Source organism: Ranitomeya imitator, chromosome 5, assembly GCF_032444005.1.
Source record: "Ranitomeya imitator isolate aRanImi1 chromosome 5, aRanImi1.pri, whole genome shotgun sequence".
Lineage (NCBI taxonomy): Eukaryota > Metazoa > Chordata > Amphibia > Anura > Dendrobatidae > Ranitomeya > Ranitomeya imitator.
In genome coordinates, this window is record NC_091286.1 from 106,904,045 (window position 1) to 107,161,257 (window position 257,213).

The 257,213-nt window shown below is 42.8% G+C and overlaps 3 protein-coding genes and 1 long non-coding RNA gene across 5 annotated transcripts; 2 read left to right on the forward strand and 2 right to left on the reverse strand.

Annotated features, from left to right (window-relative positions):
- The first annotated feature begins 5,418 nt into the window (after positions 1–5,418).
- On the forward strand, positions 5,419–34,197 carry CYP1B1 (cytochrome P450 family 1 subfamily B member 1). Its single transcript, XM_069769012.1, has 3 exons — positions 5,419–5,663; positions 6,992–8,076; positions 32,680–34,197. Exons 2-3 carry the CDS (start codon positions 7,013–7,015, stop codon positions 33,260–33,262), a joined length of 1,647 nt encoding a protein of 548 aa, XP_069625113.1. The 5' UTR covers positions 5,419–5,663; positions 6,992–7,012; the 3' UTR covers positions 33,263–34,197.
- A 50,821-nt stretch (positions 34,198–85,018) lies between these two features.
- Positions 85,019–242,606, reverse strand: RMDN2 (regulator of microtubule dynamics 2). 2 transcript variants are annotated; one of them, XM_069769016.1, is made up of 12 exons: positions 242,487–242,571; positions 226,318–226,414; positions 225,497–226,200; positions 195,889–196,087; positions 194,446–194,548; positions 189,476–189,536; positions 140,597–140,672; positions 137,754–137,831; positions 111,871–111,969; positions 106,834–106,887; positions 94,324–94,404; positions 85,019–86,115 (listed from the first exon to the last, which is right to left on the reverse strand). In XM_069769016.1, the coding sequence occupies exons 3-12, from the start codon at positions 225,934–225,936 to the stop codon at positions 86,062–86,064; spliced, it is 1,245 nt and encodes a 414-aa protein (XP_069625117.1). In that variant the 5' UTR covers positions 225,937–226,200; positions 226,318–226,414; positions 242,487–242,571; the 3' UTR covers positions 85,019–86,061. The 2 variants fall into 2 exon arrangements, with proteins under 2 accessions (XP_069625117.1, XP_069625115.1); XM_069769014.1 differs by lacking the exon at positions 226,318–226,414 and having other exon boundaries at positions 242,487–242,606.
- LOC138681488 (uncharacterized) lies at positions 176,931–178,208 on the forward strand. The gene is made up of 3 exons (XR_011321920.1): positions 176,931–177,763; positions 177,868–178,018; positions 178,099–178,208. It is a non-coding gene; the product is annotated as an uncharacterized lncRNA (long non-coding RNA).
- On the reverse strand, positions 179,102–181,602 carry LOC138681486 (uncharacterized). The gene is made up of 4 exons (XM_069769013.1): positions 181,468–181,602; positions 180,904–181,007; positions 180,664–180,810; positions 179,102–180,193 (listed from the first exon to the last, which is right to left on the reverse strand). Exons 1-4 carry the CDS (start codon positions 181,582–181,584, stop codon positions 179,272–179,274), a joined length of 1,290 nt encoding a protein of 429 aa, XP_069625114.1. The 5' UTR covers positions 181,585–181,602; the 3' UTR covers positions 179,102–179,271.
- Positions 242,607–257,213: the final 14,607 nt, after the last annotated feature.

The following is a 257,213-nucleotide window of genomic DNA, read 5'->3' on the forward strand; positions in this document are numbered from 1 at the left end:
CACAGGAACAAGGCGCTGAAAAAGAGATTACATAAATGTTATGAGAGCTATAAACAAATTGATAAAATTGGCAGCCGGTACCATTTAAAAGGTCCCTGTTAGCACAAGTCAGGATTATAGGCACTTTGGCAAGTCGTCCTGCGGATGTGGTTACATGCTAGACTCTTGTAATAAAAATGCTGTTACACTAAAATTATAACATGAGATCTACGTATGATGGATATATGAGCAAGATGTTAATTGTGTTGACAAAAAGCTATTTCATATGCTTTAAAGAAGAAATAATAAATGTATGTGGGCCATATTGATGACTTAGAGAAGCTCTCCCATCAAAGTTTGTATCCTCTTCTTAATATATTGCAATTATCATATTAAATAGCACTGTGTGCCTACAATTGCTCATTTTGCCCTTCTACTGAGTTAATTCTTCTCTTTTCCATTAGGCCTATGATATAACATGATTTAGAACAGACTAGCTGAATCCTTGTAAGGCTGGCTTCACATTTCCAGATGGAGGTGCTGCGGAGGGCTGCGTAATAATAATAATAATAATAATAATCTTTATTTTTATATAGCGCTAACATATTCCGCAGCGCTTTACAATTTGCACACATTATCATCGCTGTCCCCAATGGGGCTCACAATCTAAATTCCCTATCAGTATGTCTTTGGAATGTGGGAGGAAACCGGAGTGCCCGGAGGAAACCCACGCAAACACGGAGAGAACATACAAACTCTTTGCAGATGTTGTCCTGGGTGGGATTCGAACCCAGGACCCCAGCGCTGCAAGGCTGCAGTGCTATCCACTGAGCCACCGTGATGCCCATGTCCTCCGTGAAGCTCCGCCCACCGCCGCACCTCCTTCGGTCTGCTCCGCCTACGTCGGCATGTGGCGTGCGTACCCTATCTTTACCATTATGTACGCAGGCCATGCTGATGTATGCGGATGCCTCCGCATGCATCGTTTTGACGGTGTGGCGACTGCACCAAAAAGCAACTCATTGCGTTCAGCGCAGGTCGCTGCACCGTCAAAACGACGCATGCGGAGTGTGTCTACAATCAAAAAAATGTATTCCCAGCACATACCTGTAGGACACTCACATGTATACTTTTGTAGTTTATATCCTTTCTTATCTCTTATGCTGAATGTGTTCACAAAGTTAGACCCTTAGAAATTTAAAGACGAGTTTGGTAATATCTATTTTAATTTAATAATAATCTTTATTTTTATATAGCGCTAACATATTCCGCAGCGCTTTACAGGTTGCACACATTATCATCACTGTCCCCGATGGGGCTCACAATCTATAATCCCTATCAGTATGTCTTTTGAATGGGAAAGGAAACCGGAGAACCCGGAGGAAACCCAGGCAAACACAGGGAGAACATACAAACTCCTTGAAGATGTTGTCCTTGGCGGGATTTGAACCCAGGACTCCAGCGCTGCAGTGCTAACCACTGAGCCACCTTGCTGCCCTATATGTTTTATATGTTTTTAAAATTCTAATGGTGACCATGACTGGAACAATAAGGGTAGATTGAGATTGACACTCGTGTTCCTTTTAGACTGTATGATTTTATAGCTGTTGCTCTTTCCTTCAAATAATAAGATTCTGCAGGTCTGCAGCCACCACTAGGAGGAGCTGAAGAGCAACTATTTTTTTTTTTCTTCAGAGGGAACTGTAACAATGTTAATGCATGATGCTCCCCCTAGTGGTCTCCCCAGGCTTGTAGTGATCTAAAAACATCCTCCTGGACATAAGATATCTTTTATATTATCTTTGCATCTTGTATGCGCTTTACAGTTGGCAAATTAACCACTTTCAAGACAAAGTAAAATACAAGTGCTGCATACTGTATTGTTCTAGCCTAGAGGTTATTTATTTGCTTTTATTGAGTTGTAAGAAATACAAATCGATAAGTCCAGAGACAAAATGTGTTACCATTCAGAGCTTTTGATAGGAGATTGAATAAAGCAATAAATATTGATTGCCATAAGAGTGAAGAGAGCAAGGTATTAATATCCCTTATGTAAGTAACATTGAAAAACACTTTCTTGTGCTGGGAAACCTGTAAGTCCACTACAACATGGAAAGAAAATTCTAATTCTGATGGCCATGTATATTATGAAACCTCTGAAACTCCATAGCATGGGTAGAGATGAGCGAACCCAAACTGTAAAGTTCAGGGTTTGTACCGAGTCCGGTGCTGAACTCCGAACATGGATTTCTCCTGGAAGTCCATCTTACACAGGGGTCCCCAACTCCAGGCCTCGAGGGCCGCCAACAGTGCAGGTTTTCAGGATTTCCTTAGTATTGCACAGGGGTTGGAATCATCACCTGTGCAGATGATCACATTACCACCAATGCAATACTAAAGAAATCCTGAAAACCTGCACTGTTGGCGGCCCTCGAGGCCTGGAGTTGGGGACCCCTGATCTTACAGTTCACGGAGGAGGTAGAGAGAGATTTTTTCAGCTCCAAAGTTTGTGTCCCCACTCATTTCTATGGGGTTTGGGTTCAGGTTCAAGTGCGGGTACAGTTCTGGTCAGTGTCGGACTGGTGTGCCTGCATACAAATATTACACTACCCTCGTTCACAAATTTACCTGTATCTCTATATAATACTAAACTAGGTAGTTTGGTTAATGAATGATGAGATGCTGCTTTTTTTCTGTACACAGTTAATCATGGGAATTATGCTAAGTAGTTCCCATATAGTGGGATTGGGGGCCCATGTTTGCACAGGGGCCCACCGGGGGATTCCCCTGTCCCCCTATGGGCCAGTCCAAGCCTGGTTCTGGTTCCCGAAAACGGCTCTTCTAAAAAAAAAGGCTGTCGACATACAGCATCCAATGGTGCTTACTGCCATTTGTTTTAAGGGTAGAACTCTGTATATCTCTGTATACAACAATACAAATAGTGTTATATACATATTTTCTGGGCAATTGGAGGCTTTTCTGTATTTCAAAATGTCAAAATTGAATTTCAAATGATCCGCTCATCTCTAATCCCAATCTTCTAACGGAAAATAACACATTGCGGGATGATGACCGTCATGCCAAAGAGAATGTTAAAGTGTAATCGTTGGCATCTAGTTGACATACGTGGCTAGTCATCCTCTTTTTCTAACATAGGAGTTGTAGCACCTTCATAGCAGAAAATAACAAGCTTATAGTAAAGTATTTTGGGGTATGGATTCTACTATTATTTTCCTTTGCCAGTGATATCATTGTGTAATAAATCTTCGATTGAGCTTGTTCAAACACAAAGAAAAGAAGTACAATTGTTTATTCAGGTACTGCCACAAGCGCAATGTTCCAATGGAAACATGATCAGGAATTTACTACAGTGAATTATGAAATCTCATTGATATCTTCTGGTTCGGTTGATCATTAATGCCACAGGCGCATAACTTTATGCCAATGTGCGCTATGATATAAACCGTAGATATATTATGTCAAAGACCTGTCTAACAAACAGCCAGGTTTATTTTTTATTTGTGTCTTAGTGTATATCGTTGCCTATTTTTCCTATGTTTTTTTTTTAAATAGCAAGGCAGCAGCCAGATGCCTCCTTATGGAGGTATAAAAAATGCCTTTAACACATAAGTTTTAAAAAACTTTTTTTGGATGACGATTATGCACATTTTTTAAGCATCTCTCTCCTGGTATGATGTTTTCCATCCATAGGGCTCAATTTGATAGAAAATTGCACCAAAATTATGATGCATCCCGTTTATATAAAGTATCCATGCATTTATAGTAATTACTTCTGCAGCATACACACACATTTCTGCATGGAAACATCTGACAACCTTGGAAAGTCTGAGATTTGGGCAACTAGTGGATAGCAAAGATGATATACTAGGACCCAGTCGTCTGCTTATAAAAATACATAATATAGACATCGCTTGATAGTTATTGCTTCTGTTTATTACCTTTTCTTCTATATTCTGTTCTACTGTACTTTTCATCCATATTTCTTCTTTTGTGGGCTTAAAAGTTAAGTAATATTTGGCTGTTTTTTTGCAATGTCACAAAAATATGGGTTATGAAAACTAAAAATAACTATTAGAAATTATGCAAACATGCAATTTACTGCCTTAAATTTAGACCTTTGACTTCTAAGGGTTAAAAACAGTACCCAGACAGATCCATTGGGGGAACAAATGTATTGAAAACAGCCATGTGCGAATGAAACCATTTAGACAAATTGCTAACTTGTTTTCAATGAAAAAATAAATAAAATAAATGTTATATATATATATATATATATATATATATATATATATATATATATATATATATAACATGAATGCATATTACACCAATGTGAATAAGCCCTATCCAAAGTGCAAGGTCTAGCAGTACATAAACTAAAAAGAATACAACTTCAGAAATGTATTTACTGTTATCCATCATGTAAAATAAATGGCCATGAAATAAATCTGCATACGTGTGAGACAACACAGAAGCAGAAAAAAAGGGCAAAATGTCCCATACTGAATGAAAGAGCAGCAGCATAATCAATGACACTTTAGATCATGTATTAAGTACATGCGTGCGTGTGTGCATGCGTGCGTACAACCAACTTTGCAGTAAGACTAAAATAATAGAAGATAATAAAAACTTGGTAACCTTTACAGCTCTGTGCAGATCTAGCACAGCTGAGTTTGTCCTTTAGGACTCAGTAATATCATGTATGTGGTGATTTAATTCACCTTGATACTAGATATGTTATCTCTGATTTACCAAGATCTAAAAGTCATGAAAAAACATCCAGAGTCAAATATGTCATTCAGCTCTGCTATATCTGAATGTGTTGTGTGGCATTGTGTCCAGTCAGTTATACAGTCTCATCATTCCTCCTTTGATTTGCAAAACATGATCACGTTTCAATCATTAAATCATTCTACAGATAGATAGCACTGGCAATACATGCTGGTATTAGTAGTTCCATTGCCTACTATGACAATCTGACGTCACCATGGTAGATATTACAGGGAATTACTGCATTGCCTAATGAATCAAATCTGCATTCAGAGAAAGGAGATCTAGATACAGCAGAGCTGCTCTATGCACAGATATCAACACTATTAAGGACAGCTCCATCAAGATTTCTAAATGACTCACCTTACCGTATGTCACTGCAAGGGTTAATGGGTGACAGAGCTTTGTAACGAGAAGATCATTCAGCCAGTTACAAATAAGGTAGATTTCCGGATGAAGTCAGCAACTAACTTCTCACTAAAGAGAGAAAAGGGAAAATCAGTGTGATCCAAGAGCTGTTCTGCTTTCCAATAAGTGGTGTAATTGCTAAGGGTCCAATGGGGAGGAGCTGGGCGGTGACCAAAGGGTGCCTCCCGGGGAGGAAACTAGTCACACAGCAGGACAAGAGGGGGGCTTCATATAAAAGGTCATGCTGAGCAACTGGAGAACAAGTCTCACCTACCTTCCAATGTGGGACCTGCATCAGTCTTCTGAGATCTGCAACAGGATCATCCTAATTATACACCCAACAACTCCAGAAGAATTAGAATGTATGAGAAGAGAATGGAGTCATTTCAAGTCACATCCTCTGAAGCTTAATTTTCTCTACTGAGGAGGGTGTAAAGCTATTAGAACCAGTGATCAAAGTGGTGGATGCATCATCTCCAGCTCAGGTAGACTCATGGTGGGTGAAGGTCCAGGTCTGACCACCAGTGATGCTCTGGGTCAGGCAGGAATAAAGTATTAAGCTGAGTGTGATTGCAGGCAGTATGTCTTAGAATCTGGGCTCCTCAGGTGTGACTGATGGTGGGTGAAGGTCCAAGTGTGACCACAAGTGATGCTCTGGATGAGATAGGAATGTGTGTGTGGGATAAAGTAATACCATAAGTGTGCTTGCAGGCAGTATATTTTAGGTTTTAGACTGTTAAGCTGTACAGGTGTGTCTGCCAGGGTGCAAGTGGGGTCCTCATCTCCAGTTCAGGTAGACTCATGGTTCGTAAAAGTCTAGGTGTGACCACCAGTGATGCTCTCGATCAGAGCATGAGTGCGATCGCAGGCATTATATATTAGGGTCTAGACACTTCAGCTGTGCAGGTGTGGCTGTCAGTGGCTGCATGGTCTCCAACACAAGTAGACTCATGGTGGGTGAAGGTCCGCATGGACCACCAGTGATGCTCTCAGACAGGGATAAAGTAATAAGATCAGTGTGATCGGATGCAGTATTAGGTTCTGGAGTATCTGCTGTACAGTTAGGGCTGCCAGGATGTCAGTTGAGGCATCATCTCCAGCACAAGTAGATTCATGGTGGGTGAAGGTCCGGATGGACCACCAGTGATGCTCTCAATCAGACAGGGATAAAGTAATAAGATCAGTGTGATGGGAGGCAGTATTAGGTTCTGGAGTATCTGCTGTACAGTTAGGGCTGCCAGGATGTCAGTTGATGCATCATCTCCAGCACAAGTAGACTCATGGTGGGTGAAGGTCCAGATGGACCACCAGTGATGCTCTCAGACAGGGATAAAGTAATAAGATCAGTGTGATCGGAGGCAGTATTAGGTTCTGGAGTATCTGCTGTACAGTTAGGGCTGCCAGGATGTCAGTTGAGGCATCATCTCCAGCACAAGTAGATTCATGGTGGGTGAAGGTCCGGGTGTGACCACCAGTGATGTTTTGGGTCAGGCAGGAAAGATTGTGTGGGAATAAAGTAATGAATGTGATCGCAGACAGTATAGTTTATGTTCTGGCTTCCTGAGCTGCACAGGTGTAGCTTCCAGTATGTCAGTGGGTGCCTGCATTTTAGGAAAGCATCTCTAGGTGGTGGAAGTGAGTTGATCAGAAGTCTCTGCTACTGTGGATAAACCGTTATTACTTTGGTGTTAACTGCTCACTAAGGTCTGAGTGTGGAGTACAATTAGAGCATGGTGCAGCATGAGAAAGAGTGCAGCTTTAATACGTTTTGGTATTCCTTTAATTGTATTATTTCTTTTGTATGTGGCTTTAGGTCTAAATAGCAACTCTCAAGATGCATGAAGAGGTGTCTCCTTTTATCTCCAGTCTTCTGCTCTCAGTTCTGTGCGCACTGTTGGCCATTCATGTCTTTAAGTGGCTCCAACTTTGGATCTTGCCCAGATGGTCAGACTCACATCAACCCCCTGGTCCTTTTCCATGGCCCATCATTGGTAATGCTATGCAGATTGGTAGCTCCCCTCACTTGGCTTTTGTACAGTTAGCCAGAAAGTATGGTGAGATCTTCCAGATGAAGTTAGGGAGTCAGAAAGTGGTGGTGCTGAACGGAGACAGGGTCATCAGACACGCTTTGCTGCAGAAAGGAGCGGACTTTGCAGGTCGTCCCGGATTTGCTTCCTTCAAGTTTGTGTCAGGGGGCAGAAGCTTGGCTTTTGGGCTCTACAATGAGAGATGGAAGGCTCATAGAAAAATTGCCCAATCCACAGTGAGAGCCTTCTCCACTCTTAATCCGGACACTAAACAGAGACTGGGGCAACATGTCCTGAGTGAAGTCCGTGACCTGATTACTATCTTCTCTGCTCTTGGAGAGGAGGGCAAGTTATTTGCCCCTGGAGGACATCTGGTGGTGGCCGTGGCCAATGTGATGAGTGCAGTATGTTTTGGCCGACGTTACAGCCACATGGACTTAGAGTTCCAAGCTCTTCTGAGCAATAATGATAAGTTCAGTAGGACAGTGGGTGCAGGAAGCCTGGTAGATGCCATGCCCTGGCTCCAGCGCTTCCCAAATCCTGTCAGGACAATATATAGCGACTTCCAGCAGGTCAATAACGAGTTCTACAACTTTGTTCATAGCAAATTCATCCAACATCTCAAGACAGCAGCATGGGGAGTGACTAGAGACATGCTGGACGCTTTTATCCACATCTTAGGAGAAATGGATGGAAAAAGTTTCATCATGAACCGGGACAGAATGGAAAAGAAAGAAGAGGTGAAGAATGGTAACACAGGACTCTGTCTTCTAGAAAAGGAGCATATTCCAGCCACAGTATGTGATATATTTGGTGCCAGCCAAGATACCCTGTCAACAGCTCTGCAGTGGCTCATGTTCTTCCTCGTCAGGTAGGATGATTCTATCACTTAGATTCATTGCTATATCACTGCTGGGTTAAGTTATTGGCTCCAGATATATAAGCTTAAAACACCTGGTATGGGACTTCTAATGAAATAAATAGGAGTAATGCACATTTACAAGTTGAGGCTTTTAAAGTTGGATGCGATATTGTGGGATTTTAAAGTTTACACTTGGAAGAACTGCAATGACTCTAAAATTCCAATTCCATTTGGAGGGAATGATTCCGTCATTTTCTCCAAATCTGAGTTCGCATTGGGAAAATTTGAGAAAGAGCTTGAAATGTAGCTAATGTTGCTGCTATAGTTAGCCAGGTTCTTGATTTCTTTAACATTTCGATGTCAATTTTCATTCTTTTTCAGATATTTACTTGCTGTTAGGCTACTTTCTCACTGGCGCTTTTTTCCAATATGTCGCAATGCGTCGTTTAGGGGGAAAAACGCATCCTGCAAAATTGTTTGCAGGATGCGTTTTTGCCCCATAGATTAACATTAGCGACGCATTGCGACGCATTGACACACGTCGCAACCGTCGTACGACGATTGCGCCGTGTTGTGGTGGACCGCTGGGAGCAAAAAACGTTACATGTAACGTTTTTTGCTGCCGGCGGACCGCTTTTTCCGACCGCGCATGCGCGGCCGGAACTCCGCCCCCACCTCCCCGCACCTTACAATGGGGCAGCGGATGCGCAGGAAAAATGCATCCGCTGCCTCCATTGTGCCTCCGTTTCACTGCTAGCGTCGGAACCTCGGCCCAACGCACTGTGACGGGCCGAGTCCGACACTAGTGTGAAAGTAGCCTTAGTGAAAAACGAACATATTAATAATGTGGTGCAAACTTGTACAAACCTAGTCCCTCTCTATCTGCTAAGAAGTGGATAAAATGTATCCAGTCCAAAGCTTCAGAATGATACATTGAAACTACTAGAGCTTTGCGCAGCTGCTGATATACTTATCTCACAGACCATTGACTAGACTGATACAATTGTATCTACCTTTCAACTGAGAGGTCTAAAGATGTATATGTTTGTAGGCACTACATTTACACAAAATCTTTCTATTTGCTGAAAGTAAACACATATCTTGAAAATGCTAGAAATTGCAATATTGATTAATAATAGAAAGTTCGACAAATTGTCATTTATATAGAGATTAAATCTGGACAACCTCTAATTGTTAAGGCGCATGCGTGGCTTCCTTATTTTTCTGTGCTTTCTGTACATAATAGTTTTTTTATGTGAGAGATAATAATGTTCTGCATTAAGGAATGTTAATAAATGCATTTTATCTAGATGTAAATGTTACATAAATTAAGTTATCCGCCATTCTGGCTACAGTTTGAGAAACTATTAGGCAATAGAGCACTTTAGGGTCTAGACATCAAGACAATGGTCTTTACATAATCTTTTTGGGTTTCAATATAGTCATTTCTTCACTTTAAACTAGACCAATGTGCTAAAGATGCAAATAACTGTTTATGGCTCAACTGAAGAGAAATAGTGTGTTTTGTAGCATGCGCCACAATGTTATCAATAAAGCATTTTTATTAGATCAGCTTACTTTGCTTACACAATGTGTTGCCAGTCAGTCCAGCAGGTTTTATAAAAAAAATTCTGATGATTTCAGTCCATTGAAGAAACAGACTTTAATGATTCTACAGCCAGACCGAGTAAAATATTAAATAATTGTCTAGTTATTTACAGCAGTCATTGCCTTCTATTGAACGAAATATAACAAAAATGCAAAGTCTAAAATTGAATAGACTTAAAATAACCACTCCAGTGCTGCAAGGCAATAGTGAGGGGCACTGATCCACTATATACTGAGTTTCAATAATAAAAAATAATAAATAATCTTATTTTATCGAATATTTTTTTAAATTAATAAATTGGAGCGTTAACACTTTGAAACAACTTGCATTAGACTTGTCAAAGTCCAATATTTGTGCTGATATTCTCTCCGGTAATTCAATTATTTGTGTAGGATTTAGGGTATGTGCACACGTCAGGATTTTTTCCTGACAAAATCCGGAGAATTCTGCCAGAAATCCGCGTGCTTTTTTCGCGCGGATTTCTCGTGGAATTTGCGCGTTTTTGACGCGTTTTTTGCGCTGATTTTTTGCTGAATTTTTGCGGATTTTTACGGAATGTCCATTTTGATAGGAAATCCGCAGAAAATCCGCAAAAAGATAGAGCATGTCCGGATTTTTTGCGGTATACGTTTTTTTTTGCGGAAAAATCGCTAACATATGCACAAAAAATGCGGAATGCATTCTAAATGATAGGATGCATAATGTTAGCATTTTTTTAGCGGATTTATAGCGTTTTTATGGCGAAATTCCGCAAAAAAACGCTAAAAATCCGGACGTGTGCACATACCCTTACTGTACAAGATCTGTTTGAGATCATGGTATCTATTTTGCCAAAGTTTTCTCTTTTTTTTTCGACCGTGTTTTCAGAATATTTTTCTAAACAATTATCTAACACGACCACAAAAAAACTATTGGTATCTCAGAGTAGCTACAGGACCTCTCTGGCCAAAGTCCCTGTTGTGCAGGGAATTACATTACAACTCCATTCATCAACCCTGTTGTGTTGCTGTTCTTTGAATAGCAGCAGGTGGCAGAATAAATTACAGTCCAGTCAAAACTAATAAGTTTGCAGTCACTGCGCCCACTGGTAGGGTGTATGTGTAACTCATACAATGCAAATTGTATGGCCAGGAGTATGTATAACTCATACACCCCCTCTGATCCCTGGTCTGAAACCAATGAATCCCTGCTGCGCACAGTGCATGCGCTGGGGGATTCATAAGTCTACAGTCCCACAGAGTAACTGCAGACTTATCGCTTTTCACCGGACAACCCCTTTAAGGAATGTGAAGACACCTTGGAAAAACATGGAACAGTGAAATAAGTGTAATCTTAGTCATCTCTATTGCATTGTTCATCTAATTAATTCCAAGGGTCATTTATCAAAATAACTAATTATTTGTTGAATAGCTGAGTTTTTGTTAATTTTTATTCAGTTGCCTTATAGCCATTTGGTAAATTAGGGTTTTAACAATGAAACTTTCTGGCATGGTAACCGTGTCTGTCTGTCACGAGTGCCACTGCTCCACCTCAAATAAAAATTAATGAAGGAAAAAATTACGGCATGTTCGCAAAAAATCATGATAAAATGGTTCCGTTTTGATCCGAATCACGAATGAAAATGAAGTGATTCCAGACTTGTACCCATTTAATGAATTAAAAGACTGAAGTAGCAATTCTGGCTTCCAAATGCCTGCATCTTTTATGAATTTGACATGCGAGCATGGCCATAGTCCATCCCGGCTCTAGCCATTTCGTTAGAGCGGAGTCAAATTGACGAAAATATGCCTAAAGTAACAAAATTTTGGTCAACTCCCCATTGGGCAAAATATTTGCGACTTTTCTGAACTTTTACATGAGTTTTCACATTGACCATATCCGACAGGAAATTATCTCCCAATCTCCTCATACCATGTACTGTCCTCCATCCCCCACTGCATCTAGCTCACTCTCTGATTTTTAACCAGTCACAGAAGAAGTATTCAAGCTCCTTGCATCTTCTCACCCAACCACTTGCACCAGTGACCTCATTCCGTCACATCTCCTCCAGTCCCTTTCCCCGGCTGTCACCTCTCACCTAACAAAAATATTCAACCTCTCTTCTGGTATCTTTCCCCCATTTAAGCATGCCATCATACATCCATTACTTAAAAAAACCATCCCTCAACAATACTGTGCCGCTAACTATAGACCTGTCTCTAATCTTCCCTTCTCTAAACTCCTGGAATGCCTGGTCCACTCCCGTCTTATCCGCTATCTCTCAGATAACTCTCTTCTCGACCCTCTACTAAAACTGTCTTTACTAAAGTCTCTAATGATCTACTAACAGCTAAATCTAATGGTTACTGCTCCCTGCTAATTCTCTTGGATCTCTTTGCAGCATTCGACACTGTGGATCATCAGCTGCTCCTCACTATGCTCCATTCCATCGGCCTCATGGACACCATTCTCTCCTGGTTCTCCTCCTATCTCCCTGACTGCTCCTTCAGTGTATCTTTTGCTGGTTCTTCCTCCACTAATCTTCCCCTTACTGTTGGGGTTCCTCAAGGATCGGTTTTAGGCCTCCTCCTCTTCTCTTTGCATACTACCCCTATCGGTCAAACAATCAGTAGATTTGGTTTCCAGTACCATCTCTATGCTGATGACATCCAATTATACACTTCTTCTCCTGATATCATGCCTCCCTTTTTGGAAAACACCACTGACTGTCTTACCGCTGTCTCTAACATCATGTCCTCCCTCTATCTGAAACTGAACCTGTCAAAAACTGAACTCCTTGTGTTTCCTCCCTCTACTAACCTACCTATGCCCGACATTGCCATTTCCGTGTATGGTTCCACTATTACTCCCCAGCAACATGCACGGTGTCTTGGGGTCATACTTGAGTCTGAGCTTTCATTCACCCCCCACATCCGATCACTGGCTCGCACTTGTTATCTGCACCTCAAAAACATTTCTAGAATTTAACCCTTTCTTACTTTTGACTCTGCAAAAACTCTCACTGTTTCTCATTTTCATTCTCATCTGGACTATTGTAACTCTCTACTAATTGGTCTCCCTCTTACCAAACTCTCCTCTCTCCAATCTGTCTTGAATGCTGCAGCCAGCATCATATTCCTCACCAATCGTTACACCGATGCCTCTACCTTGTGCCAGTCATTACACTGGTTTCCCATCCACTCCAGAATCCAGTACAAACTTATTACCTTCACCGACAAAGCACTCCATGGGTCAGCACCACCCTACATCTCCTCCCTGGTCTCAGCCTACCACCCTACCCGTGCTCTCCGTACTGCTAATGACCTGAGGTTAACATCCTCAATAATCAGAACCTCCCACTCCCATCTCCAAGACTTTTCACGTGCTGCGCCAATTCTTTGGAATGCACTACCCAGGTTAATACGATTAATCCCCAATCCCTTTAACCATGCCCTAAAAACTCATTTGTTCAGACTGGCCTACTGTCTCAACGCATTAACCTAACTATCCCTGTGTTGCCCATTCAAAATTTACCATAACCAGATTCTTTGCATCATGTCCTCACATGCTTTATGCATTTAATAGCCTGTGTCTTTACTGTTACAAACTTAGGCTGATAACCGGTTTATGCAGCTTTACATGAACACCCGATTCTTATACTTTGGCTGGTCTGAACAACGAAAGCAATTGTTAGCATCCACCTCTCGTGTCTCCCCTTTTCCTCATAGATTGTAAGCTTGCGAGCAGGACCCTCATTCATCTTGGTATCTATTTTGATCTATGTGTTTATTGTTATGCTGTACTGTCTATTGTCTGTACAAGTCCCCTCTAAAATGTAAAGTGCTGCGGAAAATGTTGGTGCTATAGAAATAAAATTATTATTATTTATTTTCTTATGTAAAAGCTTTGATGAAGTGGCTCTATAGTCTCAAACAGCATAGAACAAAATGGCGACTGTCATGTATTAATACATACTACCACCCTTACATGCAAGACAGCAAGTTGTCTGCGGTGCAGAAAGGTGGATCATTAGGGTACCGTATATACTCGAGTATAAGCCGACCCGAGTATAAGCCGACCCCCCCTAATTTTGCCACAAAAAACTGGGAAAACTTATTGACTCGAGTATAAGCCTAGGGTGGAAATGCAGCATTTACCGGTGAATTTCAAAAATAAAAATAGATCATTATTTCCCAATAGCTGTGCCATATAGTGCTCTGCACCGTTCATATTTCCCCATAGCTGTGCCCCATACAGTGCTCTGCACCGTTCATTTTGTCCCATAGCTGTGCCCCATATATGCTCGGCACCGTTCATTATTGTCCCATAGCTGTGCCCCATATATGCTCTGCACCGTTCATTGTGCCCCATATATGCTCGGCACCGTTCATTATTGTCCCATAGCTGTGCCCCATATATGCTCTGCACCGTTCATTGTGCCCCATATATGCTCTGCACCGTTCATTGTGCCCCATATATGCTCTGCACCGTTCATTGTGCCCCATATATGCTCTGCACCGTTCATTGTGCCCCATATATGATCTGCACCGTTCATTGTGCCCCATACAGTGCTCTGCACCGTTCATTGTGCCCCATACAGTGCTCTGCACCGTTCATTGTGCCCCATATATGCTCTGCACCGTTCATTGTGCCCCATATATGCTCTGCACCGTTCATTGTGCCCCATAGATGCTCCACATAAATCTGTGCCGCAGCTGCTGCTGCAATAAAAAAAAAAAAAACACATACTCACCTCTCTTGCTTGCAGCTCCCAGCGTCCGCTCCCGGCGCCTCCATCTTCCCGGCGTCTCTGCTCTGACTGATCAGGCAGAGGGCGCCGCGCACACTATACGTGTCATCGCGCCCTCTGACCTGAACAGTCAGAGCGCAGACGCCGGGAAGATGGAGGCGCCGGGAAGATGGAGCGGCGCCCGGCGGCTGGAACGCGGACAGGTGAATATAAAATACTTACCTAATCCCGCCGCTCCTGACGCTGCCCCCGCCTGTCACAGCTGGTCTTTGGTGCCGCAGCTTTCTCTATCAGCGGTCACCGGCACCGCTGATTAGAGAAATGAATACGCGGCTCCACCCCTATGGGGAGGGGAAGAAGCTGCAGCACAGAAGACCGTGGGACGGCAGGGACAGCGTGAGGATCACCGGAACTAGGTGAGTATGCCTCAGCGCCCTCACCCGCCGACCCTGCCGCCCACCTTGACTCGAGTATAAGCCGAGAGGGGCACTTTCAGCCCAAAAATTTGGGCTGAAAATCTCGGCTTATACTCGAGTATATACGGTAAGTATTCTTTATTTTTTGTTGAGGAGAAGTAGATGGCAGACATGGAAATCATGCCAGAAAGTTTAATTGTCAAATCCCTAATTTAGCAAAATGACTGCAAATCATCCGAAAAACAAACTCAACGATCCAACAAATAATTGCTTTGGTTTCCTATTACTTTTGATAAATGACCCTGGTAATGAAATTAACCTTGAATGAAAAATCCAATAGAGATGACTAAGATTACACTTAATTTATTGTTTCATGTTTTGCCTAGCTTTTATCATCACCATGTGGAGGTCATAGATATAAATCATGTGGTAGTGAAGAGGGCAGAAGGTTCCTTCTTTTCTGCTATAAACCAGCAAGACTGGACATACTGTACTAACGGCCTGAGTACATAACCCGGACTGTGGATGCTAGATTTGCTGTCCTTCCATTATTCAGTCATCCGTTCCACTGTTGTATCTCTTCTACTTCCAACATATTGTATTAACAAAGGTGGTTTGCATAGCAGGAATATGGTGTCCTACACACTTCACAACTCATAGTGTAAGATATGGTTGGATCCTACTTACAGCCAATAATACACAGATTGTGGCCATTTATAGAAGCCAATAATCTCAGGAACTATCCCACATTATTGATCAATAGCTATGTTCTCAATCAACCCAAACGACTCAAATATCAAAGCTTAATATTTTTGGAAGTTGGAGTGTTTTTTTTTTAGATTTGGCTATCTTAGGAGGATATCTGTTTGTGCAGGTAACTGTTACTGTGCAGAATTATTAGGCAACTTAATAAAAACCAAATATATTCTCATCTCACTTTCACCAGGTAAACCAATATAACTGCACAAAATTTAGAAATAAACATTTCTAACATGCAAAAACAAAACCCCTAAAAATTAGTGACCAATATAGCCAGCTTTCTTTATGATGACACTCAACAGCCTTCCATCCATAGATTCTGCAGTTGCTTGATCTGTTTATGATCAACATTGCGTGCAGCAGCCACCACAGCCTCCCAGACACTGTTCTGAGAGGAGTACTGTTTTCCCTCCCTGTAGATCTCACATTTTATGAGGGACCACAGGTTCTCTATGGGGTTCAGATCAGGTGAACAAGGGGGCCATGTCATTATTTTTTCTTCTTTGAGACCTTTACTGGCCAGCCACGCTGTGGAGTAGTTGGAGGCATGTGATGGAGCACTGTCCTGCATAAAATTCATGTTTTTCTTGAACGATACCGACTTCTTCCTGTACCACTGCTTGAAGAAGTTGTCTTCCAGAAACTGGCAGTAGGTCTTGGAGTTGAGCTTCACTCCATCCTCAACCCGAAAAGGTCCCACAAGTTCACCTTTGATGATACCAGCCCCTACCAGTACCCCACCTCCACCTTGCTGGTGTCTGGCCCATCCATCTGGCCCATCAAGAGTCAATCTCATTTCATCAGTCCATAAAACCTTTGAAAAGTCAGTCTTAAGATATTTCTTGGCCCAGTCTTGACGTTTTATCTTATGTTTCTTGTTCAAAGGTGGTCGTTTTTCAGCCCTCCTTACCTTGGCCATGTCCCTGAGTATCGCACACCTTGTGCTTTTTGTCACTCCAGTAACGCTGCAGCTCTGAAATATGGCAAAACTGGTGGCAAATGGCATCTTGGCAGCTTCACGCTTGATTTTCCTCAATTCATGGGCAGTTATTTTGTGCCTTTTTTGCCCAACACACTTCTTGCGACCCTGTTGGCTATTTGCCATGAAACACTTGATTGTTCGGTGATCACGCTTCAAAAGTTTGGCAATTTCAAGACTGCTGCATTCCTCTGCAAGACATCTCACAATTTTGGACTTTCCAGAGCCCGTCAAATCTCTCTTCTGACCCATTTTGCCAAAGGAAAGGAAGTTGCCTAATAATTAAGCACACCTTATATAGGGTGTTGATGTCATTAGACAACACCCCTCCTCATTACAGAGATGCACATCACCTGATTTACTTAATTGGTAGTTGGCTCTTAAGCCTGAACAGCTTGAAGTAGGACAACATGTATAAAATGGATCATGTGATCAAAATACAACTTGTCTAATAATTCTGCACACAGTGTATGGACAGATGAGAAGAACTGGGAATTGATTCAGTGTAATTTGTATTTTGTCAGGAAGCTACCTCTCCACTGTAAGGCTAGGTTCACATCACATTAGGGCAATCCGTTTAACGGATCCGTTTCTAAGTGGCACTAACGCAATGTAACGGATCCATTAATACGCCCACTGTTAGGATTGGCGGAACGCACCAAATATATTATTTATTAAGTGGAATTGGTGCGTTCGCAACCCGGGATCCACCATGCAGGAAAGCACCTGCTGCTAAATAATGGCGGCACTATATGGCGGTATATACCAACTCTGTTAGCTTCAACCGCGAGAGGAAAGCACTGCGCCCTGTTAGCCTCACAGGAACACAAGCTTACTGCCGAACTGATAGCAGTCAGTGGTTATGCAAACATGCAATCTCCTCACCGGAGATGCCGGTATTCAAGGGGCTTATTTCAGCCGGGTCCCTGAACACAAACATACATAACCACACTGGCGCAAAGCACATATTGGAATTGATACTAGCGCATGGCCGTGTGGCCATGCGAGCCTTAAATAGCTGCAGAACGTTTAGGACCTGTGAAAGAAGGACCAATGGAATTGCTGCAGTATCTGAGCATGTGACCCTAGATCTCCACTGAGAGATCCTGCCCTGGGCATGCTCAGTGTGCAAAGCAGAACTTAGTCCTAGTACCTGCAGGACCTTCCGTGAGAAGGACCAATGGGAGTCGCTGCAGTACCTGAGCATGTGACCCTAGACCTCCACTGAGAGATCTTGCCCTGGGCATGCTCAGTGTGTGTAAATTAGGACTTAGTCCCAGAAAAGCCTGCTCGCCGCAGATCAGTGCAGGGTACAATAGGAAAGCCAAAAGAGGCAGTAGTAACCCTTTGCACAGAATCAGCCTCAGCGAGACGCTCGGAGCGACGTCTCCGCTGAGCAGACCCCACTGCGGCCGATGCAGAATGGGAGCCCGCAGCAGACACGGATCGAGATTCCCCCTGTGCAGCAGAGGAAACTCGACTCCTAACACCCATAGACTCCCATTAGTGTAACGGATCCTAACGCACCTTCAAATGCAGACTACCGTGTTTTCAGGTCCGTTACGGCGAACGCACAGCGAATGGAAGCGTTCGCTCTGCATAGAACTCTATTGCTAACACAGACCGATGCAATGCAACCATGCATTAACTCATGCATTAATGTGATCACAAAAATACAGTCAATTTGGGGCTCATCATTAGCGCATCCGTTTAACGGATCCGTTAAACGAATTGCCCTAACGCGATGTGAACCTAGCCTTATACCACAAGAGAGCTAATTCAGATACTTTTTCCCTTGCTTTGCTTATAAGACTTCATACTTTAAAGAGTATGCTGTCCGCTGATGAGACATGTGGGTGTCCTGAGGAAGGAGTCATTACAGACTTTGAAACGCGTTGACAATAGACCACTTTCATTTAATCACCTTGTCTTCAGATTTTGGAATCAGCAGCGCATCTGAAATCCACTATTCCCGGTTGTATATTACGTTTTGATTTTCTGTGGAAATTGTAGCAGCTGTCAGTTGCGCCATAATAGTTACCCCTTAAGATACGCACATCACATTTATATTTGTATCTTCTCAAGTTGGATAACACCCTATTCGCTTTGCACAATATTTACACTCCATTCATGAGGGGAAACACAAAGAGTTCCTGGCTTGGTGTTATCTTTGGTCATTTTGCAAGGCCTGGCAAAGGGACAGATATTGTCTACTAAGGTATCTTTTTCTACTAGGTGGTATGTGCCAGATAGTGGTTTATTTTTTTTTTTTCCTTCTGCAAAAGAAATAATTTGCATATTTTATTCATTGAAACCCCTCCTCTTTCTGGGCTCAGCAGTCAAGTGGGTGGATCTTATTAGTGATTGACAAGCTTCTCTTTATAAGTGTGCATACAGAAATTGTATCAATTGCTGATTAGGACTCCGTTGACTGATAAGAATGATCAGGGATTTTAATTTTTAAAATATAAGCTATACTCACAACTATATAGAACAAGTCAATCCATTCAGCTTCTACTGCTTTATATCATGATGTCCATATATTGCATAACATTTCCAAGTAGACAGGTTCCCTTGAAAGCACCACTTAAGATGGGGGGTTTCAGTACTGGAGTGATGCTACTAATCTAAATACCCTGACTCCAGTATTCTACTTATCGACCACCGTCTAGACCTTTTATTTGTGCCACTCCAGTCTTATGACGCCATCTTGTGACCGCAACGTCTGACTGATTTGAGAAGTAATGGTCACAAGCGCTCAATGTAAGTCAATGAGAACCAGAACTAGGCTCTCATAGACTTACATTAGGAAGTGACCAGCTGCTCAGCAAACACTGGAGCGATCTGGCAGGCTACAAACTGCTGGAGACCGACCGGAGCAGGAGGCGGGCAAGTATGAGGCTAGGGTCAGGGACCTTAGATTAGTAGCACCACTTCAACACTGCAATAAGAAAAAACCCAGCTGGGGTGGTGCTTTAACCCCTTTCTGACCTCGGACGGGATAGTACGTCTGAGGTCAGAGGCCCCGCTTTGGTGCGGGCTCCGGCGGTGAGCCCGCACCAAAGCCGGGACATGTCAGCTGTTTTGAACAGCTGACATGTGCCCGTAATAGGCGCGAGCAGAATCGTGATCTGCCCGCGCCTATTAACTAGTTAAATGCCGCTGTCAAACGCAGACAGCGGCATTTAACTACCGCATCCGGTCGGGCGGCCGGAAATGACGTCATCGCCGACCCCGTCACATGATCGGAGGTCGGCGATGCTTTTCCATTGTAACCATAGAGGTCCTTGAGACCTCTATGGTTACTGATCGCCGGTAGCTGTGAGCGCCACCCTGTGGTCGGCGCTCACAGCACACCTGTAATTCTGCTACATAGCAGCAAACAGCAGATCGCTGCTATGTAGCAGAGGCGATCGTGCTGTGCCTGCTTCTAGTCTCCCATGGAGGCTATTGAAGCATGGCAAAAGTTAAAAAAAAAAGTAAAAAAAAGTGAAAAAAAATAAAAGTTTAAATCACCCCCCTTTCCCCCCAATCAAAATAAATCAATAAAAAGAAAATCAAATCTACACATATTTGGTATCGCCGCGCTCAGAATCGCCCGATCTATCAATTAAAAAAAAGCATTAACCTGATCGCTAAACAGCATAGCGAGAAAAATATTCGAAATGCCAGAATTACGGTTTTTTGGTCGCCGTGACATTGTATTAAAATGCAATAATGGGTGATCAAAAGAACGTACATGCACCAAAATGCTATCATTAAAAACATCATCTTGGCACACAAAAAATAAGCCCTCAACCGACCCCAGATCATGAAAAATGGAGACGCTACGAGTATCGGAAAATGGCGCAAATTTTTTTTTTTTTAGCAAAGTTTGGAATTTTTTTTCACCACTTAGATAAAAAATAACCTAGTCATGTTAGGTGTCTATGAACTCGTACTGACCTGGAGAATCATAATGTCAGGTCAGTTTTAGCATTTAGTGAACCTAGCAAAAAAAGCCAAACAAAAAACAAGTGTGGGATTGCACTTTTTTTGCAATTTCACCGCACTTGGAATTTTTTTCCCATTTTCTAGTACACGACATGCTAAAACCAATGATGTCGTTCAAAAGTACAGCTCGTCCCGCAAAAAATAAGCCCTCACATGACCATATTGACGGAAAAATAAAAAAGTTATGGCTCTGGGAAGGAGGGGAGTGAAAAACGAACACGGAAAAACGAAAAATCCCAAGGTCATGAAGGGGTTAAAGAAGGAGGAAAATAGCGGAGTAAAATATGCACTGGTATCAAATATTAATTACAGAAATCATGCCAGTCCAACTTCCACATAGTTTATTTATTTTAGCATTTCATTGCAAACTGTTGTGCAGTAAAAATGATTGATTAATGCACCTTATGTATGAAATCATCAGCCATCAATAAAAATCAAATGCTAGCTTTATTTTTCCAATTCAAGTGTAAAAATTAAAAGGTCTGCCTTGCTTATGAAACTATTTGAAATACCCTATTAGGTAGTTCTGAATGAATAGGGGAGTTCAGATTTAGGGCCCTCATTTATACAGCAAGTAAGCCAGGAAAGAGGCTACAATGAGTGTCTCTAGCTGTAGATGGCTTGGCATATCAATGCACAAGCCACATGTCGTGCTTAATTCCCCCTGTGGTGGCACTGCCAAGATCTCCACAGGACACAGCTGATCTGTAGGGGTCCCGTCAATGAGACACTCCATGGGCAGCAGGGAATCCAGACTCCCAAACCATACTTTTCTAATGTTATCATATACCCGAGTGATAGCTTACATTATTAGATGAAATACCCCTTTATCAACAACAGGTCAATTAAAGATTCTGTTGGTTAGAGACTTGTAGCATGCTGAATGTACTCGATCTTTTAGTGGTTTAATGTTAAGTAACACCAAAGTCTGGGAATGGCGCCAGGATCTGTATCCGAGGATAAAAAGTTCACCGCAGACTGGGCACACTCATAATGTTTTAACCCTGGGAAGAAATTAGTAAAGTAAACAATCACCTTTTTGCCAATTAAAAGCTCAGTACCATCCAATAAAATGAAATAAAGCATAATCAGTCTGTAACGGCTGGAAAAGTCTATAATGTGGACACAGCAAATACCTGCAGTCATTATGTGAGAATAGCCGAGGTAGTGTTTGACAAAACAAACAGTATAGATCATGCTTCATACATTATTGGAATATCTGGATGATAGGAATGGGACCATCAAACTGCAAAATTATCTAAAGATATAAAACAAATCCTAGTAAAATCTGCTGACTAGACCCATCTGCTGAATCTCTATAGTCCTCATATCACCTCAAACTGTTGTGATAGAGCATCATTCCTTGGCTGATGCCCAGTGGTGACATGACATGGTATGGTCCTGGGTGCCATCTGTAAAAATTCATTCCCCCTATATAATAATTTACAATCTTATGTTGATACCACTATCTGTTTCAAATATAATTCCAAGCTATATTGTATTTTACATAGGTCTGTTTCAGATTACAAAATAATAATCCGAATATGATTTTTTTCATGTTTGACCATGAACGATGCTGGTTCCAAAATGGCATATAATGGATAGTTGAGAAATCTAGGTGCAAGAGTGCTTCTGACAACTCTCATTTGTGAATTCTTAAGGAGTTATATTATTGATGTCAGACTAATTGATTGTATCTACTGTGTAGTGATATGAAAAAGGGGTCAATGCAGTCAGAGGCAGTGACAAAGAAGTTTGGTGCAAACAGGACTTCTCCTGTTCTTTATTGCTTGTGTACAAAATAAATGTAAAGCTTTTACATCCAGGCACAAAACACAAAGGAACCCCCTTTAGCGGAGCATTAACTAGAAGTTAGATAAAGCTGGAATGGGCACAGCTAGTGGAACCCCAGACTTGGAAGGAGTTCGAAATTAGGAGGTAGGGAAAGGGTTAATAGTAGTTCTTGTACCACCACCTGCCCTTAATTTTGGTGGTGTCATTGACCAAAATCCGGAGGTGTGGGATTCTTTTTTGTTATGTTTGTCATGTCATGGCAGCTGGAGATGAGGAGGTCAGGAACGGCCTTGGTTAATTGGGGTTTGGGCACATCCGAGGGCTGGCGACCCTTAATCAATTGAAGTGGTTAGTTACAGCTGGAATGGCTTCCAGAGAACAGAGAAAAGGTTACGTGGGCAGTACTGTGACAGTTTGTCAACCTCGTGTTGGAGCGGTGCAACTGGGTAGTGTTTTAGTTTGTACTGCCCAGTGTTTTTCTGGTTGGCCAGTCAGGATATTTTCTGAAAGAAGGATGATTTAAGTTTTTGTTATATTTATATTGTAATCAAAGGCTGCTGTGGCCATTATTCTCCATCGTCACTTAGCGTCATGTTAATTATTTAATTATACAATTTTCAATACTCCAAGTCAAGCATCCCTGACTATACAGGAAGTTTACTACCAACCACCCAAGAAAGAAGCAAAAGGTTATGTGCTACCTCACACCAATAGCACTATTTGGAGACTTTACGCCTCTCCAAATCCAGTAATGAATCACTCCAAAACCTGGACTGATTGATCAGCTGCCAAACCAGTCAACCATTCCATAAAAATCCAGGCCTGAAAACAGGAACTACCAAAGCCCTTCACAAACTACACTTTGGCAGGAGTATCAGCTTTCCTGGATTCCTCATACCTCACCAAGCATTTCCTGGATGAGATATATATTTCCTGAATCCTAAGAGAATAGAGGAATCTTGAGAACATATAACTATTCCCGACCACTTGTCCTGGAACTATCTCTCACAATGTACAACATATATTATTTTTTTCCACTCTTTTCTGTGGAAGGAGATTAGGAGCTAGTGGAGACACTTTCTCTTTGTATGCTGATTCACCCCTCTATGGATATGACCAATTGCCTGTAGCCCACGTTTCTAGGAGCCAATGGGCAATCCTAATAGTGAAGAAGCGCTGGTATGAGCACATGGTTTCCTTTCGGACTGTGGTTTTCTTCTAAGGTTCCTACACGCAGTTCACATGACAGGTTGACAGTCACAGGAAACGTGAGATTCCATTATGACTAAGATTATGTTGCATTCCTCAAGACATGTGTTAGTACAGGAGCTTTTGACAGCTCGTTACAAGTGCTGCATTCAATCTCAGCGAGTTCTTCAGTTCTTCGTGCAATGTTGCTGGAGGAGGGGTTGGTGTAATCTGAGCAGCTTTCTAGTAAAGGAAGTGAGTTTTTCTTTATTCATCCAAGGTGACAAATGGGTATTGTCACCTTCCAATAAAAAAAGTATCTGTTGGTATTGCAACAGGGATGTCATGTCACTGAAAGGCCAAAAATTCCCCAACATGTGCACCAGACAGACCTTTGGACATCACTGCTTGAGTAGAGACATTGGGAGTGGTGGGGCCAAAGCAAATACCTTGCAAACTTTGTTATGCTACTTTGAGCTTGCTCAATATGGTAGCTTTTTACACCCTAGTTCCTTGGAACAAGACACGGATAAAGGTCCCCATGGAAATCTGAGCTAAACTACTTGATTTTGGTGGCACTGGTGGTCTATCTTATGTCTATAATATCAGGCAGGTTTAATTTTAACGCCCAATACGTTGTTCTTTTAAAAGATAAGCTGCCATCAGAGATGTTTGGCAGAATTTTACTTCTCATGCATGAATTTGGCGGCGCAAGAGTGTGATTGTGTTTGTCTGGTAGAGAGTTGAGGGTTGGGTGTCAGAATCCATTTTTGGATTTGTGACAGATCTGGTTCCATGGAGTTAAACCTTTTTTCCTTTTGGACTATCAGGGGTTAATGTCAGTTTTTCCTTGCTGGCAAGCTGGTGTAATTGCATTGCTGCTGAGTCAGCTGAAGTGGGTGGTGACCACTCCCACCATCCTTTAAAGGGTCACCTGAAGTTTCAGCTGACTTTCGATGTTAGAGCAATCTGCAGTGACCAAGCTGGAGTAAGGAGCTTTCTGGGTGCAGTGGTGCTTCTGCTGAGTTCGCTGATCTGGTGCCTATGTTCTGTGCGGTGCTTTGCAGCAGAGAAAGCCAAGTTTGACATTTTTATTACCTTGTCCTTTTGGTGTGTTACTTTCCCCTGTGTTTTTTATCTGTAGTGGTGTAGCTAGTGCCCGTCACCAGCCAGTACAGAGTTAGGTGACAGGGACTAGGTATCCTGATGGCAGTGGGGGAATGACTCGCATAGGGCATTAGGGGAGTGCAGGGTCAGGCTCAGGTGGTGACCATTCCCCACTCCCTACGGGTAGGGCCTCCCTCTCACCTATACCATCCCCGTTGTATGTGTATTGTGCCGTTAGCTGACTGACCATCCGTTGGGTCGAGTCACATCGTGATAGCCACCGCATGAGTGTGCTTGAATGAGCCCAATCTACAAATGAAATGTAAATACCGGTATATCAAAAGTTTAGTTAAATCTGTAAGATTTTTAGCCAGGATAACATTACGTCTCAATATTTGGAGGTGGCTAGTCAAAGATGAAGTCTCGTTATTCAGAATAGGACCGGAGAGACACTGTAAACCAAGAAGATGGGCACTTAGTGTTTTAAAACAACAATACTATTTTACAAACTTATCTAGATAGAAAGGTTCAAGAGATAAGATTTTTTTGGGGAGTGCTTCTTATGGAGACTATAGCTGTTTTCTGTCAGCAATGAGATGACTTGTTGCAGAGATTGGGTGGACCGTCAGTACCATGCCCTTTCGGGAAGCGTGTTTTGACACAATCACATGTAGTACTCAGCTTTATGTTGACTTTAGAGTGGAAGTGACATTTTTACTGCCAGAGGCTGAATTACTTCTGCCTGAGCAAGTCTTTAGTTGTATCTTTCTGTTCAAAGAAACTCAGCCACACACCTTGTGAAATAGATAAACTACACGGACACCTTTTTCCATGCTAAGTGCAAATTGTGTTTCATGTTACGAGTTCAAAAGAAAACTGGTATATAAGCAACATCATAAATTATAATTAAAAGGGAAATTAGCATTTTCCAGTGAAGACCTATTTAGGGATCTATGATAAAAGTATCGAACCCTTATATATCACCACTAAATAGATGTACACCTCTGAAGCACAACCTAGGTATTCTACTCAAGAACTGATTGAGTACAGCGGATTTAGAGATTGATTAGAAGAGCATACTATTGGTTTGTGTGCTGTCCGTGTATGCCATGAACCGTACACAGAGAGAACACAGACCCATTATAGCCAGTGTGTCAGTGCAAAAGGACAATTTTTTACATGGACCAAAAAAAAAAAAAATCACAGCACACACTATTCTGGTCCATCATGGCAGTTTCAGGTAACGTTTTATTACTATGCGGATGAGCACACAGTCAGTCATTTCTGCAATTTGTGGATGCAACATGTCTGTTTTTAATCTGAACCCAACTTTACATTGCATTCAGTCAAAGAAGGTTAGTAAATATAATTAAATATCTGTGCTAATAAATATTATTATAGGACATCTAAATAAAGGACATATCCACCTTTTCAGCACAATTTGACATATCAATATTAAAAGTTGAATAAAGTCGAAATTAAAAATCCGTGAAGCAGGATCCAAATAGGGAACATGATGTCCAATCAGCTACAGATTCCCTGACCCAAACTCAACAGCATCATAGGCACATATGATTCTTGACTTTAGGTCAAGAGACCCAATATCAATCAAGAGACCTCGGTCTGTACTTAGACTGTATTTCACAGACGTCTGAAATCAGCTTTGGTCCACTTTTATTATCGACATATAAAATTGTGTAAAAGGTGGATATACCCGGATATATAAAATCACAGAAAAATCAGATATACGGTAAGTGCCAACAAAAATCAACCAATTCACCGACATAAAGCACTATTTAAAGCCATAGAATAAATGACCACAATAAAACGTAACATTTACTAATATTTTAAATAAAAAATACACAATACAACATACACACGACCTAAAATAACCTATGGCTGCAAAGATACAGGGTGCACGAAATCCCTGATACACCAACTATCTGTGCCCTACCTTGCCGTGGAGGTTGGCACCTTAGATCCTGCGCAATGGCGCCCCCGCTCAACGTAGGCTCTCCCTAACTGACCCTAATAGGCCCTATCGTGCAGAAAAACAGATCAAACAGCAGACCATGCAATTCAGACAAACACGTGTAGAATCGTCACTACAGGTAATGTGCTTTTATATTGTCAAAGGCCTGTGCAAAAAGCGTGCTTCGTTAATTTATAAAGATATTGCACTTAATTATTGCACATATCCTCAATGGCCCGTGCAAACAAATGCGTTTACTGATGTCACAGTTATCGCATATTCACTAGTTATTGCACATACTCCATATAATTATTGTAAAACCTCTGCACTGTGCCTAGATACATCCTGCCTACCTGCGGAGGTTGCCACCCTACAATCCTGCGCAAATGGCGGCCCCGCTCCCGTCGTCTGACCCTAATACACCCTGTCAGACTAATGCAGGTGCAGGGAAACAGTGCCCAGAGAAACACCCTGTTCGGACTAATGCAGGTACAAGGCAACAGTGCCCAGAAAACCACACTCGTCACACCCGGAAGAAGGCAAGCGCTGAAACGCGCGTAGGGACCAGGAGCACACATAGGTATGAGGAGCCCATAAGTTATTGGCATTATTTACCTGCTATTTTATACTTTACCGGCACTATAGCACTTTTGGATTGTTTACTGCATACTATTGTCTGCATATAGTGGCTTTCTCTGTATATCTTGACACCACTAGCACTGTTGCACTTTCATTCTATTGCTACACTTCTTTGACAGTTCTATTGGAACTTTAGCACTTTTAATTGTCTATATAAAGTGGGTCTTTTTGGTATATCGTGATACCATTAGCACTGTTGCACTTTTAATATATTGTTGCACTTTCTTTGATAGTAGTTTTATGCATTTGCGATGCACTTAATATAATCTGTAATAGTTGTTTAATCGCACTAGGCACTTTTTGTTAGCAATTTTTCATATATTTTATATGAAGATTGTTTATTATATATTTTTTCACTTTCTAAATTATTTAGTGTGATTTTCTTTTTTATAATTTTTGTTTTTTTTATACCTGTTTGTATATCACGGTCATTTATTATATATTTTTTAGGTGTAATTACAAATTTGAACACATTGTAGCAAGGTTTTATTATATTTTTTTTTTTGGGGGGTGGGAGTTTCCCTACTATATTATTACATATGCTGCTATTATCAGCTATATATTTTTTAATATGTTAATTTTATAATATTCTGTATTTTCAATAAAATAAAATATTTTTAAATACTGTCATTTTTTGCACTTTTTCTTTTGGAGGATTTATTGTTAATTGGTGCATGACAAGTAATTTATACATTGAATTGGTTTCCTTTCTTATAATCCTGTAGAATGTAAGCCCGCAAGGGCAGGGTCCTCTTCCCTCTGTATCAGTCTGTCATTGTTAGTTTTGTTTACTGTAAGTGATATTTGTATTTTGATGTAACCCCTTCTCATGTACAGCACCATGGAATTAATGGTGCTATATAAATAAATAAGAAGAATATTAATTTGCAGCAGACAAAACAAAGATTGTGTCAAAATTACAGTAAGCAGCCCAGTAAGTGACACATCGCTGGAATCAGGGTCTCTGCCCTGACATCATGCTACTCTCAGATGGGGTAGCAAGATTCCCTCTAAAATTAAAAATATCTATTCAACCGTTAACCTTCTAAATGTCCAAGACGTGTGAAGTGGATTATTATATACTGTATATACTAAATTAAAATGTATTATGAAGTTTATATTGCTGTGTTCCTTCTTCATGTGCTGTGCCTTTGGTTTCATCTATCCACTTATGGTGTGTTCAATTTACACCATATAATGTTTTTTGCTATGTACGTTTTGTGCAAACAAGGGTTTCTACTCCTTTTTTGTTTTATTTTAAAAATGTGTTGTGTATTTCACTGAAAGCGGTTGTCTAGGACTTTTATATTGATGGCCTATCCTTAGGGTAGGTTATTAGTATTTGATCGGTGTATGTGCAACACTTGTTACCCCCATTGATCAGCTGTTCCTTGTGCCAGCGGTGGTCAGAGGCGCTGAATCGCGGAGCTGCACAGCGCAGCTCTACTAGTGGACTAGTGGCAGCAGGGTACTGCACATCCACCCTCTACTACTGGTCATAAATGGCAGCGGCATAAAAATGTATTACATTACAAATTGCACATAATATAGAGATTCACACGTATCCTGCATAATTTGTTCATCTAGAGAAGCCTGTAAATACATAGGGGCAGATTTATTAAAGAGGTTGGCCACTACTTTTTTTTTTTACTATTTTTTACCTATCCTCAAAATAGGTCTTCAGTGTCTGATTGGTGGGGAGGTGACATCCGGCACTCTCGAAGATCAGATGTTGCTGGTTGCAGAAATCACAGAGCTGCTGTGTTCCAGCAGCATTAGAGAACTTCTGGCCACTGCCAGTAACACCTGATTGGTAAGGGTGCCAGATGTTGGAACCCCACCGATTAACATATTCTGAGGGTAGGCCATCAATAAAAAACAGTAGCAGCCAATCACTTTAAGGCCGGGATCACACATACGCAAGATACGGCCGAGTCTCGCAGGTGAAAACCCAGCTCTGGCGCTGGCACTCCGGAGCGGAGCATGCAGCCGCACAGCAATACATGGAGCCGCACGCTCCGCTCCCAAGTGGCGGCGCCAGAGCTGGGTTTTCACCTGCGAGACTCGGCCTTATCTCGCGTATGTGTGATCCCGGCCTAATACTGTGTTAAATTCAGATAGTTTTTAGTTAACCCCTTCACGACCTTGGACGTACTCAGTATGTCATGGTTGGCTGGTATGTCCAGGCGATTTTTTGCGCACAGGAGCCATGAGCGATCGCCGCTGGGTGTCAGCTGATTCTGACAGCTGACACCCGTCACTGGATGGTGCCCGCACCAATCCTGGAACTTTAACTCCCTAAATACTGAGATCACTAGCCTATGCACTCCGATCAGCGCCCCTGCGACATTATCGTGGAGGCCTGATCCTTGCCGTCGTGACCCGATGATCCTTGCCATTGTGACCCGATGTCATCATGACGACATCTTGGTCACAAGACTATGACAAGCCCCTCAGACCATGGGTAGCACATGGTCTAAATTGCTTGTCAGTGCAGCACTGACAGTGATAACCCATTGCAACGCTCGTGTACCGCAATGGATTATAACAACGATCAGGCTGCTGAAAGTGAAAGGCCCATAGCAGGACAAAGTAAAAAACTTAAACAAAAAAAGTTAAAACAATATTATAAAAATATATTTTTTAAAAATCATAAAATGAAAGAAAAAACCATATTGTATTGATACATTTCTATTTTTACGTCAAAAAAATAAATAAACAAAAAAGTACACGTTTGGTATCGCTGCGTTAAACCCCTCAGTGAACACTGTAGAGAAAAAGAAAAAAAAAGAGGGCAAAAAATTATGCTTTTCATCATATCGCAGAACAAAAAGTGGAATAAAACAAGATCAAAAAGACAAATATAAATAAAAAATGGTATTCTTGAAAACATCATCTTGTCCTGAAAAAAAACCCCAATCTGCTATACAGTTTCATCAGTAGAAAAATAAAAAAAAGTTATAGCTCTCAGAATGAAGTAATACAAAAATAATATTTTTTTTCTATAAAATCGCTTTTACTATGTAAAAGTGCCGAAACTTAAAAAAAATATAAATATGGTATCGCTGTAATCATACTGACCCGAATAATATAGCTACCTTATCAATTTACTACATGCGGAACGGTAGAAAAAAAAACAAAAAAACAAAAATTGGAATAGAACGCAATAAAAAAACAAAAATGATACCAATAGAAACATCAACTCGTCCCACAAAAAACAAGCCGTCACATGACTTTGCAGAAATATGGAAAGTTATAGCTCTCAGAATATTGCTCTGCAAAGATTAGATTTTGCAATAAAAAGCGTCTTTTAGGCCATGTGCACACATTGCCGATTTCTGAAAAATCCGCAGGTAAAACGCACTGTGTTTTACCTGTGGATTACCAGCGGTATTTTCTGCAGCATGTGCACTGCGGATTTTGTTTTCCATAGGTTTACATGGTACTGTAAACCGGATGGAAAACTGCGCATCCGCAGCATCAAATCCGCTGCGGATCCGCAGTCAAATCCGCAATGTGTGCACATACCCTTAGTGTGTGACACCTGTCAAACATAAAAACCAGATATAAATCTGGTATCGCTGACCCGAAGAATAAAGGTGTGCAATCACTTATACCACACGATGAGCAGTGTAAAAATTAAATAAAATCAAATGCTGTTCATTTTTTCATTCTGCCTTCCAAAGATCACAGTAAAACTTGGTTCACATTTATAATGCGCTCTGTGCTGAGCGCTTTTGCTTGGGTTTCCGTGTAAATCTCTAATATACATGATTCAGATGGAACCCCAGGCTGAAGATTCCCTATAATCAGGCAGATGGACGCCATCTGACCTGTGATCCGGCGGTGTCCGCCTTTGTAGGTGTGCATAAAAGCGCAATCAACCACAGTTTTGTGCACTTCTGAAAATAAGGAAACAGCTGAACAGAGGCCAGCTGGGGTCCAGAGTAACTCTGCTGCTTCATTATAGTAAATGTATCACTTGGGGGGTTTAATCTGAATCATGTCACTCAGAGATTTAGATGGAAACCCCAAAATAAGTGCTCAGCGTAGAGCGCAGGATAAATGTGATCCCAAACGTTATGTAAAATGTTCCCAATAAACACTTCATCTCAATCCTCAAAAACAGCAAGTCCCCACTCAGGTCTGTCACCTGTCAAAGGAAATATAGGGGGCTTCCACGTTACTGATAGTACAAATTCTCTGGAAAAGCACTATGACTACTCGCACCCCAAAAGAAATCCAGCAGATTATGCTCCCTCAAATCCGCTCTTAGCCCCAGTATGCCTAAACCACATTGTGTCCACATGTTTGGCATTTCTGTGATGAGAGCCCGCCTAATTTATGGGTTCGTGTCTTCAGAAGCATGAACTGGGCATAACATACTGGTCCATACAACTCTCTGTGCACTACAACGGCAGTTTGCAATTTACGCAGTAACATCCATTGCTTCTTGTTTCTGGATAACACCCATGGCCACACATACTCCCGAGTCTCGCCGTATGGCTAATCAGCCACATATTGGGGATGTCTACACTCAGCAGAATTTTTCGGGCAAATTTTTGTGACATTTTTACCCATGTCTCCTTGTGAAAAAGTAAAATCTGGGGATAAAACTACATTTTTGTGGTAAAAATGTAATTATTTTTTCTTCACTGCCCAATGGTATAAAATTCTGTGACACTCCTCTGGTGTCAATATGATCACTGCACCCCTAGATTAATTCATCAAGAGGTGTCGATTGTAAAATGGGGTCATTTATGACTAGTTCAGCTGTTCTGGCTCCTCAGGGGCTCGCCCAGTGGGTCATGGCATACGCAAATGATAACAGTAAAATCTGCACTATAATCTGGCGCTCCTTCCCTTCTGAGCTTTGCCCTGTGCCTGAAAAGTATTTCCCATTTACATGTAGGATATTGGCGACCTCAGGATTTTTTTTTACAATTTTCCTTTTATCAGTTTTCTATATACACAGTGTCTAGTGTAAAGACTATACTTTCCAGAATGCTTTCTAGAGACATTGACTACAGCTGGTAATGTACATTTTGTAGTTAGCATATACATTAGATAAAATCAACCAATTTCACCAGGATCATAGTCTCCTGATCATCCCCTGAAGGCAGATGGCAGGGAAAGAAGGATCAAATGTTTGTGGCCAGATAATAAACTATACCTCATCCTGCAATTCAGGATCAGAATGAGATGCAGTCTCATGGGAAAGTAAAAACACAACATGAAAAGTTTTTTATCTATTTTTTGCCATTTACAAAGCATAGTTACTAAGATTTTTCGTTATATTCAACTTTCTTTGTACCATTCAGTCCATGTAAAGTCCATTATAGATAAATATATCTTTATGTAGGTAAGTGATATATTAACATTGTGTTAAATTCTATTTGAAAACTGTATTTATTTTCCCTTTTACAGATACCCAGAAATACAGAAGAAGATGCAGTATGAAGTGGATAAGGTCATAGGAAGAGATCGCTTGCCCTGTGTGGATGACCAGGCCACTTTGCCATACATCATGGCATTTCTTTATGAATTAATGCGCTTTAGTAGCTTTGTTCCCGTCACCATTCCTCACGCAACCACAAGAGACACAAACCTCATGGGTTACAACATTCCCCAAAACACTGTGGTATTCGTCAATCAGTGGTCAGTCAATCATGATTCATTGAAGTGGTCAAACCCAGAAGAATTTGACCCATCGAGATTCCTGGATGACACTGGATTTCTCAATAAAGACATGGTAAGCAATGTGATGATCTTCTCAGTAGGTAAGAGAAGATGTATAGGAGAAGAACTATCAAAGTTACAGCTGTTCCTCTTCGCTTCCATTTTGGCTCATCAGTGTACATTCACTGCCAATCCAGGAGAAATTCTGAACCTACAATTTGACTATGGACTGAGTCTCAAACCAAAGCCTTTTAACATCAGTATGAGCCTTCGAGATGGTAATATGGACCTACTGAATAATGCGGTTCAAAATATACAGAGGGAAGAATAAGATGCTTCAGAAACTGGACCTGAACAACATGGTGCAAATTTACATGCTTCAACTATAATGGTAGACATATAAAACTATGCATAACATTTATTTTGAAATATTTAAGGTAACACCATAGATGATCAATGGTTACTGTTATTTCATGTTGTTCAGTTATCTAAGGCCATGCTACCATCTGTGGAAACGCTGTGTTATTCCCCAGGTCTCCACACCAAAATATGCAATAGCAATAGGCTCAGTTTATTACATTTTTGTTGCTTTTCCCCTTTTTTGATGTATTTTCAATCCGGGTTTTACATGGGGAACAAATGCAATTTTTACGCGCCGTGGGAACATGGCCTAGAGGCTTGCCCTTAATCTCTTCTTAAAGCAAATATTTAGAGCCAATGTGATCTAGTGATAATGAGTAAAAAGATTGTTGTATTTATGGGCAAAAATCAATTGTAACTAATATGGTAATGTTGTCTAAATCAATCGGTGAAACAATATTTTATAATGAACACCTTGGTCTATTGGTTTTAGATCCTAGAATCATCAGTTCTCTTGGGGGCTTTCGCACTGCATTTCTGTCTTACTTTTTATAGGCGCTAAAAATGTTTAATCCAACAAGAGATGCATATTTGAGCTGGTCGATACTCATTACCAAACTTTGCATCCTTGATAAAATGTTTTATTTGTCACAACCATGTGCCAAAGAAAAGCAAATGGAGCTTCTGAGTGACAATTTATGCTAGAATTTGTGTTCTCTACAACCCAACAGATTTGCATCTGCTTCCCTCTTTTATTTTATGAAGAAGAATGTGGTTTAAAGCTCTGGACTGACAATCTTATGCCTCCAGTATCAGTTATAAAGACTAGTTTATCCATACTTGCCAGGAGATTAATTGAAACATGCATGGATTCCATTCGGGAAAGAAAATGGATAGCACTCACTGATCCTTAAAAAGTTCCATGCTTTATTCAAACGATTAGAACATCATGGCCAGGAGAATGAGAATAGGAGTGTGCGAGCATGTGCTGACGACGGCCATTTCGCGCTAAACAGCGCTTCTACGGGTCAACCCACATGACCCGTAGAAGCGCGGTTTAGTGCGAAACGGCCGTCATTGAGACGTGCTCGCACACTCCTATTCTCATTCTCCTGGCCATGATGTTTTAATCGCTTGAATAAAGCATGGTACTTTTTAAGGATCGGTAAGTGCTATCCATTTTCTTTCCCGCATGGAATTAATCATGATGTTTCTTCTGGAGGAGCACCCAGAATCCTAAGGTACAGCCTGCACTTGTTTATTACACCTGGGGCACACAGATTCAGCCATAATAGCAGTGCTGTCTTCTTTTTTCATTTTGAATCGTGAAAAATATATGCCATCTTTCTGGGGTAATGAGATAAATAACGGGCAACGCCTCTGTGGCGCTGATGCTACTGTGTAGCGCCCACTTAACAATGAATTTATAAAATGCATTGGCTATGTGCTACCACGTCAGTGTCACTCAGTCTAGTCTTACCCTGTGAGATCCATTATATTCACCTGATTTACCTATACGGAACCAATTATTGATTTTGTTTTCTATAAGGAATGACAAATTTCATTGTGTATTTAAATTAATTTCACCAAATTAATACATATTTTGCTTTGGATGAAGATAAAGCATGTGAGAGAGGTGAGTATATTTTTCTTGTTGCTGCACTGCACCTAAAAAAAGTTTTGTTTTTTTTAACAGCACTGAAAGTCTTGATTAAATATTTCCAACTGTTCAGCTGTAGTGATGAGCGAGTGTGCTCGGATAAGGTGCTATCCATGCTCGGGTGCTAACAGAGTATCTTCGGCATGCTCGAATAATATGTTTGAGTCCCCGCAGCTGCAGATCTCGCGGCTGTTCAACAACCGCAACACATGCAGAGATTGTCTGTTTATTAAGCAATCCATGCATATGTTGCGGCAGTTGAACATCACTATTCAGCTGTTATTTGCTCCAGCAAACACTGGGCCTAAACACTTTGATCTAATCAGATCCTAATAGATTCTTAAAGGTACCTTCACACTGAGCGACTTTAGAACGATAACTATAGCGATCCGTGACGTTGCAGTGTCCTGGATAGCGATATCGTTGTGTTTGACACGCAGCAGCGATCAGGATCCTGCTGTGACATCGCTGGTCGGAGCTAGAAGGCCAGAACTTTATTTCATCGCTGGATCTCCCGCTGACATCGCTGAATCAGCGTGTGTGACGCCAATCCAGCAATGTCTTCACTTGTAACCAGGGTAAACATCGGGTTACTAAGCGCCGCGCTTAGTAACCCAATATTTACCCTGGTTACCATTGTAAAGGTAAAAAAAAAAAACACTGCATACTTGCATTCCGGTGTCTGTCGCGTCCCCCGGCGTCAGCTTCCCTGCACTGTGTCAGCGCCGGCCGGCCGTAAAGCAGAGCACAGTGGTGACGTCATTGCTCTGCTTTACGGTCGGCACTTACACAGTGCAGGGAAGCTGACGCCGGGGTAAGTATGTAGTGGTTTTTTTTTTACATTTACAATGGTAACCAGGGTAAACATCGGGTTACTAAGCGCGGCCCTGCGCTTAGTAACCCGATGTTTACCCTGGTTACCCGGGGACTTCGGCATTGTTGGTCGCTGGAGAGCTGTCTGTGTGACAGCTCTCCAGCGATCACACAACGACTAAACAGCGACGCTGCAGCGATCGGCATCGTTGTCTATATCGCTGCAGCATCGCTTAATGTGACGGTACCTTAAGAGTTGTTTTGCCGTAGCTAAAACAAATAACAGCTGATCAGCAGAAGTGCTGGATGTCCAATGGATAGGTCATCATCAATATCATTTGATAATAGAGCCCCCCCTTTAAATAGCAAGCAAGAAGAGAGTGTAGTGAGACACCTGACTAATGGATCAGACTGCTCAGAGTGTATAGTTTGTAGTTAGATCACATATATCTTCATAGGAACTGTACACATAAAAGGGAGATTTCTAACCAAGACTATCTTCAAAGAGGATTCCTTTCTTTTATGCATTTGAACACTAAAAGGTTTTGCAAAAGTACATACATCTTTTAAATAAAGGTATGGTTATTTTGATCTTCGATTTAGTAGAAAGGGAGATCATGGTTTAAATGGTACCTATCATTTTTAGGAATGATTGCTTTGTGCAACTCAGATCCACGGTCTAAGTCACTGATCTCATGCCATGGACAGGAACTGTGTACATTTCCTGAGTATTCGAGATCCCAGTGCAATGTACAGGTGACATCTAGCCAGCCCCGCAAATCATGCATCCTAGAGGGAGTGGTGTAACTATGATAGGTGCAGGGGTTGCAAACGCACCCAAACCCTGGAGTCTAGGGGAGCCCAAAAGGTCAACCTTGACCCATATGAAGACCATTACTACTAAAGACCTGCGATGGTTGAGGACCCTGCTGGAGACTTTGCATTGGGGCCCACGAGCATCAAGTAACTCCACTTCCTGCCGGATATTGGAATTTATTCAGCTCCTGTCCACAGATAGAGGACACGGGTCTGGACCATTGACCCTGGTTGTGTGAAGTAATCCACTCATTTCTAATAATTTTTTATTTTTTTATGCTATTCTGACTTAAATACACTGCAGATCAGTGAGTCCTGGTCCTCAGACCCTTATCAATAGCCCAAAAACTGGTCACAAGTAAACAGCCTCACTCAAACTCCTGCAGGAGTAAATGGATCTAGCTGTCTACAGGCTCAATTGCAAGTCTGTGGGACTTTACACTGCGCTGTGCATGCACCCGTGCAGGAGATGAGCAGGAGTGAGTGCATATGTCATTTTATTTATTTTACTTGCTTAATTTCCACAACACTTTACAGACATCATCATCACATGAGCAGCCCTTAGAAGGGATTCTCAGAACCGAGACCTCAGTCAATATGCAGCATGGTTAAAGAGAACCTGACAGCTTATACATACTGCCTGATCTGTGGACTGAGCCGCACTGTCCATCCAGGGCAGCTTCTCCCCACCTGCTGCCCTGAATTGACAAGTCTTTGCCCAAGTATGTTTTTCAATGAAACGCCGCAGCATTTCAGAGTCAAGCATGCCTGGCTGAGTTCTTACACCCAGCGCCTGATACTTGCTGTCCGTGGACCAAGCAGAATGTAACAGCCATCAGGTTCAATTTAAGACATAATGATATATATATGTGTATATATATATATATATATATATATATATATATATATATATATATATATATACATATATACATATATATATATATATATATATATATATATATATATATATATATATATATATATATATATATATATATATACTGTATATAGTTAAACTTCAGGTACCCTTTGATGGCCGTGGCTTCTTATGTGTTGAATAACAGAGAAGGTCCAGGGAGGAAAGGTCCACAGATAGAAGGAAATTTGTAAAATATTCATTAGAAGATATTGCAAAACGGGAACCAACACAAACCAAAGACTCCTTTAAGGTAATATTTGTATTTGCAAACTATCCCTTAAAAAACATACTTTAAACCAATAATATTCTTTTGCTGACTTTTTTGCTTATTTTTCAATTTTTTCCAGCTAGATTATGTTTTCACAAGTTATGAAATGCAAACATTAAAAGCAAGATTCTTGGCTATTGTGTTAAAGAAACATTGAAGTTTTAGAAGATGTATTATGTGATATTTCCAGATTATATAATCCTATTGATTGTTTAATCCACTTATTTGTAGACCTATGTCTTTGTATAGACTTTGATGTACCTGAAATCAATGATGCCTTAATGTTACCCAATGTCTTCATCAGATTTCCCTTTGTGAACTTAGCATACATCTGTGAATCTTATGTATTTATATTTAGATCTACATTAGATCATATATTTGTATGACATATAAACCTTTATATATTTTATATACATTTTTGAGATAGCAAAGCACAAACCTTCCTGACAACTATTCTAAACGGTTAGCTTATAGTTTGAACTCTATGTTTATTGCTAATGTAGAAATCTCCTGCTATAATGGATTTGTCACTCAGACTCTCTTCAAATGGATTAGTAAAAATAAACTGATGTGGCATATTACTTTGACTTTGCTTTCTGATCCAATTCTAATGTGAATGGCTTCACCCTAGACAGCAAATCAAAGTGAAGGTGTTTGACATCGCAAGTGCACAGCTTTTTACGGTTAGGCTAGGTTTACGCATTACATCTCTGGCTTTTACTTTACAACATCTTTCTGAAATTAATATACAACTGTTAGTAGAAGTTTGTAAAAATCATTAAACAAGATGAATATTCAAGGAAACGTATCACATATTGATGAACAACAAAGAAGAGGTGCATTCATGGAAATAATTAAGTAAATCCAAAGTGAAAAGCCAATAAAATATTTACAAAATCACTTAGGGTGCAATAACAGTTATATGAAAAAGTATAGCCACACAATTAAACATCTAAATATAAAATACAAGACAATATGGCAGATTAAACAATATAAGCACATAGTCACCCAACATTTACATTGCTGGCAGCGGTCCAACATACGTTTCGCGTCTTGCTTTATCAAGCAATAAATAATAGGCAAAAAGCTTGATAAAGCAACAGGCGAAGCGTTTGCCAATCATTTGCATTGTTCCCATTCTTTAAATATGTCTGGGTTACAAATTACTTTTTTTGTGATCATTGGTTTGTTTCAGTTTTGACATACAGTACGATATTGTGAAAAATGATGTCATAAGGATTATATTCTGTAAACTATTGACAATAGAAACTACATATGGTCATTAAAGCAATAAGGTATTCTATGAAATATTTGATACATTCTTGTAACTGTTTTAAAGCAAGTAAAATATAGTTTGCTATTTTCATCTCCATGAATCATTTACCATTTGCTTATTTTAGTCATCATATTGAGGCACTGCTCATACGACTAATAAACTATACTCAAAAAGCCAATTATTGGGTTACATGCAATCATTCCTACAAAATGATATGCAATGAGTGCTCATACACCTGATTTATTTATTACATGGACTGGAATCTCCTACTGGCACACTGTTACTATTCGTGATTAGGAAAAGGGGTCCTGAACCATCCCTAGGACTGGGGCCATAACTATCCCTGCTCTCAAAGGTCTTTCTAAAGGTGAAGAAGTTTGGACCACCAGCCTTACTGTTCGTCTATTATTCTCTAAGCTGTCCCCTCCCCCAGGTGGCCTGGGATAGAAATGCTAGTGTATCAACACATAAGACAGACAGGGATAACAGAAAGCAACAAACATACAAATACTCACCAAAGGTAGAGAGGTATATAGGGAAGGATAGGAATGTAACAACCAAATGGGAATAGGACAATGAGGAAAGCATAGACCCAAAAAATGCACACAACAATCTCCGGTGGCAACAATGACCTCCAATTGAGCACAGCGTCTCCAATGAGCTATGAAACAAAGCTTTCACTGGCAAGGAAGAGAAGGTCTGACCAGATTTTATAGGGAGAGGAAAAGACCAGCTCAGGAACAGCTGCGAGATGGAGCTGCAAGTATCTAACCAGCATAGAGAGGGTTGTTAACCTCTTCAGCACCAAAGAAAATGAAGTCCATTTAATATAAAACACAAACACACCGGCTAAACTGAAGATCAGCAATTCACAATACGTAGTGATCATCTAACCCCAGATCTCCCAGGAGAACGTGACCCACTTGTGACACCTACATTGAAAAGCCATTATTTCTAATACTTATCAGTAAAAATTAATCAGTTGTAAAGGCAGAGCTTAACTGAAATTATATTGGGTCATATACACAGATATGTTGCAGGATTTGGACAGAACTGATTGGATTGGAGACAACAGTATTACTCCATTTATTTAAAAAGACTATAAAGCTGTAAAAGTAAACATAATGAGTCAGTACCTATGAATGAGGTATCTCAGCTATTAATTTTACTAGTAGTGGTTGCTACTTGGCTACATTGTAGGTCATCTGCATTCTACAGCTATTAATATAAGTTCACAGGTGTAGACTTAGCCTTTTCTATCTATTAAAATAGGGGAACCCCCCAAAAAACAACGTGAGGTCCCCCTATAATTATTAAGCAGAAAAGGCTATGCCGACCGCTGTGGGCTGATATTAATAGCCTAGGAAGGGGCCATGGATATTGCCCTCCGGCTACAAACACCAGCTCTCAGCCGCCCCAGAAATGGCGCACCTCTAAGATGCGCCAATTTCGGCACTCAGCCTCTCTCTTCCCACTTACCCTGTAGGGGTGGCAAGTGGGGAAATAGTTGTAGGGTTGATGGCACCTTTGAATTGTAAAGTACATCAAGCCCACGGCTTAGTAATGGAGAGGTGTCAATAGGACATCTATCCATTGCTAATCCTATACTTGTTAAATGTCAAATAAAAACACAGCTAGAATAAAGTATTTTAATGAAATAAAACACAACACAGTTTGCCATATTTATTATACGCCTAATTCCTGTGATGCCCTTGTTATCTTGCAAAAACTAAAATAATAAACCAACACAAAATTTCCCTGTTTCGATGTAATCCATTTAATAATGAATGTCCCACAACGATCTCCCATGTAGAACAGTGACATCGGGAGATGTGACCGCTCTACAGGGGCCTCCGATGATACACTGACCGGAGATAATACTCCTGCAGTGTAGTTCATCGGAGTTTGTGCTCTCACTTTACAGCGCTACCGCTGCGTGAGAATTTTCACCTCCGGTCACTATCACCGGAGCCCTGTAGAATGGTCACATCTACTGATGTGACAGCTCTACATTGGAGATCGTCGAGGGACACTCGTTATTAACCCCTTAATCCCATATGATGTAGTATCCCGTCAAGGTGACCTGGGACTTAATTCCCAGTGACGGGATAGTACATCATATGCGATCGGCCGCGCTCACGGGGGGACCGCCCCTGGCACATTAACCCCCGACACACTGCGATCAAACATGATCGCAGTGTTCCGGCGGCATAGGGAAGCATTGCACAGGGAGGAGGCTCCCTGCGTGCTTACCTGAGACCCTCAGAGCAACGCGATCATATCTCGTTGCTCCGAGTGTCTCCTACCTTCTTCTCCCTGCAGGTCCCGGATCCAAAATGGCCACGTTGCTGCATCCGGGTCCTGCAGGGAGGTAGCTTACCAGCGCCTGCTCAGAGCAAGCGCTGGTAAGCCTGCAGCCTTGCATGTCAGATCGCTTAACTGACACAGTGCTGTGCAAAGTGTTAGATCAGCGATCTGACCCTATAACATGATGCACCCGGGGCAATGTTGTAAAGTAAAAAAAAAATATTCACATACCGTATGTAAAAAAAAAAAAATTCCTAAATAAAGAAAAAAAAAATATTGTTCCCATAAATACATTTCTTTATCTAAATAATAAAAAAACAATAAAAGTACACATATTTAGTATTGCCGCGTCCATAACGACCCTACCTATAAAACTGTCCTGCTAGTTAACCCCTTCAGTGAACGTGGTAAAAAAAAAAACAGGCAAAAAACACCGCTTTATTATCATACCGCCGAACAAAAAGTGGAATAACACGTGATCAAAACATCATCTTGTCCAGAAAAAAACGAGCCACCATACAGCATCATCAGCGAAAAAATAAAAAAGTTATAGTCCTCAGAATAAAGCGATGCAAAATAATAATTTAAAAAAAATAATCATTTTTATCATATAAAAGTGCCTAAACATAAAAAGAGATATAAATGAGATATCGCTGTAATCGTACTGACCCGAACAATAAAAACTGATTTATCAATTTTACCAAACGTGGAATGGTATAAACGCCCCCCCAAAAGAAATTCATGAATAGCTGGTTTTTGGTAATTCTGCCTCACAAAAATCGGAATAAGAAGCGATCAAAAAATGTCACGTGCCCGAAAATGTTACCAATAAAAACGTCAACTCGTCCCACAAAAAACAAGACCTTACATGACTCTGTGGACCAAAATATGGAAAAATTATAGCTCTCAAAAACTATTTTTTGCAATAAAAAGAGTCTTTCTGTCTGTGACGGCTGCCAATCATAAAAATCTGCTAAAAAATGCTATAAAAGTAAATCAAACCCCCCTTCATCACCCCCTTAGTTAGGGAAAAATAATAAAATTAAAAAAAGTATTTATTTCCATTTTCCCATTAGGGTTAGGGTTAGGATTAGGGCTAGGGCTAGTGTTGGGGCTAGGGTTGGGGCTAGGGTTAGGGTTAGGGTTAAGGCTAGGGTTAGGGCTAGGGTTAGGGCTAGGGTTAGGGTTAGGGTTAGAGTTAGGGCTAGGGTTAGGGCTAGGGTTGGGGCTAGGGTTAGGGTTTCAGTTAGAATTGGGGGTTTCCACTTTTTAGGAACATCAGGGGCTCTCCAAACGCGACATGGCATCCGATCTCTCGTTTGATTCCAGCCAATTCTGCGTTGAAAAAGTAAAACAGTGCTCCTTCCCTTCCAAGCTCTCCCGTGTGCCCAAACAGGGGTTTAGCCCAACATATGGGGTATCAGCGTACTCAGGACAAATTATTGGACAACTTTTGGCGTCCATGGGAAAACAAAAATTTTGGGGGCTAAAAAAATTTTTGTGGGAAAAAAATGATTTTTTATTTTCACTGCTCTGCGTTATAAACTGTAGTGAAACACTTGGGGGTTCAAAGTTCTCACAACACATCTAGATAAGTCCCTTGGGAGGGTCTAGTTTCAAATATGGGGTCACTTGGGGGTTTCTACAGTTTAGTTACATCAGGGGCTCTGCAAATGCAACATGACGCCTGCAGACCAATCCATCTAAGTCTGCATTCCAAATGGCGCTCTTTTCCTTTCAAGCTCTGCCATGTGCCCAAACAGTGGTTCCCCCTCATATATGGGGTATCAGCGTACTCAGGACAAATTGGACAACAACTATTGGGGTCCATTTTCTCCTGTTACCCTTGGGAAAATACAAAACTGTGGGCTAACAAATAATTTTTGTGGGAATTATTTTTTAAAATTTTCACGGCTCTGCATTATAAACTGTAGTGAAACACTTGGGGGTTCAAAGCTCTCACAACATATCTATATAAGTTCCTTAGGGGGTCTACTTTCCAAAATGGTATCACTTTTGGGGGGTTTCAATGTTTAGGCACATCAGTGGCTCTCCAAACGCAACATGGCGTTCCATCTCAATTCCAGTCAATTTTGGATTAAAAAGTCAAACGGCGCTCCTTCCCTTCCGAGCTCTGCCATACGCCCAAACAGTGGTTTACCTCAACATATGGGTTATCAGCGTACTCAGGAAAAATTGCATAACAACTATTGGGGTCCAATTTTTTCTCTTACCCTTGGGAAAATAAAAAATTGGGGGCGAAAAAATCATTTTTGTGAAAAAATATTTTTCATTTTTGCGGCTCTGCATTATAAACTTCTGTGAAGCACTTGGTGGGTCAAAGTGCTCACCACACATCTAGATAAGTTCCTTAGGGGTCTACTTTCCAAAATGGTGTCAAAAATTGTGTCACTTGTGGGGGGTTTCAATGTTTAGGCACATCAAGGGCTCTCCAAACGCAACATAGCGTCTCACCTCAATTCCAGTCAATTTTGCATTGAAAAGTCAAATGGCGCTCCTTCCCTTCCGAGCTCTGCCATGCGCCCAAACAATGGTTTACTCCCTCATATCGGGTATCGGCGTACTCAGGACAAATTGTACAACAACTTTTGGGGTCCATTTTCTCATGTTACCCTTGGTAAAATAAATCAAATTGGTGCTGAAGTAAATTTTGTGAGAAAAAAAAAAGTTAAATGTTCATTTTTATTTAAACATTCAAAAAATTCCTGTGAAACACCTGAAGGGTTATTAAACTTCTTGAATGTGGGTTTGAGCACCTTGAGGGGTGCAGTTTTTAGAATGGTGTCACACTAGGTTATTTTCTATCATATAGACCCCTCAAAATGACTTCAAATGAGATGTGGTCCCTAAAACAAAAAATTGTGTTGTAAAAATGAGAAATTGCTGGTCAACTTTTAACCGTTATAACTCCCTAACATAAAAAAATGTTTGTTCCAAAATTGTGCTGATGTAAAGTAGACATGTGTGAAATGTTAATTATTAAGTATTTTGTGTGACATATCTCTGTGATTTAAGAGCATAAAAATTCAAAGTTGGAAAATTGCGAAATCTTCAAAATTTTTGCCAAATTTCCGTTTTTTTCACAAATAAACGCAAGTCTTATCGAATAAATTTTACCACTATCATGAAGTACAATATGTCACGAGAAAACAATGTCAGAATCATCAGGATCCGTTGAATTCCAGAGTTATAACCTCATAAAGGGACAGTGGTCAGAATTGTAAAAATTGGCCAGATCATTAACGTGCAAACCACCCTTGGGGCTTAAGGGGTTAAATGGATTACATTGGAACAGGGAGTATACGGTTAGTTTATTATTTTATTTTTTTTGCAGGCGATCGAGGGCAATGGATTAGCTGTTTGGTGAGTATATATTGTATGTGTATATGTATGTACTGTATGTGTATATGTGTTATTTTTGTTTTACTATTCAACACAGTAGCCTGATGATGGGACTACTATCCCATCATCGGCTAATGCCATCACTGTTCTGTGTGACAGCAGACATAGCCAGATGGGACTAGTAGACCCATCAGACGATGCCTGCCTACAAACAGACCCGCACAGACACACAGCCGCGCACACACCCGCAGATACCCACAGACACATGCGCACACACACACAGACACCCGCACACACACACACACACAGACCCACACACAGCCGCGCACACACCCGAAGACACACAGATGCAGACAGACACGCACATTTTCTCTGATCACACGTAGTCTCCGCCCACACATGTAGTCTCCGTCCACACACAGTCTCCGTCCACACACTCTTCCTCTTCCCTATCTGCAGCATTTTGCGCACGCAACTCCACAGCAAAACCACAAGTCTTTTTACACCTGCTGTTTTGCAGCGGATTTGAATGACTCAATGGGTGCAGAAACACTTCAGATCGGCAAAAAGAATTGACATACTGCGTAAAATAAAACGCTGCGAATCCGCGTGGATTTTTCCACAGCATGTGCACACCAATTCTGGATTTCCCATTGACTAACATTGGTTGTGCACTACACTGCAGATTTGATGCAATTCCAAGCGTCTAAAAACACTGCGGATCCGCATCAAAATCCGCAACATGTGCACATAGCTCGTTCTTTGAGACAAAATAGGAAGCTGCTTTGTATGAGCGGCTCCCGGACTGAAGGACTTGAGTGCTTAGTTGTTTTTAACTCTATTCAATAAGTGCAGTTTTACAGTATGGAATGGATGTTATTTCATAAACATTCATTATTCTTCTTCAGTGGAAATTCCCTACATTATAAAGCTGGATTTACTGAATTGCTAGTTATAACATGTTTCAGTGTGATTTCATGGAAACATTGTATATTGTTCAGTAATATCTTTTTTCACTGCACGCTCATCATGAGGATTACTGGGTGGCAGGTTGTGAATGGCATGATACTAGTGGATACTTTTGAGTTCTCTTCAATTTTATATTAGCTATATGTTATAAAAAATATAATGTTTTATCTGACATTACTGAGTGCTATACTAGGAAAACATAAATAAGAAAATTCATGGAACCATGGCCTGTTTGTAGCAGGTTTACCAAAACAGAGAGGAGACTGGAGAACATGCCGTCTGATTTCACATACTCCTGCACTGATAAGAAGTACTTCACCTTCATATTAAACATTGTTTCTGATAGCAGTGCAGGGGTTAATCTGTTCAGTTGAGAGCTCTTGCTTTCCTGCTTGATGCTCTCAGCTGTTCATTGTTGACCACTCACCTCTGCTATATATACTATATACTCACCTCTGTTAAGCAGGCAATGCTAGAGTTAGTTTTATATTGCATGGTTCTGGAACTGGGGGTGTTGGTTGTTTGAGGAGGCATTTTGAAGTGTTATTCAGGAGACTGCTGCGTGGTGATTTGTCTGTGTGCATATGCTCATCCTCTCCTATTTGTTTTTTCCTTCTTTTACTTCCTGATGTTCCACTCTGTTGTTTGTGTATGCATATTTGTATTTTCATTTATCCCTGTACGTCCTTCCTTGTTAGTCACGTTTGTTTATTGATATTCACAACAACTCCAGCTTCCCTGGGTGGCCGAGGGGACAGATAAGGGCTGAATTTCATAAAATGAATTGTGCTCAGTTTGTCTCTTAACACAACAAAAAGAAAATATCTAATGATAAGCGCACCTGTGATGTAATGTATACATTTTGAGACAAAAACCAAACTGAATTAAAACAATTAACAGCCAAATATCCCCAAAGTTCACTGAAACTAGAAGCAAGGATATGGAGATACTTTACAATAATTATACAATCCCAAAAGCGTATCCCTCAAAAGGTAACAATCAAAACTAATACGTATAAAAATGAAAATATATAATGAATAGCCCATATATAAGATCCATAGAATTAATACAAATCAAAAACAGTAATAGTGACCAATGAAAATAATCTATAAAGGTGCTGTAAAGAGCTAATGTGTGATAAGTACACAATAATACCAATAGATCCCCAAAGGGAATACACTTGTGTACCACCTAAAAAATTCAGAAAAAGAAGCAAGGAAGGTATACAATTAATCTGCGGAGGCCATCAATACAGTATTCAATGAGCCAAGCAATATAATATCAGTGGGGATTATTACTTTTGAGGGTTACCCTTTTGGGATTATTTAGCTATAATACTATTTCTCTATAACCTGGTGTCATTGCTACTAATTTCCGTGAACTTTGGGATATTTGGGTTTTAATTGTTTTTATTCAATTTGCTTTATGTCTTAATAAAATGTATACATTTTACATCACAAGTGTGCTTATCATTAGGTAATTTATTTTTATTGTGTTTTCTGCTGATTACTGATTTTTGCACCTGTTCTCTTATATTAGCTGTGGATCTGGTTCTTTGTTTGATCAGTTTGCCTCCTGAACGCTGGTTGTCACATGTTAAAGTGTCTGAAAAAGTGTCACTGTCATGGGGATACTGAGACAGCGGAGAGCCAGAAGATCACAGCATCTGGTCACACGAAGTCCTGCAAACTGCTTCACATCCTATTAAACAGTGCAGGTTTTCCTTGCTCTATCATTTCATTGGTCAATCAGTTCAGTTTTAGTTGATCTCCTGGAGCTCTCCATTCTAAATTGCTTCAGCTGTTCTGTGTTGACCACTCCCCTCTGATATGTATCCTCGTCACTGGCACTTGGGAATTGCCAGTAATAGTTCTTACTCCCTGGATAGGTGATGGAGGAGAAATTCAGTGTTTGGAGTAGGTGGTTGGAAAGTTGCTCAAGAGATTTTTGAGTGGAGTTGGTTTGCATGTTTATCCTCATCCCCTTCTATTTGGTTTCTCCTACCTATCCCTCCACTGTGTTCCACTCTGTTGTTTTGTGAGTATATTTGTATGATGGTAGTTTGCTTTCATCCTTGTCTGCCTTCCCTTATGTGTCTGGTTAGTGTAATCCTATACACTTCAGCCTCACACCTCCCTGGGAGGGGAGGGAACAGATTAGGTTTAAAATAGGAGCATAGCAAGGTACGTGACCCCAGCGTCTCCACCTTATGGGGTAATCCGAGGGACAGGGGTAGTCTAGGGCAGCCCCTAATTTGATAGATCTGATAGGTGCCAATAGTCCCTAGTCACTATGTTACATTATCACTGGTCATACCTTTTTGGATTCATTAAGGGTTCTGTGTCTGCTATGGCAGGGCAGGTACAACACCTCAGCGTGGAGGTGGGGGACCCGCAGCTCCTGTGCGACCCCTAGTGGAGCCCAAGTTCGCTCTGCCAGATAGGTCTTTGAAGGTTGGTACATTTGTGTCCTTCAGGGAGACCTGAAAACTTTATTTTAGGTTTCGTCCTCACTCCTCGGCTACCAAGGAGCAACGGGTAGGAATATTAATCTGTCTTTTCCAGGGTGATCCTTAAGTCTGGGTATTTTCTCTCCCATCTTACTCCCAGCCACTCCAGACATTGATGATTTTTTTCAGGCTATAGGTCTTATCTTTGATGACCTCGACCGTGACTATCTTGCTGACTCTAAACTATGTCGACTTCAGTAGGGAGAAGAGCTAGCAGTGGAATATTGCTTTGAGTTCCATAGGTGGTCTACAGATACTAGGTGAAACGATCCCTTTCCCTGTTGTCAGGGGCTTTCTGAGAGGGTAAAGGATGTCTTTGCGGTGTACGAGGATCCCAGTTTCCTGAAGCAGCCATGTTTCTAGCTATCTGTATGTACCGCTGTCTATGTCAGACAAAAAAGAGACATCTCAATTTTCGGTCAGGGGTCAATGGAAACTAGGGCTAGGTCTACCGGGGAACCCATGCAGTTTGGGAGGACAACTCGTTTTATAAGTATTCCTTCTGTTCAGCGCAAAAGAGGAAGTGAGTTTTCTCTGTGGTGAGAAGGGTCATTTTGTGGGTGCTCATTCATTCATAGATAACTGCAGACAGCCTCTAAAAAACTAAGGAGCCAGAGTTGTGGGGAGGTTGGCAAACCAGGTGTACATATTTCCTCCGTGGGTAGGTCAAAATTCTTTTTACTGGCCGAGATCCATTTTGGCAAAGGTAAGTTAACTATTTCAGCCTTTTTGGACAGTGGGGCAGGGCTTAATCTGATTGACGCCTGGTTCATCCAGGACCAGGGTCTTAATCCACATACATTGTCTAGACCTTTACCCATAATCACTACAGATTCTGCACCCTTGAGCCAGGGGTATTTTACTCAGATCATTTGAGAGATGCATCTGTAGGTAGGTGCCATGCACTTGTAATCAATAGATTATCGTGTGCTAGAGGGCTTGCCTTCTGCTGTGGTACTGGGACTACCTTGGCTTACGTTGCACAATCCCGTTGTGGATTGGCAGAACCAGGAGGTAGCAAAGTGGAACAAGTACTGTCAAAGACCATGCTTTGGCACCCATTTGGCCAGGATTGATACCCGGTCTCTGCCGGAATACCTGTCTGATTTTGAGGATGTGTTCTCATAACAAGGGTGTCAAGAACTTCCCCCTCATTGTCCTTATGATTGCACCAATAATTTAATTGCTGGAGCCAAATTGCCTAAAAGCAGGTTGTATAATGTTTCAGTTCCAAAGAGGAAAGTCTGGCTTTGCCACCCACTTTTAAGATTCATGTGTTTAACCGATCACTTCACAAAACATACATGGCTTCCACTAAACCAGGGGTCCCCAACTTGTAGCTCAGGAGCCACATGTGGCTCGAGGTCCCATTAACTGTGGTTTGCGGTTTAGTGCATTAGCTTCAGATTTAGTAAACTGGTATGAAGAGCACATCTCAAAATGGTAAAGTTTGTGAGCAGCCCTGCACAGAAGAGCAGACCTGGATGCACATCTACAGTTCTTGGGGGTTTAGAGATAATTTAAGTATGGTACCCTGGAGACAGAATTATACTACTGGTCAGAGGATGTGCTTGAAGCTGGATCTAACTGTGTTGGGAGTGCATGATGGGGGAATGCTGAATGTGGTTGGGTGTGGTGGGAACCCATGGATCTTGGTATACTGCTTTGGGGTGATTTGTGTGGAAAAGCTTTGGTTAATATTACACCCATAATGGGGGCTTTGGTTACCACTACTGTGAGGGGGCAGTAGCTGGATGTGGCTCGCGACCCTCTTGCAGAGCTGTATGTGGCTCTCAAGATCGGAAAGGTTGGGGACCACTGCTCTAAACCATCTCCACCACCATCTTCCCCAGTCGTTGTTGATGGGAATCTGAAATTTCAGATAGCGAAGATTATTGATTCTTGCCTTGTACGGAGGTCTCTTCAATATTTGGTACATTGGATTAAGAATCTGAAGAGATAATGTGGGCACCATCATCTGACATTCATAGGATCAGGTTGGTCCGATTCACGCTTCACATCCAGATAAACATGGTTCTGAGTTTCCAGAGGTCCCTCTTAGGAGGGAGGGTACTGTCACAGGAATACTGCGACAAAAAGGGGCCAGATCGCAGCATCTGGTCACACGAAATCCTGTACTGTTAAAACTGCTTCACCATCCTATTATACAGTGTAGATTTTCCTTGACCTCAAGGGTTAATCAGCTCAGTTGATCTCCTGGAGCTCTCCATTCTGAATTGCTGCTCTGTGTTGGCCACTCGTTTCCGATATATATGCTCACCACTGGCACTTGGGAATTGCCAGTGATAGTTCTTACTTCCTGGTTAGATGGTGGAGGCCGTTGGAGAGTTGTTCAGGAGATTTCTGCATGGAGTTGGTTTGTATGTTTATCCTCATCCTCTCCTATTTGGTTTTCATTACCTATCCCTCCCCTGTGTTCCACTCGTTGTTTTATAAGTATATTTGTATGCTTTCATTCTTGGCTGTCTGTCTGGTTAGTGTTATCCTATACATGTCAGCCTCACATCTCTTTGGGTGAGGGAGGGAACAGGTTAGGTGTAAGATAGGAGCATAGCAAGGTACATGCCCTCAGTGTCTCCACCTTCGGGGGTAATCCTGGGAACAGGATAGACTAAGCTGCCCACTAGCTTGAGGGATCAGGTAAACACCCATAGTTCCTAGTCACTACATAACAGACACACTATGAGGGAGACTTACCTGGACTGTCGTTTCTTACACAAGATATTGAAAACCATGCCTGATATGAGCAGAGATATATTTTATTCAATGTAAAGAAGTTTCTGGCATTATTTTTAATAAAATTGTCTGGTTGATCATAGTACAGCACCAGTGGTATAACTAGTATCTGATGGGCCCCAGTGCAAAATTTAGACCTGCATGTTTGTCAGATGTATGGTTCCCTGTAGCAATCCAGCCGCTCCACTCCTGTTAATTACCTATATGTCTGAAGGCGGGGACAGTATCACCAGTGCTGACAGGATGTAACAACCTGATGTGAGCCCTCAGAACGCGAGTGCTAACACCACTAGATCCGCACTGGCACGGGAGGGGAGCTTAGGTGCTTTTATTTTATCTGGACCAAACACTCAAATGACGATCTGCATGAAACCTTATCAAATATTTGGAGGAAAGTTCTGCTGCCAAAACTATTCTTAGGGCTCATACTCACTTGCGGGAGACTCGGATGAGTCTCGCACGGCAATACCCGGCGCTGCTGCCGGCACTCAGATCGGAGCGGGCAACCGCAGAGCAATACGTGCAGCCGCAGGCTCCGCTCCTCTGTGCCAGGTGCAGTGCTGGGTATTGCTATGCGAGACTCATCCGAGTTTCGCGCGAGTATGAGCCCTTAAATAAATGTCTGTACTTTTCACAGCAGTGTTATCACAAGCAGTATATTTTCTCTTCCAGGCTTTAATACGTTGATGTATTATCCTCTCTGACCTTTGGAGAATTACAATCCCTTAGACAATTTGATATGACACACCCAAACCATGAGCATTCAGACCTCTTTGTGCCTTGAATCACAATACAATACAATGCTCTATATCTGATTGGCAAATATGACAATTAGCTGCTTCACTACTGTAATTAAACTTCCCCTGGAGGCTTTCTGTGACCCTTTCTTTAATCCCTGCTTAGATTTATGCTCACACACTTTTGACATCTTAATATTCATGGTTAATGTGTTAATGTTACCTTCATTCACTGGGAAACTAAGCATCGTAATAGCATTATTTCTTACTAACCCGCATGTTCATGAATTCTCAGAGGTTGTATAAATGCTTTGCGATGAACAATTACTCCTTGTTGTTGAAGAAGGATTTAATTTCAGGGTCATGAATACATGCAAGCTGGTTTTACCCAACAAGACATGGCCATGGCATTGGCAGAATCTGCCAACTAACTATATTTGGCATCTTCTAAAAGGAGAGAAAGAAAAATTGGTGAAGTTGGATTTCGAGATAACCAATATGAGATAAGCAATTTCACAGTTGTATGGTAGTGGCTTACTCTCTCCACATGGTATTTATCTAATCTTAGCATTTACTATAGAAAGTCAATAGAAGATGTCAGCTGCATTATTGCTCAGCCCACAACTGTCACTTGTGTATGGCCGACTTTAAAGAACATGGAATAAAATGCATTACTACCAATTACCTTGTCTATTCCTGTCATTAAAACCACTTCTTAAACATTTCAATCATTTCCAGTGCTTAACATTATAGACCTGGAGCCTGCAGTAGCTCTGTTTATGCCTATAGGGCAACAAAATCATCTTTCCGATCAAATACAATATGTAACTGACACTATACAAGTCAGTTGGGATTTGGTAAATGATGATTTGGGTTTGTACAATATTCTTCTAGAAAGAATAAAACAAGACACATAAAAGGAGGAGTTGTCAATAGGGACCTGAGTTGAGTAGTTGCAAGCTTCAGACCTACTTGAGCTATAAGATGCCATTTGGCCACCAGAAAGGTTGCACAGCCAAAGATAGCTGCTGCATTTCAGTTTAATGCAAGTGAGTGAGGTTGCAATATGATCCCTGGGGTACCATCGCAAAATGTTGGACCCAGTCAGATTTTTCCAACTTGCTTGTTCCAGTCACATTATCGTAAACAATACAATGCAACCGTTTGCCTACATTATGCTGTCATATAGCAGTGGCACATAACAATCTTAGACCCATGCTGCACCCATAAGCGCCGTGTAGCCCCAGCCTAAAGGCCATCTGTCAGCAGCCGAATTGCATTTTCTCATGACTGATGAAATGGACCTCTACAAAGAAAAGTATCAATAATATTTATGGCAAGCACCTACACAGCGACACCACTACTTCTAAAAATATGGACCTCTACAAAGAAAAGTATCAATAATATTTGTGGCATGCACCTACACAGCGACACCACTACTTCTAAAAATATGTTGTCAGGTTCTCTTTAAGATGTGACAAAACTAAGACAAAAAAAAATCAAACTAAAATTTGCAACAAACACAAGTATGCTATATCCACAATTTGAGTGGATAGTACATTTCTGTGTTTTCCCAGAGCCGAAAATCCTTCCCCTTGAACACACAAAAATGAAAATGCTCCTTGATCATAGATGTATCTGTGGATAATGTTGATATCAGATTATTATCTATATTGCTTGGAATTATAGCATTTCCATTGCATGTTGGGTCATTAACAATAGAGACCTAAAGGCCACCCCTCTGACTTTATCTTCACCTTTTGAAGTGGAACTTATTTGCTAATGCGTAAGCACACAGACAAAATTTTCCCTTCCACAAACTATCAGTTACTCTATTAGCTAATATAATATATACATATTATAGTAAACAAACTGGGACAGAATGGTACAGATGGGCAGAGGACACTGCCCTCATGGGCTTACAATCTACAGGGTATTAGAGAAGGAGACACAAAGCCAGTGGGTTGGCATAGTTCTGTTGGTAGTGAGCTGAACCTTCATCAAACAATAAAAAGGATGTCCAATGAGCCATATTTTCTAATTTTGAGTTGCTGTGTGACTTATTAAAATGTGTACAGAATGCTGGGGCTAAAAATTCAGCAAATGGGTCACCGGACCAACCCCAGATATTGTTCTACAGTTCAGGAATACTCCTTTGGACATCCTATGAATACATGGAAAAACGACTTTAGAATTTACCTTGGTCCATTTCTAAAATGTTCATACTAAATTGTGAAACTTCAAAAGGATAAAGAAACCTACATATTGTGCTGTATGATGATATTGTGCTGTACATGGGATTAAAACTGCCTGCTTTCTGTCAAGGTACCTAGTGGTCTAAGACTACCATTGATGATTTGAGGACTGAAGCCATGGGCAAGTTCCAACCAGTAATAGTAAAATTGGCAGCCAAATACTGTCAGGTTGTGGCGGGACTGGTGCTGTAGATTTCCTGATTACCTATCCCTACCTAGCAAGTACGGTACATAACATACTTTTCTTGTAAACTTACTGTAATCTTAATAGTCATATAACTACATCCCCATTTTTAAAGCCGACAAAGGAATGATGTCATATCTGAGATCGCTGTAGTTTAAGATATTAATGGAACTATTTTTTTGTCTAATAACTTTTCAAAGTAAGAAATACATTTCATGTTGAGACTGCCAGATAAGTCCATGATGTGAGGAAATTAGGTGGGATCACATTAATACCTTCAGACAGGATAGTTTGTATGAGCATATACATAGTTGTGATCAAAATCACTCAACCCCCTATTGCAAAGAAGGTTCATTAGCAATATATGGAAACTTTTTACTGTTTTCAATAAACTAATGAAAAAAACAAAATTTTAAATAGCTCTAAACACTATAACATGTAGTTGATCCCATGTAAAAGGTAAAATTACAAGATACGTTTTGGAAACTTGGGGTCGCTTTCAAGCCAAATATTCAAATAGATATACACCTCTTACTATATTTGGACTGAAAAAGGCCCCAAGTGGCCGGAGTGCATTTTTACCTTTTCTATGTGGTAACCAATAAAAAGATTCCTTGGAGGAGAACGTCTGGTGCCTTGGAACTTTCTTGATTTTTAGTGATCTGGCAATATTGTGGAGAGTTGGAAAAAGATTTCAAGGACCACGAAGTAGTGCATGGGAGTAGACATATTTTCAAAAGTTGTTGATTTCAAGAATACCTCAAAGTGCACCAAAGCTTGATTTCAGAAGTCCTGAAAGATTCTGGAAAGGCCGTCACGGTCGCCTGACTTGAACTCCAGAGAAAATGCTTCATGGAATTTGAAGAGGGTGGGTAAAACATACAGACTCGAGAATATTAATGAACTGGAGTCCATGACAAAGGGACTATAATGCCTCAGGAATGCTGCCAGAAGCTGGTGTCTAGCTACGCATCATGTCTGCAGCAGGTCATAACAACCAAAGGTGCTCTACTAATTCCTAAAAACATTTGTGGCATTTTATTTTGGTGAAACCTCTTGTTATATTAGTTTTATTGAGCTATTTAAATTGTTCTTGTTTCATTGGTTCATTGTAAACAGCAGAAAGTTTGTAAATTTCCCTAATAAATTGAAATGGGGGTTGAATTATTTTGATTGCAAGTGTAGCATTGTTGAGACCTTATGGACTTGAAAAAATAATTAACATTTTTCAATATATATTTTTCATATAAATACAAGGTTTAACTTGTCGTTTTGCACAATGGCTACGGTTAGGGTACAAAGCAATATTTTTTGTAGATTGATTGTGCTATTAAAATTGCTATTGAATGTTCATCAATTTAGACCCTACTTTTGGCTTTGGGACCTTCCTGCAAGGAACAGTATTTCCTGCCATTTCTAAACCTGAGAAAAGCAATCTGTGTCCTGACCTCAGCATGACTTCTATCTAAGCATACCATTAGAGCTCAAGAACTTGGTGACTCCATAATAGTGGGAGCCAAGGATATGACGGCTAGAGGTTTTGACCTGTGGTTCCTCCACCTATATTATGACTAAAAGATCCTCAGTAGTTATTCTGTTCACAGTTTTTCCTCTGCATGTGAGTGTACTCTTTCAAAAGCTGCAGCGCGATTCCATTTAAATGCATAGCTGGGAAGCCAGGGGATCTGCTATTCATATCCTAACATATTCTAAGCTATTTACATCCAGTTCTATACTTGCTACTACAGTACACCTGTATATTAACAATAGTCCATATACTAGAAAATAAGACAAACAGAAATTACGTTTGATCTTAGACAAAAAAAAAGAAGTGTAATTGATAACGTGCTTGATAATGATCCATTTGTTTTTTACCTTATTTTTCAGCACAAACATGCATAATACTTAGCAAATCTAACCTATTTTCAGCGATATATATAGATATATACATACATTACATATGAGCCTTAGTTCATAAATGCCATATGTGGAAATCCTTACTCGGCTGTAGAATAAACTGGAAGCAATTTTTCATAATCATACACTCTGGGAACCTTATGTTTAAAATGATCAATGGAAAATGCAAATAACCAGAAGAAAAAAGGCCTATATTGTATAATTCTGATAGAAGACTGTGAGCCCTCGCGGGCAGGGTCCTCCCTCCTTATGTACTCGTGTGCCTTGTTATCTGCTCATGTTTAATGTATTTGTCTATATTTGCCCCGTATTCACATGTAAAGCGCCATGGAATAAATGGCGCTATAAAAATGTATAATAATAATAATAATAATAGAAGAGTCATTTATCACAGCATAGGTATTAAGCAACTCTGAATTGAACTGCTGCCAATAATATCTACAGAAGTCCCGGTTTGTTCTCGCAAGTGTAGGACAGGGTTACTATGCACCATGTGACAAGAAGAAAACTCCTCCAGACTACAAGGATAGTTATCCATGCTGCTGGACCATATTCTCAGGGGCATAACATCTATAGTGGGTGACCACTCAGCCACTATGGAGCTCGTGAGCTGACGAGTGGCACTATCCCGCTCACTCTAACCGCCTGTCCATCACAATTTCAGCAGTATCTGCACCTTCAGGATGCACATACTGTAAATAGAATGATGCAGCATGAACTTGTCAGCTCCATGCTATTCAGTCTGTGTGTCAGACTCAGTACATCAGGTGCAATGATGTCACTAGATTGCGATGTGGAGCGTTAGGGTACGCCATGACCCCTACAGGGTATGTTCCCACGGTCAGTAGATGCTGTGGGTTGGACGTTGCGTACATCGGCAGCGGCCAGATGTTACAGCATAGTGGATGGGATTTCAAGAAATCCCATCTCCACTATGCATGCACGGGCTTCCCTGCGGAGATGGACATGTGGCGTATCTTTCCAGACTGCAGCATCTCTATTTATCTTGGGGAGACGCAGTGCTTTACGGCCGGTGCTCACAGTCAGTGCGGGAAGCTGACTGCGAGGGACGCGACAGACACCGGAATGTAAGTATGTAGTGTTTTTTTTTTTTTTACATTTACAATGGTAACCAGGGTAAACATCGGGTTACTAAGCGCGGCCCTACCAGTGAAGTCATCGCTGAATCGGCGTCACACACGCCGATTCAGCGATGTCAGCGGGTGATCCAGCGACGAAATAAAGTTCTGGCCTTCTAGCTCCAACCAACGATGTCACAGCAGGATCCTGATCGCTGCTGCGTGTCAAATACAACGATATCGCTATCCAGGACGCTGCAACGTCACGGATCGCTATCGTTATCGCTGTAAAGTTTTTCAGTGTGAAGGTACCTTAAGGCATTACCTGTGTGAATCTTTTCACTTGACCATTCTTTACAAAATCTTGGTAATTAGGTAAACTTGCTGGGAGTTGTGCACAGAGAGAGACCATGGGCCAGTTCCTAAGTGAAAGCAGAAACATATAGAACAACAGGTTCCAGCAACCGCAATTAAAAGAATTAAAACGTCATTACGAACTTAAAAAACAATTAACGAAAAAGTTAAAAAAACAAACAATCCACTTTTCCTACTTGTTTTGAGTCTGGCTTTGATTAAGGACATGTTCAGTATTTGGTCAGCATTTCACATCAGTATATATAAGCCAAAATCAGGAGTGGAACAATCAGGGGAAAAAGTATAATAGAAACTCGTCACCACTTCTAAATTTGTCACCCACTCCTGATTTTGGCTTACAAATACTGCTAAAATACTGAATGTGTGAATGTGACATTAGGCCTGGAACATGTTGTTCTATATGTTTCTACCTAGTATACATCAGCATGACTCCGATTTTGCATGTTCCATCAGACATATTATGAACATTGAGGTTATTTCCATTAATAGCATTGCTTCTTGGAGAGAATATTCTCATACCCATGTAATGTGAAGGAACCTGTATCACTCATACTTGAATCCAAAACTGATCTAAAAAGGAGAAGTATGCTAGAAAGCCGGATACTTCTCTCTATTGTTTACAGTCATGGCTTTGACTTGCCTTCAAAACCTGCAATAAAAAATGCACGTGTGATTCCAGACATATGTTTTTACATTAGTTTTTTCTTCCCACAAGAAAACTTGTTCACTTGCTTCAAGCATATTGTGTAGGATGCTGGTCGGTTTTCCAAGAGGTACAAGCAAAGGGGAAACTGGTGAGATAAGGATGTGTGTATCTGTAGGATCCAGTTTCATCTCACAACATCCTGTAAGAATTATGAGAGTGATACGTGTTGCCAATCAGTGTCCTCCTAAGTGCGTGACTAAACCTTGTACAGTTAGCTGATTGCAGATAAAAAGTTAATAAACAAATTGCTTTTGAAGTTGCCCCTGCACCTCTTACACAACCTATTATGAGAACAGTACATTGTGCAAGGCACATGCATGGAGAATGCCATCATTAACACTTTCAGCACTGATGTAATTACAAAGAAATCTGCAAAATTGTTAGTTTTCACATGTTGTACTTCCCTATGTTATATGTTATGTTCCCTAGGAACACTTAATGGGTCAATTGATCAAGTCCTTTTCACCAAAAGTGAAGAAAGGTTAAAAAAAATTTCTGCGCAGAGTAAGGCTGGAGTCACACTCGGCGTAAGACAATACGGTCTGTATATCACGGCCGTAATACGCTGAAAAGTCCCCAAAATAGTGGTCCGTAGCTCCTCCGAAGGCAGGGTGTATCAGCGTTTTTTGCGCATGGCATCCTCCGTATGTAATCCGTATGGCATCCGTACTGCGTGTTTTTCTCGCAGGCTTGCAAAACCGACATACGGCTATACAAGGGATCCATGTGTAAAAAAAAAAAAAAAACATATATACTGTCTATATATACTGTATGTATATATATTATTACTTCATACAGTGCTAGATAGCTTTAAAGCCGGTAATTCAATTGCCGGCTTTTGCTATCTCCTTCCTAAAACCCGACATGATATGAGACCTGGTATACATACAGTAAACCATCTCATATCACTTTTTTTTTGCATATTCCACCCTACTAATGATAGTAGTGTGTATATGCAAAATTTGGCCATTCTAGCTATTAAATTAACCCCTTCATGACCCAGCCTATTTTGACCTTAAAGACCTTGCCATTTTTTGCAATTCTGACCAGTGTCCCTTTATGAGGTAATAACTCGGGAACGCTTCAACGGATCCTAGCGATTCTGAGATTGTTTTCTCGTGACATATTGGGCTTCATGTTAGTGGTAAATTTAGGTCGATAATTTTTGCGTTTATGTGTGAAAAAATTGGAAATTTGGTGAAAATTTTGAAAATTTCGCAATTTTCAAATTTTGAATTTTTATTCTGTTAAACCAGAGAGATATGTGACACAAAATAGTTAATAAATAACATTTCCCACATGTCTACTTTACATCAGCACAATTTTGGAAACAATTTTTTTTTTTGCTAGGAAGTTATAAGGGTTAAAATTTGACCAGCGATTTCTCATTTTTACAACGAAATTTACAAAACCATTTTTTTTAGGGACCACCTCACATTTGAACTCAGTTTGAGGGGTCTATATGGCTGAAAATACCCAAAAGTGACACCATTCTAAAAACTGCACCCCTCAAGGTACTCAAAACCACATGCAAGAAGTTTATTAACCCTTCAGGTGCTTCACAGCAGCAGAAGCAACATGGAAGGAAAAAATGAACATTTAACTTTTTAGTCACAAAAATGATCTTTCAGCAACAATTTTTTTATTTTCCCAATGGTAAAAGGAGAAACTGAACCACGAAAGTTGTTGTCCAATTTGTCCTGAGTACGCTGATACCTCATATGTGGGGGTAAACCACTGTTTGGGCGCACGGCAGGGCTTGAAAGGGAAGGAGCGCCATTTGACTTTTTGAATGAAAAATTGGCTGCACTCTTTAGCGGACACCATGTCACATTTGGAGAGCCCCCGTGTGCCTAAAAATTTGAGCTCCCCCACAAGTGACCCCATTTTGGAAACTAGACGCCCCAAGGAACTTATCTAGATGCATAGTGAGCACTTTGAACCCCCAGGTGCTTCACAAATTGATCCATAAAAATGAAAAAGTACTTTTTTTTCACAAAAAAATTATTTTAGCCTCAATTTTTTCATTTTCACATGGGCAACAGGATAAAATGGATCCTAAAATTTGTTGGGCAATTTCTCCTGAGTACACCGATACCTCATATGTGGGGGTAAACCACTGTTTGGGCACATGCTAAGGCTCGGAAGGGAAGGAGCGCCATTTGACTTTTTGAATGAAAAATTATCTCCATCGTTAGCGGACACCATGTCACGTTTGGAGAGCCGCCGTGTGCCTAAACATTGGAGCTCCCCCACAAGTGACCCCATTTTGGAAACTAGACCACCCAAGGAACTTATCTAGATGCATATTGAGCACTTTGAACCCCCAGGTGCTTCACAAATTGATCCATAAAAATGAAAAAGTACTTTTTTTTCACAAAAATTTTATTTTAGCCTCAATTTTTTTCATTTTCACATGGGCATCAGGGTAAAATGGATGCTAAAATTTGTTGGGCAATATCTCCTGAGTACACCGATACCTCACATGTAGGCGTAAACCACTGTTTAGGCGCACGGCAAGGCTCGGAAGGGAAGGAGCGCCATTTGACTTTTTGAATGAAAAAATAGCTCCAATCGTTAGCGGACACCATGTCACGTTTGGAGAGCCGCCGTGTGCCTAAACATTGGAGCTCCCCCACAAGTGACCCCATTTTGGAAACTAGATCACCCAAGGAACTTATCTAGATGCATATTGAGCACTTTGAACCCCCAGGTGCTTCACAAATTGATCCATAAAAATGAAAAAGTACTTTTTTTTTCACAAAAATTTTATTTTAGCCTCAATTTTTTTCATTTTCACATGGGCATCAGGGTAAAATGGATGCTAAAATTTGTTGGGCAATATCTCCTGAGTACACCGATACCTCACATGTAGGCGTAAACCACTGTTTAGGCGCACGGCAAGGCTCGGAAGGGAAGGAGCGCCATTTGACTTTTTGAATGAAAAAATAGCTCCAATCTTTAGCGGACACCATGTCACGTTTGGAGAGCCGCCGTGTGCCTAAACATTGGAGCTCCCCCACATATGACCCCATTTTGGAAACTAGACTACCCAAGGAACTTATCTAGATGCATATTGAGCACTTTGAACCCCCAGGTGCTTCACAAATTGATCCATAAAAATGAAAAAGTACTTTTTTTTCACAAAAATTTTATTTTAGCCTCAATTTTTTTCATTTTCACATGGGCATCAGGATAAAATGGATGCTAAAATTTGTTGGGCAATATCTCCTGAGTACACCGATACCTCACATGTAGGCGTAAACCACTGTTTAGGCGCACGGCAAGGCTCGGAAGGGAAGGAGCGCCATTTCACTTTTTGAATGAAAAATTAGCTCCAATCGTTAGCGGACACTATGTTGTGTATGGAAGGTATGTAGTGTATGTCAGGTTGGTGTGTGTGTGGTGTAGTATTCACCACACACACACACACACACCTGACGTACACTATACCACACCACACCAAACTGACGTACACTACGCCATACACACCCTGACACTACGTCAGGTTGGGTTGTGTAGTGTTAGGTTGGGGTGTGGTGTAGTGTACGTCAGGTAGGTGTGTGTGGTGTAGTGTACACCACACACACACACACACACACCAACCTGACGTACACTATACCACACCACACACCAACCTGATGTACACTACGCCACACACACCAATCTGACACACTACTTCAGGTTGGTGTGTGTGGTGTAGTGTATGTCAGGTTGGGGTGTGGTGTAGTGTACGTCAGGTAGGTGTGTGTGGTGTACTGTACACCACACACACACACCAACCTGACGTACACTATACCACACCACACACCAACCTGATGTACACTACGCCACACACACCAATCTGACACACTACGTCAGGTTGGTGTGTGTGGTGTAGTGTATGTCAGGTTGGGGTGTGGTGTAGTGTACGTCAGGTAGGTGTGTGTGGTGTACTGTACACCACACACACACACCAACCTGACGTACACTATACCACACCACACACCAACCTGATGTACATTACGCCACACACACCAATCTGACACACTACGTCAGGTTGGTGTGTGTGGTGTAGTGTATGTCAGGTTGGGGTGTGGTGTAGTGTACGTCAGGTTAGTGTGTGTGTGTGGTGTTGTGTATATCAGCCTGGTGTGGGTGAGTTCTGTAGTGGAATATCAGGATGTGGCTAGTCCACGGACGTGTGATGAATTCTGAAGCATTCATTCAAACACAGTGCAGGTTTGTCGGGACACGTTTCACATTGGAAACGAGTTTCCCTTCTTATCCCCCTTTTATAGCACACCCGGCACCTTTTTTTTGCTCTCCCCTCACAGGGAAAATGTTGCACCGGTACCATACGGGAGACTTGAGTTCCAGCAGTGCTGGGGCCCGCTCCTTCCTCGTCTCCAAACATCAGGGCCTTTATCACCGCCTCCTGGAACTGAAGGAAGGTGTTGTTGGTCTGGCCTGCACATCGTGATAGCACGTATGCGTTATACAGTGCCATTTGTACGATGTGCACAGCCAGTTTTTTATACCACACCTTCGTTTTCCGCATGGCACTATAGGGCTGGAGGACTTGATCAGAAAGATCAACTCCCCCCATGTGTTTGTTGTACCCCAGGGCACAGTCCGGTTTGTGGACCTGTGCTGGGGTACCTCGAACAGTGCTGGCCGTGGTGCCGGGACCATGGATTGTTGTCAAGAAAAAGACGTCCCTTTTGTCTTTGAACTTGACCGCAAGCATGTTGCCACTACATTGGGCCCGGCTCTCACCCTTTGGGAGAACCTGCTCAATTAGTGACAAAGGGAGACCCCTCTTGTTTCTGCGCACAGTACCGCAAGCAACGGTAGCTCTGGCAGAGAGGGACTGAAAGAGTGGGATGCTTGTATAAAAGTTATCAACGTACAGATGGTAACCTTTATCAAGCAGTGGGTGAACCAAATCCCACACTATTTTCCCACTCACCCCCAGAGCAGGTGGACAATCTGGGGGCTGGATACTGCTGTCCTTTCCTTGATAAACTCTAAAGCTGAGAGTGTACCCTGAGGTACTCTCACAGATCTTGTAGAGTTTTATCCCGTACCTCGCCCTTTTGCTTGGCAGGTACTGACGGAACTGAAGCCTCCCTTTGAAGTGGATGAGGGATTCATCCACACAAATTTCCCTTTGGGGAATGTACACTTCAGCAAACTTGTTGCTGAAGTGTTCGATGACCGGCCGAATTTTGAACAATCTATCAAAATTCGGGTCATCGCGAGGAAGGATGTCCGTATTGTCCCTAAAGTGGAGAAATTTATGAATCGCCTCAAAACGTTTGCGATTCATAACCATGCCAAATACTGGAGTTTGATATAAAATATCAGTACTCCAGTATTGGCGAAGTTCTGGTTTCTTCACAATTCCCATGTGAAGGACCAGTCCCCAATATTTCATCATTTCTACGGAGTCAACGGGCTTCCAAGTAGTAAATGATGAAACTGGGTTTTGGGCAAAAAATTGCAGGGCGTACAAATTTGTTTGCTCCACCATGAGACTGACGATTGACTCCGAGAAAAAGACTTTGAAAAAGTCTATCTCCCGGAGGTTGGCAGTCTCAAATTGGATTCCTGATTGGGGAATGAAATCAGGAATCCGTGGAGCAAAGTTTTCAGGGACGGGGGTCCAGACGGGGGCACTAGTGCTAGGTTGGGCGTCACTAGCACTAGGTTGGGGGTCACTTACACTTGGCTCCGACTCTCCTCCCCTGGGCTCCGGCTCCCCTCCCCTGGGCTCCGGACGATTTCTCGGCCTGCGACATCTTGGGGGTGGCGAGTCGGTGTCACTAGGGGAGGAAGAGTGGGAGGAATACAGAAAAGTGGGGTCCTCTCCCTCACTATCAGCTTCGGAGGCAAGAAAGGAATATGCCTCCTCAACTGAGTACAGCCTTTGTGACTGGGATGAGCGGGACATTGTGTGTGTGGTGCGTGTGCGTGTGTAAAAAAAAATCTAAACTTTATTATAGTGTTGCGTGTGCGTGTGTATGTGCGAGTGTTTGGTGCAACTCTTCTGCAGGAGGAGGCTATCAGGTGCGGGGAGCTGTCAGACGCGTGTGGGGGCTGTCAGGCGCGTGGGGGCTGTCAGGCGCGGGGGGCTGTCAGGCGCGGGGGGCTGTCAGGCGCGGGGGGACAGGAGGGGGCTGAGGAGATGCAGCGTCAGATGGAGATGAAGCTGGCAGCAGCAGGTGATCAGGGGGGCAGGGGGTGATCAGGGGGGCAGGGGGTGATCAGTGGGTGATCAGGGGGGCCAGGGGGTGATTAGCGGTGATCACTGAAGAGGGTGATCACCAGGGCAGGAGGGGCTGACAGACACAGGGGCGGTAGCAGAGAAGAAAACGCAGCAGCAGCAGCAGGTGATAAAGGGGGGCAGAGGGGTGATCAGGTGGACGGGGGGGGGGCAGGGGGTGATCAGGGGGGGCAGGGGGTGATTAGCGGTGATCACTGAAGAGGGTGATCACCAGGGGAGGGGCTGACAGACGCAAACGCGGTAGGAGAGAAGAAAACACAGCAGCAGCAGCGGGTGATGAAGGGGGGCAGAGGGGTGATCAGGTGGACAGTGGGGGGGCAGGGGGTGATCAGGGGGGGCAGGGGGTGATTAGCTGAAGATCACTGAAGAGGGTGATCACCAGGGGAGGAGGGGCTGACAGACGCAGGGGGCAGTAGGAGAGAAAACACAGCAGCAGCAGCAGGTGATAAAGGGGGGCAGGGGGTGATCAGGTGGACAGGGGGGGGGCAGGGGGTGATCGGGGGGTAGGGGGTGATCAGGGGGGGGCAGGGGGTGATTAGTGGTGATCACTGAGGAGGGTGATCACCAGGGGAGGAGGGGCTAACAGATGCAGGGGGCGATAGGAGAAAAGAAAGTAGAGCAGCAGCAGGTGATAAAGGGGGGCAGGGGGTGATCAGGTGGACAGGGGGGGGGCAGGGGGTGATCGGGGGGGTAGGGGGTGATCAGGGGGGGGCAGGGGGTGATTAGTGGTGATCACTGAGGAGGATGATCACCAGGGGAGGAGGGGCTAACAGATGCAGGGGGCGATAGGAGAAAAGAAAATAGAGCAGGAGCTGGTGATAAAGGGGGGCTGGGGGATGATCGGGGGGGGCAGGGGGGAGGGAGCGGAGGTTGGGGGGAGTGGAGGACAGGAGAGGGGAGGTACCTGTCCTCAGCAGCAGCGGTGGTACTGGCGGTAGCAGTGGGGGAGGCGGCGGTGGCAGTGGGGGATACGGCGGCGGCGCTCTGAAGATGTGTGCGGCGGCTGCGGCGGCGATCGCGGAGTCTGGGGGGGCAGGTGAGCAGTCGGGCACCTCGCTCCTCAGCTTCCACGGATGGGATGAAGCTGAGGAGCGAGGCAGACGCTGTTTTTCTCCGCCCCTCCAGCTCTGATTGGAGTGCTAACGTCACATGGACGCTAGCTCCAATCAGAGCTGGAGGGGGTTAAAAAAAGGTCAGCAGCGGTGATCGTAGACCCGGGGGGGCAAAGCCACCCCCCCTGGGGTGAAGTACAGGTCCCCCTGCACCTGCGGGTACGGTGACATTTGAATGACCCCGGTCACCGGACCCGCAGGGAAGCATTCCCGCCATGACGCCACATAGCCGTCATGGGTCGGAATGGCACCGACTTTCATGACGCCTACGTGGCGTCATGGGTCGGGAAGGGGTTAAAGGGTTAAATGGCGGAAAAAATTGGCGTGGGCTCCCGCGCAATTTTCTCCACCAGAGTAGTAAAGCCAGTGACTGAGGGCAGATATTAATAGCCTGGAGAGGGTCCATGGTTATTGGCCCCCCTGGCTAAAAACATCTGCCCCCAGCCACCCCAGAAAAGGCACATCTGGAAGATGCACCTATTCTGGCACTTGGCCACTCTCTTCCCATTCCTGTGTAGCGGTGGGATATGGGGTAATGAAGGGTTAATGCCACCTTGCTATTGTAAGGTGACATTAAGCCAAATTAATAATGGAGAGGCGTCAATTATGACACCTATCCATTATTAATCCAATACTAGTAAAGGGTTAAAGAAAACACAAACATTATTAAAAATTATTTTAATGAAAAAATCACAAAGGTTGTTGTAATATTTTATTCTACGCTCAATCCACTCACTGAAGACCCTCGATCTGTAACAAAAAAAAATAATAAACCAACAATATCCATACCTTCCGAAGATCTGTAACGTCCAACGATGTAAATCCATCTGAAGGGGTTAAAATATTTTGCAGCCACGAGCTCTGCTAATGCAGCGCTGCTCCTAGCTGCAAAACCCCGGGGAATGAAGGTAAAGTAGGTCAATGACCTATATTTACCTTCATTTGCGGTGAGGCGCCCTCTGCTGGTTGTCCCTAGATCATGGGAACTTTCCTAGAAAGCTCCCAGGCTCGAGTTCATATGAGGACAACCAGCAGAGGGCGCCTGTTATGAACTCGAGCCTGGGAGCTTTCTAGGAAAGTTTCCACGATCTAGGAACAACCAGCAGAGGGCGCCTCACAGCAAACGAAGGTAAATATAGGTCATTGACCTACTTTACCTTCATTCCCCGGGGTTTTGCAGCTAGGAGCAGGGCTGCATTAGCAGAGCTCGTGGCTGCAAATTATTTTAACCCCTTCAGATGGATTTACATCGTTGGACGTTACAGATCTTCGGAAGGTATGGATATTGTTGTTTTTTTTTTTTTTTTTTTTTGTTACAGATCGAGGATCTTCAGTGAGTGGATTGAGCGTAGAATAAAATATTACAACAACCTTTGTGATTTTTTCATTAAAATAATTTTTAAGAATGTTTTTGTGTTTTCTTTAACCCTTTACTACTATTGGATTAATAATGGATAGGTGTCATAATTGACGCCTCTCCATTATTAATTTGGCTTAATGTCACCTTACAATAGCAAGGTGACATTAACCCTTCATTACCCCATATCCCACTGCTACACGGGAATGGGAAGAGAGTGGCCAAGTGCCAGAATAGGCGCATCTTCCAGATGTGCCTTTTCTGGGGTGGCTGGGGGAAGATGTTTTAAGCCGGGGGGGGGGGGGGGGGCAATAACCATGGACCCTCTCCAGGCTATTAATATCTGCCCTCAGTCACTGGCTTTACTACTCTGGCGGAGAAAATTGCACGGGAGCCTACGCCAATTTTTTCCGCCATTTAACCCTTTAATTTAATAGCTAGAACGGCCAAATTTTGCATATACACACTACTAACATTAGTAGAGTGGAATATGCAAAAAAAAAGGTGATATGAGATGGTTTACTGTATGTAAACCATGTCTCATATCATGTCGGGATTAGGAAGGAGATAGCAAAAGCCGGCAATTGAATTACCGGCTTTTAACCCCTTCGTGACATGCGCCGTACTAGTACAGCGCTGCCGGCACTGCATTAGTGCCAGCAGCAGTACTAGTACGGCGCACCAATCACCGCGGTCTCGCGCTGAGCGCCGCGGTGATCGGGTGCGGGTGTCAGCTGTATATGACAGCTGACACCCCGCAGCAATGCCCACGATCGGCGCTATCGCTGATCGCGGGCATTTAACCCCTCTGATGCCGCTGTCAGTAGTGACAGCGGCATAGAGGGGGATCGCGCAGGGACGGGGGCTCCCTGCGCTCTCCCACCGGAGCAACGCAATGAGATCGCGTTGCTCCGGTGACCCGGAAGGAGTCAAGATGGCCGCCGGACTCCTTCCGGGTCATGAAGTGACCTGGCTAGCCGGCGCCTGCTGAGAGCAGGCGCTGGAAAGCCAGGTAAACTGCCTGTCAGATCGTTGATCTGACAGTGTGCTATGCAGTGTGTCAGATCAACGATCTGATCTAATACAGAGATGTCCCACCCTGGGACAATGTTAGAAAGTTAAAAAAAAAAAAAATAGAATGTGTAAAAAAAATATAAAAAAAAATCCCCAAATAAAAAAAAAAAAAAACATTTCCCAATAAATCCATTTACGGTATTTATGTAAAAAAAAAAAAAAAAAAACAATAAATGTACACATATTTGGTATCGCCGCGTCCGTAACGACCCGCTCTATAAAACTATCCCACTAGTTAACCCCTTCAGTGAACACCGCAAAAAAAAAAAAAAAAAAAAAACAAGGCAAAAAACAACGCTTTATTATCATACAGGCGAACAAAAAGTGGAATAACACGCGATCAAGACGACGGATATAAATAACCATGGTACCGCTGAAAACGTCATCTTGTCCCGCAAAAAAAAAGCCACCATACAGCATCATCAGCAGAAAAATAAAAAAGTTATAGCTCTCAGAATAATGCGATGCAAAAACAATTATTTTTTTATATAAAATAGTTTTTATTGTGTAAAAGCGCCAAAACATAAAAAAATTACATAAATGAGGTATCGCTGTAATCGTACTGACCCGAAGAATAAAACTGCTTTATCCATTTTACCACACGTGGAACGGTATAAACGCCCCCCCTAAAAGAAATTCAGGAATAGCTGGTTTTTGTTCATTCCGCCTCCCAAAAATTGGAATAAAAAGCGATCAAAAAATGTCATCTGCCCGAAAATGTTACCAATAAAAACGTCAACTCGTCCCGCAAAAAACAAGACCTCATATGACTCTGTGGGCCAAAATATGGATAAATTATAGCTCTCAAAATGTGGTGATGCAAAAACTATTTTTTGCAATAAAAAGCGTCTTTTAGTGTGTGACGGCTGCCAACCCTAATAATCTGCTAAAAAACACACTATAAAAGTAAATCAAACCCCCCTTCATCACCCCCTTAGTTAGCGAAAAATAATAAAATGTAAAAAAATGTATTTATTTCCATTTTCCCATTAGGGCTAGGGTTAGGGCTAGGGTTAGGGTTTCAGTTTTAATTGGGGGTTTCCACTGTTTAGGCACATCAGGGGCTCTCCAAACGCGACATGGCGTCCGATCTCAATTCCAGCCAATTCTGCTTTGAAAAAGTAAAACAGGGCTCCTTCCCTTCCGAGTTCTCCTGTGTGCCCAAACAGTGGTTCCCCCCAACATATGGGGTATCAGCGTTCTGAGGACAAGTTGGACAACAACTTTTGGGGTCCAATTTGTCCTGTTACCCTTGGGAAAATAAAAACATAGGGGATAAAATATCATTTTCGTGGAAAAAGAATATTTTTTATTTTCACGGCTCTGCGTTATAAACTGTAGTGAAACACTTGTTGGTTCAAAGCTCTCACAACACATCTAGATAAGTTCCTTGGGGGGTCTAGTTTCCAATATGGGGTCACTTGTGGGGGTTTCTACTGTTTAGGTACATCAGGGGCTCTGCAAATGCAACATGACGCCTGCAGACCAATCCATCTAAGTCTGCATTTCAAATGGCGCTCCTTCCCTTCCGAGCTCTGCCGTGCACCCAAACAGTGGTTCCCCCCAACATATGGGGTATCAGCGTTCTCAGGACAAGTTGGACAACAACTTTTGGGGTCCAATTTCTCCTGTTACCCTTGGGGAAAAAAAAATTGCGGGCTAAAACATCATTTTGTGGAAAGAAAAAATGATTTTTTAATTTTCACAATGCTACATTCTAAACTTTAGTGAAACAATTGGGTGTTAAAAGTGCTCACCACACATCTAGATAAGTTCCTTAGGGGGTCTTCTTTCCAAAATGGGGTCACTTGTGGGGGGTTTCCACTGTTAAGGCACGTCAGGGGCTCTCCAAATGCGACATGGCGTCCGATCTCAATTCCAGCCAATTTTGCATTGAAAAGTCAAATGGCACTCCTTCCCTTCCGAGCTCTGCCATGCGCTCAAACAGAGGTTTATCCCCATATATGAAGTATCGACATACTCAGGACAAATTGCACAACAACTTTTGGGGTCCAATTTATCCTTTTACCCTTGGGAAAATAAAAAATTTGGGGCAAAAAGATCATTTTTTGTGAAAATTAATATACATTTTTTTTACGGCTCTACATTATAAACTTCTGTGAAGCACTTGGAGGTTCAAAGTGCTCACCACACATCTAGATTAGTTCCTTAGGGGGTCTACTTTCCAAAATGGTGTCACTTGTGGGGGTTTCCACTGTTTAGGCACATCAGGGGCTCTCCAATCGTGACATGGGCTCCGATCTCAATTCCAGCAAATCTTGCATTGAAAAGTCAAATGGCGCTCCTTCCCTTCCGAGCTCTGCCATGTGCCCAAACAGTGGTTTACCCCCACATATGGGGTATCGGCGTACTCAGAACAAATTGTACAACGACTTTTGTGGTCCAATTTCTCCTGTTACTCTTGGTAAAATGAAACAAATAGGACCTGAAGTAAAAATGTTGTGAAAAAAAAGTTAAATGTTCAATTTTTTGAAAACATTCAAAAAATTCCTGTGAAGCACCTGAAGGGTTAATACACTGTTTGAATGTGGTTTTGAGTACCTTGAGGGGTGCAGTTTTTAGAATGGTGTCACTTTTGGGCATTTTCTGTCATATAGACCCCTCAAAGTCACTTCAAGTGTGAGGTGGTCCGTAAAAAAATGGTTTTGCAAATTTTGTTGCAAAAATGAGAAATCGCTGGTCAACTTTTAACCCTTATAACGTCCTAACAAAAAAAAATTATGTTTCCAAAATTGTGCTGATGTAAAGCAGACATGTGGGAAATGTTGTTTATTAACTATATTATGTGATATAACTCTCTAATTTAAGGGCATAAAAACTAAGAGTTTGAAAATTGCTAAATTTTCATAATTTCCGACAAATTTTTGTTTTTTTCACAAATAAATGCAAGTCATATCGAAGAAGTTTTACCACTATCATGAAGTACAATATGTCATGAGAAAACAATGTCAGAATCACCAGGATCCGTTGAAGCGTTTCAGAGTTATGACCTCATAAAGTGACAGTGGTCAGAATTGTAAAAATTGGCCCTGTCACTTAGGTGAAAACAGGCTTTGGGGTGAAGGGGTTAAGCTATCTCGCGCTGTATGAAGTAATAATATATATACATATATGTGTCTCACTGATATATATATATATATATATATATATATATATATATATATATACCTATTCTATGTGTACACATTTATTCTACCTATTCTACTGTAAGCGGTCAGCGTGATTTTACTGTACACCGCAATGAATTACCGGCTTTTCTCTCTAACACCGCTGCGTATTTCTCGCAAGTCACACTGCTGGTCCGTGTGTAATCCGTATTTTTCTGGCTTCCATAGACTTTCATTGGCGTTTTTTTTTGCGCAATACGGTGACAAACGCAGCATGCTGCGATTTTCTGCGGCCGTAGAAAGCCATATAATACTGATCAGTAAAATACGGCAGATAGGAGCTGGGGCATAGAGAATAATTGGGACATTTGTTAGGCGTGTTTTACGGACGTATTTTCTGCGCTCTTACGTCCGTAAAACTCGCTAGTGTGACTCCAGCCTAATTGTGCAACAGTTTTGCAATGGTTTGCATTTTTATGCCAGCTACACCATCGTTTTGAAAAGTGGGCAGACCTTAAAGGTAAGGGGTGGCCTAGCGCAGCTGGATAGATGCAAAATAATTTCAACCACAAAACTGCTGCAAATTATTGTAGAAACGTACTTCGGTCTATAACCACCTATGACTGGAGTACTTTTCTGAATTTGGCACAGGGGCAGCTGGAAGATGTGCCAAATTTAGTAAGAGGTGCTGCCTCTTGATGAATTTGTCATATCTTACTCGAGTTGGCCCTTGATGAAGACTGGTGTACAAAATGCCAGTCTTGATTAATTCCTCCCATAGAAACAATCAGGACAAGACTGATATTTAAAAAAAAAAAACTGGGCCTCATGCATACAAATGGCGATGGCTCCCTGAGCTACCCATACATGACCTATACTCTGTCAGTTACTCCACTACATATAAAATTTGGTGGGGAAAGGGTTTTGACAGGTGGGGAAGCATGATCATAATGAAACACAAGGATCATGTTATTCCCTACAGGTTTTATAATGGGAGATCTTATTCATTCATTACAAGTGTAGCTGTATGGGTCCCACATGACTACTGGAAGGCGAGTGGCAGCTGATATATCAATGGGAGTTCTTGACAATAATATCACTGGTACTACCCAAATTGCAGCCCAGTACCCTGTAAATTATGCCCTGTCACACCCATGGATATTTCTTTTTATGACCCTTACAATTTTGATGGCACCTATAGGAGCTTTAACCTACTGTACACTTCTTTTTCTTTCAGATTTCATACAATTTGTACTATCTGAAAAATATTGCAGTGTAGTCTATTTTACAGGCTATAGTTCTTGAGCAAGGAACCACGAGGATGATTTTCTCTTGATTGTTCTTGCGTTGTGCATCACGTTTCAGAACTACGGACATAATTAAACATGACTCTCTTTATGTCCTCCATAGTTATGTTCATCAAATAATTGCAAAATAAATTTCATTTTATTAAAATATTTTATGGATAAATTATAAAACACGATTTAAACAGTCACTGACTCAGAACTGACATTTACATTTTACAGTGTTCCTAAAACACATTCTTATAAAACTAACTTGAGTCAATCTTGGCATGCAAGGTGTTAATGAGAGGTCTGGGTGTGACCTCATATATTAGTCAAATCTATTTTACTGTGGAAGAGGTGCAAGTATCGTAATTGCTTAAAGGAAACCTGACAGTTGATACAGTTGTGCTCAAACGTTTACATACCCTGCAGAATTCATGGTTAGCGGTTGGGTGAAGCCATTTACTGTCAAATTGGTCTGGCTGGGATAACACACGCGCAGGGTGACGCGCGCAACAGATATTAAGTGCATCAGTATCAAGTGCTTGGCAGTTAGACAATGGCAGTTGGACAGGGCAGGAGACAGGTAAGGTGCATAAGTTTTACAAACAAACAATCATAGTCATACATTATGCATTCATCATATCAATCTGCTTATTTGTTTTTACTTCTGCTTTCTCACAACTCGCCCGCCCTTCAACACATTCTGTGCACTTTCTCCATATCCACCTTCTCCCCTCTCCCATGTACAACTCTGAGGCTCTACTAACATTGCTTACCCACTCCAAACCATCCAATACCTCCATGCAGCACTCAAAACGCTCATACAAATCATCCCACCACCTGCTCTTTCTGTTTTTTCTCCTTTTATTAGTTGCAGGCGACATGTCCACCAAACCCTGGGCCTCCCTCCACCAGCATACATTACTCTCCTACAGCTACATATAGAAACCCTGCTAATCTTATTAACATTCAGTGCATGCCTTCTCCTATCGCTTTCCACTGTGTTCTCTGGAATGTACGGTCTGTGTGTAACAAACTAACTTACATTCACGATTTCTTCCTCTCTAATTCCCTTAACCTTCTGGCTATTACAGAAACCTGGATCCAGCATTCAGACACCACCGCTGCTCTCTCGTTTGGTGGGCTCAAGTTTTCACATACCGGCACAACTGAGAACAGACAGGGTGGAGGTGTTAGTTTGCTCCTTTCATCACAATGTGCTTTCCAGGTCATCCCAATTCCCTCACTTACATTTCCTTCCTTCGATGTCCACGCCGTCAGACTCTTTAAGCCCTTCTCCTTGCGAGTGGCGGTTGTTTATCGCCCTCCAGGCTCCTCCCGCCAGTTTATAGACCACATTTCCACCTGGCTTACTCACTTCCTATCCTGTAACATCCCCGCCCTCATCATGGGAGACTTTAACATTCCCATCAATGATCCCCTCTCCCAATCTGCCTCTCATCTTCTTTCTCTAACTTCGTCATTCGGCCTCTCACAGTTTACTAATTCTCCTACGCATGAGGATGGGAATATTCTGGACCTGGTTTTCTCCCGCCCCGGCTCGCTGCATGACTTTACTAACTCCCCTCTCCAGCTCTCGGACCACAACCGTCTTTCCTTCTCTGTCAAGAATTGTCTCCTCACCTGGGACACCCCCACTTACCACACTTATCGGAATACACATAGCATTAATACCCAGCAGCTTATGGACAATCTCCACACATCTTTAGCCCCCCCATCTCCTCCTCCTGTCCAGACTTAGCATTGTCACACTTCAATAATACACTGAAGAATGCACTAGATGAAGCAGCACCTTCTACACACAGAAAGACCCGACACAGACAATGGCAGCCCTGGCACACTATGCAAACACGCTTTCTTCAGCGTTGCTCAAGGTGTGCAGAGCAGCAGTGGAGAAAATCTCTCTTAGCAGAAGACTTCATTCACTATAAGTTCATGCTCAAAACTCTGCCCTTCATCTGGCCAAACAATCCTACTTCACCACACTCATCACCTCACTATCCAACAACCCAAAATGACTTTTTGAAACCTTAAACTACCTCCTGAAACCTAAAGTACAGACCCCATCACCAACCTCAGCGGTGAGGATCTGGCCACTTATTTCCTAGAAAAAAATCAACCACATCCATTAGGATATCTCAGCCCAATCTCCTCAGTGCCTGGATCCCCTGCCCTGCCACACCTCAAGCTCACTAGACATCTTTGAGCCTGTTTCAGAAGAAGTTTCCAAGCTCCTCGCTTCTGCTCGGCCTACAACCGTGACCCCATTCCTTCACATCTCCTGCAATCTCTCTCACCAGTGGTTACCACTCACCTGACTAAAATATTTAACCTCTCTCTTTCTTCAGGTATCTTTCCCTCCCTTTACTTAAAAAGCCATCCCTGGACCAGAACTGCACTGCTAACTACAGACCTGTCTCTAACCTTTCCTTTATCTCTAAACTCCTATAACGCTTGGTCCACTCCCGTCTAATCCGCTATCTCTCGGATAACTCTCTTCTCTACCCCTTACAATCTGGTTTACGCTCTTTACACTCCACTGAAACTGCCCTCACTAAAGTCTCTAATGATCTAATAACCGCTAAATCCAAAGGTCGTTGTTCCCTGCTGATTCTCCTGGATCTCTCCACAGCATTCGACACTGTGGATCATCAGCTCCTCCTCTCTATGCTTCGCTCTATAGGCCTCAAGGACACAGCCCTCTCCTGGTTCTCCTCCTACCACTCTGACCGCTCCTTCACTGTATCTTTTGCGTGCTCCTCTTCCTCTCCTCATCCACCTAACTATCGGGGTTCCGCAGGGTTCAGTCCTAGGCCCCCTCCTCTCCTCTCTATACACTGCCCCTATTGGACAAACAATCAGCAGTTTTGGGTTCCAGTACCACCTCTATGTTGACGACACCCAATTATACACTTCTTCCCCTGACATCACCCCTACCCTAATTCAAAATACCAAGGATTGTCTGTCTGCTGTGTCTAACATCATGTCCTCCCTCTATCTGAAACTAAATCTCTCCAAAATGGAACTTCTTGTGTTTCTCCCTTCTACTAACCTCACTCTACCAAACATCGAAATTACCCTAGAGGGTTCAACCATAACTCCCAAGCAGCATGCCCGCTGTCTTGGGGTCACATTTGACACCGAACTTTTCTTTACTCCCTATATCCGATCACTCACTCGCTCTTGTCACCTGCATCTTAAAAACATCTCCAGAATCTGACCTTTTCTCACCTTTGAAACTGCTAAGACTCTTACTGTCGCTCTTATTCATTCCCATCTGGACTACTGCAACTCTCTTCTCATCAGTCTCCCTCTTACCAAACTTTCTCCTCTCCAATCATCTTAAATGCGGCAGCCAGGGTCATATTTCTGTCCAGCCGTTTCACCGATGCCTCAATCTTGTGCCAGTCATTACACTGGCTACCCATTCGCTACAGGGTCCAGTATAAACTCATCTCTCACCCACAAAGCTCTCCACAGTTTTGCACCGCCTTATATCTCCTCTCTCATCTCTATCTATCGCCCTACACGTGCCCTCCATTGTACAAATGACCTAAGACTAACATCTCCCGTAATCCAAACCTCGCACCACCGTCTCCAAAACTTCTCTCGTGCTGCGCCAGCTCTCTGGAATGCACTTCCCCAGATGATCAGGCTGATACCTAGCCCTGACCTATTTAAGCGCTTTAAAAACCCACCTCTTCAAACAAGCCTACCACATCAACTACTCAGTAAACTAACTTTGCCCTTGTCCCTCCTTCCAAATATTATTCTGAATCTGCACCCTACTATTCATCTGTCTCCACACCCTCCATGCACATAACTGCACTTGATACTTGACTATTGCACTTAAACACACGGGCTGATGACCGGATCAAGCAGCTTTATATGAAAATCCCTATTTATTATAATTGCCAGACCTGAAATAACAAGCACTTTTCACCTATTGTGTCCCCCCCATTTTCTTGTAGATTGTAAGCTTGCGAGCAGGGAGCTCACTCCTAATGTCACTGTTTAAATTGTCTTAACTTGTATTGAATTTATTGTCTGTACATGTCCCCGCTAATTGTAAAGTGCTGCGGAATATGTTGGCACTAAATAAATGAAAATTATTATTATTTATTAAATTACTTTGTTTTCTCTTTTTAAATCATAATGACAACCCAAAACATCCAAATGACCCTGATCAAAAGTTCACATACCCTGGTGATTTTGGCCTCATCTGTGACCTGTTTGCTTGTAATCAGTGTGTATGCATAAAAGCTGAGTGAGTTTCTGGGATCCAGACAGACTCTTGCATCTTTCATCCAGCCACTGACGTTTCTGGATAAGCAAAATAATTTTCAACGGATCTACGGGAAAAGGTAGTTGAACTGTATAAAACAGAAAAGGGATACAAAAAGATATCCAAGGAATTGATAATGCCAGTCAGCAGCGTTCAAACTGTGATGGAAAATCAGGGGATTTGTAAAAACAAAACCACGGTCAGGTAGACCAACAAACATGTCATCCACAACTGCCAGGAAAATTATTTGGGATGCAAAGAAAAACCCACAAATAACATCAGCTGAATTACAGGACTCTCTGAAAACTAGCTGTGTGGCTGTTTCAAAATGCACAATAAGGAGGCGCTTGAAGAAAAATGGGCTGCATGTCCGAGTCGCCAGAAGAAAGCCATTACTGCACGAATGTCACAAAGTATCTCACCTACAATACGCAAAACAGCACAGAGACATGGAAAGAAGAAATATAAGCCAGCTCACCCGTGATGCATAAACCAAACTTCAGGAGCACGGACCCGCTGTGTCCAGGCATATAAAGTCCAAAACAAGAAGAGAATGTCCAGCTTCACTGAATCCGTAAAAAAGAGTTTTCTTTATTCACAAACTTTAAGCATAGAGGATACAGACTTCAGCACGAACCATAAGGGTAAGAATCTCAACGCGTTTCTGGAGACTAAGCTCCCTTAATCATGACAAGACATGTCATGATTAAGGGAGCTTAGTCTCCAGAAACGCGTTGAGATTCTTACCCATATGGTTCGTGCTGAAGTCTGTATCCTCTATGCTTAAAGTTTGTGAATAATGAAAACTCTTTTTTACGGATTCAGTGAAGCTGGACATTCTCTTCTTGTTTAGCACAGAGACATGCCTCAAAACTTCTGGAACAAGGTAATTTGTAGTGATGAGACCAAAATTGAACATTTTGGCCACAACCATAAACGTTACATTTGGGGAGAGGTCAACAAGGCCTATGATGAAAGGAACACCATTCCTACTGTAAAGCACAGAGGTGGATTGCTGATGTTTTGGGGATATGTGAAATACAAAGGCACAGGAAGCTTGGTCAAAGTTGAAGGAAAGATGAATACAGCACGTTATCAGCAAATACTGGTTGCAAATTTCTACTCATCAGCCTGGAAGCTGCGAATGGGACCTACTTGGACGTTCCAACATGACAATGATCCAAAACACAAGGCCAAGTCGACCTATCATTGGTTACAGCAGAACAAAGTGAAGGTTCTGGAGTGGCCATCTGTCTCCTGACGTCAAGATCATTGAGCCACTCTGGGGAGATCTCAAGCGTGCAGTTCATGCTAGACAGCCCAGGAATTTACAGGAACTGAAGGCTTTTTGACAAGAAGAGTGGGCAGCTTTACCATCTGAGAAAATAAAGATCCTTATCCACAACTACCACAAAAGACTAAGCTTTCATTAATGTTAGAGGGGGCAATACATGATATTAAGAAATGGGGTATGTGAACTTTTGATCAGGGTCATTTGGATGTGTTGAGTGGTCATTATTATTTAAAAAGAGAAAATACAATAGTTTGACAATAAATGGCTTCAGCCAACCACTATCCATGAGTGGAGAAAAAGTTGTTGGTGTTATCATTCATAGTCTCTGAAAAAAGACCAAGAAAGCAAAAATTCTGCCAGGGTATGCAAACTTTTGAGCACAACTGTATATGTCGCCTTCTCTCCTGGATTGACAGGTCTTTTCCTGCATGCGAGTGTAGGGAGAGACCCGTTTCTCTGGGTTAGTGTGTGAGAAGAAGCTACTAGGGACTCGCCTCTATGACTAGTGTCCCATGCGGATCAGTCTCTGGCAGATTTTAAAATGTTTTGTTTTTCCCCCAAAGCTACCCAGCACCAGAATGGCCACAGTCTCATAGTTAAAATAATTCAGACCATTTTAAGTGTTCATCTTGTGAATTTCAAGGGAACCCAAACATCATGAAAATGCAATTCAGCCTGCAGGCATCATGTTATATAGCAAGGGGAGCAGAGCAGATTGATGTATATATTGGCGATAAAAGTCATTATAACCTGTGCTTTAATAATTTAAACCTCTGGGATCTTTCTGGGATTTTCAGTCCAAGTGGCAGTCCTATCAGTGACAGCTTTCTTTGTGTGAGAGTTCATATAGAGAAATCTATCAATCCACGATAGGACCAACGACAGCACTTAAAATTCCAGAAAAGTCAGAGTATTACATTTTTAAAACATAAGTTACAGTCATGGCCAAAGGTGTCAGCACCCTGTCCTCAGACAATCCTCTTCTCTTTCTGTTCTCCGTGCTTAGGGCTTGCTCCTACTTGCAATTAAATCTGACAAATGGAATCCGATTAAAAATCGGATTGCATTTGTACCAATTTAATCCTATGCTTCTGTTCTCAATTGCATTTTTTTCCCTACTCCGATTGGATCACGATCGGACAGGAAAAAAGACGCAGCATCCTGAATTCGGATCGCATGCACCCATTTAAGTCTATGGGTGCGTGTGAAACATCGCACTGCACTCGAGTGCAGCGTGATAGAGAAATTAATTTGTCTCCTCCGCAGCTGTGCTGACAACTCTGGCAATGACACGCGGCTCCCGCTTGCAGCAGAGCATGTGCCTAGTGTCATTAGCATATCACATCCAATACTCTCGCATCGGATGTGATACGCTACTGGGACCCCAGCCTTAGTGTGGCACACACAAACTCACAATGCAAAGATTGAGTCAACTTCTCCTCTTTTCATCTTGTTTCAGGTATGATATTCATAACGCCCACACTTGTTACTTGCCACAGGTGAATATGAACGAGCATGACAGGCTTGAAACAAACTTCGTTACCCACAATTTTGGTAAGGTGCCAACAATTTTGTCTGGCCCATTTTGGGGGTTTTGTGTGAAATGATGTCCAATTTACCTTTTTTTGGCCATGACTGTATAATGAATCCTCTCTCACAAAACCGTGTAACAATCTACTCCTGCTCTAAAAAACGATACTTACAGATTGGAACTCATTTCCTGGTGACAGGTTCCCTGTAAATACACAAAATGAACATTTAAAATGGTCTAAATTATTTTGACCAGTAGTGATTCAGGAGTCTGTGGTGCCCATAGAAGAAAGGGTAGTCCTATAACAAAGAAACTGATTGAGTTACCACTATGGTGCTGGTTTTTTTCAATCTTGAACAGAAGTTTTATATTTGTACTCTCTACAACCTTAGGGGCAAATTCCTCAACCCATTTTTTTTGTCAGCAATACATCTCCTTTTTAGTGGACAGTCCTGCACAGCTACTACCAACAAGGGCTGTGTCATTCTTTCCATAGGCCCTAGCGTTGTCAGATACTGGGTGCCAAATTTTTTCGGCTGAATACGGTCTAGAAAACATAAAAATGTTGTACACTGTCATATTATACTGTGGTTTATAAGTCCGGGCCTTGGTCTAATTGTGATAGAAAAGAACTTTTAGCATGACCCAATCCTTGCAAATTACTTCTCTGAAGTCAAGAAGTTAAAATGCTGTGGCCAGACATCAAGCTTGCAAAGTTCTACATGCACTCAATACGGCTAAATTGAAGGATCTGGGGGTGGGTCATCCCAAGACCTTGTGAAACCTCGTATTAGTGTTGTCAAAGTCTTCAACAAGTATTCGCCATGACTTTGTTCTCTACACAAGTACACCCTGCTTTACCGTGCACGTGTCTTACCTACGCAAAAGCACATGCACAGGATTTCAGAAAAGCTTGGGATGGTGTTCTCAGGAAAATTAATCATGCAATATTGGGTACAATTAGGGCACACCAGGCTTAACTCTGGGAACATTCTTACCCCCTTGACTGCAGGCTAGCATTTTGTATTTGATGAAAGCAGTCTTCAACCCCTTAACGTAAAATCAAATACATGTACATCAGGGGATAAAATGCCTTTGCCCATTCTGTTGTACATGTAGATTATTTATCTAAGGCTAGGGTCACATTGCGTTATGTGACCGCATTTAACTGACTACGTTACACCGCGGCATAACGCGGTGTAACCTAGTCCGTTAACGCCGCCATAGCCTGTAATGGCGAACGCATCGCTAGCGCATGCCCACATTGGGCGTGCGCTAGCGATGTGCCGTGATTTGGGTGACAGACCGCGAACGCTGCAAGCAGCGTTCGCGGTCCGTTCCTCGCTGGCGCAGATCGGGGATCTGCGCTAGCGGGATCGGCTGTGATCCCCTTTGGGACATTGCGTCAGCGCGGTCCGTAGCGCTATGCGCTAAATAGACTGCCCTAACGCAATGTGACCCTAACCTTAGGAGCACATTTCACCAAATTTTTCATGCTGATTTTTATTTAAATTTTACCTCTCAGTTGTGGAGATATTAGCAATCAAAGTATTTTGTGGTGAGAGGAAAGTTACATCGGAATGTTAGAAAGAGCCCTGCCAGGCTTACAGGAACGATTCCTGAGATGAAAGTATAGTTTCACCTACCTGATAAAGAAGCCAGTTAGGGTCCCGAAACACGTAGCAATATAAAATTAGCTTTTTACTTACCTAATTTAATCTCTGGAATCATTTCTCCAAGCCTAGCAGCGCTCTCACACTAGCAACTTGCCTGTCACCATGATTCCATCTAGATCCCTGTGAATCCAGCAGGTGGAGCAGCAGCCAACAGGAGATCCTTTTCTTAGGTGCACCAGTGTTGTGCCTGGATCACTCTAATATCTACGGACAGGCAGTACAGCAGGAGGTGACAGTGAAATAAGGAGAGCTGATAGAAAAGTTATTAATATGACACAGCTAAACTTACAGTGCCTTGCAAAAGTATTCGGCCCCCTGGAACTTGTCAACCTTTTCACACAGATCATGCTTCAAACAAAGATACCAAATGTAAATTTTTGGTGAAGAATCAACAACAAGTGGAACACAGTTGTGAAGTTGAATGAAATTTATTGTTTATTTTAAATTTTTGTGGGAATTCAAAAACTGAAAAGTGGGGCGTGCAATATTATTCGGCCCCTTTAACTTACTACTTTGTTGCGCCACCTTTTGCTGCGATTACAGCTGCAAGTCGCTTGGGGTATGTCTCTATCAGTTTTGTACATTGAGAGACTGAAATTCTTGCCCATTCTTCCTTGGCAAACAGCTCGAGCTCAGTGAGGTTTGATGGAGATCGTTTGTGAACAGCAGTTTTCAGCTCTTTCCACAGATTCTCGATTGGATTGAGGTCTGGACTTTGACTTGGCCATTCTAACACCTGGATACGTTTATTTGTAAACCATTCCATTGTAGATTTTGCTTTATGTTTGGGATCATTGTCTTGTTGGAAGACAAATCTCCATCCCAGTCTCAGGTCTTTTGCAGACTCCAACAGGTTTTCTTCAAGAATGGTCCTGTATTTGGCTCCATCCGTCTTCCCATCAATTTTAACCATCTTGCCTGTCCCTGATGAAGAAAAGCAGGCCCAAACCATGGTGCTGCCACCACCATGTTTGACAGTGGAGATGGTGTGTTCAGGGTGATGAGCTGTGTTGCCTTTACGCCAAACATATAGTTTGGCATTGTTGGCAAAAAGTTAAATTTTGGTTTCATCTGACCAGAGCACCTTCTTCCACGTTTGGTGTGTCTCCCAGGTGGCTTGTTGCAAACTTTAAACAACACTTTTTATGGATATCTATGAGAAATGGCTTTCTTCTTGCCACTCTTCCATAAACGCCAGATTTGTGCAGTGTACGACTGATTGTTGTCCTATGGCCAGACTGTCCCACCTCAGCTGTAAATCTCTGCAGTTCATCCAGAGTAATCATGGGCCTCTTGGCAGCATCTCTGATCAGTCTTCTCCTTGTTTGAGATGAAAGTTTAGAGGGACGGCCCGGTCTTGGTAGATTTGCAGTGGTATGATACTCCTTCCATTTCGATATGATCGCTTGCACAGTGCTCCTTGGGATGTTTAAAAGTTTGGGAAATCACTTTGAATCCAAACCTGGCTTTAAACTTCTCCACAACAGTATCACAGACGTGCCTGTTGTGTTCCTTGGTCTTCATGATGCTCTCTATGCTTCAAACAGAACCCTGAGACTATCACAGAGCAGGTGCATTTATACGAAAACTTGATTACACACAGGTGTAATCATCATTAGGCATTTAGGACAACATTGGATCATTCAGAGATCCACCATGAACTTCTGGAGTGAGTTTGCTGTACTGAAAGTAAAGGGGCCGAATAATATTGCACGCCCCACTTTTCAGTTTTTGAATTTCCACAAAAATTTAAAATGACCAATAAATTTCGTTCAACTTCACAATTGTGTTCCACTTGTTGATTTTTCACCAAAAATTTACATTTGGTATCTATGTTTGAAGCATGATATGTGGGAAAATGTTGAAAAGTTCCAGGGGGCCGAATACTTTCGCAAGGCACTGTAGCTGCACTGCCTCTCCCACCACAGGGACCGTATCTGTAAGGTGTTAGTCATCTGTGCTTCCTAACTATGCAGGTGGTCAGACCAAGAGATCAAGGCTGTCTGTCGCTATACATTTCACACACTAAGATATCTGCTCCAAACCATGATGGAGTCATGTTCTAAAAATTCTAATCAAACTCTGAAAATCACACATTTCCCTTGCAGCTAGTATTTTAAGAGTTTAAGAGTTTGCCCACAACGGATATTTATCACCCAACCTATGCAGAAGTGATAAATGTTTAATTACTGAAAGCCTACTGATCGCTAGAACAAGGACAGAGTGAGCCACCTTATAATAGAAAAAAGAAGGGGCTAACAGCACTCACTCAACGGGGCGCCCGTTCCATGTCCAGGGAACCATCCCGGATACTCCAAACAGTCCAACAGTAGATGAACAGCGCTCCAGCCGGGTGTAATGGTATCAAAAAGATAGTTTAGTTTGCCATGAAGCTTCATGGCGAAATAAACTATCTTTTTGATACCATTACACCCGGCTGGAGCGCTGTTCATCTACGGTTAGAGTGAGCCACCTTGTCCTGCTTATGGTACCACTGCAAAGAAAAGCAGCTTGAAGACCTGTTGTTGAGAATGATGCTCAACACATGTCTTGTCTCAGTGTCTTGACCACAGCTCACATCACTGCTGCAACCAATAACTGAACTCAGCGGCTTTTGCTGTATACATTGGCAAAGTCGCTGAACTTGGTGATTGGCTGCAGCAGGGTTGGGAGCGGTCAACATGACGTCACCGCTGTAACACACAGAACAGATGGGGTGACAGAGAGCTGTGTTGTGAATTCTGTTGTCGGGCTCCCTCCTGTGGTCATGAATGGTACTTCGGCTGGTTCTGTCCATGGACTTCCTCTGGTGGGTGTTTCTGAGTTTCACAGGTGACTAGGTTAATTCGTTAGCTGCTGCTCTATTTAACTCCACTTAGATCTTTGCTCTATGCCACCTGTCAATGTTCCAGTATTGGTCTAGTTCACTCCTGGATCGTTCTTGTGACCTGTCTTCCCATCAGAAGCTAAGTTCCAGCTTGTATTTCTTTGGTTTTCTATTTTTCTGTCCAGCTTGCTATTTAATTTGTTGTCTTGCTTGCTGGAAGCTCTGGGACGCAGAGGGAGCGCCTCCACACCGTTAGTCGGTGCGGAGGGTCTTTTTGCGCCCTCTGCGTGGTCTTTTTGTAGGTTTTTGTGCTGACCGCAAAGTAACCTTTCCTATCCTCAGTCTGTTCAGTAAGTCCGGCCTCACTTTGCTAAATCTATTTCATCTCTGTGTTTGTATTTTCATCTTTACTCACAGTCATTATATGTGGGGGGCTGCCTTTTCCTTTGGGGAATTTCTCTGAGGCAAGGTAGGCTTTATTTTTCTATCTTCAGGGCTAGCTAGTTTCTTAGGCTGTGCCGAGTTGCATAGGGAGCGTTAGGCGCAATCCACGGCTATTTCTAGTGTGTTTGATAGGTTTAGGGATTGCGGTCAGCAGAGTTCCCACGTCCCAGAGCTCGTCCTTATAATCAGTAACTATCAGGTCATTCCGTGTGCTCTTAACCACCAGGTCCATTATTGTCCTGACCACCAGGTCATAACAGAGCTGGCACCACAGCTGGGAAAGATAAGTACTACTTTACTGTTATTTTACATTACAGGAACGGTTGGGCTCCATATTTGGAAAACCCCTAGGAGTTGCGTTGTTGGGATAAACGGCTGGTACTTTTGACAGTAACGTAGAAGGTCTGCCTTCTCTATCTTCAATCTTCATTTGCTTTCATGAAACGTAGCCTGCATATTTCACACAGAAATAGTGACTTATAAATGGCTCATTAAGAAAAACAAAACATTTATTTAACATAAAGTACTTTTATTATGCTCCTTAGTATTGCTTATTCAGCACATTCCTTATACCCTCATAAAATAAAATCAGTATATACAGACGTAAAGGGAAACTATCAGCAGAAAATTAAACTTTAATTCAATTTTCTTTTAGTTAAATTGTGTTTAAAAAAGTGAAGTTATGTTTTTTTTTCCATATTACGAACTTTATTAAAAAAGAAAAAGCGAAATTAGTAATCTTGCAATTTCACACTTGATACTACAGCTTTTTTAGAGTCATTTTCTTTACTTTTATGGCAAAGCCCCATGTTATCAGAGACAAGATTACAATGACAGGCAATGCCCCTATGCACAGCTGATAACACAGGACCCACCAATCACAATAGCTCTCCCTTCACAATTAGCTTTTCACAGCTCATTAGACACTTCAATACAAAAGGTAGGGTAAGGAACCAACCAATGTAGCTATGTGCATGTATTATTTCCTAAAACAATAGGAAGTTAAGAGTCTAAAAGAACCCCTGTAGCTAGAGTGAAAATGGCAAGAGTTCAACTTTTTTATATCTCTGACAGATCTTTGAATGTAAAAAAATGTTTAAAAAAACAAAAAAAACACAAAAACCATATGTAAACAGTAGGTCATTTTCGGACGACAGCTTCCCTTAAATAGCATAATTTTGGATGTAATACCTATTCATGCAGAATTCTTCATTTCAATTGGTCGTAAAACAATCTCTTAGCTTCACCTTTTCAAAAACAAAACGTCAAATACTATGTCCACCTGTGCAAACATATTTTGTTTAATTTAAAATCTTCTACGTCGTATTTTAAAGCATAATCGACTATTAGGATTACACTGACAAGTGACCTAGTAGGTAATGACTATAATGTAATCACCAAATCAGTAAAATAGGTCATGGTAGTCTAAATTATAATCAAAATTTAAACAGTGATTTTTGACAATACAGTTAAAAAAATCATTATTTGCATGATATATTAGGGGTTTATTGTATCCAAAAGTGTTAAATGGTTCTTATGAATCTGTTCATCTCACTGCCTCAGAGACACAGTCAAGGCTTCCAAATCTTTCTGGGCATCAATATCCTAAAATGAAGACAAATCTGCATTGATGAAAGTGTCAATATAATAATCTTGAACATTTCAATTCAGATTGGATGAGAAATTAAATTCCAGTTAAAAGAAAAGCAAATCGGTTAATGGAAAATGATCCTATACTTTTATATTAGGTAGTTTATATACAGAAGTAGTTTTCCAATATAATTTAATAATGGAATCGTTACAATCACACTGAAAATGAAGGAACCATCCACAGGAAATGTACATCTCTTATTGGTCTTTTAAGACAGGATGGTTTACAGCCAGGCTTGGACTGGCCCACAGGAGAATTCTCCAGTGGGCCTATGTGCAAGACTGGGCCACCACCCTCTTATGTAATCAGTACTTGGCACCATATAATTGAATCATTATGTACAAAGGTGGCATCTTATACCAATCTACTAAGGTGATTGTTATGTAAATTTGTGATTGAGGATAATGTTAGATTTGCATTTAGCTGAAACATGGGGACCTGGACATCCCAGTCAACAACAAAAACTTGAATCATCTGCTCCACAGCAAACAATCCTGTAGTATGCTGATAGATTTACAATACAATTAGAGGGAATTATAGCTATAATATAGAATAGTCAGTGATTGACTGCAAGTAGGTTATACTTTGCCTGACCACTGCAATTATCTAAACAAAACCTTTTAAGAGTACCAGGGATGAGACACTGGAACAACAGGGATTAAAGGGAACCTGTCACCCCGTTTTTTCAGATTGAGATAAAAATACTGTTAAATAGGGCCTGCGCTGTGCATTACAATAGTGTATGTAGTGTACCCTGATTCCCCACCTATGCTTTGAAATACATTACCAAAGTCGCTGTTTTCGCCTGTAAATCAGGCTGGTCAGGTCAGGTGGGCGTGGTGACATCGCTGTTTCTTCCCCAGCTTTCCGTTGGTGGCGTAGTGGTGTGCGCATGTCCAAGTGCCGAATCCACTGCGCGCAGGTGAAGAAAAAGCGCGCGATCTGCGCTATTACCCTTGTCATCGGTGGGGGCGGCCATCTTCCTGAGGCCGCGCGTGCGCAGATGGAGTGCTCTGCTGCACGAGGCTTCAGGAAAATGGCCACGGGATGCCGCACGTGCGCAGATGGAGATCACGGCGGCCATTTTCCTGAAGCCGAGATGCAAACTCGGCTTTGGGAAAATGGCCGCCGCGATCTCCATCTGCGCACGCGCGGCCTCAGGAAGATGGCCACCCCCACCGATGACAAGGGTAATAGCGCAGAAGGTTCCCTTTAAAGATTTAAGGTATGAAATCTGACAGCAACTTATTCTTATCCTCTCTTGCTGACAATTTTATCTTCCAAAAGGTAGGAGAGAAAACAAGGGGATCTGCTACCTTGGATCTATTCCTTATAAACAGGGAAGAAATGGTTGAGGAGGTAAGAGTGTCTGGGACCCTAGGAGGTAGCGACCATGCTATTTTACAATTTTGGATAACTAGAGGAGGAAGACCTGTGAAGACTCAGACATCAAGGTTAGATTTCAGAAAGGCAGATTTTAAGGGACTCAGAATAAGAATAGGAGGAATCCAATGGCTGGATATCCTTAAGGACAAAAATGCCCAGGAAGGATGGGAAATCTTGAAAAATGAGATTCTCAAAGCACAATCGTTAACAATTCCAAAAAGAGGGAAGAATAGGAAGCATTTAAGGAAACCAGGATGGATGAACACAGATCTTAAACACACGCTAAAAAGGAAGAAAGAAATGTTTATCAAAAGAGGGAGGCGTATCTAAAGAAAAATGTAATGCTGTCTGCAGAACCCGCAGGGCACGGATCAGATTTACTAAAGCTGACAATGAATTAAGGCTTGCAAGATGTCAAAATCAATAAAAAAGGATTTTGGGGATATGTCAAAAGTAAAAGAAAAGTCAAAGATGCTATAGGATTTTTACAGGATGTAAATGATGAAATGGTGAGAAAGGATGTTGAGAAGGCCGAACTTTTAAATTCCTATTTAGCATCTGTTTTCCCTCTGAAAGAAAATCTAACATCAACTGATTTTCACTGTCCTATTAAGAAAATAGAAGAATCCAGGATATCTATAAACAGAAAGATAGTGAGGAAACACTTAGCTAACATAAATGAATTCAAGTCTATGGGTCCATATGAATTACACCCCAGAGTACTAAAGGAGATAGCAGAAGAAATTTTTGAACCACTCTCCATAATCTTTGAAAATTCTTGGAGAACTGGAGAAGTCCCAGAAGAATGGAGAAGAGCAAATGTTGTTCCTATCTACAAAAAGGGGAAGAAGGTGGACCCAGGTAACTATAGGCTGGTGAGTCTGACGTGTATACCAGGAAAGATCTTTGAACAAATTATTAAACAGCATGTATGTAAGTACCTGGATAAGAATGAAGTGATTAATCAGAGCCAGTATGGGTTTGTAACAAATAAGTCAGGACAGACTAACTTAATTTTCTTCTATGACAGAATCACTTACTGGGTGGATCAGGGACATGGTGTATATATAGTATATCTTGACTTCAGCAAAGCATTTGACAAAGTATCTCACACAATCCTTATTGAAAAAATGACTAAGTATGGAATGGACAAGGCAACTGTTCGGTGGATTCATAACTGGCTTAGCGATCGGACCCAAAGAGTGGTCGTAAATGGCTGCACATCCAGATGGAAGAATGTCTCAAGTTGGGGAACACAGGGCTCTGTCCTGGGTCCTGTATTGTTCAACATCTTCATCAATGGTATAGATGAAGGAATTGAGGGTAAACAGATTAAATTTGCTGATGACACAAAGCTAGGAGGGATAGCTAATACTAGAGAAGAGAGAGGATTCAAAAAGATATAAATAAAATATAGCAGTGGGCAGCAACTAACAGAATGATTTTATAACAGGGAAAAATGCAAAGTACTACATCTGGGCAATAAAAATGAAAAACAAAAGCATATACAGAATGTGAGGAATAGGGCTAGGCAACAGCACATGTGAAAAAGACTTGGGTATACTAATAGATCACAGACTGAACATGAGTCAACAGTGTGATGCAGCAGCAAAAAGGGCAAATACAATTCTGGGATGTATTAACAGAAGCATACAGTCTAGATCACACAAAGTCATTTTTGCCCTCTACTCCTCTATGGTCAGACCTCATCTGGAATACTGTATCCAGTTTTGGGCACCATATTTAAAAAAAGACATCAACAAACTGGAGCAAGTTCAGAGAAGAGCGACCAGAATGGTGACTGGTCTGAAAACCGTGTCCAATGAGGAACGATTTATGAATGTTTAGCTTGCAAAAAAGAAGACTGAGAGGAGACTTAATAGCTGTCTACAAATATCTCAAGGGCTGTCACATTGTAGAAGGATCATCTTTATTCTCATTTGCACAAGGAAATACTAGAAGCAATGGGATGAAACTGAATGGGAGGAGACACATTAGATATTAGAAAAAACTTTTTGACAGAGTGATCAAGGAGTGGAACAGGCTGCCATGTGAGGTGGTGAGTTCTCCTTCTGTGGAAGTCTTCAAACAGAGGCTGGACAGACATCTGTCTAGGATGATTTAGTGAATCCTGCATTGAGCAGGGGGTTGTACCAGATGACCCAAGAGTGTCCACACTGCCAAAAGTACCAATACCTGGTTTAAAAACAACAGTATCACTGTGCTTGATTGGCCAGCAAACTCGCCTGACCTTAACCCCATAGAGAATCTATGGGGTATTGTCAAGAGGAAGATGAGACACCAGACCCAACAATACAGATGAGCTGAAGGCTCCTATCAAAACAACCTGGGCTTCCATAACACTTCAGCAGTGCCATGGGTTGATCGCCTCCATGCCACGCTGCATTGATGCAGTAATTGATGCAAAAGGAGCCCCGGCCAAGTATTGAGTGCATTTACTGAACATACATTTCAGTAGGCCAACACTTCAAATTTTAAAATGATTTTTCAAGTTGGTATTATAAAGTATTCTAATTTACTGAGATAATGACACTTGTGTTTTCATTGGCAGTAAGCTACAATTATCAACATTAAGGCCATGTTCACACTATGCGTTCTGTCCTGCGGGAAAACCGCAGCGGATTTGATAAATCTGCAGGGCAAACCCGCTGCGGTTATCCCTGCAGATTTATCGCGGTTTGTCCTGCGGGTTCCGCTGCGGGATTTACCCCTACTATTGATGCTGCATATGCAGCAATATGCAGCATCAATAGTAGTGTTAAAAATAATAAAATCATGATGATATACTCACCCTCTGACGTCCCGATCTCCTCGGCGCTGCAGGCGGCGGTCCGGTTCCAAAGACGCTGTGCGACCAGGACCTTCGGTGACGTCACGGTCATGTGACCGCGACGTCACCGAAGGTCCTGGTCGCATAGCAAACCTGAGACCGGACGGCCGCGTGCAGCGCTGAGACTTCAGAGGTGAGTATAACATTTTTTATTTTGATTCTTTTTTTTTTTTTTTAACACAAATATGGTTCCCGGGGCCTGGAGGAGAGTCTCCTCTCCTCCACCCCGGGTATAACCCGCACATTATCCGCCTTACTTCCCGCATGGTGGGCACAGCCCCATGCGGGAAGTAAGCGGATCAATGCATTTCTATGGGTGCAGAATCGCTGCGATTCTGCACAAAGAAGTGACATGGTCCTTCTTTTTTTCCGCAGCAATTCAGCGCGGTTTTTGGGGGGTTTTTCCGCATCATGTGCACTGCGGTTTTTGTTTTCCATAGGGTAACATTGTACTGTACCCTCCATGGAAAACAGCTGCGGACCTGCAGCGGCAAAATCGCCGCGGTTCCGCAGTAAAAACCGCATAGTGTGAACATGGCCTAACAGAAATAAACACTTGAAACAGATGATTCTGTTTGTAATGACTCTATATCAGATTCACTTTCTGTATTGAAGAGCTGAAATAAATTAACTTTTAGATGACATTCTAATTTTGTGAGAAGCACCTGTATATTTACAGCTAGACTTTGAGGCATGAGGTAGCTTGTTCTGTAGTGATAATATCTCCTGTAGAACTGAAATTAACTGTATCGCACGCTGTGATGATGACTAGTGACCTGAAATCAAAACCACATTGCAGAATCACATTCCTTAAAGGGAACTTGTCAGGTCCCCCACTGCCCTCCAACCCAGCAGAATTCACCTATGTATGAGCAAATTCTCTGCCTAACCAGCCCTGTATAACTTATTAAGTGAAAACAAGGTGTATAAAAAGCATTTATATTGTCCACATTTCCTTTGCTAATAAAGTCTTTGACTAGGCATCTATTGCTACTTTTGTAAAAGTCTGATCTATCAAAATATATCTGATCGGTAAATGGTGTAATGAGAAAAAAAAAAAATAGAAACTCTGGCATTACCTTTTTCTTTTTGGCCACCGCAACAACATAAGCGGTTATCAAAATATCAGATTTTCTGGTTAGCCAATAAAGGTATCACTCCTAGAATACTTCTGTCATCATTGGGCAGAAAAGTATTCACATCGATTTTTCTGGCTAACACAGTACCACAATACAATGTGTTATTGTACATCGTATCTACCCAAAAATGGTATACGTAAAAATGTCAGTTCGGGGCACAAAATAGAAGCCCTCACACAGCCCAATATCCCGAAAAAAATACAGTTCTCAGAAAATGGCGCCGAAAGCAAATTTTTTTGTACAAATTTTTGTTTTCTTTTTCCCCGCTTCAAGGGGTGTTCCCATCTACAAGATCCTATCCCAATATGTAGTAAGTGTAATAATATTATTAGCATAGATCTTAAATTAGAATTGTACAGTTTTTCTGAATCGCCATTTCTCTTTCCTCATGCGCAGGCATTGCAAGACCTTAGGTCCCTATTGTTATGGCCGCCAGCATCTAGCTAACAAGCTGTCACTTCATCAGTAGACATAACCATGGATACGTAAGATCCTGCAATGCCTGCACATGAGGAAAGAGACACAGCGAATCAGAAAAACTATACTACATTTGTAATTGTAGGAATTTACTAATATTATTATGATTACACCTACTACATATTGGGATAGAGAATACCCCTTTAAATTAAAAAAAAAACTATACGTTTCATATCTGTGTACTTGTACTGATCTGGAGAATCATACTAACGGGTCAGTTTTACCGTATAGTGAACATGATAAAAAAACAAACAAAAACAATTGTGGACTGGCACTCTTCTTGAAATTTCAACACACTTGGATTTTTTTCCCCGCTTTTCAGTGTATCACTTGATAAAATGAATGGTATCATTTAAAAGTATAACTCTTCCTGCAAAACACAAGATCTCATATGGTTATGTGGACAGAAAAATAAAGTTATGGCTCTTGGAAAAGGGGGAAAAACAAAACGAAAAAACAAAAAAACAAAACATAGCCCTAACAAGAAAGGGGTTAAACTCAGAAAGGTTATGATGACAGTGTTGAGCATTCCGATACTGCAAGTATCGGGTATCGGCCGATATTTGCTGTATCGGAATTCTGATACCGAGTTCCGATATTTTTGTGATATCGGAAATCGGAATCGGAGTGTGCGGTGCTTATGGTTCCCAGGGTCTGGAGGAGAGGAAACTCTCCTTCAGGCCCTGGGATCCATATTAATGTAAAAAATAAAGAATAGAAATAAAAAATATGGCTATACTCACCCCTCCGAATGACCCTGGCTGTCACCGCTGCAATCTTCCGCCTCCGTTCCTGAGACTGTAGTGAGTGAAGGACCTTCGATGACGTCGCGGTCAGGTGAGCGGTCACGTGAGCGGTCAGGTGACCGCGATGTTATCGAAGGTCCTTCACTCACAGCATTCTTAAGGACAGAGGCGGACGCTTGCAGCGGTGACAGCTAGGGTTCTTCGGAGGGGTGAGTATAGCCATATTTTTTATTTTTATTCTTTATTTTTTACATTAATATGGATCCCAGGGCCTGAAGGAGAGTTTCCTCTCCTTCAGACCCTGGGAACCATCCAGGATACATTCCGATATTTGTGTCCCATTGACTTGTATTGGTATCGGTATCGGCGAGATCCGATATCTTGCCGGTATCGGCCGATACCATCCGATACCGATACTTTCAAATATCGGAAGGTATCGCTCAACACTAATGATGACAAGAACCCATGTGCCTACAGGAAAACCATACAGGGAGACAGATCATAGGCACAGACTGACTCCTTTCTTTGTGTTGTTGAATTTGTTTTCCTACTCGCTTTAAACAAGACTAAAATTCTGGTAGATAATGGGAACTAAAATGATACCAAGGTTCTAGTCCTCATATTCTCCGTATCTGAAGTCATTCCATATTACATACATACTTTTGGCCGTTTACTGTATTACATGGTGTTGGGTCTTTTCTGGTAATTTAATTTAATTTTTATCTCTTTTAAAGGGTATCTGTCATTACGTTTTTGCTATCTAATTTAAGAGCAGAATGACATATAGGGGCTGAGATCCTGATTCCAATGATGTGTCACTTAATGGGATTTTTTTTCTATTTTAAATAAAAAAAATAATCAGTTTTATCAGCAGAGGGATTATCTTTATAGGACTATGTGTCACCCGCCTCATAGTCAACTGCTGTGTGTAACCCCCCCACTAATTAGCAGCTGTCAGTGTACATAAATCTGCCAATCAGTGGTGTGGGTGGGGTTATTATATAGGGCTCAGCCTTCACAGCACCACTAGATCTGCAGCAAGTATATCAGAATGACGGCAAGCAGCCAAGTAAATCATGTTGCTACAATCAGGGTTTCAGACCCTACATTATGTTGCTCTCAGCAAACAATTGCTAACATAGTCCCTTTAATAACTTTTCTTAGTGAACAGCAATATTGTTATGTTGAAACAAGGGAGGGTCTTCTCTACTAAAGCTTGGATGCTTACAGTTCTAAAAAAAAACTATATATGGCCATAAGATTTCACTGTGATGTAACAAACTTTGCAGTTGGAACTATGTATTTTGATAGTAAATGGTAAAGTATTATTCCACAAAAAGCACTCAGTGCGGCTATGCATTACATAACTCTTGCTGATCCAACTAAAAGTGTAGCATGTATATGGAAGAATAGATTTGCTGTATAAAGTTCAGTTTCAAAGGATCAGACCAATAAAACAAGACTATTTCATAAGGATTTCGACTGGTAGGTCAAAAATTCAATTAATCAATCCACGAAATGGCAATGGTACTGTCTTAATACTGTGTCGCTTCCATTCCTCACCTCTTTAGTAACCGATGGCATGGCTGATGCTTCATCATAGTATTTAAGTGCAAGAACTTTCTGTCCTAGGTCCTTGTAGCACTGGCATTTAAGATAAAAAAGATAAAAGGCAGGACAGTTTAGTAATACTAGCCAAATAGTATAGGGTAAAATAAACTTAAATGGGAACTGCACTTCCAGCAAACTTTGAATAAATCTAGATATCGAATATAAAAAACTTTGCAGTATATTTTATATGATAAAAATGCCTCCTCCACTTATGAGCCCCTTCTTCCATTCCCGTCGCCATCGCCTCAGATATGAACAGCTCAAATCTATCGCTCAATACAAGATAGTATAGAAAAAGGAGGCAAAACATGTATAGCAGGCATAGGTTTTTCCGTCTTTAGGTTTCTGTTTCGGCAGGCACTTTGGACTGTTTTGGACTCATGAAGGATTATCATTTTATTGAACTTTCACACCATTTGTTCACACGTGGATTTTATTCATTCCACCATATTTACTTATGTGTACCAGTATTGGTATACAATTTTGCACTTTAACATACTTTCACTGCAGCTTTTTAGTTGTATTTTATTCCACGTTTTAGGGTAACTTCCTGATATGGTTAACTCTGCTTATTTCATCTTATTCACCGCTTTTTTTAGCAATTTTGCGTCCCCTTCGGGATGTATTTATACCATGTATGTGCTCTGTCTCTTTGTCTTTGTTCTCAATCCTTTCGCACTTTCTCAACAGGCTTTTCATCTAATAAGTTTGTTCTTTACCTGTTGTATGGTTTCGTCCTTTATTATTCATTTTATTTTCTTGTTGTATGTCTTTTATTGTCCTGCTGTTATCATTTTTCCTCATATGTTCTGTGTATACTTGCCCAAACCAGTGCGCTTGCGCGCCGGCGCTCCGTTGCTGGGCAATACTGGAGGCGTCTTTCCGGCTTGGTGTAGTCTGCGTCATCCCCTCCGGTCACATGTTTTTGTATGGGCGGTCCAGGTGATGCGTTCCTCCTCCTCGCTTGACGCCCTCGGTGTTGCCCCGTCTCCTGGATGCGGTCCGACTGCGCATGCGCCGTTATGTGGGTTGTTGGTCACCGTTACACTGATTGGATGCGGTATCCTATAAAATGCTCACTATATCCCATGATGCCATACCCCCGGAAGAAGGCACGTGGCCGAAACGCGCGTTGGGGTGGATGGCATCGTGGTCCCGCAGGTAAACTTCTTGCTACTTTAACTGGTCATGCGCCATTACTATCAGCGCAGTTACTTTGGATATTTTTGCATGAGGCTTTATGGTACTTGATAGACTTTATATTTACTGGTGTACATACACATATGGGCATAGTCTCATTGAAACCTCTTTGCAAACTATGTACCTTAGCACTAGTGGGCTGACTATTTACTTAGTGTATTTCATGTTGGCCTGTTGGGAACCACTCTGCCATCTGTTTTGGTGAGATCCTGTGTCATTTTCCCGTTTTCTCTATTTTTTATCATGTGTGTTATTACTCTTTTGACTTAATCAAATTCTTACTTTTAAATAAAATTTTGTTTTTTTGGTGCTATTTTTCTCTTTGGTTATCTTATAGGTTTGCACTAGACCTCTTAATTACTTTCCAGCACTTCTTGATTTACCTGTGTGGGTGACTATGTGGTTTGGTATTTATGTATAGCATAGAGAGCATAAAAGGCTGGCACTCGACAGTTGTGAATGTGATGGTGCCAGTGAACGGAGCCAGTAGTTCCATCAATCATAAAAAACATATAATCACTGCACTCGTACTATAGATGTTTCTTGTAAGTGAAAAAAGTTTATTTAGAACCGTGTTGGTGGGGTGGGGCGATAGGCAAAAAACGTTTCGGCCAACTTGTGGCCTTGATCACAATCGCCTTATGTAGTTCTTTCTTTAGGTAAATCTATGGTGTCACTGAGGATATCAGCCAGAGGTAGGCACACAGTCCAATGAATATTTTCCAATGAGAATTTTTGCCAATGAGTATTTTATATTGCTAGAGCCAGACATATGGTGAAACAGTTGCCGTCGTAGTGTAGAGCTGAACCATATATATGGGTAAAGCTGCCAGGGTATAGGATCAATCAAAGCCAAACCAAACCTATGGTGCCTCTTAATTGTTTCAATAGCCAGGGGAAGGGTATATACAAGTCTAAGTTGATAGCGGAGATCCTAGCAGGAGCCGGCGTTGGTGGCCAAGTGGGAATGACTGGCACGAACTGTGTCAAAGCATGGGAAAGGGCCTGCTAGGATATCCGCTATCAACCTAGACGAGAGAAAGAAAGAACTACATAAGGCAATTGTGATCAAGGCCACAAGTTGGCCGAAAAGTTTTTTGCCTATTGCTCCACCCCAACACGGTTCTAAATAAACTTTTTTCACTTACAAGAAACATCTTCTATAGTATGAAGTATAGCAGGCACCAGACATACAAAATAATAAAGTAATGAACAAAAATAAGCTAGAGAGAATCATGCACAAAAAGAGCTTTTGAACACATATAAAAACTTGTAAAAACAAGAAAAACTGACAAAAGTGAGAGAATCTTAGCCCCTTACAATAAGTTATTGTTGTCATGTCATGATAAACCAAGTAAGAACATACCACTCACCCCTACAGTAAAAGAAAGTAAACATCCTTGATCTATGCCAGCCTATATATTCATTACCTTGAACAATACGAAAAGGAAATTATTGACAGTAAAAAATGGAAAGTTCTTAGAGACAGATTCGATTTTGAGAATTATAAAGCTTTTAAGTGGACCAATTCTGGCAATAAAAAGATACGCTTTGCCACAGCTAGGATAGATAATAACATCAATGATGGAAAAGCTACTTCTAGTGATTTTTTTTCTCCACGGATACAAGCATTCAGAGGGGGGGGGTGGGGTGCGGAGGCGTAGGTTGAAGAAACATCAGAAGGACCAGATACAGGACCCTCTCACCCCTTCAAACTCGCCTGAAGAGAAGGAACAAACTGTAGTTTAAATTCAGCAGCAGATCATCCAATGGAGTTACAGATTAATTTGTCTGATTATGAATTATCCAATGATGAAAGGTTAGTCCATGAAAAAGGCTTACTTTTTCACCAATGCAGGCTCTAGCCAAGTTTATATAAATAGCACTGGACCTAAAACTTAACTTTTATTAACCTCTAAAAAGACAAACAATATGATAAATCTCCATAACACGAAAGGGAATAAAAGAAAGCTGATTAAAATGTGGTCCAATTAGGACCCGATTCATCTATATATTCTCTATAATACTCTTCTCTTATTTAAATCATGCATGAAGTGGCAAAAAACGCCTCCTAAACATTATCTCCAGGGAGGCTGTATAACTGGTAGAATTCATTAACCGAAAAGCCACCCCCATGATGAGTCTGTGATAAGATGAAACGTGTCGGGAGACGCCATTATGAAAGAGGCCCATCACCCGAACTTTCCCTTTGATGAGAACGGAGTGACATGGTTCAGGCAAGAAATGGGTGAGATCTAACCATATCTATGGTATTAGAGTAATGTGATATAGTTCCCGCAGTAAACGAGCGTGTTTTGATTATATGGCCCAAATGTATCTATAGGGCACATAATTCTATAAGTAAATTCACATAGGATAAGGATGATGACCAGCTCACAATAACATACCAGACTTCCATGCAGTGATGTTGGGGATAAATTAGAAATCCACTATGAAAATGGGAGTCCTGGTTGGATAAAGCCTGTGAGTCTAGATCACCATACATTTCCGGGGCCTCTTGTAGTATGCTGCTTTATATACACTGATAACAAACAATACTCCTCTTGATAGCCATAAGAAGATAATGCTTATTTGGATAGAATATATACACTCATGGCCAAAAGTATTGACACCCCTGCAATTCTGTCAGATAATACTCATTTTCTTCCTGAAAATGAGTGCGAACACAAGTTATTTGGTATTATTATCTTCATTTAATTTGTCTTAAATGAAAAAAACACAAAAGAGAATGAAGCAAAAAGCAAAACATTGATCATTTCACACAAAACTCCAAAAATGGGCCAGAGAAAAGTATTGGCACCCTCAGCCTAATACTTGGTTGCACAACCTTTAGCCAAAATAACTGCAACCAACCGCTTCCGGTAACCATCAATGAGTTTCTTACAATGCTCTGCTGGAATTTTAGACCATTCTTCTTTGGCAAACTGCTCCAGGTCCCTGATATTTGAAGGGTGCCTTCTCCAAACTGCCATTTTTAGATCTCTCCACAGGTGTTCTATGGGATTCAGGTCTGGACACATTGCTGGCCACCTTAGAAGTCTCCAGTGCTTTCTCCCAAACCACTTTCTAATGCTTTTTGAAGTGTGTTTTGGGTCATTGTCCTGCTGGAAGACCCATGACCTCTGAAGGAGACCGCGCTTTCTCACACTGGGCCCTACATTATGCTGCAAAATTTGTTGGTAGTCTTCAGACTTCATAATGCCATGCACACGGTCAAGCAGTCCAGTGCCAAAAGGAGCAAAGCAACCCCAAAACACCAGGGAACCTCCGCCATGTTTGACTGTAGGGACCGTGTTCTTTTCTTTGAATGCCTCTTTTTTTCTCCTGTAAACTCTATGTTGATGCCTTTGCCCAAAAAGCTCTACTTTTGTCTCATCTGACCAGAGAACATTCTTCCAAAACGTTTTAGGCTTTTTCAGGTAAGTTTTGGCAAACTCCAGCCTGGCTTTTTTATGTCTCGGGGTAAGAAGTGGGGTCTTCCTGGGTCTCCTACCATACAGTCCCTTTTCATTCAGACGCCGACGGATAGTACGGGTTGTACCCTCAGCCTGCAGGGCAGCTTGAACTTGTTTGGATGTTAGTCTTTATCCAACATCCGCACAATCTTGCGTTGAAATCTCTTGTCAATTTTTCTTCTCCGTCCACATCTAGGGAGGTTAGCCACAGTGCCATGGGCTTTAAACTTCTTGACACTGCGCACAGTAGACACAGGAACATTCAGGTCTTTGGAGATGGACTTGTAGCCTTGAGATTGCTCATGCTTCCTCACAATTTGGTTTCTTAAGTCCTCAGACAGTTCTTTGGTCTTCTTTCTTTTCTCCATGCTCATTGTGGTACACACAAGGACACAGGACAGAGGTTGAGTCAACTTTAATCCATGTCAACTGGCCGCAAGTGTGATTTAGTTATTGCCAACACCTGTTAGGTGCCACAGGTAAGTTACAGGTGCTGTTAATTACACAAATTAGAGAAGCATCACATGATTTTCGAACAGTGCCAATACTTTTGTCCACCCCCTTTTTTATGTTTGGTGTGGAATTATATCCAATTTGGCTTTAGGACAATTCTTTTTGTGTTTTTTCATTTAGGACAAATTAAATGAAGATAATAATACCAAAAAATTGTGTTTGCAATCATTTTCAGGAAGAAAATGAGTATTATCTGACAGAATTGCAGGGGTGTCAATACTTTTGGCCATGACTGTATAGTGGCAAACAGGCAAGGTGACATGAGCATTTAGAACACATGGATATGCCCGTGAAGCACTGTTTGTCATAAGATAACTGACATACAACTAAGTATCCCTATGTGTGCATTTGTGGGAAATCTTCTGGCTGTACTGCGCTAAGTGGCTTTTCGGTTAATGAATTCTACCAGTTATACAGCCTCCCTGGAGATAATGTTTAGGAGGCGTTTTTTGCCACTTCATGCATTATTTAAATAAGAGACAAGTATTATAGAGAATATATAGATGAATCAGGTCCTAATTGGACCACATTTTAATCAGCTTTCTTTTATTCCCTTTCGTGTCTGTAATTGTTTCGTTTGGCTTTCCCTCACTTGGTGTTATGGAGATTTATCACATGGTTTGTCTTTTTAGAGGTTAATAAAAGTTAAGTTTTAGGTCCAGTGCTATTTATATATTAATTCTTTGTGGATTGTATCCTGCTTTATATAATCTAGCCAAGTTTACTTTTGTAAAAGATCTGTGTTTATTTTGAAGAAACTTGGACATTTAAACTTCTCTACCAACAACCTTCTATTGTTGATGATCTGCCGTTGGATGAACAGATGTTCCGTGACCTATTGGACCTGTTAAAAAAAAAATTAAGAATACGCAGGTAGGAGAAGGTTTAATTCACGCCTTCCATCTCAAACAACGCATTCTTTTAGCATTTCACCTGCCATTCAGAATTTGTTTAAAGTTATGGTTCATGACATCCAAAATCTTAATCTGGATAGAAGCAGACACAGTAATCTCCCTTCTGGTCTCCTTGGATGTGGAGTCACTCTATATGAGTATACCACATGACTTTGGATTACAGGTGGTGTCACAGTGCCTGTGCTGATCCTGCACATTGTTCTTTTCTTCTTGAATGGTTATCCTTTGTTCTCAGACACTTTTTTGTATTTGATCGTACTTTTTATAGACAGGTTTCAGGCACTGCGATAGCTGCGCATTGTGCCCCCTCCTACGACAACTTTTTCACAGGCTGGTGGGAGCGAGCATACGTCTACCCATCAGATCTTTATCAAAGATAAGTCTACAAGTGGTATAGATACATTAATGATGTCCTTGAACTCTAATGCATGTAGTAATATTCACATTACTTCACATATTTCAACTACCACCTTGAGTTTTTTAGATGTACAACTCTCCTTGGGGAACCATGGCATTTGTTCTAGTTTACATAGCAAAAGAACCATCACAAATAGTTGGCTGTATTACAGCAGCTTCCTTCTGATGCATTTAAAGAGGAGTATCCCATGATTAGATAGATAGAACAGTCTATTCAGTAAAACTATCAGCTGTGTATCCACCAGACTTCTGCACAACACTGATGGTCCCAACACCATTTATAAGGCAAGAAATCTGTTGTGAATTCCGCTCTGGGGCTCCCTCCGGTGGTTGTAAGTAGCATTTTTGTTAGTTCTGCTCTTGGGCTCCCTCCTGTGGTTTTGAGTGGTATGGCTGCTTCTTGGATTTAGCTTCAGCAGCTGTTTTCACTGATCGTCTTTCTGGCTCGGCTATATTAGTCTGGCCTTATCCCTCATTCTATGCCAGTTGTCAATTGTTCCTGCCTGGAGTCTTTGCTCTTAGGATTTTCCTGACACTCTGACCAGTTCAGCAAAAGCTAAGTCCTTGCTTGTCCTTTTGCAGTTCACTTGTTGTGGACTTTGTTGTTCAGCACTTTCTATGTTTTGCTCATTTGTCCAGCTTATCAGTATGGATCTATTCAGCTAGGCTGGAAGCTCTGGGCAGCAGAGTTTGCCCTCCACACCTTTAGTCAGGTGTGGAGATTTTTGCATTCCTCTGCGGTGGACTTTTTCTAGTTTTTATTACTGACCGCACAGCGTTCTGTCCTGTACTATTTCTATCTAGCTAGAAGTGGCCTCCTGTGCTTAATCTTGTTTCATACTACGTATGTCATTTCCTTCTCCTCTCACAGTCATTACTTGTGGGGGACTAATCTATCCTTTGGGGATTTTCTCTGAGGCAAGATAGTTTTCCTGCTTCTATCTTTAGGGGTAGTTAGCTCTTCGGTGGCTGTGACGAGATGCCTAGGCAGAGTTAGGAGCATTCCACGGCTACTTCTAGTGTTGTGTCGAGCTTAGGGACTGCGGTCAGTATAGTTACCACCTGCTCAGAGCTAGTCGCATGTCGCTCCTTAATCACCAGACCATAACAGAAATCCCACTTATTAAACCTGACAGGGCACACCTGTGAAGTGAAAACCATTTCCGGTGACTATCTCTTGAAGCTCATCAAGAGAATGCCAAGAGTGTGCAAAGCAGTCATCAAAGCAAAAGGTGGCCACTTTGAAGAACCTAGAATATAAGACATATTTTCAGTTGATTCACACTTTTTTGTTAAGTATGTAATTCCACATGTGTTAATTCATAGTTTTGATGTCTTCAGTGTGAATGTACAATTTTCATGGTCATGAAAATACAGAAAAATCTTTAAATGAGAAGGTGTGTCCAAACGTTTGTACGGTGTATATATATATATATATATATATATATATATATATATATATATATATATATATATATATATATACACACACACACACACACACAATGTCTACAAGTAGTATTCAACCCCCTGCAGATTTAGCAGGTTTAAAGGGAACCTGTCACCCCGTTTTTTGAGATTGAGATATAAATACTGTTAAATAGGGCCTGCGCTGTGCGTTACTATAGTGTATGTAGTGTACCCTGATTCCCCACCTACGCTGCGCAATAATAATAATAATAATAATTTTTATTTATATAGCGCCAACATATTCCGCAGCGCTTTACAAGTTATAGAGGGGACTTGTACAGACAATAGACATTACAGCATAACAGAAATACAGTTCAAAACAGATACCAGGAGGAGTGAGGGCCCTGCTCGCAAGCTTACAAACTATGGGGAAAAGGGGAGACACGAGAGGTGGATGGTAACAATTGCTAAAATTGCAATACATTACCAAAGTCGCCGTTTTCGCCTGTCATTCAGGATGGTCAGGTCGGGTGGGCGTATTCACAGCGCTGTTTCTTCCTCAGCTTTACGTTGGTGGCGTAGTGGTGTCCGCACGTTGAGGTGACTAATCCACTGTGGGCACGTGAACAAGGAGCGCGCGATCTGCGCTATCACCCCCTGTCATCGGTGGGGGCGGCCATCTTCCTGGGGCCGCGCGTGCGCAGATGGAGTGCTCTGCTGCACGGGGCTTCAGGAAAATGGCCGCGGGATGCCGCGCGTGCGTACAAGAGATCGCGGCGGCCATTTTCCCACAGCCGAGTTTGCATCTCGGCTTTGGGAAAATGGCCGCCGCGATCTCTTGTGCGCACGCGCGGCATCCCGCGGCCATTTTCCTGAAGCCCCGTGCAGCAGAGCACTACATCTGCGCACGCGCGGCCCCAGGAAGATGGCCGCGCCCACCGATGACAGGGGGTGATAGCGCAGATTGCGCGCTCCTTGTTCACGTGCCCACAGTGGATTAGTCACCTCAACGTGCGGACACCACTACGCCACCAACGTAAAGCTGAGGAAGAAACAGCGCTGTGAACACGCCCACCCGACCTGACCAGCCTGATTGACAGGCGAAAACGGCGACTTTGGTAATGTATTGCGCAGCGTAGGTGGGGAATCAGGGTACACTACATACACTATAGTAACGCACAGCGCAGGCCCTATTTAACAGTATTTATATCTCAATCTCAAAAAACGGGGTGACAGGTTCCCTTTAATAAGATGCAAGTAAGTTAGAGCCTTCAAACTTCAAACAAGAGCAGGATTTATTGACAGATGAATAAATCTTACAAACCAAAAAGTTTTGTTGCTCAGTTAAATTTTTATAAATTTTAAACATAAAAGTGTGGATCAATTATTATTCAACCCCTAGGTTTAATATTTTGTGGAATAACCTTTGTTTGCAATTACAGCTAATAATCGTCTTTTATAAGACCTGATCAGGCCGGCACAGGTCTCTGGAGTTATCTTGGCCCACTCCTCCATGCAGATCTTCTCCAAGTTATCTAGGTTCTTTGGGTGTCTCATGTGGACTTTAATCTTGAGCTCCTTCCACAAGTTTTCAATTGGGTTAAGGTCAGGAGACTGACTAGGCCACTGCAACACCTTGATTTTTTGCCTCTTGAACCAGGCCTTGGTTTGCTTGGCTGTGTGCTTTGGGTTGTTGTCTTGTTGGAAGATGAAATGACGACCCATCTTAAGATCCTTGATGGAGGAGCGGAGGTTCTTGGCCAAAATCTCCAGGTAGGCCGTGCTATCCATCTTCCCAGGGATGCGGACCAGATGGCCAGGCCCCTTGGCTGAGAAACAGCCCCACAGCATGATGCTGCCACCACCATGCTTGACTGTAGGGATGGTATTCTTGGGGTCGTATGCAGTGCCATCCAGTCTCCAAACGTCACGTGTGTGGTTGGCACAAAAGATCTCGATCTTGGTCTCATCAGACCAGAGAACCTTGAACCAGTCAGTCTCAGAGTCCTCCAAGTGATCATGAGCAAACTGTAGACGAGCCTTGACATGACGCTTTGAAAGTAAAGGTACCTTACGGGCTCGTCTGGAACGGAGACCATTGCGGTGGAGTACGTTACTTATGGTATTTACTGAAACCAATGTCCACACTGCCATGAGATCTTCCCGGAGCTCCTTCCTTGTTGTCCTTGGGTTAGCCTTGACTCTTCGGACAAGTCTGGCCTCGGCACGGGAGGAAACTTTCAAAGGCTGTCCAGGCCGTGGAAGGCTAACAGTAGTTCCATAAGCCTTCCACTTCCGGATGATGGTCCCAACAGTGGAGACAGGTAGGCCCAACTCCTTGGAAAGGGTTTTGTACCCCTTGCCAGCCTTGTGACCCTCCACGATCTTGTCTCTGATGGCCTTGGAATGCTCCTTTGTCTTTCCCATGTTGACCATGTATGACTGCTGTTCACAAGTTTGGGGAGGGTCTTAAATAGTCAGAAAAGGCTGGAAAAAGAGATAATTAATCCAAACATGTGAAGCTCATTGTTCTTTGTGCCTGAACTACTTCTTAATACTTTAGGGGAACCAAACACAATTCTGGTGGGTTGAGGGGTTGAATAATAAATGACCCTCTGAAAAGACTTTTCACAATTTAAAAAAAAAAAATAAACAAAGAAATAACATTATTTTTTGCTGCAGTGCATTTCACACTTCCAGGCTGATCTACAGTCCAAATGTCACAAAGCCAAGTTAATTCCAAATGTGTAAACCTGCTAAATCTGCAGGGGGTTGAATACTACAGCGCCATGGAATAAATGGCGCTATAACAATAAATAATAATAATAATAAATAAATATATATATATATATATATATATATATATACCAGCACCGGAGGAAGACACATGTGGTGTCGAAACATGTCGTCCATAAGGGATTGAATGTATGCAATATTGTTACTGAAGAAACCTGTAACTTTTTAATGGATAAATAAAAGGTATATTTTATTTTACCATTGGACTGATCGCTGGAGAAACAAAAAGTTTTTTCTCTCCCTCTCTATATATATCTTCCTGCACAATAGCACTAGCACTTTACCCCTGAGGAAGCCACATGGTTGTGATGCAACGCATAGGGTCCACTTTACACTGGTCTACAGGTAATACTGGTGGTCTGTATGGATATTTATTCCAATATTTGAGACCTGTTACTGCAATTTATTTCTCTTTATATACCGTATATTAGTATTTAAAAGGGGAGATTAACATATAGTATTTTACTTATGGTGATTTCAATTACCCTCCAAATATATGCCTCCACCTTGGGTTAAAGCTTTGGCTCTAGCCATATTAGCCACCTAGGGAAACAATTTTTCAGTACCATGTCTATATGTGCAGGTACATATCCAGTACGCTGGTTATAATTTGCTCCATTGCAGTACAGTTACCCATTTGCATTCTTTACTGTAGGTGTGAGTGGTATGTTCTAACCTGGTTTACAGGGACATGACCACAATACCTTGTGTAAGGGGCTAAGATTCTCTCACTTTTGTCAGTTTTTCTTGTTTTTAAATGTTTTTATGTATATATACTAGCACATTTGTGTATTACTATTATTATAGCGCCATTTATTCCATGGCACTTTACATGTGAGGAGGGGTATGCATAATAAAGACAAGTACAATAATCTTAAACAATACAAGTCATGACTGGTACAGGAGGAGAGAGGACCCTGCCCGTGAGGGCTCACAATCTGTGTATCAATAAAAGCTCTTTTTGTGCATGATTCTCTCTAGTTTATTTTGTTCATTACTTTATTATTTTGGATGTTTGGTGCCTATTTACACCTTTCTTCTCCCTTTTCTATGTTATTGCATTGTAGGTGTATGGCACAGCATGCGGGTATATAAATATATTTTTGTAGTGCCAGATTGTTATGCTTTTTTTTTTTAAATACAAGATAGTGAGGTATTAAGTTATAGCTCTTATTATACCCTAAAGAGAAGGGACAGGGATTGGGGAGCAGTGTGAGAGGCAGTAAAACTTAGATTCAAGCAAGCTTATCCCAGTGCTGGAGGCACATTTACAATGCTCAGTACTGCTGCATAATTTCCTCCATTTGTCAGCTGTCTGTGCACTACCAAAGGGAAAAAGAGCAGGAATAATTCATACGTGTATATAGGAGACATGCAAAAATATATATAATATGATGTCTTATATAATACATGTTGCTTTCATATTTTGATTAGTACTCCCATGGTGTATTTTTATAAATTTATAATTTTGCATTCTCAGAAAAGCGGTGCCTGTTACATGTTTCTAATAGGGATCACAGGTCTAAGGTTTAAGGTTTAAGTCCCTAGAGGTTTGTCTTAAAGGTCATTGCTGCTATAAGGTATAAAACCTGCATAAAACCCAATGAAGGGGCATGCAAAGATATAGATTCTTAATGGAGTCCATTCATATGAAACCATATACAATATGAAGGCACAGCATGCGCCCATGGGAACCGTAACATATCAGCATACATCAGGGAACACCTTCCTCCTACCTTTGCCAGATACACAAAGTTGTATTTGGAGTACCCAGGATGCATTTCTTCAGCCTTTAAAATAAAGAAAATGTAATAAAAAAAAAATACAAAATTATGACAGTAAACAATGTATCTCACACAGTATGAGATGTGACAGCACATACTCATATTTATTGTATATATTAATACATTAATAAAAATGTAATTCTGTTTTGGAACCTAAACCTACTCAGTTAATCATTCTTGATAGGGGCTTTAGCCACACAATATTGATGGCCTAAAGGTACCTTCACACTAAACGACGCTGCAGCGATCCCGACAACGATCCGGATCGCTGCAGCGTCGCTGTTTGGTCGCTGGAGAGCTGTCACACAGACCGCTCTCCAGCGACCAACGATGCCGGTAACCAGGGTAAACGTCGGGTTACTAAGCGCAGGGCCGCGCTTAGTAGCCCGATGTTTGCCCTGGTTACCATCCTAAAAGTAAAAAAACAAACGCTTCATACTTACCTTCCGCTGTCTGTCCCCGGCGCTCTGCTTCTCTGTACTGGCTGTGAGCACAGTGGCCGGAAAGCAGAGCGGTGACGTCACTGCTCTGCTTTCCGGCCGCTGTGCTCACAGTGTGTGCAGGAAAGCACAGCGCCGGAGGACAGACAGCGGAAGGTAAGTATGAAGCGTAAGGCCCTGCGCTTAGTAACCCGATGTTTACCCTGGTTACCAGCGAAGACATCGCTGAATCGGTGTCACACACGCCGATTCAGCGATGTCAGCGGGAGAGCCAGCGACCAAATAAAGTTCTGGCCTTCTAGCCCCGACCAACGACATCACAGCAGGATCCCGATCACTGCTGCGTATCAAACTGAATGATATCGCTAGCGAGGACGCTGCAACGTCACGGATCGCTAGCGATATCGTTTAGTGTGAAGGTACCTTAAGGGTCAAAAACTGATTGGCAAGGACCCTAGGATAACCGCAGAAAGGGGGTCACTTTGCTCACTTGGGTTCAGCCTCTCCTGTAGTAACTGACAGCACCACTTGGTCCATACAGCTTTGTCTGGTTCTGCAGCTCAGTACCATTTACTTGGATGGGGCTTTTGTCAGCAGCATCAGACACAAGCAGAACCGAGTTGATTATTGCACATTCTCACTGATCTCTATGGCAAAGTTAAAGAACAAACTTAAAATTCCATCACATCATAATGACTTGCCAATTTTTATGGTTCAGAATAATACCAAATTAAGAAAATATTATGACTCAACAGATAACTGGAGACCGAAGTGTCACGAGTGTGAGGATCTTTGCAATTTGAACATGTGACTTCAGAGGTGGTTTTAAAAAAGGAAGAGGATTATTGGAACAGGACATTGATTACAAAAGACTCCAGTAAATCAGGAAAGTGATACATATGACAATATAGTCAAAGGGCGTTTTCCATTAACAACCTTTAACTTATCCACAGGGTAGATGATAATTGCCCCATCACTCGGGGTCACACTACTGTGAATGCCCCCTGTTTATGAGGGTCACTACTCCCATGTGTGACTGCTCCTATTTGTCTACAGCTCCATTTATGGGTTACTGGAGTGACAGCTTAGAGATATCCCGAGCGCAGTTGTGATAATGCAAATATGCTCAACTTTAACAAGGAACAGGCCATATACCTGATAAAACATACACGGCTCAGAGACATTGCTTTTTACAACTCTTGAACTCTCGCCAAATGTGACCACACATCAACTGTGTGGACAAACTATGTTGATGGAAGTGAAATAAGATTTTATGCCTGGTGATTTGAAAAGGAATCTTGCACTGTTGCTGACCAAACCGCAGGCAGCATGAATCAGCCTGGCTGCACAAAATAAAGTTTCAATCATTAATAATGTCCTTGGGATATGAATCCTCATAATACACAACACATTGACACGTGGGTAAAGTCTCAAAGAAAGAAAGACAAGAACTATGAAACAGTATCGCGTATATGAAAGTTTATTAGAAAAAAAAACTAATTTTCATATAACAATTAAAATACAACAGTAAGTTCCTCACTGTAATGGACATGGTATGTACACTGATTATAAATAATGATCTAGGCCAAATAGAATGGAAAAATAATACAGTGTAAAAAAAATACCCCTCCCACTCTAATACAGGCTTGCCAGTCTTAAAATGACTGTCAGTAGATTTTTGCTACCTCATCTGAGCGCAGCCTGATGTAGGCAAAGAGAAGGTGAATCCAACAATGTATCACTTAGATTACTGGGTGCTGCCATTCTGAAACAATCTGAGTTTCTAGATTTAGCATGAAGTAGAACTGAAAAAGCTAACCCAGCCCACACCAGGCTCTGTATATACAATGTCCATAGACAGCAAGCTACCTATCACAGGAGGGGGTGTGTTGGACCAGGGATCATATGACCACATAGTCACAGCAATGATAAGCTATTGGTGCCCAAATCATTGTAAGCAAACAACACCACAGAGATTGATAAGATGCATTGCTAACGTCTGTGGTTTAACCCCTATAGCAGTGTTCCCCAACTCCGGTCCTCAAGAGCCACCAACAGGTCATGTTTTCAGGATTTCCTTAGAATTGCCCAGGTGAGACTTGTAGTACCTGCCCAAGCAAGAATTCCATCACCTGGGCCATACTAAGGAAGACACAACCTGTTGGTGGCTCTTGAGGACTGGAGTTGGGGAACACTGCCCTATAGCATGCGGTCTTCAGCTTACATAGCAAAAATCTGCTGACAGATTCCCTTTCATAATGAAATAGTGCCCAGTGAGGTTGGTGTTAACAAATATACAGTAGTACGGGTATAAATACCTTCAATAGTGAAGTCACTAGTGATGAGCGAATATACTCGAGATTTCCCGAGCATGCTCCGGTGTCCTACGAGTATTTTTTAGTGCTCGGAGATTTAGTTTTCATCGCAGCTGAATGATTTACATCTGTTAACCAGGCTGAGTACATGTGGGGGTTGCCTGGTTGCTAGGGAATCCCCACATGTAATCAAGCTGGCTGGCTAACAGATGTAAATCATTCAGCTGCGGCGCTAAAAACTTAATCTCCGAGCACTAAAAAATACTCGGAGGACCCCCGAGCGTGCTCGAGAAATCTCGAGCAACGAGTATATTCACTAGAAGTCACCACTGCTGGGATATGCCACGCAACACGTCCCCTTGCATTTTAATGTTTTTATCAAGAATAGTTTTTTCTTTACTAATAAACTTGTACTGTATGTACTTGATACAGCGAGAGAGATGTCAATGACCTGGAGCGGTGCAGGCAGAAACCGTCCGGTGGCGGCACCAGACTAGTCAGTTCTCGGACTATGAACATTTGTCGGCTCTTCAGACTCTATTTTCTTTGAATATACATGGCTGCAATAGTGCAGCCAGGCTCTGATTCACATCCCGTGCTAAGGCCAGCATGGACTGACTGACATGTTCGCTATAATGATTCAGTTGGCCTTAATATTGTAGGTTCTCTTTACCATACTTATCAGGATCATGAGGCTCTGGGGCTAAGTAAGAAGAAGATGAATGTTTCCTGCTCTCTTCACAAGAAAAGAATATACACAATATACATAGGCACGTCTCATAGTTCTCCCAATTGGTCAGTTGACACTAAAGTCAATCCACTTTGAATATCTTTAGTTTTTTTCCTATAACAAAGCTCCAATTCTATTCATAAAGTAATTCTTTGACTGTTTGCGAAGGAAACCAGGGGACTTGGAGCTCTGTATCAGATAGATGAAGTTATGATATATTCCATATTTGCAATGTTTAATAAACGTTTTTACCCCATCAATGCCTTATTCTCACATCCTAAATGTACATCTAGATGCCGAGGCCCATTCTGATGACATAGCAAAGGGAAACTTTGGAGAGACACTTGTGAAGGAGGTTTGGCCATGTGCACTTGCCATTAATGTAACTAATTTATTTGATCTAAATTCCACTGCTCTCCTGAATGTGACGTTGTTTTATTTTGTCCCAGTACCTCTCCGTTTCTCAGATTGGCCCATTCCTCCTTCTATATAAATCTAGTTTCGTTAAGTCATCGTGAAAAGTTGACAACCACGCCCCCTTGGCTAACAAAACTAGATTTATGAACAAGGGTCATATGCTCAAGAACAGAGAGATGCAAGAACAAACAACAAATGAAAGCAATGCCGGATTCAGGAGAACAGCAGCATTTAGATCAGGAAACAAACAAACAAAAGTATTTATGGCAAGTGACAGGTCCTCTTTCAATAAAAGTTGAAATTGCAAGCAAAGGTGAGCACGTCCGGTCAGTGCCCTAGTGAAGTACTTGCGCTAATGATTACCCTTTTATTTTACCGACTACTGAAGACTGATTCAGCACCTCCAAAACTTGTTATGGAGACTTCCATATACACATCAGGAATTCTCTGTACAGCAGAAATTCATAATTTCTTCCGACATTCTTTAAACAGGATATCATTTTGTTCTACATTGAATGGAAACAAACTTTAGGCTTAAGATTTGTTAGAGGGGTTGTCCTGTACTTTAACACTGATGGCCTATACTTCGGATACGTCATCAATGTATGATAGGTGGGGTGACACCTGTTCCAGGTGTCGGTCAGAACATCTTAGTTGTGGAGTTGCCCAGTTCCATCGAATGTCTAGTGGCTGTGGCCGGGTAATGAACATCCACCACTTGTTCAAATCAATAGAGGCTGGATGTGCAGTACCCGACCACGGCCAATATTCTGTTGACGGAGCTGTGTAACTCTCCAACTGAGCTGATTGGTGGGAGTGCTGGGTGTTGCACCCCTCACGACATTGATAACTTATCTGAAGGATTGGCCATCAATGTTAAAGTCGCAGTATTGAGAGTTTTATATATCGGTCCTTGTAGTGGAAAATGTTTGTGCCAGAGTTTTCAGTTTACTCAATATCTTTATTCAAGTTTTGATGTCATGGAAACCAAATATAGGGTTCGGATACGAAGTGGTCACTCATTTATAGTACAATTTCCCAAATAAGCAGACATCATCCCATTTATAAGAAAATCGGAAATATTTACCTTGAGAAAATTCTGCAAGGCCTCTTGGACTGTCGCAGTGGGAGGATTTCCGAAAAGAGCAGCAGCAACCTTTCTCTCAATCCAAGACAACTGAGAGACCTGAGGAGACACAAGTAACTATTTGGCTCAAAAAAAGATATTTCGTTATGACCAGGTTTTTCTTGGAGAAAACTACATTTTTAGAAATCAAAACACTTGTGCTTAGTTTAAAAAAAAAAAAAAATTAACAGTAATGACAGAAAGCTAGTCTATAGTTTCTTGTATGTGTCTTAGAAATCTTTTAGCCGTCACAGCTGTTTTTTTTTTTTTTTTTTTTTAGAGCATCTCATTTTTTTGGCAGACAGAATGCTCAGTGGGTGAGGAATAGTCAAGCGGTGAAGATTAACACTACTGTATATGTCTCTTATTAAATACAGCCATTTGTCTAACAGGAACGCGTTTTTGTTTTGTTTTTTTAAGACGGCGGGAGTATTTTGATTTTCTCCGCCATGGATGTATAAAGTATTTACGTTTTCTTAAGGATCCAAAAATCTAATGGTGGTCCAAAAAAGGTTAGGTGGAGATCAGGACACTTAAAAAAAAAAAAAAACAGCAACACGGCATTAATCGAAAAATTCTGGCAAACAGTTGACATACAGTAAGTCATGATTAGTAAGTGAACAGTATGCGGTTATAAAGCATAAATGTGTCAATAATAATGTAGCCAAAAGGACCAAATACGAGCAAGATGCATGAGAAAAGTATAAGCGGCACATTACTTTCACCAAATAGTGCTCAAATCATCTACTATATACCGTATTTTTCGCTTTGTAAGACGCTCCGGATTATAAGACGCATCCCAAATTTTGAGAAAAATAGGAAAAAACTTTTTTTCATAAATTGGTGGGGCGTCTTATAATCCATGCGTCTTATTACTTACCAGGGGTTGTGGCTGTGGTGGATCAGGGTCCCAGGGTCGTTGCTGGAGGCAGGAGTGGAGCATTGCTGCAGGCTGGGATGAGGGGGTCTGCAGGGGGGCTCCTGTGCTGCAGGCTGGGATGAGGGGTCTGCAGGGCTGTCTCCGATGCTGCTGGGCTGTCTCCGGTGCTGCGGGGGCTCTGGCGACATTTTGTGAAAGGCCAGAGCCCCTGGCAGTTCGTCCATGCGTTCCTGTATGACTGACTCCGGGAAAATGGCCGCCGGAATCTCGAGAGATGAGATCTCAGCACTGAAATCTCATCTCCGGAGATTCCGGCGGCCATTTTCCCGGAATTAATCATACTGGAACGCATGTACGAACTGCCGGGGGTCTCTGGTCTTTCACAAAATGTCGCCAGAGCCCCCCGCAGCACCGGAGCCTCCAGCATCACCCGGGGCAGCAGCGGACAACCCCGACAGCGGCGGCGGCGTGCGGTAGCAACAGCGGACACCCCCTCATCCCAGCCTGTAATGGTAAGCGGTATATCCGCTTTGTTAGACGCACCCACATTTCCCCCCCAAATTTGGGGGAAATAAAGTGCATCTTACAAAGCGGAAAATACGGTAATTGTCTAAGGGTCACTTCCAGGGCCGGCGTCAGCACCCGGCACACCCGGGCAAGTGCCGGGGCCCTGAGCAGGCAGGGGGCCCACTCGCCATCTGGGACACTGGTGTGCTATAGTGCCGGGCGCGCAAGTGGACCCCCCGCCTGCTCCGGGCCCCAGCACTTGCGTTATTTACTTCTCCAGTTTCAAGTGCTTCAGCGTCTTCCATCCTCTGACTGTGACGTTCAGGTCAGAGGGCGCGATGACGTCACCAGTGCGCGCCTTCTGCCTTTATATGGCCAATTATATATGGAGCATTATATCGTGCCCATTATACATGGAGCATCTTATGGGGCCAATTATTTTTGGAGCATTATATGGGACCCATTCTGTAAGGAGTATTATATGGGGCCCATTTTGTATGGAGCAATATATGGGACTCAGTATGCTGTATGGGGCTGATCATATACTGTATGGAGCATTATACGAGGCCCATTATATATGGAGAAATAGATGGGGCCCATCATATACTGTATGGAAAATTATATGTGGCTCACTATACTGTATGGAGCATTATATGGGGTCAATTCCGTATGGAGCAATATATGCGGCTCATTCTGTATGGAGTACTCTGTGGTTCCCATTATACTGTATGGAGCATTATATGAGGCTCATTACTCTGTATGGAGCATAATATTGGGCTCATTATTCTGTTTGGAGCAAAATATGGGGCTCATCATTAAGTGCACAGACCTATATAAAGGCCAAACAGCATGTGATCATGCACCAGGAGTAAGATAGCACAACCATATATCTAGTATATACCTGGGGGGTAGGCGGAGTCCTGAACCTGCGGGCACCCGACGCGCGTTTCGGATGTATCTCCTTCGTCTCCCCTGATGAAGGAGGTCTGTGCACTTGGGCACTTTAAACAATTGTGTTTATGGTTTATAATCACTCTTTATTATGCACTTTTTGGCACCTTTTGCACAGTGCTGTTGAGCCTTTGTACGTATATTTTTTACACATATATTGTTTTATTATATTTTAAAATATATGTAAATTTTTATACACATGTTTTTTATGGAATTATTGCACCTAATATATTTTATGCACCTTATGATATGCACAACCAAAAAGAAAACATTATTTCTCTGTTATCGGGGGCTATTCAGCTGAGTATTAGTATTATCTTATGTCATCCTGTTCTTGAGGAATTTTTTATTATATTTTTTTTATTATTTTTTTAAATATTTTCATGTAATCATTGCCATCTTTTATAAATAAAGGCCTATTTCTAACTATTCCCGTGCTCATGTTCCATGGTTGTTCGGTATCGGTTGGGATTGTATTGGGCAGGTGATGAGCAGTGCCTGCCTTTTCTCCACACATACCGCTTAGAATGATCACCAAAAAGGTCTATCTTCATCTTATCAGACCAGAGAATCTTATTTTTCATAGTCTGGGAGTCCTTCATGTGTCTTTTAGCAAACTATGTGGGCTTTCATATGTCTTGTACTGAGGAGAGGCTTCCGTCGGACCACTGATAGTTGACTTTGTGGAACTTTCTCCCATCTCCCTACTGCATCTCTGGAGCTCAGCCACAGTGATCTTGGGGTTCTTTATCTCTCTCACCAAGGCTCTTCTCCCACAATTGCTCAGTTTGGCTGGACGGCCAGGTCTAGGAAGACTTCTGGTGGTCCCAAACTTCCTCCATTTAAGGATTATGGAGGACACCATGTTCTTTGGAACCTTGAGTACTGCAGACATTCTGTTGTAACCTTGACCAGATCTGCGCCTTGCAACAATTCTGTCTCTGAGCTCCTTGGCCAGTTCTTTTGACCTCATGATTCTCATTGATCGGTCTGACATGCACTGTAAGCTGTGAGGTATTATATAGAAAGGTGTGTGCATTTCCAAATCAAGTCCTATCAGTTTAATTAAACACAGCTGGACTCCAATGAAGGAGTAGAACCCATCTCAAGGAGGATCACAAGGAAATTGACAGCATGTGACTTAAATATGAGTGTCTGAGCAAAGGATCTGAATAGCGTGGACTAAGGACATCATAATAACAGCTGCAGGTATATGCAAGGGGGCAAAGTGACCGAGGACGACGGCCGTTTTGCGCGGACTGCGCTTCAACGGGTCCAGGTGCGTGATTAACCATGATGTCACTTCCCTTTTAAGGTATAGCGATCATCATGTGTACATAGAAAACAATGTGTTTTTTTGTTTGTTTTTTTCTCTCTTTTCCTTAAAAACATGAAGACATTTTTTACATATATGCATAGAGTTACAACATTGTTAAAAACACTTAATCACATAATGCAAACCGGGCAATTTTTTAACACAGAATTTTTATAAGCAGACTGACATATCTAATTTATCATTCAACCCTATTGGGCCCTGAGCATTAGTTTGCATAATCCATTTCCCTTCATGCTGTAAAAGAATTATATTATGATTTCCTCCTTGTGGCGGGTATTTCACAATTTCTAAACCAGCAAATCGCAATAGTCTGGGATTAGCATTATGAACCTCTTGCATGTGTTTAATTAATCTCAAAGATCCTTTTCCAGTAGTTCTAGAGTTAAAATATTCTCTGAATCTGGTTGACATGGAGGGGATGGTTTTCCCTATATAATTAAACAAACAGGGACAGAATAGTATGTACACTACATATTTACTTTTGCAGGAAATAAAGTCATTGACTGTGTCTTATGGGACCAATTTGTAAAGGATTTTCAGTGGCATGAAATTGGCAGAAGTTGCAGTTTCCACACTTATAATTGCCAGGAGGAGTTATAGCTTGCAGCCAGTTTCTTTCCTCAGGTAAGGTGCGATTATGCACCAACACATCGGCTAAATTTTTTGTGCGCTTATATGCGAACTGTGGACTGAGCATGCTTATTTTTGATAAGTCTTCGTCAGCCAGCAACATGTGCCAGTTTTTTCTTATGATAGTATGAAACTAAATTTTTGTTCACCTTTGTCTTTTTGTATGTGTCTTTTATTGTGTCTAATTTTTTGCCTTTTTAAAAGATCCATTTGTGTGAATTTCTCTACACGTTTTTCAGCTTGCTGCAATAAAGATCTTGGGTAACCTCTTTCAATAAAGCGTGATTTCAGATCATTTACTTGCTCTTTATATTGAATGTGGTCACTAGTGATTTTACGGTACCTTATCATCTGACTATATGGGAGACTCTGTTTCGTATGGGATGTGTGCGCACTGTCATATTGCAGCATGTTATTTGTAGCTGTGATATTTCAGTTTTGATTTTTAAATTTGCAAAAATGTCTACATTTCTGTTTCTTTTTCCAGTCAAGATGGGGGTGCAGAGTATACATTAATGTGAAAAAATGAACTTTTTTGAATTTACCAAATGTCTGCAATGAAACAGAGTGCAAAATTTAATAATTTAATTGGTCTGAATACTTTCCGTATCACTGTATCTTCTATAGTAATAAAACTGAAAGCAACTTTACCATCAGGAACCCTAGGCTAAAGCTCAACCAATAAACTGTCCTTTGATAAGTACAGTACTATTTTGACTAGCCTGCTCCTCTTTGTTTTAGTAAGTGTGATTTGGTCTTCTATAGAGGCACATATGGATGAAATCAAAAAGGAGTATGTAAAAAATCTGTTATGGCATGTATTCGAAAAAGGAGAAAGAGAAAATGAATGGGAGAAAGAGTATATTTTGATGGTGGTAGATATGTGTTCATCTATTATATGTTTCATTCATGCAAAAAATTATATTGGAATTTTTTTCTGGGGCAGTATTAAATGTAATGACAAACAGTTGTGTGGAAAAAGTGTTTACCCCCTTCCCGATTTCCTATTCTTTTGCATGTTTGTCACACTTAAATGTTTCAGATCAACAAACAAATTTAAATATAGACAAAGCTATCACAAGTAAACCAAAGATGCAGTTTTTAAATGAAGGTCTTTATTATTAAGGTAAAAATAAATCCAAACCTATAGGTCCCTGTCCGAAAGTGATTGGCCCCTCCTTAAAACATAAATTAACTGTGGTTTATAACATCTTTGGGAAACGGAGTTCAAATTCCCTAGCCACGCCGAGGCCTGATTATTGACCTGTTTGACAAAGTGAAGTAGACTAAAAAGATCCTCAAAACCTACGTATCCTGCCGTGATGGAAAAAAAACTCTCGAACAAATGAGAAACAAAGTAATTGAGATATATCACTTTGGAAAAGGTTAAAAAGCCATTTCAGCCAACCAAAATTATACCAAGAACACTGTGACGACTCATCCAAGAGGTCACAAAAGACCCCACAACAACATCCAAAGAACTGCTGGCCTCATTTGCCTCTATTAAGGTCAGTGTTCATGACGCCACCATAAGAAAGAGACTACGCAAAAATGGCCTGAATGGCAGAGTTCCAAGATGAAAATCACTTAAGAGCAATAAGAACATAAAGACTTGCCGCAGTTTTGCCAGAAAACATCTTGTTGATCCCAAGACTTTTGGGAGAATACTCTGTGGACTGACGAGACAAAAGTTGAACTTTTTGGAAGCTGTATGTCCCATTACATCTGATGTAGAAGGAACACAGTATTTCAGAAAAGGAACATCATACCAAAAGTAAAACTTGGTGATGATAGTGTGATGGTATGGGGCAGTTTTGCTGCTTCAGAACCTGAAAGACTTGCTGTGGTAAATGGAGCCATGAATTCTGCTGTCTACCAAAAAATCCTGAAGGAGAATGCCCAGACATTGTTTGTGACCTCAAGCTGAAGCGCACTTGAGTTATGCAGCAGGACAATGATTCAAAACACACCAGTAAGTCCACGAAACACAAAATTAAGACTTTGGCATGGCCTAGTCAAAGTCCTGACCTTAACCCGATTGAGAAGCTGTGGCATGACCTTAAAAGGCAGTTCATGCTCGGAAACCCTCCAATATGGCTGAACTACAACAATTTTGCAAAAGATAAGTGGGGAAAATTCCTCCAGAGCATTGTAAAAGACTCATTGATAATAATTGCAAATGCTTGATTACAGTTGTTGCTGCTAATGGGGTCCAACCAGTTATTAGGTTTAGGGGGCAATCACCTTTTCACACAGGGAGAGGAGAGAGAGAAAGAGGAAACAGAGGAGAGAGAGTGGAGAGAGAGAAGGGAGAGCGGAGAGAGAAGGGAGAGAGAGTGGAGAAAGAGGGGAGAGAAAGGGTTAGAAGGGGAGAGTGGTAGAGGGGGGAGAAAGAGGGTGGCGGAGAGCGTGGGGAGGGCAGGGGGGAGAGAGAGACCTGGCATGTCAGAGTGAAGAGACCTATACATCATGCATGCTTCTCTAGGAAATTAAATATGCAAATTGCCACTTAACCCCTTCCCGACCTTTGACGCACCGTATGCGTCATGAAAACCCGTGCCAATCCGACCTGTGACGCAGATTGGGCTCCTGCAGGCTGGGTGAAAGGGTTAACTCCAATTTCACCCGGCCTGCAGGAACAGGAGGAGTTGTACTTTAGCCCAGGGGGGGTGGCTTCACCCTCCCGTGGCTACGATCGCTCTGATTGGCAGTTTCACTTTCAACAGCCAATCAGAGCGATTTGTAATATTTCACCTAAAAAACTGGTGAAATATTACAATCCAGCCATGGCCGATGCTGCAATATCATTGGCCATGGCTGGAAACACTGATGTGCCCCCACCCCACCGATCGCCCCCCCAGCCCTCCGATCTGTGGTCCGCTCCCCTCCGTCCTGTGCTCCGCTCCCCCGTCCTCCTGTCCGCTCCCCCCGTGCTCCAATCCCACCCCCCTGCACTCCGATCCACCCCGCCGCACACCGATCCAAACCCCCCGCACTCCGATCCACCCCCGTGCTCCAATCCACCCCCCCGTGCTCCGATCCACCCCCCCGTGTTACGATCCACCCCCCGTGCTCCGATGCTCCCCGTGCCCTGATCTCCCCCCCTTATACTTACCGAGCCTCCCGGGGTCCGTCCGTCTTCTTTCCTGGGCGCCGCCATCTTCCAAAACGGCGGGCGCATGCGCAGTGCGCCCGCCGAATCTGCCGGCCGGCAGATTCGTTCCAGAGTGAATTTTGATCACTGTGATAAAACCTATCATAGTGATCAAAATAAAAAAACAGTAAATGACCCCCCCCCTTTGTCACCCCCATAGGTAGGGACGATAATAAAATAAAGAATTTTTTTTTTCCACTAAGGTTGGAGTTAGAACTAGGGTTAGGGTTAGGGTTAAGGATGTGCACACGTATTCTGGTCCTCTGCTGATTTTTCCGCAGCGGATTTAATAAATTCGCAGTGCTAAACCGCTGTGGATTTATCGCGCATTTACCGCGGTTTTTCTGCGCATTTCACTGCGGTTTTACAACTGCGATTTTCTATAGGAGCAGTTGTAAAACCGCTGCGGAATCCGCAGAAAGAAGTGACATGCTGCGGAATGTAAACCGCTGCGTTTCCGTGCAGTTTTTCTGCAGCATGTGTACAGCGATTTTTGTTTCCCATAGGTTTACATTGAACTGTAAACTCATGGGAAACTGCTGCGGATCCGCAGCGTTTTCAGCAGCGTGTGCACATACCTTTAGAATTAGGCTATGTGCACACGGTGCGGATTTGGCTGCGGATCCGCAGCAGTGTTCCATCAGGTTTACAGTACCATGTAAACATATGGAAAACCAAATCCGCTGTGCCCATGGTGCGGAAAATACCACGCGGAAACGCTGCGTTGTATTTTCTGCAGCATGTCAATTCTTTGTGCGGATTCCGCAGCGTTTTACACCTGTTCCTCAATAGGAATCCGCAGGTGAAATCCGCACAAAAAACACTGGCAATCCGCGGTAAATCCACAGGTAAAACGTAGTGCCTTTTACCCGCGGATTTTTCAAAAATGGTGCTGAAAAATCTCACACGAATCCGCAACGTGGGCACATAGCCTTAGGGTTAGGGTTGGGTTGGAATTAGGGTTGTGGTTAAGGTTAGGGGTGTTGGGGTTATGGTTGTGGTTAGGGGTGTGTTGGGGTTAGGGTTGTGATTAGGGTTACGGCTACAGTTGAGATAAGGGTTAGGGGTGTGTTGGAGTTAGAATTGAGGGGTTTCCACTGTTTAGGCACATCAGGGGGTCTCCAAACGCAACATGGCGCCACCATTGATTCCAGCCAATTTTGTATTCAAAAAGTCAAATGGTGCTCCCTCACTTCCGAGCCCCGACGTGTGCCCAAACAGTGGTTTATCCCAACATATGGGGTACTAGAATACTCAGGACAAACTGCGCAACAATTACTGGGGTCCAATTTCTCCTGTTACCCTTGAGAAAATAAAAAATTGCTTGCTAAAACATCATTTTTGAGGAAAGAAAAATGATTTTTTATTTTCACGGCTCTGCGTTGTAAACGTCTGTGAAGCACTTGGGGGTTCAAAGTGCTCACCACATATCTAGATAAGTTCCTTGGGGGGTCTAGTTTACAAAATGGGGTCACTTGTGGGGGGTGTCTACTGTTTAGGCACACCATGGGCTCTGCAAACGCAACGTGATGTCCGCAGACCATTCCATCAAAGTCTGCATTTCAAAAGTCACTACTTCCCTTCTGAGCCCCGACGTGTGCCCAAACAGTGGTATACCCGCACACATGGGGTATCAGCGTACTCAGGAGAAACTGGACAACAACTTTTGGTGTCCAATTTCTCCTGTAACCCTTGGGAAAATAAAAAATTCTGGGCTAAATAATTATTTTTGAGGAAAGAAAACGTATTTATTATTTTCACGGCTCTGCGTTATAAACTTCTGTGAAGCACTTGGGGGTTCAAAGTGCTCACCACATACCTAGATAAGTTCATTTCGGGGTCTAGTTTCCAAAATGGGGTCACTTGTGGGGGGTTTCTACTGTTTAGCCACATCAGGGGCTCTGCAAACGCAACGTGACGCCCGTAGAGCATTTCATCAAAGTCTGCATTTCAAAATGTCACTACTTCACTTCCGAGCCCCGGCATGTGCCCAAACAGTAGTTTACCCCCACATATGGGGTATCACCGTACTCAGGAGAAACTGGACAACAAATATTGGTGTCAAATTTCTCCTGTTACCCTTGGGAAAATTAAAAAATTCTGGGCTAAAAAATCATTTTTGAGAAAAGAAATTTTTTTTTTTATTTTCATGGCTCTGCGTTATAAACTTCTGTGAAGCACTTGAGGGTTCAAAGTGCTCATCACACATCTAGGTTAGTTCCTTTGTGGGTCTAGTTTCCAAAATGGGGTCATTTGTGGGGGATCTCCAATGTTTAGGCACACAGGGGCTCTCCAAACGCGATATGGTGTCCGCTAATGATTGGAGCTAATTTTAAATTTAAAAAGCCAAATGGCGTGCCTTCCCTTCTGAGCCCTGCCGTGCGCCCAAACAGTGGTTTACCCCCACATATGGGGTATCTGCGTACTCAGGACAAACTGGACAACAACAATTGTGGTCCAATTTCTCCTATTACCATTGGCAAAATAGGAAATTCCAGGCTAAAAAATCATTTTTGAGGAAAGAAAAATTATTTTTTATTTTCATGGCTCTGCGTTATAAACTTCTGTGAAGCACCTGGGGGTTTAAAGTGCTCAGTATGCATCTAGATAAGTTCCTTGGGAGGTCCAGTTTCCAAAATGGGGTAACTTGTGGGGGAGCTCCAATGTTTAGGCACACAGGAGCTCTCCAAACGCGACATGGTGTCCGCTAACGATGGAGATAATTTTTCATTCAAAAAGTCAAATGGCGCTCCTTCCCTTCCGAGCCTTACCATGTGCCAAAACAGTGGTTTACCCCCACATGTGAGGTATCGGTGTACTCAGGAGAAATTGCCCAACACATTTTAGGATCCATTTTATCCTGTTGCCCATGTGAAAATGAAAAAATTGAGGCTAAAAGAATTTTTTTGTGAAAAAAAAGTACTTTTTCATTTTTACGGATCAATTTGTGAAGCACCTGGGGGTTTAAAGTGCTCACTATGCATCTAGATAAGTTCTTTGGGATGTCTAGTTTCCAAAATGGGGTCACTTGTGGAGGAGCTCCAATTTTTAGGCACACGGGGGCTCTCTAAATGTGACATGGTGTCCGCTAAAGAGTGCAGCCAATTTTTCATTCAAAAAGTCAAATGGCGCTCCTTCCCTTCCAAGCCCTGCCGTGCGCCCAAACAGTGGTTTACCCCCACATATGAGGTATCTTCGTACTCAGAACAAATTGATCAACAACTTTTGTGGTTCAGTTTCTCATTTTACCATTGGGAAAATAAAAAAATTGTTGCTGAAAGATCATTTTTGTGACTAAAAAGTTAAATGTTCATTTTTTCCTTCCATGTTGCTTCTGCTGCTGTGAAGCACCTGAAGGGTTAATAAACTTCTGGAATGTGGTTTTGTGCACCTTGAGGGGTGCAGTTTTTAGAATGGTGTCACTTTGGGGTATTTTCAGCCATATACACCCCTCAAACTGACTTCAAATGTGAGGTGGTCCCTAAAAAAAATGGTTTTGTAAATTTCGTTGTAAAAATGAGAAATCGCTGGTCAAATTTTAACCCTTATAACTTCCTAGCAAAAAAAAATGTTGTTTCCAAAATTGTGCTGATGTAAAGTAAACTTGTGGGAAATGTTATTTATTAACTATTTTTTGTCACATAATTCTCTGGTTTAACAGAATAAAATTCAAAATGTGAAAATTGCAAAATTTTCAAAATTTTTCCCAAATTTCCGTTTTTATCACAAATAAACACAGAATTTATTGACCTAAATTTACCACTAACATGAAGCCCAATATGTCACGAAAAAACAGTCTCAGAACCGCTATGATCCATTGAAGCATTCCTGAGTTATTACCTCATAAATGGACACTGGTCAGAATTGCAAAAAACGGCAAGGTCTTTAAGGTCAAAATAGGCTGGGTCATGAAGGGGTTAAGAGAGGAAGTGGATTTAAACTCTAGTGCCACCTATTGGAAATAGCAAACTTAACAGTAAATATCGACCTTTTAACGAGCCTTGCCATATTCTGTTCATTGGAAAAGAGGTGTTCTGATCTGGCTCTTGACATGAAATTGCAAATGTAATTGGATCAACCAGGGCGCTATTCTCCAACAGAGCCTGTTCACTCTGATTATAGGCAACCTGTCAGGCAAATCATACTTCCAGAAACATCAGCAACCTTGGCACACACTATAAACACCTCTTCTACAGTGGTGCTCCAGGTGTACCAAACGTCTGTGGAGAAAATCCAATCTGGTCGAAGATCTCATCCATTTTAAGCTTGTGCTTAAAACATACAACTCTGCTCTTCACTAGGGTTGAGCGAAACGGATCGTTCATTTTCAAAAGTCGCCGACTTTTGGCAAAGTCGGGTTTCATGAAACCCGACCCGATCCCTGTGTGGGGTCGGCCATGCGGTACGCGACTTTCGCGCCAAAGTCGCGTTTCGTATGACGCGCTTGGCGCCATTTTTTTCAGCCAATGAAGGGGCATGGGCAGAGTGATGACATAGGTCTTAGGGGCGTGGACGCCTATCGCCATGTTGTCGCTTGTGCGCTGTAGCGATTTGCACTGTGTAACACCAGCTTTTCAGTTCAGGGACGGACGGACGGAGGGGAGAGAGAGAGAGGGAGAGAGAGAGAGAGAGAGAGAGAGAGAGAGAGGGAGAGGGAGAGGGAGAGAGAGGGAGAGGGAGAGAGATGGAGAGAGGGAGAGGGAGAGAGAGAGGGAGAGGGAGAGAGAGGGAGAGAGAGAGAGAGAGAGAGAGAGGGAGAGGGAGAGCGAGAGGGAGAGAGATGGAGAGAGGGAGAGGGAGAGAGAGAGGGAGAGAGGGAGAGAGGGAGAGAGAGGGAGAGAGAGGGAGAGAGGGAGAGAGAGGGAGAGAGAGGGAGAGAGAGGGAGAGAGAGGGAGAGAGTGGGAGAGAGGGAGAGAGAGGGAGAGAGAGGGAGAGAGAGGGAGAGGGAGAGGGAGAGAGAGAGAGAGAGAGAGAGAGAGAGAGAGAGAGAGAGAGAGAGAGAGAGAGAGAGAGAGAGAGAGAGAGAGAGAGAGAAAGAAAAAAAATAAAATAATAATTCCCATTGGCTTTGCATTGGGTTTCGTGTTTCGGTCGATCCTCGACTTTTCGCCATGATCGGCCGATTTCACTCGACTCGACTTTTGAGATAGTCGGGTTTCGCGAAACCCGGCTCGACCCTAAAAAAGTCAAGGTCGCTCAACCCTACTCTTCACCTCTCCAAATAAACATACTTCACCACACTCCACTTCCCAATCCAACAATCCTAAATGACTGACACTTTTCACTTTCTTCTCAGTCCAAGACTGCAGGCTCTGACCAGCAACCTCAGCGCTGACGATCTGGCCAATTATTTAAAAGAAAAAATTTGATCACATTAATTCCCTTAATCATATATTATCTTCCCCCCTGCACTGCGTCTAGCTCACTGTCTTTGAACCTGTCACAAATGAAGACGTCACCATCTTCTCACCCTACTACCTGCATCAGTAACCTATTTCTCTCATATCTCCTCCAGTCCCTTTTTTTGGCTGTAACCACTCATGTAACTAAAATAGTTAATCTCTCTCATCTGGTATCTTTCCTTCCTCCTTTCAACATACCAGTATACAGCCATTACTTATTAAAAAAAATCCCTTGACCAGAATTGCATTGCTAACTACAGACCTGTCTCTAATCTTTCATTTATCACTAGGAACGTTTGGTCCACTCCCGTCTAATCTGCCATCTCTCAAATAACGCTCTTGCCCCATTTTCTAACTCGTTTCTGCTCCTTACACTATACTGAAACAGCCCGTACAAAAGTCTCTAACAATCGGCTAACAGCTAAATCTAATAGCCACTACTCCTTGCTGGTTCTCCTGGATCGCTCAGCAGAATTTGACACAGTGGATCACCAGCTCCTCCTCATTATGCTCTGCTCTATCAGCCTCAAGGATACTGCTCGCTCTTGGTTCTCCTACCTCTCTGACCGCTCCTTCACTGTATCCTTTGCTGGCTCCTCTTCCTCTCTTTGCCTTACTGTCGGGGTTCCTCAGGGCTCAGTTCTAGGTACCTTCCTCTTCTCCTTATATACTGCCCTTATTGGACAAACCATCAGTAGATTTGGTTTTTAGTACCATCTCTATGCTTATAACATGCAATTATACACATTGTCTCCTGGCATCACCCCTGCTTTACTACAAAATACCAGTGATTGGATTTCCACTGTCTCTAACATTGTGTCCTTCCTCTATCTAAAAATGAATCTGTCAAACTGAACTCCTTGTATTTCCACCCTCTACTAACCTACCTACCCCCAATATTGCCATTTCCGTGTGTGATTCTACCATTACTCTTCAGCAACATGCCCACTATCTTGGGGTAATATTTGATTCAGATCTTTCAATCAGTCCGTTCACTTATTCGCTCACGTCACCTACACCCCCAAAATATCTCTATAATTTTACCTTTTCTTACCTTTGACAATGCAAAATCTCTAACTGTTGCTCTTATTCATTCTCATAAGGACTGTTGCAACTATCTACTAATTGGTCTCCCTCTTATTAAACTCTCCCTTCTCCATTTCATCCTTAATGCAGCAGCCAGGATCACGCTCTTCTCTAACCGTTACCTATACCCTGTGCCAGTCATTGCACTAATTGCCCTTCCGCTATAGGGTCCAATATAAGCTCCCCACTTTCACTCACAAAGTGCTCCACAGTTCAGTACCACCATACATCTTCCCCCTCAGCTCTGTATATCACCCTACCTATGCCCTCCATTCTGCTAATGACCTAAGGCTAACATCCTCAAAAATCCGAACCTCCCTCTCCGGCCTCCAAGACTTCACTTGTGCTGCAACAGTTCTCTGGAATGTATTTCCCAGTTCAATTCAATGAATTACCAATACCAACAGATTTAGGCGTTGCCTAAAAATGCATTTCTTTTGATTTGCCTATCGCTTCACCTCACTTATATAACTATTCTTGGTTTGCCCCCCCCCCCCAAAAAAAAAAAAAACAACAATTCCTGAATTGATGGTTTTTGTTAATTCTACCTCCCAAAAAATGGAATAGAGAGCGATTAAAAAAATGTCATGTGCCCGAAAATGGTACCAATAAAAATTTAATCTCATCCCACAAAAAAACAAGCCATCACATGACTGGGTCGGTTGAAATATGGAAAAATTATAGCTGCCTAAATATGAAGATGCAAAAAATAATTTTTGCAATAAAAAGTGTTACTTAGTGTGTGACAACAGCCAAACATAAAAACTCAACATAAATCTGGTATTGCTGTAATCTCACCGAACCGAAGAATAAAGTCGCCAAATCACTTATACCGCACAAGGAACGGTGTAAAAATAAATAAAACCAATTCTTCGCTGGATGTTGATTTTATCATTCTGCCTCACAAAGATTGCAGTAAGGCTCAGTGCACATTTATCCTGTGTATGGTGCTGAGTGCTTACACCGGGGTTTGTGTGTACATCTCAAAAATACATGATTCAGACAGAACCCACGGCAGAAGAGATTCCCTATAATGAGGCAGATGGAGGCACTGTGGACATCATAGAACATGTGATCCGGCGATGTCCATGTTTTTAGGCAAGTATAAAAGTGCGGTCGACCACAGTTTTGTGCACTTCTAAAAAGAAAGACAACGCTGAACAGAGGACAGATGGAGTCGAGAGTATCTCTGCTGCCGCATTATAGTGAATGGATCCCTCGGTGGTTTCATCTGAATCACGTCACTCAAGATTTAGATGGAAACACCAAAGTAAGCGCTCAGCGTTGTGCGCCGGACAAATCTGATCCTAAATGTTATGTAAATTGTTCCAAATAAAAGCTTCAACTTAATCCACAAAAAAGACCCCACTCAGGTCCATCATCTGTTAAAAGAAATATAGGGGGCTTCCACATTACTGGTAGCACAAAAGCTCTGGAAAAGCTACATGGCTCCTCGCCCCTCAAAAGAAATTCAGCAAGTTCTGCGCTCCCAAATCCAAATGCCCCCTTCCTTTCTGAACCCCAGTTTGTCTAAACCACATTTATCACCCACATGTTTGGCATTTCTGTAGTGATGAGAGCCCACCTAATTTATGGGTGCACATCTCCAGAAGTATTTGCTGGGCATTATGTACTGGTCACTACAATGGTGTGTTTGCGATTTTCACTCAGCAACATCCATTCTTGTTTGTTTCTGGAAAACACACATGGAGTAAAAATCGCCACTACATCTGTAGATAAATTATCAAAGGGTTATAATTTTCAAAATGGGGTCAAATGAGGGGGAGCCCTGCTCTTCTAGCATTTTTTTTTTCACGGATGAACGTTAAAATCTCTTGTGAAGCACCTGAGGTTTTAATGTGCTCACCACACATCTAGATACCGTAAGTTCCCTGAGTGGTCAAGCTTCCAAAATGGTGTCACTTGTGGGGAGTTTCCACTGTGTAGGCACATCAGGGGCTCTCCAAACACAACATAATGTCTGCTAATGCTGCCGTCACACCATCAGTATTTGGTCAGTATTTTACATCAGTATTCCTGAGCCAAAACCAGGAGTGCAACAATTAGAGGGAAAGTATCATAGAAACATATGCACCACTTCTGGATTTATCACCCACTCCTGGTTTTGGCTGAGGAATACTGATGTAAAATACGGACCAAATACTGCTAGTGTGACGGCAGCCTAATTATTCCAGAAAATTTTGCTTTCAAAAGTCAAATGGCGCTCCTTCCCTTCAAAGTTCGAAAGTGAACCCAAACATTACTTTTCCTCTACATATTAGTTATCGGTGTACTCAGGAGAAATTGCACAACAAATTGTATGGTGCAGTTTCTTCTGTTATGCTTATGAAAATGCAAAACTTGGATCCGCAGCAGTTTCTCATGAGTTTACAGTACAATGTAAACTTATGGGAAACCAAAAACGCTGTGCCCATGCTGCAGAAAAAGTCGCGCGGAAACGCAGCAGATTATTTTCCGCAGCATGTCAATTCTTTGTGCGGAATCCGCAGCGGTTTTCCATCTGCTCCAATAGAAAAATGCAGATGGAAAACCGCAGCAGAATCCGCATTAAAAACCGCGATAAATCCGCAGTAAAAACCGCAGCAGTTTTGCACTGCAGATTTATCAAATCCGCTGCTGAAAAATCCACAGCAGATTTTTCTACGTGTACACATAGCCTAATACTGGAGGAGACTGATGGTCATGAAAGTGATATAGTCATCATTGTAAGACCTAGTGAAGAGGTTCTGAAAAGTGTCCTGGAAGGTGGGGGACATCAGTATGCCTTTTTTGACGTGCACGGGGGTGGAAGCTGCAAGCCGACTGGTCTGAACAGAGTCCAGTTTAATTATGCGAGTGGCGGGAGGTCGTCACTCACAAAGTGTACGTTTACCTTTATTTGATGATCATTAAATTCTATGCATATATAGCTTTGAAAAAAAAATTCCTTTTGCACATTAACCACAGAACAAGATACCTTCTAAATAGTGATATATAGATGGCACAATTTAAGACTGACTATTATTATTATTATTTATTGTTATAGCGCCATTTATTCCAATTACATGTAAGAATTATAGTAACTACTAGCTGAAGAGCCCGGCGTTGCCTGGGCATAGTAAATATCTGTGGTTAGTTATAGCACGTCACTTCTCTTATTTTCCCATCACGCCTCTCATTTTCCCAATCACATCTTTAATTTTCTCCCTCACACCTCTCATTTTCTCCCTCACTCCTCTCATTCCCGCCTAACACTTGTCAGTTCGACCTCACATCTGTCATTTTCCGATCACTACACTATTTTCCCTCACTCCTCTCATTTTGCACTCACACCTTTTCATTTTCACCTCACACCTCTCATTTTCACCTCAGTATATTTTCCGCTTTGTAAGACGCACTTTATTTCCCCCAAATTTGGGGGGGAAATGTGGGTGCGTCTAACAAAGCGGATATACCGCTTACCATTACAGGCTGGGAGGAGGGGGTGTCCGCCGCCGCTACCGCCTGCCGCCGCTGTCGTCCGCCGCCACTGCCGGGGTTGTCCGCTGCTGCCCCGGGTGATGCTGAAGGCTCCGGTGCTGCGGGGGGCTCTGGCGACATATTGTGAAAGACCAGAGCCCCCCGGCAGTTCTTCCATGCGTTCCAGTATGACTAATTCCGGGAAAATGGCCGCCGGAATCTCGGGAGATGAGATTTCAGCGCTGAGATCTCATCTCTCGAGATTCCGGCGGCCATTTTCCCGGAGTTAGTTCCAGTATGACTGACTCCGGGAAAATGGCCGCCGGAATCTCGGGAGATGAGATTTCAGCGCTGAGATCTCATCTCTCGAGATTCCGGCGGCCATTTTCCCGGAATTAGTCATACTGGAACGCATGGAAGAACTGCCGGGGGGCTCTGGTCTTTCACAAAATGTAGCCAGAGCCCCCCGCAGCACCGGAGACAGCCCTACAGCACAGGAGCCCCCTGCAGACCCCTCATCCCAGCCTGCAGCAAAGGAGCCCCCTGCAGACCCCTCATCCCAGCCTGCAGCAAAGGAGCCCCCTGCAGACCCCTCATCCCAGCCTGCAGCAAAGGAGCCCCCTGCAGACCCCTCATCCCAGCCTGCAGCAAAGGAGCCCCCTGCAGACCCCTCATCCCAGCCTGCAGCAAAGGAGCCCCCTGCAGACCCCTCATCCCAGCCTGCAGCAAAGGAGCCCCCTGCAGACCCCTCATCCCAGCCTGCAGCACAGGAGCCCCCCTGCAGCACAGGAGCCCCCTGCAGACCCCCTCATCCCAGCCTGCAGCAATGCTCCACTCCTGCCTCCGGCAACGAGCCTGGGACCCTGATCCACCACAACCACAACCCCCGGTAAGTAATAAGACGCATGGATTATAAGACGCCCCACCAATTTATTAAAAAATAGTTTTTTCCTATTTTTCTCCTCAAAATTTGGGGTGCGTCTTATAATCCGGAGCGTCTTACAAAGCGAAAAATACGGTACATGTTTGTCATCTCCCTTATATATAGTATACACCTGTATGTCATCTCCTGTATATAGTACATACCTGTATGTCATCTCCCCTGTATATAGTATATACCTGCTGTGTGTCATCTCCCCTGTATATAGTATATACCTGTATGTCATCTCCTCCTATATATAGTATATACCTGTATGTCATCTCCTCCTATATATAGTATATACCTGTATGTCATCTCTTCCTATAAATAGTATATACCTGTATGTCATCTCCTTCTATATATAGTATATACCTGTATGTCATCTCCTGTATATAGTATATACCTGTGTGTCATCTCTCCTGTATATAGTATATAGCTGTGTGTCATCTCCTCCTGTATATAGTATATACCTGTAGGTAATCTGCTCCTGTATATAGTATGTACCTGTATGTCATCTCCTCCTTTATATAGTATATACCTGTGTGTCATCTCTCCTGTATATAGTATATATCTGTGTGTCATCTCCCCTGTATATAGTATATACTTGTGTGATCTCCTGTATTAGACCTCGTTAACACGTTATTTGCTCAGTATTTTTACCTCAGTATTTGTAAGATAAATTGGAAGCCTGATAAATCCCCAGCCAACAGGAAGCCCTCCCCCCGGCAGTATATATTAGCTCACACATACACATAATAGACAGGTCATGTGACTGACAGCTGCCGTATTTCCTATATGGTACATTTGTTGCTCTTGTAGTTTGTCTGCTTATTAATCAGATTTTTATTTTTGAAGGCTAATACCAGACTTGTGTGTGTTTTAGGGCGAGTTTCGTTTGTCAAGTTGTGTGTGTTGAGTTGTGTGTGGCGACATGCATGTAGTGACTTTTGTGAGATGAGTTTTGTGTGGCAACATGCGTGTAGCAACTTTTTGTGTGTCGAGTTGCATGTGACAGGTTAGTGTAGCAAGTTGTGTGCAGCAAGTTTTGCGCATGGCGAGTTTTGCGCATGGTGAGTTTCATGTCTGGTGCCTTTTGAGTATGTGCAAGTTTTGTGTGAGGCAGCTTTTGCATATGTTGCAAATTTTGTGCATGTGGCAATTTTTCCGCATGTGCAAGTTTTGCGTGTGGCGAGTTTTCCATGAGGTGAGTTTTGCACTTGTGGCGAGTTTTGCGTGAGCCTATTTTTTGCATGTGGCGAGTTTTGCGCGTGGTGAGTTTTGAGCGGCGACTTTTGTGTTTCGACTTTTATGTGGCGAGGTTGGTATATGTGTGGTGAAATGTGTGCTGAGGGTGGTATATGTGTTCAAGCACGTGGTAGTGTGTGGCGCATTTTGTGTGTGTGTTCATATCCCCGTGTGTGGTGAGTATCCCATGTCGGGGTCCCACCTTAGCAACTGTACGGTATATACTCTTTGGCGCCATCGCTCTCACTCTTTAAGTCCCCCTTGTTCACATCAGGCAGCTGTCAATTTGCCTCCAACACTTTTCCTTTCACTTTTCCCCATTATGTAGATAGGGGAAAAATAGTTTGGTGAATTGGAAAGCGCGGAGTTAAAATTTCACCTCACAACATAGCCTATGACGCTCTCGGGGTCCAGACGTGTGACTGTGCAAAATTTTGTGGCTGTAGCTGCAACGCCTCCAACACTTTTCCTTTCACTTTTTTCCCCATTATGTAGATAGGGGCAAAATTGTTTGGTGAGTGGAAAGCGCGGGGTTAAAATTTCACCTCACAATGTAGCCTATGACGCTCTCAGGGTCCAGACGTGTGACTGTGCAAAATTTTGTTGCTGTAGCTGCGACGCCTCCAACACTTTTCCTTTCACTTTTTTCCCCATTATCCATTATGTAGATAGGGGCAAAATTGTTTGGTGAATTGGAAAGCGCGGGGTTAAAATTTCGCCTCACAATATAGCCTATGACGCTCTCGGGGTCCAGACGTGTGACTGTGCAAAATTTTGTGGCTGTAGCTGCGACGGTGCAGATGCCAATCTCGGACATACACACACACTCATACACACACACACACACACACACACACACATTCAGCTTTATATAGTAGATTAGACCAATGGTTTACATGAGAACACTTGCAGCGTGGCGGAGTGTGGACAGCAAGACTCACTGCACTATGTGATGATTATAAAATTAATTTTTGGAGTAATGACTATTTTAGCTGGATGAATCACAGAGGAGGAGGAAGTCCAATAAGTTCAAGTACCGAACAAGTGAGTCAACTTATCTAGTAGGTGTCAGGGTGTGAGCCAGACATTTCCGAATGACAAATATATAGGCGTTATTTTTAGCACCTTGCCCCATGGATTTTTTTCAAGTTGCAAAGGGGACTGTTAGTCACAGATTAGTCACAACAACACAGACTATTCCAAAAATATATTTACAACCTTACTGTGAATTTGTGGTATTATAATTTAAAAAGAATAAATAATAATAATAATAATAATAAATTTCCCTGTGTGTCTTCAAAAACCATTAAGACATTACAGAGTGTTTTAGTTCCATCGTAGCCCGATAGTGGCCATAGATTATTTTTACCATAGGACGATTGTTAATGATCACTAATTATTAGCTTGTATAAAAGTCAACAAAGCAATGAAAAATGATCAATTAAGAAGTACACCTAACTTTGGAAACACTATAAAAAAAATACAGAACACATTATTACAACGTTTTATGAACAATTTAGTATCTAGAATTCTGGAACTGGCCCCATAGATTACAGGAATGCTGTAAAAACACCGGTAGTGTAACCACTCAACCAAAAGAAGATTCTGCCAGCAAGATATAGTTGGCCAAATAATGCATTTACTCATCATCTGCAAACTTAACGCTAAGGCTACGTTCACATTTGCGGCTTTGAACACAGCGTCGTGGACGCAACGCACGAAAGACGCAAGTAGAACGCATGCATTTTTGACGCATGCGTTCAACCCTTTTTTAATATATAGGGTCTTTTCAGTGTCTCTATTTTTAAAGTAAAGAACGCATGCGTCCTACAACGCACAACAACGCAAGTACTTGCGTCTTCTGCGTTGCCAAAACACTTCAATGGAGGTTTTGAAGTTTCGACGACGCAAATACAACGCAAGTGCGACGCAAGCGTTTTTTTTAAATTTTGGACGCAGAAAAAATGCAACATGTTGCGTTTGCAATGCACTGCCAGGTGCGTCGAAAAGACGCATGCGTCGCAAAACGCACCGAAACGCATGAAAACGAACGCACATGCGTCTCCAATGTTAGGGAAGGGAAGCATGACGCGTGCGTTGTTTTGCGGCGATGCCGCTGCGTCCAAAGCCGCAAATGTGAACGTAGCCTTATTGTATATTGATGCCGCAGAGAAGATACTCTAAGATGGTAGCAAGTGTAGCTGCTTTAGAAAGTACGGCTTGGGAGACGACCCAGTCTACTATTGAGTGCAGGATTATTCCACTGGGAACAACCGACTGTCCTATACTTGGTGGGAAGTCTGCCATCCCCTGCACAGTGGGCAAACTCTCCAAAGTATGCAATGAAAGGACAACAAACGAGCCTTCTTAATTACACACACTACTTTTCATCTATCTGTTCACTTGTAAAACAAAAAACACAAATGAGAAGTGCACAATGGATGTGACCAAGGACCCTGAGAAAGAACCAAGACAAAAAGCCCAGTCTGCACCTACCACATTTCTTTAAGCATCTCTCTTTATTTCTTTCAATCACCAAAAAGTCCAGAAAGGACATTCTAATCTGGTGGGGGCAGCACTATGGAATAAGTGTGTCAACATGCCAATGAGAAGTCGTTTTCCTGTGGAAGACTGATAATTGCAATCTTGTATAGGATGTTGGTGGGAATGATAATTTTCCTGATGGATGTGAGTATTTTTAACTATTCCACCCTTTCTACACCCATCTGTCATCTCTAGGAGTTGAGAATATACTTCAACTGACATATAACTGTGGATAAGCATTGCTCCAGTGTTTCAGATCTATAGGTCTTATCTAAACTGCCAAGATGGTGACTTACAGGAAACTCAGGGTTGTAGTGAGAACAGCTCCTGGACCTACAGCTGGTTGACTTTGTATTCACCTGTTTTATAGACGTACAATGTGGTACCATGTTAGTTTTCGGGTTAGCCAATAAATCACTCTTAGTACACTTTTGTCTTGCTTGGGCAGAAACGGATTTACATAGATATTCACCGCTTGAGAAGTAATGCAGTTTGGGCACATTATGGTTTTTTGAATATTCCCTAACAGGGAGAAAAATATTTAGAATTGAGAGTCCTCAGTGGTTGATACCTTTTAATGGCTAACTGAAAAGATGGTAACAAATTGCAAGCTTTCGAGACTACATACGTCTCTTCATGAAGAGACCTGTGTAGTCTCGAAAGCTTGCAATTTGTTACCATCTTTTCAGTTAGCCATTAAAAGGTATCAACCACTGAGGACTCTCAATTCTAAATATTTTTCTATCTACTGGCTAACACGGTACCAAGATATATTTCTTTCCTCTAACAGGGAGAGTCATTTTCAGGATATCGACTATGGATTTCCATCTGGGCAAGGACTAAATCTGGATAAATGGTCGACCTAGTAGCCAAGAGGAAAATGACTTTCACAAATGGCAAGCTATGGCTGAAAGCATTTGTGCTGTTCAACTCTTCAAGCAAATCTTTGTCAGTATGATCAACCCTTTTAAAGGGAACCTGTCACCAGGTTTGGCCGATAAGAGATGCGGCCATCACCTTTCAAGGCTGGTATACAGCATTCTACAATGCTGTATATCAGCCCCCAACCCGACCTGCAAGATAAGAAAAATAACTTATTATACTCACCAGCAGGGCGGTACAGTTTGTGGGGTGTCGCTCTTCTTGGTCCAGCGCCTCCCTTCTTCTTGCGATGCCGCACTCATGTTTGCTTTGTGTGGATGACGCATCTCCTCGGCAACGCGCTCCTGTGCAGGCGCACTTCTCTGCCCTCTGAGGACAGAGCAAAGTACTGCAGTGCGCAGGTGCCGGCAAAGGTCAAAGAGGCCCAGCACATACGCACTGCAGTATTTTGCTCTGAACTCAGAGGGCAGAGAAGTGCGCTTGCACAGGAACGCATTGCCGACTAGACTGTGTGCGGATGATGAAGGGACGCGTCATCCACATGAAGCAAGGAGGACAGGGATCGTAAGAAGATGGGAGGTGCCGAACGAAGACCAGCGATGCCCATCGGCCTGGACCGCTCGCAGGGGAGTATAATAAAACATATTTTTCTTCTATGGCAGGTCAGGTTGGGAGCAGAAATACAGCATTACAGAATGCTGTATATCAGCCCTATATTTGCGTTTCAGTTTTTTCCTCCCCTTCTTCTCTGAGCCATAACTTTTTTATTTTTTGTCCACATGGACATATGAGGGCTTGTTTTTTGTGGGACGAGTTGTACTTTTGAATGACAACATTCATTTTATCACATAGTGTACTGGAAAAAGGGGGGGGGAAATTACAAATGGGCAGATAATATTTTTTGGGAACTGTTTTTAGGCTGTACATTTTGCAAAAAAAATTACCTCGCAGTATGATTATGATGACGCCAAACATGTCCAGTTTCTTTTACTTTTTAATGGTGAAAAAAATGAATCAGAAATTTACAAATAACATTTTTTGGGGTTGTGTTTTCTGAGACCCATAACATTTTTTCATTCGACGGAGCTGTGTGAGGGCTTATTTTTTCGGGTGAGGCGACATTTTTACACATACCATTTTGAGACCGATGTGACATTTTGATCGCTTGTTACAGCATTTTGTGTGGAATTGCAGCGACCAAAAAAGCCTAATTTTGGCATTCTTGTTTTTTTTTTTTTTTCATTCACGATGTTTACCGATCTGTTAATTATTTTACAAATTTGATAGATTTGACTTTTCTGAATGCGGCAATAAATTTATAATATCTTTATTGTCAATGGGGAGAAAGGTAGGCAATTTACAACATTGCTGCGTATAGCAAAAATCAATGTCTCCTTTGAAGCACGGCCACAGGAAGGGTTTGTAAAGACAAGCATGGGGTCTTCAGCAGAACCTGTCATAGCAACCCATCGGTGACTCGAGATCAGGTCGCGGGTGCGCGGATGGGCCCCATGCTGATACGCGTTACATGTCGCTGTCAGTTTGACAGCGGTATTTAACAGGTTTACACCCAAAATACTTCGCTCCACCCATGATTGTTAGAGGCAGGTCCTGGATGTAACATGCAGTCATGGCCTGCTGGGTATGCACTGTACATCTACGGTAGATGTCATAAAGAGGGTAAGCTGCCTATATGCACATGCCAGTTGAATAAAATGATAATTGGACATCTGAGATCTGATGTCTTCTTCCAGAGAAAACCACATTTTCTTAATATGTAAATGAGCTGTTCAGGACTATGGGCCGGACACTGTTCTGCATGAGAATCTGCGTCCGAAGATTATTTTACATGAAATCTGGAGTTTCCAGTGTGAGATGTAATGACTGACAGTCTGCTCTCCTGACCTACATGTCTTACACTGGTAAAGCTCCCTTCTTTTAAGATTCTAAGGGAAATCAGTGTTGATTAGTATTTCCATAGTATTGGAAACCCGAAAAACGGTGATCCGCAAGCAGTCCGTGAAAATTACAGGGATACGGCCCTCAATAACGTGCCGCAAAAAACCCGGTGAGTGTAAAAGAAGCCCAAGTCAGAGCAGGCGTAAGTCAGAGCAGGCGTAAGTCAGAGCAGGCGTAAGTCAGAGCAGGCGTAAGTCAGAGCAGGCGTAAGTCAGAGCAGGCGTAAGTCAGAGCAGGCGTAAGTCAGAGCAGGCGTAAGTCAGAGCAGGCGTAAGTCAGAGCAGGCGTAAGTCAGAGCAGGCGTAAGTCAGAGCAGGCGTAAGTCAGAGCAGGCGTAAGTCAGAGCAGGCGTAAGTCAGAGCAGGCGTAAGTCAGAGCAGGCGTAAGTCAGAGCAGGCGTAAGTCAGAGCAGGCGTAAGTCAGAGCAGGCGTAAGTCAGAGCAGGCGTAAGTCAGAGCAGGCGTAAGTCAGAGCAGGCGTAAGTCAGAGCAGGCGTAAGTCAGAGCAGGCGTAAGTCAGAGCAGGCGTAAGTCAGAGCAGGCGTAAGTCAGAGCAGGCGTAAGTCAGAGCAGGCGTAAGTCAGAGCAGGCGTAAGTCAGAGCAGGCGTAAGTCAGAGCAGACGTAAGTCAGAGCAGGCGTAAGTCAGAGCAGGCGTAAGTCAGAGCAGGCGTAAGTCAGAGCAGGCGTAAGTCAGAGCAGGCGTAAGTCAGAGCAGGCGTAAGTCAGAGCAGGCGTAAGTCAGAGCAGGCGTAAGTCAGAGCAGGCGTAAGTCAGAGCAGGCGTAAGTCAGAGCAGGCGTAAGTCAGAGCAGGCGTAAGTCAGAGCAGGCGTAAGTCAGAGCAGGCGTAAGTCAGACCATAAATAACCAATGATACAATGACTACTTACAGCATAGCACCATCTGCCTAAGAGGTAGTATTGAAGAGGCTCTTCTGGATGGAGTTGTATTGCTTTGTCCAAATGCTCCTGAAATGTGAACATAATTTAGTTATTCTTTATTTCATTGATAAAACCAGCAGGTGATTATCAAATATTACCAATTTGCGAAACCTATTTTGGATGTCTGGAGACCTTTGCTCCAACATGACAAATAATTATTTTTCCCTATTTACATTACATTTACAGAAACAGCCCTGCTTTATACATTAATATCCCAGTGATTCTGGTCTGTATTGTATGTGCATTCTGTCACATTCAGAGCATATCCATTTTTATCTATTTTTGCAATACACGAGGCTCCATTAAAAATGGCTGGTACGTATACGTCATCTGTTGTCAACAAACCCGTTATTTTTGCATTCACGAAAACAGACCTAGGCATGCGAATGTGCCCTAAAGCGTTAATCAGCACACCGAGGCACATTTAGAAAGGCAGAGGTTGTGGTGTTAGGGTATGTGCACATAGAGTTTTTTTCAGGCTTCTTTGGATCAGGTACATTTCAGAGAAAAAAAAAAAAACCTTAAAAAAAAAACTATTTGCTGTTCATATGTTCAGGGTTATAATCAGTTTTTATTACCTTCAGATTTTCAGAAACGTGAAGCCGTTAAATGGATTCGATCAGAAAATTTTTGCTACTTAATCTGTAGGCAGCATAAGGTAGGGGCTGAGACACTGCTTTCAGTAATATGCGACTTATTAGGCTGTGTGTATTTCAATACAATGAGGATTTTATCAGTAGGAGATTATTCCTGCCAGATTAGGGGCCTGTTCCTGCACCCTGGTCCAGCTCCGCCCTTCCACTGATGAGCAGTTTAGGTCAAAATACAATATATACAGAACACTGCTAGTCAGGGGTGTAGAGGGAATTAGCATTTGAGCTCTGCTACATCTAAAAACGAATTGTGTTACTGCTGCTGCACCCAATACACTTAGGCTATGTGCACACGTTGCGGATTGGTGTGCGGATTTTTCTGCACTGTTTTTTTCAAAATAAGCAGGTAAACTGCACTGCGGATTACCCGTGGATTTTGTGCGGATTCCACCTGCGGTTTTTGTGCGGATTTCACCTGCGGTTTTACACCTGCAGATTCCTATTATGGAGCAGGTGTAAACCGGTGCGGAATTCGCACAAACAATTGACATGCTGTGGAAAATACAACGCTGCGTTTCCTCGCGTCTTTTTCCGCAGCATGTGCACTGCGGATTTTGTTTTCCATACGTTTACATGGTACTGTACAACGCATAGAAAACAGCTGCAGATCCGCAGTGTCAAATCCGCAACGTGTGCACATAGCCTAAGTGATGAGATAACAAAAACCTGGTGACAGATTCTTTTTAAAAGAAATGATCTGACCATTCTTCAGGTATTTTCCACTATAAAGTCGCTCTATAATTTACACGTCAATGTCAAGTCAACAAAATGGCTGAATTTTTTTTTTTTTTTTTTTTAGGTGTTTTTTGACTGAAAAGACAAAAAAAATTCTTCCAAAACGGCTAGCTATTTATTTATTGATTTATAGATTTAAAAAAAAAAAAAAATATGAGAAAATTGCTCCCCCCCAAAAGAAGCTCAAAAACCTTTAGGCTATGTGCACACGTAAGAATTTCTTGCAGAAAATTCCTGAAGAAAACTGGACATTTTCTGCAAGAAATCCGCATGCGTTTTTTTCCGGAGCTTTCCCATTGCATTATATAGTGGGAAAAACGCAAAAAAACCCGCAAAATTAATGAACATGCTGCGTTTTTTACCGCAAAGCGTTTTTTCGCGGAAAAAAACGCATCATGTGCACAAAAATTGCAGAATGCATTCTAAATGATAGGATGCTTTTGTATGCGTTTTTTTATGCGTTTTTATCGCGAAAAAACCGCAACGTGTGCACACAGCCTTAAAGTGAACCTACAACCAGTCTTCACTTTTTACTTAAGAAAACAAAGGGCAGACACAGACTAATGAATTTTCTAAATAACAACTATTACCAAAAACTCTGGCAAGTGCTCTAAGGACTGCATGAAGGTCCCAACTTTAAGCCAAGATTGAGTCCAAACAACCCGGTTGAGGGATCCTGACATGCAGCGCAGGATCCCACAATCCTCCGCATGTTATCATGAGCGCTCGTATCTTTCTGATACATTCTTTATTAACCAACTACCGATTGGTAACATCATTGTAGCGGTATGGGGGTCCGTAATTTGTGGCATAACAGCTGCTGTGAAAATACAAGTCCTAGCACGGCCTGACAGCAGCGTTCTGTCAGGGGTCTGTGATTGCATGCTGAGTGTTGTAGTACAGCTGAAGTGACACAGGTTGATGCCTGCAATAGTAAATGAATGCAGCGATAAGCTATGATACATGCTGCATCTCAAAATTAATAGGTTACATCTATAAAACTGTGGACTAAGGCTACGTTCACACTAGCGTTCTGCTAGTGTGCGTCGCCTTAGCGTCGGGCGACGCAGCGGCGACGCACGCGTCATGCGCCCCTATGTTTAACATGGGGGACGCATGCGTTTTTGTGTGTTGCGTTTTGCAACACTTGCGTCTTTTTTGCCGCTAGCGTCGGACCAAGAAAACGCAGCAAGTTGCATTTTTCTTGCGTCCGATTTTCGGCAAAAAACGACGCACGCGTCGCAAAACGCAGCGTTTTTGCGTGCGTTTTGCCGCGTTTTTGTGTGCGTCGTGCGTTGCCGACGCAGCGGCGCGCAACGCTAGTCTGAACGTAGCCTGACGATTAAAGGGCGAATCTAAGCTTCATATGTTCACTCTCCTTTCTAGCAAAAGTTTTCAACAAACCTTAAAGAGATAGCCGTTCTTGATTTTATTCTGCACACTATCAAATTCAGACATGTAGCCACACATGATCGCATACCTGGAAAATCAAAGAATTGAGAATAACCTAATCATTGATACATTTACCAATACAGTGCCTATTTGCTCTATTGATTTTACTACTCATTTATTAAATATCTCACTTAAAAATATGCAATACAATAACATTGTTGGAACTCTGCCATTAATCCTTCGGTGTTACAAAAATATATTGGTTGAAAGTTATCGATCCCTGACTGTCCTATAAACGTGTTTGGATGACCACCATGATTTTTCAGTACAGAAGAAAGTCGTAATTGCCAGATATCAACGGTGCGGTTTGTGTTCGAGGAAGAGAGAAGCTAGGAGAAATTAAAATCACAAATGTTACTCTCTTCTATGAGACATTTTCTCATCTTCACGCACATAAGAATTAAGAAAAGCTACTTAAAATCGAAGCATCATCAGATTTTACAATACTAAGTGTATTCATTATTACAGATGTCTTAAACCCGATGAGGCTGGTGTACTTACTTTGAAAGTCAAAATACAAATAGCAGTATCTTCCTATGTGAACGATGCCCTGCCTGCCTGATACTCTTAGCACTAGCTGGAATCATAAAAAAGTTCATTTTAATTTGAGGATTATTATACAGCCTTTCTGACACTGATTTATGCAAACACCCCAGTCTCATCAGGTCTAAGAGATTTAATTCATGACATATGCATATCGTATTGGGACATCTGATGACAGGTCTGTTTTAGATTGTGATTTGTGGATCAATATGTTTCACTACAGTAAGTGCCGAGGTATTGCTAAAGAGGGTAAAGGAAACCGTCACATCCAGAACGGTAAACGGACAGAATCAAAAAGCAATATTAGGCTGCGTTCACAAGTGGCGTTTTTGCTGAGGTTTTTTCTGCCGCAAAACTTGCTCTCTTGGCAGTAAAGAAGCTGCAAAATAGAAAAGTAGATTTTGCTCATTTTTTCCTTGCGTTTTTTGTGCTTTTTTTTGTTTGTTACATTCTTGCCATGGTACTTTTGTCTCTTGCGCATGCTGATGAGTTTGGTGACAAAAAAAAAAAAAATCTGATTCTACTTCATTAAGATTTTGCCACAAAAAACGCAGCAGAACCTGATACCAGTGTTTTTTCAGCATTTTTTTCACCACTCATTACTATCAATGGGTGAAAAACGGTGAAAAAACACTGAAAGAAGTAACCTCCCCTATTCTGCAAAACCCAAGCAAAGCACAAAGTACTGGGGACAAAAAAAAAAACAAGCTGTGTGCACAAGATTTCAGACATTTTCAGCTGCATCTTAATCGAATCCATAGACTTTGCTGGCACTGTAAAATGCAGCTGAAAATTAGCATTAAAAAAGCAGCAAAATCACAATGTGTGAACATAGCCTAAGAATACAGCAGCATATAAACATGGGAGGTAGGAGGCCCCGTTACAGCTTTTGAATTGGTGTTTAAAATTTTTTGAGAGCGATAAACTTTCTAATTTTTTTTTTTTAAATAATTTGTCCAGCATGGAAAGTCATAAAATTTTGCAAATCGCTTTATTATGGGATTTGGCTCTTTTTCCTCCTTTTTATGAAAAATCAGCATATAATCAGCTTTGAAATCACAGTCTATTTACGTTGCTATCAAATTCAAATTCAAATGAGCTTTATTGGCAGGACTAAGTACATGTTAGCATTGCCAAAGCATATGGTAAAAATACGGGGGTGGGGGAGGGGGGGGCATATAGAGGTCCAGGGAATATCAAATTCCTTTTAGAGGATAGGGGATGTTTCCAGGGTGGGGTATAGGAGTCCATGACATATCGGGCTCTTTAGTCGGGGGATAGGGATATGTCCAGTGTTGGGGTACGGGAGTCCATGACATATCAGGCTCCTCTTAGTCTGTGGCAGGCACTGACATATTCCGCTGCTACGGCCACTGCACTTTCCTCTTCCCCCAGTATTATCGGCAGTTTCTCTTCCTCCTCCTTGGAGGTGAAATCTGGGAGGAGATCAGACAGTCTCTTGAAGTGAGTGTCCCTCACTGCGGAGTATTTGGGGCACCTCAGCAGGAAGTGGGCCTCATCCTCCACGGCCTCCTGGGGGCACTGCTGGCAGAGTCTGTTCTCTCGAGGCTTGTAGTTCTGTAGGTGCCGCCCGGATTCGATGAGTAGGCTGTGGGCGCTCAGTCTGTACCGGCTCAGGATCTGTCGATCTTTGGGGTTTTCTAGTTTCTCTAGATATGGGGCCAGTTTGTACTCCCTCTGTAGATTCTGGTATATTGTCAGTTTCTGGGATTTGTTTATGTCGTTCCTCCAGATGCTGAGATATTCCTCTTTGACTTTGTGTACCATTTTCTGGATTTCACCTTTTGTCAGGCCATGGAGGTTGATGGCTTGGTCAGACTGGCTTTGGGTGCTTTTCCTTGGGAGGCTTCCTGAGGCTTCCTGGTGTAGGAAGGCTTTGTGATGGTAGGAGCTGGGACTGCTACTTTGTAGATGAGCCTTGAATGACAGCGCCTTCTTCTTTATTGCGATGTGTAGTGGGAATCTGCCCAGCTCTGCTCGGCAGGCGCTATTTGATGTGCTCCGATGGACTTGGAGAAGATGCTTGCAGAACTCTAGGTGGAATATTTCTGTCGGCCCAGCGTCCCACTTTGACCAGTTTGGGTATGAGACTGGGCCCCAGACCTCACTACCGTATAGAAGAATTGGGGCAATGATGGAGTCAAAAATTTTTAGCCATACGGTTACTGGTGCCTTGAGGTGGTACAGACGCCTTCTGATGGCATAGAAGGCTTTGGATGCCTTGTCTTTTAGTGACTCTATGGCTTGCTTGAAGCTCCCTGACTGGCTGAGTTCTAGGCCCAGGTAGGTGTACCTGTTGGTTTCAGTAAGTGGACGGTTGTCTATCATAAAGGTAGGATTGCCAGTGGGTTTCTGCTTTCTTTTCTGGAACACCATGATATTAGTTTTTTTCTCGTTGATTGGCAGTGCCCATGTGCTGCTGAAGGTCTCTAGGATTTTCAGATGATCTTGGAGGCCTTTCTCAGTTGGTGATAACAGCACGAGGTCATCTGCATACAGCAGAAATTTCACCTGGGTGTCATGGAGGGTGAGTCCTGGTGCTGAGGAGGACTCTAGGGCCACTGCCAGCTCGTTGATGTAGATGTTAAAGAGCGTTGGACTGAGGCTGCAGCCCTGTCTCACTCCTCGACTTTGTTGGAAATAGGCTGTAATTATTTGGAGTACAGATGATGGCAGTTTTTTCACGCACGAGAAAAAAAACGACTGATTATTTTGATCAGTGTTTGGTTCGAGTGTCGTTCGTTTTTCTCGTACATTGAAGAAAAAAAAAAAAAAGTTTCTCCACCTTCTCCTATGTGACAGTCCGTCGAAAGGTTTTCACGGGCGGATAGACCTTCGGATCAAAGATTGGACATATCTCCGTGGACCACTCGTACCTGTGATAGTCCATCAGTGAAGAACACGGACAGAACTTGTACATGAAAACCGGACGTCTGAATGAAGTCTAACTCTGGGAATAAGCTGCTCCAGGAGATTGTTTTGACAAGCACAACACCCAGAGGAGGACGCAGGTGCTGATCCTTTCACTGCCATCATTTGTACTCCGCTTTTTATATCAGTGCAGCTATAGATCGGCAAATAGACTGGAAAAAAAAGGGAATAAAAACAAATCCCCTAATAAATGGATTCGCAAGTGTCACCAATTTCCATGCTGGATACAACTATACACAACACAAACTAGAATAGTCATTCGTTTACGTTATTCCTTTGGATAATTGTAAATAACTTCAAACGTTTTAACTTTAAAATGATAAAAAAAATCAAAACTGTAGCAGAAATATTGGAACTGCGGAGAAGGCTAGGTCAGCTCCCTACATAAGAAGGACATTGTAAATCAATGTCTTGGCCATTGCCCCTGGATCCTTGACACGCAGTGGTCTGAATGGCCCATTCCTCCCCTAGACAGAGGCAGCCTGTTCCTGCATCTATTCACCCTTCAAAAAGCACTGTAAAAAAAAGAAGTGTCTCGCCCATGCTAATTTACCCTCTGAGAACCGAGCAGAGGTCATTCTCTCATATCACAAAACCAACCAGGTTTCAGTTGTTCTCTGCTTCGCTGCCCATGCGTAAACCATGGCAAAAAAAGAATGGTGGCAAATTCAGCCCCTGGAAAAAAGAACGATAAACTGTGCTGTAGAAAAGAAAAACATCCCCTAAAAACATCCAAGAACACAACTAATTATAAGGCTGCCATTAATCTGCCAGTGAGAGGCAATGCCACAGTTCCTGGAAAAGTACACAGTAGTTGGCCTTGCGTGAGTCTCGGCCAGGCTGTCAAACATAGTGGGGAAGGATGCAGACTGTGATCAAAGAACACTGAAAAGAATCTGGCTAATCGTGCTGGTGCTGCTGTCAGCTGCAGAGGTGGCGTGCAAGAACTTCTCACAAGGAGGAGGCGGAGGAGGGGGTGTAGTAGCTCCAAGGGTCAATACAGTTCATTCATTAAAGAGACAGCTCCTTAAACTACCAGAAGAAATAACACAAGAAAAAAACTAATCTATTTCCTTTTCCAAATGCCTGAAGTTCCTGACTGCTTTACAAAGGTTCCGCTTCATTAAGCTCATTAAGCTTACTTTTACCTTAATTTTGAATTTAAAGTAGAACTGTACAATATATAATTGAGCATGCTAAATGCCCCATAATGCATTGCATATGTGTAATATGCAATATATAAATATTATTATTACTAGATGGTGGCCCGATTCTAACGCATCGGGTATTCTAGATTATGCATGTCCACGTAGTATATTGCCCAGTCACGTAGTATATTGCCCAGTCACGTAGTGTATTGCCCAGTCACGTAGTGTATTGCCCAGTCATGTAGTATATTCTCCAGCTACGTAGTATATTGCCCAGCCATGTAGTATATTGCCCAGTCATGTAGTATATTGTCCAGCCACATAGTATATTGCCCAGTCACGTAGTATATGGCCCAGCTATGTAGTATATTGCCCAGTCACGTAGTATATTGCCCAGTTACGTAGTATATTGCCCAGCCACGTAGTATATTGCCCAGTCACATAGTATATTGCCCAGTCACATAGTATATTGCCCAGCGACATAGTATTTTGCCCAGCGACATAGTATATTGCCCAGCGACATAGTATATTGCCCAGCGACATAGTATATTGCCTAGTCATGTAGTATATTGCCCAGTGACGTAGTATATTGCCCAGCTTCGTAGTATATTGCCCAGTCACGTAGTGTATTGCCCAGTCATGTAGTATATTCTCCAGCTATGTAGTATATTGCCCAGTCACGTAGTATATTGCCCAGTCACGTAGTATATTGCCCAGCTATGTAGTATATTGCCCAGTCACGTAGTATATTGCCCAGTCACGTAGTATATTGCCCAGCCACATAGTATATTGCCCAGCCACATAGTATATTGCCCAGCCACGTAGTATATTGCCCAGCCACGTAGTATATTGACCAGCCACGTAGTATATTGCCCAGCCACGTAGTATATTGCCCAGCCACGTAGTATATTGCCCAGCCACGTAGTATATTGCCCAGCCACGTAGTATATTGCCCAGCCACGTAGTATATTGCCTAGTCATGTAGTATATTGCCCAGCGACATAGTATATTGCCCAGCGACATAGTATATTGCCCAGTCACGTAGTATATTGCCTAGTCATGTAGTATATTGCCCAGCGACGTAGTATTCAGCACAGAGCCACGTAGTATATTGCCCAGCCACATAGTATATTGCCCAGTTACGTAGGTATATAACACTGCCCACACAGTATTTAGCAGTGTGTGCACCATATCACTGTTACAAAAAAAGTAATTAAAATAAAAAATAGTTATATACTCACCCCTGGGATCCAGCGAAGCTGTGTGATGCGGCAGCCATCTTCCGTTCCCAGGATGCATTGCAAAATTACCCAGATGACTTAAGTCTTCTGGGTAAGTTCGCAATGCATCTCTGGGAACGGAAGATGGCGGCCGGCGCGAGCGGCTCGGCGGACAATGGAGGGTGAGTATAGCAGGATTTTTGTTTTTTTATTATTTTTAACATTACATCTTTTTACTATTGATGCTGCCTATGCAGCATCAATAGTAAAAACTTGGTCACACAGGGTTAATAGCGGAGGTAACGGAGTGAGTTACCTGCGGCATAACGTGGTCCGTTACCGCTGGCATTAACCCTGTGTGATCGGTTACTGGAGGGGATTATGGAGCGGGCACTGACTGCGGGGAGTATAGAGCGGAGCGCCGGGGACATTGACTGCGGGGAGCGGGGAGTATGGAGCGGAGCACCGGGGACATTGACTGCGGCGAGTATGGAGCGGAGCACCGGGGACATTGACTGCGGGGAGCGGGGAGTATGGAGCGGAGCGCCGGGGACACTGACTGCGGGGAGCGGGGAGTATGGAGCGGAGCGCCGAGGACACTGACTGCGGGGAGTATAGAGCGGGCGGTGGGCACTGTGACTGTAGGGGAGGGACTAATCAGACTGTGCCCGTCGCTGATTGGTCACAGCAGCCATGACAGGCAGCTGCCGAGACCAATCAGCGACGTGGGATTTCCGTTACAGAAGTTGAGGACAGAAAGACGGAAGTACCCCTTAGACAATTATATATATATAGATTATTATAGCGCCATTTATTCCATGGCGCTTTACATGTGAGGAGGGGTATACATAATAAAAACAAGTACAATAATCTTGAACAATACAAGTCACGACTGGTACAGGAGGAGAGAGGACCCTGCCCGCGAAGGCTCACAATCTACAAGGGATGGGTGAGAATACAATATTACCGTAAGTGCTCGTTCACACAAGTGAATACATCGGACGGGTGCCAGCTCATGTTTTATCAGATAGCACTCTAAACAATGTTATATTGCGGAGCAGCGATTTTTTTCTCATGCAGATTCGGTATGAAAAACAAATTGCAGCATGATGAGCATGGCTTCAGAATTCGGATCACGCACACCCATACAAGTCTATAGGTGCACGGAACACATCGTGCTGCACTCAAATGCCATCCGAATGCAGTCTAATTTCCATGGAAACAGACAATGGAGAAGATAAAAAAGATTTCTCTTCCATCTTTTCATCTGTGCTACGATTCTCTCACTTATCGGACATTCTACTCAAAATCTGATGAGTGTTTCATCGGAGTGTTATTTACATGATCGATCCTATTCTCTTGCATGAGATAATCTACACTCATATGACCCCGGCTTTACAGGGATCCTCTTGGAACAGAAAAGAGAGGGGAAAAAAAAAAGACAATGCTTTGCTGCTGTGACCTAGAGATAGCCTATAGCACATGCTGTCTATCCATCTCCAGGTCACAGCAGCGGAGATTCCTACTGCACATGCTCAGAAACAACTGACCCGTCCTAACCTTCTAGGACAGGTTTCCGACAGTGCTCCATCCTAACATAATACAATGATAATCTACAAAGAAGTGTGATTTGTTTATTAAAAGTATTTAGTTAGATGCTATCCAGGGCCTTAGCAGTATTTAAAAGTATTTAGACATTTATTACATTATGTTTTATTTCTATCCCTTTATTTCAATGTGTTAAACCAAAATGGCCCAACTGTACATATAGATTATAAATGTTAGTTGGGGTTTACATATTGTATACGGCATATTCTGCATTTCCAAAATATATTCTGTTCCTCTGTCCGTCTGGTGACTATTTCCTGTAAATTGTATTCTAATTAGTAGTAGTGAGGCGAATAAGGAGCAGAGTTCACTTTGATAGATCGGACGATTCTGAACTCGGCGGTACCAAATGTGTATTTTTAAATTTTTTGTAATAGTTTTATTTTTCATGGTGACGGGGGGGTGATTCGAACTTCGGCATTCACAGGAGGCTCATGATGACAGGCACGGGGGGGAGATTTTCAGCCCCCAAAAATGGGCTGAAAGTGCCCCTCTCGGCTTATACTCGAGTCATGGTCGGCGGGTGAGGGGGAGCGACGCCTGTCAAATACTCACCTGCTCCCAGTGCTCCTGGCGTGGTCCCCACATGTCCCACGGTCTTCAGGCTCGGCAGTTTCTTCCCCTGTTCAGCGGTCACTGGATGTGATCGCTCACTACAAGAAGAAGCTGCCGCACCCGGAGACCGTAGGACATGCAAGGACCGCGCCAGGAGCAGGTGAGTATGTCATATTCACCTTTCCGCATTCCACCGCTGCCTCGTCTTCCGCGTCCTCTGCAGTGACTGTTCAGGTCAGAGGGTGCGATAACGTATTAGTGTGCGCGCCGCCCTCTGCCTGAACTGTCAGTGCGGAGAGACGGGACGCTGAGGAGCAGCGACGAGAGGTGAGTATGACTTTTTTTTAGTGCAGCAGCAGCATTACATGTGGCACAATGTTATATGGAGCTTCTATGGAGCCATAAAGAACGGCATGGAACATTATATGGGGCATCTATGGGGCCATAACTGCATGGAGCATTATATGGGGCATTATATGGGGTATCTATGGGGCCATAAAGAACTGCATGGAGCATTATATGGAGCATTACATGGGGCTATAAAGAACTGCATGGAGCATTATATGGGGCATCTATGGGGCCATAGAGAACTGCATGGAGCATTATATGGGGAATCTTATGGGGTCATAAAGAACTGCATGGAGCATTATATGGGGCATATTTGTATATGGAGCATCTTATGGGGCCATAATGAACTGTATGGAGCATTATATGGGGCCTATTTTGTATGGAGCATCTTATGGGGCCATAATGAACAGTATGGAGCATTATATGGGGCTCCTGATTCAATATGGATATTCAAAAACACTTAACCTACTGATGTCTCAATTAATTTTACTTTTATTGGTATCTACCGTATTTTTATTTTTGACATTTACGAGTAGCTGCTGCATTTCCGACCCTAGGCTTAAACTCGAGTCAATAAGTTTTCCCAGTTTTTTGTTGCAAAATTAGGGGGATCGGCTTATACTCAGATCGGCTTATACTCGAGTACATATGGTAATTCCTTTTCTACTAAATGGGGTGGAATGCAATATCAGCAGTTTCTGGGAGGATTTTCTTTTATGTAGTAGACTATTATGCTATGTTCAGGCATTGTGATTTTGCTGTGGATTTTTTTTCAGCTGTGTTTCACAGTACCAGCAGAGTCTATGAAATTTCAGAAATCTTGCACACACTGATTTTTTTCCTCACTGTTTTGTCTTGTAAGAGCTTTTTTTGTTTTTGCAAAAATGCAGCATGTCACTTGTTTTAGCATTTTTCGCCCATTGAAAGCAATGGGTGGTGGAAGAACGCTGAAAATATGCTGCAAAAAACACAGGTATCAGTTTTTGGTGCCAAAACCTGATGAAGTTGAATCAGATTTTTTTTATACACTAAACTTTATCAGCACGGACAAGAGACAAATATACCTTGACAAAAATGCAGTAACAAAAACCATCAAAAACGCCACAAAAAACTAAGCAAAACCTACTATTTGTAAGTTGCTTAAACGTGGCATAAAAAATGCAGCAAAAACACAACGTGTGAACATAGCCTTAGTTTAGGTTCACAATTTGTGTATTCAAAGCAAATTCTATAGCATTTTTCAGCACCAAGAGAGTAGTCGCCGAGTTTTACTATCCACACACAGCACTTTTTTTGGTGTTGATTCCACATTGAAATAATCTCTTGATTCTTTTTATTTATTTATTTATTTTAAATCCAGAGCATGCCAATCTCTGTTTCAATGGGGACCCTAAATCCATAGAGTTTGCTGCATATTTTGTTGCTTTTTTTAAACAAACCCCCCCCCATAAAAACACATGAACAACTGTGGATAATATGCGACAATTTTAGATGCAGAAATGCTGCCTGTTTTAATTAATAACCTTACAAAATCTGCACTAAGTACCCAACATGTGAACTGGACCTTAACCTTTTCCTGCAAAATGATGTAACGATGTCAAGATTGAAAAAGGATTTGCACAATCTGACATCCAGTCATATCAGAGGTGGCACGGGCTCAGGAGTTGTGCAGGTTACACACAGCCAGGCTCCTGCTGCATGTGCAAAGACCTGACATAATGATGATCCCGGCTCTTTAACCCCCTCAGATGCCTCCATTAGTGGTGACAGCACAATATCCCTTTGCCTGCCCATCACACCCACCATAGGGTGATAACACGGTGATGATGGAAGGAGGTCTGACAGTGGCCTACCCATCTGTAATGTGTCCCAGCCAATCAGATAGTGACGAGCAGGGAATATTAGGCTACCTGGACTAATGCATTGTCCTTCAAAGTACTACAATGTGCTACCAGTGCGATCAAAAGTCTGCACTGGTGGGACCAGTAAATAATAAAAAAAATATATATCTATAATATAACGCTGGGAGCATCACTCTGTCCGAAGCCTTTATAGACTGCACAGGCGCGACGCTCCTAGCGTTACATTATAGTGTCAGGAAAAAAAAAATGGCGCCGGAAGGCGCGGACTGCCGGGGGGACATCGTTCACATATTTCCGCCCTGATTATGCTGTGGCACTTCATGCCACAGCAATTTATTACGTACGCCATTCCTTTCCACCGCCATAGCAAGTTGTTACTTACGCCATTCCTTTCCGGCGCCATTGTCTTGGTCCTCCTGGTGCCGGAATCGGCGCCTGCGCAGTCCGCGCTTTCCGGTGCCATTTTCTTGAAGACCCACTGCAGTGTGTCTTCAAGAAAATGGCGCCGGAAAGCGCGGACTGCGCAGGTGCCGATTCCGGCACCAGGAGGACACAGAAAATGGCGGCGGAAATGAATCAGGTAGCGCAAGTAACAAATTGCTGTGCCATGAGGCTGTGGCATGAAGTGCCACAGCTATTTGTTACTTATGCCACCTGATTCATTTCCGCCGCCATTTTCTTTCTCCTCCTGCTGCCGGAATCGGCGCCTGCACAGTCCGCGCTTTCCGGCGCCATTTTCTTGAAGACACACTCCAGTGTGTCTCCAAGAAAATGGCGCCGGAAAGCGCAGACTGCGCAGGCGCCGATTCCGGCAGCAGGAGGAGAAAGAAAATGGCGGCGGAACACAATCAGGTAGCGTCTTCACAGGATCCCGCCCTCATTACGCTGTGGCACTTCATGGCACAGCGATTTCTTACTTTTAGGCCCCCTGACTCCAGGCAATGAATGTCTCCCTTCTCCCGCAATCGGCGCATGCGCAGTCCGCGCTTTCTGGCGCCATTTTGTGGGAAACCTCAGTGTGTCTTCAAGAAAATGGCAGCGGAAAGCGCAGACTGCGCAGGCGCCGATTCCTGAAGCACCAGTCTGCACTTTTCGGCTCCATCAACCATAATGGAGCAGTGTACGGGGGCATATAATATGGAGCATCTTATGGGGGCCATAAACCTTTATGGAGCAGCGAATGGGGCATATGGATGGGAGCAGCAAATTACAGAACGGTGGCGCAGGATGGGAGCAGCACATGACAGAACGGGGGCGCAGGATGGGAGCAGCACATGACAGAATGGGGGTGCAGGATGGGAGCAGCACATGACAGAAAGGGGGCGCAGGATGGCAGCAGCAGCACATGTCAGAATGGGGGCGCAGGATGGGTGCAGCACATGTCAGAATGGGGGCTGTTGTGAATTCTGTTGTCGAACTCCCTCCTGTGGTCGTGAATGGTACTTCGGCGAGTTCTGTCTATGGGCTCCCTCTGGTGGCTGTGAGTGAAGCTGCTGCTTCTGAGGATCCTTACACAGGTGACGTGGTTTATCCTTTGGTTGACTGCTCTATTTAACTCCTCTCAGATCGTTACTCCATGCCAGCTGTCAATATTTTTGCATTGGTTCAGTTTGCTCCTGGATCTCTCTGGTGACCTGCCTTCTCCTGCAGAAGCCAAGTTCCTGATAGTCATTATTTGTTCACTGTTTTCTTGTCCAGCTGGTTTTCATGATTTTGTCTTGCTAGCTGGAAGCTCTGGGATGCAGAGTGGCCCCTCCGCACCGTGAGTCGGTGCGGAGGTCTTTTTTGCACACTCTGCGTGGTCTTTTGTAGGTTTTTGTGCTGATCGCAAAGTTACCTTTCCTATCCTCTGTCTATTTAGTAAGTCTGGCCTCCCTTTGCTGAAACCTGTTTCATTTCTGCGTTTGTGACTTTCATCTTTACTCACAGTCAACATATGTGGGGGGCTTCCTTAACTTTGGGGAATTTCTCTGAGGCAAGGTAGGCTTTATTTTCTATCTCTAGGGCTAGATAGTTCTTAGGCTGTGACGAGGCGCATAGGTCTGGTCAGGAGCGCTCCACGGCTATTTCTAGTGTGTGTGATAGGATTAGGGCTTGCGGTCAGCAGAGCTCCCACATCCCAGAGCTCGTCCTGTATGAGGTTTAACTATCAGGTCATTCCGGGTGCTCCTAACCACCAGGTCATAACAGGGGGCGCAGGATGTGAGCAGCACATGACAGAATGGGGGCGCAGGATGGTTGCAGCACATGACAGGATCTCAATTAAAAACTAGAATTTGCTGTCATTTATTATTATTATTATTATTTATTTAATTTATATAGCACCATTGATTCCATGGTGCTGTACATGTAACATGCTGTTATATTTTTACTTATTTTTTTTTGCAATATATATAAATTTTTTCAATATTTACCGATCGCACCAGTGCAAATATTATATATATATATATATATATATATATATTATATATATACCGTATATACACATACGGTATATATACACACATATATATATGTATATATATGATTTTCTTGTGCAAAAAGTAGTGAAACATAAGAAAAAAACACTAGAAATTGGGCATCACCATAAATATTTCAACACGTAAAATAAAGTTAACATGTCAATTATACCCCCTGACGAAGGCTGACACCGAAACGCGCGTCGGGGATAGGCACATCCAGGAGACGACTCCTCACTCATACAGGTATTTGCGGCCCGGGTCATTGTACTATTCCTGCATCTTGGGAACATCATTTGTATACTTACCAATACTTTAGCGCATCTACCTGTATCTACCTGTATCTGGCCATCTTTTTACCCCTAATGGCTGTTCACTTGCACCTTTTTGCAACCACATTCAAAAACACACACGTCCATGTTTTCAACACGCAAGTACTATATGCACTTTAATTTTTAGGTGGTCTCTTAGTATTTCCTAAATATAGTATATACTATTTCTGCACACGCACTTTTACTCATTAGGCCATTTTTTTCATATATATTTTTGTACTGCGTGTATTTATATGTATATTTATTTATTTATTAATATGCATGTAACAACATTCTAATTACTTACCCACATTTTTTGGACTTTTTCTGGTTAAATTTATTTTGTGCAGCCATTTGTATACATATTTTGTTTAATATTTTCGTCTCCTGGTTTTAGTGCTTTTCTTTTTGGTTTCTTCCCCCCTACCACATGGTGTACTCTACCCCTTAAATAAACATTTATCTATTGATTTGGGCTTGAGTTCGGTTTGTTTCCTCTTTTTTCTTGTATTTATATCTCCGAATTGTCCATAATTTCTGTCCTTATGGGATACAGATTAGGCACAATTATGTAGTGTATACAGTTGTATATTTTGTTCCATTCTTGCATTGTAAATCCCTGCCTTGAGATCTATATTTATGTCAATTATATTGCACGGTGAGCTACATGCACAGAAAAACAAAATCAGATTTGGTTTTTTTTGTTCATGCTTCCTACCAAAAAATGAATTATAAAAGTTATCAAAAAGTCCTATGTACCCAAAAATGGAACTGGTAAAAATGAAAATGTCCCACAAAAAATAAACCCTCATACAGCTCCTTCTATTGAAATATAAAGTTATGGGTATAAGAATATGATAACCAAGAAATATTTTTTTTGTCTTTAAAGGATTTGTTTTGTTTTTTTTTGCAAAAAAGTGACAAAATGACAAAACATAAGTAAACCTATATAAATTTGATATTGTCGTGATCATACTGTACTGCAGAATAGAGATACCATGACAAACAAATGGTGAATGCTGTTTAAAAAATACATTAATTTCAGAACCACTTTTTTTGTTAATTTAGCCTTCCAAAGAGTATCAAAAGTGATCAAAAAGCTGCATACTCCACAGAATGGTACCAATAGAAACTATAGTTTATCATGCAAAAAATGAGACCTCAATCAGGTCTGCTTGTGTCGACATTTTCCAAGACTGGTAACGTTTCTAATTTATGATCGATGGAGCTGTAGGAGTGCTTATTATTTGCGTGCTAGGCTATGTTTGGTATCTCTGTAACCGTAATGACCTGGACAATCATATTGCCAGGTAATTTTTAGTGCAGAATGAACATGGTATAAAAAAAAACAAAACTGTGGAATTGCACTTTTTTATTAGCAATTTTGACGCACTCCAAATTTTTCTAGTACATGACAAGATAAAAAAAACTGTCATTTAAAAGTATCACTTGCAAAACAAATCCTCCTATGGCCAATTTGACAGAAAAATATAAAATGATGACTCTTGGTAAAGAAGAGGAAAAACAAAAACACACAAAAAAAGGAAAATCGACAGGACGTCAGAGGGTTAATAGACTTCACTGCATAAACAGTAATAATAAAAAAATATGTAAGTGCCCTTTTAAACAATAATTGTCAAAATCAGGCTACTTTGCCTGGTGTAGGGAGATTACGAGTAATAATGTGCCAAAATCTAATTTATCAAAATATGTAAAAAGAATAAAAAGAAAAAGAAAGAAAAGAACAAATATTATTGTGGATGCTGTATGACTTCTCCGTCTACTTACAGAAGCATAACCTTCATAACATGATACATACACTTATTTTTTAGGATTATGCGATGAAACTAAAAAGGTCTATTTCTTGACAGATTTCTAAACCTTGAAAAAACAGCCTAGAAGTCTGATGCTCCTTTGCAGAGAATTCGGACAATGCCACATCTGTCTGGTGAATGAACGCTCTCCATCCAATTCCCTTACCCTGCAGGAGCTAATCATATAAACTCAACATACCATAACTAAACGGATTGCAACTAAAAAGAAAACAACGAAAAGCGAACAGGATTATCCAACGCCTCTTAGACTTTGTTTCTCTTTGCGTGACAAGGAGAGAAAATGGGGCTAGTTAAAACTGGTTAAGGCCGAGGGGTTTAAAGGTAATTACAATGTGTGGTCTGAAGAGAATGTCATGTATTCCACCAACAAACACGCATGGTCACTTATCTGCTATTAGCGGAGTGGAGGGCCGGCGCTCCTAATCTACAGCACTAAATACAAGCTGGAAGAAAATATGCAAGGGGTGCACAAACTTCACTTTTGCTCCATGGGCTGCTACTTTGCTAATCATCAATAATTTCTTGAACAGTTTGCATGTTTGCAGTATTGAGTCAGTTAGTAGGGTAACAGGTAGTTAATAGTTGGTGGGATGGTGAAGGTTAGACCAGCAGCTATCGACACCTTTTGGATTTGTCGAAACAAATTTATTAGAGTAAAAATCCATAACGAGGCAGTTTCTGCAGCACGTGCAAACTGCATCAAGATGAATGGAAGAATCGCACCAATGTCAACAACAAATCTGCATCATGTAAACAGAACTTACAGTACAGCAAACGGTCTCATCACAGAGGAAGAGGACTAGAACTCTAGTGCCACCTATAGGAATCGCGAAAGTCAATATCGACCCTTTAACGAGCCTTGTCACGTGACTTAAGTAAACGGCAAAACCAAAATCTCAATTTGCAGACACAGTGTTTCGGGGTACTGCCCCTCGTCAGTGCAAAGAGTGAGATCTGGTTTGGCTGGATGGGAAGAATCTAACCAGGAACCAAGGGGCAACATTTCTCCTTGTGGAGAGTGACATGTCAAGCCTGACACTTCTGATATTAAAGGGCCAAGTACTGGCCATGATCTCCAAACCAGCCAGGGGTCTCCTGACCCCAAAAAAACAATATTCTCATACATGCCTAGGCGTGTGGCAGGTTCAGGTCCACAGATCCACGGCGGCTCTGTACACTGCAGTCCGTACTTGGACTTTGCATATTCAGATTTCACACATCCGACATTCAGTCAAAGAATTAAGACTATGTGCACACGTTGCGGATTAGGTTTAGGAATTTCTGGTGCGGATTCTGCCTCTCCTGGCAGAAAACGCACCTGCAGTTCCGCAACGTTTTTTGTGCAATTCCGCAGCGTTTTTTGTGCGTTTTTGCTGCGGTTTTCTTGCAGATTTGCTGCGTTTTTTACCCCTGCGGTTTTCTATAATGGAATGGGTACAAAAACGCTGCAGATTCACAAAAAAGAAGTGACATGCTACTTCCTTTAAACCGCAGCGTTTCCGCAAAGTGTGCACAACATTTTTTTTCTCATTGATTACATTGTACTGTAACTCAATTGCGGATCTGCAGCGTTTCTGCACCTCAAAAAACGCTGCGGATCCGCAGAGAATCCGCAACGTGTGCACATACCCTAAAGGGTATCTGTCTGCAGGATGTTGCTATGTAATCTGAAAAAAAGCATGAGGTAGGGGTTAACACACAGATTTCAGGGATGCCTCTCTTATCAAGCTCTGTGGTTTTGTTTCCTTACAATGATTGTTTTAGGACCAGTAGCTTATCATTGCTGTGACTAGCTGGTCATGTGAGCCTTGGTCTGACACGCCCCCTCCTGGGATAGGCAGCTCACTGTTTATGGTTATTGTTTATTCCGAGCTTGGTGTGGGCGGGGTTAGCTTTCTCAGCTGTGGCTTGTTGCTAAATCTAAAAACTCTGATTGTGTGAGAACGGTTGCACCCAGTAAATTGATCGATACATTATTGGATTCAGCTGCTCTATCAAAAACCTGCTGACAAATTTCCTTTAAGATATTTAGTGCAAATACAGCAAAGAAAAAAATAGTGCATTTTTGTTGCCTTTTATTGTGACCCATTTGGCAGCGGCTAGATGTTGACGGGAAGTCAATATGGAATGCAGTAGACACACAGTATTTTCTGATAGTGATTTTTCAATTTTTTGCGGGATATTTTTGTGTTCCTACACTTTTTCAAAATGCAGCATGCTTTAAATGTGGCCTTTTCCAAAGTGGTTTTCTCACAGTCTTTTTTGCCCACTAAAATGAATACATGGCAAGAGTGTGCAGAATCACCCAAGAAATGTAAAACATGTTTGTAATACATGGCTTTTTTCAATAGCACAAAAAATTCAGGACTGTAAATGTGAATGAAAGAGTAAATAATAATAATAAAAAAATATCAGGCAGTCTTCTCTTATCTAGAGCTAAAACCTCTATGATGAACTTTCCATCTATCCTTTCATTGTTTGTAACTTCACTAGACTTGTGCGGTGACAGTGCCCTCTGCTGGTGACTGCTCACCACAACACTTTCATTCAACAAAGTATAAAAAAAATGCCTTTTTATTTAGCTTTCAAATGGAACAGAAAAGCCTTTGAAATCAATACAAATATTTAGGATTCTTCTCTTAACCCCTTAGTGACGGAGCCAATTTGTTACTTAATGACCAAGCCAAGCTTTACAATTCTGACCACTGTTAAAGGGAACCTGTCACCTGAATTTGGCGGGACTGGTTTTGGGTCATATGGGCGGAGTTTTGGGGTGTTTGATTCACCCTTTCCTTACCCGCTGGCTGCATGCTGGCTGCAATATTGGATTGAAGTTCATTCTCTGTCCTCTGTAGTACATGCCTGCACAAGGCAAGATTGCTTTGCGCAGGCGTGTACTATGGAGGACAAAGAATGAACTTCAATCCAATATTGCAGCCAGCATGCAGCCAGCGGGTAAGGAAAGGGTGAATCAAACACCTGAAAACTCCGCCCATATGACCCAAAACCAGTCCCGCCAAATTCAGGTGACAGGTTCCCTTTAATTTATGAAGTTCAAGCTCTGGAACGCTTCAACGTATCTCACCGAATCTGACAATGTTTTATCGTGACATATTGCACATCACGTTAGTGGTAAAATTTAATCTAAATAACTTGCATTTATTTATGGAAAAAACAGAAATTTGGCAAAAATTTTGAAAACTTTGCAATTTTCAAACTTTTAATTTTTGGACCCTTAAATCAGAGAGTGGTGTCACACAAAATAGTTAATAAATAACATTTCCCACATGTCAACTTTACACGAGCATAATTTTGCAAACATAATTTTTTGTTAGGATGTTATAAGGGTTAAAAGTTGGCCAACAATTCCTCATTTTTCCAACAAAACTTACAAAACCATTTTTTTAGGGACCACCTCCCATTTGATGCGAGTTGGGGGGGGGGGTCAGGGGAGGCAAAAATAACAGAAAATATCCAAAAGTGACATCATTATAAAAACTGCACGCCTCAAGGTGCGCAAAACAACATTCAAGAAGTTTATTGACCCTTCAGGTGCTTCAAGAGAGCTAAAGCAATGTGGAAAGAAAAAAAATGAACATTTAACTTTTTTCACAAAAAATTTACTTTCGAACCATTTTTTTTATTTTCACAAGGATATCATGAGAAAATAGACCACAAAATTTGTTGTACAATTTCTCCCGAATATGCTGATACCTCGTATGTGGGGGAAAGCCACTGTAATGACCATGGTAGGGCTCAGTAAGGAGGGAGCACTGTTTGACCTTTTGAACGCAAAATTGGCTGTAATCAATGGTGGGCGCCATGTCGCATTTGGAGACCCCCTGATGTACCTAAACAGTGGAACTCCCCCCCATTCTAACTCCAACCCTAATCCCAACACACCCCTAACCCTAATCCCAACCCTAACCACAACCATAACCCTAACCACAACTTTAACTCTAACCTCAACACAACCCTAACCTCAAAAATAACCCTAACCCCAACCCTACTCTAACCCCTAATAGAAAAATGGAAATACTTTTTTTTATTTTATTATTTTTACCTAACTAAGGAGGTGACAAAGGGGGGTTTGATTTACTATATTTCTATTTTGATCACTGTGATAGCACCCTCTTGAGCTAGTACAGCCATGAGTCTTTATAGGAAGGATGAAACAAGATTTTCACACCTGAATTTGGGGATCCTCTGCCATTTTTCCTTATAGATCCTCTCCAGTTCTGTCAAGCTGGATGGTGAACAGCCATTTTCAGGTCTCTCAAAAGATGCTCAATTGGGTTTGGGTCAGGGCTCTGGCTGGGCCAGTCAAGAATATCACAGTTGTTCTGAAGCCACTCCTTTGTTATTTTAGCTGTTGTAAGGTGTACTTTCGGCCAAGTCTGATGTCCAGAGCACTCTAGAAGAGGTTTTCATCCAGGATTATCTCTGTACTTGGCAGTATTCATGTTTCCTTCAATGGCAGCCAGTCATCCTGCCCTGCAGCTGAAAAACACACCCATAGCATGATGCTGCCACCACATTTCACTGTCGCGATTGTATTCGGCAGGGGATGAGCAGTGTCTGGTTTTCTCCACACATACTGCTTAGAATAATCACCAATTCTTCGTCTCATCAGACCAGAGAATGTTATTTCTCATAGGCTGGGAGTCCTTCATGTGTTTTTTAGCAAACTCTATGTGGTCTTTCATATGTCTTGCACTGAGGAAAGGCTTCCGTCGGGCATAAAGGCCCGACTGGTGGAGGGCTGCAGTGATAGTTGACTTTGTGGAACTTTCTCCCATCTCCCTACTGCATCTCTGGAGCTCAGCCACAGTGATCTTGGGGATCCTCTTTACCTCTCAACAAGGCTCTTCTCCCACGATTGCTCAGTTTGGCTGGACGGCCAGGTCTAGGAAGACGTCTGGTGGTCCCAAACTTCATCCATTTAAGGATTATGGAGGCCACTGTGCTCTTAGGAACCTCGAGTACTGCAGAAAGTCTGTTGTAACCTTGGCCAGATCTGTGCCTTGCCACAATTTTGTCGCTGAGCTCATTGGCTAGTTCCTTTGATCTCATGATTCTCATTTGGTCTGACATGCACTGTGATCTGCGAGGTCCTATATATACAGGTGTGTGCCTTTCCAAATCAAGTCCTATTAGTTTAATTAAATAAAGCTGGACTCCAACGAAGGAGTAGAACCATCTCAAGGAGGATCACAAGGAAATGGACAGCATGTGACTTAAATATGAGTGTCTGAGCAAAGGGTCTGAATACTTGTGACCATGTGATATTTCAGTTTTTCTTTTTTATTAACATTTGCAAAAATTTCTACATTTCTGTTTTTTTCAGTCAAGATGGGGTGCAGAGTGTACATTAAAGTGAAAAAATGAACTTTTTTGAATTTACCAAACGGCTGCAATGAAATAAAAAGTGAAAAATTTAAAGGGGTCTGAATACTTTCCGTACCCACTGTGATTGCTTGCATCAGACATTTTTAAGGGCTTCATAAGAAAATGTGTGAATACATATGCACATGCTAATTTTTGGTTATTAGATCCCATAAATGTAATTTATGCCTATATTTTTCTCACTTTACTACACCAACTTCGCCTGCTGTTTTCTGTCACTTGGCTAGACTGTTTTTTATGTAATAAGGCACAATATTGGTTTAGGCACTAAATATGATCCAAGAGGTTCCATTTAAAACAAGGATTGCTCACAAACATGTGACTTATAAAGGTAATTGCTTGCACCAGATATTTTTAGGGGCTTAATTGCAAAAGGGGTGAATACAGATGCAATTTTTAGCTATTTGTTGCCATAAATTTGTTGCCATAAATTTAATTTATGCCTATGCTTTTCTCATTTCACTGTTACGGATCCCACCGGTATCCCACCAATCTGTCACAGTTCTTGGGGTAGATACCTTTATCATCCCCACCACTCACACCAATTTGTTAAGAACCGGGGTTGTTTGGTTGCCCCTGGTTCCTTCTGAAGGGGATTTATCTATATCCCACTTCCCAGTTCCGGTTTGGAACATGCAGCTTTCTGGCGCCCCCTTACCCTCAGGTCAGTCGGGGTACTATACCTAGGGTAATTAGACGCCAGAAAGGCTGCCTGGCTATTGGGCACGCTGCAGCGAGGGCGATATAACTATTCCCACTCAGGCAGGAACAATAATTATCAACGCCGCCGTCGCTACAAAGCCTCCCAAAAGTACAGAACAAAGTATGCTGCCACCAGCTCTGATTTCCTAGGATTAACAGACCCGGAGCCAACCCAAATCAGTAATGTAATTCACTTCAGAGGATGTGACAGTTCGTTTAGCGCAGGGAGAGACAAGCTAGTAACTTTATATTTTACTCCAAAAAAAAGTAAGCAGTGTTTAAAATGAATAAAAAGATATTAAAAAGAAGACAAATCATGTGTACAATACAATTACAAATAAAAAAAGGATTAAAACTGAAAAAAAAACACACATAGCGTTCAGATCATTTCATATCATCATGGCTGGCCGTAGGCGGAGGAGGAGGAGGGGCCACATCTAGATGCATGCCACACATCTGTATAGCAACTAGTCATCGGACAAAAGACACTGAAGACTGCTGCCTCACTAAGTTATTCTTAGCCCAAAATCCAGGCACCCCCTGTGGTGACATCACTTAGACTCTGACACCTCCCCTTTACTTAGCATATGAAAACTATTTTTTACACCTATCTCGCGATATGAATCTCGAATACAAAATACCCCAGGTTCCCAAGGTGCACCACGTCGGGGCGATTCTTTTAAGTGTAACTACGGCATACTTACATGAACTGCTCAAGGAGAAATCCAAGCTTTGCACTCGTAGCGTTTAGCTGCTAGCGCTTTGAGTGAGTGAAAGATCTATCGATGGACATCCGGAATATGTAATTCTTATATCTCTAGCCCGGATCGGTGCCCGTATATAACACGTTAATAGAACAAAGAAATGCCTGCAGTTTGGAAGTGGCTATACCAGTTTTCGCTGGTATTATGCGGGAGGAGGGAATGAGTAGTTTTCTCAGAGTCTGGTGCAACTAAAAGCCATAAACTGCTCACACATTGGTATCAAGTTGCACAGAGTGTCTGCTATAGGGCTTTGTCTTGGTATGAAAGAATGCAGAGGGGGAGAAAGGGGGGGGGGGTCGAATCTGCAGCGTGTGTGTGTGTGTGTGTGTGTGTGTGTGTGTGTGTGTGTGTGTGTGTGTGTGTGTGTGTGTGTGTGTGGAAAGCCATGTAACCTTCTGAAACTAAACTCACAATATGACATTTTTACATTATGGTGACATTCACCAACTTAGATTATTTAGTGCTGATGCATCACACATAAATCAGATTCCAAAAATATTTAAAACATAGGTTGAAATGTAAGTAACAAAACAGGTAAAAAGCCAAGGGGAGCCGAGTACATTCACAAGTGTATTCGCATGTGTATGACTCTGGACTATTATACCTAGACACGTAATATATGGCTGGAAGTTTGTTGTTTTCATAATATAAATTAGACCAAAGCCTTAGGTCACTTCGCCGAGCGCTCCTGTGTTCTCTGAGGACAGAGATGTGTGATTAACAGCTCTTCCTAGATCAGTTGAACCAAGCTAACATACAGTACGTATTAGATGAACGGGTTCAGTCAACTTTATTCTGATGTGTATAAAGTCCTTACAGTGCATGAATTGAAAACAGCTTTGGACATATGTCTAGCTAGCTGCAGCTTCCATAACCTGAACATGTGGCAATCAGCTGAACAGTGAAGAGTCAATGGATTATCTTGTTCAATGGCTAACTAAAAGAAATCTGAACATGAGGCCAGAACAGATAGTGGACAAGCTTCATTATGGTTGGATGTTAAATAGATGGTTGGATGTTAAATAGATCATAATATTGTCTGGTTATACATAAAAATGTCTGCAGACAACAGGCAAATTGAATACAAATATCAGATGAAGAAAGGATCGGTATTAAAATGTAAACTTTCTGAATTTCTAACTGAATATTTCGATTGAAAATTAATAAAAAGGACAAGTTTTACAAAGGCTTCAGGAAAGGACTCAATTTCCAATAAGAAGTCCACCCTGAACCTTGTTGCCTATGCGGACATTCTTCAGCTCTCCAAGAACACTGGCATGCTGCCATCAGCCAAGGTTACATTATTAATGTTCTCTCACATTGCAGACGAGGCCAAGTTCATTATCACTATGGAATGCTGGTAAAAACAACAATGTGTACTAGGCAAAACCTTTCCTTTACAAGCGGGTCACTAATGTTTGAAAAGAAACACATCTTAACTAAAGGACAGGAAATATGCCTTTAAGAAAGTGAATGTTTGTGTATGAAAGGCTATGATGATGTCTCTCACTTGCCAAAGAAAAATGTACATCACAACGGAATTTAATACCGTGCGTCTCCTGCAGCTTTACATTAAAGCTCTTTTAAACTACTAGTGTACTTTGCCGAGATTGTAAATGTAGACTAAGGGCCGTGATCACAATCACTAATTAATGAGTGCAACTAAAATGTATGTCACCCAGATGATCTGTGGTCTCGAAATAGAATGCTGCAGTACTGGGACGTCTTTCTTCACAAATTATCAGATGTGCTTCAGATATGTCAGCATGTCCGCAAACAAGGATGTGGTCCACCGACTTTTCTTCTAGGTGCATTTCTCTATAGTTTTCATCTACAGTTTCTCTGTAAATTTCACATTTTAGAAAGTGAGAGTACCTATAACTAAGAGTTGTGGGCAACAAACTATAAATCACATTCTATGTTAAACACAACCAACCACTTGCCCGAAGTATCTAGGTTTTTTTTTACATGGTCTAAACAATGCTATTTGCCCAGTGTATTCTCCGATTGCTCCTATTAGCCAAATAGCACAATATTTGTGTCATTTTAACGGATTATAGAGTGGATTAGACTACATCCTATGGTGCCCTTAAAGAAAGCAGCATATTCTGATGAGGGGCTTTAACCCCTTTACCGCCAAGGGTGGTTTGCACGTTAATGACCTGGCCAATTTTACAATTTTGATCACTGTCCCTTTATGAGGTTATAACTCTGGAACGCTTCAATGGATCCTGGTGATTCTGACATTGTTTTCTCATGACATATTGTACATCATGTTAGTGGTAAAATTTCTTTGATATTACCTGTGTTTATTTGTGGAAAAAAAACGGAAATTTGGCGAAAAGTTTGAAAATTTTGCAATTTTCCAACTTTGAATTTTTATGCCCTTAAATCACAGAGATTTGTCACATAAAATACTTAATAAGTAACATTTCCCACATGTCTACTTTACATCAACACAATTTTGGAAACAAAATTTTTTTTTTGTTAGGGAGTGTAACGGGGTCTACCAAGCTGGGGTACCTCTTTCAGTACCACCCCGTGTTTCAGGAGGTTCACTCTGCTTTGGCTGGAGTCTGAATGAAGGACGCTGGCTGGAATTGCTTGGTTACATGGGCGCATATAAGAGATCACTGCTTCTCCACGTATTTCCAGTCTGACAACACTTTACTCACAGGACACAGAATATATCACACAGATACAGAGGGCAGGCCAATAGAAAAGCGGCAGGCCAGACATACATTACAATAGCCGCAGGTGGCCGGAGCCTGCCGATATTTACTGTGGGAATTACAAAGGTGGGGGGCGGACATAAGGGGAATATCGTGTCCCTTCTGCCCAGGGGCGCAGCCTGTGGGCTGATGCATTAGGGACATGCATCTCACATGGAACCTATTATACATACATATAACTGCACAACATATTCTGGGTGCTGAGTGGTTCCGTAACACGTAACAGGGAGTTATAAGGGTTAAAAGTTGACCAGCAATTTCTCATTTTTACAACACCATTTTTTTTTTTATAGGGACCACATCACATTTGAAGTCACTTTGAGGTGGTCTATATGATAGCAAATACCCAATTGTGTCACCATTCTAAAAACTGCACCCCCAAGGTGCTCAAACCCACACTCCTGAAGTTTATTAACCCTTCAGGTGTTTCACAGGAATTTGTTTTATTTTACCAAGAGTAACAGGAGAAATTGGACTCCAAAGTTTGTTGTACAATTTGTTCTGAGTATGCGGATACCCCATATGTGGGGGTAAACCACTGTTTGGGCACATGGCAGAGCTCAGAAGGGAAGGAGCGCCATTTGACTTTTCAATGCAAAATTGACTGGAATTGAGATCGGACGCCATGTTGCGTTTGCAGAGCCCCTGATGTGCTTAAACAGTGGAAACCACCCACAAGTGACACCATTTTGGAAAGTAGACCCCCTAAGGAACTTATCTAGATGTGTCGTGAGCACTTTCAACCCCCAAGTGTTTCACTACAGTTTATAACGCAGAGCCGTTAAAATAAAAAATCATTTTTTTTCCACACAAATTATTTTTTATCCCCCAGTTTTGTATTTTCCCAAGGGTAACAGGAGAAATTGGACCCCAAAAGTTGTTGTCTAATTTGTCCTTAGTATGCTTATACCCCATATGTTGGGGTAAACCCCTGTTTGTGCGCATGGGAGAGCTCAGAAGGGAAGGAGCACGGTTTTACTTTTTCAACGCAGGATTGGCTGGAATTGAGATCGGACGCCATGTCGCGTTTGGAGAGCCCCTGATGTGCCTAAACAGAGGAACCCCCCCAATTCTAACTAAACCCTAACCCAAACACACCCATAATCCATCCCAACCCTAACCACCCCAACCCTAATCCCAACCGTAAATGTAATCCGAACCCTAACTTTAACCCCAACCCTAACTTTAGCCCCAACCCTAACTTTAGCCCCAATCCTAACCCTAACTTTAGCCCCAACCCTAACCCCAACCATAACTGTAGCCCTAACCCTAACTTTAGCCCCAACCCTAACGGGAAAATGGAAATAAATACATTTTTCAAAATTTTATTATTTTTCCCTAACTAAGGGGGTGATGATGGGGGGTTTGATTTACTTTTATAGCGGAATTTTTTAGCGAATTTTTATGATTGGCAGCCGTCACACACTTAAAGACGCTTTTGATTGCAAAAAATAGTTTTTGCGTCTCGACATTTTGAGAGCTATAATTTTTCCATATTTTGGTCCACAGAGTCATGTCCGGTCTTGTTTTTCGCAGGACAAGTTGAAGATTTTATTGGTACCAATTTCAGGCACGTGACATTTTTTGATCGCTTTTTATTCCGATTTTTGTGATGTAGAATGAACAAAAACCAGCTATTCATGAAGTTCTATTTGGGGGGGAAAGGGGGAGGGGGGGGCGCTTATAATGTTCCGCGTTTGGCAAAATTGATAAAGCAGTTTGATTTTTCGGGTCAGAACGATTACAACGATACCTCATTTCTATCATTTTTTTATGTTTTGCCGCTTTTATACGATAAAAACTATTTTATATAAAAAATTATTTTTGCATCGCTTTATTCTGTGGACTATAACTTTATTTTTTCGTTGCTGAGGCTATATGGCGGATCGTTTTTTGCGGGACAAGATGACTTTTTCAGCGGCACCATGGTTATTTATATCCGTCTTTTTTATCTCGTGTTATTCCACTTTTTGTTTGGCGGTATGACAAAGCGTCGTTTTTTGCCTCTTTTTTTTTTTTTCACTGGAGGGGTTAACTAGTGGGACAGTTTTATAGTTCGGGTTGTTACGGGCGTGGCGATACTAAATATGTGTACTTTTATGTTTTTTTTTTTATTTAAAGAAATGTATTTATTGGAACAATATATTATTACAGAAGATCGACTCTCCACTCTACTCTCAAGATCGCATCTCACCACCTGTGCACTTGAACCGATCCCTTCCCACTTCATCCCAAACCTCGCCACAGTCTTCATCCCAACTTTAACCCATCACTTCAACCTATCACTAACAACTGGTGTTTTCCCCTCAAGCTTTAACCATGCCTCAATCACACCTATCCTCAAAAAGCCCTCACTTGACCCATCCTCTGTATCTAGCTATCGCCCTATATCACTTATCCCCTATGCCTCAAAACTACTGGAACAACACGTCCATCTTGAACTGTCCTCCCATCTATCTTCCTGCTCCCTTTTGAACGCTTACAATCAGTTCTGGTCACACCACTCCACTGAAACCGCCCTAACTAAGGTCACCATTGACCTATTAACCGCCAAGAGCAAGCGACACCACTCTATCCTCCTCCTCCTGGACCTGTCTTCTGCCTTTGACACAGTGGACCATTCCCTATTACCACAGATACTCTCATCCCTTGGCATCACAGACTTGGCCCTATCCTGGATCTCATCATGCCTAACTGACCGAACATTCAACGTCTCCCATTCACACACCACCTCCTCACCTTGCCCCCTATCTGTCGGAGTCCGGCAAGGTTCAGTTCTAGGGCCCCTGCTCTTCTCCATGCACACTTTTGGCCTGGGACAGCTCATATCATCTCTATGCTGACGACACACAGATCTCTATCTCTGGACCAGATATCACCACCCTACTAACCAGAATCCCTCAAAGTCTATCCGCTATTTCATCCTTCTTTTCCGCTAGATTTCTAAAACTTAACATGGACAAAACAGAATTCTTTGTCTTCCCCCATCTCACGCGACCCCTCCAACGAACCTATCTATTACAGTAAACGGCTGCCCACTCTCTCCAGTCCCACAAGCTCGCTGTCTCGGGGTAATCCTTGACACTGATCTCTCCTTCAAACCGCATATTCAAGCCCTTTCCACTTCCTGCCGCCTTTAACTCAAAAATATTTCACGGATCCGTACATTCCTAAACCAAGAATCTGCAAAAACCCTAGTCCATGCCATCATCATCTCCCACCTCAACTACTGTAACCTCCTGCTCTGTGGCCTCCCCTCGAACACTCTCGCACCCCTCCAATCTATTCTAAACTCAGCTGCCTGACTAATCCACCTGTCCCCCCGCTATTCCCCGGCCTCTCCCCTTTCTCATTCCCTTCACTGGCTCCCCATTACCCAGACACTCCAGTACAAAAGCCTAACCATGACATACAAAGCCATCCACAACCTGTCTCCTCCATACATTTGTGACCTTGTCTCCCGGTACTTTCCTTCAACCTCCGATCCTCACAAGATTTCCTTCTCTACTCCCCTCTTATCTCCTCTTCCCACAATCGCATACAAGATTTCTCTCTCGCATCACCCCTATTCTGGAACTCTCTACCACAACATATCAGACTTTCACCTACCATCGAAACCTTCAAAAAGAACCTGAAGACTCACCTCTTCCGACAAGCCTACAACCTGCAGTGACCACCGATCGACCAAACCACTGCACGACCAGCTCTATCCTTACCTACTGTATCCTCACCCATCCCTTGTAGATTGTGAGCCCTCGCGGGCAGGGTCCTCTCTCCTCCTGTACCAGTTGTGACTTGTATTGTTCAAGATTATTATACCTGGTTTTTTTTATGTATACCCTTCCTCACATGTAAAGCGTCATGGAATAAATGGTGTAATAATAATAATAATAATAATAATAATAATAATAATAATAATAATAATAATATATATTTTTTCTTTATTTGGGTTTTTTTTTTTTTAGTTTCAATAACTTTTTATTTTCAATAACATAGCAATTGAACAACAGATTCCCTTACAAGGGAGTTCAATAAGCTTAAATCTAAACAAAGAGGAAAAACCATACATATATTAACTCAAATTCGAAAATACAGATATGACGAGACAAGAACATGGGGGACATAAAAGAGGGAAAATGGGGAAGGAAATGAGATTCTGCACTTTACTTTATGGTAAGCTGCAGTACATTTACAAGTCAGGACTATACTTTGCTCCGTTTTGAGTTTCGCCTCCCACCTCCCCGCACCCCACCCAACGTAGGCTCAACCCCAGTGTCATCAGAATGGGTTTTTTTTTTTTTTTAAACACATGTGAATATTTTTTTTTAAACTTTTTTACATTGCCCCAGGGGGGGACATCACATTATAGTGACAGATCACTGATCTGACACTTTGCAGAGCACTGTGTCAGATCAACGATCTGACAGGCACTGCAGGAAGGCTTCCCGGCGCAGGCGCTTGCAAGTCACCTCCCTGCAGGACCCGGAAGGCACCCTGTGGCCATTTTGGATACAGGCCTCCAGGGAGGAGGAAGTAGGAGACCCTTGGAGCAACGCAATCACATCGCGTTGCTCCGAGGGTCTCAGGGAAGCACGCAGGGAGCCCCCTCCCTGTGCGACGCTTCCCTATGCCGCCGGAACGCTGCGATCATCTTTGATCGCAGCGTTCTGGGGGTTAATGTGCCTGGAGCGGTCCGTGACCGCTCCTGGCACATGGTGCCGGATGTCAGCTGCGATAGTCAGCTGACCCCCGGCCGCGATCGGCCGCGCTCCCCCCGTGAGCGCGGCTGATCGCGCTGGACATACTATTCCGTCCATGGGAAGTAGGGCCCACCCCACATGGACGGAATAGCACGTCCAATGGTAGAAAGAGGTTAAAGGGAATCTGTCACCTAATTTTGGCCCTATAAACTGTGGCCACGGCCATTAGGGGCTTATCTACAGCATTCTGTAATGCTGTAGATAAGAGCCACCACACACAGAGGTTTTCATGACATGGGCTACAAGTGTCGCATTCCTTGTATCAAGCCACTTATGACCAGTAGACAATGACAAGAACATCTCACCTGGGCCAAGGAGAAAAGGAACTGGACTTTTGCTCAGTGGTGCAAGGTGTTGTTTTCAGATGAAAGTAAATTTTGCATTTCATTTGGAAATCAAGGTCCCAGAGTCAGGAGGAAAAGTGGAGAGGCCACAAACCAAGCTGCTTGAGGTCTAAAGTAAAGTTTCCACAATCAGTGATGGTTTGGGGAGCCATGCCATCTGTTGGTGTAGGTCCACTGTGTTTTATCAAGACCAAAGTCAGCGCAGGCATCTACCAGGATATTTTAGAGAACTTCATGCTTGCCTCTGCCGAAAAACTTTTTGGAGCTATCAAAGCAACCTGGGCTTCCATAACATCTCAGCAGTGCCACGGGCTGAGCGCCTCCATGCCACGCCGCATTGATGCAGTAATTGATACAAAAAGAGCCCCGACCAAGTATTGAGGGCATTTACTGAACATGCATTTCAGTAGGCCAATATTTCAGATTTTTAAATCATTTTTCAAGCTGGTGTTATAAAGTATTATAATATACTGATATAATGACTTTTGGGTTTTCATTGGCTGTAAGCCATAATCATCAAAATAAACACTTGAAATAGATCACTCTGTTTGTAGTGACTATATAATATACGAGTTTCACTTTTTGTATTGTAGAATTGAAAAACTTTTTGATGATATTTTAATTTAGTGAGAAGCACCTCTATATGCGGTTTGTACATGCACCTGAAATGTAGACATCTTATTTGTATGGTTGGGGGCATATGAAACCCAAGTCCACATTAGTGGAAGGGGGCTGGCTTGTGAAGCATGTCTAATTTTACAGGTTCCCAGTTTCCCCATAATTTCCTAAGTAGCAGAACTGTTGTTGTAAGGTATCCAACACCTTATAACAGCTTGTCTTCTTATAGGTATTAAAGTCTTTTAATTGTAACGTCAGATCCCAGATAGAATATCCAGAAACTGGTCCGTAGTCTGTAATTTAACTAATTATTACTATTTCACTGTGCTATTTCCCATATTAAAGTACCGTAAGTCTCGCTAGGGAAAGAACAGCCATGTGACATGTACATGGTATAATGGGCTCTTTGTGAGCGTACAAGTGCTGTATAGCTCATTGTAAATATATTACACTCTAAAGAGCAGACCATTCATTAATTCATTCACCGATAACTATAGGCTTAAACAACCCATCCTTTATGGAATATAAGGCCTCCTAAAATGTTGCAACCTTTTGAATTTACCAAGGATATCATGACATGAAATACCATAAACAGCTATAATTTACGTGTATGAATTAATTAAAAAATATGAATTAATATTTACATTATCAACAAACTTAAGACAGTTATGGCTAAATCACTGAGCTCATTCTCAAATTTATAACAATGACTGTAAATAATTAATTTAGAAAACTATTGACCAACATCAACAAAAATGCATCTGCTCCTGGCAGTCATCTGGCATCTGTGCCATTTACTTAGTAGCAAAACAATAAAAGCTTTCGGTTGCATAGGAAAAAAAACATTTTGCAAAAAACTTTGGTTGAGTATTTAAAGAAATGTGAAAAATCAGTAAAATATTTTTAACTCAAGATTGTATTTTAATTCGCATATTCACAGGTGCAATGTTTCAGCTCCTCCTTTTTTTAACGAAGTTTTCGAAAGTACATTTATAAACCACCCTATATCCAAAAAAGACTAGCGTAGCAGCACAGTGAAGATTTAGAGCTAAGCCCTCAAAGAACTTGACTCTAATGAGTGTCCCACACAAATCAATGTGGAGACCAGCTTGAAGAGAGACTACCAGCACAAAAATGACTTTAAACCAAATTAGAAGGCCAGATGGTCATGAAGAGGATACGAGCTGACCTCACCATAGGACTCCAATTGACTACAAAAGTCAGAGTGTGACCAGCCACTATCCCTCACAGCAAGGTAAAAAGACTAGCTACATAAGCATTTCCTCAGCTTTTGGAATTAGAGGAAAGGTCCTTGCTAATGAACGAAATGACGAACCATAAGGGAGCTATCCTCACTCAGCACAAAAAGCTGGAGCCAAGATACCTGGACTGCGTGAGGGATACACTAAGCTCCGAGGTCTCTTTCAGAGGAAAAGATTATGGCTGGAAGTTAGAGGAGGGAACCAGAAATCTTGAAGCTTTGCCAAACTGAGAGGTCTCGGTAGGTCTGGCTCACTCTAGGACAGGGGTGGGCAATTAATTTTGCCATGGGGCCGCATGAGAAATTGGGATGGTTTTAGAGGGCCGGACTAATATAATTAACTAATTTTTACCCAATAGTATACATATGTCATATTCTATCTTTTCATAAACAAACAGTATGTTAAACTCCCCCCTCCCCAGTATGTGATATCCCCCACTTTAGGTAGTATTCTCCATGTAGCCCCCAATATGTAGTATCCCTTAATGTAGCCATCCCCTGTAGGTGATCCCCACTGATAGCAATCCCCCCTGCCCTGCCCCCCCCAGTATGTGATATCCCCCACTTTAGGTAGTATTCTCCATGTAGCCCCCAATTATTGTCACCCTGTGTATTCTGCACCCCTGTGTCTCTCTGTGTATCCTGCACCCCTGTGTCTCTCTGTGTATCCTGCACCCCTGTGTATCCTGCACCCCCTTGTCGCCCTGGGTATCCGGTGACTGCACTATATGGCAGCGTCCCCTATATAACATAGGCTCTAAGCTGGTCCGCCATAACTTGTGTTTCAGGTGATTTAATGGGAAGATCAGGGATCATAAATGTCGGCCAAAAGATTATTCTTCCTGCCCCCCCCCCCCCCCAGTACGTGATATCCCCCACTTTAGGTAGTATTCTCCATGTAACCCCCAATTATGGGCAGGGAGGATTGCTATCAGTGGGGATCACCTACAAGGGATGGCTACATTAAGGGATACTACATATTGGGGCCCAATACTACCTAAAGTGCGGGATATCACATACTGGGGGGGGGGGGGCAGGGCAGGGGGATTGCTATCAGTGGGGATCACCTACAAGGGATGGCTACATTAAGGGATACTACATATTGGGGCCCAATACTACCTAAAGTGCGGGATATCACATACTGGGGGGGGAGGGGGGGGGCAGGGCAGGGGGATTGCTATCAGTGGGGATCACCTACAAGGGATGGCTACATTAAGGGATACTACATATTGGGGCCCAATATGTAGTATCCCTTAATGTAGCCATCCCTTGTAGATGATCCCCACTGATAGCAATCCCCCCTGCCCTGCACCCCCAGTATGTGATAGCCGCGGTAGCCCCATGTAGTAGTCCCCCTCCCTCACACTCCCCAGCAACACAGGGACCCCCTCTCCCCCCGACCGCGCGGATACTCACCCTCACCCGAAGGAGACCGCCAGCCAGCAACTTTCACCGCAGTACATCTCGCGCGGTGCTGGAGTGACGTACGCACGTGATGTACAGGGCCGGCCAGTGAGCACCGCCCCGCCCACCCACCAGCGTCACCCTGACCGCCGCCCTGACCGCCGATGCAAGATCACATGGGGCCCCATATGATCAACGCATCACACAGCGGGCGGAGTCAGTGGGTATGGCAGGGTGCAATCAAATGACCAATGCACTCCGGCGGCCATCTTAATCATGGGCTGCTCAGAAGCGTCTGGCGGCTGGAGCGGTGCCGGGCCGTTTAAAATCATCAGGCGGGCCGGATGCGGCCCGCGGGCCGCATCTTGCCCAGGTCTGCTCTAGGACGTGGTCAGAGATCTGCTTAGTTTACTTGTTAAGTACACTGCTCATCATCATTATTGGCACCCCATCATTTTTTTCACCAGGGGTCTCAAACTGCATTCCTCGAGGGCCTCAAACCATGCGTGTTTTCAAGATTTCCTTAGCGCTGAACAAGGTGCTGGAATCATTCTCTCCAGGTGATTAAATTATCACCTGTGCAATACAAGGAAATGCTGAAAACATGACCTGTTTGCAGCCCTGGATGAATGCAGTTTGAGACATCTGCTCTACACTATCTTCAAAAATAAATGTAAACGTACCAAAGTTATATTCTCAGGATTTTTTAATTAGTGGTCCAAAATAATACAACAAGAAAACTTTGTTTTTCAACTTGCATGTTGCAATTTTAAAAAAGAAACAAAATGAATAGCATGTGCAACACTAAGGCCATGTTCACACAGTGCGTTTTTTACCGCGGAACCGCGGCGGTTTTGCCGCTGCGGTTCCGCAGCTGTTTTCCATGCAGGGTACAGTACACTGTACCCTATGGAAAACAGGACACACTGTGCACATGGTCCGGAAATTGTAAAAAAAAAGCCGCGCTGAATAGCTCCCGGAAAAAAGAAGGAGCATGTCAATTCTTCTTCCTGAACCGCAGCGGTTCTGCACCCATAGACCTCCATTGTGAGGTCAAAATCGCAGTAAAACACGCAGATCAAAAATATATCTGCGTGTTTTACTGCGGTTTGATGTGCAGAACCGCTGCTGCAGGAAGTTCGGGGAAGCGGGAGGAAGTGCGTGGGCGGAAGTCCGTGGGCGGCGAGTGTTGTCCCGACTGTATCACGAAGAGACTGTCACTATGGAGGCATACCGTCGCATGGGGATCGATGTCGGGCGTCTGATTGATTTGGTAAGTCTGTGTGTCCGTCCCCATGCGACGATATGCCTCTATTGTGCTAAGTCGCCGTATCGGACTACTACTCCCATCCGGTATTTAGGATGGGAGAGTTGTCCCTGTGTCCGGCGACTTAGCACAATACTAAAGTTCACACCAAACACAAACACACAATACACAAACATGACACACAGTACAGTACATACAACACATAACATAGAGTATATACTCACCATACACCACACTTGTAGGCGAAGCCCTCGATCCTCAATGAAAAAATCCCAAAATAATAAAGCAAATCCATACTCCCTGTCCGCAGAATCCATAACCGAGTGTCCCACGCCGATCTCCTGCTCTCCGGTGATACACTGCCAGGAGCGAAGCTCCTAGCAGTGTATCGCGTACTGTCCCGGAGCTCAATGGCGCCGGCGTCTCGGTTAACGGCAGTACAGCTGCGTTGAACTTTCCCACGCAGCACTGCCGTTAAGCGAGAGTACCGGGGTCAATGACCGCCGGTAAACTCGCTCGCGCATGCGCAGTGACACACCGACAGGAACTATGGCTCCTGTCAGTGTGTTGCTGCAGCCGTGGAGAGCAGACACATCTCTGGATGTGTCTGTTCTCCATGGAAGATCTTCGTGGGACCCTCGATGGATTTCTGCGGACAGGGCCAGGGAGTATGAATTTGTTTTTTTGTTTTGCCTTTTTTTCAGGTCGAGGGTCTTCAGGATGGATTGAGCGTGCAATAAAAGAATTGTCAAAAAGTGGGTGTCTTTATTTCATTAAAATATTTTTTCTAGTGTTTGTGTTTTTTTTTTTAACCCTTTCATTGGCTTAATAATGGATAGGCGTCTCATTGACGCCTCTCCATTATTAACCGGGCTTAATGCCACCTTACAATAGCAAGGTGGCATTAACCCCTCATTACCCCATATCCCACCGCTACACGGGAGTGGGAAGAGAGGGGCTAAGTGCCGGAATTGGCGCATCTTTTTGATGCGCCTTTTCCGGGGCGGCTGCGGGCTTATATTTGTAGCCAGGGGGGGGCAAATATCCATGGCCCCTTTCCTAGGCTATGAATATAAGCCCACGGCTGTCTGCGTAGCCTTTCTGGCCTAAAAATATAGGGGGACCCCAACACGTTTTTTTTTCGGGGCCCCCTATATTTTAGTGCCAGAAAGGCTACGCAGACAGCCGTGGGCTTATATTCATAGCCTGGGAACAGCCATGGTTATTTTAACCCCTTCCCGGGCGTCAAATATTGGCCCACAGCTGTCTGCTTAGCCTTTCTGGCCTAAAAATATAGGGGGACCCCAACACGTTTTTTTTTCGGGGCCCCCTATATTTTAGTGCCAGAAAGGCTACGCAGACAGCTGTGGGTTAATATTCATAGCCTGGGAACAGCCATGGGTATTTTAACCCCTTCCCGGGCGTCAAATATTGGCCCACAGCTGTCTGCTTAGCCTTTCTGGCCTAAAAATATAGGGGGACCCCAACACGTTTTTTTTTTCGGGGCCCCCTATATTTTAGTGCCAGAAAGGCTACGCAGACAGCTGTGGGTTAATATTCATAGCCTGGGAACAGCCATGGGTATTTTAACCCCTTCCCGGGCGTCAAATATTGGCCCACAGCTGTCTGCTTAGCCTTTCTGGCCTAAAAATATAGGGGGACCCCAACACATTTTTTTTTTAGGGGGGTCCACATATATTATAGTAAACCTTATTAGGATTAATAATTGATCGGCGTCTTATTGACGCCTCGCCATTACTAACCGTGCTTAATGCCACCTTACAATAGCTTTAAGGTAGGGTTAGGGTTAGGATCCCTGTAGGGTTAGGATTAGGGTTAGGATCCCTGTAGGGTTAGGGTTAGGATCCCTGTAGGGTTAGGGTTAGGATCCCTGTAGGGTTAGGGTTAGGATCCCTGTAGGGTTAGGGTTAGGATCCCTGTAGGGTTAGGGTTAGGGTTAGGATCCCTGTAGGGTTAGGGTTAGGATCCCTGTAGGGTTAGGGTTAGGATCCCTGTAGGGTTAGGGTTAGGGTTAGGATCCCTGTAGGGTTAGGGTTAGGATCCCTGTAGGGCTAGGGTTAGGATCCCTGTAGGGTTAGGGTTAGGATCCCTGTAGGGTTAGGGTTAGGGTTAGGATCCCTGTAGGGTTAGGGTTAGGGTTAGGATCCCTGTAGGGTTAGGGTTAGGATCCCTGTAGGGTTAGGGTTAGGGTTAGGATCCCTGTAGGGTTAGGGTTAGGGTTAGGATCCCTGTAGGGTTAGGGTTAGGATCCCTGTAGGGTTAGGGTTAGGATCCCTGTAGGGTTAGGGTTAGGATCCCTGTAGGGTTAGGGTTAGGATCCCTGTAGGGTTAGGGTTAGGATCCCTGTAGGGTTAGGGTTAGGGTTAGGATCCCTGTAGGGTTAGGGTTAGGATCCCTGTAGGGTTAGGGTTAGGATCCCTGTAGGGTTAGGGTTAGGGTTAGGATCCCTGTAGGGTTAGGGTTAGGATCCCTTTAGGGTTAGGGTTAGGATCCCTGTAGGGTTAGGGTTAGGATCCCTGTAGGGTTAGGGTTAGGATCCCTTTTGTGGTTGTGTTATGTTTAGGATCCCTTTTGGGGTAGAGTGCTTAGGGTTATGAGCCCTAACCCTACCCTAACTATTTCAGTTTATAGTGTGTTTTTTAATGAATGTTGTTGATTGTCGCACGAACCACTCAGGATTGACGGCGACAGAGCTAGTGGTAAAACAACTGCACACAAGCGTTTTTATTGGTGTTTGTGTTTTCAGTTTGTGCTTGTGTTCAGTTATTAGGGGTTACTTTGAAATATTTCCAGCAATTGTGTAACATTACTTGGTCGCGCTATAGATTATGAGATGACACTATTGTATTTATTGTAGGTTCGGGATTATCCGGCCTTGTGGGACCCAGCCGATGAATCCTACAAGGATAAATATTTCCGGGAACTAGCCTGGACCAAAATTGTACGAGACCTTATCCCAGATTGGGACAAGTATCCAGGGAGTACACAGCAGCAAATTGGTAATTTTAATTAAATTTATTTAGTAAACCTTGAGTATATTAAAAATATAATTTGTTTAGATCTCACAAAAAATGTTGTTGTATTTTGTAACCTTTTTTGGTAGATAACGATGTGAGGAAACGTTGGCGCTCAATCAGAGACCGTTTCACGAAGTTCCTGAACGAATGTTCTAAGAGTGGCTCTTCGCCGAGCAAAAGTAAATTTCCATTTAGCGAAGAGCTGCAGTTTCTTGTGTCCAGTAGGACATTGAGAAAGTAAGTTAAAATCCACTACACATGATTATTTAAATATAATATGTTGTGCGAAAAATTGATGTTTTTTTTTTCTCCAACAGGACGGAAGGAAACATGTCGGTAGCTGATTTGGAGGACAGCGACAAAGAGGATGGAGCAGGCAGTTCCTCTGGAGTGGGAGGGACCATCTCTACCTCCACTCCCACAGCTTCTGTTGAATCAGCATCCACTTCAGCAGCTGCTGCATCAACATCTAGTTCAGCAGCTGCTGAAGCATCTGATTCCGCAGAAGCTGTGAGGGTGGAGAAGAGAGCTGTCTATCCGGTGGCAGCAGAGAAAAAAAAAAAAAAAACAAAGAAAAACCAAGATGACCAAACTGTCCAAATCGCTTGCGACACGTTAGATCTATTAAAAAAATCTAGTTCTGATGACCACTGCGACTCCTTCGCACTAACTGTGGCAAGAAAAACACGCTCCCTGCCACCGGATAGACAATCTCTTTTCATGTCCATGGTCCAGATGTCCCTCACTGCTCTGGAGGACCCTGCTCCGATATCTCCATACAATGAAGTTCTGATGGGGGTGTTGGGACTTTTCAGGCCCCGACACCGAACACCGGAAACACCAGCTACCAGACCCCAGTATTTGGCCCACAGCCAAGTTACTTCTGGAGATAGAGGAAGTTCGCAGCATATGGGGGGAGCACCATATCAATCAGAGGGATCAAATTTCCTCTATTCTCCAGAATATACTTTTCTGAATTGAACATGGGCAAAAATTTTCAGTGGCACCGAGTTTTTTTTGGTTTGTTTTTTAGCTCCAGTTGCCGGTTGGCTTTGAAAGGGGCTTTTTTTTGGTTTTTTCTAATTGAAAAATCTTTTGTAAATATTGCAAAGAATTTGTGTTCTTTTAAATATATTATATTTCAAACATAATATTCTCTTCTTTATTACAATGCGGTCAAGGCCGCTATCCTGGGTTTATGGGCTATCAATTAGTGGTTTATGTGTTGATGTGTTAACAATTGTATACGTCATACTGCTATTATTTTCATAAAACACCAAAATTTTTGTAGCCAAAAAAAACAAAAAAAAACTAATTACACCCAAATAGATTTTTTATTGATATTACAATCAATTATTTAACACAGTTTTTTTGGTAACATGAAACAAAAAATTTTTTTTTCAAACTTTTGTGTTGGTTGCTGGCGTTTCTCATTCTTCGGGATGTTGTCAAAACTGTTATCAGCGATGTCGGCAACATTTCTGGGGGGGTCAGTGTAGATGCATCCTTCTCTGCTGGTCAGGCTGCTCAACACCAGCACAGGAGTATTGCCAGTGCACGGCACCTTCAGGACTCATAAAGTAGTCAGTGAAGGATTCTCTCACACGCACACCAGAGTTGGACGGCCTACCCAGACCCCCGTTGTCAACTGGATTAAATACTGGCTGCTGGTACTCCACATCAACGTCAGTGTTGTATTCACGAGCATAGTTGTGGAGTACACAGCAAGCCTTTATCACAGCATCAACGGTGTCTGTGTCCAACTGAATGGCAGTGTGAAAGATCCTCCACTGACTAGTCATGATCCCAAAGGTGCATTCCACATATCTGCGTGCACGACTCAGCCGATAATTAAAAATCCTCCGTCGGGCATCCAGTCCCCTTCGTGGGTATGGGCGCAGCAGGGTTGTCGTTAAGGGAAACGCCTCATCCGATACCATCACGAACGGCACTGGATGTGTGGAACCCGGCAAAGGTCGTGGGGCTGGGAGCGTGCCGCCATCTCGAAGAATTTGCATCCCAATCTGTGACGTTCGCAACACCCGAGAATCCCCAGTACTACCATAGGCACCAACGTCAATGGCAACAAATTTGTAATGGGCATCAGCCACCGCCATCAGGACCACTGAAAAATACTTCTTATAATTAAAGAAGCGTGATCCTGATCGTGGTGGCTGCTGAACCCGAACATGTTTACCATCGACTGCACCTATGCAGTTTGGGAAATTGGCCACAGACTGAAAGCCTGCTGCAACCTGCAGCCAAGTCTCCTCGGTTGGGGAAGGCATCACCATGGGCTGCAACTTCTGCCAGATGACGGTACATGTACACCTCACAATGTTAGAGATGGTAGATTTACCAACTCTAAATTGGAGGTGCAGGGATGTATAGCTCTCTCCTGTGGCCAAAAATCTGAAAAGAAACAAAAAAGAAAATTAGAAATGTCACACAAAAAGGTAATTACAACATGTCACAAGTTAAGGCCGCTATTATATGCGTCCAGCACCATTCAATAATGCTGGCATTAACACCCAGCACAACACAAAGGGTGTAAAAAACATTAATAAAAGGCCTGATGGGACTTGTGCACACACGCATGCGAGATATGACCAAGTGTTGCATGGTAATCCCCGGACCTGCTGCATGCACTCCGTTGTGGAGCGTGCGGCTCCATGTATTGGTATGTGGGTGCAGACTCCGCTCCAGAGTGCAGGCGGCAGAGCCGGGGTTTACCATGCAACACTCGCCCGTATCTCACGTGTGTGTGTGTATGTGTGCCCCCTGTCCAACAAGAGGACTGGGTGGGTTTAATCACACATACTGGACACACACACAAGTAAAATACAGACCTAACAACATTCCCCCAAAAAATTGTTACTTACCGCAAGGTGATGAGCAGCCTTTCTTCAGCAGAGATGGACTTCCTCATTACCGTGTCTTGCAGTGTTAAATGGGGTGCCAGGATGGTAAGCAGTCTGTCAAAGGCAATAATTGGTAACCGACAAAACGATATAAATTTTTCAGGATATCTGAAAATTGCAAAAGAACAACAAAAAAGGGTTACTTCACAAGTATTGCTAGCCAAAAAAGGTAAATTAGTCATTCTATATATTTCTACTTACCTCCTCAAATAATTGTACAGCACATGAAAGTGCCCCTTCTCAGTTCGGTCTTCTACAAGCGGGTGCACCCACAATCGTTTCTGCACACGTCTTCTCTGCCGCCGCTAAATAGAAAAATAAAAAAATATTTCGTAAACACAACAATTAGAAAAATATATCAAACATGCAAGGAAAACAATGTCGATTATGTAAGGATACGTGTCCACATTCAGGAAGGCCCACCCCATTCTAGTACGCAATGATGCCAGATGTGTTCATTGTACAAATCCAGCATCATCACACCCGACGTATAGGGTCCTCTTTTATTCATTGCGGAGCCGCAGTTTCACAACAAGGAACACAGACATGCTGTGATCATAAAAGACGCGCAGCATGTCCGGAGTCGCAGGGCTGACGGATGACACACAGTGGACACGTGATTTCATGACATCACCTCCAGTATGCTGACATGTGGACGCTGCATGTTTGGCGCTGCGGCCACACGCAGCGCCAAACATACAACGTTTCCAGAATGTGGACAAGTACCCATAACCCAATATATAAAACAAACAGACATCTGCTTACCTGACATGCATGTCGATTCAAAATTAGAAGCATCAACCCCAGGATCGCAATCCGGTGTGGCGTGCGGAGCTGGATCCGTGGGCTGTCATCTGGACGACGCTCAGCACGTCCACTCATTTTGATGTGTAAGTTCCAAAATGGAGGATGGAAGAAGAAAAGGGTTGGACAAGGAAATGACATCATTTTTTTTTTTTTTCCCCCCCCCACTGCAGTAAACTTTATTTCTGTCAAACACAGACAATCTGCAGACAAAACTGCATCAAAAAACGCACTAAAAAACGCACTAAAAAACGCACCAAAAAACGCACCAAAAACGCACCAAAAACGCACCTGCGTTTTCTGCAGAGACCTGCGGTTTCAGTCAGGAAAAAAAAAGGATGGAAATCCTGAACGTGTGAACATAGCCTAAAGGCACCCCTAATTACCGTATATACTCGAGTATAAGCCGACCCGAGTATAAGCCGACCCCCCTAATTTTGCCACAAAAAACTGGGAAAACTTATTGACTCGAGTATAAGCCTAGGGTAGGAAATGCAGCAGCTACCGGTCAATTTCAAAAATAAAAATAGATGCTCCAAACCATTCATTATTGCCCCATAAGATGCTCCATATAAAGCTGTGCCACATATAATGCTCCATACTGTTCATTATTGCCCCATAGATGTGCCATATAAAGCTGTGCCATATAGTGCTCTGCACCGTTCATCATTGCCCCATAGATGTGCCATATAAAGCTGTGCCATATAGTGCTCTGCACTGTTCATCATTGCCCCATAGATGTGCCATATAAAGCTGTGCCATATAGTGCTCTGCACCGTTCATTATTGCTCCATAGCTCCCATATAGTGCTCTGCGCCGTTCAGTATTGTCCCATAGCTGTGCCATATAGTGCTCTGCGCCGTTCAGTATTGCTCCATAGCTGCCATATAGTGCTCTGCGCCGTTCAGTATTGCCCCATTGATGTGCCATAGAAAGCTGTGCCATTGCTGCTGCAATAAAAAAAAAAAAGCCATACTCAGCTTTCTTGCTTGCAGCTCCCAGCGTCCGGTCCCGGCGTCTCTCCGCACTGACTGATCAGGCAGAGGGCGGCGCGCACACTATATGCGTCATCGCGTCCTCTGACCTGCACAGTCAGAGCGGAGAGACACTGGGAAGATGGAGCGGCGCCGGGAAGATGGAGCGACGCCCGGCGTGTGGAACGCGGACAGGTGAATATTACATACTTACCTGCTCCCGGTGTCCCGCTCCCTCTGCCTGTCACACGGTCTTCGGTGCCACAGCCTCTTCCTCTATCAGCGGTCACCGGCACCGCTGATTAGAGAAATGAATATGCGGCTCCACCCCTATGGGAGGTGGAGCCGCGTATTCATTTCTCTAATGAGCGGTCCCACGTGACCGCTGAAGAGGAGAAGAACTGCAGCGCCGAAGACCGTGTGACGGGCAGGGGGAGCGTCAGGATCGCCGGGACTAGGTGAGTATGCCTCAACGCCCTCTCCACCTCAACCGCCGACCCTGCCGCCCACCGTGACTCGAGTATAAGCCGAGAGGGGCACTCTCAGCCCAAAATTTTGGGCTGAAAATCTCGGCTTATACTCGAGTATATACGGTAATACTTGGTTGAACAGCCTTTTGCATTCATGATAGCCTCCTAACATTTCTTGTAGCCATCTATAAGTATCTTGCACTGCTCAGCTGGTATTTTCTCCTACTCTTCCTTTGCTGTTTGTTCAAGCTTTTGAATGCTTGCAGGGTTCTGCTCACCTCAAAGATTTTCAATGCGATTGAGGTCAGGACTCATTGCTGGCCATTTTAAAACAGTCTATTTTTTGTTTTTCAACCACTCCTGTGTACTTTTGGATGTGTGCTTTGGGTCATTGTCTTGTCGGAGGACCCATGATCTTCGAATCAAACCAAGTTTTCTTACACTGGGTAGGACATTTCGCTCTAAAATCTCTTGATAATTCTCTGAATTCATGATTCCTTGATACGGTCAAGGACTCCAGTACCAGACACAGCAAAGCAACTCCACAGCATTATAGATCCTCCAACATGCTTAACTGTTGGTAGCGTGTTCTTTTCCTTATAAGCTTCATTGAGCAGTCTGTAAACAAACTGTTGCTTTGCATTACCAAAAAGCTCTATTTTTGTTTCATATATCCACAGAACATTTTTCCAGATGGATTGTGGTTCATTAAGGTACTCTTTGGCAAAGATCAGTCATTCCTTTTTGCCTTTTCTTCAACAATGGTTTCTTCCTTGGCCTTCACCCATAAAGCTCTGTTTGGTTTAGGCTGCAGTTACACTAGCAGTATTTGGTCAGTATTTTACATCAGTAATTGTAAGCCAAAACCAGGAGTGGGTGATAAATGCAGAAGCGGTGCATATGTTTCTATTATACTTTTCCTCTATTTGTTCCACTCCTGGTTTTGGTATTCAAATACTGATGTAAAATACTGACCAAATACTGCTAGTGTGACGGTAGCCTTAGTCTGCGGCGTATGGTACTTGTGGAGATCATGACCCCAGACTGTTCCAGGTTGGCCTTCAGATCTTTGACGTGGTATTTTTTCTATCATTTGCACCAACCTTCGAAGACCTCTATTGTCAATTTTCCTCTTTCTCCCACGTCCAGAGAGGTTCTTGATGGTTCCATGTTTGGGAAACTTCTTATTAACATTGTGCACTGTTGAAACTGCAATACCAAGGTATTTGGATATGGCCTTATATCCACTGGAAGTCTTGTATTTGCTAATAATAGAAGTTCTGACCTCCTCAGACAGCTCCTTTGTTGTCACCATTGTGAAAAAGGAACAGGGCCTCCCATGTGGTTTTTTAAAACACTGAAGTCATCATTTATTGGCTAATCTATGTCACATGGGCACTGATAATTAATGACAGGTGATTCTCATTTGTGATTTACCACAGGTGAGTCAAAATGTCTGTCTATACTAATTTAATGTAATACCAGTGTCACAGCAAGCTTTAGGTTTTTCTATTATCCTTCCCATTGTTTTTTTGTTTTAAATTATTGCTTATCATTTGCTCTTTTGTATTTAACTCGAGTGCTCTATACAAAAGAAATTGTTTCACTTGATCCATTTTTATGAGGAGATACCCCATATTATGTACTTAAACTTCATGGCTGCCAATAACTAGGAGCATAACTGTATGCTCTACTGGGGGTTTCAGCAGGACTCACTAAGGACAAGGCCAGAGTACTGCATGATCATTCAGCACAAAGTGACCTACAGAAGTGTTATCTGCTAGATGGTCTTACTCGTCCTTGACACTCGATTGAGTACACAATCCACCCTACGATATGCCTCGCTTATTGCACTGACTTGTTAATAGAAAATGGTCAGAGTAACATCTGGTTCGCCTGTGCTATAGGCCTTACTGAGGATCTCGGCTAGGTTGACACTCACCTACGGAGAGGCACTCACCCTGGGAGGTGATCAGAGTTCAGTCAATATTGGTTGTGTGCTACCTGTTGCTTAGAAGTCTCAGTCAGATGGTCTCACTCAACAGTGGCCAGAGTACGTTTTTTTCTGCTAGCGCAGTATACCCTGCAAGGGATCTTGCTTGTTGTATTGGGTAGCTGAGGGAAGTGGTAAGTACACCGCCTGGTTTGATTCCATAGTACAAATTGATGAAAGGCCTCAAGCTCTTCTTACTCACTCAGGAGAGTGGTCAGCATATTGACTATCCAGCTGGAAGGTCTTTGCTTGCTGATTTGAAATATCCTTGAAGAGGTTTGTGTACCCTGTGGCTCGTTTGTGAAATATGATCAGACACAGAGAAAACACTGTTCAAAGGTCATTTTCTCTCTGGAAATAGAGTACAGATAGGTTCGCTTGCGAATTAGCAGAGAGTACACGGCTTGATAATACGAACCATCTGGGAGAGAGTGGATAGAGAACCATGAGCAATCTATTACACTGAAAAAGGAACGTGATGGTCCGACCCCTTAGAAAGCTGTCAGAAAACCATCAGGTCCGCTACCGCAATCACATTACAGAGAGGATACAGCCGCTTTCATAATATGCACCACACAAAGATTGTATGGTCCCACAAGCCATCAAGAGTACAGTAGAGCGATAGAGGAACTTTGTCACATCAAAGTTGACCAGAGCTGCCAAAGGACAAAGGAAGTGCTGTGAGCCAGTGAGAAGATATTACAAAGAGCAGTTGTAAGGATGGGCACCAGCGCAATGTAGGACAAAAGTGAGGGACAAACTTGACTGTCCTGAAGAGGTGTGGTCCGGTGTCCATCGTCTGCTCCAAGCTCTGTGGAGCGGGCAAACAGGAGTCAAAAAGTAAAGAACAGTGTGCCCAGACTGCATCAAAGCACTATGGTCCTCCCATCACAATGAGACAAGACACAGGCTCACCAATACAAGCTGTTCTCTACAATGCTAGTGGGGTGAAACCTAGTGGCCCATCTCACTGTTAATCAAACTTAAAGGAGAAAGAAGTTATCAATCTCCTGTAAAATGATATAGGCAAAAACAGGTCTAAAACCTGTGTCTGCCTCCTACATGACACTAAACTGAATAGCATGATGTTGTTGAGCCAGATGTAGCCTGCTGGGAAGGAGCCCACATTTTTTTTTTTTTAAAGAAGCTCCATGTCCTATAGTCATCATTCAGTGGGCCAGGTAGTACCAGACTCTCCTAGGCAGCTTCCTAAAAAGGCTCTCTGTTCAATAGCTGTCATTCAGTTTGCCGGGCAGTACCAGACTCTCTTAGACAGCTTCTGCAATGATTGGGCAGATCACTCAGACACAACGTTTGATCACTAAGAGAAATGTTCAGATGTTCATAGTTGCACTATCGCATCCCCCCCATCTGACACTCATCTTATTAATATGATCAGTACAGTGACATCACATTCTCATTAGTGATGAGCGAGTATACTCGTTATTGGAGATTTCTCGAGCAATGCTTGGGTAAGTATTTGGATGTGCTCTGAGATTTAGTTTCTGTCGCCGTAGCTGCATGATTTGCATCTGCTAGCCAGCCTGAACACATGTGGGGGTTGCCTGTTTGTTAGGGAATCCCCACATGTATTCAGGCTGTCTAGCAGCAGCAAATCATGCAGCTACGGAGACAGAAACTAAATCCACGAGCACACCCAAATACTCTGAGATCACCCGAGCATGCTCGGAAAACCTGGAGTAACGAGTATACTCAGTCATCACTAATTCTCATTCTACTGTAGCTGAAACACAATGATGATCGTTTTAGTTAAAAGTCAAGGTTTTTCTACTCTTTGCACTACCAGCTCCATATCTGTCTGTGCCGCAAGTTCAAGGAAGCCTGCTGATGTAATACTTATTATCTGGATATGCTGGATTACGGATGGGTGACCTTTCCTTAAATCATACTAAACTTTAGAATATGCTGTGTTTGCTAGAGGACGCCAATATACGTGGCCCCATTATTGCTGTCTGTTTCATCATCATCATCTGCACATAGGAAGGATCAAATGCATGAGTAAACATGCAACTGACTTGGAGGTTTAGGTTGGAGGACTGATGGAATCCGAGCAGGTGAATAGTCATAATATATGTGAAAGAGTGAGACGTATAATAGAACATGCTGTCTGATGTGCTGGCACTCAGATTTTCCCCTCATCTCGATTGAGAATGAATGAAGTGGAGTTTCACATGCTCGAGCCTCTGCTCCAGTGAAATGGCAAAATGCAAAACACTATTTTTGGGGCCACAGCGATCAGCAAATTATCCCCTATCCAAGGGAAGTTTTAACGAGTATAAAATACACTGCTCAAAAAATAAAGGGAACACTAAAATACCACATCATAGATATCACTGAATGAAATATTTCAGTTGCAAATTTTTATTTATTTCATAGTGAAATGTGTTGAGAACAATAAAACATAAAAATGATTAATGTAAATCAAAATCAATATCCCATGGAGATTTGGAATGATACTCAAAATCAAAGTGGAAAATCAAATTACAGGCTGATCCAACATCAGTGGAAATGCCTCAAGACAAGGAAATGATGTTCAGTTGTGTGTGTGTGGCCTCCATGTGTCTGTATGACCTCCCTACAATGCCTGGGCATGCTCCTGATGAGGAGGTGGATGGTCTCCTGAGGGATCTTCTCCCAGACCTGGACTAAAGCATCCGCCAACTCCTGGACAGTCTGTCGTGCAACATGACGTTGGTGGATGGTGCGAGACATGATGTCCCAGATGTGTTTAATTGGATTCAGGTTTGGGGAACGGGCGAGCCAGTCCATAGCTTCAATACCTTCATCTTGCAGGAACTGCTGACACACTCCAGTCACATGAGGTCTGGCACTGTCCTGCATTAGAAGGAACCCAGGACCAACCGCACCAGCATATTGTCTCACAAGGGGTCTCAGGATCTCATCTCGGTACCTAATGGCAGTCAGGCTACCTCTGGCGAGCACATGGAGGGCTGTGCAGCCCTCCAAAGAAATGCCACCCCACACCATTACTGACCCACTGCCAAACCAGTCATGCTGAAGGATGTTGCAGGCAGCAGATTGCTCTCCACGGCGTCACCAGACTCTGTCACATGTGCTCAGTGTCAACCTCCTTTCAACAGTGAAGTGCACAGGGCGCCAGTGGTGAATTTGCCAATCCTGGTGTTCTTTGGCAAATGCCAATAGTCCTGCACGGTGTTGGGCTGTGAGCACAACCCCCATCTGTGGACGTCGGGCACTCAGACCATTCTCATGGAGTCAGTTTCTAACCATTTGTGCAGATACATGCACATTTGTGGCCTGCTGGAGGTAATTTTGCAGGGCTCTAGCAGTGCACCTCCTGTTCCTCCTTGCACAAAGGCTGAGGTAGCGGTCCTGCTGCTGGGTTGTTGCCTTCCTACAGCTCCCTCCACGTCTCCTGGTGTACTGGTCTGTCACCTGGTAGCGCCTCCAGCCTCTGGACACTACGCTGACAGACACAGCAAACCTTCTTGCCACAGCTCGCATTGATGTGACATCCTGGATGATCTGCACTACCTGAGCCACTTGTGTGGGTTGTAGAGTCCGTCTCATGCTGAGTGTGAAAGCACAACCAACATTCAAAAGTGACCAAAACATCAGCCAGAAAGCATTGGTACCGAGATGTGGTCTGTGGTCTCCACCTGCAGAACCACTCCTTTATTGAGTGTGTCTTGATAATTGCCAATAATTTCCATCTGTTATCTATTCCATTTGCACAACAGCATGTGAAATTGATTGTCAAACAGTGTTGCTCCCTAAGTGGACAGTTTGATTTCACAGACGTTTGATTTACTTGGAGTTATATTCTGTTGTTTAAGTGTTTCCTTTATTTTTTTGAGCAGAGTATATATAATGTGTGCTACAATCAGAAAAATACATACTTAATATAATTTGCACTTTAGGAAATCAGGATTGAGTTAATAGAAAATGAATTAAACTGAATCGTAGCTTGCAGCGCATGTACAAAGGTGTTCAGTGAACTTTTAAGGCAATACAATACGGCACAGGATACAAAGTGACCTCTTCTCACACACATACATACTCAAGTAGGGGTATGCATATTTCAATGAAAATGTATTTATCCTTCACAGTCCTTAAGGGAGTAACATTTGCTTAAACACCGATATCATGTACTTAGAAGATTATCCACATCCATGCTGACATGTTCCAAAACCATGTACATACAGCACTAGAGTCGGTTGATGCTTCTGTAAAAGCCTTCCTAAAGTTATAGCTCTATGTTTTTAATAAGGGGATGAAATGAAAACTTGGTGTATTCACGTATATGAACCGTCAGTATATAAAAAAAGGCCTAATCACTATTCTTTTCATACATATCTTCTTCCTGGCATTAATGATTTCCAAAATTCTTTAACAAAAAGAAGAACATAGGAAAGGGGTTGTCTGAACCAAATGCTTACAAAATTAATTCTATTAATGAAGATACAAAGTTCAGGTGAGACAAGCATGACTATAAATCCAATTAATCTGAGATGAGACCATTTACCCACCATCTGTGACTTCCAGCACTCTTGTCATCTAATTCAACAGCTTTACCAGCAACATTCTTCCCTGTAAAAATAGAAGCATTATCATCATTAACATTAATACACATACACAGCAATACCTTCATGTTGCTCACTGTCTAGCAAGTACTACAGCCCAGCAGCAGGTGGCGATCTACTACATTATTGAGTGTTAGAAGCTTTTGAGGCATTTTCCCTAAGAACTCTGAAATAAGGTGATTGACTTGTATCCAGGGTCAAATGACATGTTGGTAGTGGCTCAAGCAAGGCAAATACCTTCACCATTCTCAGAATCATTAACCGCAGGGACCAACTGGAAAAAACTTCTTGCATCAGCAATGATGAAAACTAGAAACCAAGGAAACCAGAAATTTGGGGATTGTCAATTAAAGGGCACCTGTCAACAAGTTTGTGTACAGTAAACTACTGACAGTGTCAGGTCAGCACCGTTATACTTATTAAAATGATACGCTGGTTGATAAAATCCGTCTTGTGGTTGTTGTTTAATCTTTATTCTCAGTGTTGAGTTAATGATATGCTCGTGCTCTGGGGAGGTCTTTGGGGTCTACATGTGATGCTCTGATTAGGTATTCAGAAGTATGGCTTCTGACAGGTCACTGATCCCTCACTGACCTGCCCCCTAGTTTACATTATGAATATTATATATATATATCTTGGAAAATAAAATCACTTCTGCAGGCAGCTTGATCGCATATGTAATGAATTAGATACACAATTGTTTGATGTAATACTGAAGTCCCCCCCCCAAAAAAAAAATCCTTTTAAAAAATGGCGCCGGACACACTTGCTCAGTAGCAGCCATCAGCGATTGCCTATAGCTGTTACTGCGCAGGCGGCGCCATATTGGAAGAGGAATTTTTTATTTCTCTAGCAAGATGGCGCTGCCTCCGCAGTAGCAGCTATCAGATCGGTGATAGCTGCTCCTGGACAGACGTGACCTGCACCATTTTTTTTTTTAGGAACTTCAGGATTATATCAAACAAATGTGTATATAATTCACTACATATGTGATCAAGCTGCCTGCAGAAGGCTTTTTTTCCCCCAAGATATATATAATATTAATTATGTAAACTAGGGGGCAGGTCAGTGAGGGATCAGTGACCTGTCAGGAGCCATACTGGAAAATACCTAAGCAGAGAAGACCCCCCACAGGCCGCCCCAGAGCACGTCATATTTTGAGCATATCATTAACTCAAAACTGAAAATAAGGATTAAACAACCACCACAAGACTTGCACTTTCTTTATAGTGGTTGTTACGGTCACATAAAAGCTTTTATTTCACTTATAATGCTTGCTGTGACAAGTTAACCCCTTAACCCCCAAGCCATTTTCCGTTTTCGCATTTTCGTTTTTGCTCCCCTTCTTCCCGGACCCATAACTTTTTTATTTTTCTGTCAAAATGGCCGTGTGAGGACTTGTACTTTTGAACGACACCACTGGTTTTAACATATCCTGTACTGGAAAATGGGAAAAAAATTCCAAAGTGCGGTGAAAGTGCAAAAAAAAAAAAAAAGTGCAATTCCACCCTTTTTTTTTTTTTACCACGTTCACTAAATGCTAAAATTGACCTGCCATTATGATTCTCCAGATCATTACGAGTTCGTAGACACCAAACATGTCTAGGTTATTTTTTATTTAAGTGATGGAAAAAAAAAAAAACACACTTTGGTACAAAGAAAAAAAAAAATTTAACCATTTTCAGAAACCCGTAGCGTCTCCATGTTTCGTGATTTGGGTCTGTGTGAGGGCTTATTTTTTTGCTCACCGAGCTGATGTTTTTATTGATACTATTTAGGTGTACATGCAATCTTTTGATCGCCAGTTATTGCATTTTATTGCAATGTAGCGGCAACCAAAGTAATGTAATTCTGGCGTTTTGAATTTTTTTCTCACTACGCCGTTTACCAATCGGGTTAATTTTTTATTGATAGATCTGGTGATTCTGAACGCAGCGATACCAAATATGTGTATGTTTGATTTTTTTTCAAATGTTTTATTTTGAATGGGGCGAAAGGGGGGTGATTTGAACATATATATATATTTTTAGAGGCACATGACAGCTGTTCAAAAGAGCTGTCATGTGACGGGAAAGATGTGGGCTCAGCATCGGAGCCCACATCAAAGGGAGGGATTCCAATGTGGCCATACTATTACGGCCAACGTCAGAAAGGGGTTAATCATTTGACAGTTGTATCTCTATTCTATATATTCATCCAAAATAAAGTATAACACATTGGAAGAGGAACACTCGATTCCTGGGACACTCACATGTTCCTCTTCCGATGTGGTGTACTTAATTTTCTCATCACCACACGATTACAGACAAAGAAAACCAGCAACCTGTGGACAAACATTTCTGTGGTCCAGGACACAACTTAAACAATATGAAAGTTGTTATATTAGAAGGAAACTTCAAAATCACAAACACTCTGACATGTCTGTGAACAAATATTTATGGCAGTCTTTGATCCCCTCCACACAGGACTATATCTGTAATAAGGATTTATGACATAGTACAACAGACCAGACCCGTGGAAGCGCTCGGTATTAGCGCGAAACGGCCGTCGTCGTCTTGCCTGTCGCACTCCCTCTCTCACTCCCTCCCTTGAACCGCGAAGATGTTTTTCTATATGCTCCAATAAAGGACATTTGAATTGCCACTGATTGGTGAGTGCTATTGCGTTTTTTCTACTTTTTCAATTTATACACAGGTTTCAGCCGGCCGGCCCCGACCAATTAGGCTATCTTCACACTTTGCGGATTTTGCTGCGGATCCGCAGCGGATTTGACCGCTGCGGATCTGCAGCAGTTTCCCATGAGTTTACAGTACAATGTAAACCTATGGAAACAAAAAACGCTGTGCATATGCTGCGGAAAAAACCGCGCGGAAACGCAGCGGATTACATTCCGCAGCATGTCACTTCTTTTCTGCGGATTTTAACCTGCTCCAATAGGAAACTGCAGATGAAAATCCGCAGAAGAAACCGCAGTAAAAACCGCGATAAATCCGCAGTAAAAAACGCGACGGGTTTTCACTGCGGATTTTGGAATTCTGCTGCGGAAAAATCCGCAGTGGAATCTGCAAAGTGTGAACATAGCCTTAGCGAAGCGTGGTTCAAATTCCGAGCCAATCCGCGGCCGGACTGCGCCAGTCGCTGATTGGTCACGCCTGGCCACGAACAATCAGTGAAGCCATGGCCGGCTCCTGGTTTTTAAGAGCCCCGGGCGAAAGAAGTCTCAGTGGGCCCCCTTCTTTAACACATACCACGATTCATGATGCACAGATACAGCAGAGAAATATAGCACAGCCAAGTAGCGCATAACACAGCCCATGTAGCACAGCCCATGTAGTATATAGCACAGACACATAGTATATAGCACAGCCACGTAGCATATAGCCCAGCCACGTAGCATATAGCCCAGCCACGTAGTATATTGCCCAGCCACGTAGTATATTGCCCAGCCACGTAGTATATTGCCCAGACACGTAGTATATTGCCCAGCCACGTAGTATATTGCCCAGCCACGTAGTATATTGCCCAGCCACGTAGTATATTGCCCAGCCACGTAGTATATAGCAGACACGTAATATATTGCACAGCCACGTAATATATAGCACAGAGACTTAGTATATAACACTGCCCATGCAGTATGTAACACAGGCCACGTAGTATAGAGCACAGTGATGTAGTATATTACCAAGCCACATAATACACACCACAGCCACGTAGTATATAGCGCAGACCACATAGTATATGGCACAGAGATGTAGTATATAATACAGCCCACGTAGTATATAGCAATGTGGGCGCCATATCCCTGTTAAAAAAAAATAATTAAAATAAAAAATAGCTATATACTCACCCTCCGTCGGCCCCCGCATCCAGCCGAGGCATTTACCGATGCTCCTCGTGACGCTCCGGTCCCAAGAGTGCATTGCGGTCTCGCGAGACCGCTACGTCATCATCTCGCGAGACCGCAATGCATGGACCAGTCACCGGAGCGTCGCGAGGAGCGGGAAACACCTCGGCTGGATCAGGGAGCCGACAGAATGGGAGTATATAATGATTTTTTATTTTTTTTAAATTATTTTTAACATTAGATGTTTTTACTATTGATGCTGCATAGGCAGCATTAATAGTAAAAAGTTGGTCACATAGGGTTAATAGCAGCGTTAACAGAGTGCGTTACACCGCGGCATAACGCGGTTCGTTAATGCTGCCATTAACCCTGTGTGAGCGCTGACTAGCGGGGAGTATGGAGCGGGCACTGACTGAAGGAGAGTAGGGAGCGGTCATTTTGCCACCGGACTGTGCCCGTCGCTAATTGTTCGTGGCCGTTTTGCAGCGACCAATCAGCGACTTGAGATTTCCATTACAGACAGAAAGACAGACAAAGACGGAAGTGACCCTTAGACAATTATATAGTAGATGTCTAGGCACCGGAAAACCCAAGCCACGGGTATACTCGCTCATCACTACTTAGGATAAAACAGCAATGTCTGATCAGTGGGGGTGCGACACCTGGCACCCCTTTCGATCAGCTTGTCATGGTATGGATTTGTAAAGGGCGCAGATGTGCAATACCTGGCTGCAGCCGCCATCTGTAGAAGGAGCAGCTCTGTAACTGAGCACTTCCATTCGCCACCAAGAACAGCTGATCGGCAGGGGTGCTGATTAGACATTGATGACCCGCCAAATCAGATATTTTAGCTTACAAAGAGAAAAAAAAAAAAACGACACCAGTCTGTGACAAATGTTCTTTATGTGAAAAAAAAAACGATTGATGACTAATTGGCTGCAGTAGTCACGTGTCACAATCTCAAGTCAGCCACTAGGAAGAGCAGCATAGACGTCCAGTGCGGCTGTGGAACAGAACATAAAAAACAGGAAACTTTGATGTTTCATCCACCATATTGGAAAGTTCCTCTTACCGTCAGCAGCATAGGTTTTCTTTTCTTCTACATTATTTGCCAGATAAAACATATCGCTGTACGCCCGCGCCAGCCTCCAAAGGAATTCAACCTTATTTCCGTACTAAAAAGAAACACAAAACGTCTTAGACGACAAACTCCTCACAAATGGAAATGTCTAACTAGAGCTGAAGTTGGAGAAAATATTAAATATGCAAAACAGATATATATTTCATGGTCTTTATCATCCTTAACCCCTTTCCGCCAAAGTCCAATTTCTTTTTCTTTTTACATGTTCGTTTTTCTTTCCCTGTTTTCAAGGCCCATAACGTTTTCTTATACTTTTCCATTAGTGTAGCCATTTGATCGCTTTTTCTATATACTGCATTACTACTGTTGCAATACCACTATGTAACATCTTTCCATATTAAGACCAGCCACTGACTGGGCTTCATAGGAAGACAAAGATGGTAGCCTTAGAGGCTGTCAACAGGCCTCCTGCTGCCATGACAACCCACTGGCACCCCAGGATCGCATCTTGGGGGGGGTAGATGGAGCCAGGGAGCGCCGAAATCGCGCCATTTAAATGCCTTGGGTTACGAGGATGAACCCAATCCATATGTCCCATTAATGAGGATGTCCTACAAAGTACATTTTAATAAATAGATCTTTGAATAATAGTAAGTTCCACAATTGGATGTGTTCAAGTTTTCCTGTGCTACGATAATCTTATAAATGTGCCCCTGCTATGTACTGTTTTATTTGCGGAGTTTTAACATGCAGGAACATGACCTGCACCGCAGCTTCTGGCCAGGGAGTGACACATAGGAGTTTACAGTCGACACAGCAGGGGCTCACAACTGCTTCCTTCTGTGAGGTAATACATTTCCCTGCCTGTTTTATCAAAGGACACAGTGTTTCTGCTAGTCTCCAGCCCTCTGAGCTCATCATAAATCAAGTCAGTAATGGAGCTCTGATGCCCATTAATCTCATATATCACTGACTTAATTTAAGATGAGCTCACAAGGCTGGAGATGTGGCGGAAACACTGGTTCCTGTGATAAAACAAGCAGGTAAATATGTTACCACATAGATAGAAGCAGCTGCTTGCACCTGCTGTGTCATTTGTTAACTAACTTATCATAAGTGGCTTATGCTTCCTCCCCTGGCCAAGGGATGTGGGTATGTGCTGACCATGATCTGGAGCTGCTATTCATGGTCAGACACAGCAAAACATTACATAGCAGGTGCACGTTTATAAGATTCTCTCAACAGGAACATTTTTTAAGGCATTCAGTTGTAGAACTTATTAATGTACCAAGATGTGTTAATTAAAATGTATTTTATCCTTGGGACAACCCCTTCTAAGAATTTAAGGATATGGTAAAAAAGGATCTTACACCATGAGCCAGAAAGCCATACTGGAAAAATGGGCCCATCTAGGGCATTTTGTTGTTCAAATACCTTTTCCTGCTTGTTAAGTAACATCCTGAACCCATCCTGCTTCTCGGACTCTGAGCCATTGTGGTTAGTATCAGCTTGCTTAAGAAGAGAAAGCAATTCAGCTTGGTCTTCAGGGATTTTAGCTATCTGTGTTGGGAGAAGTCCCACTCCAGGCTCATCCTCTGATTCTACTTCGGTGTCAGTCTGAGCAGTGAGATAGCTGAGAAAAATCAAAGACAATGTACATAAATTACCGTTTGCTTTAATTTTTCACAATTTTTAGGTTTTTAAAAGGTCTCAATCAACAGCTACATTTCTGAGACAGCACCTATTCCATCAATACCTAACAGCTTGGTCATCCATGTTTTAAATGGAACCTCTTTGATCATATATTGTGCCTAAACCAATATCGTGGCTCATTATTACATAAAATACAGTCTAGCCAAATCACAGAAAACAGCAGGCGCTAGATAAGTCAGCTGGGTAGTGTCCAGATCGGGAACAGTCATATAGTCAGTCCTACTTTTATATTAAAGAAGCCTATCTATACAACATTAAGTATGTACAGTGGTTTGCAAAAGTGTTCACCCACCTGGGCTTTTTACCCATTTTGTTACATTACAACGTGTGCTTAAATATTTTTTTCAATTGATTTATGTGTGATGCATCAGCACTAAATAGTTTAAACCAGAAAAAGAAAAAAAGTGAGCGGCACAGCTCGACTTTGCAGAGATTATAAACTCAATGTGGAGAGTTTCCCAACAAAAGGTAGTCCGATCAGGTGAAAGGCGGTGCTTGCGTGAAACAAAGTGTCCATATAAATAAAAAAATAGAAAAAACGCAATAGCACTCACCAATCAGTGGCAATTCAAACGTCCTTTATTAGAACATGCAGCAAATCATCTTCACGGTTCAAGGGAGGGAGTGAAAGTAGGAGTGCGACAGGCAAGACGACGACGATCGTTTCGCGCTAATGCCAAGCGCTTCCACGGGTCTGTGTCCAGGAGGAAGTGACGCCTAGATAAGCAGGTAAGAAACAACCAGCTCCTCCCACGCCACCTCCCCCCGGGACAACCACAGTGCACAGTGTGTGTAAAATAACAAAAAACAAAACAGTTAAAAACAACAACGGCTAGAGCACCTTATTACACACAGCAATATAGAATAAGAACGGTCATTAAGACCTGCTGAGCCAGTGGCTCTTGTCCGTATGATCCATTTAGTTTCTTGCCTCAGTAAGATTTTGTGCAGATCACCACCCTGCGCCAGTAGATTAACTCTTTCAAGGCCCGCAAACATTAACACCTCTGGGTTACCCTGGTGTGCTTCTCTTACATGCTCAATTAATCTCGGGACACCTTTCCCGCTTTCAATAGATTTAAAATGTTCACGGAAGCGTACATATAGGCAGCGGATCGTCTTACCAATGTAGAACCTCCTGCAGGGACAGAAGACCACATACACCACATGCTGCGTTTTGCATGAGATGAAGTGCCGCACTTGATGCATAATGGGGCCAATATGTACCGTTGGACCCTGCATATGAAACTGGCAGAACCGACAGTGGCCACAGCGGTAGTTACCCAAAGGTGCGGCACGTTCCAGCCATGTAGATCTTTCTTTCGTGATCCGATTATGTACTAGCGAATCTCTAATACGTGCACTTCGTCTATTAGATACTAAAGGGCCCCCTGTTATGAAAGGCAATTCAGAATCACAATGGACATGGAGGTCAGAGCTCATTCAGTGAACTGACAATAACCCTAAATAATAGAACGAGCTCTGAGACATGGGAACTCTGCAGACCGCAATCCCTAAGCCTATCAAACCACACTAAAGGTAGCCGTGGAGCGCTCCTGACCAGAATCTAGGCGCCTCGTCACAGCCTGAGAAACTAGCTAATCCTGAAGATAGAAAAATAAGCCTACCTTGCCTCAGAGAAATTCCCCAAAGGAAAAGGCAGCCCCCCACATATAATGACTGTGAGCAAGATGAAAACACAAACATAGAGATGAAACAGATTTACCAAAGTGAGGCCCGACTAGCTGAACAGAACGAGGATAGGGAAGATAACTTTGCGGTCAGCACAAAAACCTATAAAAAACCACGCAGAGGGGACAAAAAGACCCTCCGCACCGACTAACGGTACGGAGGTGGTCCCTCTGCGTCTCAGAGCTTCCAGCAGGCGAGTAAAACCAATAAAGCAAGCTGGACAGAAAAATAGCAACAAAATAACATAAGCAAAACTTAGCTTTGCAGAGCAGCAGGCCACAGAAATGATCCAGGGAAAAAACAAGTCCCACACTGAAACATTGCCAGGAAGCATAGATCAAAGCATCAGGTGGAGTTAAGTAGAGAAGAAGCTAACGAGCTCACCAGATCACCTGAGGGAGGAAACTCAGAAGCTGTAGTACCACTTTCCTCCACAAACGGAAGATCCCAGAGAGAATCAGCCGAAGTACCACTTGTGACCACAGGAGTGAACTCTGCCACAGAATTCACAACAGCCCCCTATGGTTCTCCCTGTAAGATCCCTATCTCTCTCCAGTACGTGCCAATGTCTGCGAATAGACGCTCTTATTTCCCTATCTAATGGGCCGTATTGAAAGCAGAAAGTAAACCGTTGTCCGGAAGCATCAGGTCGCCTCCCCTTACTATCTGGTGATAACATCTCAACCCGTTTTACGGCGGACCTCAATAGCTCCTCTGGGTAACCTCTGTCACGAAACCTCCCACAAAGCTCCTTAGACTGGCTCAGCAGGTCTGAATGATCGTGTTGACATGTCTGTTTTTTTATAAAACGCTAACGTTGTTTTTGCGTATATTTGCTGTTCTATATTGATCGTCATCCCAGATTGATCCCCATCTTGTACTCTTGTGGTTGTAAGTAATTATTCTGTTTTGTACAGGTTTATTCAGTAAGTATTTGTAAGCCGTATACATATTTCTCTGACTTTTTTTTTTTTTTTCCTCTGAGTCAGGTGAATTCAGGTGTGGATTCCTTTGTATGTCTTGGAATAGAGGACATAATTAGTATTCTGGAAAGACTGGTCTATTATAATTGGCTACCGTTCTTATTCTATATTGCTGTGTGTAATAAGGTGCTCTAGCCGTTGTTGTTTTTAACTGTTTTGTTTTTTGTTATTTTACACACACTGTGCACTGTGGTTGTCCCGGGGGGAGGTGACGTGGGAGGAGCTGGTTGTTTCTTACCTGCTTATCTAGGCGTCACTTCCTCCTGGACACAGACCCGTGGAAGCGCTTGGCATTAGCGCGAAACGATCGTCGTCGTCTTGCCTGTCGCATTCCTACTTTCACTCCACCCCTTGAACCGTGAAGATGATTTGCTGCATGTTCTAATAAAGGACATTTGAATTGCCACTGATTGGTGAGTGCTATTGCGTTTTTTCTACTAAATAGTTTAAGTAAGAGAAGTGAGAAAAATATGGGCATAAAATTACATTTATGGGGTCAAAACTAAAAATTGGCATGTGCATACAGTACAGATCAAAAGTTTGGACACACCTTCTCATTTATAGATTTTTCTGTATTTTCAGGACTATGAAAATTGTACATTCACACTGAAGGCATCAAAACTATGAATTAACACATGTGGAATTATATACTTAACAAAAAAGTGTAAAACAACTGAAATTTTGTCTTATATTCTAGGTTCTTCAAAGTAGCCACCTTTTGCTTTGATGACTGCTTTGCACACTCTTGGGATTCTCTTGATGAGCTTCAAGAGGTAGTCACTGGGAATGGTCTTCCAACAATCTTGAAGGAGTTCCCAGAGATGCTTAGCACTTGTTGGCCCTTTTGCCTTCACTCTGCGGTCCAGCTCACCCCTAACCATCTTGATTGGGTTCAGGTCTGGTGACTGTGGAGGCCAGGTCATCTGGCGTAGCACCCCATCACTCTCTTTCTTGGTCAAATAGCCCTTACACAGCCTGGAGGTGTGTTTGGGGTCATTGTCCTGTTGAAAAATAAATGCTGGTCCCACTAAACGCAAACCGGATGGAATTGCATGCTGCTGCAAGACGCTGTGGTAGCCATGCTGGTTCAGTATGCCTTCAATTTTGAATAAATCCCCAACAGTGTCACCAGCAAAGCACCCCCACACCATCACACTTCCTCCTCCATGCTTCACGGTGGGAACCAGGCATGTAGAGTCCATCAGTTCACCTTTTCTATATTGCACAAAGACATGGTGGTTCTAACCAAAGATCTCAAATTTGGACTCAGACCAAAGCACAGATGTCCACTGGTCTAATGTCCATTACTTGTGTTCTTTAGCCCAAACAAGTCTCTTCTGCTTGTTGCCTGTCCTTAGCAGTGGTTTCCTAGCAGCTATTTTACCATGAAGGCCTGCTACACAAAGTCTCCTCTTAACAGTTGTTGTAGAGATGTGTCTGCTGCTAGAACTCTGTGTAGCATTGACCTAGTCTCTAATCTGAGCTGCTGTTAACCTGTGATGTCTGAGGCTGGTGACTCGGATAAACTTATCCTCAGAAGCAGAGGTGACTCTTGGTCTTCCTTTCCTGGGGCGGTCCTCATGTGAGACAGTTTTTTTGTAGCGCTTGATGGTTTTTGCAACCGCACTTGGGGACACTTTCAAAGTTTGCCCAATTTTTCGGACTGACTGACCTTCATTTCTTAAAGTAATGATGGCCACTCGTTTTTCTTTACTTAGAATTTGTATTATGGCAAGAAAAAAGAAGCTAACAGTCTATTCAGTAGGACTATCAGCTGCGTATCCACCAGAATTCTGCTCAACACAAATGATGGTTCCTACCCTATTTATAAGGCAAGAAATTCCACTTATTTAACCTGACAGGGCACACCTGTGAAGTGAAAACCATTTCCGGTGACTACCTCTTGAAGCTCATCAAGAGAATGCCAAGAGTGTGCAAAGCAATCATCAAAGCAAAAGGTGGCCACTTTGAAGAACCTAGAATATAAGACATAACAAAAAAGTGTGAAACAACTGAAATTAAGTATATATCGTATATACTCAAGTATAAGCCGAGATTTTCAGCCCATTTTTGGGGGCTGAAAGTCCCCCTCTCGGCTTATACTCGAGTCAAACCTAGGGGTCGGCAGGGGAGGGGGAGCAGGGGCACGTGTCTGTATGGGGCCCATAACGTTTGTGCAGCACTATATGGGGCAAGTGTCTGTATGGAGCATCTTATGGGGCCATAATCAAGGTTTGCGCAGCACTATATGGGGCAAATATCTTTATGGAGCATATTATGGGGCCATAATCAACATTTGTGCAGCATTATATTGGGCAAATTTGTCTACGGAGCATCTTATGGGGCCATTATTAACCTTTATGCTGGATTATATGGGGCATATTTTAATATGGAGCATTTTATGGGACCATCTTAAACTTTATGGAGCATTATATGGGGCTCCTGATTCAATATGGATATTCAAAAACACTTAACCTACTGATGTCTCAATTAATTTTACTTTTATTGGTATCTATTTTTACTTTTGACATTTACCGGTAGCTGCTGCGCTTCCCACCCTAGGCTTATACTTGAGTCATTTAGTTTTCCCAGTTATTTGTGGCAAAATTAGGGGTGTCGGCTTATACTCGGGTCGGCTTATACTCGAGTATATACCGTAATTCCACATGTGTTAATTCATAGTTTTGATGCCATCAGTGTGAATTTACAATTTTCAGTCATAAAAAAACAGAAAAATCTTTAAATGAGAAGGTGTGTCCAAACTTTTGGTCTGTACTGTATATATTTATTATCCCTTTTAATTCTGAGCAGATCAGTGGGAGTCAGAGTCCCAATAAATACGCAAAATCAAACCCTCAGAATCCAGATGTTACAGCATAGTGGATGGGATTTCAAGAAACTCCATGTCCACAGATGCCCACGGATCATCCGCGGGCACTAACATGCAGCAAGTGTTTCCAGACTGCAGCACGTCAATTTTTTGTGAATTGCATCTCCGCAAGAGAAATTTCACTGATAGAATGTATTGAACGCAGAGGAACCGCACTGTTCAGTGAACACATGCAGACTCACCTGCATTCAATAAAAGGCAGCTATTTGGAAGCAGCAAACATGCGCTGCGTCCACAGCGCAGCTAGCTCCAGATCGTGGGCACCCGGCCTTACAGGTGTGCAGCTCAGGAGACAGGATGCTTTGTACTGCATCCGTACATCGCTATGTGTGCACTCGGGCAAAAGTTGTGCTTCTATCTCCTGAACTGCTCACTTCCAAGACATCGATGGGTGTATAGATCGAAAGATTTGCTTAGAATTAACAGGCTTAGAACATAGAAAAATATATATTTTAAAAGTTTAGCTGCTCTAAGTCATCTAAACCTGCTAATTTCAGAAATGGCACAGCATGGTGAATATAATCATGGGAGCCAATCTTTTGAATAAAATGCGATTCTTCATTATATGTACAATAAGTACCGACTGTAATCGATAGACGTTGCCTTCGTTTTAGGACCTATTGTAACGATTTATCTATTTTTTGGCCCATTTGTTTTGGAGGATCCTGGACTGAACTGCCCAATGGTGTGAAATATTTCAGCCAAACCTTCTACAGTTGTGACCTCTAGTTTACTCAACGGTTCAGAATAAGTGAAGGACCACTTGATTCTACAAATATGCTGTAGAATTTTACAAATTACTACACTTAGGCTTCTTTCACATTTTTGTCGGTACTTGGCTGTCGCCAAGTGTTGGCGCGATATACCGACGGAAGTTTGTGAATTTATGAGTGACGTGAGCAGCAGAGTGGAGTTCCGACTGGGCATGCGCAGTAAAAAATGCAGGACACAATGTACGAAAAAACATTCCCTTGAACGTTGTTTTGATAAGACGGCCTGCCAACTACCGACGCGTCCAGTGCACGACGTATGGAACGTGTGTCATTTTATTACGTAATGTACTGGAAAGCGGGGAAAAAATATTCCACAATAGTGTTTTGGATTTCGTATGAATGGCATTCATTATACAGTAAAAGTTATTTTGATCCCCTTAAATATCATCAGTATGCCTTTAACCTCTTAACTCCAGGAGCTTTTTTCGGTTTTGTGTTTTAATTTTTTACTCCCCTCCTTCCCAGAGCCATAACTTTTTATTTTTCCGTCAATATGGTTATGAGAGGGCTTATTTTTTGCGGGACGAGTTGTACTTTTGAACGACACCATTGGTTTTACCATGTCGGGTACTAGAAAACGGGAAAAACATTCCAAGTGCGGTGAAATTGCAAAAAAAGTGCAATCCCACACGTGTTTTTTGTTTGGCTTTTTTTGCAAGGTTCAGTAAATGCTAAAACTGACCTGACATTATGATTCTCCAGGTCATTACGAGTTCATAGACACCAGACTTGTCTAAGTTCTTTTTTATCCAAGTGGTGAAATAAAAAAACTTTGCAAAAAAAAAATTGCGCAATTTTCCGTTACCCATAACGTCTCCATTTTTCGTGATCTAGGGTTGATTAAGGACTTATTTTTTTTGCGTGCCGAGCTGTCATTTTTAAACATACCATTTTGGTGCAGATACGTTATTTTGATCGGTAGACCAAAAAGGGAAAAAATAGAATGGCACTAAGAAACAGTCTACTTACTGGTGAAGTAGGTGGGCTCTGAGTCAGCAACACTTTGCTGGGTGAAATCACGGTGATGCAGGTGCTTGCTTGGAAAAACACACGTGTAACAATCCAAAATAGAGAAAAAAGCAGCAACACTCAGTTTACCGTGTCATAAAAACCTAAGTCTTTTATTTAAGAAAGCTTTTCATGGACAAGGCTTTTGAGGGCAGGACGAATGCAGGGTTGCAGGCAAAAGAACAGGACTACGTCCGTTTCGCGTTTAACACGCTTCCACGGGTCCAGCAATGTTGCGGCGACAAAAAAAACCATAATTCTGGAGTTTTTACTTTTTTCTCACTACGCCGTTTAGCGATTAGGTTAATTTTTTTTATTGATAGATCGGGCGATTCTGAACGCGGCGATACTAAATATGTTGTAGGTCTGATTTTGTTTATTTTATTTTGAATGGAGCGAAAGGGGGGTGATGTAAACTTTTATTTTTTTTTTATATTTAAAAACAAAATAAATAAATTGTGGCATGCTTCAATAGCCTCCATGCGAGGCTAGAAGCTGCCATAACTCAGTCGCCTCTGCTACAGAGGAGATGTCCAGATCACCTCTATGTAGCAGAATTATAGCATTGTTATGAGCACCGAACACAGGGTGGCGCTCATAGCAATCAGACATCAACAACCATAGAGGTCTCAAAGACCTCCGGTTGTCATGCCGACGCGCTGATGACCCCCGATCATGTGACGAGGGTCACCGGTGTGCGCTTTTCCGGCCGGATGTGCTTGTTAAATGCCACTGTCAGAGTTTGACAGCAGCATTTAACTAGTTAATAGGCACGGGCAGATCACAGTTCCGCCCGTGCCTATTGCGGGCACATGTCAGCTTTGATGCGGGCTCACCGCCGGAGCCCACATCAAAGCGGGGGTTCTGCCATCGGACGTACTATTCCGTCCAATGGCAGAAAGGGGTTAATAAACTACCTGACAGCAGTTTTGTATATGCTGAGGGGTGCCGTTTTTAAAATAGAATAATTTTGGGAATATATAATTGTCTAAGGTCCGCATCCGTCTGTTTGTCTGTCTGTAATGGAAATCCAGTATCGCTGATTGGTCGCGCTCAGCCGGCCGCGACCAATCAGTGACAGGCACAGTCCGGCTGCGAATTGGCCCCTCCCTACTACCCTCCAGTCAGTGCCCATATAGCATTTTAGCAGTCCGTTAAACGGACTGCGTTACACCGCGGCATAACGAGGTTTAAAGCATTCCGTTAACGCTGCTATTAACCCTATAAGTGTGACCAACTTTTTACTATGCCAATGCAGCATCAATAGTAAAAACATAATGTTTAACATAATGTTAAAAATAATAATAATAATATAAAAAATCATTATATTCTCACCTTCTGGCGTCCGCGGCAGCCTTTCCTGCGCCTCGCGACGCTCCGATTACAAGAATGTATTGCGGCAACAACCCGTGATGACGTAGCGGTCTCAGGGGCTATTGCCGCAAGGCATTACTGGGAACGGAGCATCGCTAAAGGCCTGGGCTGGATCTGCCGGAAGGTTAGTATATAATTATTTTTTATTTTAATTATTTTTTTTACAGGGATATGGTGCCCAGCCCACATTGCTATATACTGTGTGGGCTGTGCTATATACTGCGTGGGCTGTGTGATATACTACGTCGCTGTGCTCTACACTACATGGGCTGTGCTATATACTACGTGGCACTGCTATGGGGCTAGTTGCGCCCCATCGTACGCCAATTTATTTCTCGGTTTATGGGAACGCCAGATCTTTGTATGTGATCCTATACCTCATGCCAACCTGATTTCAGGTTGGATGAGGTATATTGATGACATTTGGTTTATCTGGGAGGGGTCAGTCGAAGAACTGTCAACATGTATGTAGGCACTTAACAACAATGACCTCAACATCAAATTAACCTTCCAAAGCGGCCAAAAGGTTGAGTTTTTGGATCTGTATCAAAATTGACGACAATGGATTTTTGTTTACAGACCTATACAGAAAGCCCACATCTACAAATGCTTTTCTCCACGCCACCTCCGCACACCCTCCAGCAACAATTAGAGGGATCCCAACGGGACAATTTTTACGTGCTAAAAGAATATGCACAAAACTCGAAGACTTTGAACGACAGGCTGCAGATCTCTCTAGGCGTTTCCAAGAACGAGGATACAGCAAGAGAAACATAAGGAGAGAATACCAAAGAGCAACCAGGACTAACAGGAATGACCTTTTGTATAAACGAAATCCATCTGAACAGCCTGATAATCAAAATACGGTACGTTTTATCACCACCTACCACAACAAGTGGCGTCAGTTTGGTGATATCCTCCACAAACATTGGGAGGTATTACAAACTGATTCTGTTCTTAAAAAGATCTTACCTGAAAGACCTATGGTGGTAGCTAAAAGAACAAGAAACCTACGTGATATTCTTGTACATAGTTTTTACAATCCGGTGAGCAGTGTGAATTCTAGTGGTACCATAGACTGTGGTTTCTATCCTTGTGGTTTATGCAAGGCTTGTGGAAACCACACAAAAGCTAAAACGTTCTCCAATTTTAACGGAGTAAAAACCTTTACCATTCGGAAAAGGATCACGTGTATGTCTCGTGGCGTTATATATCACGCCACATGTCCCTGTAACAAAGTGTATATAGGGCTAACCACATGTGAATTGAAAATTCGCACACGAGAACACTGTAGGGACATAATGAATGCCAAAACAGCTCACGATGTGGCATCATTAAAAACTATACCGAGGCATTTCAGGCAGTACCATCAATGTAACCCACATGGCCTCAGAATTAAGGGTATAGACCTGGTATCTTTGGGGCCTAGAGGTGGCAATATGGCCAAAATCCTAGCCCAAATAGAGAGCAGGTGGATCTACCGGTTGGGCACGATCGCACCACAAGGGCTTAATGAAAGCTTTGGCTTTGCGGCTTTCTTATAGTAGCAACATAGTAGGTGTTTAGTGGTCTCCTATATATGGACATGAAGTCTCTTTTTAGGGGTGGGGTTTCTATGTTTTTATGTTTATTTTGTTTATGCCTGTTATTTACAGCATTTTTATTTTCTAGAATTCTTTCACATCGTGGTCTAAATTTACCTGACGGTGGGGTCTGTCATCAATTCATATTGTTACATCCTTACAGCCATAAGGAAATGTCGCCTGAAATGAATAAGAGGGATCGGATGGAAATGATACTTGAATTATAAATAGTGTATTATATATATACTAGATGGCAGCCCGATTCTAAAGAATCGGGAGTCTAGAATCCATATATACTTTATTTATTCAAATGTAAGAATAATACAATTAATAAATAATAGTAAGAAAGAACAAAAATAATAGGCAGTATATGGAGAAAACACCAAACAAAAGTTCAAAATTGGTGTGAAAATGTCACTGAACCACTTCACAACTAAATATATATAGTTTTGGTAAATGGTATTATCATTTTTTTGACGAAATTCGGCAGGAGCTTGAAGAGCAACGTCACTGGGCCCGCCTCCACGCAGTAGAAACTTGCTGTGAGGTAAAAATTCAAAAATCACACCAAAATGGCGGGCGGAGTGTGTCACAGTACGGCACGTTTCTGATTGGTCGCTCGCAGCAGGCGGCAACCAATCAGACACTGGACACTGTTGACGTCACTTATCTCCGGACATTAGCTCCGGACATTAGCTCCGGACAGGAAGTTGGCACAAATTGCAGGAAGTAGTATTCTAGGCAATTATATATTAGATATACTTTATACTACTGTTTATCCTGTGGTCTCTAAATGTATGGAATATGATGTAGGATGGCATCTTTATATATAAAAAAATGTGGCATTTTTATGGGGGGAATATCCATACACGAGTCCTTCTGGTGGTGTTTTTACACTGTATTTAAATTGCATTGTAATCTTAGAATGTACTATGTTATATTAGTCTTTTGCACTAATGTTATCACTAATGTTATTTAGCTTCAATTGGGCGTTTTTAGCGCTGTTCATAAACAACGGGGTGACAGCCCTGCACATTTCTCTGTAACAGGAGGTATTAATTCACAATGTATATTACGTTTAGTTATTTTAATACTTTATGTGTAGTCACAATTATGATTCCTCTCACTTTTTATTTGATGCATAATTGATATTGAACGGAAGCAGTAGTCACAAATATGCACCTTGGGACAGCCTGCATTAGGGCTGGCACACTAATACGTTCACTTACGTATGCCCTTTAGACTTGTCTGTCCGGACCGGGTGGTGCGCATGCGCTGCTTCGATCGCTCCGGAGCGTCCTTCTCTGGTCTCCATGGTGACTCCGGACTTCCGTGGGGCGGTCTGTCTCTCAGAACGCTGGCGTCACTATGACCGGAGGGTGGGCGTTCCTTGTGTGGAGTACGACGAAGCGGTGGATGCGCCGCGGCACCTTGTGTCATGTGACTTCTTTTTCCCCATATGCCTCCAGCGTTGTTATGATCGGCATCGCGCATCCGTACGCGTCATTTCCTGACTACGGTTACTATACAAGCTATGCATTGATAGGCCGTCGGGCACATAAATAGATCACCCACCACCTCAATGGTACACGCCCCCGGAAGAAGAACTTTGGCGAAACGCGCGTCGGGACGTACATCCAGACAAAGGCACACCACTCGGTAATATACTTACCACTATATTTAGTTCTATTGTGCATTAGGGTATCCTGCTCCCATTGAGTTCCATTATACATAGTTACATAGTTACATAGTTATTAAGGTTGAAGGAAGACTATATGTCCATCTAGTTCAACCCATAGCCTAACCTAACATGCCCTAACATGTTGATCCATAGATACATATCGATAGATAGATAGATAGATAGATAGATAGATAGATAGATAGATAGATAGATAGAATGTAAGCCCGCAGGGGCAGGGTCCTCTTCCCTCTGTACCAGTCTGTCATTGTTAGTTTGTTTACTGTAAGTGATATTTGTATTTCGATGCAACCCCTTCTCATGTACTTCTCATGTACAGCACCATGGAATTAATGGTGCTATATAAATCTAGATATATAATTGTCTAAGGGGTACTTCCGTCTGTCTGTCCTCAACTTCCGTAACGGAAATCCCGCGTCGCTGATTGGTCTCGGCAGCTGCCTGTCACGGCTGCCGCGACCAATCAGTGACGGGCACAGTCCGATTAGTCCCTCCCCTACTCCCCTGCACTCACTGCCCGGCGCCCGCTCCTTAATCCCCTCCACTCACCGCTCACACAGGGTTAATGGCAGCGGTAACGGCCCGCGGTGTAACGCAATCCGTTACGCTGCCATTAACCCTGTGTGTCCCCAACTATTTACTATTGATGCTGCATATGCAGCATCAATAGTAAAAATATGTCATGTTAAAAATAATAACAAAAAACAGGAAACCTGCTATACTCACCATCCGCCGCCTTGCCCACTCCTCGCGACGCTCCTGGGACCGCTCCATTGCAAGCGGCAGCTTCCGGTCCCTGTGATGGTGTGCGACAAGGACCTGCCATGACGTCATCAGAGGTCCTGCTCATACCAGCCCTGGGACCGGAAGCTGGCGCTTGCAATGGAGTGGTCCCGGGAGCGTTGCGAGGAGCGTGAAAGGCGGCGGATGGTGAGTATAGCACGACTTCAACGGGCCTTCGGAAGGTGAGTATATGTTTATTTTTTTTTTAAGTCTATATACTACGTGGCTCTGTGCTGTATACTCCGTCGCTGTGCAATGTACTACGTGGCTGTGCAATATACTACGTGACTGGGCAATATACTACGTGGCTGGACAATATACTCCGTCGCTGGGCAATATACTACGTGGCTGGGCAATATACTACGTGGCTGTGCAGTATACTATGTGGGCTGTGCAATATACTATGTGGGCTGTGCAATATACTACGTGGCTGGGCAATATAATACGTCGCTGGGCAATATACTACGTGGACATGCATATTCTAGAATACCCGATGCGTTAGAATCGGGCCACCATCTAGTTAATAATAATAATAATAATAATAATAATAATAATAATAATAATTGCTAGCTAGCTATTGAACCCGTTCTACGCCCGGGTGGCGAGCATTTATATTGGTATATGGTCTCCATCCTGGTATGTGCTGCTCCATCCTGCGTCCCCATCCTGTCATGTGCTGCTCCATCCTGCGCCCCCATCCTGTCATGTGCTGCTCCCATCCTGCGCCCCCATTCTGACATGTGCTGCTCCCATCCTGCGCCCCCATTCTGACATGTGCTGCTCCCATCCTGCGCCCCCATTCTGTCATGTGCTGCTCCCATCCTGCGCCCCCATTCTGACATGTGCTGCTCCCATCCTGCGCCCCCATTCTGACATGTGCTGCACCCATCCTGCGCCTCCATTCTGTCACTGGCTGCTCCCATCTTGCGTCCCCATCCTGTCATGTGCTGCTCCCATCCTGCGCCCCCGTTCTGTCATGTGCTGCTTCCATCCTGCACCCCCGTTCTGTCATGTGCTACTGCCATCCTGCACCCCCGTTCTGTCATGTGCTGCCTCCATCCTGCACCCCCGTTCTGTCATCTGCTGCTGCCATCCTGCACCCCCGTTCTGTCATGTGCTGCTGCCATCCTGCACCCCTGATCTGTCATGTGCTGCTGCCATCCTGCACCCCCGTTCTGTCATGTGCTGCCTCCATCCTGCACCCCCGTTCTGTCATGTGCTGCTGCCATCCTGCACCCCCGATCTGTCATGTGCTGCTGCCATCCTGCACCCCCGTTCTGTCATGTGCTGCTTCCATCCTGCACCCCCTTTCTGTCATGTGCTGCTGCCATCCTGCACCCCCGTTCTGTCATGTGCTGCTCCCATCCTGCGCCCCCGTTCTGTCATCTGCTGCTGCCATCCTGCACCCCCGTTCTGTCATGTGCTGCTGCCATCCTGCACCGTTCTGTCATGTGCTGCCCTATTCTGTCATGTGCTGCTCCCATCCTGCGCCCCCATTCTGTCATGTGCTGCTCCCATCCATATGCCCCATACGCTGCTCCATAAAGGTTTATGGCCCCCATCAGGTGGCGTAAGTAACAAATAGCTGTGGCATGAAGTGCCACAGCCTCATGGCACAGCAATTTGTTACTTACGCTACCTGATTCTTTTCCGGCGCCATTGTCTTGCTCCTCCTGGTGCCGGAATCGGCGCCTGCGCAGTCCGCGCTTTCCGGCGCCATTTTCTTGAAGACACACTGCTGTGTGTCAAGAAAATGGCGCCGGTAAGCGCGGACTGCGCAGGCGCCGATTCCGGCACCAGGTAAAGCAAGACAATGGCGCCGGAAAGGAATGGCGTAAGTAACAAATTGCTGTGGCATGAAGTGCCACAGCCTCATGGCACAGCAAGTTTTTACTTACGCTATTGCTTTTAGGGCGCCATTGTCTTGCTCCTGGTGCCGGAATCGGCGCCTGCGCAGTCCGCGCTTCCCGGCGCCATTTTCTTGAAGACACACTGCTGTGTGTCTTCAAGAAAATGGCGCCGGAAAGCGTGGACTGCGCAGGCGCCGATTCTGGCACCAGGAGGAGCAAGACAATGGCACCGGAAAGGAATAGCGTAAGTAAAAACTTACTATGGCGGCGGATTATTTGCAAAATCAGGGCGCAAATATGTAGACGGCGTCCCCGTGCTCCCGACCCCCTGCTCTCGGCGGCATTTGTTCTATAATGTAACGCTAGGAGCGTCGCGCCTGCGCAGTCTATTAAGACTTCGGACAGAGTGACGCTCCCAGCTCCCATATATACACATACACACAATACAGACCAAAAGTTTGGACATGCCTTCTCATTTAAAGACTTTTTGAATGAAAATTGTACATTCGCACTGAAGGCATTAAAACTAAGAATTAACACTAAGAATTAAAACTAAGAATTAACACGTGTGGAATTATATACTTAACAAAAAAGTGTAAAACAACTGAAATTATGTCTTATATTCTAGGTTCTTCAAAGTAGCCACCTTTTGCTTTGATGACTGCTTTGCACACTCTTGGCATTCTCTTGATGAGCTTCAAGAGGTAGTCACCGGGAATGGTCTTCCAACAATCTTGAAGGAGTTCACAGAGATGCTTAGCACTTGTTGGCCCTTTTGCCTCCACTCTGCGGTCCAGCTCACCCCAAACCATCTCGATTGGGTTCAGGTCTGTGACTGTAGAGGCCAGGTCATCTGGCTTAGCACCCCATCACTCTCCTTCTTGGTCAAATAGCCCTTACACAGCCTGGAGGTGTGTTTGGGGTCATTGTCCTGTTGAAAAATAAATGATGGTCCAACTAAACGCAAATCGTATGGAATAGCATACCGCTGGCAAGACGCTGTGGTAGCCATACTAGTTCAGTATGCCTTCAGTTTTGAATAAATCCCCAACAGTGTCACCAGCAAAGCACCCCCACACCATCACACCTCCTCCTCCATGCATCACGGTGGGAACCAGGCACGTAGAGTCCATCCGTTCACCTTTTCTGCATCGCACAAAGACACGGTGGTTGGAACCAAAGATCTCAAATTTGGACTCATCAGACCAAAGCACAGATTTCCACTGGTCTCATGTCCATTCCTTGTGTTCTTTAGCCGAAACAAGTCTCTTCTGCTTATTGCCTGTCCTTAGCAGTGGTTTCCTACCAGCTATTTTACCATGAAGGCCTGCTACACAAAGTCTCCTCTTAACAGTTGTTGTAGAGATGTGTCTGCTGCTAGAACTCTGTGTGGCATTGACCTGGTCTCTAATCTGAGCTGCTGTTAACCTGCGAATGCTGAGGCTGGTGACTCAGATAAACTTATCCTCAGAAGCAGAGGCGACTCTTGGTCTTCCTTTCCTGGGGCGGTCCTCATGTGAGACACTTTCTTTGTAGCGCTTGATGGTTTTTGCAACTGCACTTGGGGACACTTTCAAAGTTTGCCCAATTTTTTGGAATGACTGACCTTCATTTCTTAAAGTAATGATGGCCACCTGTTTTTCTTTACTTAGCTGCTTTTTTCTTGCCATAATACAAATTCTAACAGTCTATTCAGTAGGACTATCAGCTGCGTATCCACCAGACTTCTGCACAACACAACTGATGGTCCCAACCCCATTTATAAGGCAAGAATTCCCACTTATTAAACCTGACAGGGCACACCTGTGAAGTGAAAACCATTTCCGGTGACTACCTCTTGAAGCTCATCAAGAGAATGCCAAGAGTGTGCAAAGCAGTCATCAAAGCAAAAGGTATATATCCCCCTATATACACACCCCAAAGTCACTTCACAACTGAATAGGTTGATAAATAATTTTTCTAAATTTCCTTGAAAAAATTAAATATCACTGCTACAGTTTTAAACCCTCTAACATTCTCACAAAATAAAGACATTTTACAGATGGTAATGACCAAGCAGATATGAGGGAAATATTATTAACCATTTTGTGTGGTATGACTAACTGGATTAAAGAGATAATCATTCAAAGTTTGAAATTTGCTGATTTTTAGAAATTTGTCACATTTCGGATAATTTCATAAACGCAAAATATATCGAGCTAAATTTTGCATTATCATAAAATATTATATATTGTGTCACAAAAAGAAAAAAACAAAATCACTGGGATATGTGGAAAAATTCCAGAGTTATTGCCACAAAGTGACAAGTCAGATTAGAAAACTTTGGCCAGGTCACTAACTGGTTAAAACTAGAGAGATTGACATTTAACAGTTTAAGAGCCGCAGGTGGAGCTCCACTCCTCTCGCGGGTGTTAGAGGCAGATGATGGCTGAATAACACAGCCATCATCTACCGGAAAAGATGCTGATCTCGCATGAAAGCAGGAGACCCAATACATGACGTACCATGACATCAATAATTGGTAAGCATTTAAAGGAGACCAAGAATGGTCAGTTGTTGCTCTTATTTTATACCCACTGTTCACGACTATGTAGCTTTTTGTTGCTTTAAAATCTGCCAATCTGTTGAAGAGATATGAGCCTTTTAATTCAGTGCTAATTTTTATGGACTTTATAAAGGGGATCTTTTGGACATGGTAATCCTTAATCATGGTATGCAGGAATAACCCAATAGCAAAAATCTGGACATTTTTGAACATTGTGACATGTGCACTTTAACCCCTTTCTGACATCGGACGTACTATCCCGTCCATGTGGGGTGGGCCCCTATGACCATGGACGGGATAGTACGTCCAGCGCGATCGGCGGCGCTCACGGGGGGAGTGCCGCCGATCGCGGCCGGGTGTCAGCTGCCTATCGCAGCTGACATCCGGCACTATGTGCCAGGAGCGGTCACGGACCGCCCCCGGCACATTAACCCCTGGCACACCGCGATCAAAGATGAGCCTCGCGTTGCTGCGAGGGTCTTACCTCCCTCCCTGCTCGAGCCCCGGATCCAAGATGGCCGCGGATCCGGGTCCTGCAGGGAGGGAGGTGGCTTCACAGAGCCTGCTCAGAGCAGGCACTGTGAAGGCTGCAGCGCTGCATGTCAGATCAGTGATCTGACAGAGTGCTGTGCAAACTGTCAGATCACTGATCTGTGATGTCCCCCCCTGGGACAATGTAAAAAAAAAAAAATTTTCAAATGTGTAAAAAAAAATAAAAAAAAATATTCCAAAATAATGAAAAAAAAAAAATTATTATTCCCATAAATACATTTCTTTATCTAAATAAAAAAAAAAAAAAACAATAAAAGTACACATATTTAGTATCGCCGCGTCCGTAACGGCCCGACCTATAAAACTGGCCCACTAGTTAACCCCTTCAGTAAACACCGTAAGAAAAAAAAAAAAAAACGAGGCAAAAAACAACGCTTTATTATCATACCGCCGAACAAAAAGTGGAATAACACGCGATCAAAAAGACAGATATAAATAACCATGGTACCGCTGAAAGCGTCATCTTGTCCCGCAAAAAACGAGCCGCCATACAGCATCATCAGCAAAAAAATAAAAAAGTTATAGTCCTGAGAATAAAGCGATGCCAAAATAATTATTTTTTCTATAAAATAGTTTTTATCGTATAAAAGCGCCAAAACATAAAAAAATGATATAAATGAGGTGTCGCTGTAATCGTACTGACCCGAAGAATAAAACTGCTTTATCAATTTTACCAAACGCGGAACGGTATAAACGCCTCCCCCAAAAGAAATTCATGAATAGCTGGTTTTTGGTCATTCTGCCTCACAAAAATCGGAATAAAAAGCGATCAAAAAATGTCACGTGCCCGAAAATGTTACCAATAAAAACGGCAACTCGTCCCGCAAAAAACAAGACCTCATATGACTCTGTGGACCAAAATATAGAAAAATTATAGCTCTCAAAATGTGGTAACGCAAAAAATATTTTTTGCAATAAAAAGCGTCTTTCAGTGTGTGACGGCTGCCAATCATAAAAATCAGCTAAAAAACCCGCTATAAAAGTAAATCAAACCCCCCTTCATCACCCCCTTAGTTAGGGAAAAATTAAAAAAATGTATTTATTTCCATTTTCCCATTAGGGCTAGGGTTAGGGCTAGGGTTAGGGCTAGGGTTAGGGCTAGGGTTAAGGCTAGGGTTAGGGCTAGGGTTAGGGCTAGGGCTAGGGCTAGGGTTAGGGCTAGGGCTAGGGTTAGGGCTAGGGTTAGGGCTAGGGTTAGGGCTAGGGTTAGGGCTAGGGCTACAGTTTGGGTTGGGGCTAAAGTTACAGTTAGGGTTTAGATTACATTTACGGTTGGGAATAGGGTTGGGATTAGGGTTAGGGGTGTGTCTGGGTTAGAGGTGTGGTTAGGGTTACTGTTGGGATTAGGGTTAGGGATGTGTTTGGATTAGGGTTTCAGTTATAATTGTGGGGTTTCCACTGTTTAGGCACATCAGGGGCTCTCCAAACGCGACATGGCGTCCGATCTCAATTCCAGCCAATTCTGCGTTGAAAAAGTAAAACAGTGCTTCTTCCCTTCCGAGCTCTCCCGTGTGCCCAAACAGGGGTTTACCCCAACATATGGGGTATCAGCGTACTCAGGACAAATAGGACAACGACTTTTGGGGTCCAATTTCTCCTGTTACCCTTGGGAAAATACAAAACTCGGGGCTAAAACATTTTTTGTGGGAAAAAAAAAGATTTTTTATTTTCACGGCTCTGCGTTATAAACTGTAGTGAAACACTTGGGGGTTCAAAGTTCTCACAACACATCTAGATTAGTTCCCTGGGGGGTCTAGTTTCCAATATGGGGTCACTTGTGGGGGGTTTCTACTGTTTAGGTACATTAGGGGTTCTGCAAACGCAATGTGACGTCTGCAGACCATTCCATCTAAGTCTGCATTCCAAATGGCGCTCCTTCCCTTCCGAGCTCTGCCATGCGCTCAAACGGTGGTTTCCCCCAACATATGGGGTATCAGCGTACTCAGGACAAATTGGACAACAACTTTTGGGGTCGAATTTCTCCTGTTACCCTCGGGAAAATACAAAACTGGGGGCTAAAAAATAATTTTTGTGGGAAAAATTTTTTGTTTTATTTTTACGGCTCTCCATTATAAACTTCTGTGAAGCCCTTGGTGGGTCAAAGCGCTCAGCACACATCTAGATAAGTTCCTAAGGGGGTCTACTTTCCAAAATGGTGTCACTTGTGGGGGGTTTCTACTGTTTAGGTACATTAGGGGCTCTGCAAACGCAACGTGACACCTGCAGACCATTCCATCTAAGTCTGCATTCAAATGGCACTCCTTCCCTTCTGAGCCCTCCCATGTGCCCAAACAGTGGTTCCCCCCACATATGGTGTATCATCGCACTCAGGACAAATTGGGCAACAAATTTTGGGGTCCAATTTCTCCTGTTACCCTCAGGAAAATACAAAACTGGGGGCTAAAAAAAATAATTTTTGTGGGAAAAAAATTTTGTTTTATTTTTACGGCTCTGCATTATAAACTTCTGTGAAGCACTTGGTGGGTCAAAGTGCTCACCACACCTCTAGATAAGTTCCTTAGGGGGTCTACTTTCCAAAATGGTGTCATTTGTGGGGGGTTTCAATGTTTAGGCACATCAGTGGCTCTTCAAACGCAACATGGCGTCCCATCTCAATTCCTGTCAATTTTGCTTTGAAAAGTCAAACGGCGCTCCTTCCCTTCCGAGCTCTCCCATCCGCCCAAACAGTGGTTTACCCCCACATATGGGCTATCAGCGTACTCAGGACAAATTGTACAACAATGTTTGGGGTCCATTTTCTCCTGTTACCCTTGGTAAAATAAAACAAATTGGAGCTGAAGTAAATTTTTTGTGAAAAAAAGTTAAATGTTCATTTTTATTTAAACATTCAAAAAATTCCTGTGAAGCACCAGAAGGGTTAATAAACTTCTTGAATATGGTTTTGAGAACCTTGAGGGGTGCAGTTTTTAGAATAGTGTCACACTTGGGTATTTTCTATCATATAGACCCCTCAAAATGACTTCAAATGAGATGTGGTCCCTAAAATAAAATGGTGTTGTAGAAATGAGAAATTGCTGGTCAACTTTTAACCCTTATAACTCCCTAACAAAAAAAAATTTTGTTTCCAAAATTGTGCTGATGTAAAGTAGACATGTGGGAAATGTTACTTATTAAGTATTTTGTGTGACATATCTCTGTGATTTAATTGCATAAAAATTCAAAGTTGGAAAATTGCGAAATTTTCATAATTTTTGCCAAATTTCCGTTTTCTTCACAAATAAACTCAGGTACTATCAAAGAATTTTTACCATTGTCATGAAGTACAATATGTCACGAGAAAACAATGTCAGAATCACCAGGATCCATTGAAGCGTTCCAGAGTTATAACCTCATAAAGGGACAGTGGTCAGAATTGTAAAAATTGGCCCGGTCATTAACGTGCAAACCACCCTTGGGGGTAAAGGGGTTAAATGGTGGTTCTCAACATTGTTCTTCTAGAAAAGCACATCCAGCCCATGAATGGCAGCACTTCCCAGGACTCACATTCAAAGATGATATTTCATATTTTTTTATTTCATAACTTAAAATAGAAGAGATACAACGCGTTTCGATACAGTATATATCCTTCTTCAGGTATCATAAAAACACAGTACAAATCCTACTAGTATAAAATTCAATTACACTTATATATAGTATCAAACCTTTTATCCCAGTCTCAGAAACTTGATTTGGGGTGTGGACCAAGTTCAGTGCAGTGGGTTTTTCTTTAGCAGAGACAGAGATGCTCCCCGAACAAAGAGATTTTCTGTTAAAGGGTCTGAAATTCATTCTTGAACACAATGTGTTCATTTTTGAAGGCGTACTGTACTTACAGTTGCTCGGCACCGCGATGGGGACTCGGGTCGCGCCAAGTTTCGCAAACTTTCTAAGCCTGTTTTCTATGACAAAATAAGGCTTTACAAGCGCTTCATAGATGATCTGATTATCATATGGAAGGGGACAGAGGAGGAAGCGGCACAATTAATAAAGGAGCTCAATAATAACACCTGGGGGATTACCCTTTCATCACAAATTAATAAAGAAAAAATGGTATTTCTTGATTTAGAGATCAGCCATAGTGGTAAAAAAATCATCACGAAATCCCACTTCAAAAAAGTGGATTCAAATGGCTTTTTAGATTTCAATAGTGCACATTACAAGAAGTGGAAGGTTAATATACCCCACAGCCAATTTTATCACATCAGAAAGAATTGTACAAGAGAATCTGATTATGTAGCTCAGTCTAAAATTTTAAAAAGAAAATTCAAGGAAAAAAGATACCCGAAAAATGTGATAAATGGTGCATATATGGATAACAAAATAAAAACACAGGAGGAACGTTTAAAGGGACACTGTCACCTGAATTTGGAGGGAACAATCTTCAGCCATGGAGGCGGGGTTTTGGGGTGTTTGATTCACCCTTTCCTTACCCGCTTGGCTGCATGCTGGCTGAAATATTGGATTGAAGTTCATTCTCTGTCCTCCGTAGTACATGCCTGCACAAGGCAATCTTACCTTGCGCAGGCGTGTACTATGGAGGACAGAGAATAAACTTCAATCCAATATTGCAGCCAGCATGCAGCCAGCGGGTAAGGAAAGGGTGAATCAAAAACCCCAAAACCCCGCCTCCATGGCTGAAGATTGTTCCCTCCAAATTCAGGTGACAGTGTCCCTTTAACCCCTTCATGACCCAGCCTATTTTGACCTTAAAGACCTTGCCGTTTTTTGCAATTCTGACCAGTGTCCCTTTATGAGGTAATAACTCAGGAACGCTTCAACGGATCCTAGCGGTTCTGAGATTGTTTTTTCGTGACATATTGGGCTTCATGTTAGTGGTAAATTTAGGTCAATAAATTCTGCGTTTATTTGTGATAAAAACGGAAATTTGGCGAAAATTTTGAAAATTTCGCAATTTTCACATTTTGAATTTTTATTCTGTTAAACCAGAGAGTTATGTGACACAAAATAGTTAATAAATAACATTTCGCACATGTTTACTTTACATCAGCACAATTTTGGAAACAAAATTTTTTTTTGCTAGGAAGTTATAAGGGTTAAAATTTGACCAGCGATTTCTCATTTTTACAACGAAATTTACAAAACCATTTTTTTTAGGGACCACCTCACATTTGAAGTCAGTTTGAGGGGTCTATATGGCTGAAAATACCCAAAAGTGACACCATTCTAAAAACTGTACCCCTCAAGGTACTCAAAACCACATTCAAGAAGTTTATTAACCCTTCAGGTGCTTCACAGCAGCAGAAGCAACATGGAAGGAAAAAATGAACATTTAACTTTTTAGTCACAAAAATTATCTTTTAGCAACAATTTTTTTATTTTCCCAATGGTAAAAGGAGAAACTGAACCACGAAAGTTGTTGTCCAATTTGTCCTGAGTACGCTGATACCTCATATGTGGGGGTAAACCACTGTTTGGGCGCACGGCAGGGTTTGGAAGGGAAGGCGCGCCATTTGACTTTTTGAATGGAAAATTAGCTCCAATTGTTAGCGGACACCATGTCGCGTTTGGAGAGCCCCTGTGTGCCTATGCATTGGAGCTCCCCCACAAGTGACCCCATTTTGGAAACTAGACCCCCCAAGGAACTTATCTAGATGCATATTGAGCACTTTAAACCCCCAGGTGCTTCACAGAAGTTTATAACGCAGAGCCATGAAAATAAAAAATAATTTTTCTTTCCTCAAATATGATTTTTTAGCCTGGAATTTCCTATTTTGCCAAGGATAATAGGAGAAATTGGACCCCAAATATTGTTGTCCAGTTTGTCCTGAGTACGCTGATACCCCATATGTGGGGGTAAACCACTGTTTTGGCGCACGGCAGGGCTCGGAAGGGATGGCACGCCTTTTGGCTTTTTAAATGGAAAATTAGCTCCAATCATTAGCGGAAACCATGTCACGTTTGGAGAGCCCCTGTGTGCCTAAACATTGGAGATCCCCCAGAAATGACCCCATTTTGGAAACTAGACCCCCAAAGGAACTAATCTAGATGTGTGGTGAGGACTTTGAACCCCCAAGTGCTTCACAGAAGTTTATAACGCAGAGCCATGAAAATAAAAAAAAAAAATTATTTTCTCAAAAATGATATTTTAGCCTGCAATTTTTTATTTTACAAAGGTTAACAGGAGAAATTTGACCCCAAAAGTTGTTGTCCAGTTTCTCCTGAGTACGCTGATACCCCATATGTGGGGGTAAACCACTGTTTGGGCACATGCCGAGGCTCGGAAGTGAAGTAGTGACGTTTTGAAATGCAGACTTTGATGGAATGCTCAGTGGGCGTCACGTTGCGTTTGCAGAGCCCCTGATGTGGCTTAACAGTAGAAACCCCCCACAAGTGACCCCATTTTGGAAACTAGACCCCGAAAGGAACTTATCTAGATGTGTGGTGAGCACTTTGAACCCCCAAGTGCTTCACAGAAGTTTATAATGCAGAGCCGTGAAAATAATAAATACGTTTTCTTTCCTCAAAAATAATTATTTAACCCAGAATATTTTAATTTTCCCAAGGGTAACAGGAGAAATTTGACCCCAATATTTGTTGTCCAGTTTCTCCTGAGTACGCTGATACCCCATGTGTGGGGGTAAACCACTGTTTGGGCACACGTCGGGGCTCAGAAGGGAAGTAGTGACTTTTGAAATGCAGACTTTGATGGAATGGTCTGCGGGCGTCACATTGCGTTTGCAGAGCCCCTGGTGTGCCTAAACAGTAGAAACCCCCCACAAGTGACCCCATTTTGGAAACTAGACCCCGAAAGGAACTTATCTAGATGTGTGGTGAGCACTTTGAACCCCCAAGTGCTTCACAGAAGTTTATAATGCAGAGCCGTGAAAATAATAAATACGTTTTCTTTCCTCAAAAATAATTATTTAACCCAGAATTTTTTAAGTTTCCCAAGGGTAACAGGAGAAATTTGACCCCAATATTTGTTGTCCAGTTTCTCCTGAGTACGCTGATACCCCATGTGTGGGGGTAAACCACTGTTTGGGCACACGTCGGGGCTCAGAAGGGAAGTAGTGACTTTTGAAATGCAGACTTTGATGGAATGGTCTGCGGGCGTCACATTGCGTTTGCAGAGCCCCTGGTGTGCCTAAACAGTAGAAACCCCCCACAAGTGACCCCATTTTAGAAACTAGACCCCCCAAGGAACTTATCTAGATATGTGGTGAGCACTTTGAACCCCCAAGTGCTTCACAGACGTTTACAACGCAGAGCCGTGAAAATAAAAAATCATTTTTCTTTCCTCAAAAATGATGTTTTAGCAAGCATTTCTTTATTTTCACAAGGGTGACAGGAGAAATTGGACCCCAGTAATTGTTGCGCAGTTTGTCCTGAGTATGCTGGTACCCCATATGTGGGGGTAAACCACTGTTTGGGTGCACGTCGGGGCTCGGAAGTGAGGGAGCACCATTTGACTTTTTGAATACAAGATTGGCTAGAATCAATGGTGGCGCCATGTTGCGTTTGGAGACCCCCTGATGTGCCTAAACAGTGGAAACCCCTCAATTCTAACTCCAACACACCCCTAACCCTTATCCCAACTGTAGCCGTAACCCTAATCACAACCCTAACCCCAACACACCCGTAACCCCAACACACCCCTAACCCTAACCACAACCCTAATTCCAACCCAATCCTAGCCCTAAGGCTATGTGCCAACGTTGCGGATTCGTATGAGATTTTTCAGCACCATTTTTGAAAAATCCGCGGGTAAAAGGCACTGCGTTTTACCTGCGGATTTACCGTGGATTTCCAGTGTTTTTTGTGTGGATTTCACCTGCGGATTCCGATTGAGGAACAGGTGTAAAACGCTGCGGAATCCGCACAAAGAATTGACATGCTGCGGAAAATACAACGCAGCGTTCCCGCGCGGTATTTTCCGCACCATGGGCACAGCGGATTTGGCTTTCCATATGTTTACATCGTACTGTAAACCTGATGGAACACTGCTGCGAATCCGCAGCGGCCAATCCACTGCGGATCCGCAGCCAAATCCGCACCATGTGCACATAGCCTAATTCTAAAGGTATGTGCACACGCTGCGGAAAACGCTGCGGATCCGCAGCAGTTTCCCATGAGTTTACAGTTCAATGCAAACCTATGGAAAACAAAAATCGCTGTACATATGCTGCAGAAAAACTGCACGGAAACGCAGCGGTTTACATTCCGCAGCATGTCACTTCTTTCTGCGGATTCCGCAGCGGTTTTACAACTGCTCAAATAGAAAATCGCTGTTGTAAAACCGCATTGAAATGCGCAGAAAAAACATGGTAAATCCGCCATAAATCCGCAGCGGTTTAGCACTGCGGATTTATCAAATCCGCAGCGGAAAAATCCGCAGAGGACCAGAATACGTGTGCACATACCGAAACCCTAACCCTAACCCTACCCCTAACCCTAGTTCTTACCCCAACCTTAGTGGAAAAACAAAAATTATTTTTTTTATTGTCCCTACCTATGGGGGTGACAAAGGGGGGGGGGGGTCATTTACTTTTTTTTTTTATTTTGATCACTGAGATATAACCTATCTCAGTGATCAAAATTCACTCTGGAACGAATCTGCCTGCCGGCAGATTCGGCGGGCGCACTGCACATGCGCCCGCCATTTTGGAAGATGGCGGCGCCCAGGAAAGAAGACAGACGGTCCCCGGGAGGCCAGGTAAGTATAAGGGGGGGGAGATCAGGGCACGGGGGGGGGGGGGGGTGTCGGAGCACGGGGGGGTGTATCGGAACACGGGGGGGTGGATTGGAGCACGGAGTGGGGGATCGCTGTGCGGGCGGGTGGATCGGAGCACGGGGGGGAAATCGCTGTGCGGGGGGGAAAATCGCTGTGCGGGGGGAGGGATCGCTGTGCGGGGGGGGGAATCGGAGTGCGGGGGGGTTTGATTGGAGCACGGGGGGTGTGATTGGAGCACGGGGGGAGCGGGCAGGAGGACGGGGGAGCGGAGCACAGGACCGAGGGGAGCAGACCACAGATCGGGAGGCTGGGGGGGCGATATTGCAGCATCGGCCATGGCTGGATTGTAATATTTCACCATTTTTTTAGGTGAAATATTACAAATCGCTCTGATTGGCTGTTGAAAGTGAAACTGCCAATCAGAGCGATGGTAGCCACGAGGGGGTGAAGCCACCCCCCCCTGAGCTAAACTATCACTCCCCCTGTCCCTGCAGATCGGGTGAAATGGGAGTTAACCCTTTCACCCGATCTGCAGGGACGCGATCTTTCCATGACGCATATGCTGCGTCATGGGTCGGAATGGCACCGACTTTCATGACGCAGCGTATGCGTCAAAGGTCGGGAAGGGGTTAAAAGGAAAAACCAGGAAGGGGGATACTTTGACTACTGGTAAGGAAAAAAGTGATGATCGCTGGAAATTGAATTTTGTGACAACATTCAATAGGGGCAATAAAATCATAAGAACTGTGCTTTCTAAATATTGGTACATCTTGAAGCGTGACCCTGTCTTGGGAAAACATCTCCCTGATAAACCAGGGATTACATATAGAAGGGGGAAAACTTTGAAAAATTTGGTGGCCCCCAGTAAATTAAAAAAACAGTTGGATCCAAAAAGAAAAAACATTTATAAAAATAAAGATCAAACTTTATGTGGAGTTCTTCAAGGCACCGGAGTTTTTAAATGCAACTCCAAAAAATGTTGTACCTGTGGGATCCTAGATCATGGGGCTAAAACTATTAAATGCAATAATACTGGTGATGTCTTTGAAATCTCACAAAGACTCACCTGTAGTAGTGATCATGTTGTATATGTCATCACATGCAGTTGTGGTTTGCAGTATGTGGGACGCACTGTACAGACACTGCGGTCCCGCATTAATGGCCACAGAAATAGAGCAAAAAATGGCTTTTTAAAACATAGTCTCTCAAGGCATCTACTACTTAAACATAATAAAATTTTTAACATAAATGTAACTCCAGTGGAGCAGATACCCTCTGGAGCTGCAAACAGGAATGCTCTTTTAAACAGGAAAGAAACGTTTTGGATATATCGTTTGGGAACATTATTTCCAAATGGATTGAATGATATCATAGAGAGAGTTTAAAGAATATTTTATTTTTATTTTTTTTTAATTTTATTTATTTATTTTTCTCTTGTGGTTTTTTTTTCTTTGAGATAGATAGATATATATATATATATATATATATATATATATATATATATATATATATATATATATATATATATATATATATATATATATATATATATATATATATATATATATATATATATATTTTCCTCTCTTTCTTGCATCAATGTTAACAAGGCTGTATCAATCAGTGGGTGTTTTCCTGAACTTGGTCCACACCCCAAATCAAGTTTCTGAGACTGGGATAAAAGGTTTGATACTATATATAAGTGTAATTGAATTTTATACTAGTAGGATTTGTACTGTGTTTTTATGATACCTGAAGAAGGATATATACTGTATCCGAAATGCGTTGTATCTCTTCTATTTTAAGTTATGAAATAAAAAAATATGAAATATCATCTTTGAATGTGAGTCATGGGAAGCGCTGCCATTCATGGGCTGGATGTGCTTTTCTTGAACTACTCATCCTGTGTGAGCCTTACTCTGGCTCTCTCACTTGGATCCACCCGAGGCAAGCTGCAAGCCCTGTATATTGAAAAGTATCTCAGAGGGAATTTGGAGGATACACAATCTAAAGCCAATTTAGTCTTTTATCAGGTGAGTGCATAAAATTGTGCACCCTTTAAAGACTATAATATTGTGTTTACGCACTTAGGGCGCCGCGATTTGTCTGTTCTTCTCTCCCAAACAGGTTTTTTTTGAACATTGTTCTTCTGTAACGCATCACTCTCCAGCCTCCAGGTTTTCTGCCTGATGGGATAGTATGCTCCTGATGGAGAGACCCTGAATCGTGCACTCTCTGATGATGCTGAAGGGGCAGCTTTACTGCTGTAGAATCGCACAAGAGACAATGAAGGTGGCTGCTATGGAGGTTATATAGCAATTTGCTTGTAAGCACAGCGCTCCTTGCCTGAGGCCAGCCATCGATGAGAGACTGTAGAAGTGGCCAGTACCTTAAACAATTACAACTTAAACTAGAGAGTAACCTTTTAATACCTTGTTTTACACAAGATAACTGTGATTTTACGTTCTCTTTAAAGATGTCTGACTTTTTGGGTCATGCTTTATCTGAAAAAAGTACGAATTAAAACAGCTTAAAGTGGGCGTCTTAAATTCAAAGACTTCAGCACTCTGCATAATAAATCTGGCAGGTGGAATAAGCTCTTTATTACTAATCTCAGCTCAGCAGTAAGGAGATTACATAGAGTGTTTGCATATATACAATTCTTAGGTCTGTAGGGAAAACCTGGCACATTCAGCCAGTAATACCGGGCTAACGTGACTGTATAGTAATAGTTGCTGTAATAAGGTAAAAAATATGTTTGGGCCAAAACTTCATGAAAGACAATGTTGCCAGAGTGCGACATCCTCAAAATCAAAATCTGGTATTAGCATGGAATAAAAAGCATAGGCCTGGCCAGCACTGCCATAATCTATATAGGTAGAGTACATACATTCTTGACACTTACCCTCCTTCACTTTCTGCTTCCTCTGAACTAGGATATTCACCCGACGGTTTTGTGATCTCACTTTTCTTCCTTTTTAGACTTCTGTGCTGAGGACTGACTTTCCTCCCATCATTCTTGCCTCTTAGCTCATCTTTAATTTGTACTTCTAATTTAGGAATGGTTTCCTTCAGAAATTTCACCTCCTCCCTGAGTTCCTCGACACTTTTCAGCAGGCTTCCCAGTTTCTCCAAGATTTGCAGCTGACGACCTTGAAGGACCACGACAGCTCCTTGGTTGTCCTGATTCTGGTTAGTAGCAGATGACCAGTTCTCGGGCAAGCCAAGGAAATAGCCATGTTTCCCATATCTTCTCCAACAGAACAAGGCAATGCCAACGCCTGCAGCTCCTGTAAGGATGCCCAAAAGCAAGCTCCTTTGCTCAGATTGAATCATATTACTCATGTTAGCCCAGCAAGAGCTAAACTAACAATGCTGAGATTTTTGGCAATGACTGATCAGCAAAGAGTTACAAAGTTCAATACGTAGAAGGCTACATTCTTCCTTTGCTAGATTTATTACACAAATTTCTATGATAACGTTCTCCTAGTGAAGGCTGCCATCAAGAACGCAGTGGTCGCAGAATGACCACAAGTCCCAGGTCTATTAAATACATCTCACTTTTCAAAGGTCCAAAGTCATCGTTGAACGTCAGTGATTTCTGTAAGCCTGCCAAACAGAAAAGTTGTTAAGTAACTAACATAAGCATATTGAGCAGACACAGAAGCTTACAAAATATGCATGAAATATGAAGAAAAGAAATGTTATGTGGTTACTCTTTCTTACCAGCACATTACACCGCTGGGTACAGATGCTCCAATTTAATAAATGCAGTTTCAAAGTTCCTAAATCATTTCTGAGTGCTGCAGAAACCTCCAGAGACCTACAGTGACACAAATCAGCCCAATGTAAGGCATTACTTTTGTAATTTATGTCTGTTTGATTAATCACTTAGTGTATAGAACTTTCCTGCAGGTTAAATGCCATGCACTGACTGACAGGTCATCTATCTGGGCTCAAAGTGTTACTTTTAAGAATCCAGGTAGATTTCCTAAGCTAAGTTCGTTAAGAATTCTGGCAAAATTTGTGCAACAACACACAAATTTTGCCTTGCACTACAAGTTGTATGCCATTTTTGTGCCTTGCTAGACAAGGAATAAGGTTCTGGAAAGGGATGTGGCTTAACCCCTTCACTCCCCATCCGCCAGCCTGTTTTCATCTTGACCAAGCCAATTTTTTCAATTCTGAAAAGTGTCACTTTATGTGGTAATAACTTTGGCGTGCTTCAACATAGACCAGTGATTCTGAGAATGTTTTTTCGTGGCATGTTGTACTTCATATTGGTGGTAAAATTAGGTCGATATGATTTGCGTTTATTTCTGAAAACATCGAAAATTAAAAAAACAAAAAAGCTTAGGATCAGGACAAGGGAACACATAAGAGACATCGAGAAGGCCTTTTCTGCTGAGGATATTAGTGGACTCAAGACCTTACCAAGGCATTTTAGATTATATCACAATTGTGACCCTAAGGGACTTAAAATTCAAGCCATTGATCAGGTTGATCTGGGCTTTAGAGGGGGTAATCTTGGTAAGGTCTTGACCCAAAAGGAGAGTAGGTGGATTTACCTATTAAAAACAATGGTTCCACAGGGCCTTAATGAAACCTTGGGTTTTGCTGCATTTTTGTGAATATCAGCGAGTCTCCGTGTAGTATCTGTAATTTGATTTTAATTGTGTGTGTTGTGGTTTTAACCTTTTTCTTTTATTTTATTAGTTATTGAACCCTATCCGACCCCTCTCGGTGGTGTATGGATTCGAATGGCCTATGTTTCAGAGACTACTACATGGATCCAGCTATCACTTGTTATACCATCTTATAACTTATGTAGTTGTGGGGGAGGGGTCGTGTGTGTGTGGGGGGGGTTTAATAAATATGTTGTTTATAGGTTATTATGCGGCTTTTTATGTCTAATGTGTTTGGTGCTGGGGGATACTATATATATATTGCCTTTTATGAATTGATCACATTGTCAGTATTTTCATATGTGGAGATTATTATAATGAATCAGTTGAGGGTTGTATGTGTTCTATGTAGTTGCACATATGCACTTTATGTATTTAATGACCATTGAGTACTTTGCATATTTATTATTCAGTACTATACTGTATCTGATCTTGTATATTAAAATGAAAAAAATTTGTTTAGCATGGTACTTGAGGGTCTTATTCTATATGTCACATAGGTATATTATTAATTATATGAGGTATTGCACATAGTTACACAACTTTCTAGTTCTTTTTTCTATTCAATTCCTGTTATATTTGTGAATTTTGGCCCCTGTAGGTAGCACTAGGCACTTTATATCGGCAATTTGATATCTTTGCCATAGCGCTGTATGCATTTCTCCGTGCCCGGTTGGCGCATGCGCGGGTCAGGTACCTCCTGGACTTCCTGCTTCGCTCACCATGCTTACGCTGGTTTGCGTTCCAGACGCGACGAGAAGGAAGTCGGTTTTCATCAGAGGAGGTCCAGGGACCGGCGCATGCGCAATGCACCACCGGTGATTCGGACATTGCAGGCAGCAGTGCGCGTTAGTATATTAGGATCGTAGCTGCACCGCCAATACATACGCCCCCTGTTGAGGAAGCTACAAGGCGAAACGGCGCTGTCAGGGTGCCCAAGGGAGTACATACGAGGTTTAATGCCACATGTAAGTTACGTTACAGTGAATCAGTTACCTGATTCTTCTGGTTATATAGGCTCAGTTTGCATATGCATTGCCACTTTACTAGGAGGATTAATTTGCACATGCATTGCCACTTTATATAATTCTGGCATGGAGCAGTTGCAATTCTTTGCATTGTGTTTATATTAGGATCAGGTTAGCTGGGTGTTTATTATTACATGTGTGCACTGTTACCTATGTGTGTTTTTTGTACTACCCTCGGATGTTTGTGTGATTTTCCCTTTGTTTATTTTTTAATGTATATTCAATAAATTATTATATTTTATACGGTCTATTTATTTTTTGGTTGTTGCCTCTATATTTCCCATGTGTTATGGGGGATGTTGATTAAGCTGTATCTTGAGGGAAGTGTTGCCTCATATATTGGATTTTGGTAATGTACTGAAAGTAAAGGGGCCGAATAATATTGCACGCCCCACTTTTCAGTTTTTGAATTTCCACAAAAATTTAAAATAACCAATACATTTCGTTCAACTTCACAATTGTGTTCCACTTGTTGTTGATTCTTCACCAGGAATTTACATTTGGCATCTTTATGTTTGAAACATGATATGTGGAAAAGAGTTGAAAAGTTCCAGGGAGCCGAATACTTTAACAAGGCACTGTAGGTATAAGAGCTAGAAAAGAAAGGTAAGCAACAAGCACAAAACACAAGTTTTGCTAGTTGCAATATGTACACTTGCCAAATTAGGTACTATTCCGCAACCATGGGAGGGGAAAGTTCGGTTTAATATTTCCATTAGCCTTAGAGTGGATATTCCTGTAATAATCATAGAAAATAAACTCAGCCTGTTGTAAAAAAACTTTGTTGAAATCTGTATTATGGTGCCACTTTATTGTCCAGTTTGTAGTCCAGGCTTGGTCTTGGGAGGATCAGTTGAGAGAATTATTTTTTCAAATGAAAAGAAAGATTTGTCATTCAGAATATAAAAGGTGATGTGGTCTGTATCTATATGGAAAATAAAATGTTTAACTGTTGTAGTAATCCCAGACCTCCTGGAGACAATGGTGAAAATTCTTCTTTGGTAGACTAGGAGGGTTGCTGTTTGTATCCACTAGTATTTAATTTCAGCATTTAGGAGTGTTTTGGTTGTGCTTTTGAATGCTCGTCTGGCTTGAAAAAGTTAATTTAGATAGGTCCTTAAAAAAGAGAATGGAATTGTACGGAGCTTGTAGTTTGGTCATGGCAATTAATTTGTTCCTTACATCAAGGGTCTAAGGGGTAACGTTTCTCCTTATGGAGAGTGACATACCAGCTCTGGCTTGTCAAAGCAACGTTACCCCTTAGACCCCAGTCCAGAGCCTCTCATCTAGCCAAATTAGTTCTCATGCTTCCCACTGATGAGGGCCAACAGCCCGAAACACCGTGTCTACGAATTGAGATACTGATTTGGCTTTTATCCTAAACATATTGCACGACTCGTTAAAGGGTTGATTGTGACTTGTAGGATCGCTACTTTCAACAGGTGGTAAAATAGAGTTTAAGTCCTCCTTTTTTTCTGATGAGGCAATTTGCATATTAAAATTTCCCAGAGGAGCATTGCATTGCGAATAAGCCTCCTTACCTTGACAAGCCAGAGCTGGTATGTTACTCTCCATAAGGAGAAACGTTACCCCTTAGACCCCAGTCCAGAGCCTCTCACCTAGCCAAATTAGTTCTCATGCTTCCCACGGACGAGGGCCAACAGCCCGAAACACCGTGTCTATGAATTGAGATACTGATTTGGCTTTTATCCTAAGTCATATTGCACAACTCGTTAAAGGGTTGATTGTGACTTGTAGGATCGCTACTTCCAACAGGTGGCGCTATAAAGTTTAAGTCCTCTTTTTTTCATGAAGCGGCAATTTGCATATGTCCTTACGTCAAGTGATTTAAAGCTGACAATCATGTTCCTTGGTACTTTATCAGATAGATGCCGAGGTTTCGAAATTCTTTATGCATTGACTATAATTTTATCAGGTACATCTGAAATTAGCAGAATTGTCATTTTCAAGACATAGTTCAGCAGTTGAGAAGAGGTCACTGTTTCAGAGACTCCCCTAACCTTTAAATTATTTTTCCTTGAGTTATCCTCAAAATTTGCCATACTTTTTGTAAAACAATCAACCATATATTTTTGGTTTAAAACTATATTAGCCAATTCTGTTTCAGTTTTGTCCAATTTTGTAGGTGTGTTTAGAAAAGATGATGGGATGTCAGCAGTAATTTGGTGTTCAGAGAGCTTTTGAAAAGACAGCCTCATTTCACTTACGTTATGTTCTTACAAGACATCTCTAAAATTGGATTGGTAAGTGAGCCATTTCTATTTATATTGCTCCCCTCTATGTTGTTGTGGGACTGGTTAATAGAATTCTCTTATGTGTGGTATTGGTACTGTCTGGGTCTATATCATTGACCACTGTTGGTAGATAATTAAAAAAATACAAAAAAAAATGTATTAAAACCTCCTGAAGTATACATTGGAACCTTGTTCATTAGTTGCAGGTATATCTTCAAAGGGAATCTGTTACCCCCAGGACGTATATAACCTATTAATATGGGCATACAGGTAATAGAAATGTTAAACTAGTCCTACCTGTATGCCTCATATTAATGGTCTTGTTGTTGAGAAATCTTATATTCTTTCCTTATGCTAATGAGTTATTCCAAGCTGCCTTCTATGGCCACTGCATTTAGGGATCTTCTGTATAGGCGCCGGTTACTCCCCCTTCAGTGACCTTTGGCGTGTGTGACGATCAGGTGCTCTCCCCACTTCCTCCCTGCATAGTCATTGCTATGTATACATGGTTCTTAGCAATGACTATGCAGAGAGGAAGTGGGTAGAGCATCTTATTGTCACACAGCCGGAGGTGGCTGGAGCGGAAGTCACTGGCGCCTGTACAGATCTCTGAATGCAGTGGCCATAGAAGGGAGACAAAGGTACATATTGTAGAGGGAGTTCAGGCAACGTACTCCAGCGCCAGAACGGATGTGAATGGGAGGGAAGTAGTATTATAATGAAGACAGTAGGCAACGATTTCTTCCAGGCACAGGAGCCTGGAAGAAATCATTTGCATAAGGAAAGAATATAAGATTTCTCAATAACAAGATCGCTAATATGAGGCATACAGGTAGGACTAGTTTAACATTTCTATTACTTGTATGCCCATTTTAATAGGTCATAAACGTCCCAGGGGAGGTGACAGATTATCTTTAAATGGGTTATTAGTTTCAAGTTCTTCCAGTCTGCCAAATCTGTTCCGACTGATGTTAAGTGATGACTTCAAACTTTGTGCACCTCCTATTTTATCCTCATCTGAAGAGGAGGTTTCTTAAACTTAAGTACTTTTAGAGCTATAGAATGCTTTATTATGGATGAGGGTGATTTTGAAAAAAGGGTTATTCCATTAGGTTTAGGATTTGTACCTTCAGACTGTCTGATTCACTAGAATTATGTGAGTAACCTGAAGCTTTACGTCCTCGTCATGTGAGCTTCATATCCGTTTTAATAAAAGAGTGCTCCCATCAGAATCACTGTATCAGAGATCCATTGTGAGCGACAGCCTTCACTTCTGAACCTCTAATAAAGATCCCTGCTGTGAAATTATATGGGGAAAATAAGTATTGGATACACTGCCGATTTTGCAAGTTTTCCCACCTGCAAAGAATGGGGAGATCTGTACATTTTATTGCAGGTACACCAACTGTGAGAGACAGAATCTAAACAAAACCCAGAAAAATCCCATTTTATGATTTTTTTAAAGAATTAAATTGCATTTTATTCAATGAGATCAGCTACCAACTAGCACGAATTCTGGCTTTCACAGATCTGTTAGTTTTTCTTTAAGAAGCCCTCCTACCCTGCACTCATTACCTATATAAATTTCACCTGTTTGAACTAATTACCTGTATAAAAGACACCTGTCCACAGAAATCACACTCCAACCTCTCAACCATGGCCAAGGCCAAAGAGATATCTAAGAACCCAAGAGACAAAGTTGTAGACGTGCACAAGGCTCGGATGGGCTACAGGACAATAGGCAAGCAGCTTGGTAAGAGGGCAACACCTGTTGGCACAATTATTAGAAAATGGAAGAAACACAAGATGACTGTCAATCTTCCTCGGTCTGGGGCTTCATGTAAGGTTTCACTTTGTGGGGCAAGGATGATTTTGAGAAAGGTCAGGAATCAACCCAGAATTACACTGGAGGACCCGGTGAATGACCTGAAGAGAGCTGGTACCATAGTCTCAAACATTACCATTAGTAACACTACGCCATCATGGATTAAAATTCTGCAGGGCATGCAAGAATCTCCTACTCATGCCAGCACATGTCCAGGCCAGTTTGAGGTTCGCTAATAACCATCTGGATGATCCAGAGGAGGCATGGGAAAAGGTCACGTGGTCAGATGAGACCAAAATAGAACTTTTCGGTATCAACTCCAGTTGCCGTGTTTGGAGGAAGAAGGATGAGTACAACTCCAAAAAACACGGTCCCAACCGTGACGTATGGTTGGTGAAACATCATACTTTGTGGGTGCTTTTCTGCAAAGGGAACAGGACAACTGTATCACATTGAAGGGAGGATGGATGGGGTCATGTATCATGAGATTTTGACCAACAAGATCATTGAAGATGGGTCGTGGTTGGGTCTACCAGCATGACAATGACCCGAAACACACAGGCAAGGCAAGTATGGAGTCACTCCTTAAGAAGCATTTCAAGGTCCCGATGTGGCCTAGCCAGTCTCCAGACCTGAACCAAATAGAAAATCTTTGGAGGGAGCAGAAACTCAATGTTGCCCAACGACAGCCCCGAAACTTGAAAGATCCGGAGAAGTTCTGTATGGAGAAGTGGGTCAAAATCCCTGCTGCAGTGTGTGCAAACTTGGTCAAGAACTGTAGGAAACGTCTAACCTCTGTAATTGCAAACAAAGGTTTCTGTAGCAAATATTAATATCTGTATTTATATTGTATCAAATACTTATTTCATGCAATACAATGCAAATTAATTATGTAAAAAGTATCTACGATAAAAATTACAGACCTCTAAATTCCTTGTAGGTGGGAAAACTTGCAAAATCAGGAGTGTATCAAATACTTATTTTCCCCACTGTACAACCTTCAACTCATCCACGGAAAGTAAACAGCTGTCAATCCTCTGTTCTCCATTCTGTGTTGGAAGCAGCTATGACGCTTGGTTCGGATTATCAGTATTCACATCTCCCTTTAATAGCGGAGGAACGTGCTGTGCTTTCCCAAAATTCTCATTAAAAGTTCTTAAATGTTGCTGGTCTATGTACCTTGTTATGTGATGCCCCGTTCTGTTGTCACGATTTGGTGTGAGCGTCAACTGGGACAGGGACTCCTGATAGTTACCGTGCTGTTCGGGCTCTGGCAACACAGCCAGAGCTGGAGAAAGGGAAAGTCCAGCTAAAGTGCAAGGAACCATTCTCTTCCCTTTTAGATCTGCAGTTTGTTGTAGATTAATCCCAAGGGAAGATGCTGCATTGTCGTCTTCATGCCCTGTCTCCTGTGACATGCACGTTTGAGCAGGGGAAGTGCATTCTTGGTGGAGGAAAATCCACTGCTTGGGTGGTGAGGTCAGCATCAGATCTGGCGAGCTTTTGACAGCGTATTCGCCCTCCTTAAAGTACAGAGCTTTGCAGCATCCATAATCCTGGTAGCCATCAATCTTCTCTCTTGTGCTTGTCCAGGCATGGTCCTGAGATGTTCCCACAGTTGGCACATCAATAAAAATCCACTAGGAAGTCTATTAATTCAGTGGTTTAAAGAAGCTCAGCAAACGTCCTGATCCCTGGCACACCATGCCGTTCACAGTGCGGTAAAAGTTGTAAGGCAGCTTTATTTTTCAGGTCAGTATGATTACAGTGATACCACATTTATATAGTATTTTTTATGTTTTGCAGTTTTCACACAATAAAAGCCATTTTATAGAAAAAAAATAATTGTTTTTGCATTAATTTATTCTGAAAGCTATAACGTTTTAATTTCTGTCCTGGTGGAGCTGTAGAGCAGCTTGCTTTTTGCGGGACAAGATGACATTTCCAGCTATACCATTTTTATTTCCATTTGACTTTTTGATCGCGTTTTATTCCATATTTGTTCAGCGGTATGATGACAAAGCATCATTTCTCGCCATGTTTAACTCCTTCACAACTTTAAGATTTTCCATTTTTTGCATTTTCCTTTTTTACTCCCCTTCTTATCAGAGCCATTACTTTTTTATTTTTTCATAAATACTGAAGTATGAGGGCTAGTTTTTTCGGAAAACGAGTTGTACTTTTGAACAACACCATTGATTTTACCTTATAGTATACTGGAAAATCAGAAAAAAAAATTTGAAGTGCGGTGAAACTGCAAAAAAAAAAAAAGTGCAATTGCACAATTGTTTTGGGTCTTTTTTTTTTAACCATGTTAGGCCTCTTTCACACTTCAGTTGTTTGGCGTCAGTCACTACTGACATAGTGACGGATTGACGGATCTGTCACAATTGTTGAGAAAACGGTTCTAACGGGTCTGTTTTTTTGACGGATCCGTTACTTGGGGGTTGTCTGGGAAAAGTATCTACTTTTTGGAACATGCGCAATTGAAAAAACGGAATGGGGCGACGGATCCGCCGAAAAAACTGTTGCGGCGGATCCGTCACCCATAGGCGGCCATTCTATGGAATGGCAGACGCGACGGATCCGTCGCAATCCGCCATTTCGGCGTTGACAAAAAACGTTTCAATGTCCGTCTATTTTCAGAAAACGTCTGCCAAATCTCGACGGATCCGTCGCATGGCGGATGGAACGGACGACCATCCGCCACAATCCGTCGCTAATGCAAGTCATTGGGAAAATAGCGGATCCGCCCAAAAAAATGGCTGAACCGCTATTTGAGGAAAATGGCGGTTTTTGACTGACGCCAAAAGACTGAAGTGTGAAAGAGGCCTTAACTAGATGCTGTAACTGACCTGTATTATGATTCTCCAGGTCATTACGAGTTCGCAGATACCAAACATGTATCGTTCTTTTTGATCTTTGAGATGGGAAAAAAATCCACAGTTTGAAAAAAATAAAATAGAAAGGGAGCATTTTCCAAGTCCTGCAGCATCTCCAATTTTCTGAATCTGGGGCTGAGTGAAGGCTTAATTTTTGTGCATCGAGCTGACGTTTTTATTGATGCCATTTTGGGGTAAATACAGTATTTTGACAGCCTGTTATTGCAATGACCAATAAAAGTAATTCGGGAGTTTTGATTTATTTATTTATCGTTGCGCTGATCGGATTAATTCTTTTTACGGTATATTTTTACAGATCGGGTTTCTGAACGTGGCAATACTAAATATGTGTATTTTTTATTTTACCCCATTCAAAAGTGGTGTGGTTTGAACTTCTAAATTTTTTAAATTTTTTTTTTTTTTAAATAGTCTCTTTAGGAGACTTGAAGCAGCGCTCGTCAGATCACTTGTGCTACACATAGCAGGGCTGAAGCAAAATCATCATCTGCTATAACAAGCAGGGGGGGGTCTTCTGCAGACCTCCAGTTGTGATTGCCAATCCTTCGGCGCCCCATGATCACGTGATGGGCGCCAATGGGTGGTGTTTGTGACACGCTTCCGGCACAATCATGTTAAATGCCGCAGTCACAGATTGACAGCAGCCTTTTTCAATTTAAATGTCGTGGGTGGGTCGCGATTCCACCTGATGCTCTTAGGGGCACTAGACAGCTGATCAATCAGCTGTCATGTGACGGGAAAGTTGCAGGCTCAGCGCCAGAGCCCGCATAAAATTCCGGGAGATGAACCATGACGTAACTATACATTATAGGTCATGAAAGGGTTAGGGGGTTAACTACTTCGACAGTTTTGTAGGTAGGGTTGTTCCAGACATGGCAATACTAAATACGTGAATTTTATTTATTTTTACACAAATATACTTATTTATTGGTTTAATATTTTCCACTTTTTTGTTCTTTATCTTAAGATTATTTTAAAATATTTTAACTTTTATTCTCTTACTTAGACCTCTATGGGACTTTAGCTTTTATGACTGATTGCTGGTATTATGCAGTACTACACTGACAGTAGTCTCTTAGACCATGCTCTGGGCATGGGCTCAAAAGCTTGCTGCAAGCTGGCTATGATGACTTTTTGATCCCAAGGCAGCAATCAGGCCTTCGCGATGATATCACGAGGGCATCGATTGTAAGGGAGAGCGAGCCCCCTCCTTCTCCCATTCTTCTAGATGCTGCGGCATTTAGGGGGTGAAATGGTGCTGGCTATGACAGCCGGAGCTTATAGCTTAAGCCGAGCTTCCGGCTGCAAACGCAATGTCACAGATCCTCTGCCACGCACGATCGTCATGACGTACCCATAAGTCATAAGTCTGGAACCTTTTCCGAACATGATGAATAGATACATCAATGGTTGTGAAAGGGTTCAAAAGAAACTGACAGCTCAATTTTGCAATGTAAAGTAAGAACATGGCTATAATGGCGATGTTAGACAGATTAATTTGATACCTGTGATAAAGAAATCCTCTTATTTGCCATTCTTTACTCAGCATTTGAAGTTTTCCTCTAAAGAGATTTTAGTGCACAGGGACTTTGTCTACTTTGCACTAGGTCTTATACCCCTGACCCATCTCCTCTGTTGGCCTCAAGTGTTTGAATGACAGGTCACTTATTTTTCGATGACCGGCCTAATGTTAGAAATCTGGTGCCAGTGCTGTCATTGCCGTATGTGGCAAGTGTGCAGATTGATTTCCTGGCAGATCTACAATAAAATTTGGCACCAGTAAGACCCTGTGCTCTTAAATCTCATTAGAAGAAAACTTCAAATGCTGATTAATAAAAACAAAACGGATTTCTTCACCAAATGCATAAATTTGTATAACAGTGCCATTTTAGCCATGTGTTCACTGTGCATTGCCAAATCATATTGACAGCTTTTTAAAGTACAGTAAAGTACAGCAAAATTGCTGTCAAATTTTTAGGAAAATTTCTAGCGCAAAGTAAGCCTATAAATAGTCAAAAGATTCACCAAGATGATGAGACGGACATACACAGACTGGTCAGTGTAATCATTCACCTTCTAAAAACTAGGCAGTGTTAGGAAATCTACCCCGCAATGTTTGTGGGCCGCGGGCAAATTCTATATGGCAGTGAAGGTGACCACTATAAACATGATTCTATTTTTAAGTAATGAAACTTGCTTGGGGGATCTGTCAATCTTTATCTATAGACTTATAATGGCACCAAAACTACATGGTACTAAAGATGCGCAAAAAGATTCAAACTACCCTTCTCCAGCATCTAGTTCGGTCCTCAGTGTCAGCCGGCCCAGGGCACTCCCTGTCCGTGTATATGCAGATGTCCATTCTTTCAGCGTTTTGGCAACACTTTTCAAATATTCAAATAAAGGCGTGAAAAATGCAAGTAAAAAAGTGACAAAAACGTGTAAGGTACACAACGTACGAACATGCCCATATGTATGAAAGACTATTAATCAATGATAAAAAAAAAAAATACTCATACCCATTAGGCCCTGCTGAGCAATGGGGTCTTTCTGCTGGGACCCCAAAATACCAAGAATGGGGCTCTGAAATGTCCGAGTGAATGGAACTTTAAGCAGTCTCTATGGGATTGTGAAAATTAGTGAGTACAACGCTCTATTCTATCAGAGCATTTCAGAGCACCATTATCTGGATCGATGGGGATCCAAGTGATAGGACCGCTACAACATTATAAATATCAATGTTGAACAACCTTTTAAAGGGTACCTGTCATTTGTTTGAATTTCAAAGAACGCAAAACCGTTGAGGTACATATGGGAGAGACCCGTTAACCAGATGAAATGGGGCAGCGAGAGGCCACCCTAGACTAGTCAGGCATCTCTCTATAGTACCCGGACTGCTTTGAAAAGTGTCTTCTCCAGAACATCACAGTGTAAAACACACCGGGTTGAAGTTGCGCAGTTAATCTCTGATTCATGCTGCACGTGGTTCGGGCACATGAATCTAATGACATTCATTTTAAAGGGAACCTGTCACCCCGTTTTTTCAGTACGAGATAAAAATACTGTTAAATAGGGCCTGAGCTGTGCGTTACTGTAGTGTATTTTGTGTACCCTGATTCCCCACCTATGCTGCCGAAATAACTTACCAAAGTCGCCATTTTCGCCTGTCAATCAGGCTGGTCAGGTCAGATGGGCGTGGCGACATCGCTGTTTCTTCCCCCAGATCTTGCATATCTTTCCGTTGGTGGCGTAGTGGTTTGCGCATGCCCATCTTCCGAATCCACTGGGCAGGAGAAGAAAAAACGCGCGATCTGCGCTATTTCCCTGGTGATCTGTGGGGGAAGAAACAGCGATGTCGCCACGCCCATCTGACCTGACCAGCCTGATTGACAGGTGAAAAAGGCGACTCTGGTAAGTTATTTCGGCAGCATAGGTGGGGAATCAGGGTACACAAAATACACTATAGTAACGCATAGCTCAGGCCCTATTTAACAGTATTTTTATCTCGTACTGAAAAAACGGGGTGACAGGTTCCCTTTAAACAAAGGAATAGCAGAAATTTCAATTAATACCATTTTAAATGTACATATTTTTAATTACCGTAATATAAAGTTTTAGCTGAACCGATTTAGAATAAGTTTTCAGTGCTCTAAAGCATCAATCTTATAAACTGAACAACTGTTAGATTCACTTACTGTGCCACGCAGCAGGCACTAGCTGACTGACATGTAGCACTGTGGCAGAAAATGTTGTGGTCATAACTAGGGTTGAGCGACTTTTACTTTTTTAGGGTCGAGTCAGGTTTCGCGAAACCCGACTATCTCTAAAGTCGAGTCGAGTGAAATCGGCCGATTATGGCGAAAAGTCGGGGATCGACCGAAACACGAAACCCAATGCAAAGACAATGGGAATTTTTTATTTTTTTTAATTTTGGTTTTATTTTTTTCTCTCTCTCTCCCTCTCTCCCCTTCGTCCCTGAACAGAAAAGCTTGTGTTACACATTGCAAATCGCTACAGCGCACAATCGACAAGATGACGATAGGCGTCCGTCCACGCCCCTAAGACCTGTGTCATCACTCTGCCCACGCTCCTTCATTGGCTGAAAAAATGGCACCAAGCGCGTCATACGAAACGCGACTTTGGCGTGAAAGTCGCGTACCGCATGGCCGACCCCACACAGGGATCGGGTTGGGTTTCATGAAACCCGACTTTGCCAAAAGTCGGCGACTTTTGAAAATGAACGATCCGTTTTGCTCAACCCTAGTCATAACTGCTTAAAAACACACTGCTCAAAAAAATAAAGGGAACACTGAAGCAACAGAATTAGAAATTATTGGCAATTATCAAGACACACTCAAAGGCGTGGTTCTGCAGGTTGGGACCACAGACCACATCTCAGTACCAATGCTTTCTGGCTGATGTTTTGGTCACACTCTTTGTGTTTCACACTCGTGGTAGCATGAGACGGACTCTAAAACCCACACAAGTGGCTCAGGTAGAGCAGCTCATCCAGGATGGCACATCAATGCGAGCTGTGACAAGAAGGTTTGCTGTGTCTGCCAGCGTAGTGTCCAGAGGCTGGAGGTGTTACCAGGAGACAAGCCAGTATACCAGGAGATGTGGAGGGGGCCGTAGGAGGGCAATAACCCAGCAGCAGGACCGCTACCTCAGCCTTTGTGCAAGGAGAAACAGGAGCACTGCCTGAGCCCTGCAAAATGACCTCCAGCAGGCCACAAATGTGCATGTGTCTGCATAAACTGTTAGAAACCGACTCCATGAGGAAGATCTGAGTGCCCGACGCCCACAGATGGGGGTTGTGCTCACAGCCCAACACCATGCAGGACGATTGGCATTTGCCACAGAACACCAGGATTGGCAGATTGGCCACTGGCGCCCTGAGCTCTTCAGATGAAAGCAGGTTCACACTAAGCACATGTGACAGACGTGACAGAGTCTGGAGACGTCGTGGAGAGGGATCTGCTGCCTGCAACATCCTTCAGCATGACCAGTTTGGCAGTGGGTCAGTAATGGTGTGGAGTGGCATTTCATTGGAGGGCCGCAAAGCCCTCCATGTGCTCGCCAGAGGTAGCCCGACTGCCATTAGGTACCGAGGTGAGATCCTCAGACAACTTGTGAGACCATATGCTGGTGCGGTTGGCCCTGGGTTCCTCCTAATGCAGCCCTGGGTTCCTCCTAATGCAGGACAATGCCAGACTTCATATGGCTGTAGTGTGTCAGTAGTTCCTGCAAGATGAAGGCATTGAAGCAATGGACTGGCCTGCCCGTTCCCCAGAACTGAATCTGATTGAACACATCTGGGACATCATGTCTCACACCATCCACCAACGTCACGTTGCACCACAGACTGTCCAGGAGTTGGCGGATGCTTTAGTCCAGGTCTGGGGGGTCCAGGTCTGGGGGGTCCAGGTCTGGGAGAAGACCATCCGCCGCCTCATCAGGAGCATGCCCAGGCATTGTAGGGAGGTCATACAGGCACGTGGAGGCCACACACACTACTAAGCATAATTTTATTGTTTTGAGGCATTTCCACTGAAGTTGGATCAGCCTGTAATTTGATTTTCCACTTTGATTTTGAGTATCGTCCAAATCCAGGACTCCATGAGATATTAATTTTGATTTACATTGATAATTTTTTATGTTTTATTGTTCTCAACGCTTTCCACTATGTAGTGAATAAAGATTTACAAGTGGAATATTTTATTCAGTGATTTCTGTGGTATTTTAGTGTTCCCTTTATTTTTTTTGAGCAGTGTAGTTGGTGTACCTTCTATTAGTCTGAGGATGCTCACAGATGCTGCATTTGTCCTAAACTTAACCCAATGTATTACCAATAGGCCGCACAAGCTTGAAACCAACAGACAAGCAGCAAAACGCAGCACTGTCCTGAGAACGTATAATATAGATGCCTAAAAGGAGAGCCGGCGGCACACATTTTTCATTATAGTCAATGGGGAGTACTGGGCATGTGCTCAGCTGTTCCCATGTTGGTTGCTATATGTGTGACTGTATTATTCAAGATATTTCCACAGATCCTGAATACGTTATTTTGTACGAGTTGTATAGGCGCACCCAGGAGCATATTGGTTTAGTAAAATAAAACAGTCATGGGATAAGTTTTAAGCAGAGTTACTGGTGTCTACTCCTGAGAAATGTAATTTTTATAGTGACATTCATAGTGTCTCTAACACGGATCATCCTTAAGGTGCATGCCCACGACGTCAAATATTGACAGCACATTAACTTAAGCAAATATTCTCCCAATGTTTGAGCTACTGGTTGCTGATTTTTTTTTTTTAATCTGACCATCTAATCAGGGAAGGATGACAGGACAACTCCACGTACCAGGACAGTAAAATGCAGACTCTACAGATCACTTTGCTTGACCAGTGATATTTTATATAAAGACTAGTGATGAAAGAACGTGCTCGGATAAGGTGTTATCCGTGCTCGGGTGCTAACGGAGTGTCTTTGGCGTGCTCGAATAATATGTTTGTGTCCCAACGCCTGCATGTCTCACTGCTGTTCGACAACCGCGACACACGTATGGATTACCGGTTTCTTAGGCAATCACTGCATGTGTTGCAGCTATTGAACAGCTAGGAGACATGCAGGCGTTGGGACACGAACATATTATTCGAGCACGCCGAAGACACTCAGCACCCGAGCACGGATAGCGCCTTATCCGAGCACGTTTACGAATCACTACTGAAGAAATCCCCATTACAGTACAATGAACCTACAAACTGCCAATCAATTCACACCTAACCTGAAATAACATCATATCGATCTTTGAAACAGAGTCGGCTTTGACCCTTGCACAGTGGAAGTTATTTATGACAGTAGAAAAGTTATTTGGACTTGGGTCAGTGGGGGATTTTCATCATCTCCCAGAGACAGAGGTCTTCATCTCCCAGAGACAGAGGTCAGGGAAAGATGGATGCTGATCCCCTGCTCCTGTGCCACAGCCAGAGGGATCTACAGCATGCTGGGGAATAGTCAGTAATGTCTGACCAAATATACACAGCTTATCGCTAGAAACCTCCCCTTGGTTTCCTACATGCTGCTGTGACATAGTGTCATAATAGTATTCCCAGCACAGAGTGAGGACTCCATGACTGCTCCAGCAACAGCAGCCGCACAGGTCAGTGAGGGGACACGACAGCCCCTGTCAGCGCACTCACCACTGGGCTACGTCTCCAGCAGCTGCAGCTCCTCGGATTTGACACCTCGGTGTGTGCCAGCAGCGCGCTCTCGGTTGCTACACAGGAATGTAGAAACATTAGTTCCGGGAGAGAAAAGGTCCCTCCCCCTCTTACACGATGTAGGCGGGATGTACAGGAGATGCCGGAGGTCTGGTGGTCACTCTGGTGCCCTGGGGTCCAAGGACAGTGGGAGCCACAAGGACACTGCTACGAGAGGGACTGTATATAATATAAATATATATATGTAATATAAACATATATTCAGAAGCTGAGAAAATGCATTGTACCCCGTCACCCCATAGAGAGTGTGCGTGCGTGCGTGCGTGCGTGCGTGCGTGCGTGCGTGCGTGCGTGCGTGCGTGCGTGCGTGCGTGCGTCAATACATGAAGCCGCACGCTCCAATCCGGGTGCCGGGTATCGACGTGCGAAACTTATCCGAGTTTCTCGCATGTGAGTACGAGCCCCAATACTGTGTTCCGAGATCGAGTTTTATAAACCCTAATTAGAAATGCTGTCCACAGCTGGACATCCCCTAATTAATCCCCCCAGGGTGCAGCAAGAAGATGAAAACACTATACTTACCTCCTAGACACTCCTAGACAGTCGCAGCTTCTCTATCCTCCATCCTGTACTATGTCAACCGCTGCAGCTAATCTGTGGCCTTCACATTTGCATCTGAGTGAATGAAATTGTGTTTCTGCTCAGACAAAACTGTGAATGCTGCAGTCAATCAGCGCTTGCTGATTGGCTGCAGCTGTCACATGACATTGTTTAGGTTAGCTGGCGGGTGAGGACTCAAGGCGGAGGAGCAACGGCAGCCCTGGAGGTAAGCATAGATTTGTTTTTCCATTATGATTCACCCTTGGGCTATTATTATTATTATTATTATACATTATTATATTATTAAGGGGTTATCGATTAATGATGCACTAAAAAAGGAGTAACAGGTGAATCCCGCAGGGAGGGCCATAAGGGGGTCTTCCAGTTTTGGAAAACCCCTATTTCCCAGCTTTATTTTTTTTTAAATGGCTGTAAAATGGTCATAGTAAGGGCTAGGGGCTGCAAAAGGAGGTAAAATGGGGGTAAGAGCAGAATAATTCCAGTCAAACAAATGTGGATAGGAAAATGACTTAAAATAACATAGAATAAAAAATAATATTCTTGAACCAGGAGGCGGAGGTACAACTGGAGGAGGAGGTTGATGTTGCGGTGTAGGTGAAAGAGGCAGGGCTGGAGGTATCCAACATTGCTTTTGTATGTTTTTTAAGAAAATTATTTAACCCCTTAGCGACCGCCGATACGCCTTTTAACGGCGGCCGCTAAGGGTACTTAAACCACAGCGCCGTTAATTAACGGCGCTGTGGAAAAAGTCAATAGCGCCCCCCAGAGGCCGATTTTCTCCGGGGTGTCGGCTGCCGGGGGTAGCCGAGACCCCAGAGAACATGATTCGGGGGGTTTTTAACCCACCCCGCATTTGCGATCGCCGGTAATTAACCGTTTACCGGCGATCGCAAAAAAAAAAAAAATGCGATCTCTTTTTAATTTCTCTGTCCTCCGATGTGATCGCACATCGGAGGACAGAGAAAGGGGATCCCAGGTGGCCCCCCAATACTCACCTAGCTCCCCCGATGCTCCTCGTGTCTCCCGGTGGGCGCCGCCATCTTCAAAATGGCGGGCGCATGCGCAGTGCGCCCGCCGGCCGGCACCGGGAGAATCTTTGGGGTCTCGGCTGCCGGGGGTAGCCGAGACCCCAAAGAGCATGATCGGGGTCGGTATTACCGGCCCCTGTTTTGCGATCGCCGGTAATTAACTGTTTACCGGCGACCGCAAAAAAAAAAAAGTAAAGTGTAATTCTCTGTCCTCTGATGTGATCGCACATCAGAGGACAGAGAAATAGGGGGATTCGGGGACCCTAGCATACTCACCTAGGTCCCTGGATCCTCTTGCTGCTCCTCCTGGCCGCCGGCAGAAGAAAATGGCGGGCGCATGCCCAGTGCGCCCGCCATCTGTCTCCATCTGCCGGACGGCAGGAGAACAGCAGTTGGGGCTAAAATTAGGGGTAGGGTTAGGGTTAGGGCTAGGGTTGGGGCTAAATTTAGGGTTAGGGTTGGGGCTAAATTTAGGGTTAGGGTTGGGGCTAAATTTAGGGTTAGGCTTCTTTCACACTTACGTCGGTACAGGGCCGTCGCAATGCGTCGGCCCGACATACCGACGCACGTTGTGAAAATTGTGCACAACGTTGGCAGCAGCTGTAGTTTTTTAACGCATCCGCTGCCCAATCTATGTCCTGGGGAGGAGGGGGCGGAGTTACGGCCACGCATGCGCGGTCAGAAATGGCGGATGCGACGTACAAAAAAACGTTTCATTGAACGTTTTTTTGTGCCGACGGTCCGCCAAAACACAACTGATCCAGTGCACGACGGACGCGACGTGTGGCCATCCGTCACGATCCGTCGGCAATACAAGTCTATGGGCAAAAAACGCATCCTGCGGGCACATTTGCAGGATCCGTTTCTTGTCCAAAACGACGGATTGCGATGGAATGCCAAACGACGCAAGTGTGAAAGTAGCCTTAGGGCTAGGGTTAGGGTTGGGGCTAAAGTTAGGGCTAGGGTTGGGGCTAAATTTAGGGTTAGAGCTAGGATTAGGGTTAGGGTTTGGATTAGGGTTGGTATTAGGGTTAGGGTTGGCATTAGGGTTACGCTTGGGGTTAGGTTTGGGATTAGGGTTAAGGTTAGGGTTGTGATTAGGGGTGTATTGGGATTAGGGTTAGGTTTGAGGTTAGGGTTGAGATTAGGATTAGGGGTGTGTTGGATTTAGGGTTTTGATTAGGGTTATGGTTAGGGTTGACATTAGGGTTGTTTTGGGGTAAGGGTTGTGATTATGGTTAGGGTTAGTGATTAGGATTATGGATCAGGTTGGGATTAGGGTTAGGGGTGTGTTGGGGTTAGGGTTGGAGCTAGAATTGGGGGGTTTCCACTGTTTAGGTACATCAGGGGGTCTCCAAACACGACAGCCAATTTTGCGCTCAAAAAGTCAAATGGTGCTCCCTCCCTTCTGAGCTCTGCCGTGCGCCCAAACAGTGGGTTACCCCCACATATGGGGCATCAGCGTACTCGGGATAAATTGGACAACAACTTCTGGGGTCCAATTTCTCTTGTTACCCTTGTGAAAATAAAAACGTGGGGGCTACAATATCTTTTTTGTGAAAAAAAAAATATTTTTTATTTTCACGACTCTGCATTCTAAACTTCTGTGAAGCACTTGGGCATTCAAAGTTCTCACCACACATCTAGATAAGTTCCTTGGAGGGTCTAGTTTCCAAAATGGGGTCACTTGTGGGGGGTTACTACAGTTTAGGTACATCAGGGGCTCTGCAATCGCAACATAATGCCCACAGACCATTCTATCAAAGTCTGCATTCCAAAACGGCGCTCCTTCCTTCCGAGCTCTGCCGTGCGCCCAAACAGTGGTTTACCCCCACATATGGGGTACCAGCATACTCAGGACAAATTGGACAACAACGTTTGGGGTCCAATTTCTCTTGTTACCCTTGTGAAAATAAAAACTTGGGGGCTAAAAAATCTTTTTTGTGGAAAAAAAAATATTTTTTATTTTCACGGCTCTGCATTATAAACTTCTGTGAAGCACTTGGGCATTCAAGGTTCAAGGTTCTCACCACACATCTAGATAAGTTCCATGGGGGGTCTAGTTTCCAAAATGGGGTCACTTGTGGGGGATTTCTACTGTTTAGGCACATCAGGGGCTCTCCAAACGCAACATGGCGTCCGATCTCAATTCCAGCCAATTGAAATACATTGAAAAAGTAAAACGGCACTCTTTCTCTTCCAAGCTCTGCGGTGCGCCCAAACAGTGGTTTACCCCCACATATTGGGTATCGACGTACTCAGGAGAAATTTCACAACAACTTTAGTGGTCTAATTTCTCCTGTTACCCTTGTGAAAATAAAAATTTGTGGGCAAAAAGATCATTTTTGTAGAAAAAATGCGATTTTTTTTTTTTTTTTTCTTTCACGGCTCTACATTATAAACTTCTGTGAAGCACATGGGGGTTCAAAGTGCTCACCACACATCTAGATATGTTCCTTAAGGGGTCTAGTTTCCAAAATGGTGTCACTTGTGGGGGGTTTCCACTGTTTAGGCACATCAGAGGCTCTCCAAACGCGACATGGCGTCCAATCTCAATTCCAGCCAATTCTACATTGAAAAAGTAAAACGGCGCTCCTTCACTTCCAAGCTCTGCGGTGCGCCCAAACAGTGGTTTACCCTCACATATGGAGTATCAACGTATTCAGGAGGAATCGCACAACAACTTTTGTGGTCTAATTTCTCCTGTTACCCTTGTGAAAATAAGAATTTGTGGGCGAAAAGATCATTTTTGTGTAAACAAAAGCGATTTTTTATTTTCACGGCTCTACGTTATAAACTTCTGTGAAGCACTTGGGGGTTCAAAGTGCTCACCACACATCTAGATATGTTCCTTAAGGGGTCTAGTTTCCAAAATGGTGTCACTTGTGGGGGGTTTCCACTGTTTAGGCACATCAGAGGCTCTCCAAACGCGACATGGCGTCCAATCTCAATTCCAGCCAATTCTACATTGAAAAAGTCAAACGGCGCTCCTTCACTTCTAAGTTCTGCGGTGCGCCCTAACAGTGGTTTACCCCCACATATGGGGTATTGGCGTATTCAGGAGAAATTGCATAACAAAATTTATGGTTACATTTCTGTTTTTACACTTGTGAAAATAAAAAAATTGGTTCTGAATTAAGATGTTTGCAAAAAAAAGTTAAATGTTCATTTTTTCCTTCCACATTGTTTCAGTTCCTGTGAAGCACGTAAAGGGTTAATAAACTTCTTGAATGTGGTTTTGAGAACCTTGAGGGGTGTAGTTTTTAGAATGGTGTCACACTTCATTATTTTCTATCATATAGACCCCTCAAAATGACTTCAAATGTGATGTGGTCCCTAAAAAAAAATGGTGTTGTAAAAATGAGAAATTGCTGGTCAACCCTTATAACTCCCTAACAAAAAAATGTTGTTTCCAAAATTGTGCTGATGTAAAGTAGACATGTGGGAAATGTTATATATTAACTATTTTTCGTGACATATCTCTCTGATTTAAGGGCATAAAAATACAAAGTTTGAAAATTGCAAAATTTTAAAAAATTTCGCCATATTTCCGTTTTTTTCATAAATAATCGCAAGTAATATCGAAGAAATGTTACCACTAACATGAAGTGCAATATGTCACGAAAAAACAATCTCAGAATCAGCGGGATCCGTTGAAGCGTTCCAGAGTTATAACCTCATAAAGTGACAGTGGTCAAAATTGCAAAAATTGGCCTGGTCATTAAGTACCAAATTGGCTCTGTCACTAAGGGGTTAAAAGAACATAGAATAAAATAAGTAAAATACAACAACCTAGAACCAGGAGGAGGAAGTCCAAGTGGAGAAGTAGGTAGAGGAGGTGGAGATGGCAGTGTAGTTGGAAGAGGCAAAGAAGGTAGTAAACACTTTTGTTTTGGATTTTTTTATTTATTTAGGGATGCCCCAAAATTAAACAAATGGCAAATAGCGTTTAACAATGGGATAATGGAGACTGTCGCGCTAACCAGCTTGCTATAAAAACATGAGAAAAAGGTTTTGTCATAATGAGGTAGATAAAATAATAAATAATCTTTATTTTTATATAGCGCTAACATATTCCGCAGCGCTTTACAGTTTGCACACATTATCATTGCTGTCCCCGATGATGCTCACAATCTAAATTCCCTATCAGTATGTCTTTGGAATGTGGGAGGAAACCGGAATACCCAGAGGAAACCCTCGCAAACACAGAGAGAACATACAAACTCTTTGCAGATGTTGTCCATGGTGGGGTTTTGAACCCAGGACTCCAGTGCTGCAAGGCTGCAGTAATAACCACTGAGCCACCGTGCGGCCCCAGATGCTATTAGCATATACAGTTGTGCTCTAAAGTTTGCATACCCTGGCAGAATTTTTGCTTTTTTGGCCTTTTTCCATAGAATATGAATGATAACACCAAAACCTTTTCTCCACTCATGGTTAGTGGTTGGGTGAAGCCATTTATTGGCAAACTACTGTGTTTTCTCTTTTTAAATCATAATGACAACCCAAAACATCCAAATGACCCTGATCAAAAGTTCACATACCCTACTGATTTTGGCCTGATAACATGCACAGAAGTTGCCACAAATGGGCTTGAATGGCTACTAAAGGTAACACCCTCACCTGTGACCTCTTTGCTTGTAATCAGTGTGTGCGCATAATTGCTGAGTGAGTTTCTAGGATCCAGACAGACTCTTGCATTTTTCATCCAGCCACCGACGTTTCTGGATTGAGAGTCATGGCAAAAGCAAAATAATTGTCATCGGATCTACAGGAAAAGGTAGTTGAACTGTATAAAACAGGAAAGGGAAACAAAAAGATATCCAAGAAATTGATAGTGCCAGTCAACAGCGTTCAAACTGTGATTAATAAATGGAAAATCCGGGGCTCTGTAAAAACAAAACCACGGTCAGGTAAACCAACAAAAATGTCATCTACTACTGCCAGGAAAGTTGTTCGGTATGCAAAGAAAAACCCATAAATAACATCAGCTGAAATACAGGACTCTCTGAAAACTAGCGGTGTGGCTGTTTCAAGATGCACAATAAGGAGGCACTTGAAGAAAAACGGGCTGCATGGTCAAGTCCCCAGAAGAAAGCCATTACTGCACAAATGCCACAAAGTATCTCACTTACAATATGCAAAACAGCACAAAGACAAGCCTCAAAACTTCTGGAACAAGATCATTTTGGAGTGATGAGACCAAAATTTAACTTTTTGGCCGCAACCATAAAATTTACATTTGGAGAGAGGTCAACAAGGCCTATGATGAAAGGAACACTATTCCTACTGTAAAGCACGGAGGTGGATCGCCGATGTTTTGGAGATGTGTGAGCTACAAAAAGAAACGGGAAACTTGGTCAAAGTTGAAGGAAAGATGAATGCAGCTCGTTATCAGCAAATACTGGAGGCAAATTTGCACTCATCAGCCCGGAAGCTGTGGTTGGGACGTACTTGGACGTTCCAATATGACTTTCTCTTTGTCTCCAGTTTTCAGGGGATGGACATCTGAAAAAATCCATGGGACAGTGTGGAGATGCTCTTTGACACTGCTGGTGGTTGTGGTGCTGTTATATCCTCTCTTTGCAGGGAGCTAGGTGGCCTTGTTGATTGGGAGATGGAGTAAGAGGCCGAGACCGCAGAAGAAGAGGGAGCAGGAGGAGGAGATGTTTCTTGTTTTTTCAGGTGTGTACTGCACTGCACCTTGTGCTTTGAATTCAGATGCCTCTTCATGCAGATGATGCTCAGGTTCAGAACTTTTATGCCTTGCTTGGGGTTCTGATGGCACAGCATTCAAACCACCCGCCTTGTGTCATCTGCACATTGCCTGACGAAGTGAGATGCCAGAGAGCTACTTTGAGTTAGCTTTGGTGTGCTCAGTTTGTAGGCACTTTGGGCAGTAACAGTCGACTTAGTGTCTAGGGGCCGGCCGCTGTTCTTTTGCTCCCTCTTTTGCTGTGCAGCATGGCCACCTCTTTTCTGAACCGTGCACATCACACGGATGGCCTTCACTCCATGTAGGGTCTAGGGCTGCATTGTTTTGCACCCACTACTCACCCTTGCTCTCCTTGCTGGTTTGCACACTGCAGAAAGATGCAGCACTTGGTACCTGTGTTTCGTCATCATCAGAGATGTGCTGCGGTGGTCAACTGACCATGTGCATTAACCCTCCCCATGTACTTATCCTCCAACTAGTGGTTGGGCATTAGTGCACTCAAACTCTTCCACTTGTGTGGCAGGGTCAGGTGAATTGCCCATGAGATGCTCTCATCATTTTTTTAAGTGTTATTTAGGCACAGTACTCACACAGACATACAGTAGGTGCAGAGTGGAACAATTTGTTTTCACGCACACTACTCCAAGAGACACTGGTGCAGAGTTTAACAATTGTTTTTACGCACAGTACTCACACAGAAACAGGTGCAGTGTAAAAAAAAAGTGGCTTAAAGGCACACTATTCCCACAGAAACAGAAGCGTTGTCGAACAATTTGTTTTTACGCACACTACTACCACAGACACGGTTACAGAGTAAAAAAAAGTTGTAGAGTACGCAAATAGAGGCTTTTTAGAAGAGTGTGTGGACACACAGAACCTAACACTGTCCCTCACTCCTGTTGCATCCTGTCCCTACGCTAATCAGAGCAGAATGGTGGTGGCGCCCGTGATCTGGCATTTATATGTGTTGGGTCATGTGGTACACCAGCCAATCACAACCATACCAATTCTTGACATGGCTGTGATGGCTCTAGAAGTGCCCACAGCTAAAAAGCTTGTTGATTGACTGCACTGCAGTACTGGACACTCGGCTCTGGTATGATCCCCAAACTTTACAGTTCTTGTTCGCTCATCCCTAAATATTTCAGCACAGGAACAATTTTTAACACCTCCAATTGTAAAACTTATTATTATTCCAAATTGTTGATTAAAATGCACTTCATTAACGGAAAACCCCATTAAGTCATATTTTGTCATATAAACATATTTACCCAGACTTCCAAAATATTTTAGTAGAAACAGTTATCTTTAAACCTATATACTGTAAAACTCATTTAACAGCATATGGCTATCCACACTGTACATCTGAAATGTCTACTTCTGTTACTTTCCCTTTGTATATCAACATTAAATCTTAAGAGCATATCAATTTCCTTCTCTAGCATCTTAATATTTTAGCAGTCACTGACTAATGACATTTATAGAGGCTCCTCTTACTTCATTGTCTTATTTTAAATCCCTCTCTTCTGTTAACCCCTTCATGACTGCACTTTTAGGAGTTTTTGTTCCCCTTCTTCCAAATGCCATAAGTTTTTTTATTTTTCTGTTGACACATGAGGGCTTGTTTTTTTTCTTGATGAGCTGTAGTTTTTAATTAGAAGTCCGGGTAGTTCAGAGACAAGTGGAATCCCCTTGGCAGGTCAGGTAGGAGCCTTCCACTATGCGCTTACTGCCTCTGAGGTCCCTGCTGCCACTAAGTGTCCTAAGCAAAGTCCTTATTCGTTCTCCTGTCCAGAGACAGGTACCTGTATGGCTGGCAACGTGAGCAGTGCCTATTGGGGACCTTTCAAAGTGACTCCAGGCTCCAAGGTGCTGCTGTGCCACAGGTAAATATGGGCAAAGTCCATGTAATTCAATGCCCTCCGGATCTGCTCTGTGTCTTATAGTCCACAAAAGCCTCTGGCTCCCGGTACTCGGTTACTGCACTCTGACCCCCTGGAGGCCTTCCTAGTCCCCTCCTGGAATTCTGTATCTCCACTCTGCTCCGTCCCTGTCTGTTCTCGCACACAGACTGTCTGTACTAACCAAACTAGCTCCTCCTCCAAACCAGGATCTTTCTCCATCCAGGGAAGCTGCCCAAAAACAGGGTTTTGAGCTCCCCCTCCTGGCCTGGATTTGGAAGGTGTTGTGTGTGTGTGAAAACCTACCAATGGGAATCTCACTTGTCTCCAGACATAGCATTACCATCCCCGAGAGGAAGGCAGCACTACTGTGGTACCCGAACCCCTGGGGTGCCACAATATCACAAAAGGAAAGGCATATATGCATGAGGTTTTTTAGCAAAGAGAATTTGCCAAGTAGAAGAAAAGCAGTGGTAATAAGTCAAAAAAGTCATATAGGGCAATGGTGCCACATTGGACCCCAGTATAGATCATCCAATCATCGTGGGGTTACAAACAAACATTTCAAAGATTTATCTCTAGTGTAATGTATGGAAAAAGAAAACAAAAAGCAGCACCAAAAGAAAAGAAATGGTGCAAAAAATCCTTCCAGGTATATATACCAAACCTCATACTGTAGTCCAAAAAATGAAGGCAGCACTCCAATAGGAAAAAAGAAAGTGATTTATTGGCCCAAGTGCGACATTTCAGTCCAGGATGTGGACCTTCCTCAAGCATCCTGGACTGAAACCTTGCACATGGGCCAATAAATCACTTTCTTTTTTCCTATTGGAGTGCTGCCTTCATTTTTTGGACTATAGTGTAGATCACTCAGGCCACACATGCGGCCCTAATATAAGCTCCATAAAAGAGCAGCCCAAGATTAATTTTATATTTAATCATCGAAAGACGCACTAGAAAGATACAGGTATATAAATACACGAACAAATATACAAGTATATAGTCAGGAGTGTAGTACAAGGGTAGGAAACAGATAGATTACAATTACCGTGTTATGTAGCATGTGACCACAGGGAGGCGCTGATGAATCACAGGTTCAAATGTTTGTTGCATAATTCTCTGGCCGTGTAAGCTAACAGGGATCATGCCAGTAGAAAGGCTGAGTCCAAAATGAGGAGCTGCCTATTATCCCCTAGACTGCCCCCTCCCACACGCTGCGCCAACCCCTGGGCTGTGCAGCCTCTCTCCCATATCTGGGAGCATGGTTTTCTGGCTAGAATCGTGGATGCCCATACCGTTCCACCCAAAGCTCTAAATGGGATGGAGACCAAATTCTAGAGGTGGCTGTATGTATGGACCTGTGGGGGAAAGAATGCAGATTCCAGTTATGTGCTCGGCTAGGTTCAGAGATATTGCATTCTTTTATTATAGGTCACTTTCTAGATTCAATATCTTCAAGCATGTTGCTGTTGAAATGGGGATCTGCAGTTCCAATATGTCTGAGTCCAACAATTGAAGCCAGTTGGCTGGTAACTGCATAAGAGTTCACACCCCTGTGATAATTACTGGACTTGGTGATGGAGGCACAGGGTCTATGCCTTTTGCCCCCCTGGAGAGAGTTTCAAAGGCCTATTTGCTTGAGCTAATAAAAAGAAACATTGGTCTGCCTTATCCAAGGAAGTGCCTTAGTTGGATAATGAGGTCCCATTGTTCAGTGTGTATTTGACTTCCCTTTTGGCCTGGGGGGAATGCCAAAAGTGGTTGTGGCACCCCAGGAGTTCGGGTACCACAGTAGTGCTTTCTTCCTCTCGGGGAGGATAGTGCTATGTCCAGAGACAAATGAGATTCCTTTTGGTAGGTTGACACACACACAACACCTTCCAATTCCAGGCCAGAAGGGGGAGCTCAAATCCCTGTTTTAGGGCAGGCTCCCTGTATAAAGATCCTGTTTTAGAGGTGGAGAGAGTGCAGACTGTGTGCGAGGACAGACAGGAGGGGAGCACAGAGGAAAGTGAGAGCTCCAGGAGGCCACGAGCAGGCCGCTGAAGAGCTATAGCGCAAGGATCCGGGAACTCTACGACACGGAGCTGAACCGGAGGGCATTATACTACCAAGACTTTGCCCATAATCACTTGTGGCACAGCAGCACCTAGAAGCTTGGAGTCACCGAGAACAGACCCCACAACACACGGCTCGTGCTGCCTGCCATACAAGTACCTGTCCCAGGACAGCAGAACGAATAAAGACCCCGTTGGGACGCTTAGTGGCAGCAGGGACTTAGAGACAGAGAGCGCAGTGTGGTAGGCTCCCACCTGACTTACCCAGGGAAACCTGATTGTCTCTGGACTGCCTGGACTTCTATGTAGACCTGTTTGCCGGTGCCCTAGACTGTGGCTGCTGAAGTCTTCAGTAAGCGAGGTAAAGAGACTGCAAACCTGTGTCCTCATTCCTTACTGCACCCCTCACCATTCTACCATCTTCACACTGGGAAGCCCTGGGGATACACTTCACCTGTGGGAAGTTATACCATCTAGCTGCCATAACATCACCCCAGAAGACCCCTTAAAGCAGCGTCAGTCCCACTGACCGAATACCACAGGTGGTGTCACGAACATAAACTTTATTTCCTTTAACCCTGCTGTTCTGTTCGGTCTGGGGAGACCTATTTTGAACTTTGGTATTTTTTGGGGTGTTCAAGATGCGGTTCTGAAACTTGTGGTTGATTGACTTAAATGAGGATGGGTCGGTCGGCCACGGGTTTCAGAGCCGCATCTTGAATATTTTAAAGAATATTGAAGTTCAAAGTCGGTCATTTTTGACCAACAGAACAGCAGGGTTAAAGGGAACCTGTCACCCCCGTTTTTTGAGATTGAGCTATAAATACTGTTAAATAGGGCCTGCGCTGTGTGTTCCTATAGTGTATGTAGTGTACCCCGATTCCCCACCTATGCTGAGAAATAACTTACCAAAGTCGCCGTTTTCGCCTGTCAATCAGGCTGGTCAGGTCGGGAGGGCGTGGTGACATCGCTGGTTCTTCCTCAGCTTTACGTTGGTGGCGTAGTGGCGTAGTGGTGAACAAGCAGCGCGCGATCTGCGCTGTCATCCCTTTCGTCGGTGGGGGCGGCCATCTTCCTGGGGCCGCGCGTGCGCAGATCGAGTACTCTGCTGCACGGGGCTTCAGGAAAATGGTCGCGGGATGCCGCGCGTGCGCATTAGAGATCGCGGCGGCCATTTTCCCAAAGCCGAGCATCTCGGCTTTGGGAAAATCGCCGCCGCGATCTCTAATGCGCACGCGCGGCATCCCGCGTCCATTTTCCTGAAGCCCCGTGCAGCAGAGCACTCGATCTGCGCACGCGCGGCCCCAGGAAGATGGCCGCCCCCACCGACGAAAGGGATGACAGCGCAGATCGCGCGCTGCTTGTTCACCACTACGCCACTACGCCACCAACGTAAAGCTGAGGAAGAACCAGCGATGTCACCACGCCCTCCCGACCTGACCAGCCTGATTGACAGGCGAAAACGGCGACTTTGGTAAGTTATTTCTCAGCATAGGTGGGGAATCGGGGTACACTACATACACTATAGGAACACACAGCGCAGGCCCTATTTAACAGTATTTATAGCTCAATCTCAAAAAACGGGGGTGACAGGTTCCCTTTAAAGACCTTTCTCTTTTACATGGGTGCCCAGGGCCACGGACCGGGTCGCAGCCACCGTGACATCCCCCTGTGAATACTGGACCCGATACCGAGTACCCCACGGCCCTGGCGGGCGACTCATCTTGGCGTCACAAACAGGATGGACTGACTCAGCAAATTGGGTCATGTGCGCCTAAGAGACTGTGTTTAATGGTGAGACTGTGCACTGCGAAAAAATACCAAAATCCAAAATTGCCGCCAAAACCACTGCCATTAGAGTGCCACGAGGAGCGCCGGAGAAGAAGGGCGTGCCATCATGGACGGGTCCAGCAGAGCGGCACAAAGAGCATGCCCACCCCCTGCCAGCACTATGATGTGAGGAAGGAGGAAGGACCAGGAATCAAGATGGCGGAAGGAGGTAAGTGGACCCCGGAGCGTGGGATGGAGCAAGAGGACTCTCCCAGCCGGGACCTGCAAGAACTGCACCCGTCACCGACGATGAGCCGGACCTCCTGCGGAGAGAGATGGAGGAGCTGGCCCAATGACTCCTGCGGACACAGATGACAGTGGTGACCGCATGGAAGGAGTCCCTGATCAAAATGATGACGACCGCACAGTGACAAAACTTACTACCAGTGCTCATAACCCGGACAGAGCCATAAAGAAAGACACAGCCGGAAAGCGAGATGCTGCAAACGGAGAAGACAATGCCGCAGCACAAGGCCCTGCAGCCCGCTGACCAGGCACCGCAACAAGTGATCCTGACCCCAGCAGAGGAGCAGATCAGCCCTGGAGGGACTGCATCTGAAGCAGGTATGAAGAACAACCCTGCCCCAGTGACGATGAGCCAGACCTCCTGCGGAGAGAGATGGAGGAGCTGGCCCGATGACTCCTGCGGTCCCAGATGACAGTGGTGACCGCATGGAAGGAGTCCCTGATCAAAATGATGACGACCGCACAGCAACAAAACTTACCACCAGCGCTCACAACCCCGACGGAGCCAGAAAGTAAGACACAGCCGGAAAGCGAGATGCTGCAAACAGAGAAGACAATGCTGCAGCACAAGGCCCTGCAGCCTGCTGACTAGGCACTGCAACAAGTGATCCTGACCTCAGCAGAGGAGCAGATCGGCACCGGAGGGACCACATCTGAAGCAGGTATGAAGAACGACCCTGCCCCAGTGACCAACCTGCTCCAGCGACTGCTCCTGCCACAGCTACTGACTCCGCTCCAGTGACTGACCTTATGGCAACCACCTCTGAGCTAGATGACATCCTGGTGGGCCCCTTACTGGTCCCTGCAGATGCAGCAGGCCAGGCCCAGGCTGAGGGAGACCATGTAGAAATAATCAGCCAGAAAGAGTACTGTTGGCAGCAGGCACTCAAGCAGGAAATACAGCAATTCCTGGCCCAGCAAGCATAAGAGCTGAATGTTAAAGTGACTGTCAATAGTTAAAAGTTGAAAGTTAACCCATTGTTGAAAGTTTAAAATGACTGCTACCATTTAACAGTTAAATAAACCTGACCAGGTTTCCACTTAAAGGGGTCCCACGTTAAAAGGGATCCTCTGTTACAGAGTTCATCCATTTAAAGAACTGTTAATCATGAACTGAGCATGATCAAAAACTTTCCATTGTAAATAGTTTGCACCTTCTTAAAGGTGCTTCCTACTGGTTTTACAAAGAAGCTTTTAAAGAGACTACGTCTAATATTGCTTTGAAAGTTGTTTTGTTTTCCAGAGACCTGAAGAAAAACCCATCTGGCGCAGCAGGATTCTGGGTCTGGATATGGAGCTCCCCCAGA

Excerpts from the sequence above, each read along its gene's own strand:
- CYP1B1 (XM_069769012.1), top strand. The coding sequence starts at position 7,013 with ATGCATGAAGAGGTGTCTCCTTTTATCTCCAGTCTTCTGCTCTCAGTT. Across the intron at positions 8,077-32,679 it reads CTCATGTTCTTCCTCGTCAG|ATACCCAGAAATACAGAAGA; the intron begins GTAGGATGATTC and ends TCCCTTTTACAG.
- LOC138681486 (XM_069769013.1), bottom strand. The coding sequence starts at position 181,584 with ATGAGTGGACGTGCTGAGCGTCGTCCAGATGACAGCCCACGGATCCAG. Across the intron at positions 181,008-181,467 it reads TGAATCGACATGCATGTCAG|CGGCGGCAGAGAAGACGTGT; the intron begins GTAAGCAGATGT and ends TTTTCTATTTAG. Across the intron at positions 180,811-180,903 it reads CTGTACAATTATTTGAGGAG|ATATCCTGAAAAATTTATAT; the intron begins GTAAGTAGAAAT and ends TGCAATTTTCAG.
- RMDN2 (XM_069769014.1), bottom strand. The coding sequence starts at position 225,936 with ATGAGTAATATGATTCAATCTGAGCAAAGGAGCTTGCTTTTGGGCATC. Across the intron at positions 196,088-225,496 it reads GAAGCAGAAAGTGAAGGAGG|CTATCTCACTGCTCAGACTG; the intron begins GTAAGTGTCAAG and ends GATTTTTCTCAG. Across the intron at positions 94,405-106,833 it reads ACTTTGTGTATCTGGCAAAG|TGCTACAAGGACCTAGGACA; the intron begins GTAGGAGGAAGG and ends CTTAAATGCCAG.